General features: G+C 41.0%; 11 protein-coding genes and 1 long non-coding RNA gene across 37 annotated transcripts in view; 5 read left to right on the forward strand and 7 right to left on the reverse strand.

Moving 5' to 3' along the window:
• The window catches only part of klhl22 (kelch-like family member 22), an 8,087-nt gene extending 240 nt beyond the window's left edge, over positions 1–7,847 (forward strand). The window contains exons 1-8 of one of the 3 annotated variants that reach the window (XM_082554352.1): positions 1–52; positions 291–573; positions 2,506–2,671; positions 2,773–3,096; positions 3,196–3,605; positions 5,059–5,251; positions 5,383–5,616; positions 5,928–7,847. The exon at positions 1–52 is cut by the window's left edge and continues 240 nt beyond it. In XM_082554352.1, the coding sequence (XP_082410478.1) occupies positions 326–573; positions 2,506–2,671; positions 2,773–3,096; positions 3,196–3,605; positions 5,059–5,251; positions 5,383–5,616; positions 5,928–6,269 (1,917 nt within the window). In that variant the 5' untranslated portion in view covers positions 1–52; positions 291–325 and the 3' untranslated portion in view covers positions 6,270–7,847. The remainder of the gene's footprint in view (positions 53–290; positions 574–2,505; positions 2,672–2,772; positions 3,097–3,195; positions 3,606–5,058; positions 5,252–5,382; positions 5,617–5,927) is intronic. The other 2 variants (XM_082554351.1, XM_082554353.1) reach the window with 2 other exon arrangements.
• Positions 7,848–11,639: 3,792 nt separating this feature from the next.
• tbx16 (T-box transcription factor 16) lies at positions 11,640–14,669 on the reverse strand. Its single transcript, XM_082553361.1, has 9 exons — positions 14,610–14,669; positions 14,347–14,503; positions 14,151–14,253; positions 13,600–13,764; positions 13,209–13,355; positions 13,051–13,121; positions 12,842–12,924; positions 12,543–12,756; positions 11,640–12,447 (listed from the first exon to the last, which is right to left on the reverse strand). Exons 1-9 carry the CDS (start codon positions 14,623–14,625, stop codon positions 12,015–12,017), a joined length of 1,389 nt encoding a protein of 462 aa, XP_082409487.1. The 5' UTR covers positions 14,626–14,669; the 3' UTR covers positions 11,640–12,014.
• Positions 14,670–20,262: 5,593 nt separating this feature from the next.
• Positions 20,263–57,808, reverse strand: cabin1 (calcineurin binding protein 1). Of its 5 annotated transcripts, none has more exons than XM_082555138.1 (39): positions 57,627–57,808; positions 57,157–57,187; positions 56,952–57,044; positions 56,719–56,832; positions 55,321–55,455; positions 55,046–55,226; positions 54,824–54,953; positions 54,561–54,710; positions 53,458–53,765; positions 53,177–53,354; positions 52,947–53,080; positions 52,638–52,855; positions 52,423–52,495; positions 51,965–52,152; positions 51,739–51,876; positions 51,293–51,481; positions 50,972–51,214; positions 50,703–50,856; positions 50,483–50,598; positions 50,161–50,322; positions 49,070–49,276; positions 48,756–48,901; positions 48,298–48,559; positions 47,902–48,072; positions 46,459–46,548; positions 46,167–46,327; positions 45,972–46,069; positions 43,494–43,559; positions 42,589–42,768; positions 41,296–41,690; positions 39,492–39,605; positions 32,131–32,294; positions 31,948–32,044; positions 31,152–31,838; positions 28,539–28,613; positions 24,639–24,900; positions 22,292–22,453; positions 21,960–22,162; positions 20,263–21,877 (listed from the first exon to the last, which is right to left on the reverse strand). In XM_082555138.1, exons 1-39 carry the CDS (start codon positions 57,677–57,679, stop codon positions 21,734–21,736), a joined length of 6,672 nt encoding a protein of 2,223 aa, XP_082411264.1. In that variant the 5' UTR covers positions 57,680–57,808; the 3' UTR covers positions 20,263–21,733. The 5 variants fall into 5 exon arrangements, with proteins under 5 accessions (XP_082411264.1, XP_082411262.1, XP_082411261.1 ...); XM_082555136.1 differs by having other exon boundaries at positions 24,639–24,897; positions 45,858–46,069; XM_082555135.1 differs by having other exon boundaries at positions 45,858–46,069.
• A 7,202-nt stretch (positions 57,809–65,010) lies between these two features.
• Positions 65,011–67,811, forward strand: neflb (neurofilament light chain b). The gene is made up of 4 exons (XM_082555224.1): positions 65,011–66,315; positions 66,469–66,593; positions 66,713–67,116; positions 67,224–67,811. The coding sequence occupies exons 1-4, from the start codon at positions 65,179–65,181 to the stop codon at positions 67,415–67,417; spliced, it is 1,860 nt and encodes a 619-aa protein (XP_082411350.1). The 5' UTR covers positions 65,011–65,178; the 3' UTR covers positions 67,418–67,811.
• Positions 67,812–74,095: 6,284 nt separating this feature from the next.
• dock5 (dedicator of cytokinesis 5) lies at positions 74,096–113,536 on the forward strand. 3 transcript variants are annotated; one of them, XM_082555215.1, is made up of 51 exons: positions 74,097–74,375; positions 82,133–82,216; positions 82,438–82,478; positions 82,572–82,627; positions 82,902–82,998; positions 83,164–83,312; positions 83,447–83,582; positions 83,674–83,831; positions 86,709–86,790; positions 87,369–87,498; positions 88,229–88,301; positions 90,420–90,562; positions 90,718–90,843; positions 90,975–91,099; positions 92,503–92,601; positions 92,831–92,903; positions 93,027–93,130; positions 93,388–93,568; positions 93,914–94,011; positions 94,093–94,182; positions 95,457–95,557; positions 95,689–95,823; positions 95,917–96,028; positions 96,430–96,500; positions 96,729–96,835; positions 96,975–97,111; positions 99,114–99,209; positions 99,396–99,494; positions 99,799–99,969; positions 100,081–100,181; positions 101,361–101,419; positions 101,672–101,826; positions 101,979–102,064; positions 102,368–102,524; positions 102,669–102,709; positions 102,791–102,881; positions 103,026–103,148; positions 103,478–103,567; positions 104,093–104,197; positions 104,474–104,615; positions 105,658–105,739; positions 105,851–105,935; positions 106,108–106,194; positions 106,319–106,495; positions 108,867–108,950; positions 109,032–109,169; positions 109,413–109,585; positions 109,743–109,887; positions 110,084–110,243; positions 110,453–110,571; positions 110,704–113,536. In XM_082555215.1, the coding sequence occupies exons 1-51, from the start codon at positions 74,333–74,335 to the stop codon at positions 110,803–110,805; spliced, it is 5,619 nt and encodes a 1,872-aa protein (XP_082411341.1). In that variant the 5' UTR covers positions 74,097–74,332; the 3' UTR covers positions 110,806–113,536. The 3 variants fall into 3 exon arrangements, with proteins under 3 accessions (XP_082411343.1, XP_082411341.1, XP_082411342.1); XM_082555216.1 differs by having other exon boundaries at positions 109,764–109,887; XM_082555217.1 differs by lacking the exons at positions 109,743–109,887; positions 110,084–110,243; positions 110,453–110,571; positions 110,704–113,536 and having other exon boundaries at positions 74,096–74,375; positions 109,364–109,462.
• On the reverse strand, positions 84,794–85,695 carry LOC309719500 (uncharacterized protein; the record flags this gene model as incomplete). The annotated part of the gene is made up of 2 exons (XM_082555664.1): positions 85,678–85,695; positions 84,794–85,538 (listed from the first exon to the last, which is right to left on the reverse strand). Exon 2 carries the CDS (start codon positions 85,331–85,333, stop codon positions 84,794–84,796), a length of 540 nt encoding a protein of 179 aa, XP_082411790.1. The 5' UTR covers positions 85,334–85,538; positions 85,678–85,695.
• Positions 113,537–116,361: 2,825 nt separating the features above from the next.
• On the reverse strand, positions 116,362–118,041 carry tas2r202 (taste receptor, type 2, member 202). Its single transcript, XM_082555821.1, has 2 exons — positions 117,827–118,041; positions 116,362–117,508 (listed from the first exon to the last, which is right to left on the reverse strand). Exon 2 carries the CDS (start codon positions 117,399–117,401, stop codon positions 116,463–116,465), a length of 939 nt encoding a protein of 312 aa, XP_082411947.1. The 5' UTR covers positions 117,402–117,508; positions 117,827–118,041; the 3' UTR covers positions 116,362–116,462.
• Positions 118,042–120,604: 2,563 nt separating this feature from the next.
• vsig8b (V-set and immunoglobulin domain containing 8b) lies at positions 120,605–135,295 on the reverse strand. 7 transcript variants are annotated; one of them, XM_082555239.1, is made up of 12 exons: positions 134,815–135,295; positions 131,975–133,405; positions 130,969–131,031; positions 129,263–129,344; positions 125,174–125,330; positions 124,816–124,910; positions 122,818–122,978; positions 122,491–122,689; positions 122,092–122,244; positions 121,854–121,976; positions 121,536–121,674; positions 120,605–121,446 (listed from the first exon to the last, which is right to left on the reverse strand). In XM_082555239.1, exons 6-12 carry the CDS (start codon positions 124,886–124,888, stop codon positions 121,194–121,196), a joined length of 1,101 nt encoding a protein of 366 aa, XP_082411365.1. In that variant the 5' UTR covers positions 124,889–124,910; positions 125,174–125,330; positions 129,263–129,344; positions 130,969–131,031; positions 131,975–133,405; positions 134,815–135,295; the 3' UTR covers positions 120,605–121,193. The 7 variants fall into 7 exon arrangements, with proteins under 7 accessions (XP_082411365.1, XP_082411367.1, XP_082411368.1 ...); XM_082555241.1 differs by lacking the exon at positions 131,975–133,405; XM_082555242.1 differs by lacking the exon at positions 129,263–129,344 and having other exon boundaries at positions 124,816–124,895; positions 133,340–133,405.
• A 15,828-nt stretch (positions 135,296–151,123) lies between these two features.
• lrrtm4l2 (leucine rich repeat transmembrane neuronal 4 like 2) lies at positions 151,124–155,362 on the reverse strand. Of its 3 annotated transcripts, none has more exons than XM_082555233.1 (2): positions 155,330–155,362; positions 151,124–153,736 (listed from the first exon to the last, which is right to left on the reverse strand). In XM_082555233.1, the coding sequence occupies exon 2, from the start codon at positions 153,726–153,728 to the stop codon at positions 152,133–152,135; it is 1,596 nt and encodes a 531-aa protein (XP_082411359.1). In that variant the 5' UTR covers positions 153,729–153,736; positions 155,330–155,362; the 3' UTR covers positions 151,124–152,132. The 3 variants fall into 3 exon arrangements, with proteins under 3 accessions (XP_082411359.1, XP_082411360.1, XP_082411358.1); XM_082555234.1 differs by lacking the exon at positions 155,330–155,362 and adding an exon at positions 154,247–154,554 and having other exon boundaries at positions 151,124–153,692; XM_082555232.1 differs by lacking the exon at positions 155,330–155,362 and adding an exon at positions 154,247–154,554.
• A 6,271-nt stretch (positions 155,363–161,633) lies between these two features.
• Positions 161,634–219,557, forward strand: LOC309719243 (leucine-rich repeat transmembrane neuronal protein 4). Of its 6 annotated transcripts, none has more exons than XR_014280171.1 (4): positions 161,634–163,153; positions 163,651–165,191; positions 191,169–191,396; positions 219,249–219,330. XR_014280171.1 is itself a non-coding variant. In XM_082555225.1 (3 exons), the coding sequence occupies exons 1-3, from the start codon at positions 163,102–163,104 to the stop codon at positions 219,465–219,467; spliced, it is 1,812 nt and encodes a 603-aa protein (XP_082411351.1). In that variant the 5' UTR covers positions 161,634–163,101; the 3' UTR covers positions 219,468–219,557. The 6 variants fall into 6 exon arrangements, 4 of the variants coding, with proteins under 4 accessions (XP_082411351.1, XP_082411354.1, XP_082411353.1 ...); XR_014280172.1 differs by lacking the exon at positions 219,249–219,330 and adding an exon at positions 218,362–218,726; XM_082555225.1 differs by lacking the exon at positions 191,169–191,396 and having other exon boundaries at positions 219,249–219,557.
• A 33,460-nt stretch (positions 219,558–253,017) lies between these two features.
• LOC309719253 lies at positions 253,018–267,392 on the reverse strand. 2 transcript variants are annotated; one of them, XR_014280174.1, is made up of 4 exons: positions 267,317–267,392; positions 257,511–257,606; positions 257,316–257,387; positions 253,018–253,177 (listed from the first exon to the last, which is right to left on the reverse strand). It is a non-coding gene; the product is annotated as an uncharacterized lncRNA (long non-coding RNA). The 2 variants fall into 2 exon arrangements; XR_014280175.1 differs by lacking the exon at positions 253,018–253,177 and having other exon boundaries at positions 256,383–257,387.
• On the forward strand, positions 264,915–275,013 carry anapc5 (anaphase promoting complex subunit 5). 4 transcript variants are annotated; one of them, XM_082555223.1, is made up of 19 exons: positions 264,915–265,004; positions 265,168–265,255; positions 265,967–266,037; positions 267,340–267,419; positions 268,206–268,315; positions 268,428–268,665; positions 268,757–268,823; positions 269,773–269,874; positions 269,977–270,167; positions 270,265–270,346; positions 270,441–270,533; positions 270,759–270,940; positions 271,208–271,343; positions 271,497–271,571; positions 273,476–273,597; positions 273,695–273,802; positions 274,041–274,188; positions 274,303–274,465; positions 274,573–275,013. In XM_082555223.1, the coding sequence occupies exons 5-19, from the start codon at positions 268,216–268,218 to the stop codon at positions 274,794–274,796; spliced, it is 2,031 nt and encodes a 676-aa protein (XP_082411349.1). In that variant the 5' UTR covers positions 264,915–265,004; positions 265,168–265,255; positions 265,967–266,037; positions 267,340–267,419; positions 268,206–268,215; the 3' UTR covers positions 274,797–275,013. The 4 variants fall into 4 exon arrangements, with proteins under 4 accessions (XP_082411349.1, XP_082411348.1, XP_082411346.1 ...); XM_082555222.1 differs by having other exon boundaries at positions 264,915–265,255; XM_082555220.1 differs by lacking the exons at positions 264,915–265,004; positions 265,168–265,255; positions 265,967–266,037 and adding an exon at positions 266,621–267,246.
• The last annotated feature ends 3,939 nt before the right edge of the window (positions 275,014–278,952 follow it).

Consider the following 278,952-nt stretch of genomic DNA (forward strand, 5'->3'; position numbering starts at 1 on the left):
ACGAAAGTAACATTAGCTAACAGCTCTGCCGCGGAGTGACAGCTAGCCGAAGGTAGGGAGATTTGTTTGTAATTTATATGCTTTCTAACAGTTCTTTGGGTTCACGTGTGGTATTTATCGGACATTTAATGTGGTATGATTCTGTAATTTCACACTGACTGTGCAGTGCCATTTCCAAGCGAGCATTGCCACCCACACCGAGTGTTTAGCTTCTAGCTACATTTTTCATCCTGTTTGCACCACATGTCGCTGTGCTGTATGATTCCACTTTAGAAGTAAAGTGAAGGCAGCTTTGCGTGATGTATGTATCAGGCAGACAAACGCGATGAAGCCCGAGCGCCGCTGTGCTGTCATGGCTGAGGATGGAGCTCTGAGTCCAGTAGGGGGACGCGCCGGGTCATCAGGCCGCCTGCGCCGACAGTCCTACAGAAGTTCAGAGCATTTCTGCAGCCTGCTGGACGGCCTACTGTCTCTCAGACACAGTGGGACCTTGTTTGATGTTGTGCTGGTTGTGGAAAGTCGCCCAATACAAGCCCATCGTATAATATTGGCAGCCTCCTGTGATTATTTCAGGTAAAACCCACAGGAGTTATTTTTTGTTTTGCTTTCATCTTCACTTTGCTGTTTTCTCTCTGTGCACACGACAGTACTGTATGCAATCTTTTGTGCCTGTTTCCACAGAGATCCAAAATTATCATACAAGAGCATTCATATGCATGCCATTGACCATCAAAATAGTCAGCCACCTCCAGGCTAGTGAATGAATAAGTTGTTTCCTATAACACACACCACAACATATGCTAATATGTTCTCTAGCAAATCTGACCAGTTACTCTGGCACCCCCGTGTCACAAGACACAGCCTAGGCATTTTGCACAGTCCAGTTGAAACCAAATGTATCCTCAAGCTCAGCAACATTGTCATATGATTACTAGTGGTTTGCATATTTTGGGTTCTGCCACCAGTCACATGATTGCTTTGCCCTCAGAGGCCTTGAATTACACCTGTGATTTAGTCTTTCCCTGCATACTGTAGTCACATCAAAACTTCTGTGGAGGTGATTTAACTTTTAAAAAAATTAAAGAGTTCTTTCTCTGTGATATAACTCTGGTTTGTTTTTATTACCGTCTAAAGCCTAAAACTTGAAAACATTTACTGGTAATAAAACCAGTGTCACTTGTTCCTTTAAGTCCACTGCTTACAAGGTCACCATAGAGCTACTGTGACTGGAATACAAATGTCACCACCAGATAATTTCGAGTGTATTACTGTGAGCATAGTTACTGTGCGGTAATGCTATAGATTCAAAAACGTGTAAAAACCTAACTTGTTGGTATTTGTTCCTGGCTATCTGTTCGTCAGATCACAGTCAGTGTTTGAGCATAAGTGTTCTTATTCACTTGAGTTACTCCATAACAGCCTGGAAATGTTAACAACAATGGAAACATTGCGGATGTCTGTGTGAAGCAGAGATAAAAAGATGGACTCGTCAACCCATCCTTCTGTTCATTTTATTAACTGCTTATCCAATTCTGGGGCTGGAGCCTGTCCCAAATGTCATAGGGTGACAGGCGGGATACACCCTGGGGACGCTGCCAGTCCGTCACAGGACTCCCACAAAGAGAAATAAACAACTACACATACATTCACACCTGGAGCTGGTCTACATTAAATAGTTAATCTAACATGCATGTCCTTGGATTGTGGGAAGAAGCCACAAATTCACACAGAGAACATGCAGACACAACCAGCTGGCAGGTTCAAAGCAGGAACCTTCTTGCTGTGAGGAGTCAGCAGTGATTTGACTCACTCGCACTCAATGTAGGGCAGCTGGTTCAGCTGATTGCAACATTGCACCTGATTTTGACAACACAATCAGGCCCAATGTTGCATCTGTGTTTTAATCTCCCCAAATGTTTCATCAGCTAGTTAAACCAGTAAGGTGACATAGCTGCAGTTTCGTTTTAGGTCTGTGGTGAATTTTACTTTTACTTGCGATTTCTTTCCTACGTCATGTCTCAAACTAAAACTGTAAGAGAAACATTTTAGACGTTTCACTGAAAACGTCAGCCTGTAGTTTGCATAAGCCAAGAGTCAATGCAACATTTTTGTTCTGAATGCTTGTTTGTAGTCAGTGCAGGACTGCAGAATATTTTCAGGGTAATGCAACGTGTCAGTAAACTCCCAGGCTCTGCTCTTGACAGGTTGCCCTCTAACCCCCTTACAGATAATGATTTTCCATTAAGCATTGTCAAATTCAATTTAATTTCACTGGTAAATATGACCTTAAAAGTGCGTATATAGAATAATCAGTTATATTAAAAACAGTTTGTTGGCTTATCCTAAAATAAGGCCTTTTCTCCCTCTGCTGGCACCATTTTTGCTTTTTCTCCCATACATTTGAATTCAAAGTTCTTTGAGTTGCTACATCTCTCCCTGTGAGTCTTATCATTACTGGGCGACCAGGATGACCCAGCATAATACTTTATTACCCTTCTCCACTAGGGGGATGTTTGCAGGAGGCCTCCGGGAAACACAGCAAAAGGAGATTGCAATTCATGGAGTGTCCTACATGGCCATGAAGAAAATACTTGATTACATCTACACGTCAGAGATTGACTTAGACCCAGAGTGCGTGCAGGAAGTCCTGATAGCTGCCACACTTGTACAAGTAGGTTGTTGTTCCTACTTATTTCTTATTCTTATTCTGTTTTTTTTTTTTGGTTTTTTTTAATTCTTTCAGTTAACCTGTGCAGCTTTTGTGTTTTCCAGCTCGAGAATGTCATAGGCTTCTGCTGTGATTTCCTTTTCTCTTGGATGGACGAGAGCAACATTTTAGAGCTGTATCACCTGGCCGATCTCTACGCACTGCAACAGCTGAAGGCCAAAGTGCACTCCTTCATGCTCAGCAACATTCAGACGTTGTCCCGAACAGATGTGTACCGACAGCTGCCCCAGGATGAAGTGTTCAGTGCGCTGAGCAGCGACGAGCTCCAGGTGAACAGCGAGAATGAGGTGTACGAGGCAGCGCTTCACTATCATTACAGTCCCGAGCAGGTGGAAACTGACCAGGTGTACTTGCAGGTCAGTCCAAAGGTGTGTCTGCATTTATACTCATCTATCTAAATAAAGCACACATCTTAATTACACTCTATTAAAGTGTTGCATTTATGTTTCTGTCTCCCTCACCTGAAGGACAATCTCAAGATGCTCGACGCAGTGCGATTTTGCCTGATTGAGAAGCACATGTTGCAGAGATTGCACAACAGACTGAAGCAGTGTCCGCTGAAGGATTCTGTTTCAGCTGCACTGCGTTACCACGAGCAGGAGCTCCTGCAGCCTGTCCTCCAGACTCCTCTCACCCAGCCGCGGTCCACTTTCCACTGCATACTGGGCTTCGGGGGAATGTTTAGTTCCAGCTCCCTCGCATACACCGATCACCTGTTTCAGATGTTTCACCCAAGCTGGGGGGAGTGGAGGAGTCTCACTGCAGCTCACACTCCCCGGATGTCCAACCAGGGCATCGCCGTGCTCAACAACTTTGTTTATCTTATTGGCGGGGACATGAACACCAGTGGATTTCATGCAGAGACCCGCTGCTGGAGGTGAGAGCCTATCATACGCCCTTTATGGTTCATTTTTGTGGTGGAGTTAAAGCTGCAGCTGATTAATCTCATTAATCAGTTTATTACTGAATTTTTAAATTATAAATACAGGAAGCAATCTTACAGGAGGCTCTGGACTTTCATTTGCATGATTTGATCCTCGAGACGATAAAAGGAAAGGAAGGAAGGAGTTTGAGGATCTTTGCCAGCAGATGGAGTTTGCCTAGTTGTCATGGAAATGTAGATTTTCCATGTTACAGTTATTCAGTATCTTAAAGAACTTTTTCTCCGTGTTTGCTTTTTAAATGATGTGTTCACAGTTTATATTTTGACAACATCCGTTTAGGTACATCCACACCTCCAGCATTCACAATACTGTGGTGATTTGGGAGCTTTGAAAGCAGACACAGCTGCAGAAATATCAGGGAGGGAGTTTTCTTCTGGACAAGCAGAAAATGACTGAAATCACACACCTTTTGTGATTTCATCCTTTTTTGCTCAGCAATCTCCGGTGATGTTTGATGCTCTCGGCCTGTCTCCATTATGTTGCAGAATGACTGCCTCATACTCAGGTGTTATTTTCAGTGACGCTTTCACATGAAAGCCCGAGCAAAGAACTCTCTGGTCTTTCAGAGATGTTCTTTAAGTAAGCGAACCTGCTCTTCCTGTTTACCGGTCTGAATGGTCAATATGATGTGCTTACACTGCTGTTCTGGTGAGGAAGATTATCTTTACTAGTAGTTTGCCACAACAGCGACCAACATTAAAAGGGCTCAAGCATTAATTAGATGCAAATGGGGATACAGGTTTGATTCAAGTAAACTAGACACTGATATTTATAGTTTAATTTAGATGCTTTTAATTCAGTGTAAAGATACTAAATACATCGCTCCAGGGGTGTTCTCTGATTCACAGTTACTGTGGTGGAGGATTTCTGAGCAGCTGTCGGTCTCTGGAGGCGTTTCTTTGGCTGACACATTACTGATGTTACTTGCTGGCGTCAGATGTCTTACTGACTTGTGCACCGCATCATAAAGTCATGGAGCTGAATATTCGTAATTTCTGAGCTTTAACACCAGTTGACAGGGCTGGTGGGAGGTGGAGAAATGAAGTGGGGGGAAGAAAGTTGACTTCATGCTGAGACTTTGCACACAAACATCCCCAACTAAAAATCATTTACTAATGTTGCCAGTGCCTTTTTTTTATATGAACATTGGAAATTGAAGAAGTGAACTGAGTACAGGTTAGAGTAAAGGGGATTGGCTCGTTGCTTTAAGATGAAAAAAAAAACAACAACAAAAGAGCTGCTAAATCCTTAAAGATTTTTAAAACGTTATCAATAGAAGCCTAACGGTTCTGTTTTGTTTTAATAGAGTTTCCACTTTGCTTCCAAATGAGCTCATCTTTCATAAGGTTCTTCTTCACTGTTCTGAGACTCGTCTGCTCTTTCCAGATACGACCCCCGTCACAACAAGTGGCACACCATCCAGCCTCTGCAGCAGCAGCATGCCGACCACTGTGTTTGTGTTGTGGGCGGCCATATTTATGCCATTGGAGGACGAGACTACAACCACGAGCTGGAGTCGGTGGAGCGTTATGACCCACACAAAGACACGTGGGAATTTGTGTCTCCTCTAAAGAGAGAGGTATGGAAACCTGAAGGTGTGAAAGATTGAAAATGAGTGCATCTGATTCTTCTACTGTCCACATGATGGCGCTGCTTACTCACATTTGTGCTGAGACCTACATCCACTGTAATACTAGTCTACCCTTTCAGGTGTATGCCCATGCTGGAGCAGTGGTGGATGGAAAAATTTATATAACGTGTGGGCGCCGAGGCGTGGCGTACCTCAAAGAGACTTGCTGTTTTGACCCAGCAGCCAATCGCTGGACAGGGTGCGCAGAGGGCCCGGTGGAGCGGGCGTGGCACGGCATGGCAGCTGTTAACGGCCGCATGTACGTTATTGGAGGAAGTAATGACGAGCGCGGATACAGGAGGGATGTCCTGAAGGTATCGTCCTGAGTGATCGCAGCTGTTTATCGTTGGCTCTTTGCTTCTCATGCAGTTTAAAGTATTGCCTCTTTTTCAGCCTGCTCACCTCTGTTTTTTCCTCCTATAGTATGAATTTAAATTTAAAAATATTCCACGGCCTTTTCTAGACTGACATTATTTTGCATACTAATACAGGCCAGAAGCTTTGACTTCTCAAGCTAATTAAAATCTGTACGAGCCAGAGCAGCACGTTTTGATGCTCTGCCTGCAGCACTTTTATGAAATAAAAAGTCATTTATTGCTTGCTTTATTTTTTTCTTCAATTTCAGGTAGCGTGCTTTAACCCCACAGCCAACTCCTGGTCTTTAATGTCCCCCCTCCCTGCGGGCCACGGAGAACCCGGCATAGCTGTGCTGGACAGTCACATCTACGTTGTGGGAGGGCGTACGCACGACAAAGGCAACAGGATGAAATACGTTCACGTGTACAACGCCGACAAAGACGAGTGGAAAAACGGCACGAAGTTTAAGGCGCACGTCTCCGGCCTGGCAGCCTGTGTAGCGCTCATGACCCCCGCTGTGATTGCCCAGGCCAGAAGCTGGGAGCAACGCACCAAGGCTTCGTGGGAAGAAGTGGACATGGACAGCTCGGATGACTCAAGTGTGGACTGAAGCTGCCGTGTTAATTGGATTCCATCATCATCAAGGACCTCCTTGCGATCTCTTTCTTTCTTTCATTTAACTCTGCATGTTGAGTTTCGGATGTATTTAGTTTTTTGGGGGGGTCACATGCATGTTGACAACTCGGAGTGCCTCTGAACCAAAGGTGTCATTCAGGACCTTTTTCTTATTTCTCTGATCTGACCTTAGGTACTCTTGCCCCGTCCGGGAATCTCTTCTCTGAACAAATGTTCACGCTGCTGTTTGTTACTGATCGCTCGTCATAATTTCCTTAAAACCACCGGTGTTTCTGCGACGCTTATCACAGAGAGCAAAGGACGCTTTCGAGATTAGTAGCTATGCAATAACATGGTACTTTGGAGTAAAGACACGAATGTGGGCTTTTCCTTTAAGACTGTGGGGCCCCGAGTTATTACTGTGGGAACAGTATTACTGTGTGGCTAAATAAACATAAAAGCAACATGTTGCTCACTGCTAGCAAGGACAAGTCTGTGGCGAGACTGCCGGAGAAACTCAAAACCCGACGATGAATCTCCACCGAAATCCACAACTACCAAAACAAGAGAGCAAAAACTATGACCAGGCATATCCCAGACCAGAGTGTGCTCTGGTGTGACAACTTGAAGCTGAATGGGTCACAAAGCCACTTGGAGATTGGAGAAGTGACTTCTTCCTTATTTCTATTTTCTGCAATGTCACACACTGAAGTTGTATTCTGTAGTAATAACAGTTCCTGTTTCTAAAACAAAAATACTATAAAAGCAGTTTTGCAAAAAACAAAAAAAAACCCAAGCACGTGTTTTATCTGTGAAAAGAATGGCGGGGGTCACACAGTTAAGCTCTCATTATTCCTCAGCTGGTTCTCTGCATTGTCAGTGCACAACAATAAGCATACAAGAAGTGGGTTTTGTCTCCATCCCCCAGACAGCTGCTCAGTGGAGCTATCATCTCTCCAAACCTCTGAATGATCGTTATGTTTTGCAAATATCGTGCCTTGTTTTCTTGCTTTCATTCACTCTTAGCCTGAGTTTATATGTGATCTGCGTATGTCTGAACAGAGACGAGCCTTAGCTATCGTGCCTCTGATATCATCATATAAATAATGAATAATTCCAAATAATAATTATTTAATTTATTTATGTCTGTAGCTAGATAGAGGAAGGGGTCTACAGATTGAAGTTGCCATTTATTTGTAAATGAAATGTGAAAATTAACCATTATTTTTGTGCATGTGTGTCCTTTCACTGATCCGCTCATCACTTGAGCTTAATCGGAATCCTCATGATGGTTTATTTCAGAATATTTGTCTTCACCGAATCGCTTAGCACTGTGTGTGTGTGTGTGTGTGTGTGTGTGTGTGTGTGTGTGTGTGTGTGTATGAGAGTGTGAGTGTGTGTTGCCATGGTTCATTGCAAACCCTGTTTCACACTGGACTCAACCACTGTTAACGCTTCATTTGAACCCACGTAATTGTAAATGTACCCGCCTTTTCCACATGATTTGCTGGAAACACTGTCAAACATATGCAAACAAGATAACTTTTTAAATTTGATTAAAAAATATATGTCCTGCTTTTGTCACGTCTGAATGTTGTATAGGGAAAAGTGTTACATGGATTTTACAATGGACTGGATTTTGTGCCAGCGTTGAGCTGGAAGCACCATTTATATGTCTTGGGAATCAAACATCTACGGAACTGAAACTGACTTCTAAGAAATATTAGTTTTTGTTTTGCTTTTTCCTTAAGAAAAGAAGAAGTAATTGCTGAGAAAGTTACAGGAAATTGTCAGGCGTGTAACTAAGAAGCAGATGTTTTGGCTTCGACAACTCTCTGACTTGAGTTTGTCTTTTTTTGTTTGTTTAATTTAAAGCCCATTTCATAAATCTAACATCAGCTCCCAACAGTTGATTGTGCTCCTTGTTTGAACTGCTGCCTCCTGCCTTTTATTCCTCCCAGTCTCTACCAGTTCCTCTCCATTTGGCTCTAAACTCCATCAGCTTTATGAAGGCTGACTGCTACTTTCCTCTCTGAGGCTGTTTCATCTACATCTGTTACCCCCCATCAGCACTAAGTGTGTGTGCTCCCTCCCACACACCCCTCTCTTTCACACTATTGTGCCAGCCCCCAGCAAGTAGTCTGGCAGGATCTGCTGACATCAGCGCTGGACATCCAGGATCTGTGTTTGTGTTTACGCATCAAATCTCTGTGTTCTAAAACTATACTACCACCTCGGGGCCACTTAAAACGTACAGTCACGCTCTTAACCGCGTCAGCGGCCGTTACAGACATCTGAGTGCGGGTCGATCTGGTGCTCTTTGCTGGACCATTATCAGAGCAATTAAAAGGCCCACATTAGCCTGTGATGTAGAGTTATGCAGATTAAACCCAGTGGAGTTGAGGATGTATGAGCCGAGGGGATTTTGCTAAGTGCCCACTTGTATCCTCTACTTTCTCCTGCTCTGCAGGAGAGGAGGAAGTCAATTCAATAGATAACAAAGAAAGTCACCTGTAGACGAAGATCTGGCCTGCAAAACATTGCCTATCATTGTGTCGCAGACGATTTCACTTCTATATGTCTACACTGGAGTGTAGACATATAGAGTCATAGGGGCCATAGGGGGGCTTTGTCTTTATATCGTGGAGCATAAAACGATGAGTTTATCATTTATGTTTGCACCAGTATCTAATAGGGGTGGGTTTTGATAATCGATTTATCGATTAAAATCAATTCTAGCTCAGATAACGTGATATCGATTCATTAAAATCCTGAATCGATTTTTTAATATAAATTTATTTTGCCTGAAATGCCAGAATCTCAGGTGAAACCTCACAACATTTCAACAACCACCAAACAGCTAAAACAGTGAATGAAAGCAGGAACACAATACTTCAAGAACAGTTTCCCGTCTAAAAATCTGTTTTCTGCATTATTCGCTTGCTTGTTACGCACAAGACTGCCATTGTTTACAGCGCTGTCGGCTGCTGTTTTTTTTCCCCTTTTACTTACTTCTGAAAAGAAAACCTAATTTCTGCTGTTCAATGGGCTACAGAACAAATTGAAACTTTTTTAAATTATGCAAAATGCAAAACGCTTAGCTGTGTCTCTGATAAAACCGCTGTAACTTCAGAGGAAATGTCCATGTTGATTAATGGTTTTCTTTCGTTTTTGATCTACTACAGAATATTTTTATAAAATCCCAGGCCAGGAAAATCACCTTCAGGTTTTTCTGTGTTTTATCTTCAGCTACTTTGACACAAAGGCATCTGCTGTGATGCTTACACCTTTGATAAAGTCTTGCGAGTGTCAGCTTCCTTTTTATAGATACAAAAATATGTAAATGTACTGATCTTAATTATAATATTTCTGACTGGCTGAGGCAAAATTTCCCAGATACAAATCGAATTGAATCTAATCATGGATCGAATTGATTCGGGACCTTGTGAATCAGAATCGAATCGATTCTAGAAATCAGTGACGATACCCAGCCCTAGTATCTAAGTAACCCCTGTTTTTGCTTGAAGTCCTGCAAAAAGTTGTATTATGTATTTTGTATCACAAAGTTTTTTCATGCAGTTGCTGAACATTTGGCCTGCTTTGCACTTTCCTCGTGAACTATTCCCAGGTGTAATTTGTATTTTTTTTCACATGTATATATTAATTTATACTTTAATTACTCAGAAAAGATTTCTATAAAGTAATAAAACTGACCATTTTTTCTCTCTTTTTTTACTTATTTGATTTTGCATGTCTAAGTTACATGTGTAGTCCAGACCTACTTAACTGTATGCAACTTGAGGGTCTCATTAGTATGACACGCATGAAAGATGGGATTTTACTGTTGTTAACATGTTATTAGACAGATTATGAGACCATATTATGAACGGAGACCAGCTGTGACATCACTGTAATGCTGTAAGCAAATTAACGTAATGCACTGACGAGTATTTTAGCACATGTTTTTGGCTTAGAACACAGGTTTCCTGCAGGTGTAGATGGCATGAAGACAAATCACCCTTGTGCATTCATCCATGCAGTATGAGCCTATATTCACCTAGTTCAACCCTTTAAAGTGTGAAAACCTCAAAGCCTGCATGGAAAGCAGCTGCACAGTTTGCAAGTCTCCTGATCTTTATCATCAGGTCAGACAGATTTTAAAAAAGTTACCTTTTGTGACAATGAGTCGTGAATCTGTTTGCAAAACTCTCAGCTGCTACTGTAGATTAATTAAAATGCAACAGAAATGTTAGTTATTGTGGGCAGAGGTAGAAAATGTGGTGATGAAAGCAAAAAACAGATACAGTCCTGTTCCTGTACAACGGAGCCCAGGGTGGAAGAGGTTAAGCAAACTGTTTCTCTGAATCTGAGCTCCCTCTGCTCCGACCTGCTCACCGGGCAGTCAGATTCCTGTAAAGATCAGCCTCTTCTCGTCCTCATTAAAATGGGCAAATGAAGTGTGTTCAGCAGGAGAAGCCTGTGGGTGGACAACGCCAGTTCAGGGAAGCGCTCGGATAATGAATTGCACTGGATAAAATCCACACTAGACTTGGGTTTCTCCTGAAGGATAATTCCCCCCCCCCAAACCACTCTTCCTCTTACCCCCCTTGGATTTTACGAAAGTCATTAGCAGCCCATATCCCCCTGAGGGTGGAGACAGTGGGTTCTGCCTGTGTTTTTCAGTTGTGAAAAGGAGCCAACAGCCTCCCCCTTTTTCATGCTTTTTAAGGCTCATTGACATGGAGAACGAGGGCCGTGGAGATGCTTTATGTGCCGGTGGGTAAACCACAGCAGGTGACCCAGAGTCGCAGTAATACAGCGTCTTTAACGCATGCTGTGCTTGTCGAAACTACAGAGTATAGCCTCATTAGATCAACAAAAAGGAAATACAAACAAACACCACCAAAGGCTGCGGCTCTTATCAGGGGTGGCCAGGTACAAAGCATGCAGATGTGCACCCACTGGGAGAAGGCCAAGGAGTTCAGGCACTTTTACAAACTCTTATCCATTCAGTCAGGAGACTGGCTGCATGCATGAACATCGACTGGGAGGAAATCAAAGTCAACGGGCAGATGCTGGTGTGAGAAATAATTAAAGGGTCACAAGTAAATAAAAAGGATACGATTCTAGAGACACTCCACAACCTTTGTTGTCACAGTTTTGTTTGAATAGAAGAAAAATGCATAAGGGTGAGATTCAGGATAGAAAAATATTTGTTTCATACCTCATATTGGTCTCTTTTTGTACACTTTCGTATCTCAAGTTAATAAGACATCAGTGTAAAAATGATATGGATTTCACACACAAGACTTCGAGTCCAGAGACTTTTATTTATTTTTTATGTTTTTTTATGTCACACCACAATTTGTCAAACAATAATTGCACACAAATGATTAACTCTTACATTATTATTCTTAGCTTTTTACAAAAATATTTATTTACACTGGGAAATGAGGTGAAATGCAAAATAAATAGTTTTTTTTTTCTTTTTTCAAACAATTAAACCACAAACTTGAGTTGCACTCAGCATTAAATGGCCGGTTTGAATCCTGCCAGTCGGGGCAGCAGACAGAGCCACTCCTTTTTCTTATTCTCTCCTCTCAGTTTTTCTCACTCTGGCTGCAGGGTTGGGGCCCTCAGCCTTGTATAGTCATGCGCTCTCACAGCTGTGAGTGCCGGGATCAGCTTTTTGTTAAGATGGCAGCGGTAAAGTAACTCTCAGTTGACGGTGGAGATTCCTTCACCAGCACGAATAAGAGAACAGCGGGTACTGGCTCCACTCGGTCACGTTGCCATGGTGATAGCTGTGATGCACAGCTTGCGTGGTGTAGTCAGTGGTCAGATGATGAGGAGGGGGATACTGGGAAGGACCTGGGCCGCCCCACTGGCCCAGGGGCTGCTCGGTGCTGTAGGGGTTGTAGATGTGGTGACCGATGACCCCTGGCTTGCTGGCCTGGGCCACAGACATGTTGAGCACCCCTGTGTAGTCCTGGGGGCCCGGGAGGTGCTGGGGGCCACAGCTGGAAGGGCCAACCTCACGGGCCTTTGAGGAGTCGTGATCAGGGACCGTGGCTATGTCGGGAACTCTGGACTCAAAGCTGCTGCGTCCGGATCCACTGTTGCTGCTGCCGATGCTGGAGGAGGGGGACGGGGACTTTCCATACTCATGGAACCTGGGGAGTAAAAAAAGAAGAAGAAAAGAACAAATATTGATTGGCATTCATCAAAACAACATGATTATAATATGATCTGCTGCATCGCTGTTTACCTGTATGACTGGTAGGAAGCTGGAGTAGGAACAAGCTGCTCTGTGCTGTAGAGATCTCTTGTGTCTGCCCCAACAGGAGAGTCAGTCCTCACTCTGTGCTCTCTCTCAGCATCCCAAGGAGAGTAGCGCTCCTCTTTGACACCATCCTCTTCTTTTCTTTTGGGCAGCTCTTCATCCTCTCCGTCGAAACCTTCATACGAAGACTGGCAGAAGTCTGAGGAGCCACAGATCATCAAATGAGAGGAAGAACAAAACAAAAAAAGCATCAACATGAAGAGAGAAGAGTGTGAAAACGGTACCTGGTGGACTGTCTTCTTCAGAGTTCAAAATGTCTGATGCCTTGGTCCTCTTCTCAAGGCATGATGGGTCCTTGTTGGCACGTCTGCAGCAGTAGATCAGTTATATTAAAAACAAATACAAACTACAATACACTGAACAATAAATGAGCTCAGATCCTTTCAAGTCAACGGACCAAACTGGAGCTTTCGCGTTGGCATTTTAACCTCACCTTTTCTTATTAGTGCCTTCATCCCGGAAGCCTTTTGCAAATGGGTTGTGATCGATCTTCAGCTTTGTAATCTGCAGGAGAGGGAGACACAAAGTCAAAGTTAAAACTTTGTGATTTGTCTCTCGGCACACGGCATACTTGCAGTGCTAGAAACAGACCTTAGTGTTCTGGTAGGCAGTGACTGCAGTGAAGGAAGTCTCCGGGAAGGTGAAGGTCTGGAAAACACTCCAGCGCACACTGAACAGGTCGTCTGCCTGGACAATGTGGAAGCGCGGATGGTAGCGATGCATGGAGTGCAAAATGATCTGCAGACAAGGAACATTTTTTTGAACATTTTTCGCTTCCTTGAACGCGGTTTTACTGTGTGCTTTTGACATGTCGACTTAAAGACCACGCTGTCTTTTTTATCCGCTTTTATCCCCGGTGGGAGGAAACTGTAATCGGAAGGTTGTTGAATTAACTATCCTCCAGCCAAATGTTAGAAAAAAAGCACTGCCGAAACGTTCGGTCTAAAGACGTCAAAGTGTTGCAGATGTTGCTTTTACTCACATGGCCGTGCTGGTCGAGCGTGTTGTTGGTCAGCTTGAGCTTGAGGAAGGAGACGGACTGCTTCATCCAGTGACTCCCTGGTGCTGGAGAGTCTGGGTGGAGGTAGGTTCTGCAGGGTGGCTGAGGTTCTGCTTTTCCTGCCACCTCCCACTTCTTTTTATTCCACTGTTGGAAAGAGACACATGAGTCAGTCAATTTGAAAAAGGTGAGTAGCGGAAGAATTTTCAAATCCTTCCTTTTCCACCATAGACTGGAGAGCGGTGGCTGGCCTGTACCACCCACAGAGATGGGGAGGGGAGCGGGGGGTAGTACAGTGGGCTCACAGCAGGGGATAGAAAAACAGGAAGAGATAACATCCTTTGATGTACAATGTTGGGTGTGTGTGGGGGGTGGGGGTGGGTGATAAACAGGGGATGTCTTGTCTGGGGCTAGTGGCTACCACTTTGGGTTATCTACAGCCAAACCTATGACTCTAGTGAGGCCTTGGGAAGTGAATTTTCTCTCATGCATGACTCATTAATACACAAAGGAGAAAGCTACTGGTGTCTTACCTTATACCTGAAACCATCCTCTGGGACCATGTCGACCAACAACACGTACTTGGCACATGGAATAAGCCCGGATAGATTCACTTTGCAATGTGGAAACATTCGCCTGGTAAACATGGGAGAAAGAATGAGTTCTGTAAAAGGTGGGGGAGCAAGGTGTGAACATTTAACATTTTATTTTATTTTTCTGTTGCCCTACCTTCCCGGTTTAGTGATGATCATCTCTGTCCCTATTTCATGGAAGGTCGTCCACAGTTCAGTGTCCTCCAGAAACATCCTGATATTGCCCTGGAGATAGGCATCAGGTCCGGGAGCTATGTGGGCCGGAGGAGGCCCACTGAAGTTGGACTTCAAGTCTAGAAGAAAAACATGAATAAGCATTTTTTACTGGAAAAACTGGTAGAAGAAGACACGTGTGCTTACGGAGGCAAAGCTGATATTAAGAAGTAGTCATCAACTCACCTCTGATGGACTGCATCCTTTGGATTAAACTTGATATGTTTTTAACTGAAAAGGCTTTAAAAAAAAAAAAAAAAAAAAAAACAACGAAAGAAAGAAAGAAAAGACAGAGAACTCAGTCCAGGTGTGTGATATCCAAAGTGCGTCTTCAGCTCTTCTCTGTCTCCTGGGTCTCTTTCCACACATGCAAAAGAAAAATCCAACAGCCCAGGAAGGAAGTCAGAAGGTCAAATCAGTCCTCGCTGCAGATGTTTCAGAGATGCTGAGTCCTTGCAGGATGGGATGACCATGACTTTTAAGGGTAGCCCAGGAGTGGGTGGGGCCAGGGAGGCCATCCTTTTGAAGTGGCACAATGATGGGTTGGAGTCCAACTGTGATTGGAGAGTGCTGGAAATCAAAGAGACTTAACAGAGGCTTGATACCATCCCCACAGGAAGGTGGGGGGGGGGGGGGGGGGGGGTGAAAGAAATGCATCTTTATTAACTGCTAAGAGACTTTAAAAACAAATAGAGATGGACTTCCGTGCTGCAGAACACATAACTCAGTCCAGCAAAACCTGTGTAAATATTTCCCTCACACACACACACACACACACACACACACACACACACACACACACACACACACACACACAGAGTCTGCTCATGAAAATGCCATTTAGTGTGTTTGTGGTTAGAAAAAAGTCATTATAATTCATTTGGCACAACTGAGAGAAACACAGCTGAAGGTCTGTGTAAACGGGTTAATGCACTGTGGTCTGTGTGTGCATACAGGTAGGGTCTATTTTTTTTTTTTTTACATTTTTCAGAAAATCAGCAGTGTTTTCAATAGCTTAGTTAAAGTACACAGGCTTTTCTCATAAATACATTGCATAAATCTGACATATTGGTCTGGAAATGCACACATACACACACACATATATGTATTTTCATATTCTATATATAATACATTTTTTCATCATCTCCTTTACACTTTCCATCAAAGGCACCCACAGCAGTGGGTGGGAAACTCTATGTAAACCCATAATGACGATGACAACATGCACTCTTTCTGCAGGTAACTTTCACCTGAGGGCTTTGTGTGAAGCCTGCCAGGTAGTGAAGACTGCATGGAAAGAAGGGGGGGGGGTATGTGTATTCAGGTGTCTAGACAACCCCTGATAGATAATCTCATTAAACTGGTTCCCCTTGAAATGAGCACGTTTCTGCAGCATGGAGAAAGCCCAGGCAATTAACAGCCAGTTAGCACCAAAGGCCCAAGTCAGCCTTGAATGGGACAGGAGGGGTCAGAGAATAAAGACCTGGCACAACAATCCAGCCATCCTCCAGCCCTCCACACATGGGACAAAATCCACAGCTGCGTCTTTGCTCGCAGGCCCGTCTCCTCCTGCATCATGCCACTCGCTGCAGGCAAAAGAATTTATTAGAAAACTGCAAGTATTTGCATAGAAGGGAAAGAGAGAGAAAACCACAGTTTCCCTTCTTGCCTCCACCAACACACACACTCACAAATTTGAATTAAGTGAGTTTCACATCTCATTGAACCTCTTTTTCTTTTTCCTAGCACAGACACATCACTTCCAGTCAGGTTTCTAATTGTAATCCCATGTATGTGTGCTGCATACAATGCCTTCTGTAGGCCCAAACCCTTTTACTCCCACACACCAAGGAGTCTTTTGTTCACGTGTGACTGTATGGATAACAGCTCCGGGCACAAAACTGCGTGTGATATACGAGCGGCTTTTACAGGTGAGGAGCGAAACACAGAGGTGGGTTTATGAGACAGCAGAATTGGCAGTTGGGTGTGCATAAAGAGGCGCGAGAAATAAAGTCTCCCCTGTGAAAGTATTGAGCAGCCTGTTTAAGACTTTTGTGGAGGGTCGATGTAGAGTAAAGAAAAAAAAGGAGGAGGGGTGACATTCAGCTTTTAATGATACACTTAAGAGATCGTGGTCTGATAATTTACCTATGTTAAATGCCCTGATGCAGGGCTCTCCACTCTCTCTGTGGAATTGGCCCTCCCCCCCCCACCTTATGTGAAACACAAATACACTGATGCTCTCCACACTTCTTCTCTGGTCATGTTTCAGGGGACCAGAGAAGGGGTCACGCAACTTTTTTGGCTGTTTGTCAGCAACGCGAAGGGCTGAATTCTCTTTAGATCACTTCAGCTTTAGCAGAGGAGAGCATGTCAGCTTCAGAGCGGAGGTGTACATTTCAGCAGCGGCAGTGTCAATCCCATTACGCAGTGGTTCTGAAGGCGACAGGTGTGACTGCTAAAGGCCTCAGTGCGGGGCCAGGCGACAAAAAGTCAGGGTGTACAGAGCCATGACAGAGAGCTTATGTAAGAGCAAGCCCGGGGAGATTTAGGCTGGATGACAAATCAGGGAGCCTGTCTGGAGAAGACTGATAGAGGCTGCCAAAGCCCAAATATACTCCATGAATAACGCTTTTTTACTAAAGAATGTTCGAGGGTGACAGAAAGGGTCTCGCGCTGCAAAAAAAGACTTATCAGAGATACGCTGTGTCGCAGTGACTCCTACTCCCAGATCACCTTCAGCAGAGCTCTTCTACCTACCAGGTGTCAGTCTTTGGCCATTTGCTTTAACTGCACAGATCTCCCTGTGCTCAGCATTTAACAGCTGCCAATATACAGCCAGGGCCGAGGGATCAGACGGCTCTCTGGCAGCCCAATAAAACGCCCCCTTGAGTGCAATGACGAGAAATCTCACACCTTTTGCTCACATTAGCCATGCAGCGTAGTCCTTTTGATGCTAAATCAGCCACATTGAGTGGTTTGTAGAGACAGCAGCCGGCAACTAACACGACGAATGAGAGGAACGATCAATTTACTTTAGATCGTTGGAGGTGCTGTGTTATGATTGGTCACTTTAAGAAAAAAGTTGAGGAAAAATGGGAGAGAGGATCCTTCCATGCCCCCTCTGACATCCCTGTCCTAAATGCAGAGTGGCCGTGATCTCATCTACACAAACTTGGGGCTGGGGGACCTCACATTTGGTCCACCACATAAGAAAACAAATCTCACATCTAGCTTGCCTGGCAAAGAGGGCAAATGACAACTTCACAGCACTTCATAAGAAACTCCTGGAAGTTGCTAATGAAGACTAATGGCTTCCCTTGTGTCAGAGATTTCACACCACTGTGCACAAGCCCTTTGACCGCAGTCAGTGTGGTCAGATGGCTGCAGGAGTTCAGAGGCTGTGCAGCTCCACCACCAGCAGGAGGACTCAAAGAGGAGAAATCCATCTTCACCAGAGCTGAGTCTTAGGAGGTGCACAGTGCCCCAGTTGTGAATCTCCTTAAGGCAGATGTGTGACATTGCACAAGATGAAAAGAACACAATTTCAGCTGTCCTGAAATGAGTTTTGGGAGTTTTTGGTTTTAAGTTATTTGATCACAACAGAAAATAAAATGCAGACAACGGGAAATAGTGGGAAATCCAAGTCACCATGTGTGCCCCCCAAAGGTTTGTGCTTTCTTTAAGTGTGGGACATTTATACTGTCCAATGAGAGTTGTTTGTAAGGTGTCTTAACACTTCTATGGTGCTTTCCTCTGACTAAACAGAGAGTTGACTCAACATTAGAGCAACAGCCTCAAACTGCACTCATAGTTGTCAGATTGCTTAAACGTGACTTTGTTACAATACAGTTTGCTAAATGTGTTACTTTGTCTGACATGAATAATAAATGCTTATGTAATCTATTGTAAATGTATTATTAAAAGGACACTCATATGCCATTTCATTAGGTACAGCAGCTTGCTCGCACCAATATCTAATCAGCTACTCACATAGCAGCAAGTGAATGTGGTCAAGATGACCCGCTGAAGCTCAAACTGAGCATCAGAATGAGGACGAAAGGTGATTTAAGTGACTTTGAATGTGGCATAGTTGTTGTTGTTGCCAGAAAATCTGCTGGGATTTTAACACCCAACCATCTGTAGAGTTTACAGAGAATCGTCAGTTTTTAGGGAGAAAGATGCCTTGATGATGTCAGAGGTCTGAGGAGAATGCTTTGAGCAGTGAGACAACAGCAACTCAAATAACCACTTGTTACATTGAAGGTAGAAGAGCATCTCTGAATGCATGTTAAACCTTGAAGCAGATGTGCTACAGCAGCACAGGAGTGCAACAGGTGCCACTCCTGTCAGCTTAGAACAGAAAACTGAGGCTACAGTTCGCTGGGGCTCACTGAAACCGGGCAACAGTAGGCTGGAAAAACGCTGCCTGCTCTTACGAGTCTTAATATCTGCTGCAGCTTCAGTGCGCAGGGTCAAAATGTGGTGTAAACAACATGAAAGCATGGATCCATCCTGCCTTGTGTCAGTGACTCAGGCTGCTGCTGGTGGCGTGATGATGTGGAGGAAATTTTGTTAGCACAGTTTTGAGCCCTTAGTACCAACTGACATGCCGCTGAAACCCCACATCCTATTGCTGCTGACCATATCCATCCCTTTATGACCACAGTGCACCCATCGTCTAAGAGGATAGCACACCATGTCACAAAGCTCGGATCATCTCGAGCTGGTTTCTTGAACATGACAATGAGTTGTCGTGTACTCCAATGGTCTCCACAGACACTAAATATTAACTCGACAGAAAACATCTGGGATGTTAATATGAACCAAACTCTGAGGAAGGATTCCAGCATCTTGTTGAATCTGTGCCATGAAGGTCCAAACCAGTACTAGCAAGGTGTAGGTAACATAGTGGACAATGAGTGTTTATACTTGGAAATAAAACTAACGTACAGTTTCAAAAAATGTTGGGGTGCTGTGTAAAATGCAAAAGGCATATGATAAAAAAAGAAATAAAACTGTTTATATTATAAAGAAAACACATCAAGAGTTAACACTGAGAAATCACCTGAAAAAGCATCTCAGAATGAATAAGGTTAATTAGTAACATGATTGGGTATAAAAAGAACATAAGACAGGCCGAGTCTTTCAGAGGTAAACGTGGGGAGTTCACTGCTCAGAGTTCATGTGGGTAAAACTTGAACGTAAGCAGCAGGTTTGAGAAGGCACCATTAATATTTACAAGACTAGGAGTGACACATTCTATTATGCAGACTCCTTTCAGGGAAATCATCGTTTATTTCAGCAAGCCAACGCCAAAGCACAGTCTGCAAATGTCACAGCAGCATGCTTGAGTGCTAAACTGGGCTGTCTGCAGACTAGACCAGTCAGCCAGTGAAAACATTTGGTGCCTTAAGAAATTAAAGATAGAACAAAGGACGCTCTGAAGCCTGAAACATTATAATGCAAAAGTTGGAAAATATGTCAGCAGTGTTAAAAGAACAAAAGAACAGGTGATGCAACAGAGCGGTCAACATGCTACCGTCTCCCCCAGGGTGCTGGCAAATTACAAAAAAAATTAATTTTAAAAATTAATTCCATTCAGCTTTTATTTACATTTTACACAGCATCCCAACATTTCTGACGTCACAACTTTTTCAGCAATCAAGTGAAGTCAAGCAACAGCATGTAAGTACTTACACTGTATGATGAGAATCTCCATCCGCACCATATCAGTCTGCATCCACGACTCTTGTAAGTTACAGCTGGTTTCCCCAAACAAACCATCTAATTTGATGCACACATTGCACCTGATAACAAACAGCACACACAGTGCAGATCGTGTGTTTCTCAAATATATTTTTGGTTTGACATCTATAATGCATTCAGTCCAGACACAGAGAACAGTTCCACTTCAGCAGCCTGCACCAGAGGGGAGCTGGGCGAAGCTCGAGCTCAAGCCTTTGACCCGCTCGCCCTCTTTAGCCGCGTTACATTCCCAGAAGCTCGGCAGAACAATAGAAAAACTATCTTACACCAAAAAATAATCGTGAAATAAAATACAAAACGTTTCTTCTTTTATCAAGGGTGATAGTTTACAATTATTCACTTGTACGCTTTCTTTGAAAAATTATGTTTTAGACAACTTTCAAGAAACATAATCAGTAAATAACTTTCTTTAACATCTTGTATAGAAAACAAAACAATCTTTAAAAAACATTCTGTTGTCTTCCTCTGAGTTAAGCTAGATTGTGACAAATTTACCAAAATGGTTTCAATGGAAAGGCATCGGGATTAGAGAGTCCTCCTCGGGACGCGCCAAAGATCGGGAAAGATCACGAAAAGTGCTTCTCGAGCTTAAGAGTTGACCGCTGAAAGCCAAAACATGTCAGAAAGATACTTGGATTTTGATACGTACCAAAAAAAAAAAAAAAAGCTAATTTCCAATAACCCCTTCCCATATGAATACAGATCAATGCTGGTGACATGGAGGTCCATCCTGGTAAGAACTGTTCCTCTTAGCTACAAATGCACATGAAAGGAAAGAAAGAAAAAAATAGTACAAGGAATACAGTGAGTACAAAAATAGCGCAAAGTTAAGTGCAAACTGAAAAACATCCCGAATGTTAAGTGTAAACATTTTCAACCTGCTACATGTCATGAGGCCGTGTGGCTCGTTGTCTCCACGGGCGAACATCAAACGCAGCCGATTGTTCTTGTGTCCTTTGAAATATTTCGTGTAGCAATGCATTGTGTCCTGGAGATGAACATCTCATGCCCAAGTAAACTATCAGAGTGGAGGACAGCAGGTGCATGCTGCTGAGCGCCCATCCAGACCGAGGCGCCTCAGTTCGATGGGCTCGTGAGACAACTGGAAAGCTGCAGCTTGGCGATATAGTTAGCACACAACATACGAGAAGATGCATAAACACGGGACTGGCTTGCTTTAAAGGCTGATTTTTTTTTTCCTTTTTCCCCAAGTTGTCACAGGAGAGCTCAAAAAGCTAAAGAGTGATATGCATAAATGGCACATTACAGACATGCTGTGAGACGAAAGCCATCATTGTCTGTCATATACATCATCACCAGAGCAACACTGCGACATGACAGCCGATGAGAATACTGCAGTGGGAGTGCGGGGTTTTTTGTTTTTGTTTTGCAATGCACGTGAGGGGACAAGAGCATCAACACAGACAGCTGCAGAGGTATGAACATCCTGTTTTTTTTGTTGTTGCTTTTAAGAATTGGGGGAAGTGGAGTTTGGCAAAGTCAGGCCTGGATGTGTCATGAGTTCAGAGGCCTTCCGAGGCTCAGATGTCCATGTAGTCGTCCTCCTCGTCCGACTCGCTCTCCAGAGACGACTCCTGGCTGGATGTCTCCTGCACCTCCAGTGCCGGCTGGGTCAGAGTGTCCTTTTTGACTGTGGCTGCGGACTGGGACGACAGGATGACGTTCTGTACAGGAGCAGACAGCAGGGGTCACTGTTGAGTGCTGGGACAACAGAGAGCCGTATGCGTGGTAATTGAGAGTGCTTACCTTAAGTCTCTGTTTGGTTTCCTCTGAGATGCTGCCTTTGGGGGAGAGAAGCGTGGGGGTCGGAGGCGTTACTGTGATTTCTGGCGGGAACTTGGTAACGGTGGAAGGGATGAAAAGCTTTGGCATGTTGGGCGGGACTCGGGAGCGGATTCGGCTGGGGTCTGGAAGCTTCGACTGGTCATTGCTGGCATACTGCTGCTGGTCTGAGAGAAAGAGCGTGGAAGAAAAAGAAAGAAGGCGTGCACAGTCACTAACGGTGCTGTTATGTGCATTATCTGTTGAATCCAATCTACGCATGTTTTTGTAAGACACTTTGATTCTTAGGTAATGACCTGGGCAAGGTTGTATTGTGCTACATGTGGCAGTTTCCCCCTGAAACCAGCCTGCTGCTGATTCCTGCCCCTGCTGGGACACAGTGGCGAGTTTCATCTGCTGGCAAAGGTGCGACTCCTGCTGTCGGTACAAAAGTCCCTCTGCAGGCTCCTCCCGCTCCTCTGCGAGCAACAAATAACATGTTAGGGATCGATTCGACCCAACAAAAAACTTTGCAAGTGCGCAAAAACTGTGCTTTCAATTTACAAAACAAAACAAATAAATCAGTGTATAAAAAGAATAAATATTGCAGCAAATTGTAAAATGTCAGCTTTTATAGCAAATCATTTGGACACTGACAAGAAACATTTCTTTTCAGAATGGTTTCCAGTGCTTTTGATTTAAAGTTGCGTACCATTTCACTTCCTCTCTGCTTTCCTTCTTTAGCACGACTAGAGGCTGCGCACGCACACACACACACGCGCACACACACACACACGCACGCACACGCAGAGAAATGTGTTTTTGACTAGGGGTCCCATGAAAGTCATCAGGAACACTCACAAGCGACTGATTGTTTACAGGTCGCCGATGAATGAGGGGATTATTTCGTAATAAATCTCCTTATATTTGGCATTTATTAGCAGACAATTGACAGTAACAAGTTTCCCTTTGATTGGGACCTCACAGCCTCATTCATTAGACAAGCATTTGTAATGAATGCAGGAACACTGCTGCTAACACTAACTGCAAAAATTCCCCCTGCAGCTCAGACACGGACACAAATATGAAAACAAAAATTATCTAATACGTTTTCAGTCTTCACCCATAATGTTGCCTAGGAAACCGTTACATAACACACATCAGTGCAGTGCTGCTTCATACCGACCAGTGTGTGTTTGCACGCACATGCAAACACACTTTTGCATGTGTTTTCAGACTTCAAAGGTCATGCAAGTTTAGGAAATGGACATGAAGCTATACAACTTCATAATATGCAGCTCCTGGTTACGCTCTCGCTAAATGAATGATGAATGCAATTCAATAAGTAATAATAATAATCACCAGTGTGTCACGGCAAGAGATATTTGTACTTCAAGGACAATTTCTAATTCTCTGTGGGGAAGAACAGGAAGAGACCTCCTGTAGAAGCAGGTTCAGGGAGGGGCAGCTGTCTGCTGCAAATGGTTGGACAATGATGGGAAGCAATGTTCATCAAAATGCCAGGCATGACAGAGAGACGAGACACACAAAGAACCCTGATCTGAAATCTGTGATGGTGGTAGAAGTGTAATACCCGGTATTCTGAGACTTAATGCAGCTTTATTAGTCAAACATAAAAAACCCTAAAAAACTACTAAACTGCAAGTTGCCTTTGTCTTTTTATATTTCCGTTATTGCGTTCATGGTTAAGAAAATATAACTCCTACTGTGAGTTGGTTTGGCCACATGTGTTTTCTTCTCTGTACACAGACACACATGAAAGATTCACTGGTTCTAAGCTGCCTGCAGGTGTGAATGTGAGTGTGAATAATGGTCTTTCCTGTGACTGACTGGCAGCCTCCTTCACTACCGCCTGGTTAACAGCTAATGAATGATCAAATGTTTCATTCATGTCTGTCAATGCAACTTAAACATCCCTATGTGTATTCATTTTCTATGTATCCATGTATCCATGTCTGTTATTCTACCTGTGTAGTAACCCTGAGGGAGCTTGCCCCTTGAAAATAAAAGGTTCGTTTAAACTACCTTTCTGTGTCTTAAGAGTAGAAACAGGTAAGAAAGGCAAAAGAAAACAAAAAAAACCCAAAACTTCGTCAACAACATCATGACCGTCGTCAAATGTCGTCAAATGATTATTCTAACTAACTGATGCTAAATCTACTGACCACAAAGAAAAGGTTCACACACTGAATTTGCATACTACAGATTCAAGCTCTCAGCCTTTAGAAATGTCAGTTCTACTCATCCTAAAAACCTAAAGAGGAAAGAATGACATGTTTTGATAGCAAACACGAGATAAGCAGAATATTCATTATGAGATCTGCGGTGATTAAGCCAAAGCCTTCGAGGAGCTCACGTAGGCACACAGAGTCACAATCTGGAGGATGTGAATTTCTCAAACTCTTGTTGGTGGACTGACAAAACCCAAAAGGCAAAACATAACCAGGCCAGAGCTTGCTGTTATGTAACTGAGCTGCTGAAACCCACAGGCGCCCTCTGCTGGTCACATGGACACTGTAGTATCATTAGAAACTGGAGCTCCACTTAAAGCAGCAGAATTTAATGGAAAAACTGCATTGATTTTTGTCTGCAGAATCAGAGGACGTCGCAACATTTGATGTGTGTGGGAGGAGGCCGCTGTACCTGTCTGTGGCAGGAAGGCCATGGCTGCAGAAGAGTGGCTGGCTCCTCTCCTGTGCTGTGGCTGATCGTGGAAGCTTGAGGTCTGAGGTCTGGGCAGCTTGCTCAGGGGCTCGTACACCACCTTGGCTTGGCTGTCCTGGGTGGACAGCGGGTGGCAGGTGGAGTGGCTGACCAGGACGGGCGTCGGTAGGGAGGCGGGGAAGAAGAGGTCTCGTTGCTCCTTTGTGTACTTAGGTGTGGTCGGGGCATCGCTCGAAGCCTGCTGAAGACAGAAAAAAAAAAAAAAAAGACAAAGCAGCATTCATGAGGAGGTGTGACTGACCTTGGCTAACCACCCCCTGCACCGGCAGACTTCTGAGTACTGTACATCCTCTCCCCTTGAGACAGAACTGCTGCGAGACTCAGAGAAGCAGAGTCGATATTTCTGCACTTTTCAAACACACATCAGCCGTGCTAGTTTTGCCTCTTTCACACAACAAGTAATGAATCCTTTACAGAGTTTCGATGCCGCTCCTCGGGGTTTCACGGGCTGGCAGCACTTGCCCGCTGGACTGTGTGTTGGGTTATGGTGAGCTCAGATCTGAGCCACTTTGGTGGATGTCCTTTTGAGGACCACTTATAAACACAAGAGCTGCACAAACAACCTATGACAACAGCCGCCCTGCTCCCACAGCCGCTGTCATGGCAACACAGAGGAGCACAGTTAAAAGGAATGAATACACCTTCTCCTCTAGTTTTTATATCTAAATGGATAAAAAGTTGGATGAAAAACAGCTTTTCTAAGCACATGACACACAAGATGCTCGGTCTATTGTGCAAACCGAGCCAAAATGTGAGACATTCAGGAATGAATTCATTTCATATTGACTAGAAGGCTACACCGACATGTACAGCATTAATTATGCAGGGATGGAAAAGAGGCAAATATGACTTCATACTTGCAAAAGAATCTGTCAAAGCTAAACTGCATCTGCTACAGCTCTGTTAAGACATCTAGGGTCATAGTATATATTCTGTCATGACAAGTGGCCTTTGACAGATATAGTACGTTAGCTCAAGAAAATTTGGCAATAACAGAGCTCTCGTCCCAGTTCTCCCTGGGTGTCTGCAGGGAGATGAAGTCAAATTGTGCTCGGCTTCACAGCTGCGTGCAGTGAAGCTTCCCATGGGATTCACACAGCAGAGAACAGGCAAAATTAAACAAGCAGAGTAGCCTTCCCAAAGCTTGGAGAGCAAAAGATCCTCCAGCCCAACGCAGAGCAGCACAGTAGCTTAAAGCAAGCAGCAGCTCCGTAGCCGGCTTTGATGATTCATATCTCATGAATTAAACATCCCCAATAGAGACACCAACAAGTCAGCTGGACTGTGCGCTTAGAAAAACATTAGATTGCAGCACGTAGCATGAAGCCAGTATTCAGGGTTGAGCGTTCCCGTGTGGTCGAGGTCCAACAATGAACCGAAAGACTGTTCTCTGTCATCACAGATCGGGCTGTCGATCAGATTAGAGCCGCGGCAGATCTTTCCAACACAGAGGAAACAAACTTTTTCCATTAAACTGCCCTCCAAAAATGAAGCAATACTGGCATTTCACTGTGAAGCAAACAAAACGTATTTACTGAAGTAAACCCATAATGTTCCAGCTCAAATACAGGAGTGTTTTTAATAAAATACCTCCACCAATTCAGTGTTATCCTTATTTAACTTATCCTGGGCTTTTGTATAGCCCCTCAGTTCACATTCACCAGTTGACAGCAAATTGTATGGACTCCTCCAGTGAAAACAAGACAGAGGACAACACAGCTGATTTTCCAGCTCAGCACTCAAAGGACTCCCTCTCCCTCCCCCTCTATTTGTGGGGGCTTGAAGGAAATGTGTGAATCTGCAAGCGACAGGGAAAAAAAAATATTCCTCAAGCTACGATCTACATTACCCACCACATACAAATGTAAGCAAATGCAAACCATGACAGGTATTGGTGCCACAATAATTACACATTAACAGCAGTTAGATAAGACTACAGAATGAGCTTTGATGTAGAAAAGCACCCTCCGTTTGTCACATCCTGGGCATGCAAGGACACTCACCAGTGCATACAGGCCACCTATCAGAGTAATCCACTGATTTTCCTGGCTCACAATGGGCCTTTGGGCAGATGACTATGCACATAGTAAAGGCAATACGTCTGTATTAGCTTATATGGGAAAAAATCTGAGAAGGTGGTTAAAAAAATAAATTACAATGCTGGTGATTTTCCTTTGGCTCTGGCAGTCAGGCGGCATGACTGTGTCTTGTTAAGAATCCATGTATGAGCTGTTAAGTATTAGTCATCCAATATAAATGATCATGATGAAATAAAGTGGTCAAATTTAAATTCTTTTTGAGTGTGGATGCATCTGGGTTTAGGCTTCTGCAACCGTAATAATGGCATTATTTAGACATCATTTCAATTTTCTCACATTTAAATTATTCTAAACTGAAATAACATAAGTCAGCATACAGTCCCCGAAGTGAGCTAAAGGCTCTTTACAGCGTTTTTTCTACTCCTGGCTCTGTGTGATGTCAGCGAAATTGAATTTCTGTGGCATGCTGTTTATGAAGTGCAGCAAATCAGAAATAAAAATGTCTTAAAGGGACATTGGTCTTAAAGGGAGAGGATCCCTAGTTAAAGACAGATGGTGAACTGAGGTGGCTGCACAAAGGCCCAGTATAAGTTAAATAAGGAATTCACTTCTTTATGCACATTATAATTAGCCTCTTTAAGGTAAAAAGAAGATAAACAAAATAATGTGAAATTAAATACATGTAGATAAAAACAAAAATATAATTTACTGCTACTAATTAACAACTGTAGTTTTTACACATGGCGTCTTCCAGCTCTCTGCAATCATCTATGAGTCAAGCGTCGCGTGGAAAGTAGACAAACGAATAAAAAGACCAAGATGAACAAAAGGAATCATGCAGAAAATAAGATGGTGCGATCGCTGAACTGGGGAAAAAAAACCCACAGATTTATTTTGCTTACAACTGTGGTACACATGAGCCTGAAGTTCAGGGAACATCACCGTGACAACAGGATGTGGGCAGAGAGACCCTTGATGACTGTGTGGGCAGGAGGAGGGATGAGAGGGGGGGGGAAGAGAGACACTGAACCAGAGTGAGGCAGAGCAAGTAATGATTCGATGAGGAATCCGTGTACTGGAGACAAAACTGAGATAACGTGCTTAGGCACTAGCTGATTGTCTGCGATTACACAAATACTAAGTATTTACTCATTTCTTTCACTTTATCTTAAAAAATGAAAGACATCATATGCATATTGCCTGTGCAAATAAACAACCTGGATATCAGTGTCACGCTGAAAATGATGACAAGTTTGGCAGCGACTGAGTGAGGCTGAAGGGACAACAGGGAGCATTCACACCACGCTTTGGGCTATATTTAGCACTGGCAGGCAGGAGCAGGTTAGACTTGAAGTCTGGGAATTACCAAGTTAGTCATCACTTTAGCACATTTTACTACAGATGCTGCACACTTAACCCCACACATAACACAGAACATATATTATAACAAGTGCTATTATGAGCTAAATCAGCAGACATGTAACACTAGAATTAAACTTCCTGGATTCGCCAGATGGGTGAGCTAGACGATTGTAGTTTATAAGACATTTCTGGTGTCCTGTTAATTTGTTTTGAAAGAAAACCTTAAAATTTGTGTTTTGCTATGCAACGCACATCCCAGGATCTTTCTTTTTTTTTTGCATCATCTTTTATAATGAAGGAATAGACCCATAGTTAAGCACGTGCTACAGGGAGCTACACCACAAGGATGAGGGAAAATGTGAAGGTGTGGGTGTAGCAGAAAGGTGGCAGATGAACATGCTGAGTTACAAAGGCTTACCTGTCTTTGGGCAGAAGTGGCCAACTGTATCTGACAGAACTTCACAGCCTGGTCCAGAGCCACATCCTCATCAACCTGAGACAGGAGAAAAGGCAGAATAAGGATTTTCGAGCAGAGGAACGCAGTGTATCTACAGATAATCAGATTCCACGATGTCAACTTGTTCACATACGTTTCCGTGCAGTATAAATACAGAAGCAATGATTATAGCACCACAAATTCATCAGATTTCTGAAGTGACCTGTCCTGAGAAACATACAGTGTTAATTAATCCTCATACACCAACGCCAAACCGACAACAACTTAATCTGATTCTGAGCCAGCACGATTTTTTCTCTCCTCAGCTTTCACATCTGATCATTAGCACAAGTAAAGAAAGGCGTAGTTCAGCTGGTGGATGTGTGGGAGTTGGCAAGCTTAGCTAGAGAACAACACCGCACACTCGAAGCTGGAGTAGGCAGCCAGGTTTTGGCATCTTCGGGGACACAAATTGGATAATAACCTTTCAGCATATTGTAACTCAAGTACTCTGAGAAAGATCTAGAATCTACCACTGATTGTTTTCAGGTTTTAGAAAATTAAACCCCGATTGGAGAATTTAGGCAATCACAGGTCTTTGTTGTCCAAATGTTTTCCAGTTTATAGGCATGTGTTAAAGGTCCTCCGTGACTGCGAGACATAGTTGTCTGTATGAGTTAAGCATACAACTTCCACTCAGAGGAGTGGGCGTAAGGCCTGTGAGAGGACAAATATTTAGGGGGACTTTATTTTTCCTCTATCGAATTTTGGTCTGTGGCAGCTTTAACAGCTGCGTGAGCATGTTTACAGCGACGTTCGCTGTCTGCAGCAATTCAGGGACCCCCAAAGGGAGGGAATTTACAGCATCCTCAATCGAGTTTTCAAACTGCTTATTGTAGAAACAGATTGAGTCAAGCTTCAACATGTCACAGAGGACAGCCCTCTGCTTTCATCTGTAGCTCTCTGCAAACTCTTTACTTGTTGAACTTCCTCCCCACAAACACACAAGGATGCATGTGTGTGCATGCTTATTTGCCAGTTAGAACTTCTCAAAAATCCCTTGCAAACTCCCCCCCCCAATAAAAAAACCACAAAAAAGCCCAAAAAATATCTGACAGGTATGGAGGACCAACGCCACTTTCTAGAGAACTGTAATGGCATCATTAACAGACAGTGTTTGTAAACAATTGAGCATTTGAACAAATTCTGAACCAACGCAATGTTCACATGATGATGCGCATTTGAGGATCTTTTTTGAGGTAGTAATGAGCAACCAGTATTCTCTACTCGTCAAGCTGAAATACTTTGATGGCAGGAAATGCTCAATCTACATACACACTTAGTGGGTTTTTGTTTTAACACCTCAGCAGAGAGGTTAGAGACTGAAAAATGTCTTGAGTGTGATATGCAGCACTGCTGACATAAACAAAAATGAAAAAAAAAAATCAAAAGGTACAGATTTAAAATATAACCATGTGCAGGTGTGTTTTGGGGGGGAAAAAAGAAAATAGAAAACAAAGCATTTGCAGTTTGTGTAAGTAGGTACACAACCACAAGATGGCTTTGGAAAATGTCCAGGCTTATTAATTGCGTGATTTGGTGACAGGAAACATGTTGCGCCTGGCTCTGGCTTTTAGGTACGGCTCTGAGAAAATTATTCTCTAAGCTGTTTCTTAAAAAGCACAGGAAAAAGGATCTTGCTGCAAAGCTAAGCGCCCAGAAAAACCAAGCAAACGATGCAGACAGTAAACCACTCCATTCAATTTTTTATCTCATTCTTGCTGTATTTTCAAAGTTTATATTTTTCCAATGGAAACCACATGGCTATTCTATTTTAACTATCTTAACATAATTCATTAAAAGAAGCTTTCTGTTTCTAGAAATATCCTACAAAGTTTCCATTTCTGTGTATGCACTTTGTCACGGCACACTTTGCATCAGTTGTGCTGGCAGTGTAAAAACAATCTTTCATTATCAATTATACTTTGATGGCAAAAACTAGCTGGGGCTGACATGAGAAAACAATTTGCTTTTCAGTGCAGAACCTGATATCAATATATATCAATGTGAAAAGTTAAGAGGCCAATCACAGGAATTCATAAAGTGAAATGTAGTGATAAATTTCACTGTATCTTTAAATCAGCAGTGACTGAGCCAAAGTGGTTTTTGCATGCTTTAGAGGTGGATATATATATCATGAGAGAGAGAGAGAGACAAGCGAAAGAGAGAAAATATGGCTATTCCTATTTAAAAATACCAAACTACATTTAGAGTCAGCAATCTATTTTAGAAATAACAGCAAAAGGACGGGACACACCGAGGTTGAATTTGGGTTACTCAGAGTAAAAACAACCGCACCTTGAGCTGTATTTGCTGCAGAGCTCGAAAACTCAAAGTGGGAATAGGAGTACTGTTACTAATTCAGTTAGAAAAGGGGTTTCCCGAGTCCAAATTATTTTAGGAGGATTCTCATTAAGAATGTATGACTTTGCAAAATATCATTTAAAAAAAATGCAGTGCGGTTATTGCAACAATAATGTTACCTATATGTGCACAGTGAAGACATGTGGTGTGGCACATCTGCAAGAGGTTTACCTGTTTTATGAGCATATAAGTCTCTGACATTATCTTTTCAATGCGCCCCAGGTCGTAGGTCATGACTTTCTGGCCTTGTTGCCACACTCTGTAGGCATCAAGCAGGAGGGTTTTTCCAGACTCTACATCCTCTAGAAGTTTCCTCTTCCTGTTTGGCTTTCGTAGTAACCCCTGATCAGTCCCACTCGCTGCCACGGTGATTTTGGGTGCTGAGGCTTGAAGCTGCTGCTGTCTGGAACTGATACTTAGCTCCTCCAGGGAAAGTTCTGGTGTCCGGCTGATGTCAGTGACTTTCTGCTGAGGCTCAGTGCCACTCACTGAGGTCTCAGCCTGTGTTTGGGTGCCCTGAGAATCTGTGGCATTAGAGGGTTTCCTCCAGTGGCAGATGTCCAGGTCCATGGGTTCTGCAGGCCCTGCTTTATGCCCCTCATTCCCAGGAGTCTCTGCCTTCCCAGGGTAGCCCTCCTGAACCTTACTCCCTTTATCTATTGACGGTAGTGGTGATGGGGTGAGTTGCGCCTGGGAGGCTTCTCTTGGACCTGGATCAGTAGCACAGGCGCCCTCTGTGAGTCCAGGCTTCTTAGGCACGGTGTGTTTGCTGTCATCTGAACTGGGCTTGTTGGATGTGTCTGTTGTGGTCATCTCCCCCATGGAGGGCGCAGGCGCTTTCTGAAGCTGCTCAGACACCTGAAAAAGAACAGAACCTGTCAAAACATGAAGTGGGTGCATGCCAGATGTGTAAAACACTGAGTGGCTCTCGGCCGTGCATGTGCACAGTGGGCTGTAGTAGTCTTACCCCAGTGAGACTGTTCAGATTGTCCTCCAGGACTTTTACAGTTAGGAAAAATGCTCTCTTGGCCAAAACCTGGCGATCAACATCCCGTAAATACTTCCTTCAGAAAGAAGGAATAGAGATGTCATGGAACGAATAAAAGACATATGACAGAATTAACATCATCACACAGAACGTGGTGCTTACTTTCCCTGGTCAGGGGTTCTCTGCAGCATAAAAGAGACTTTCAGCAGAGTATCGTGATCCTTGAGCTGAGACAGCACCTCCAGCAAGAGGACAATGGATCGGTTCATATGAGATGCAAAACTACCCGGGCGATCAATCTCATCTACTGGAATACGCCAGATGCCCTGGACAAGACAAGGAGAAAACAAAGGAAAATGCACAGTTAGGTTTGACTATTTTACTCATCATTGTTGCTAGCAGTTGGAGTAGGAACAGTCAAAAGAGACAGTGCAGTTACCCAAGAGTATTTCAAACTTCCCAGTGAAGCCAAATGATCTCCAGCAGCTCAAACAAAAGTTACCGCTCAATATTCCAAAAGTCCAATTTGTAAAATTCTGAAAGTTTGTGTTTTTATAAATGCTCTCTGCTGCTATTCTAAGTTCTCAGAGGCATGTGGAGGGCATGACACAACGGAAACAATTAACGGGGACATGTGGAAAAGCTGAAAGGAAAGAAGGTAGTGGGGAAAGCAAGAAAAATTAATGTGACTGAAACACATGGCTTTCAAAGAAGAAAGCCCTAATGAGGGGATGGAAAGGCTGCAGGAGAGATCTAGCGGTCTAGCTTGCCATGTAGGAGATATTAAGAGAGAGGGGGGCTTTCTCTCTGGGTGCACATGATGGGCAGTCTCATTAGTGCTCAGTTCTGTCCAAGCAATGAAACAGACCAACAGACTAGCTGCCAACAAACAACGTCCTCTTCCCCCCCCTTCTTTTTTGTTTTTTTAAATGGAGCACTCCACCTTTTCAGTGAGCACATGTCCACTCAGCAGGTAAACTGAGGAGAGGATCTGCACTCTGAAGCTACTGATGCGAGTGCAGATGGTGGCCTAGGCAGCACACAGGCTTCAGTCGCAAAGCACATGGCACATAGTACAGTTACAGACTCTGTGTGTGTGTGTGTGTGTGTGTGTGTGTGTGTGTGTGTGTGTGTGTGAGAGAGAGTGAGAGAGACAAATAAAGATGACCATATCAGGATGGAACAAAAACAAATGAGATGGCTCTATCAGCTGCTGGAGGCATGGGGAGCATGGCGCTCCTCCTAACAGACCGCTCCAGATTGTCAGATGACATTTTCAAATCCACCGGAGAGGAACAAAGCAGGAGAGATAAACCTATCAAAACAAAATCCATGCTTGAAGATGCACCTAGAGCCTTTTAACCTAGAAAATTAAATGAAATGCAAATGAATCCCAGAAAACCTGATACATGTTGTTTTTAAGCATTCCTAATTTCTGTTAGTATTTTTGTTGTACATAGGAATCTTTTTGTACTGTTTTTTAAGCAACTTTTGTGATGATAATTAAAAAAAACCCCAAAAAAAACAGAGGTCAGGAAAGAAATCCCACGAACATTGCTCAAATGTCTGCACAAAGACAAGAAGATTTATTTATGATGTCATGCGACGCAATCAGGCCAGGCTTGGGAAGGTTTTTAACCTTTCAATAAGCCTCCAACATTTCATGGAGAAGAGTTGTTCTTTACAGTAGCATCCAACCTCAGCAAATCTGTTTAGGGAAGCAGAGCCATGGGTTTACACAGATTATGAAGCAGCACAGCATCTAAAGCAGATTTGTAAGACTTTAACTGCAATAATTTTAAGCATCTTTTTTCCCCCTTTTTGCTGCAGAAAATATGAACACTGCTTGATATCTGGAGCTTAAGCCCAGACGTGGCCAGTAGATCACGTAAGAATCAGGCAAGGGGTAAGACGCACAGCAGACAAACTCATACTTTAGATGTGTTTTTCCAATTAAATAATAAGCTGGTTAAAAGGGAAAAGCAGAAAAAAGGCAAAAAAACAGCTATTGGACTTTACAGTTATACTGAACTGGGGAATTCTTTGTTTGCAAGCCAAATTAAAAAAAACTGGCTGTCTTATCTACTTCATCTTCTCATGTGTAAACATGCCATGGACAAGGAAAGGCATGAAAAAAGAAAGTAAAAAGGCAGGAAAGTTGCACAAATTAAGCGTTGCTGTGTCTTAAAGCAACGCTATCCCATGTTACATCAACTACAGTTTCACTATAACCAACTACAACTTTAGATTGTACGATTTCAAGGGGTGGGGGGGATCCAAGATGGCTGGTCTCCTGCTAAAGCCATGAGCATTTGGCAGGTTGTTGGTGTAATTTTATATCTTCCTAAATTCTTCTCTGCATTAGTCCTGACATGCAGAAATCTGAAGAATCTAAAGAATAAAAGACTCCAGGAGTGTCCTTTACAGTTCTGTGCAATCTAACAGAAACATCACAGATTTAAAAACAGCTCTACTCCAAGGTACAGCTACTATAAACACAAATTTGCGCTCGATTTTGAAAAGAAAAAAAAAAAGTCAGAAGGAACGAGAGGAGGCAACTCACCATCACCAAAGAAAGCTACTCCACGACGCCTGTGTTAGTATTCTTTTGGACAGTTTCCTGTTGGTGGTGGCAGCACCAGCAGTGCCTCCACCCTGAAAGAGGCTCACGCTCTCAGAGCCAGGGGTGGGCTGCATTTGGGTGCTAGGGCAGCAAGAGCTGCAGAAGAGGAGAAGAGGGAAGCACAGCTGCACATGGCAGAACAGGAAAAGAGAAAGAATGGCAAGAGGAGAGACTGTGCCGGAGTCTATAAGCTCAGTACGCCACTGACAGTAGAGCTGACTCGTTCTTCTCCTGATTTCAAACCCTGCCATCTCAAAACAAAAACACCCACGCACTCCATCTCCGCTTTCCCCCTGACCCCAGCCTGCTGGAGTTCTCCACCCCCCCCTCCCCTTCTCTCACTCACTCTCTCTCTCACTCTACACAGCATACATCCAATCCTCGTAGGTCTACGCCAGCCAATTGGAGGCTGGTGGAGAAACTCCCGCCCATTAGTGCACACCCACACAATACACACAAACAGGGGAGTGCCAGAGAGAGAGAGAGAGTAATGAGGAAGCAGAGCAATAGAGTGAGGAGTTGAGTAGAGTGAAAAAGAGCCAGGGGGAGGGGTAGAGCGTGATCAGCCTGAAGACAGAGCAACAGGAAAAGAACAAAAGAACATAAACTGGCTGAAAAATGAATTCAGTGCTACCTCATCTGTGTAGTGTGATGCATCAAGAGGATGACAAACCAATAGTGAGAAAGGAAAGGCAAAACTAGCAGAAAAAAAAAGTCCCTCAAGGTTTGTGTAAGTAAAGCCCTCCCCCCGCAATCAGCCACACAAAACAGTGTGAAGAACGGTGCTGCCTGAACAGACTGTGTTGTGTACACATATTTCCTCAGTCAGCCAGCAGCACAGCAACAGCAGCCCTCACCTTCTTGTTTTCCTCTCCTTTAACTCTGGTCGTCTCTCTCCAGCTGGCCACCAAAAACATACTAAGGAAACACACCTTGTTTTTCCCGCTTCCTGTTGTGAGTGTAAAAAGAAGTGCTGAAAAATATCGAGCTCACTCAATTACAGAGCAGGAGAAGGCAATGAAAAACAGACTTGCAGCCAGAGTTAACCCTCCAACATGCAAATCCAAATATCAACTTGTACAAAATGAATTCATTGGGCCAACACGCCTCCTCTAAGAGAGGCAGAAAAAAAAAACACAACAAGGTTCTCCTAAGTGAGGCTCCACCTACAGCACGCTGCACAGCTGAACACACAAATGTTTGAGTCATACGTCAACTGACTCAACTGTGTTACCCTATAATATAACAAGACAGCGAAGCTCACCCATAAACAAAGTTAGATTCAAGTGGTTGAATTAAACGTGAATGCTCACCCGACACACACGCACAAAAAAGGGTATCATTTCAAAACATGACAGAAGCGGAGTTACGTCTGTCTGAAATATAGCAACAAGCACGCCCATTTTCTCTGGAGCTACGTGAGTGGGTGGAAGAATATTCAAGTAAGATGAGTGCGTGTGTGTGGCGGGGGAAGGAAGGAGGTGGTAAATGTGCCTGAGTGAATACTCAGGGACTCCTCACGACTACTCAACAGTAGTCTTGTAGCTAAAGCCGCCTGCTGTTACAACAGCATTACAAGAAATATCATTACAACTCAGTTTTCTCACTCTGTAAACCACTGTGGAAATAATGGCTACAATAATCCCACTACATGCCTGTAATGACGACACTGAAACCAAACAGGGTGATTTGGAAATTCAGAAAAATCAGTATGTGATGTTGATGTTACATCACATTATCTGTATAGTTTAAAGGGCTGAAATACGATATACTGAATCCTGTTACTAATGAGTCTTTGGTGGCAGCCGAGTCTGAGTTTATAACATGCTCACTGGATTATAAACATGTGACATCACTTGGGTCATAAATAACAAATTGCAGACTAAAGAGGAAACATTTCTGCTTTGTATGAAGTGTGACAATACACACATCAATAATGTAAAGCTAAATTATATATTGGTATCTGCTACCAAGTTTAATCATTATTCAACAAAAACATATAGTATGTTATACTCCTTGTTTGAATGAAGCTTCCGAGCAATGCGTTTGGGCTAATAATATTTTCAAACCCAATAAAACTGACATGGGACTTAGTCAAAACAAAGTGTACGTGTTGCTCCCTTAAAACCAAACTGCATTTTACATCTATTCCCTGCATCTGAAAAGCCAAACATTTTAAAAATTAGTTTAATTTAATTTATACAGCGCCAGCAACACCAGTCGTCCCAAGGCTTTTTATATTGTAAAGTAAAGACTCTACAGTAATACAGAGAAAACCCCAACAATCAAACGACATTCTCTGAGCAAGCACTTGGCGACAGTGGGAAGGAAAAACTTCCTTTTAACAGGAAGAAACCTCCACTCCCTGAGCCTGGTTCTGCTGAGGAGAAGAGTAAAAGAGCCAGAGATGAATAATTAATGATTAAATGCAGAGTGGTGTATAAACACAGAGGTGAGTTAGTGCATCATGGGAATCCCCCATCAGTCTAGGTCTATTGCAGAATAACTAAGGGAGGATTCAGGGTCACCTGATCCAGCTCTAACTGTAAGCTTTAACAAATGGAAAGCTTTAAGCCTCATCTTAAAAGTAGGGTGTTCATCTCCCAAATCCAAACTGGGAGCTGAAGAGGGGCCTGAAAGCTCAATGCTCTGCCTCCCATTCTACTTTTCAATATCCTAGGAACCACAAGTAAAGCTGCAGCCTGAGAGAAGTGCTCTGTTAAAAATAAATGAATAAATAAAAGAGAATCTGTCTAGACAGACATTTATGCTTCTTATGTATGCTTCTTTCTGCAGATGGATGTGCTTTATTAATGTGTTTTGCTTCTTCTTTTCTTTCTATCACAATTACTTTAATGTCATAATCACATCCCACCTTATACTGGTTCACTTGTGCTGACAACCACACTGATAAATTATGCAGCATAACTTCATCTGGATCATTTCTTTACAGCAGTATGTAGGTTACTTTGTGCAGTTAATGTAACCCTGCCAATGCGAGAGGGAAAAGTAGGGCATCATGACCTACATTAGGGAACTTAGTATTCACCAACAGGCTCAATGAGGTGTGTACTCAGCTGAGAGTCAAGTCTCTTTGACATCAAGAGGCGCCACGCATCATGCCACATGTTTGATGTAATCACACTAGCACATCAGACCTGCTGCAGATGAAGACATGAGTTGAACACACAGAGAATATTTAAGAAAAAGTCACACTAAGTGATTAGTTTGTCTCAAATGCAGCTGTTGACTGTCTGCTGAAAATTACTCACCTAAAGGTATAGTTTTCCTGAACGGTTCAAATCCACTTCAAGCCAGCAAATCTGTGTGCGCCTAAACTTAAAGACTAGGGGAAAACAGGCATTTCTCATTCATATTTAGAAAGGTTTAGATTGTCTTATGGCAGATACAGAGTGCTTGGTTCAAAGTGAACAGTAAAGCTCCAACAGTTGGTATGCTAGGGTGGCAGGTTTGCCTACAGAAGGGGCTCTGAAACAACCCAGTGGGAGCCAAAGAGCAGCAAAGCTTTCCTCTAGCTCAGACCTGGCCCTCATCGTTTCCAGTCAGTTAACATTCTGTAGCCGACATTTGACTCTACAGCCCACACAACCAATTATGTCCAAAATAAGGTTCACTGCTAAAACGTGCCTGACAACTGAATGATACAAGGTGCTGACATGATGTAACATTCTGTTTGTATTATCTGGCATGTTAGTGAGAGTCTTTACGCTTTGACAAATCACACAAAGAGCAAATAAAAAAGTAACCTTTTTTCTGCACATGCTGAGAAGGCATAGTATGTGCTTCAAGTGAAAAGAGGTAAACAGACTGACATGCAGAACAGATGACAGATTCTGACAGTAATCTCCTCCTCTGGTACTCAACAGAGGTCTCATAATTCTGAAAGGCAGATAATGCAGTGATGGCCCACTGTGTGACTCAGATTATAGTAGTGCTTGTCTTTAGTGATCCATATATAGGGCTGATTTTTGTGAATCCAATTGATTCGTGTGTGTAAACCTAACTATGGAATGCCAATTATTCACAGCAAGCTGCACAGATCACCGAGTCCCAAATGATCTGAACACTTAATGTCAATAAATGTTCTTACGTTCTTATGCTGAGGCTAAACTTTATACAGATGAGACAACAACCACCTGGGTATGCATGCAAGTAATTTGGGATCTCTTATGTGACATGATTCTTGACTCGTTTTTGGAGCAAGTCTTACGTGGCCACAACAAGAACTGCAGTTTTTTGCACTTCTGTGTTTTCAGTTCCAGAGGCTGCTGCTTGTTTTAATGGCATAATAATAACCCTCTTATAAAACATGCTCACATTCAGCAAAAGACAACAACTAAATGCCAAGTGTTCAAAATGGAGTATTAGTGGTAGATATGGCCATTGTTTGTATATAATCTACAGCTACACACAGGTGCTACAGTCTGAAAAGCATCTTGGAGAAGTCTGTTTCGTATTTCTCTGATGTGTTTATAGCACTCAAGTTTTTCCTTTTCATTTGTAAATATTGTAAAAGATAATGACTGTAAATTTTGTGGGTTGTTCAAAATTTTAGGTTATATTTATTAGAATACGATGTGGAATATTCACTAAATTAATTTCGGCATGCTTGTACAGTCATAACCCGGCCCCATTATTTATGCAATATTGGCCTTGATAGCCATGACTCACGTAAAATATTTTAACTTTAAAATAAAATAAAAAAGTCTTTGGTGCAAATGCTTGATGGTTGGCAATATATCGAGTGATGAAATGGCTGTTCAAAAACACATTAAACATGTAGTGGCTTAATGACATATTAAAGGAGGAAGTGTGTGTGTGTGTGTGTGTGTGTGTGTGTGTGTGTGTGTGTGTGTGTGTTTAGTGAACTCTGACTTACATTGAACAGGTTTGTCTTGTTTCTTTCACAGAAAAGTCCTTGTGCTGGCATGTGCTTCAGCTGTTGCCATGGGACACTGCTTCCTAGCAACACATCTCTAGCCCACTGTAGGTTCTGTGTCGGGAAAAAAGCAACAACATACATTCGAATGTACAACATTTATCTGTTTTTTTTAAATATATATATATATATATATATATATATACACACACACACACACACACACACACACACACACACACACACACACACACACACACACACACACACACATACATATATGAATAACGCATGAAAAACATTTGCAATGTAAACATCTTTTCATATCGAGATGACTCACAAACTAAGCAGTGCCTAACCAGTGCCCTGTTGAAAACAAGATTGGAAACCACCACCACTTCATGCTACCTGTCACAATCCCACTGCCCATAGCATAAAATTAACAGGCTTCCCCTCTTTCCAAGTTTGAAATGTGAGAATAAAAATGACCAGCCAATGTAAATGGAACAGAGGCTTTTAATACTCAGTGTGTCACGTTGTGGAGGTGTCTAAGCAACCTGTGGCAACAGCATCAAGTGACTGTCATCCACTCAGTGCCGGGGTACATTTGCTTTCCTCCATGTTAAACCTCAAGGAAACCTTACCAACGGTTTCCTTGAGCCTAATACTAACTAGGTAAGCCTCAATCAAAAGTTATTGTACACTAAACTGAGTCTAATGGAAATTTCCTTTACTGAACTTGATTTCAGTGCTTGTTTAGACTACCGAGGTCAAATGAGGATATAGAAAACACCTAACACTTTACCACACCCAATTTACCTTTATTCAGTTTGGGGAAAGACTGTATTTATTTAAGAAAACAAAAACTAAAGTGGTAACAGAAGGTTGCCATCTCAAGTAAAGCTCATTGCAGTCTCCTTGTGCCAAACTGGCTGAGAGAGCACTGCGCACCACCCACACACACCTCTGCCCACAAAGCCTCATAGCCAACACAAGCTGTTTCAGCAGCTCATGTATCACTGCAGAGCTCACAGTCCCACAAGAAAACCAAAGAAAAACAAAGAAATGGAAAGCTCTGGAGTAATTACTATAGAAATACAGATAAATACATAAGTAATTGGAGAGGAACCTCATTTTTTCATTTTCATTTCATTTTAGTGTCATCTTTAATTACAGCTGTGTTGTCTGTGACATCTTTTCCTGAGTCCCACGTTTTCCCACAGGCTTACTGGACAAAGCAGCTTCACTTTCAAACCTGGTATGTTTTATTGACATTTCATGGTGTTGGCTTGAAATGCTGAAGTTGCATTCACTGATTTTCACAAGAACATGTTAAAACATGGTGTCTATTCAGGTGAAGGCAGCCATCCAAATGAAAAAAACAAAACAAGCCTATCAGTGACATGAGATGTCTTAGTAGAACCTGGAAGACCGCCAAAGATATAAAGACAACTAAGGCGCAGTTCTCTGTTACAAGACCAAATCAGGCACATTCTTGAAGAGGTAGTAGAATAATACTGAACAGTCAAAAGGACCCTAACCCTTTTATGAATGTAAATAGCACAAGGTTAACCTCAAGTTGTAAATAACTGTTAAAGATCAAGAAATTAACAGCCAAATTAGACTGGAATAATATTATTTTTGACAGATGAGACTAGATTATAGGATCAGAATGAGCAGAAGAAAAGAATATCTCCCTAGAGAAGGAACGGAAGGGCTCACGATTGAAATCACATGACAGTATCTGTCAAAACTGTTGGAACAGGCATGTGGCTTGGCCATCAGTTAACAGGGCTGGACTGACCTGATGGGTCTTGCTGTTTGCATAGAAGAAGGCCAGGCGGTAGAGACTCTTGTAGTGCTGAGGGAAGCGCCCCAGACAGAGAAACAGAGCCCGGACACACATCTCCACCAGCATTCGTTTCTGATCAGGATGATCTGGAGGCAGGGCTTTGGGCACTTCTATCACCTCAGCGGGGGGCTCGGGCTTCTTCTTACCCTCGCTGGCCGGGGTCTGGGGGGTGGCCTGCTGAGAAGATGCTGGCTTTGGAGGTGTGGCTGGCACAGGCATCAGGTTAGGACAGGGGTCCGAAGAGACTTTGGGAGCTGAACCCTCAGACACAACCACCACCACTGCTTCGACTTCTTCCTGGATTACTTTCTCTTCTGTCTGGATGCCAGTGTGCTCACCACGTGAGGCTAAGATACAGCACAAAATCAAAACTTTAGACCCTGAATTCAGCGCAAAAGTCTCAAAGATTTCAGTTGTGGGGCATTTGGTTAGGTCAATGTTGATAGAAACAAATGTGGTTTTAATGCTTGGGTTACACAATTCTTTGGGCAGGAAACTAAACTTTGATTGTTTTAATAAATAAACTGGCCAATTATTAGCATTTTTCTTTATTATGAGTCTCAAAACAACAAGCTTTCAGTGTTCAAAGACATTCACAGTCCTGCCGTTTGTTTGCATTTGTTTACCTCTAAACTGAGATTACGGAAATTAAAAAAATCCAGCAGTTAAGTATCCATGTTGTAGTTTCTGACATGTTTATGAACTTGAAGGGGAAAATATCAAAATTCTTTCTACCCAGAAACACCTACATAACCTAAAACCTTCACAAGCTAGAAAGAATTTCCCCCTCTTGCAATGTCAAAAGCAGATAACCAATAGGCTTTGACCTAAAAAGTCCCACCCCTTCACTTCCTGCTTTATCTGAGGTGAAATGAGTGAAGTGGAAGAGCAGAGCCTTTTGGGAACTCTGCAATGTTCAGGGCATAAGTGTTGCTTCCTTTGGATTCTGGCTGAATTTTATAGCAAATTCAACTCTTTCTCACTGAAAGTCCACAGGCTGTTGGCTCGAAGTGAGAGAAGGAAGATGTCATTTTTAAGTGATGTTATGATCTATTTAAACAACGGCAAGAGAAAACAACTTTCAAATAAAATTTATTTCATATCAAACACTAAGTTTGTGTTCCCTCATTTGGGAACCTTAACTACATTCATTTAATTGAATAAAAATCTTCAAAATGCTACTTTACGGAGGAACGGGCCAACATGTGCCTGAAGCAATAAAAGGCTCATTTAATCTCTGATTACCTGTGTCCTCAGATGCTGGCTGGCCATCCTTTACCGGGGTTGTACTCTCTGATGACGATGAGCTTGCTTTCCCGGAGGCGAGTTTGTGGCTGCTGTCTTGTGAGCTAGCAGGGTCTGTGAAGGCATCCTGAGTGGAGTTGGAGTCAGAAAGCAAGACAACCTCACTGTCCTGACTGCGTTCTGGCAAAACAAACAAAGAGGGGGGAGGAAAGGAAAAAAAGAAAAGAAAACAAGGGTTATGCTGCCAGTTGCATGGCCGCAGACAGATAACTTCAGTATTTGGGATAAAAATGGAGAATTATTCATATTTGCGAGTTTTTGTGTACAAAAAGGTAATTCTGGTGAAGTGATCTTTCATAAAGATCAAGTGAAAATACTGTACAGTGAAAACTTTCATAATAATTCATTATATGTAACAGCATGCTGTGGATGCCTTTTTGGAATTGGTGGTAATGTGACAAACATTTCCTGTTGTAATGTGGGGAGGAGGGGGGGTATATACATATTTAGGAGAAAAAAAACAACAACTCATGAGCCAGAAATTCTTATTAGTGCATCGCACAAAGAGAGATGGTCTGTTTTTGTAAGTAAAACAGTTTTTTGTTTTGGTTTTTAAATGCTACAGTTCCTCCTAATTACGTTCTGCAGTCTCAGGAAAAAATAATCCTGGGCTGAGAACTGTAAATAAGAATCAAGAGGGCAACAAGCTTTAGCTATTTCAGAGAATAATGCACACAAAGGACTTTTCAAAAGATTCAGTCATGAGTCAACAGCCAAGTTACTATGGTACTGTAAAATTTGTGTAAACTGACAGCTGTGCATTCAGTGCTTCCTACAAGAAAGCACTTCACTCTAGATTCAAAATATAGCCTCTTAAAAGGTTTGGTGGGTTTGAAGAGCAGTACCATTCAGGGAAGCCAGCCATATTGAAGACCTGGGCAGGCAGTAATCATGGTCAAACTCTGGTGAGGCTGTTGAAGATACGGGGAGCTGGTTTTAAGATATAATCAAGCAAATATTGCACCTCTTAATTTATAGAAAAGATTATTAAAAAAAGAAAGAGAAAAATCAGTCATTTATGCTTCTAGACAACTGAATGCAAATTTAATGCCACTCCCCTTAAAAGTGTAGAACCTGATTCAGACACACATTTCTTTCTATAAGAAAATCTGCAGGTTACAAACTAAGTCCAGAATCTGCAATATGAATAAAACCAAGAATAAATTTTCTCCCATTTTACTATTAGAATTTTAAAAATGAAATCAAATCATGGGAGTAGTCCAGGAAGAATTCTTCGAAAAGTGTCGAAGAGTCAATAATGAACATAAAGATTTCATAAATGCATGTCTGAATCTGGTCCTGCGGTTTTACCACGCTGATGCACTTTAAGCAGGACTCAAGACAGAGAAATTGGACACCTGCAAGCAGCAATGTGCATAGTGGGGCATTTTCTGGCTTCAGTCTCAGTTTTGAGTGCCAATAACAGGGCAGCCACATTCTTTCTGACTTGACATTTTCACACTAATTGGCCATAATTAGAAATTAGATCCAATTAGTGGTAAATAGCAAACATGACTCACGCAAGGTTTTGAAATCTCTCCCAGAAGTTTGACTTTCTGCAAAATTACCCCCCACACTGAGCCCACATAAAAATGTGACCATATGATACACCAGACAATTTAGTGGATTGTGATAAAAGGACGGACTTTGTCCAGTTGTGAAGGCATTCACCCCATTAGAACTACATGCATATAAATGGCAAAGCAGGTGGTAAAAGCAAGCAGGCAAAGAGGTAGCAGGCAGGTAGGTAGGTAGGTAGGAAGGAATCTGGAAAGGGTGACAAAACTGGCAACATGGGCAATATGGCTGCGTTATTTGCACATTCAAGCTCAACATGATACATGGGGTGGGTGGACAGATGTCACAGTTCTTGTCACATGGAAACAATGTCCAAGACTCTTTGGTCCAAACAGCACTCGGCCTTTACAGTTCAGGAAATTGAAATCAGCTCTGCTGCACAGTCATTGTGTAAGTATGCAACAACCACTGGAATAAAAAAACAAACAAACAAACAAACAAAAAAAAACAGCCCATCTTGCAATACTTAAAGTGTTGTCCCTTAATTTAAAAGAAAGGCAGTTAGGCTTACAGTACACACCGCAAGAACATAACAGATGGTTAGTTCGCGTGAGTCAGTAAGGTCTCTTATAATGTTAACTGTACACGCGGTAGTATATTTACATTGCTGAAAGCAATATTGTGCTATTAGCACATTACTACATAGAACTATCAATTTTTTTTTTTTTAAGAATTAAAATTTTCTACTTTCATTTCCAGCTTCATGAGAAAAATCACATTTCACAAAAACAATTCTGTTTATCAGCGCTGACATGTCGAGCACATCGAGCGTTCTGAACATGTTAAACTAGATTTTTATCTGCATAATAAAATCCAAACACCATCAAGTTTTTCTACCTGCAGACCGAACTAATCTGACCTCTGCCGTCTAAAAATGTGTGTGTATAAATACTGAACTTCCATTTATTTATTTAATACTAAATGCACTTAATTACAGATAAAAAACCCTCAAATACATCATCCAACTTAATCAATCTAACCTTTCACTTCTGAGCTGTGCAAGGCATGCATAAATATTTATAGGACTTTAAATTCAAGAATCTACCAGGTTAAAGTAAACTAACTGGTTATGCTTAGCAGCAGACTTTGAACAAGTACCAGTCACAAGTCTTAATAAAAATCCAGATCACTGAGAATTTTCAGCTTTTCTTGGTGTGATAAACAGCAGCTCATGTATGCAACCCCTATATCAGCAACAGAACAAATGCTGGATGTTAAAAGCCTGAGGAAGTTGCAACACAACAACAACTATTACATATTAGGAGGGGCAAAGTGATAGTTAGGAAAGAACATGGTGCCAGCAATAAAGAGCCACAAGAGAAGGATATGCCACCAATACACCTACACACAGATATATGCAAACCCACAGGCCTTAATGCTCTGTCATACCCAACCTTGAAATCTGTCTCTTTCCACACTGCTGCTGCAAATTAGTCAAATAATCAGTAGCCATATTGCCCATTTCACCACATCCCAATCACCCAGTGCACAGGAATCATTGTAACTGAAACCAAAGCAATTAAGCATGGTGATTAGCAATCGGAACACTCCCCAGTGGGCGTCCTGTCCCAGCGCAGAAAGAGCTCCAAAGAGCCCGACCCCTGAGACAGTGTCTAGGACTGGGACTGTACCATCAGCCTGCCGCTCCTCATGCCGCTGCTGCTGCCACTGTTGCCTTCGGAGTGTTTTGCGTTTGGCGTAATCGTGGTCAAACGGCGTGGCCACATAAGGAGGTGATGTCAGACCTGGGGTGACAACTGATGGAATGGATGAGTTAAGGACATTCCCTATACAGACTGAGGGACAGTTAAAGTCTTCATCCATCATAGAGGGCGGTTTCTCCCTGAAATAAATCAAAAACAAGAATAAGTTCTTCTGCATGATTTTTTAAAATTTGACTCTTATATCACACTTCTTGTGTTGTATTTTTTATAACTTACTTCTCATGGGCCCTTGGCATGCTTGGCATACTTTTCTCTTCTCCCCTCGCAAATGGTCCTGTAGCTGCTTCAACCAGTAAGTTAAACAAGAGCTCGTGTTCCAGATCTGGCTCATCAGCCTCTAGTAGTTTCAGGATGGTGGCACTCAAACGGAAATGCAGCTAGAAGAAGTTTAATATATGCAGAGAATGTCTTTAAAATGTGAATGTTTCCAGGCAGTAATCTTACATAACACAGCACTGATGTAACACAACTAGAAACTATTGGGAGCCACATGTCACAGATAGCATACCTCCAGGGCTTCCATGGCCAGGTCAGGAGGATTATGGTAATGGATTTTACGGGGGTATCTGGCAGCTTCTTCGTGCAGATAGTTTGCTGCCTATAAACACAGAAAAGGTGAGAGTCACCAACCTGACAATCATCTGCCAAATGAAATTAACTCCTAAACGCATAAAAAAAATGCCTGCTGAAATCACGGGTCATACAGTTCATGTGCTTCCAACAATCTAATCAGAACAACAGAGTTATGACTAACTGTTCTGCCAAAGGGAAGAAAGAGACAAGAAAAAGAAAAGAAGGAAACATCTTGCGGGAGTGGAAGGGCAGTGATCTTTGCTTCTGTAGGTGGATTATGAAACAACACCAGAGAGAAGAAAAAAAAGAATACATCGGCAATCAAAGGTTGATTACAATGACTGGAACAGTCCTCGTGGTTTTTGTGTTATTACTTAACTAATATCTAATGAAACTGAAAGGAATACATTTAACGTTGTGCTATCCTTAGAAAAGTTCCAGGCTAGTCACACCTCAATACCAATGTTTATTATTAAACATCAATTATTTAAAGAGTTCCTGACACACACAGTATGTAGGATCATTTAAACCATAGGTGTCAAACTCTGGCCCGCAGCCTAATTACATTTGGCCTGCGAAGCCATACAAAATTACCATTAGAGCTGGCCTGCCAGTATTATACAGTGCATGTACTGCTAATAATACAATTCCCAGAATGCTCTGTTGGTGTTTTGGCACGTCAGTCATGACAGGACCCATTAGCACCCTCTCCTCTGTTGACCATAGTCATAGCAACCATGCAAATACTGCCATGCTACCTATCCCAAAATGGCAAAAAGAAAGTCAGAAAACAGGAGCTTTCTGGACAGGTGGGAGAATATGATGAAAATTTGATAACTGATAAAATGATACAATTTAATTCAGAAGGCTGCAAATACAATTTTTATTTAAGAAATTAATTCCACTGATGTATTATTTAATTGGAATTTTGATTTTGCATGTGTGCAATATTAAGTTATATATACATTTATATAAGTTATATATATTGTTTAGTATTAAGCTTTGCTTGTTCCATATTCAGTTTTTCAGCAAAACTTGTTTGAGTCCATAAGAAATGATTCCTTGTTATATTTGGAGGAAGATTTTTTTTTTCAATGAATATTAATGTTAGCCCGCGAGTTTGAGCCACTTTTGAATTTTGGCCCACTGTGTATTTGAGTTTGACACCCCTGATTTAAACAATGTGTCTAGCCCTGTGATACTCAAACTGTGGGGTAAGCAACCCTGGTGGGGCAAAACCAGGGGAAAATATGATGGTAAGATTTTCTGATGGAACATTGATGAATCGTATTGAACGTTAGCGATTTATATTTTAAATTTTTTTTTTTACAAAATGGGAGAACCACTGGTCTAGCTTCTTGTCACCAAACCACTTCACCTTTTTATAAAGCTGCAGATATCCCGCCGGAGGCTGTCTACGTTTCTCTGCTATCTTTCCCAGCATGTAGTGAATCAGCCACTCTTCTTCGTCACTGTCACCCTCACAACGGGAGGCGCCCTGAAAACACTGAAAGGCCGTCTCCAACATGGAGTCTCTCCTTTCTTCCATCTGAAACACCACAGACACACAAACATGCACATGTTGGAAACATCATGAACGTTGTAGCTCAAGGGGGTAGATTAATTGACTCTATAAAGACTGCCAGTATGGAATGAGCAAGAAGTGGCCCAATGCAATCGGTGAGTTAATGTCTTTAAAAAAAAAAAAAAAAAAAAAAAAAAAAGGTGAACGGATAGGAAACACAGGTGAGTTATATGTCAGAGCATGCCTCACCTGTTTAACCACCTCAGGGGGAAGCTCACTGCGCCACTGTTTGAGCTGCCGTGAAGCAAACGAATGCAGTGCATATGACATGGTACCATACTCTATCCACAATGACAGATTGGAGCTGTCGATCTCCAGAGCCCTCTTAAAGCAGTTAAGCACTGCTTGGGAGTGCTTCCATATGGGAACGTCGCTTTTCAGCTCATTGGAGTTGAGCTTGTCTTGGATACGGCTGGCCCTCGCTAAAGCCATACCTGCCCAGGAGTCAAACCTAAAGCAAGACGAGGAAAAACACTTCAGTATTCTCACTGCATTTAAAAGTACACTATGTTACTTTATAAAAACAAACAAATACAAACAATTCCTCTGCACATCCAATTTTGTGCTTTTTTCAAACAAAAATTACAGTAAACCTTAACTTTAAAACATTAAGAACAAAAAATTGATTACTGTGTGCAATGAGCTACCTGTTAGGAAAAACACATATGTCATGCATATAGAACTTGATGGCTTTGGATTGCTCCTTGTTCTTAAAATGATAGTCCGCCACAAGGTAGTAGATCTCATTGATGATCGGAGGTGCAGGAGCACTGCCCTCGGGAAGGCATGGAGCCTTAAAGAGAGAAACAAAAAAATCTTAATTAGACGAGACTGTTACTGACTTCAAGGCTTTTAAAAAATATATTAAATATATATAAATATTATAGCAAGGAAGACCCTGTTTATAACGTCCAAGTCACTTAGTGCTTCTCACTTCTTCACCATGGCCCCACAAACTGACCTTTTCTGTCATGTCCTCAATGTAGGCTGCCACTTCATCCATTGTGAGGACGGGAGTGTCACTTGGGGGGGCGATGCTTGCAAACCTCCTCAGCAAATTGGCCAATTCTGCAGACACTGTACTCGTCTTATAGCTGTCAAACTCAGGCAGCGACTTTGGTTTGAAATACTGAAACATGAAGAGGGCATCGCTCCACAGAAGCTCAACCTTAAAGCAGAGTAATACCACGGGAAATTAATACCTGTGTAACATACATGGCTACAGCAATTACTGCTAAAAGGTCCCAATAAGACTATTCTTTCATTAGTTACAGTGTACAGTTAGGACTCCAGCCACTGAAAACCAATGACATACAACTGTGGGAATGACCCCCACCTCGTGGCTAAACGCAAGTACTACAAAAATACAAGAGATTGGGTACTTTACGCACAAACCTCCTGCTGAGTCACTTTATCTCTTATAATATAACACGAGTTTACCTTTTTCGCTCCCTTTGACTCTTTATCTTCAATCAAATGTAACTATTTACAGAGAACTCTGTCAAGCATCTCCTATAGTGACAAAGCAATAAAGGAAGCATGCTGTTATATACTAAATATTTCATTATCTTGTGAGTTACTCAAAGACAATTTCACTAAATTACGGTAAAAGTCTAAAAGCCCACAAACCACAATTCTGCTGGTAAGTCGTTAATCTAAATGTGGTTGCATTTTTCCTCACACACTGAATCAGTGCCATTAACGCTATTTCACCGGTGCAATTTATTTCAGTGACATCAGAAGTGTATTCCTCACCAGCAAAACAACATTAATGGATATAACAGACTTTTTCTGTGTGTCATGAGGGCCTGTCTGAGTCATCAGCCCTCAGCTAAACAACTCACTATTTATGCAGGTTTGTCAGTACCACTGGGAAATCACACAAAATAGTCCGACCTTAAGTTACCTCTCAGCAATTCTGCCTGTTCTTCAGGTATTGACTTTTGGACTATGTCATTAAATTAATTAACTTCTGCTTGGCAGAGCCGCTTGTAGATCAAACACCAAACTATAACACGTTAAATCAAGCAGAGTGTTTTAAGCATCTATAACCTGTGGAGATGAATGATCTTCAAGGTAGCGGGCCTTGCTCTTCTTACTGGGGTAGGCATATAAACAGAAAAAGCACTGTTCCAGGGCCATTTCCAACTCCTCCTTGTAGGGGTGAGAGTCACTGCTAGTAGAGGCTGCAAATTCTTTTTCCAAAACTCGCACCTAAACCAACAAAAACAAATATTTAAAAACATTTTCATATGTTTTTGAAAAAAAGAACAAAAAAACGAAGTAATGTACAGCCTACATGTCAGGCTGTACATTACTTTGTTTTGTTTTTTTTGGTGTTGATGTAGCATTTGCAGAGAGCAAACAAACTTACAAAAAATTTGAGAAGGGCTCCGTCTGAGCTGCAGCACAAGGACCGACGGCCAAGATACTCGTGGGCCGTGTTTAGAAGCATCAGGGAGGAGGGCAGCATGGGGGTGTCTGAGTCCTCTAAAAATTAAGACTTGACAGTGTCACTCAGTGTAACAACTGACATGGCATATACAGTACACTGAAGGAAAACTAAAAAGCATAAAAGCAAGATATCAACAAACCTTCATCATCCCCTACAGACATATGCTGTCGAAGCATACAGTCAAAGGCAGCCTCTTCGTGCTTGATAATGCGATACAGGATAATCCAAGGCAGGACTGAGAAGAAAAATGGCTCCTTGGGATCATCAGAAATGGTCATGCTAAGATCAATCAGCTGAAACGCAAACCGACAGCACAATAAATTAGCAATCTAAAAATTAAGTGTATCGGTACCTTAATGTTGCGTGAATTAAAGCATTACTTAAGGCGAACAGAAACTCTCTTTGAACCTGGATTAGGTTGTTTGCCAGTCGAGCCATACTAGAGAAGTGGGGGACATTGCTCAGAAGCTCCGCCTCTTTATTGAAGCAGACCTCGATGCCATCTAGCAACTTCACAATGGTGCTAACCCACTCCTCCTTGCTAGGTGGAGAGCTGCTTGGAGCAGAGTTGAGCTGCTGGAGGGCTTCATTCAAGGCCAGCTCGCTGCACTCCAAACACTGCTGGTAGTCCTGCAGCTTCAATAGTGAGTTCTAGGACACAGGGTTAGAAATAATTACGCATTTCAAATCGTTTAGCGATTCCACTGATATCACTGTAGTTTGTCTAACCTGTAGTAACGTCAACTGTGCGGGACGCTCAGGTGTTGAGCTCACAAACTCCAGAGGTTTGCTCCTGCTCCCATAATTAAGGGTGGGCTGCAGCAGACGCACCACTGAGTCGAAGTCCGATGACTCAAAGAGGCGCTGGATCTCTTCCAAAGATTGACAGCGCTCCAGACACTTTAGCCTTTTGTCAATCTGTGTGTGGGAACAGAGAAAACCCACCAAAAACACAGTCAAAACATCTACAAAATAAGCACTTCGATATTTTCAAGCTTAAATTGCTATGAAAGAAATGAATGCTTAAAAATTCCCCTCTCTCTTTTACATACGCCATATATACATACATTTATATATTACATAATTAAGTATTTTGATTCTGATAAACCCCATAAGAGAGAAATGGGAAATATATTAATAAAAGAGAAAATATATATACTGGCCAGCACACAAACCTCCTCTACAGAGATTGCTGCATCTACACGAAGGTTAGGCAGGTTGATTGTGTACTGTTTCCCATCTGGGCTCTTTGATTTGCTCTGCAAAAGGCCTACACAGACATCATAGCTCTCCAGAGCCAATTCCATGTCCCCCTGTCAAAACAAGAAATGCACTGTTACTGAGTGAAAAAAATAACTCAATAATAATCAAGTAAAATATAAATAGACATATAAACTTTACCTGCAGGGCCAGGAATCGTGCCTTTAGCCAGTATACTCGCACCATGACATCCAGCCAGTCATCCTCAAACAGATCTCTTTGAGATGCACCAAGAGCGAGAAGTAATAAATCACCCTGGAAGTGCTGCCCAGGAAATTCTGAGTCAGTGGTATTGTTTCCAGAGCCACAGCTGCTTCTTCTAGGAGTAACTGGATAAGGAATTAAAATATGAATGCAAGCCAAAAATAAACAATGAATTTCCATTGTAAAACAAATACTACATATCATCATGTTCAACTTCAACAGTGACTCCAACACCTTTTAGATCATTAAGCCAAATTTAAAATGCTAGATAAATGGCAACACATTTCTCACATTCAGGCTCTTGAATGCTTTGCTCAGTAGTGTTATTTGTCCAAATTGATCTTTTCAAAATCTACTAGGCTATGAGAAAAATTATGAAGCTCACTCAGACTTACCAGCCTTCCCTTTGCTGTGTAACCATTGCTCCAACTGCAGTTCCATACAGGCCAAGCTCATTGTCAACATCCCCTGCATACGTTAAAAAAACAAAAAAACAAAACTAGATCCTTAGAGAAAAGCCTTAAAGGGCTTAAAGTAAATTAATGTTAAGCCATAAGCATGATGATAAAAGACATTCAAGCAACCATAAAATTAACCAACTTTCATTTACCCGGATATGTTGGTTGCTGCAGTCCCGAAGGAGAGGATTAGGAAGACCGTTACTGTGCTTCCTCCAGGTCTGATAGACCTCCAAGACCACAGCAGTCAAGCCCCGGGGCCACTCCTCCATGAATTTCTGACCCACTGCTTTCAGATAGCGCATCATCAGGTCCAGTATACCACCATTGGCCATATTGTCAAGTAGGAAGTTGTGGACATCTTGTTGTTCTGGAGGAAGGAGTGGACAGTGTGTTAATATGATGGAAACACCAAAATGAGATATGATATTGTGAATACACATTTAGGATGCACCACATACCAGACTTCATGTATTCAACTGAGTCCACAGGTAAGCAACTCCCATGCAGAGGCTGTATGTCATCCTTGCCATCACACTGTGTCTCGAGATTACTGAGGCTCTCATCGTCATTATCAGGATCAAATTTCTTTAGCCTAAGAGAAACCAGAAAAATACTTTTACATCAACAAAACTATAATAGACCTGTAAGATTTACGCATTCTACATAAGGTTCAGTAAAGAGCGGCTACCTAGAAGGTAGGTATTTAAAAAGCAGTTCCTGAAAATCAATCTTCTCCTCCTTCTTGCATTTAGTGTTTCGAACACGTGCAGAGCGCCGCTTTGCCGTTTCCCCGCTATCTTCTACCACGCGTTTACGTTTCGGCGCTTTCTTCACCTTATCTGTGAGCGACACTTCCATTGCTGTAGCTGTGAAGATTTGAGAACATTTAAATGGCTACAATAACAACAACAATAATACTTTTAATTGATACAAATAATCACATTGAGAGGCAAGACAAACAGCACTGACCAACAGGTGGAACAAAGGTGTTGACCTCTACAGTGGACTGACTGGTGGCAATTTGAGGTTGATTGCCAGATTGAGCCATCACTGCTGGCTCAGTGAAGACCACTGGAGGCAGGGATGAACTGGGGCTGCTGCTTAGCACTGTGGTCTGGCCCATACTGACAGGGCTGCTTGGCTGGGGGATGTTCTGGAGGACGTTTGGGTCACGGTACTCTGACAAGTCAATTCTGTGGCCAAGACTTGGGCGTGGTAGCTCACACGTGGTCTGATGTCTGTACATTGCAAGGAGACTTTCACCCAGATGTTTCCATCTGCAATAAATACAGAAGATATAGCAAAAAATTTGGTCCGGTGATAGGTTTGTAGCATAAACCTATTCGCTGGAACGTTAAGGACAATTTACTACACAGCAAAAGCAAGACACAAGTAGGCAAAATTCTTTGTGTTACTCATGCATGAGGGAGAGAACCACAACAAGCGCCGTTCCTTCGCTTGACCCCAGTCGCTCTCGTCCGCTCCCCCATAACATTGTTCTTTTATTGAGCTCACATGAATATACATAGGTTCATTAACATAAGACGTCTACATACACACAAAGAGTACCTTGCCTGTGCGTTGCATAAGTATGTGTGTGTGCGTGTGTGGGGTCAAGATGCGACTCCCCAAAGCTGGTGCCAGGAGTCTAGCGGTCCATCTAAACAAAAGGCTCTTACACTCAAACAGATATACGTGTGTTTGCTATACCATATATCACCAAGAGAAGATATGACCTCTCCTAGGAGGTGTGTGATCTATGCCAGAACACTCTGTAGAGGAGTGAACGCACCCCCCTCTTCATGCTACACAGAGTTGTTACAGACCTCCTAGGATGAGACATTCTTTCAATCTACAAATGATTATATACTTCTAAGCATATATGAGTAATTTTTCTAAGCATAAATGACAATAAACAATACAAATCTAACAGATTCTGCATTTTCTGCTGATGTAAACCATAGCATTGTAATAATTAACAATAATCTGTTCTCATTAAAACAAATAATCTATGGTTAAATGCTGACTGTGTGATGAAATGACGCAGACAGCAACAACAGCAGAGCACTCACGAGAAGCTGTGGATGGGCTGAATGAGTACAAGGTCAGGTTTTGGTTCAGAAAGAGAGAGAGCCTGCCTGCGCCTCCTTATCTCTAGTGCCTCTTCCATAATGGATTTGCGTTCCTCTTCTTCTACTTCCACATAGTGAATAGAAATATCACTGAGAAAAGTTAAAAAAAAAAAAAAAAAAAGACGGAGACAAGTTTGTCAGTCATGGAAAAGTATGGTGCAACTCGTAAACAGATTAAGAACTTAAAAGAAAGTTGCCTTTACCATTTCATGAACATCTGCATCGTATCCCTCTTCAGACAAGGTTGTTCCTCAAATATTTTTTCCTTCAACACCAGACCTTTGGTGTAACAATGGTCCTTCTCTAGGGCTTTGGAAATGAAGTACAAACAGCCTGGAAATACATAGAGAAATGTTAGCTACTTTCCCCCCCATACATGAGCTCTTAACCTGACCGTGAAAAGCTTATGATGACATGTTACATACAGCTGTAGTCACTGAGTGTATAGAGTATAGTTATGAGGTTGTCCAGGCAGGGCCAGTGGTCAGGGTTACAGTGCAATCCTTCCTGGAATGCATGACGAGCCAGAGGAATGCGCACCAGTCGCACAGCCACCTGACCAATTTTGTACCACATGTTCACATCAGTGGAATCCAACATGACAGCCTGAGAACAGAGCAGAGCAGAATTTATAGTAAGAACACCTGCCAGCGTTATTCATTCGGTCATTGAATTTAATCAAGTTAAAGTGACACATTACCTCTAAGTAAAACTCCATAGCGGTCTCCAGGTCATCCCGTAACGCAGCCATACTAGCCAGATTTTTAAAAGTTGAATATTTCAGCATCAATCCGGGGTGCTTGAGGCCCACTCTCTGATCATCAGAGGGCATGGCCTGAAATATTAAGAGGATACATTAGATTCAACACCAAACCCATGGGGTCTTGATAAGATCAAGCAAGGTAAATAATGTCAACATGGCCAATTTTATTTACGCAGTGAAACTGAATTCTACACAGAAAATGGTTAACATGATATGTTCATAATGACACAAAGTATGAAAATGTATGTCCTGAGAAACACAAATGGAAGAAAATCTGCAACAATGTGTGAAACTTTAAATATCACAGATCACCACTTTAGTCCTCATGATCAAATGAGCCTCCAAGCTGGCTACGTGTGGCGTTTCAGTTTGAATGCTAAATGCACTGCACTGGTCTCATTGCAATTCACAAACATGGGATGCAGGATGAGCTCATCAGGTAGGGTGCTTAGGATGAGTTTCAGAGCTTGAGCCCTTTCATTCAGCTCCTGGAATTTTGGCACTTTCCTGTCAATTATCAACTCCTCCATATCATCTGCAGCCATGCAAATTATAGCCTCTTAATAGTTCATTTTTAAGTTTTTCTTTTCCAACATTTTGATAACAGCATCCTGGGTAGGTTCGGGGTCTCCTTCGCTGCCTTTATAAAAGCTGTTGTTAAGGTCTGCGCTGCTGATAAATTGATTTTCTCCAGCTCTTTAAAGAGAAACATCACAGCGTAGAGAGCCAACGGAGCAAGTGAGGCAGCGTCTGCTTCATTCTTTATGTCTCCCGTGGTCATCCTTGACCAAGCGATGGACTTCTGTGCGTGCACACATCCACTGATGCCGGTTTCACCACATTCAATCAGTCATGGAGACTGACAGAATGGAAACAGACAAGGATCTTGGGTGAGATGGCTGTCAGTGATGAAAATACCGGCGCACTGTTGACTGGATGGTGGAATTATAGAAAAAAATAAATGACCTCTATAGGTAATGCGCTAATTTTAGAACAGCTTTAATTTAAGGAGCGCCACAGTTGTTAGCACTGTTGCCTCACAGCTACTACGTCCTAATTACGAATCCACCATCTGATTGGGGGAAAGCTGTGTTGCGTTTGCATGTTCTCCCCATGTTTTTGTGGGTTCTCTCCAGGTACTCCGGCTTCCTGCCAGAGACCGTCTCAATGTGTTAGCCCTGCGATAGATTGCTGACCTGTTCAGGGTTTACCCTGACTCTTGCCCTGGGATAGCCGGGATAGCCCACCCACCCCCACAACCCTGAAAAGTGTAAAAGAATGGATAGATGGGCTGTTCTGTGCAACCATATTATTAGTTTGTGTTGGTGTGTTTACCTCTTTGAGCAGTGGAGTTTTGAGAAGCTCATGGTAGGCCTTGGCGGACTCCTCAAATTTATCATGTTTCTGCAGATCCAAAGCTTTGTGATATAAAGCGAATGCCTCTGCTTCCTATTGACAGAAACAAACGGGGGAATACAACTGACTTAATGGGATGTACAGAGATGAACGACTGCATCAGCAGATAGAACTAATATTGCTTATTCATCAGCATATAGTATGTAGCCTACTTGAGCCTCTTTTGTCTGACTCTTGCTGTTTCTCAGGGGATCTTGAGACTCGTCTGCAGCTGCCGAAGCAGCATTTAGTGCTGCTATGCGAATCTGTGTAAAAGGGCAGAGAGAAAACGCTTTACCATGCAGTAATCTGTCTTAGGCAAGGGAGTGTGCGCAGTTACAGTGAGGATGTAGCTGACGCTGTGATTCAAGGTCTTACCATTTTAATATTTGAAAAGCAGCTCTTCTGCCTTCACGGTTCGCAGATTTCGTTGAATGCAAGAAAAACAAAAAATACACTGCAAAGCCATTTAGTATGTCCTCTGTGTCTTTTCCATTTACTGTTATCTATTCATTTGAGTGTATGTGAGAGCTTTGGGCGTACACAACCTACAACACAGAAAAGCAATGCGAGCCGGCGTTTCTATCACGCCACGTATTTGCTCTTTAAAGAGGAGATTACGACCACTTGGGACCGACTAGCTCACATTACCGACACGCCATTCAAAACCAAATCTGGTTAACTTAGCTCTCTGTAAACGATATTTCGCTCTTAGCAAATATACAGAACTCTGGAGAGTAGATGCTAAACGTAGCTCACAGTTTCTCCAGCTAGCCGAAATTAGCAGAGACGTTTGTGAGCTAACTGTAGCTTGTGGTCCGCCGGACGACCAGAGCTCAGCGACTTACCATTCATTCTCAATTAAACTGCACCTGTAAAGTTTCAGGTACTCGAGCAACATAACAAACCCTGAAAACTCCGCGGCTACGAAGCACGAAGCAATTTAGAAACTTAACCTATACATCATCCTTTGTTGTTGTCAAATATGGATGAGACCCTGAGAATGTTTGCGTCACTGGATGACATTTGCCACCCGCCAATCAGTAACGTGGTCACTGATTGGTCAATACCCAGTGGGCGTACTCTTATGACCAACGATACTGTATGATATTGGGTGACACCGTCTGGGTTCGCTTTATTACTACATCGCCGTACGCCTGCCGGAGGGGCAGCGCGACAAGGCATTTGAAGTGTCGGATATCCTGAGTTCCGACAAGGAAAAGAGCACGCCGACTGAAAGAGCATTTATTACATAGCTACACCTTACCCAAGGAATACACTAAGGTGGCCCAATTGTTGGAATTAAAAAGAATATTGTATATTATCCTAATCTGTGCAACAGAAACCCAACCTGCCAAATGCGTACTCTTGCATAGTGTTATTTTAAACTACATCGGTGACCAATCAGGAACCTCTATATATAAAATTGCAAATTAAAGTTTGGGGCAAAATCAGGTCGGTCAGAGGGATGCGCACTTGTTATTGGTTATATCTTTATTTTCCAAATGTGGATGCTCCGCGAAATAACATTATATCTTTATAATAGTGTCGTGCGTATATTTTAGTGGTTAATTAAAATGGGAAGAAATTATCCTGTTGCTGGTAATTATACTATCATTGATCATCAATCATACTAATTGAATAGACCGGTTTTCGCAGCAAGTAGCCCATTAAAAAGCCCCTCTGCGGTCTTAAAGCCTCACTGGGGCAGCAGGCTATTTAAACAGCACGATGTGCATGAGTGGCTCGTTACAATACCTGTGCCAGCTTCCTAAAAACGAATATGAACTTTTAATATGCAGAGATATGCTTATCCCCTCTTGACCAAAGTTAAAATAACTTCATCAGAAGCTAGGCTAACAGTAGTATGTCAAGTCTGCGCAGAGGTCCATTCGTTAGTGTGTACTAGTGTCATGGTCCACAGTTAGATAGGTAAGCAAGTGCACAGATTTGGTAAAGATAACACCGAGGGATTTGGGAACATCCTATTGCAACAAATACTTTGAGCAGAAAACCAGTAGCCTTGTACCTGTTTGTTTGTACATTTACTTGTTCTCATCAAAGTCCAAGCTATTAAATCTTCAAACAACTGTGTACAATCAGACAAAAAAATGTCTAAGCAAAATGTTGTGTTTCTCCTGCACCATTCATAACTTATCAATTATGCATTAATAATGGCAACATTTATTAATTAAATATTTTTTCTTGATTTGCGACACTCCAAAACTGTATGTAAACTGCAAAACTAACAGAAATACACGCAAAGTTTGTAGTAAAATACATAGCCATCTCATATTTTTTTCCAAGTACGTCTTTAGACCGGTTCTGTAGTTCGGCCTGTGCACTATAAAGCTGACTGCCCATGGATGGACGTGCATATGTTCTTGAGAATCCAATTCCCCATATTTACAAGATAAAAATGCAACCGTTTCCTGGAAAGCGTGGATGTTGCAGCATAAGCAGCACGTGTGCATAACATATAAAATGTTGAAACTGAGACATGTTGTTTTATGAAAAATATCGCTTCATTTTGAATGTAACACCAACCACATACAGTCGATGAGTATTATTGAATTAATTTATAATATATATATTTATTCACCAAATATACAGTTCATATTGGCTAAATCAATTCAATTCAATTCAATTCAATTTTATTTATATAGCGCCAAATCACAACAAAAGTCGCCTCAAGGCGCTTCATAGATACAGAGAAAAACCCAACAATCATATGACCCCCTATGAGCAAGCACTTTGGCGACAGTGGGAAGGTGTTAGATTTGTGTTCTCATGAGTAAATATATTAATTTATTTTATGTTGTGAAAGAAGTTTTCTGATTGTCATTTTATTTTGAAAAGGATTTTATTTTGGTGATTATAGATTACTTCACTTCCTGTTCCTGTTGTTCCGAAGCGCGAACTGCTGAAGTAATGTATGGTTTTCCCCTCCTGTGTTGTTAACAATAAAAGAAACGGGAAAAGTAATCAACCACCAAGTGTGTGCATTATTAAGAGAACATGGCCGAAGAAGAAGAAAACTCTTCGAGCTCAACAGGTTATGGGCCCAGGCGTGACACAACAGGAGGAAGATGGCAGAGGTTAGTGTTCAACGGAGACGAAAACAGTTACGAACTTTGGGAGGCAAAGTTTCTCGGCCACATGCGGATCATTGGTCTAAAGGACACTATATTATCAGCCACTAACCCAGATGCAGAGAAGAACGCTGAATGCTACGCTGAACTGATACAGTTTCTTGATGATAAAAGCCTTTCACTGGTAATGAGAGATGCGACTGACGACGGAAGAAAAGCTTTAAAAATACTACGTGACCACTACGATAGTAAAGGCAAGCCCAGAATCATCGCACTGTACACAGAGCTGACGTCTTTACAGAAGAAACCAGATGAGACAGTGACAGATTATATTATCCGGGCTGAAAAAGCAGTGACCTCCCTAAGAAATGCAAAAGAAGTCATCAGTGATGGACTTATTATCGCTATGATTCTAAAGGGGCTTCCTGAAGCTTACAAGCCATTTGCTATTCACACAACTCAAAGCAGTGAAGATTTAACATTCACACAGTTCAAAAGCAACCTACGAAGTTATGAGGAAACCGAGAAATTCGACAACAAAGTAAAAGCGGATAATGTGATGAAGGTTGATTTAACATCAATCACCTGCCATGGATGCGGAAACCGAGGACATTTTGTAAAAGATTGTCGCCAAAAGGGAACACCTAAGTGGTGTAGCTACCATAGAAGCTCGACACACAGTGATGAGACATGTAGAAGAAAAACCAAATACAGAGATGATGCGAAACTAACTGTAGTAAAACAAGAGGACAAGAAAGAAGAGCAGACTTTTGTATTTAAAGTTAGTCAAAGACTTCTGCCTACTGACATAATAAGAGAAGGACTAATGGTGGACTGTGGTGCTACTTCACACATCATTACAGAGAAGAACAAGTTCATAAAGTTTGATGAGACTTTTGATCCTGAGAAACACTACATGGAGCTCGCTGATGGATCCAGGACAAACAACGTCGCACTCAAGAGGGGAGATGCCAACGTCTCTCTACGGGACATACAAGGACACTGTACCACCATCACACTGAGAGACGCCCTGTTCATCCCATCCTACCCTCAGAGCATATTTTCAGTGAAGGCAGCTACAAACTATGGAGCACAGGTGATCTTCAAGAAGGGACAGAATGAACTGGTGAACAAAGATGGGACAGTCTTCTCCATCGAAGAATACAACAGACTCTACTATTTGAAAACGGTAAACAATGAAACATCATACAATGACATGATGTCCTGTGACACTGTTAATCTGGCTTGTGATGTGAAAACATGGCACGAAATTTTAGGACATTGTAATGTTAGTGATGTGTTAAAGCTACCCGATGTTGTAGATGGCATGAAAATCACAGGCAGTGGCATGTTAGATTGTAATGTGTGTACAGAAGGGAAATTCACTAACAACAGAAACAGACAAAGCGACCCAAAAGCGAGTGAGCCATTACAGTTGGTGCACACTGATCTAGCGGGCCCCATTGAACCTAGTGGCCAAAGTGGTCATAAATACGCTATATTATTTACAGATGATTTTTCAGGGGCAGTGTCAGTTTACTTTCTAAAACAGAAAAGTGACACGACAGAGGCCACAGCAAAGTTTCTAGCTGACTGTGCACCATACGGCAGTGTTAAGTGCATTAGATCGGATAATGGCACCGAGTTCACAAGCAGTTCCTTCCAGTCTCTTTTAAGGGAAAAGGGTATAAAGCATGAGACATCTGCGCCATATTCTCCCCATCAGAATGGCACAGCTGAGAGGCAATGGAGAACTCTCTTTGAAATGGGGAGGTGTCTTTTACTAGAAAAAGAGCTGCCAAAAGAATTATGGCCTTACGCCATCCAAAATGCAGCACACACCCGCAACAGATGCTACAGTAACAGGACTAAAAGTACACCGTATCAGATGTTAACAGGGAAAAGACCAGATCTCTCAAAACTGTGGATATTTGGGTCAGACTGTTATGCATACATACATGATCACAAGAAACTTGATCCCAGATGTGAAAAAGGGATATTTGTGGGTTATAGTAAAAATAGCCCAGCATACCTGGTCTATAACCCTCACACAGGAAAAGTGTCAAAACACAGACTCGTGAGATTTATCAAGAAGAACACTGTTGAACAACAAACACAGACTGATGAATATGACACAGAAATTCAGACTTATGAACATGTAGTGCCTTTAAAAGAAAGTACAGAACAACAAAATGAAAATGCAGCAGAGAACATACCTCCTAGAGAAGAGGAAACCAACACAAATGAACCAAACCCTGACATAGAAAGAAATGAGGGTGATGAGCAAAACCAAACTGAGCGCTATCCTAACAGAGAAAGGAAACCTCCTAAATATTTAGAGGATTACACATCTAACTGCAAAGATTTAGCAAATGAAACCCCTGTAAGTGTTGATTATTGTTACAGAGCAACCTGTGGAATCCCCCAAACCTATAAAGAGGCGCTGATGTCACCAGAGGCACCAAGGTGGAAACAGGCAATGACAGAAGAAATCAACTCTCTGAAGGAGAATGACACATTCGAACTGACTACTTTACCTACTGGTAGAAATACCATTGGAGGAAAATGGGTCTACGCCCTCAAAGAAAATGAACAAGGACAAATATTCAAAGCCAGGTTTGTAGCAAAAGGTTACAACCAGACACAAGGAATAGATTACCAAGAGACATTTGCACCAACAGCAAACATGACATCTGTGCGAACCCTAATGCAAATAGCAGTCCAGAATGATCTTATTATCCACCAAATGGATGTTAAAACTGCATATTTGCATGCTCCCATTGAGGAAGAAATATACATGGAACAACCAGAAGGTTTTGAGCAAACAGAGTCAGGAGAAAACTTGGTGTACAAATTAAAGAAATCCCTTTACGGGTTAAAACAATCAGGTAGAAACTGGTACAAACTCTTGAATGACTACCTTGAACAAAATGACTTTGAAAGAAACCTTTCTGATCACTGTGTATACAGAAAGGACATTGGACATGAAACTCTACTCGTTATCATCTGGGTAGATGACTTGATCATTGCGGCTAGCAATACTAACTTGTTAAACACATTCAAAGAAACAATGAGGTCAAAGTTTAACATGAAAGACCTGGGGAAAATATCCAGTTTTCTTGGGATACAGTTTATACAAAAAGAGAATGAAATCAGGATGAATCAGAAGAGGTACATTCAAAGAATGTTGGAACGCTTTGGGATGTCTGAATGCAAACCCAGATCCACACCGTGTGAACTAAAAACGGACACTACTACATGTGGAGGAAGTGATGCAAATGAGACTGTTAACTCAAGAGAGTACAGAGAAATAGTGGGCAGTTTGATATATGCCATGACGTGTACGAGACCAGATATAAGCTGGGTTGTTAGCAGACTATCTCAAACACTAGCTCAACCCACGAGAGAGAACTTAGTAATGGCAAAACAAGTCCTCAGATACCTAAAAGGCACAAATGACTTTGAACTGATCTTTAAGAAAAGCAGTGAGAATCTAGATCTAATTGCTTACAGTGACTCTGACTGGGCATCCTCTGTAAAAGACAGACGCAGTACAACAGGCTACTGTTTTGCACTTACTAAAGAGGGACCAGTAATATCTTGGAAAACAAAGAAACAGCCTACAGTGGCACTCTCAACATGTGAAGCTGAATACATTGGTCTTGCAACCACTACTCAGGAAAGCATGTACTTAACCCAACTGTTAAACGGCATGGACAGAAAAAGGTACACATGTACTAAACTGTTTGGGGACAACCAAGGGGCCATTGCGTTGAGTAAAAACCCAGTGAACAGACAGAGGTCAAAGCATATTGATGTGAAATATCACTTCATTCGTGAAGCGGTAAATGAAAGGAAAATCTGCATTGAACACTGTCCATCAGAAGAAATGGCTGCAGACATACTAACAAAACCAGTTACAAGAGTGAGACTCAGAAAGTTTCAAAAATGGTTCTTTGGAAATGCATAAGATGCTATGGGCTAGCAGCATGAGAACAAGGGGGGGTGTTAGATTTGTGTTCTCATGAGTAAATATATTAATTTATTTTATGTTGTGAAAGAAGTTTTCTGATTGTCATTTTATTTTGAAAAGGATTTTATTTTGGTGATTATAGATTACTTCACTTCCTGTTCCTGTTGTTCCGAAGCGCGAACTGCTGAAGTAATGTATGGTTTTCCCCTCCTGTGTTGTTAACAATAAAAGAAACGGGAAAAGTAATCAACCACCAAGTGTGTGCATTATTAAGAGAACATGGCCGAAGAAGAAGAAAACTCTTCGAGCTCAACAGAAGGAAAAACTCCCTTTTAACAGGAAGAAACCTCCGGCAGAACCAGGCTCAGGGAGGGGCGGCCATCTGCTGCGACCGGTTGGGGTGAGAGAAGGAAGACAGGATAAAAGACATGCTGTGGAAGAGAGACAGAGGTTAATAACAAATATGATTCAATGCAGAGAGGTCTATTAACACATAGTGAGTGAGAAAGGTGACTGGAAAGGAAAAACTCAATGCATCATGGGAATCCCCCAGCAGCCTAAATCAGGAGATAACAAGGTGTAAACGTGAACGTTTGTTATACATTAGTGCTTAAATATTTATAACCCTGTTTCCATCATGGGAACTTTCCTCACGTACTAAGAACCATTCGAGTGACTCGGGTTTTTTTTAAAGGCGTGGATCAGGGTCTAAATGAAGTTCTGGAAATTGAACATTGTGATCAACATTGTGACATGCATGGGAAACAATCAACCACTAGAGGGCAAACTTTTATCTATAATCATGAGAAGATCCAGTGTGTGTGGGGGGGGTTTCACCCTTTTTTCAGCACCCCAAGATGCTGAGCTGATTACCTTAGCAAACGTTTGCTGTGATAGTTGGATCATAATAGAAATTTCACTGATACCTTTTCAGACACTGCTGACAAATTGTATAAAATTATGCAAAGCAGTGGCTAAAAGATGGTTTCCCCTTTCTTCTGTAGTTTGCACAGATATGTGATAGAGAGATGAGGTCTTTGTCAGGGTTTCTGATGACGAACTGCAAGAAAACTGCAGCTTCTAGGTGTAACAGTATATCATCTTTGTCCTCACTGACCCTGTGTGTTGCAGTCCCTTGTTGCTCTTTCGTTGCTTCTCCCCCGCCTTCTCCATCCCTACACTCATCCTCACCCACCCCATCTCTTCCTTGGCTGAGACCGGCTGGCTGGCACTATTATCAATTCTTTCTGTCAGCATGCCTGCAACAAAAAAAAAAAAAGAGAAAAAAAAAAAGCTTACGTCACAGTCATTACTGGCCCTATAAAAGTCAGAGTGATGCAGATTCACTGTGCAGTCGGCCCGGCAACATTCACAGACACAGAGCAGCCCGTCTCACTAGTCATGGCTTCCGCAGGCTTTGACCCTTACTTTTCTTCTGCTTACAAGAAGAGGGGAGTTGTGCGCAGCGGAGGATATGGGACTGGTGGAGGGGGAGCAGCTAGGTCTGTCTACTCCACCCACTCTGCCCCAGTAACTTCCTATGCATCTTCACGCAGAAGTTATCCTGCATACGCCCGAGCTACTTCCAGCTACTCCACCATTCTTTCTGCTCCTGTGCTTGCACCTGCTCCTGAGCTACGCCTTGACCAAGCAGCCCAAGTCAGCTCTGAGTTCAAAGCAGTAAGGACCCAGGAGAAGGCTCAGCTGCAAGACCTGAATGACCGCTTTGCAAGCTTTATTGAGAGGGTCCATGAACTTGAGCAGCAGAACAAGTTGCTGGAGACTGAGCTCCTGCTGCTTAGGCAAAGGCAGACGGAGCCATCCAACATTCGGGCCCTGTATGAGCATGAGATCCGCCAGCTCCGCGTAGCTGTGGAAGAGGCCCGCCATGAGAAGCAAGCAGCCCAGGACCACAGGGATCAGATGGAGGATGTGCTGAGGAACCTGCAGAAACAGTATGAGGAGGAAGTGCTTGGCAGAGAGGAGGCCGAGGGCAGGCTCATGGATGCCAGGAAGGGAGCAGATGAAGCCACACTGGGCCAGGCCGAGCTTGAGAAACGAGTCGAGACCCTGCTGGAGGAGCTGACCTTCCTGAAGCGTCTCTGTGAGAGTGAGATTGCGGAGCTGCAGGCCCAAATCCAGTACAGCGCAGAGGTGTCAGTGGAGATGGAGGTTGCCAAACCGGACCTGTCTGCTGCCCTCCGTGACATCCGAGTGCAGTACGAGAAGCTGGCACAGCGCAACCTGCAGTCAGCCGAAGAATGGTTCTGCAACAAGATGAATGTCATGACAGTGGGCGCCACTCGCACCACGGAGACTGCACGCAGTGCCAAAGATGAAGTTGGAGAGTACCGCCGGTTGCTTAAAGCCAAAATGCTGGAGATTGATGCCTGCCGCGAGATGAACCAAGCTCTGGAAAACCAACTACAGGAAGTGGAGGAGAAACAGAGTGGTGAGATTGCTGCACTGCAGGTGAGGCACAGAAACAAAGGAAGTGCAGTGACCTCTGTCTCTTTCCTGTGATAAAAAAAAAAGAAGAAGTGATCCTTTGTTATTTTCTGTTACTCAGAGGAGTCACAGAGCAGATATTTAACTTATGTACATATAACATTTCTCTTTGTACAGGATACAATATGTGAACTGGAAGAAGAGCTGAGGGCAAACAAAAATGACATGGCTCGCTACTTGAAAGATTACCAGGACCTTCTGAATGTGAAGATGGCACTGGATATCGAAATTGCTGCATACAGGTAAGTGTCTTATACATAGTGTCCCACTGTCTTATATACTGGATGGTAATTGTGGAATACACAATAAAATGGGTAATTAGGCATTTCATCTTCTTGTAATGTGTGCTTTATCCTATCAGGAAGCTTCTTGAGGGAGAAGAGAATCGTTTGAATGTGGCAGGACCGATTTCTGTCACTGGGTACTCCCAAGCCATGTTTTCTGCTCCGTCCTATGGAAGAACGCAGATCTCCATGCATTCTCAGCTGAGCTCTGCAGCTCCATACCTGCTGAGCTCCCGCCTGTATACTACATCGCTGCCCACAGAGGAGACAATATCTGCAAGCCAAGCACAGCAGGCAGAGGCTAGCCCTCCCGAAGAGGAGGAAGAAGAGCAGGTGGAAGAGGAAGAGAAAGCTGAAGAAGAAGAAAAGGAGGAAGAAGAGACAGAGCAGGAGGAAGGGGGGGAAGAAGAGGAGGAGGAGACAGCAGAGAAGGAAGGAGAAGAAGAAGAGGGAGAGAAGGAGGAAGAGGCAGATGCAGAAGGTTAGTGTGGTAAATTTCCATGTATGCCCCTGTGCGTGTCCCTGTGTGTATGTAGTGGGAAACTAATGTGACCTTTTATCTTTCTTCACCTCATTTTCATTGTGAAGAGGCTGAAGCAGAGGATGGAGAAAAAGAAGATGAGGAGGAAGGAGGAGAGGACGGCCAGCCTGAAGATGAGGAAGATGCCGAACAGAAAGAAACAGAGGGCGATGAAGAGGGTGAGAAGGAGGAAGAAACTGTAAAAGAAGAGGAAGCAGAGGCTGAAGAGAAAAATAGGAAAACAACAGATAAAAAAGTCTAACTTTACTCATTTTAAAAACAAAGTGCTAGCCTGTAGCTAAAAGGATGTTCCAAATCCTCTGGTGCTCCTATTTGCTCTGATGTCTCATTCAAACCAAATGAAAATATCTTAAAAAAGTGCTGGTGACCTTCACCTCTGTGTGGTCGACACGAATGAAAGCTTGTACCTGAAAGCATGTATGCACAGGTACACTCTGCAAAAGATTAAAAAAAAAATGTATTTACAAAGACAGGATGTGTCAGGAGTAGGAATTCTGCTTGGTGGAGAAATGTTTGCTGGTGCTTTACCTTAACCAAAATATGCTTATGTAACTGCCTTGTATGTGCAATAGCCTTCAAGTCCATCGTGTGCTGCATTAAACTCCAATAAAGCCTTGAAGCCTTCTTAACCAGAAGCTATCTCCTGGATTTTCATTTTTCCATACAAAAATAATTTGCAATGGTGTGTTAAATCGAGTCACATTTAGCATAAATAAAACGCATAAAAAGAAAATCATATTCAGTGTCCAAGTCCTGTGACTCACTTGCACATGTCAGGATGGAAATTTTTCCTTCCTAATTAGCCCCTGAGCTTCTTTTTCTTTCATTCAGAGTCTTAAAGCAAAATGCTACTATTGCACTAGAATGTTAATGGAGGTTAATGGAAAAGTACAGAAATGGCAGCCAGAGGGCCTTGCTTCTGTTCACCACGATAAATCAGCTCACAACTGACTGAGAGGAGGAGGGCTGCAGCAAACCAGCATGGTCAGCAAGTCTGGATCATCTTAGGTCTTATTCAGCAAAAAAAAAGAAAAAAAACACACACCAGTCCACAATTAAAATGCATGAAAAACAACACACGACACAATAAATTTTCAGTGTATCGGGCAAGCATTAATCTTTTAGCTTTTCAACATGACAAAGCCAATAAAGTCTCCTTAGATTTCCAGTAACTTGTGAAACCAAAGGCTGGTGTTAACGAATTGTGTTAAGCTGGCGTTTTAGGCTTTTTAAGTCAGCAGGTCGTCCGCTGTCCCGTCTGTGTTTGATCAGCGAGCTGACACCGGTGTTTTTTTCCCTGCTGCCTCACCCTCATCCACATCACTGTCCATAAATCAGGGCGCCCTGAAACCTTTATGACTCAGCTAGTCTGCTGCACCAAAGAATCTGGCAAAGTGTCAGCTCATGCAGAACAGCGAGGAGTGGAGGAAAAAGAGAGAGCAATTTCATTATTTCATTAGGGAGAAAGACAGACAGATTGAGTGTGGACTCGGGGGGTGGGGGCATTGGAATAGCTTGCTGCACTAAAACCTTGACAGAGGACAGACTGTCTTTATCCAGCAAATAGGTGGAGGATTTCAGGGCTTCCTTTAGGCATTTGCAGAGATGCAGTTCTTATCACTTAAGTAAACCCCAAACACACACACACACACACACAAATGGGACACACAAATGGTTAGAAGTGCTGCATCATATAATTTTAAGCACATAATGGCCCTTTTAATTCATTCAGCAGATTTCCTACTCAGTGTCGCATGTATAAAGGCAATGCCCTAAACACTGTGCAGTATCTTTTGCCACTCTCTCGCCATCCCCCATGTCCTCAATTTACCTCACTCGTTGCTACACACACCGCCATCCTCCTCGTTATGTTGCTCTTGGTTGCCACAGTAGAGTCGGTCCAGAGGAGCACTCCGTTTAATTATTAGAAATTCCACTTTAGAGTGAATTTGGCTTTGTGTTACACACACCTTTCACCACTCAGACAGAGCAATACAGCAAATGTTTTTTTTACTGGATTAAAAGACCACTAATTACGTACCACTGGGTGGATTATAACACACAAACCACGCTGCACATAGAATGCTGAAAAGGGTATAAGGCTCCTCGGAGCAGAAATAGTAAACCACCAGTAGGATGTATTCTCCCACTTGCCTTCCATACAGCTAGGGAGCCTCGCAAGGTTTTGTGCATGTATGTGCCTACAGCTTGTGTGAAGCAGCTCAGGGCACAGTGGGGCACAGATCCCCTGTAAATGCAGCATATCAAAGTAAGGCTGTATTATTTTTTATCACATTTCATCTCTCAGATACTGACTTTCAGCTCGTGTTTCATCTGTCACATTTGGGCTGTGAACGGACTGGTGTATAAATCTTATGGCCCTCTTCCTCTTCTGGGCATAACACTATGTTAGAGGCAGGGAGGCCTATCACCGGGGCCCACCGGAGACCTCCAAGAGTTACATCCCTTTGATGAAAAAAAAAAAAGAGAGAGAGAGAGAGAGAGAAAACAAAGAGCTGGAGGTGCAGCAGGAGATATTGACAAAAACCAAGCTAAAAAAAGTGTCAGGATTGTACAGTAAGTGTAAACTCTTGTTTTATGATGTAGATGAAATTAACTGATTCAACTTTGTGTCAGATTTAGAAAGAAATTACTAGTCAATAGATATACATCCACTCCCGTGTAAACACCCTGGATCATTTGACATAGTCAACATTAAAAATTGAATATAGACCTTCTGTTATGATCACTATCATTATAATTTCCAAAGGGTAAAAATCTCAGGAGTAATAGTGGTTTGTAGATTGTTACAAATATCATGAAAGTATCGATAATTTCAATATCAATGCCGATATTGGTATCGGCTCAATACTAGGGTGACTGATACGACCAAAATGTGCAGTCTGGCACAGCACTAATCTACAAAGCAGAATCCCAGCATTACTAATCTTTTGTGGTCTTTTATGGAATATTAATTAAGTTGTTTTGTTAAAACAAAAAGCTGCACTTTGATACACTCTGGTGTACATGCATAAGAAAACATGAGCATGAACTCTTTTTTTTTTTAAAAAACACTGCAGGAATGAATGCTTTCCATGTCTTTGGAAAGATGGTGTTTTCACCTTGAAAGCAGCACTTGTCGTCCAGATTATGGGTTTTAAATTGTGGGTGGGCGGGCATGTGCTCCCAGGCTCTGGTCCAGACAGTGATTGTGGTGGCACTGCAGTCTGTCTTTTTCTCTTTTTTTTGGATGGATGTTAAACACGGAAATCTGGATAAGAGTTGCAGCTCCCTCTGCTGATCTGAGAGAATGGTCTAATTAAAAAGCCTGTGTCAAAAGAGCCCTCACGCTGGCCTGGAAGGCAGCAGGCAGAGACCATTTCATTTAAAGAGGTTGCAAACTCCAGTTCTATAAATAGATTCTCATGTGTACATACAGCTTAGCTTCAATTTTCAGATGGCCTCATGCACCCACTTTCAGTGCTACAAAGAATGCTTCAGTGAGTCAGATGGAGACAAATGGGAAAGCCTCAGGGTGCATCCCTTCTCTTGCATCACAACCTGAAAATGAGATGTTAGGCATGTGGATACAAATGTGCTGAAGCTTGCTTGGACTATACCTGTGAAAGTGGAGGGTGTGATCACATATATTGACACTGTATATTTCCTTAAGTCATGTGAGGGCTACATTTATCGTCCTGTGGAAATAACACTGTTTATCTAATTAGGATCTTTGCACAGGAAATGTGGTGACACGTCAGCAGGCTTCAAAAGCATGCAGCAAACATGAGAAACAGAAGCTTTTTTTTTTTTTTCAAAACTACAAATGTCTCAGAAAAAGAAACAACAGAGAAAGTCAACAGGAGCCGGTGCCCCAGGATGTAGAGTTGTCATGCACTGGCAGGGCATTGACCTATCCTCAAAGAGCTGCTGGACTGAGCAATTACCTGTATCTGCAGCCTGACAGCCAGGTGGATGCCCAACCCCAATTTGCCTTTGGCATCTTGTGGTTCTGGCTGTGGACCTATAAATCCATTAAGCCTTTTTTGTCGACTTGTGTTTCAGGAACTGAACCGCCCTCCCTCAGAGGGGGCAGTGCGACTCTGTGCTCAGATCCCTTCCACTTAGAAGTCTCTGAGGCCTCCGTGCTTTCCTCACATTATACTAGAAAATCAGAATTCACTGAGTTTAGTAATTCCCGACGCTGAGGAAAAGTCAACTCAGGTCAAGCTTTATAACACTTCATACATATGGATGCCCATTGTGCTTCATCTTTGTGCATGCCGCAAAAAACAAAACAAAATGCACACACACGGGCATATGCGTTCAAGCTTTTCCCTGCAGAAAAAAACTCATCAAATGCAGCAGAAAATAACAAGGTGGACGCTGGATTGAGAGCTTATTTATTATTATTTCAGCTGTCTGTCATACTAGATGCACATTCATCTGTCCGACGATACACTGAGAAAGCCCGAGGCAATGTAAACGGATAGTGTATCCCGCAATAAAGACAAAAACATTACTGCTAGCTCTGATTTTTTTTTTATCTACCATATCAGCAGCACATCCTCATCACCAGGACAACTTCTTTGCTTTCATGTAGGAAGCTGAGAACAAACAGTGTTTATGTCCCAGCTGTTGTGGCTCTGAGCTGCTTGTGCAACCTGTTTCCATTTACTTTGCACATGTGCACACGGCTGGATTATAAACTGTTTTATTTCCAGAAAAAGGAGGCTTTATTATCAAAATACTGCACCTAGTCAAAGACTAGCGCAGGCGTCTGCCTGACCTGATCTAAATGAGACAATGAGGGCAAAAGGGGTTTCTAGTAAGGAACAGCCTGTCTCCTTCTATTGCTTATGGAGCATTAAACTTCAGGTGAACTCTGGGGTTCAGTCAGCTTGTAACTCGGTCTCTCGCGCTCTCTCTCTTTCAAACACACACACTAACACACCAGTGCACGCAGACACCCATCTAAATTTCATGATTTCTCCTTATGGAGGAAGAGCAGAAGTAGATATTAAAAAAATACCATGGCAGACCATAAATGTGACTCAAGAATGAGGCTTATCTATAGTACTGCAATAGCAGACAGCAGTCAGGTGATGGCACTGTTGTATTCCTTTTTGCAAGCTTGAGTGTTTTCTTTATAACTTCCCAAAAGCAACTCTTTACATTTCATATGAGAGATTTTGCCCAAAGCACAAGAAGAATCAGAGGCAAAAAGGGCACGAGCAGATGCGAACACCCTCCTACAATGAACTCAGCGAGCACCTACGGCTCAGCCAGAAATAGGTCACAATAATCATCTGTAACGGCTCAAGTCATAACCTTGAAAATTCAGTTACAAAATACATCCCTGGTCCCCAGTATTCTGGATGGCCTCAGTCAGTGTACTTAAACCATTTAGCTCTGTAAAACTGGTTAAACTTAGAGCAGAAAGAAAACATGCACAGTCACTCAAAATCCTATCAACTAAGAGCAGAAATGCTTTCCGGCTTTAATTAATTACAGTTTTCTCTATAGGCTTATAAAGTGCTATTTTGTAGTTCCCATATGTTTAATAGTCCCCCACACCACCACCACCCTTTTTTAAATAACAGCTTCTAATCAGACTGCTCTGCATTAGTAATAATTCATTACAAGCTGTGTTCAAAAAAGAGACACATCACAATAGATGGGGGACAGAATAATGGAAATTGTCCTGGTACAACAAAAGCACCACGGCTGAACATTACTGACAGCACCATTTGGTTGACCAGTGGCAGCAGAAAAATAAACACATATGACGGGCAAACAAAAGGCTGAATGGGCTACCAGATCTCAGAGCCAACAGCTGTAAATTACTTCAGTGGGTAGGGGATGGGAAGGCAAAGGGAGGGGAAAGGGTGAAGTCTCATCTCACTGATGGACAAATCAGCAGTTGTGTTTTCTGGCATTGCCTCCATAGGCTTCTCCTAATTTTGTGGCTTGCATGGAATGGGCCACAGTTAAATCAGATATAGTCTTGACTATGAGAGCATACCTAGAGAGGGGCCGAACAATCCAAATATCAGTAGTACCAATACCAACGCTGATATTGGTATTGATACTAGCATGACAGGATCGATATTTTGTTTCTTTCCCAAAGTCAGTATGCAGCCCACAGGATTGTGATAAATAAATATTTGTTTTTTGAAAATGAAAAAATATGCTAAATATACTATTAAAATGTCTATAGCCTATAACACATTTAAACAACAGAACTTGGCCCTAAGTGCTTTAAAGACAGGCTCATTTATATTCCACGTCTCCAAAAAAACATAGTTTCAAAAATAAATGAACATTTGAAAGGTGTGTTTTATTGTGCTAATTGTTGTGGAAAATAAAAAGCAAAGTGTAATCAATAAAATTGTTCAAATGTGTGAAGAACTTGTAATTGGATGATAAGTCATGACACAGTGATCTCCCTCATGTAAGCTGCCTTTAAGGTATAACTATCATTCTCGGTATTGGTATACCGATACTGGTACCAACATTTGCAGTATCACACAGTGCTGAGCACCACCAGCTGCAGCAGGGACTCTGCAGTTCAATCTCATTTTGAATTAAAAAACAATAACCTGGCTATCATTTATTTATTGCTCATCAGTGATTTATAACTCTGTCTTCAATTAATTATTCCTCTGTAAGATTGTCAACTTGTGAGGCAGTGGCCTCCTGAAACCGACACTATCGGGAGTCACTGGAGCAAAGCGAGAGATAGTTCAGTCTTCTCTAATTTCCCCGAATTCAATTTGAAGCTCATTTGAGGATTTATGAGGAACTGTTAAAGTTATCGATTGACTGATGGCGAGAGCAAAATAGCTGCTGGGACTAAGGTTGCCTGGGACAACTACCTCCCCTTGATGAAATAAGTCCCTGCGGTGTATTGTGGGACTGCCCTGCGTTGTATTGCGCTGGGGGTTGGGGGTTAGCTCGTCAAGTGAATGGTTCACGCCTATCCCGCTCTCTCCTCTCTCGGCCGTGTTGTGCCCTCCTCTCCCCTCCCCGTGAACAAGTTATGATGGCGGAACTGTAGATCTCGGGACGAGCAGGAGTGCACCGCCCGCCCTCGGTTAGCAAGTGTATATACTTATTTATTTATCCACCCAACTTCACGTCTTCCCCCTCAGCTATGACCCGCTGGATTCCTACTAAAAAAGAGAAGTACGGAGTGGGTAAGTGTTTGTATTTAACTACGTGCCCACCACCCCTCTTTATTATTTTCTTTTGCTAGTGAACAACTCTCCGCGTTAACTCCCAGAAACTCCACCAACTTCAAGAGGGACAAGAGTCGGGAAGTTGGGAAACTTAAGTTACTGGCGACTTTGTTGCTGTTGTTGTTTGTGACCTGAAGTGATTGTTACCACACTGTTGCCCAACTGGGTTTCACAAGCTTCCCTGTGGGGGCTTGTTCTCCCGTTTGTCCCTCTGTGCAGTTTGGTTTTAAGTGAGAAATTATTTACAGTTCAGTTACTACAATGTGCGAGGAGAAATGGGGGAAGAGCCGGGAGTTCAGTGAACGTATCAGCCATTCTTGAGTTTATAATCCCGCCGAGCTGAAGCTGTGCTGTAGTTAAGGTGAACTTGAATGAATCGTCATTTTGCTGAAAGGTCCTTTCCTTCAAGGACTCCTGTCGGGCCCCCACATGGGATCCGCTGCTGTGACTGCATGCCTCATGTGAGATAGTGGAGGAATGTTATTTGCATAGGCACGAGAGGAACTTTGTGGACAAGTGGCATTTGGCTACATTTACATAAGACTGTAATGTGTCAATGCAGTGGACCATGACCACGTAGCATATGTTTGTGGTCCTCACGACTGTATTTTACACTTAAGTTTGTTAAACTAAGGTGTGGCCCTTCCACCTGTGTGTGTGTGTGTGAGCTTGCAGTTTACTTTGCATGTATGAATGCATACACGTATGCTCGTGCTATCAGGTACCAGTTATCCACGCCCTCAAGGCAAATCAGCACAACTGTTGTCTCTGTTAGGAATCCCTTTGATGTTTACTGTAAAGATTTTATAGCCTACACAGGTTGTCTGGTCATCGGTTTCTTCCCTGAGTCACTGCTGGATCTTTTGGTTTAAGCTACAGACACTTACCAATATCGCTTCCTGGTGTACTACACACATGAGAGTGAATATATCTGGTGTCTTTTTTTTCTTCTTCTCTGGATGAATCACAGCTTAGGACTGAAATACCTTGGCTGTGTTCTCTAACCTGGATCCCCTGCCCATGACTTTATTTTGGCTTTAAATAAAATGTTCTGTGCTCGATTTGCTGTTGTGACTAAAAATATTTCTAAGCCACAATTCTAAGGCCGCATGTGTTTCTCTGCACACAAACTCTGCCTTTTGGTTTGCATGTGACCTTGTTTTAGCAGCTGATATCGAGGAATATATATATATATATTGTGTAGATGGTGCCATTCTCCTGACATTATTTTTCTTGCCCCAGAAACAAGGCAGGAGTCACTAACGTTGTACGTAATCCTTAAAATGCCATCGGAAACCCGTACAAGGGCTTACATTTTTAATCCGATTAGTTAACCAAGGCTGTGCTCAAATACGGGCAACTACACTTTTTTGGATGAAAGAAGAGATTGTAAGGGTTCTGATCATATCAGTTATATCACACTAGTTAATGGGGAAATGTGAATAATAAGGAGCTTAAGAGCTGTAATGGTGAATTTGTGACACTGTCATAATAGGATAGCTTCATATTTTTTATATCCAGAAGAGAAACGCTGCCCTGGAGGCTCAAAGGCATTGAAATCACCAGGTCTTGGGGAGTGATGACACATGTGTGGCTCCAGAGGGAGCTCTGGAAAATCCGGTAAATTACCTCAGGTGATGTCAGTTGAGTCAGCATCAGTCGGGACTTCACGTCTGAGGAAGAAGAAAAAAACCTGGAGGTACGGAATACAGAACGACCAATACATTTAAATTCCCGGCTAATATTGGCCTGCTTCAGATATGCCACTGTTGGTGTGTATGCTGTGTATTATGTGCGCCGACAAGGAAATATAATGCAGGAGAAGATGCTTGGGGTATTTTACGAATGAAATTCACACAGTTTATCCAGTAGAGCAGCGTTGACTTCATTGTTTTTATGCTAATGACACATCGCAGCTGGTGCCTGCCTTTTTATTGTAAACTGTGACCAGTTTTTGAAGTGACCCTGTTGTTACAATGACTCTATTATAATTTTTTTCTTCCTGTTTCAGTATAAATGCTGTGTGTTCAGTACAGCGTAGTACTGTGATAGTTTGCATGGAGATATTTTATCGATGCAGGGACACGAAAGATCTATGTTTTATAAAGTAAATGGAAATACTCATGGAATACTACAAACAAGAGGGCTCATCTAATGCACCACCACACTGAGAGAATGTTAGTGGAGCTGACGTACACTAAATTGACTCAAGTGAAAAATTATCTATCACTGGACACACTTACAGAGCAACCGCCTAATTCAGAGCACGCTAATGGCTCAGTCACACAAATGAAAATAGGACACTAGCCTCCTTACGTCTATGAAGTCTAGCTTATGGCAACATTTATGGCAGGTTTTAGTGACAGTGTTGGCACGTTTGACTCATTTTACAACAATAAAAAGACTGGGGTGAGATAACTTTATCTTATTGGATAAAACCAAGTTTAACCGTGAGGGCTTAATTTGCAGTTGTTAATTTGCATATGTCTTTGCAATATTCTGTTAAAATGTTAAGAAAAAGGTAAAAATTCTCAATAATATTGTATCTTGAGTGAAGTATTGTGAGTGTATCTGTTGTTTCCCCATACCTACTCTATGCATAGTTAAAGAATATAGGCAGCTATGTTGATAATGGAATTTTCCATGAAATCCATCAAAGTCTTATCAGCACTGGCTGGTAAATCCACTAATATAGTGTGCAGCATGAAAGAAGTTTCTTCGACTTCTGAAGCTGTAGCTCATCTCTGCTTGGAGGTAGATTGGTTGCCAGTCTACACAAGGCTCCTTTAGATTTAGAATAGCATGCCTTTATTGCCTCTGCAAAATGTTGCACAATTAAATTCTGATGTATCTCCTGTTAGCCGTGCATACATACAGAGGAACCACTACGAGGAGAACAAAACCGCTCCATCAGTGCGCCTCCACCCTTGTCAAAGCAGACCTCTCCCACTAGTCTGGAATAAGAACATGAATTTTCTGGCTGTGCTAAATCGAACCTTATCCCTTTTAAGAACTGTCCATTGCGACGCTCACAGTATTATTTGATAACAACACTTACTCGCTGGCGGTACTCATTAAAAGGGCCCCTTCAGAAATGTTTGAAGAGGCCTAAAAATATCGCCTTGAATAATAATGTGTGTCTGAGAAGGGCTTACACTCTTCAAGAAAATGTAATAGACCATCTAAAAATTCTTAAAAGCACAATGTGAAAGTTAGTTTCATTAGAACCGTGATGTCTCCCGATAAACTGAGTGGTGCGCTATCGTTTTACGTGCCCTGGGTGCATCAGGTGTCCAAATCAGTCTTGTGTAAGCAGTTTGTTGGCCCACAATGACTGTGAAAATAGCTGTGTCACAGTTATGCTTGTTCACATACATACAAATTTAAGCTGATGAACACCCTTTAGTGCAGGGAAGTCGAGACAGTTCCAGTGAAGTAACAATAAACATTTCTGAGTAACAATAAGCGGCTTGTGTGATAATTGAGTCATAATTGTAAAAGCTGTCTTACAGTTTCTTACAAGCAACACTTCTGCCTCCTGTTATTACCTGAAGTTTTCCTCAGAGAGCTGCCATTCTAGCCACCACAACTTCCACTTGATGAAATTAGGCAATAAATAGCATGTAGCATTTTCTTTAAAATGATGAACCGCTTACTTTTGTTCTCTCTGCTTGCCTGGGGCGGGCGGGGTTGGGGGGTGGAGGTTGTTATTAACAAAATCCACTGGCTTTGCAGCGTAAATACATCACAGTCATTACATCCCCCAGTTTGCCAATCTTGCCATGTCAAACCTAACTGCAGCCGGTGATTTGGAGATAAGTGCTGCCTTCGTTCTCAGTTCGGACAGACTGAACCAATACCTGTTTGCTTTTAAAACGTAATAGCAGATGAATCTCCTTCTTCTTTTACAACCTGGTGAAAGAAGTCTGTACTTCTAAGGTTTTTTTAATTTTCTTTTTCTGTTTAATGTTGCAGCAGGGTTTTTTCCCCCTACCCAAATAAAAAGATGAACCCAAGCTGCTCTAATTTTATCCTTTTTTGCACTTTTTGCTTTGAACTTGAGAATTAACTTTTTGATTTATGGATAACATAAAAAGACTTATTAGCTGGAGCACAGTTTTAAGATCATTTCTGGCTGTCTAGACAAGGAGATGGGAGGCTCAAGGCTTTTCTTGTGAGGCCTTTACCTTTTGAGAAATGCTGCCGGGGGAGAATTGGCTCAAAAGCAAACCTTAATAGACTTACTTATCTAATGGCTTTTTGGAGAGATACTAACTGAACCTGTCCCTGCTTTTGGTAGTGTATGACATTTGTATGCCACAAGAGATACTGGATGTGATACATCACTGAGTGGTAGTTTATAGGAGGAAATAATAATATTTTAGTAGTTGCATCTGAAAAGTGATTTGATTTTGTATAAATGAATATGCTGCCTGTGCATCAAACCCCGTGCAGCGTGGCACTTAGTATTTCTATCCCATTATGGACTTTATGTTATTTTTTTTTTACTGCACTGAAGGCTTTTCTACATTGAATGCAGAGGATTTGTATAGTAACATTTTCAAGGATTTCTTTCAGAAATTGATTCTTTCATCATTTAAAGCTGTTTTTTTTTTCTTTTCTTTTAATGCTGTGTTGTTTTATCTTGGTCATGCAATGGTCCTTTCATGCCCAGTCAGCACTAAGAACAATAGATTCTCATTGTATTGTGTTAACTTTGATGAGCTGCCAGCGGCTGCCCAAACTCTTCGACTGGGGTGTTCTTTAATTGTTGGCTAGTGCACCTCTATGGTAAATCATTTAGGGGGAATCAGGCTGACTCTGATTTAACATTAGCATGCTCATTAACTTGAACTTGTGCCGATAGAGCTTTATTGGACTTTACAACAGTAGCTACAGGCTCAGCATTTGAAGTTTAAGAGGAAGACAGGGTGCCTCAGAGTGGCACAGATTAGCTTTGCTGCCAGAGCCCAGACTGATGCTTTTGCTTTAGACAGTGTGGCTCTTGCCAGGCCCGGACACTGTCAAGTTGGTGAATGGCCCATTGTCACTCTTGGCTTGACTAGAGGCAGATGTCATTTTCTTCAGTGCACATATTCTGGCTGCATATATAATTAATTTCCTGGTGATTCATAGTATGCCTGTAACTTCTTTTTAAATACAAAGACGATTCCAAAAAAGTTCAGACTGTGTAAACTGTAAATGAAAAGTGAATGCAATGATTTGCAAATCTCATAAACACACATTTTATTCGCAATCGAACATAGAAACCACATCAGTTGTTTAAAATGAGAAAATCTACCATTTCAGGAAAAACAAATAAGTTACATTTGAATTTGATGACAGCAACATGTCTCAAAAAAGTTGGGTCAGGGGGGCCATGTTTACTACTGTATAGCGTCCCCTCTTCTATTAACAAAAGTCAAAAATATCTGGGCGCTGAGGAGACCATTTATTGGACTTTTGGGAGAGGAATGTTGTCCCGTTCTTGTCTGACAGGATTATAGCTGCTCAGCAGTCCCCCATTTCTCATTTCATGATGGGCCAAATGTTTTCAGTTGGTGAAAGGTTTCGGCGACAGACAGGCCAGTTCAGCAACCGGATTCTTCTATTATTAAGTCATGCTATTGTAATAGATGCAGTATGTGGTTTTTGCATTGTCTTGCTGAAAAATGGAAGCCCTAGGCTCAAAAGACATAATCAAAGCTCCCAATTCCATAGACACTAATGGATCCCCAGACCGTCAGAGATACAGGCTTTTTTGCTGAGCAACAGATCGTCCCTCTCTTTTTTTTTTTAGTCGGGAGGACTTACAAGAAGAATTTCAAATTTGGATTAGTCTCACCACAGTTTTCCAGTTTGTCCATTTTAAATGAACTTGGCTCAGAGTAAACAGCAGTGTTTCTGGATCATGTTCACATACAGCTTCTTCTTTGCACAATAGAGCTTTACCCTGCATTTGTCTATGCCACTTGTGGAAGTATTCCTGAGCCCATGCAGTGATTTGCATGACAGAATCATGTCTGTTTTTAATGCAGTGCTGCCTGAGGGCCCAAAGAGCATGGGCATGCAATACTAACTTCCATTGTCCTTGCGCACAGAGATTTCTCCCCATTAACCTCTTTAGCTGCAGTTTTAGCAGCTATTTTTTTTCTTCCCCTTACATCTTCATCCTTTTGTTTCTGCATCCCAACTTCTTTTCTTACAGTGATACATTTTCTCACTTTAAACATTTGAGACTTTGTTCTGTTGTAAATAGAATTGTGTTTCTGAGCTCTACAAAACATTGGAATCTGTTATTATTTACATTTTGCACACCATCTTTTTTTTTTTTTTTTTAGATTTGGGATTGGAAAACAACATCTGTCGCTTCTGTTCATGTTCATGTTCAAAAGCAGGAAAAGTTGAACTATTATTAGGTTGCACTAGCTGTCTATTTTGTTGACACAAGGAAGAACCTCACACCTGTCCAGGTGCTCCTAACAAAACAGCCGTCAAAAGCCAACGTGATATTCCAGGAGTTTTTTTTGCGCAGAAATGCAAACAAAGTCTCAAGCAAAAATGTGTTTTATGGAAAGCCGATGAGGAGGAAGTCAAAGAGAAGGAAAAGCAGTCACATTCAGTGATTTGTCAAGTTTTGGTATTCAGACTGAGGTGTGATAAGCTGAGCCAGTTGGAGCGTGCAGTGAAATCTGGCCTCCAGCAACAAGCATTATCACCATGCAAGTCAGGGCAGAGCTCTGCTCATAGTTCCTCCATCTTACTGTGAGAATGAGTGGCTGCGCGTTATTGCAGCTCCCTCAAGTCGTGAATAAGACCTTTGCTACAGTAGTGTTTGCCAAGGTTTCTCTTTTGCAGTTTTATGCGCGCGCGCATGTGTGTGTATATGAGTGAGTGTACATATGTTTTTACGCACAAGCATTTTCTTGTATTAACCCCTCCAATGTCTGTCCTGGTAAACGGCTAAAAAGGAAAAGATAGGAGCTGCCTCCAGGAAAGCTGCAAGGTTAAAAATGAGCACAGGGAGGGGCAGCGCTTGCAGGTGAGTCACTTGGCAGAAACACAGGCTGCAAGTGTAACTGCCGACCAAAGGTCACAGCACGCATGTTATCGGATATAGGGAGAGTCTGATGCTATTGGTTTTTTAGCGGTACTCCTCACGTTTGACACTGCAACTACCTGCTCCGGCGCGGTCTATTTACTGGAACGTTAATCACAGCCCGAAGGCATCCAATTCAATTAAAAATAGCACAAACGCTTTAGAGGTTTGAGTCACACAGGCGTGCTGCACAAACACACTGCCTGCTTTTAGAAAACGCAATAAGATGAGGAATAAATCAAAGATCAAGATCCTCTCTGCTGCGTGTGCGTGCTCTGTGACATGGAGGTTGAATTGGTTTCTTTTTTCCAGTGAGAAACTGCAAACCTCTGATCCAGAACTTCTTTTAAAACAGACTTGCTCCTCTGTGCAATAAGTGATTGAAAAGGGATTTGGGGTTTTTGCAGTAATTCACCGGACCTTGAGGAGGAACAAAACTCGTCAATCAATCTGTCTGCCCGAACCTTTTTATTTAATTTTTTTTGGTTAACAGTTTTTGTTATGTGTGTGTGTGTGTGTGTGTGTGTGTGTGTGTGTGTGTGTGTGTGTGTGTGTGTGTGTGTGTGTGTGTGTGTGTAAGATTCACATTATGAGACAGTCCTGCTTTGTCCTTCAGTGATCTACAATTATGATGCCAGTGGCGAACAGGAGCTGTGTCTACAAGTGGGGGACACGGTGCACATACTTGAGAAATTTGAAGGTGAGCAAGCATAAGCACACAGCAGGCCCCGACACAACCCTCTTTCCCCTAATCTAAAGCAAGCTGACACAGGAACTTAAATGAGATGTTGAACTAACTGGCACTCAGTGTGTTATGCATAGTAATGTAAATGAGTCTATTACATTGTCCTCCTGACATCACTCCTATCTCGCTCTATCCCTCAGTGTAACGTTTTTGTTGGGTAATTTATGTCTTCTTAGGCTGGTATAGGGGCTATGCTCTACGCAGGAAATCACAAAAGGTATGGGCAATAGTGCTATATTATCATCATTGTCTTGGTGTGTATGTGTGTGTGTAATTTACTGATCACTATGAAATTTTTCTTTTTCTTCAGGGCATTTTCCCTGCTTCCTACATCCACTTAAAGGAGGCTACGGTTGAGGGAATAGGGTGAGATCACATATCAGTAAACAGATCATTTTGATGATAATCTGCTCTGCTTTTGGTTTGCTGTCCAGCCTTGTGTTTTGCCAGCAACATAGCAGTGCACTTACAATTATCATAAGTGAGGACTCAGTAATGCTTTTCTTGGCTGTGTAAGGAAACCATCCACCTATTTATCATGTATAGAAAAGCACTTGAATCTATCCAAATTATATGACATGATCTATGAGTGATGAGCCACTTTTCCAATGTCTTTCTATTCTCTTTTTGTGGCTGGTAGCCAGCAGGAAATAATTATTCCGGCCGATTTACCCCTGGTACAAGAGCTCGGAGCTACTCTGAGGGAATGGGCCCAGATATGGCAGAAGCTGTATGTGGTATGTGGAGACTTTTTTCTTTTATCTGCCACTTTGACTTTTGTACACACAGTTCCGTGCACCTCTGTTTTTCACCCCTTTGACACACTTTTGTTATAAAGTTTCATTGCTCTTCATTCCTCTGAAGAAAGGTATTACTTATAATAAAACCTGTTTAACTGGCAGGAGAACAAGACAATTTTGTTCAGGACTGTGCAGCAGATGGCCTACAGCCTCATCGAATATCGATCTCAGATAGTGTCAGGAACGCTGCCCAAGGATGACCTTGTAGAGCTCAAAAAGAAAGTCACAGCAAAGATTGATTATGGAAACCGGTATGAATCCTTTTTTTTTTTTTTCCTTTAGGAACTATTATTGTTGTAAAATCTCCTCAGGTTGTATGGGTGAGCCTTTTAAAATTGCTTCTGTAAACTTATTTGATGCTGTGTTGATCCTCTGGCTTGCTCAGGATTCTGGGTCTGGACCTGGTGGTGCGGGATGAAGCGGGAAACATGCTGAATCCTGACAGGACTAGTACGGTCAGCCTGTTCCGGGCCCATGAGACCGCCTCCCGCAGCGTTGATGACAGGATACAAGAGGAGAAGGCACAGTTCCGATTTGTTGATACTATCACTGGCTGTCAGTTTCATTTAATGTTGTTGTCCACTCACTGTTTCCGGCCTTGTTTTCATCCAGACACGGCTACAGAACCTGGAAATGAGGCGTCAGACTCTTTTCAGTACAGTGCACACCTACAGCTTGTTCATGAACTTGAAAAACTTTGTGTGTAACATTGGAGAAGATGCCGAGCTGCTAATGTCTCTGTATGACCCGGATCAGTCTGAATTCATCAGGTTAGCTTGTTTTTTTTGTTTTTTGTTTTTTTCTCTTAACTCGACAACTAAACAAGTTTGCCGTTCGATAGTTTGCGCTCGTCTATGCCTCTAAAAGTCTATAGAAATGTTCACAATGTTTATATAATTGATCAGAAAACTTTTAAAGAAGTATTAATGGCTCGCAATACTACAACTGCTAAAGTGAAAAATTAGGAATTGCAATTATTTATGTAATGCAATGGGGAAAACAAATGTAATAATGGCTGGAGGTTGTGCATTATCGTCAAATAACTCAGCACAGCTCTGCTTTAAATTAGCACTCAAGGCTGATCGTTGTTAGGCATTCATCTGCTTGCTGGTGTAGAAAACTACCGTCTCTATTTGCTGTTAGACATTATACCCGCATAAATAATGGAAGTGATTAAAGCAACCTTTAAAAAGTAAACATTTTGCTAACTGAATGTTAGACAAATTAGTGGTGCAAAACCTCGAAACAGTCATACTGCCGATGCTCATATCTGACCCACCACGTACAAACGCAACGAGTGGAAATGACACTGTTTTCACTTTACGCTCAGACGTTGAGATCTTGTAGATGGAACATTTTAAGTGCAACAAATAGCTTTAGATCTGGCAGGGCTAAAGCTGAAAGAAGTCAGACTTGGCGAGAAAACCCAGGCTGACCAGCTGACCTCAGTGCCTCACTACATCAGCAGATGGCTGGCAGATATTATTCGTGGTTTGCTGTTTAAGCTGCTGGCCTGCAAGCTCTTATTGCTGTTTCTGCAAGTTGCTTTACAACCCACCTCCATCGTTTCATGCTACTCGTGCTTTGTCTCACTGAAGCTGCCGTCACACACGGAGTGATTTGAATGTTAAGCATCGCATTGAACTTCACAGTTGGTTGCTAGTTGAAATTCCGGTTGCCTAGATAGTCCTAAAATGTAGCCTGTCATGCATCACTCTTCAGTATTCAAGGTTCACCTTCTACCAGATTGCAGAAGTTGGAACAGTTTGTTGCCAGGATGGGGCTGGTCCTTCAGTATCTGCGCTGCTCTAGTCCGGCATCTCCTGGTGTAGGTGTCCTGAAGCGGGGGGAGAGCAATCCTGCAGCAGTGTTCTGCTGTACGGATCACTCTCTGGAGAGCTTTTTGGTCCTTCACACAGCTGTTCCCAAACCACGATGTCATGTTCTGTGTGAGGATGCTCTCCACAGCACCTGTATAGAAAATCCTGAGGATCTTTGGAGAGACCCTGAACTTCCTCAGTTGTCGTAGGTGATACAGGCGCTGCCTAGCCTGGACCTGAATGTGGGCAGCCCATGTCAGGTCTGAGGAGATGTGGACACCAAGACACTTGAAGGACTGCACCCTCTCCACTGGAGCTCTATTGATGATAATGGGCTTGTAGTCTCTGTGCTGACCCCTTCTGAAGTCCACCACCAGCTCCTTGGTCTTGCTGACGTTCAGCTGGAGGTGGTTGTCCTGGCACCATGATGCCAGATTCTTCACTTCATCCATGTAGGCCGCCTCATCGTTGTTGGAGATGGCACCCAACACCACTGTGTCATCAGCAAAGTTCTCAATGGTGTTGGAGCCATGGGTGGCCACACAGTCTGAAGTGTAGAGGGAGTAGAGCAGTGGCGAGAGGACACATCCCTGAGGTGCTCCTGTGTTGATGGTGATGCTGTTAGAGACGCATCTACCCACCCTCACCACCTGAGTTCTGCCAGTGAGGAAGTCCAACACCCATGCACACAGACGGCTGTTAAGTCCCAGATCCCTCAGCTTTGTGAACAGTCTGCAGGGCACTATTGTGTTAAACGCTGAACTATAATCAACAAACAGCATTCGCACATAGTTACCCTGTTTCTTGTCCACGTGGCTGAGAGTGGTGTGTAGGACGTGGGCGATGGCATCCTCTGTGGATCTGTTGGATCTGTAGGCGAACTGCAGCGGATCTGTGGTGTTTGGGATGGAGGAGGAGATGATGTTCTTCAGCAGCCTCTCAAACACCTTCATTACTACCGAGGTCAGTGCAACTGGCCGGTAATCGTTCAGGGATGAGGGTTTGCTGTTCTTGGGCACAGGGATGATGGTGGATCTTTTGAAGCATGTGGGGACCACAGACTTCGCCAGGGACTCGTTGAAGATGTAAGTGAACACACCTGCTAGCTGGTCAGCACAGCAGCGTAGCAGACGGCCGGTGATGCCGTCTGGTCCCGCCGCTTTCCTTGTGTTAACTCTCCTCAATGCCGCTCGGATGTCATGTTCCGTGATGCTGGTCTATTCTGTTATTCTGCATTCTTATTAGTATTCACTTCACTGGCTTGCCACGGAGATGACCCACCTGCTTCGTGTTGACAGCATTGCTTAAAGCCACCCTGAATGACATTGGCTTTCTATGGTCACCACGTTGCTGCAAATCACTTCCTGTGTAGATGCAGCTTTGATGTCATGTGCATTGTTATGGGATGCTCTGTTCTGTGGGGGTGTCTCGCTGCTGTCCAACCTGCATTTTTCCATATTTGTGCATGGAAATGCAGGGATGTGTGCTCTCGGGGAGGTCCCAGAACAGGGATGTACCGCCAAATATAATTTACTGCAGATGGAATCAGTCTTGTTTTGACTAAAATGGTCCTGACAGAAATACCAATAATGACCGGCTGGTGATGATTCTTTTAGGATGGCTGCATCCTCCTATGTTTGGTAAGGCCTACAGGGATATCTAGGCTCTTATAATTATGGCATTTAAAATATGCAGACACTTGAAATTTTTTTCTGGAAACTTTTGGATTTTATTGGGTGAGACATAAAATAATGCTGCTTTTACATCACTGGCTTTGGTTTCAGATAACGCCGTCTCTAACTGTGACTTTTATTTAAATTCTTGCAGTGAGAACTTCCTGGTGCGCTGGGCCAGTACGGGAATGCCTAAAGAAATTGAAAAACTCAACAACCTGCCAGCGCTATTCACGGTAACCAAATCCCTACCCACCACAGTGCGTTCCCTCTCTTTCAGATTTAAACAATCCAAGCGCCGCCTGAAGTCTGTGACAAAGAAGACAATTAGCGTCTGGATTGCTCCTAATTTACTAAAAGTTTCACTGAATGGCTCACTCACAGCACATCATTGAAAATTTGAATGCATTCGCCTCCATTATGTTGCTTCTGCTTAAGTTAATAAGCGGTGCTCTGTAATCAAGTCACTGTGTTAACCTCCATGTGTGCCATCAGGAGCTAGTGGTTTGGAGTGTGATAAAGCCACATTAATCAAGGTGTACAGTTTAAGATTATAGCAAAGCACACAAGTGGATGGTCCTTTGAAAAGTAAAAACCTTGAGAAAAATAAGCATATAAACATGCTGGGAAGGCGATGTGTTTAAAGCTATTACTCCACTCCTTTATCATGGAAATATTTTCCATCTGGTCCTCAGCTCCAGCCCTGTGTGTGTACACAATGACTGGCAAGTAGAGTCACTGCCTTTTGTACCTAATGCACCTTATCTCTCGCAGTGCCATAATAAATAATCTTTTGTGTGTCTTCTGTGTCCAGGACCTGAGCAGCACTGACTTGATGAGGCAGCGACTCTTCCTGGTGTGCCAGATCATCAGAGTGGGCAGCATGGAGCTGAAAGAGGGCAAGAAACAAACAGGCGGACTTAGGAGACCGTTTGGTGTGGCCGGTGAGGGACTTTTTTATGTCCTAATATTTGTAAGAGCAGTATAAAAGTTCAATTTAAGAAGGAAAAAAAGAAAAAGCTAGCCCTCTCTCGTGGTACAGATGCATGAATAGTTTTGTTGAGGTGGAGAAATGAAAGATCCATGTGTCGAAACGAAATGGGAACACCTGCTTCCTGACCTAGAAAATGCCTTCACTCTGCCTTGGCAAGGCAGTCGGAGGAAAATTGGTTTAGCAACTGTCTTTTTGTTTTCGGCCAGATGATTAGTGGATTTGATGGGAAATGGTTTTCCTCTGGTGTTCCAGCAAATGGACTGAAACCGGAGTCAGAATGAACATTCAACTCAGAAGTCATATTATTCTTAGCCAGGGAAAAAGCGTTTAAAAAAAAAAAAAGCATTCTAGGAAAAGATCCGGGTGAAATGAACAATTCAAAGGCAAGATCAAGACCGCTCAATATATCTTACTAAGCTGGCTTTCTGCTGCGCCAGGCAACAGGTGAGCGAGATCCAACACCTGGCTCGGCTTCTTTTTCAGACGTGGAAAATACACTTTCCAGACTTATAAGTTAATTAACTTTCCGAGCTCTTTAAAAAATAAAACAGAAAAAAGGTGATTCCCATTTTGCTGTCGTTTTGGCATTTACTAGAAAACGCTGTCAAATCTAGTTAATTAGCTCATCTTTTTCAGTCTGCATCCTTACTGTGAATGTGTCAATGTGTTTGTCATTGCAGTTATGGACATAACAGACATTGCCCACGGCAAAATAGATGACGAGGACAAACAGCATTTCATCCCCTTTCAGCAGTGAGTCCTCTAATGTTGTCATATTTTTGCTGTTTACAGGCTCGGTCTTGTTTTGTAACGCAACTCAATTGAGCACAAATAATTCATAAGAACATGAATAGCTCTCGAGTTATACTTACTGCCAACTGTGTTCCATTACGTTTGCTTTTTTTTCTTTTTCCAAGGCTGCAGTTCGACTTTTCCTACACTGTATTTCAAGGACAAAACACTTTTTGCAGTTCTAAATGAAAGAGAAGCTTCAAGATCATGTTTTTAGGGCACCTACAAACTGGAGGGGGAGGGGGGAGATAAACAATGACAGTCATATGTTCACAGGGATCGTAGATGGAAGAGAGCCAAAAATATCTCGACTCATTTCTGGCTTCTGTACAAATTTTACCAAGTTTTAACCTCAGTTTTTCTTTTCTTTTCACTCTAGAACAGATCACTCTGTCTTTTTGAGAAGGTAGAGACCAAAAAATAATACTGATTTAAATTTTCAATTCGTGGCATCCTTCTTATCTTGAAAGACTTTGGCCCTATGTGCTTTGTATCTGACAGGAAATATGCAAGCCTTCAGATAAATATTAGTTTTTGTTTGGACATATACAAAGGAAAGATTGCACCGCTGAGCGTTTTAAGCTTTCCAGCCTTGACAGGTTAATGATTTTTTTTTTCATTTCATTAACAGAGTAATGTTTTCGCACTGTACGAACAATTAGGTAAATATAAATAGACCAGGGTAAGTAAATTTTTAATTGAACACAAGATAAAAATAAATAAATAAATAACTACAACGAGACACTGTTACATTTTTCTCCTGAGCATTGAACGTGGTGAAAGGCTGTGAGATGGAACCGATTGAGATCACCAGTTTTGGCAAGCTGTCTGTAGCAAACTCTAGAGTTCACCTTACATCTTGGGACACACATTGCCCAGTTTAATCTGAGCTGGTCTGGTGAAGTAGAATAACTAAATAATAACCTAACATATAAAAAAAAAAACGTTCATAGATACATAAACGTTCATATTTAATAAACTTTCCATTTACAAAACAGCATGAGATGCTGCAAGAAAAATGCAGTTACAACAACACGTCTCAGTTTTTCTACATTCAGTTTGCTGTCAGCACAGTGTGTCGGCTTAACTGTCTTAGTCTAATATCATTATGTAAAAGCCTTGGGTGATGTCTTTGTCGGCAAGAAGGCTGTAAAAGTGATGATGATTCAGACCTCTGTCTCAGATTAAATTAATGGTTTGGACAACAGCTCTCGTGATGCGACTCGTCCTTAACAGCCTGTAACACCATGCTTTGTGGTGCAAAATAAAGTAACCCCTCCAAAAAAACAAAAAAAACCCATTGATTTTCTTTCTCTGCTAATTTTACACCTTAAAAAGCCATCCAGTGGACCAGCTGGGACCTTTTGCTGGGCCTATTTTGGCCCTTGATTAACACCCCGATCTGCTGTGTTAACCTGCAGTCACAGGTAGAGCAGACTAGCCATAGCATGGTGTTGGAGAACTGAAAGCTAATCCAACATTGTAGAAGAGTAAAAACACAACATTTCATTGATTTAATGTGATATATGCTTTTGCAGCACACAGAAACCTGACAGTGAAACCTTAGCTGACACGTTTCTGCTTTCCTTGTTCCTTGTTACTAAACCACTACAATAGAGTTTTGTGATTATTCCCTTCTGTGTAATTACAGCGTCGGCACTGTGTAATTCTGTTTTCTGATACAAAGATGTTTGGCTAACCTCGCTGAGTACTTCCATAGTAGTGTAACTGTAAACTAAAAATGTGGTCAAGGGCTTTAAAGTACTTTAAAGATCAAAACTGATCGATTCTTTTTTGGAAATCTATAAAGAGATTTCAAATTTATACACATTGGTGTTTGTCTTATTAAAAGTTAGAGTAGTGCTAGTATTTTAAGCAGATTTTCTCTGCTGTAGTCACTCGAGCAGAGCAGCAGGGATCTGGGAGAGATGGTGCGTGTTGTCAAAAACTCCAGAAAGCCTCACAGTGCCTTCGCAGCTCTTCCGTCCATTTGTTTGTCACCTGTCAAAGATGCTGGCAGTTGATTCTTTTTTTTTTTTTTACTTTCATTGTATTGTCACCTCTATATTTCCTTCTTAGGATAGCTATGGAAACCTACATCCGTCAGAGGCAGCTCATCATGTCTCCGCGCATCCCTTCTCGAGTCATAGGAGAGAATGAGCCCCTCACAGCTGTCTTCAACAAAGTCATTGCCACGCGGGAGGTCAATCACAAAGGCCAGGGTAAAATGAAGTGCTCACAGACAGTGTGTTCCCCTGTGATTTTAGAGGGTTGCTCTAAATTGACCTTTTTTTTGCTTTGAGGAAAATAATTGATGTGTGAGGGGTCTGCAAGGTGCAGTCTGCCTCATTGAATTTCTTTACATGTTTGCTGGCAGGGCTGTTTGTGACCATGAAGCTTCTCCCAGGGGACCTTGCCCAAGTCAGAAAGGACTACCCCCACTTTGTGGACCGCAGCACCGCTATCGTCAGGAAAATGGGCTTTCCAGAAATCATCCTCCCTGGTGAATTAAAGCCTTTGTTGATGGGCAGTTCTCACGACGGTCATGCTCATTTTAATTGCTCACGAAGCTGTGAGGGGCTTTTTTAAAATTTCTCAACACAACCTTCTGATCGTCTGTTATCCCTCATCCAGGAAACGTGAGGAATGATATTTATGTAACCTTGCTACAAGGAGAATTTGACCGTGGTAAAAAGAAGACCCCCAAAAATGTAGAGGTCATACTGAGTGTGCACGATGATGAAGGCAATCCCATGGAGGTAAAATAGACCAGTGAATGACATTTAAAAAAAATGTAATTTAATTTGATCTTAATGCAGCTTACTGAATGGCATCTTTATATAAGTCATATAATTGTGACAGTATACATGTGGTTGTGGACAGCCCTAAAGATAGAAAAGTGTTCTATTTCACTTATCAACAATCAGAAGTTCTGTTTTTTTTCTGTTTAGTAAACACTAGTCTATAAAAACTGGAAAGCACAGTTCACTTACTCAAGTTGCCCCATACCTCTCTGTTAGAGATTATTGATGAGATTCACCAATAAATATGCCCTATTGTGGATTTTGTAAAACATAATTTGGAGTTGAAGCTTGCTTTGTTGCTTCCAGCTATTTGCAGAATTCTTCCCATTGGTTTAATAAATACCTGCAGCTTTTTAAGATCCATATGAGTGTCTCCAGAATGAGACTTGTCTTTCCAATCCAATGATATCCATGATAACTTCATAACTAGCAGCAAAGTGTGGGACTGTTGGAATGAGAATCAACACCTTCAAAGTCTGAGGCCACTCAAAATAGGGTGGAGTGCTCACTCCTAGACCAGGATGAATTACTACCCCAAATGGAGGATTTGAGTCACTTGCTGTCTTGTTCAAAAGTGATGGGAGAGTGTAGCATGAGATTGACAAACAGATTGGCGCCACGTCCTCAGTGAAGCAGACATTGTAATAATCTGTTGTTAAAGCAAAGCAGACGACTTATTGGCCAATCTAAGTTGCTACCCTCACCTCTGGTCATGAGCTCTGGGTAGTGACTGAAAAAATTAGGTTGCAGATAAATGAGTTTGCTTCAAAGGGTAGCAGGGTTCTCCCTGAAGTGATAGGGTTAGAGTTCAGTCATTTGAGAGGGACTTGGAGTAGAACTGCTGCTCCTTGACATTGAAAGGAGCCAGTTGAGGTGGATTAGGCATCTGATTAGGATGCCTCTTGGAAACCAACTAGTTTCGGGCAAGTCCTAATAGGAGGAGGCCCCAGGGCAGAGCTAGGACTCAACAGAGAAATTATATCTCTCAGCTGGATTGGAAACAACTCTGTGTCCCTTGAGATGAGCTGGAAGAGGTGGCTTGGGTGAGGGAAGTTGGAGCTTCAACTATGACCCAAACTCAGATAAGCGGCAGTGGATGATGTGAAGGAGGGATCTACCAAATTATTCAAGCTAAATTGTTTCTTAAAATCCTTTGGTGGGAGACCATCCGTATTGCTGCATCATTATCTAACTGATAACTGACATTTTGTAACTCTGTATTGATTACATGTAGCAATTTATGTGCTTTGCTGTACTTTAACCAAAAAAGAAAAAAGTTAGAGACAATTGAAAACAGCAGAAAGAACATTGAAGATGTTCCTGTCATGTAAACTAATCTCTTCCTTTAATGTCTTTAGAAAGCCATATTCCCTGGAGCCGGTTATGATGGCATAACGGAGTACAAGTCTGTCATTTACTACCAGGTGAAGCAGCCTTGTTGGAATGAAACAGCGAAGGTAAGCTCACAGCAAGCACCCACATGAGCAGCTCTGTGCCGTCATGTTATCTAATGAGATTTCTTTTCAAAATGGATTTGCTGTGGCTCAATTTATACAATAATCTGTTGGGACTGCATTGGTTGAATGCGCTATATGTAAATCTCCCAACTGCATTTGTTCCATATGCATAATCCTGTATTAGCACATTTCCTAATTCCAGTACCTTTTTTTTCCTTGTCCTTGCAAGGTGACGATTCCCATTGAAGACGTGTGCCGCTGCCACTTGAGGGTGATGTTTAGACACAGATCCTCCCAGGACTGTGAGTGACTGTGCCTTATTTGTATGACAAACACCCACGTGTAATGCTGCCACCATGTTAAACACAGCTAGTGTGAGTGTTCTTGGATGAGTTCCCATCTTTATGCTCCTATGTGCCCTTCAGCTAGGGACAAGTCAGAGAAGCCCTTTGGCATGGCCTTCGTCCGGCTTATGAGAGGAGACGGAACCACGCTGAGAGATGGCAGACACGATCTTATCGTCTATAAGGTATTGTTGCGGAATGATGTATAGGACAGGATGCTTTTCACATATTTATGCTGTGTTAAAGGTAATTCATTGAGCTTTAAGATAAGCAAGAGAATGTTTATTGCTTTTATCTAATTATGCAAAAAGCCTGTCTTGAATAGCTGACAATGGGTAGATGGATTATTCATGAATCTCTCCAGAGTCAATAAATATGAAATTAGATTTCCATTGATCAGTGAAACCTCATGATTCATTCCCTAGTTTCTGACTTTTCCTAGGTTGACGTGAAAAAAGCAGAGGATGCTAAGGTTTATCTCACCTTGCCAGCAACCTGGGCGGAAGTGGAGGAGAAGGAGAAGCAAACGGGAAAGCCGTTCCACCATTCAGGAGTCATTCCTGTGACTAAGGACAGCTTCCAGCTTGCCACACTCACCTGCTCCACTAAACTCACTCAGAATGGTACCATCTGGCTCATCTCTTATTTTTTCTGCCACCCTTCCAGCCTGTCATAATGAAAAGATGTCCTGTCACAAGTGGTGTTTTAAGAAATGAAACAGCTTTGTTGATGGATAGCTAAGCATACTGTCATTTGACCTCCCTGCTGATGGCTTTGAAATTAATTAAAGTGATCCGTGTTGCCAATATTTTGCTGATGTGTTGATGCTGTCTGATGCATTTCTGATTCAATTAATGCTGAAATTTCTGCCTTTTAATGTGGATTACATTAAGTGATGTGGCAACAGAGGAGACGTTGCTCCTGCTGCTTTTTGTGTGTTCATTTGTTTTCTCCCCTTTCTCCTTTAGTGGATCTACTCGGCCTTTTGAACTGGAGGTCTAACACTGAGGATCTTGACCAGATTTTGCAAAGACTCATGGAGGTGGAAGGAAGCGAGATAGTTAAAGTATGCACAAAAATTATCTAGAGTGTTTTAGAACACTGTATTTAATGGCATTGTTGTAACAGGTTTTTGTTTAATCCACAGTTCCTCCAGGACACTCTCGATGCCCTGTTCAACATCATGATGGAAACCTCAGAAAAGGACACCTTTGACACTCCGGTGTTTAATGCCTTGGTTAGTCACAGGAGCTACAATTGCATATAGCCTAATATTAGGATTCTCATCAGTTTAAAAGCCCAAACACAATTAAAACACTCCATAATTGGGATCAACCCATTGCTTAATTGCAGGGGTGTGGAACAAACCTTTTCATAATCCCATCAGTATAAACAACAAATCAAATGTAAATGATTTAACCTGATTAGTGTCTTGCTGAGCTCTTCCTGTCAATGTCCTCTGGCTACCCAATGACAGGCACTGTTGTTGTTGCAGTGAACAAACTGTACAGTATATATGCCCATTTTCAGTCAGCTGATCAAAACACATCAAAGACAGCTGACAAAAAAAAAAAAGTTTACATGCAACAGCAGCCAGTGTCAGTATGTGTTAAATCCTACTGTTGAGTTTCAGTTTGGGTTCTCTCAGGCTGAATCAGTTCACAGGGATGAAAATGAGTCATAATAATAAAACTGAACTGATTTCACAAGTTTAGAATTTTTTTTCCTTCCCAAATTTAAATTCATTCTGAAATTTACAAAAATTGTGCGAAAGTTGCTGCGATCACCAGCCTTGATGATAAATGCAGTTCCTGTGCCTGCTTCTTAAAAGCCACCCAGTGTTTTTGGCTTTTGAACGCGTTTAATGCTCCAGCGTAGTCCATCAGAACTGCTTGTGAGATGATTGATCCCTACCCCCGCAAACACACACACACTTTCTTTTTTTTATGCCAAGGTTGGCAAGAACCCACTGTTTATTATTACTATGACTCCTGAAAGCAGCAATCTGACTTTCACACCCAGGCTGTGCGATGGTGACAGAGTAATCGGGGTTAAAACTTTCTCGTCTCTCTGTTTTCTTCCGTTTGTAACATAACTGAATCTGGCACTTCTCGTGCAAACAGCTAAGTGGAACGCTGTGAATGCCTTCTAGGACGCGCTGTATGAAAATGTGTGTTGTCATCTCTATATTTAAATCATATCATGCCTCCCTCTTGTCTGTGATGGCAGACTTTATGAAATATGGCCATTCATAGCAGCTTTGAGCGCATTTGCCTCTTGATGTTTTTCCGATTGTTTGAACTAATACTTTTTTACCAAAACCTGGCACTTCGTGTGAAGTAGTGACTGTGTGATGCTCTGTTTGCATTAGCGCCTACTTGATACAGCCTTTCTATAACGTTAGAGGAGTGAACAACTTTTCATTTACATAAAATGATAACCTTTATGAACTGTTTTAATCTGCACAGACTTTAGTTTTATTTCCTCCTTGTTCCTTTTGCATTTATCCAGGTATTTATAATTACTCTTATTGGCGACATCAAATTCCAGCACTTTAACCCCGTCTTGGAAACCTACATCAACAAGCACTTCAGCGCCACCTTGGCTTACGTGTGAGTCCCCGTTCTATATTTATACTTTTAATAGCTTGTGCTGTTTATTCTTAATTCTTTCAGCTCTTCTTCTCCTCCCACACCATAATTACCCCCTTAGACCTTAATGTCTAACTGATTCACTTTCTCAGGAAGCTAACCGGGGTGCTTAACTACTATGTGGGCCATGCTGAAGAGCCTGGCCTGACTGAGAGACTCTATGCTGCACTCAAAGCTCTCAAGTACCTGTTCAGGTTTATTGTACAGTCCCGAGTCCTCTATCTCAGGTGTGAGAAGCACTGCAACACAAGAATCCACTCAGCATTTCCATCATTCGGAGGGTGACTTCTTGTGTTTTAATGGTGGTGTTTTTACTGCAGGTTCTATGGGAACAGCGAGGACGGAGACGCTTTCTTCAACTCCATCCGCACCCTCTTCCTCTCTTTCAACTCTCTCATGGACAGACCGCTGGATGAGGGAGTAAAGATAAAGGTACATTGAAGGTGTTTGTGTGTTTAGGAACTAAATATATCATGTGGAAGCATTTTATAATTGTATTTATTTATTTATTTTTAACCAAAAAGCCATTTGTCTAGCTTTACAATGGAACTAAAATGCAGCTGGTCAGACTTTATGAAGATATTATTTTGGTTTTTGGTCTCTGTTTTTCTGCTGCTGCTGTTCAATAACTGCAGCAATCCAGCTGTGAAAAATGTGTTACACTGTTGTACACAAGTTATGGAGGAAGCTGTACAAATTAACTGCAAAATAATGTGAGCTCTTTGCTGGCGGGCTCGATGAGGTGAGGAACAAGCTCAGTTAAAAAGCTTGTTTGACTAGAGAATAAAAATCGTCTTCAGCCTGATGAGACCTGATTCTTTTCTTTTTTTCAGGGGGCTATATTGAAATACCTCCCCAGCATCATTAATGACATCCAGACTGTGTTTGATCCTGTGGAGCTCAGGTAACTCTCCAGAGAGTTTGCACAGCGGGAAATGATAATTGCCTGTCTACGTGCAAATTGTCATATTTACTTCTGAGCAAAGGAGGCGTTTTTCCTCAATTCTTGCCGCAGTAAAATCAACCCGTCGTGTGTGCGGCTCATTAGTCCTCTGTGACTATAATTACTGGATGTGAAATGTGAATAGCATTAAAATTGTCACAGCTGCTCTTTTGCCTCTTTTTCTTTCAGCGTTCTCCTCGCGAAGTTCATCGAGAGCATTCCCGACTCTCAGCTCGTGCGTCAGAAGCTTGGTTGCATGTGTAAAATGGTGGAGAGTGACCTTTTCAGGCAGCCAGGTAGGAGTCCTTGAGGCTCAAAAAAAAAAAGCCTGTGATGACATTTCGTATGAGATGAAAGAGGAAAAGCAACTTTTACACTTGCGTACAAGTTTATTAGGTTAGATCCATTAACGGGAAATGTGCCGTGTTCCCTCAGAGTGTCGAGATGTGCTTCTGCCGCTTGTTACCGATCAGCTGAGTGGGCAGCTGGACGACCACTCGACTAAACCAGACTACGAGGCCTGCGTCCAGCTGCTCAGCACAGTGCTGGACAACCTGGACCGCAAAGACGTGGTGAGGCAATTACTGGTTCACGTCCAAATTACCGTAGGAATTATCTCGTCAGAAATGAGGTGGTCGATACGAGCTGCCAAAATTCAATTTATCCACAGAGAGCGTAAAGAGCTTAGGTATCCATGGGGATCACAAAGAAAAACTGCTACTCTTTACCATCACAAGGAGCCAGTTGGATTGAATTGAGCCTATTTTTAGATTTTATCTTAGTACTTTTAACTGGAGAAAAAAGCCTTAGGCAGACCCATAGCATGCTGGAGGGATTATAGATCTCATCTAACCTGGAGGAGTCTGCGATCCTCTGGAGAAGCTGGAGGATGTAGTTAAGGATAGGAATGTCTTGGCTGCTCTGCTTACCCTGCTGCCACTGTTGTGCTTATCCAAGATAAGCTGTTCAAAATGGATGGATGGATGGTTAAGTGGAACATCTAGTTATCCCAGTTTGACTTTTACTTGCCTAGGTTTTGAAATATTGCTCTCTAGTGACTTTTCCTCTCCCCCCCCCCCCCCCCCCCCCCACCCCCCCACCCTATTATACCGGAGATGAATGGAATTACCTTCTTTGATGCTCCAGTGAGAAGAAAAATGGCAGTCACATCACTTCCCACATAGGTTGTCTGGATAATCCACAAACCTACATTTACTAGTGTGAAGCCTACCTTCTAACGTTGATAAATATGAAAAATACACATTAAATTATTTCATCCTTTTATTTTATACCTAAAGAAAAACAGCAGACCATAACAGACCAGCGACCTGCCCATATTCACGAGTTCCAAAAATAGAGCTATGTCAAAGGATGATTCAGCACAAGCATGACAGAGTAATAAAGTAGAAAGCAATAAATTCAACAAATCCCACTGCAGTATCTTTTTACTGTTTAGATGAGAGAGCAGGCTTCGTGTGTAGCTTGGTGATATGCAAACTGCTGCTGAGTTTTGTGGTCAAAAATGTAGCCAAGCTGACAACGTGGTGTCAGTAAATTTAGAGCTGAATCCATTAAAACGCTAAAAACCTTAGAGCTGGCAGTCTCTTATAGGTTGTACACATTTGTTTGTATTTTTGAATTGTTTCTAAGTTTTCTTTCCATTGCCAGAAAGCATAAATTAATCCTGATTAATTTAGTTTGCAACTGAATGTGGTCAATTTCATGCAATCTGGTAAAAATCACAAATCTGGAGCCTTCTGCATGTACACAAAATGTACAATAACTATTCATATTCATAATCCAGCCAGAACCACGTGGATTTGTAACAGGATTTCAGACATTCCCCCACAAACAGGGACATAATTGCTGCAGGACAGCAATTCAACTGCAAAATGATGTAGCCTCTCTTATATAAAGGATTATAACCAGAATACAACCCGATGGCAACCAGTTGAGTTGAGTTCCAACTCTGAGCTCATTGGAACAGAATGACTGTGATTAGCTGGAACGTGCGGCAGCAGTCTGCTATTATTTACAAGCCTTCGCCAGTTTGTCTGAGAGTGATTGCAGTCAGCACGAATCAGGCCGTGATGGTTTAGAGACGGATTCCACCAGGAAACCAGAGGTCACACAGAGGTTGAGGTTGTTGCACTCTCAACCACCTGAGGAGCAGTTAGTTGCCACAACTACTTGTTAGTCAGAAATGGGGGGGGGGGATGGACGACCACAATTTTTCTCTTGAATTTTTACTCTAATATGACTAAAATCCAGACATGACAGTTTCTGATACAGAAATGCTTGACAACTGGAATTAGTGAATCAATCCACTAATTGATTGAGTTATTATATTTTATGTGTGTATGTGCGCGTGTGTGTCTATTTTAAAATTAAATACTGTGGGCACCGCAAAGGGAATTTCATTCATCTCCACGGGGACAAATACTGTAAAAGCTGAGTATTTCAAAAATAATGAAAGCGCCCCTGTTAACAGTTTAACAAAAAGGGATTCTGTCAGTCTGTGACAGCACGTCTACGTCGCTGGTAACGGTGCCTGAAGCTGTTCTGTCTGCGCAGGGTCCAACCAGGGGGCACGTTCAGCTGATAATGGAGAGGCTTCTTCGCAGGGTTAATCGCACTGTCATCAGCATGGACCGATCATCTCCTCTCATTGTAAGACACACTCATATTACAGCTGAAATGTGTCCTTGACAACCACATTGTCAGCATTGGTTTTAATATTAATGGCACTGACATGAACAATGGCTATATATATAGCTGAATATGTAAAATATGTGCTGAAAGTGTCTTTTTTTTTTTTTACTTTAAAGATATTTGACTGTCTCTCTCTTGTGGCAGGGTCACTATCTCGCCTGCATGACGGCGATCCTCAAACAAATGGACGACATGCATTACTCCCACTACATCAGCACCTTCAAGACGAGACAGGATATCATTGTAAGTGTCTTGGTTCCTCCCCTCTTGGCTACAGCTTGTCCTGAAGCATCTCATCAATAATGGGCTTTAAACCACCCAGGCCACTTACTGCTCCTTAAGAGAATATTGATTCTAGACATTTCATGCAGTGGATTAAGCACGCATGATGAGGATGTCCGTGGGCCTTAATTAAGCCGTGGGACCATTATGCCTGACTGACGTGTAGTTGCAGTGCTGTGAATTTTTGGCAGGTTTTATTATATTTCTTTAAAGGGCTGGAGAGTAAACCCATGCAGTAATGATTTTATTGTACTTTTGACCCAAGGACTTCCTCATGGAGACATTCATCATGTTTAAAGACCTCATGGGAAATGTCTTCCCCGCTGACTGGATGGTCATGAACCTGGTGCAGATGGGAGTCTTCCTCAGGGCCATTAACCTGTACTCAGACGTCCTTAACAAGTTTTTCCTGGACAAGGTGCATTTTGAACTCCAGGTTAGTCTCGTCCTCCTCCTGCTTCAGTAGAGGTTACATTCTTTATTAAACACAAACTCGAAATCGGTTAATTATGGTATTAATATTTGAAAACCCTGCTTCCCCTCGCAGCTGTGGAATAACTACTTTCATTTGACCGTGGCGTTTCTCACTCACAAGACGCTGCAGCTGGAGTCCTTCTCTCAAGAAAAACGAAACAAGATACTGAACAAGTGAGACCATTTACTATTCATCAGACAGGTTATTAAAGATAACAAACAGATTGTGCGTTGTGTAGAATGTAAACAAAAATAGAGTGCGTTTTATAATTGGCTAAATATGGAAGAAAAGCATATTAAATGCTGAAGAATAAATGTGTTTTCATTTTTATTTTTAATACACAATACAAGAAAAAAAAGACTGGCATCACTTTTGTTTTGAAAAGTCCTTATTTTTGAAAGCACATTTGTTTTCTTCTAATGTAACCTGAAATTGATTGGAAATCTTGTAAATGGCAAATAATGATTAATGGAATAATTCATCATAAATCATTTATGAATTTTTTAATGGAGTATCTACAAAGGCATACATTGGGCCTCGTTAGCAACCATTACTTCTGTTCTCCTGTGGCACATTGTGCTACCGAACTCAAGTTCATCACATTAAAAGACTGATTAATCATTTGAAAACCCCATTCCTATTACGTCCGCTGTTGCATTGATTAAAGAAGTGGTAAATTTGGTTAGTGGAGCGGGTGGAGAATCAGGCTCTGCGGGTCAAATTATAGTGTTAAAATGGACCAAAAAAATTGAAATCTAATGTTCTTCTCAAGTTCTAAGAAATAAAGGGTATCCTGGTAATTCAACAGTATGTACCACTCCATTTAAACAAACTGGTTTTAGTGGGAAGCCAGAGTACCTACAGGAGTTTGACAGATACCTCACAGGTCCTTATCTGCCAGCTTCTCAAACTAAAAGAACAAGAGAGTTTTTGATTCAATTTTATTGATATAGCGCAAATAATAGCAACAGTGGCCTAAAGGTGCTTTACATTGTACAGACCATACAGTAATACAGACCCAGCAATCAGATGGCCCTTTATGATCTACCGAATCCAAACTGGAAGCTGAAGAGGTGGCTGAAAGCTGAAGGCTCTGCCTCCCATTTTACTTTTAAATACTCTAGCAAGCAAGTGAGCTGCTCTATATGGGTGATATGGTACTACGAGGTAGGATGTGGTCTGATAATTATTTGTTCTATTTTTTGTTTTCCTTTCTGCAGTTAAATATAAGATTTAAATCATATGCAAATGACTGCATTTTGTCATCATTTCCCATTTGCACACCTCTTATGCCACTTTTGTTGTGGTTGTAGAGCATATTTTAACAACGCTTTGATTGAATTTTGCTGCAGATACGGAGACATGAGGAAGACTATTGGATTTAAGATCAGAGATATGTGGTATAATCTCGGTGAGTGTGCTGGACCATCTGGTAATGCTTCTGTTATCACAGAGTTTGTGGAACTGTGTATTCATTCCCTGCAAGTAATGCAAGGGGAATAACAAGACAATATTTTTTTATTGTCCGGCTTCATATTTTGTTGTTGTTTTGTTTGCCACATTATTAGATTTGTCCTCTCTTTGTTGAGAATGAAGATGTGGTTTATTGCCTCCTCAAATAACACTATGATGTTTCTGTGTGATAATGTTCGTTGTCCCTCAGGCCCCCACAAAATGAAGTTCATCCCAGCTATGGTCGGACCCATTCTGGAGGTCACATTAGTGCCTGAGCCCGAACTGAGGAAAGCCACCATCCCAATCTTCTTTGATATGATGCAGTGCGAGCACAACTTCAGCCCTGGACACACGTTTGAAACGGTGAAAATCTGCCTCAGAAGTTCGCCACTTTGGTGGTTTTTGTTTGAATTCTGCGAAAGCTGCTCCTGGCTAAATATGACATTTGTGATGCTTGTGTGATGGTGGCCTTGGTTACTTTATTTATTTTTTAAATTTTCTTTTCATCTTTGCAGTTTGAAAATGAATTGATAACAAAATTGGATCAAGAGGTAGAGGGAGGCCGAGGGGATGAGCAGTACAAAGTCCTGCTGGAGAAAACGTAAGCCAGAGGAGCAGATCAAACAGCAAAGATTTCTTTTACCCGAATCTGTTTAAGGAGTACACCGCACTGATGAAAAGCACTGATTCTTTCTCAAAAAGGGATTCGCATAGGATTGCTTCAAAAAATAATACAAAGGCCTTTCTGATTGTATTTTGATTCGGCTCTCAAGGAGCCAGAAGAGCGAGGTAGTCTGTTAGAATTGTAAGCAAGTCGGGCTTTAGCAAAGTGATGAACTAGAAATTTACCTTCACAATTGAAGAGTGGTCTATAAATGACTTTTGTTTTGTTGGGTATGTGTAGATTATTGGAGCACTGCAGACGCCACAGATACCTGTCCCAGTCAGGAGAAGAGCTGGCTCTGCTGCTGAGCAGCCTGCTGGAGAATCTACTGGCGTACCGCACCATCACACACGATGAGAGCCCCGAGCACCGCATGAGCTGCACCGTCAATGTGCTGGTATGCCCTCTGCCTATATTAACCAAAGGTGTAATGCTATTTGCAATATAAAGCAATCACCTATGCAAATAGCTTGAAAGAAAATGTTTAAAGAAAAAGCATCAAATTTTCCCTCTTTTTTTTTTTTTTTTTTCCTTCCTGCAGAATTTCTACAAAGAGAAGAAGAGGGAGGACATTTACATTAGGTGTGTCAGATTGAGACGTAAAGCCTATTGGTTTGCAGGCTAATGGGCGAGCTGTGTCTAACCGCTGTGCTCTTGTAACAGGTACTTGTACAAGCTGCGAGATTTGCACCTGGACTGTGAGAACTACACAGAGGCAGCCTATACTCTGCTGCTGCATGCCGAATTACTGGAGGTCTCTGACACATCAAAGCCTTTTTTTTTTTTTTTTTTTTGACAGAGAGATCTTTTTTTTAAAGTCTGAGCTGTTTAATCTTTTTCAAGTGTGCTTCTAAATGGTGAACTGAATGCTTATTTATGGTTATTTGCTTTAACGCAGTGGTCCGACAAACCTTGCGCAGCTCATCTGATACCTCGGGGAGACGGGGAGCATGTGTGGACCCAGCAGGAGCTGAAAGAGAGGCTCTTCCAGGATATTATATGTTACTTGGACAAGGGCAAGGTGATTATTAGCTGCTCTACATGTGAGCTGTTGTCTTAGCATGAGGCTTAAACCACTCCAGAGAATGTCTGTTCTGTAAGTCAACATTGGCAAACTTCTCAGGAAGTTGCAAAAGCAACAAAAACACAGACCCAGCCACAAGACTCTTGAGTTGTGACAGCGTTTAGGCTTCTCAGTAGTTAGCGCATGAAGCATCAACTGTTATCCCCCGAAGCTGTGAGGTAGGGGTTTTTACCGAGAACAGCAGGGGGAACCAGATGGCGAAGTATACCTTGTGTTATGTTTACAGTAGTCCCTCTTATGACCGAGTGGTGCATGTGTCTTCTCAGATGTGGGAAAAGGCCATTGAGCTGGGCAAACAGCTGGCCAAGATGCACGAGAGCCACATGTTTGACTTCATGGAGCTGAGCCAGCTACTGGTAAGAAGAGATGCTTTAGAATTGAGTACTGCAAATAAAGCACTGTGATTACTGAAACCTCAGAGAAAGTCACCTTCATAAACAGATAGGGGAAAACAACTGATATAAAGTGCAGACTCTCATTGTTTATGGCCTCATTAATACTAATTTAAATGAGCGTGATGACAAGAATTATGTGCCAGCTCGTTCGAGGCTGCAGCCGGTTCTCTGGGAAGGAGAGAAGAGAGTGTGTGCGGTAACCTTTTGCTGAGCTCATTTTCACTCCGACAGCGTCTGCTGATAGTGTGGAGTTTAATTTGATTATGTGCAGTCTAGTTATAAAGTCTCTCAGCGTTAGTCATTTTGTATATTTGTGCTTCAGAAGTCTTTTCTTGAAATTAGGTAAAAGATAATGAAAGTTTTGTTGCAGTGATTTCTTTTTTTGAATACTGTTATAAATGGTTTTATTTTTGTAACTGCTGTTAGTTTAATTTCAAAATACTGTCTTTGAACTGTATTTACAATCTTGTTTGGCTTGTGTTACAGAAAAAGCAAGCTGAGTTCTATGAGAAAATAATGCATGCGATGCGGCCGCAGCCCGAGTATTTTGCTGTTGGATATTATGGCCTTGGATTCCCGTCCTTCCTCAGGGTAAGAAAATGAACACCTATCTCAATAAATAGAGACTTAGGATCTTATGTACCCGTTGCTTATGCAGTGAGCTGGCTTTTTGAAAAATGTCTCGGGGCAATGTGCAATAATGCCGATAAAGGTTATTAGCTTTCTGATGACACGAGCGAATGTCAGCACAAATACAGCATCACACATGCACACCTCTCGTATATCATGGAAAATGAGGTTGATCATAATTCTTGCTGCTTATTGACTTTCATTTGATGTGTTACACAATTACACTTTCTGCTGCAGAATAAAATGTTCATCTACAGAGGCAAAGAGTATGAGTGGCTCGAGGACTTCAGCTTAAAGCTGCTCTCTCGGTTTCCAAATGCCGTGCGGATGACCAGCACAGCACCCCCCGAAGAAAACATTAGCAACTCCCCAGGACAGTGTATCCTTTAATGATAAGAAAATGCTTTTAAATCATATGTCAGCATTTTTGGACATGGAGTATTGTGACCCACCCCTTATTTCTTCATATTTTGCTTCCAAGAAGCCAGACTTGCTTGTGATTTTCTTTTTCTCTTTTCTTTTCCTTTCTTTTATGTGGTCTTCAGCCATAGTTCTGCAGGCCTTATAGATGTCTTTCAAAGTTTTTTCTTTGGAAATTGGCTGCTTTTTCACCCATTACAGTCCAGTTCTTGTATCTGACCCTTTTCAGAGGAATGCTAGTTAAGCTACTTAACCTATGAATTATTTAGGCATAAAAAAAATGCCACCTAACTCATGAACCATTATTGCGGGGCTTGATTTCAGCCCTTGGTTGTGAGGATCTAGTTAACATTGATGAAATTATGAATGCAGAAAAGTTTCATCAGAACAGGAACGGCATCATTTTTTAGCATGGAAATGATCTAAAATAAACTATCAATTAAGTAAGTGCAAAAATCTTCATAGATTGGCCTCCTCAGAGTCCCAGCCTCAATATCCCAATATTAGTGAAGCAGTGTGGGATCGTTTTGACAGAGAACAAAAGGCAGTAAAATCCAAAGAAAAGGAGAACTATTTTACTATTTTACGAAAGCTTGTCTAAGAGAGTGAATGTGCAAACAATTTTTTGCCTCACTGTATCTATTCTGTATTTCTGTAACAAAAAACCCCAACCCCCCAAAAGATCAAAGCAGGTCTAGCTGAAGATTCACAGACCAATGCAGATGTAAGAACCATTGTGTATGTCTGATACCTTCATTAAAGCTTTAGCTTTAGCTTTGGTCCATGGCTAGTTAGCACATATTAGCATGCTAAGAGAGTATGTTAGCACCAGCACTGTGAGAGTTCTTTTCTTACCTCAGGAGTACAATTTTAAAAAATAAGAAGGCACTTGCTTTTATTTGCCAATTAAGGAAACTCTTAAAACCATACTGAGTTTGACTTGTGTTTGTTGTCTCTGCTTTTTCATATTGTCCCTCGTCTTATCCTTAGCTGAACTTCAGACATCCAGTGCTTTACTGTCAAGCCTGTTCTCACTTTGCCGAAGCAGTTTAAAGACAAGGGGGTTCCAGAGCAGATATTAAAGTGCGTAACAGAACACTTAAAGGCTGATTTATTTTCCCGTGGCTATCCTGGGATTTATGGTTCCCTGGGCAAAGCGCTAACTCAATGGTGTCCTTCCCTGTTCTTTTCCAGCTATTACAGAACCAATGAAGTGGACCAATTCCAGTATTCCAGGCCCTTCAGGAAAGGTGAAAAGGACCCAGACAATGAATTTGCGGTTAGGACTTTTTAAATTTACTTTAAAGCAATGACTCATATGTAAGCATACACTCATAAATTAAAAGAAGGCAGAAAAAAACCCTGTGTAGGCACATGCCGCACCTCAAAGATTGATGAAGACATGAAAACGTCAGCCTTTATATTTTATTGTTATTTATTCTGCCCTATAGACCATGTGGATCGAGAGAACAACATACATTACAGCCTATCACTTCCCAGGGATTCTCAAATGGTTTGAAGTCAAATCTGTCTCAATGGTAAGAACACTGGACTAAGCCTTGATGCTCACACTCTGTGTTTTCTTACGTCGCATCGTTTGGTTCACTAAAATCTGTCCTAAAATACACTTTATTTTTAATGTGTGTCCTTTTTAATGTGCAGGAGGAAATCAGTCCTTTGAAAAACGCCGTAGAAACCATGGAGAAAACCAACGAAAAGCTGAGTAACCTTGTGCAACAGCAAGCATGTGATCGCTCACTGTCCGTCAACCCACTGTCCATGATGCTCAATGGCATAGTTGACCCCGCAGTCATGGGTGGCTTCTCCAACTATGAAAAGGTCATTTAAAAAAAAACAAACTAATATGACATTTTCTCTTCAGATTGCTTTTTTTTTTTTTTTTAACAGACAAATAATTTAAAAGGGATTTTTTTTGTAATTGGGTCATGTTATTAGGCTGGAAGCTTTGTGGAAGTTCTCAAAGCAAACAAAAATAGTTTCTGGACAACAAGCAGATAAAAAAAAAATCTCACGCTTCACAGTGAAATGCTGATTCCCGACAAAGACGTCCTCAACACACATTCACTCATTTTTGTTTCAATTATACCAGTGTGTATAGGGATAGTAACTTTTGGCATGGATTTCAAAGAACAGCTCGTGCACAGAGATGGGCAGTAACGCATTACTTGTAACGCGTTACTGTAATCTGATTACTTTTTTCAAGTAACGAGTAAAGTAAGGGATTACTATTGCAAAAACGGTAATTAGATTACCGTTACTTTCCCGTAGGAACGCTGCGTTACTGCGTTACTAAAACTGTGATTTTTTTGCGAGAATGTCTCACGACAGTGACGTAAGCGAGTGCGCCGTTAGTGACAACAGCTGTGTGCAGATCAACAATGGATCACATATCGATTGTGGGAGAGAGTATGAGCGTGCAGCGTTTAAAGCGTGGAAGTACTGACCTTACTTTGAGTTTGATTCCATAAAAAGTGACAAAAACATTAGCGTCCATCGTGCGTGGGAAGAAAACTTCTTTTTACAGCGAAAAAACCCCCTAAACTTCCAAGCAAGCATCGAGTGCGCAATGACGTAATGGGAAGCTCACAGAGAAACTCGCGGATTCTTCAACTGACCTCCGCCTACCGCACTCCCGCTTTACAGGTGAAAATAGAGCAAAAGGACCGCTAGTCTTTGACTTTATTTATTTTCTGCTGTGTTTTACTTGCATCTATTTGAAAGAGTGAGTGTAAACACACAAAAATTATTTTATGTGCTGGAATGTGCAGAAAATAGGTTTAAATATTAAACAAATTTCTTCCAGTCAGAGAATGTTGCATGTAATTAAATTTTTGTTTGATGCATAAAGTTAAAAGATTAAAACTGATAAAACAAGTTAAAAAAGAGAGACTTTTCCATTTGATTACATTTTGTATGATGGATTATGTAGAAAAAGTAGAATTGGGCTGAAAGATCTATCGCTTTATCACCTCTTCAGGTTGTAAATTGTGATTTTAAAAAGTAACTAAGTAACTAAGTAATTAATTACTTTTGAAAATAAGTAATCAGTAAAGTAACGGGATTACTTTTTTAGGGAAGTAATCAGTAATTAGTTACTGATTACTTTTTTCAAGTAACTTGACCAACACTGCTCGTGCAGTACTGTGAATGCAGTTATACGGTCATTAACTAAAGTAACGGACAGATTCAAACTCTAATCTGATGATTGAATTAAAGGAACAGCAGTGCTCATGGAGCACACAGAGATCACAGAGAACATACTGTCCTCTGAGAAAACATGGATTTTGATGCATTTCACCTTGTTACAATACTTCTCATTGTTAGGCTCATCTCTGCATGAAAGGGTAATTATTTCTGTGTGTTTTTGAGCATTCCTGATATCACATCATCAAATGAGAAGTCAGTAGATGGAAATAAGCTTTGTCATTGTGGCTTTAGTCGCATAAGAACTCTTGAAGATTTTCACCATGGGAACAAAAAAAGAACAAAGAACAACAAAGTCATCCGTGACCCAGATGACAGCGAACAGAACTTCATACCAAAAATGATCTTTTGAATTCACCTGCGTTTTTTGTATTTCTGGTGTAGGTGGTGGTGTAGAAATACTGCATATGGACATGTGGACATGCCAAGTGTTTGGCAGGCTGTATGAATTGATCATTTACTGCGACAACAGCAATGTAAATTGTACAAATGGGAAAAAAGGCTCCTTTTTTTCTTTTTCAAATTGAATATGTACAGTGCACACTAGAAGCCACCCTTTACATCTATTAAACTATAGTAGAACAGTGTCTCACTGCTTCTCCTTGCAGACTGCATTGTTTGCTGAATTGGTTTCATGTCGCTTGCACAGCTCTTAACTTTTTTTTTGAGCCAGAATATAAAGCATTCAATCGACCAACTACTGCCAAAGCCCTCTAATAAAACATAATTAATTCAACTCCAAACAATAATGGTGAATTATAATTTCTAAATCCTTTTTTTTTTCTCCCCCACTCAAAACTTCTGGCTGGCCTGTTGCTTGTTATGAGCTACTTGATTGTATTCATAAGTATACCACTGTGGCCTCTTTGCCACTCTTTGGAGCTCTATTCAATGTAGCCAGTAGCTGTATTTTAAGTGACAAGGCTTTAACAACACAAAAAGACCCCAAGTTGTCCAATTTTCATTCTGGTTCCATTCTCTGCAGGCTTTCTTCACAAACGCCTACATCCAAGCACACCCAGAGGACCGTCAACGCATTGAGGAACTTAAACGCCTCATCGCCCTGCAGGTAAATCCTTCGCTTGTCATTGCCACGGTATCCATGACAGCAGCCTTCTAAAACACTTAGGTACTCCTCTCCCCCCTCCAGATCCCCCTCCTGGCAGACGGAATTCGCGTCCACGAGGAGAGGACAACGGAGCAGCTGAAACCCTTGCACAACCGCCTGGTCACTTGCTTCCAAGACCTTCGGGAGAAAGTGGAGAAGCAATATGGCGTCATAACTTTGGTGTGTTGCCAGCTCAAAAACTCAATTTAATGTAAGAGGGTGCCAACTTAAGCTATTGGCCCTCTTGCCTTCCTATCAAATGGTTCTCATTCAAAGCAGAGTGTACATTATATTAGTGCAGGACCATAAATCTTCCTTTAACCAATCTATTGCGACCTGTGTTTTGCCTGTCATTGTGCTCCTCCCCTGCCAAGATCTCCTCTCCTCCCCCCAGTGACGCTTAATCCCATTTGTGTGTCCCAGCCCTGCTCTCTCACTGAGCAGAAGAAGAGTCGCGTGGGCTCGGTGGTGATGCCCTACATCCTGCCCTCCACCCTGCGTCGCATGTCCACTATCTCAACCATCTCCAACGCCTCCTCGGGCCTCTCCAGCGGCTCTGCTTCCTCAGACGGGCCCTCCTGCCTTTCCTCCCAAGAGTTAGTCCCAGCATCCTTGTGCTGCTTATTTTATCTACCTTTCCATCCTGTCTAGACATTGCTTACTTTAAAAAAAAGACTTTTGTTTTCCTTGTTTGGGAAAAAAAAAATGCACCGTCTATGCATCTGATTCTATATCTGCTTCATTCACAAACAGTTCCTTGTTGTCCCGTCCCAGAGATTGCAGGGCGTCTGTTCTGTCCCGCTCAGATGAAGACAATAGGATTGCTAGAAAGAACAGAAAGGAGTGGAGTGTGAGCAAATCCCAGAACCTCCTTGAGAGGCAGTCAGATGGAGATGAGGTAAGGCCTTATGCCCAAGAACTGTTTACACACTTCATATTTCTTCTGTTATTCTTATTCCCCTGTAACATGCACTAAACAAAGGTACTTAAAAAGGCCGTGTTGTTATTGTGTCAAGTGTTTTAACTGTGAATTGGGAGCAGTCCCGTTGTGCTTAAATGGTTTTGCATTGTTGTGTTTTCCACTTTCATTCTAGACTCCTCCAGAGAAGCAGCAGAGGCCCAAGAGTTTACAGCTGGGAGATCGCCGGCTTACCCTCTCCCTGTTTCAGGGGGTTTCATCTCAGCTCAGCTTGTCTAACCCGCTCAGCCCTCTACCTGCCTCTCCACACACACCGCAAACACCACGCAGCTCCAGTATGTTACCCCCCCACCTCCAAAAAAAGTCAAACACTGCATGTCATCGTTTTATTTTCTCTTAAAGTTATGCCTTACACACGCAGAAACAGGAGGGCTCCGTTGTGTAAGCACATTCTGGTCTGAAGCCCTAATCAGGTCACACACACACCTCGTATTCACTGATGCATGTGGCCTGAAAAGCTTTTATTTCCTCTCTCCTGTCATAGGTTATTCATCACTTCTCACTGACAATGATGTCAGAACCATTGACACTCCAGGGACTCCTCCACCTATGCCACCAAAGAAACACCCGCATGAGATTGACAACTCCGGATTTTCTACAGAGGTATGTCTGCTCAGAGAAAATCTCACACACCCCCTTACAAATACATATTTAATGTCATGTAAACGCTAAAATATTCTGTTTTTATTTTTATTTGAAGTCCTAACACGAGCACTCTTCTCTTTTTCCCCGAAGTTTTCGCCTCCACTCCCGATGAAAATTGAGAGCAAGCCTCCTCCACCGCCTCCAAAGGCACGGAAGTCAATGTTCCCGTCCTATGAGCACCCCCCCCAGTAAGATTATTACCCCCCTAATTCTATGATTTGGCTGTGATTTATAAACATAGCTTCATTTGTGGCAGAGTGGAAACCCCACAGCAAGGTACAGATTGCAGGACCATCAGATTTTCAATGGGAAGCATATTTCTGATGCAAGTTGATTATAGTTCCAAGCAGTCCTTTTAATTTTGTTGTTAAGCTGCGAGGAAGTTTAGGTTTGGGATTTCTGTCAATAGACTGTCAATAAGGGTACTAACGTGCAAAAAATGGATATATGATTTTCAGGTACAGATTTTAATTCTCTTTTTAGAAAAGATACTTTTTTTTTCTTAACACAAAGCGAATGTGGTGAACAAGGAATGATCAATGTTGTAATGTTATATTTTATTTGTAGACTAATCAGCCACAACATTTAAACCACACACAGGAGAAACGAACACTGATCATCTCATTATAATCCAGCATCGTCCTGGGAAGTTTGGTCTTTCGTGTGGATGTTAATTTAACCACAAACACCTGCTAAAGCTGCTGCAGACCAAGCACAGCTACCCATGGGAAAAGCAGCTGGTAGCAACAGGCTCTTTTCCTACACCACAAAAAACTGCTCAAGACCTACTTGAAAGCATCCAAAACAGCCCAAAGCATTGACCTGGCCTCCAAACTTCCCAGATTTCAGTCCTATGATGCTTCCACAAAATGCACCAAACCCTCAGGGGACAAAGGATCTGCTCCCGATGTCCCAGTCCCAGACAGCACAAGACATTCTGTGTGGTCCCCTATCAGTGGCCTGTGTCCGAGTGTCATGAGGGGAACCTACTCAGAGCTGGTGGTTTTAATGTTGTGGCTGAACAGTGTGTGTGCTTATAGAGTGACACTGGATGACTCATTTCCCCTCTAGCTGTTTACCAGCATTCCATTTTTGAACAGTAAAAAGCTGCATTAGATTCATTTCGAACTTGATTGAGAGCAGGGAAAACAATGTACAGAATGTAGTTATTGTTTGTTGACGGTGTCTAAACCACAATGTTTCAGAGACACTGGATGGCATTATTGAATGTGCTGCAGATTATGCGTTTGTTTTGATGTTGATGATGAACTGAATACTGTAACCCGTGCATCCAAACTAAACTACATCATGTTGATGGTGAGGTTCAGTGAAAGGACGTTTTGGAAAATCTGCATATTTGCATTGGTTAGGAGACAAGATCATAGATGCCACTCTTGTACCTTTTTAGTGGGCATGTAGCATGGAGCACAGACTGTGTATAAAAGACGAATGACATCACTGATTGGTTTGTGATTTCTGTATTTTTGAAGCCTCCAATTTAGCTAAAATCATGACAGCTTGCATTTCTGGAACAGGAAGTGACCATATTTAGGCCACTGAGTGTAGTGCTAAGTTTTCAGCTAAGCTGCATCCATGGGTAAGATGAAACTATTCCAGGAAATTCCAGTAAAAAAAAACAAAAAAAACAGCAACAGCAGGTCCATGTTTGCATTGGTGCCCAGCAGATATAGACTAATGGCAACATTTGGTGATCTTATATTCTAATAGATCAGCTGACATAAACAGATTTGTTTGTTTCAGTTTTGGCCAACTCTTCTTGGATCAGATGGTTTCATTTTTGTAACAGTTCAAATGACCTTAACTTTGAACCATGACTGAAGCTAATTATACATACAATCCCAAAACAAGTATTGTACCTGGCTATAAACATTCACTTCATCTCTGGGTATTTTTACACAAGAGTCTATGGGGACTGACTCACTTTTGGAGCCAGCTTCAGGTGATCTGTGTTTTTTGCACTTCCAGGTTGTTGCTTGAATTTAAGCCAAAAGGTTAGCTTAGCTTAGCATTAGACATAGAAGACACAAAAATACACCTGCCATCTGCAAAGCTCACTTAATAAATCAAATCACGAAACTATAAGAAACCTTTAGTTTAAAGATGACATTGTGTGGCAATCAGAAATAAGATCAGAAAGTTACTGCTCTTGGCCAAGAGATACTCATTCTGCCACATGTAAAACACAACGTTTCCCTCTTTTGTGAACAAATTAGGATATTTTATTAATCCCAGAGGAAATCATGAGATCTGAATTGTTTCCAGTCGGCAGCTGTTTTCAGTCCTAATGCTAAGCTAACTGTAGGTTATGGAGTCATCATTTAGACAATGATGTAAGTGGTATAGTCTCTTTCTCTTGTCGAGAGAGTAAATTTTCCAAACTTTCTAACTGGTCCTTTAAAGAACCCTAAACGCTATGTGCTACAAGCATAAATACCTCTGGAGTTCACTTTAGTTTGATATTTCAGGTGTGGGTAGATTTTCTTTTTTATCAATTAATTTTCAAGTAAATTATTGCTATTCGTTGAATTGAGTATTTCCTTAGTTTTGCACACCCAGTGTGTACAGAGATTGTTTATTTTGAGTGCAGTGTAATTTTTAGTATGATTTCAATATACACTTTTTCCTGTGCGCTGTCAAAATGTTCTAATAGAAACAGTATGTGCAAAATCTCTGCATGTAAAAGTGCTTTAAGAATGATAGAGTTGAATCTTTTGTTAATTTGCCAGTGTTTTATTAAATTTACATTGTTTTTACAAGGGATTAACTTCTTTTGTACAGTGGAAATTCCTTAACGTGCATCAAAGACATTTTATACAAACAATGCCTCAAGAGATATATGATGATCTTTTTTATGAACAAGCTGTTGTTGACTTAACAGAAATAAAGCAGTTTCTGAAATGCCTGCAGACTCCCTATTTTTTTCTTTTTTTTTGATGACTATGATTATTTGAAAAAAAAAAAAAAGCCTTTTAGCTGCAATCTTGCCTCCATACAGAATACAGATTATCCTCTGTACCCTCGGTGGAAACGCAGCACTCACACAGACAGTTATCGGGATGCTGTTGATGGCGTGAAAAAAAATTACCCACTCAAGCTCAAAACATCAACAAACTAGACACAGAAGTGGTGACCTATGCATTTCAAACACAATTAGAGTTGGTGTAGGTAAACGATACTTTGCTTTAGCTCACTGGTGCATAGGCTGGAGAGGCTTTTCGTGTGAAAGCAGGGAGGACTTTACGCAATTCTTCTAGGAATTGTGGGATGGTGCTGGTGTTGCTAATCTGTATTGTTAATGGCCTCTTCCTTCCTGTTTGATAGTGAGGTGCGGGGGTATCTTTCTCCCTTCAAGTCTCATGGGTAGTGGACATTTAAAGGGATGTTCACTCATGCAAAGGAAGCAACGTAATAACTGCCAACTTTAGCTGGATACTCGGGAACATCTCCATGGAAACAACCTCATAGTGTAAGAGGTTTGCGGCTTAATGCTGTAACAATTCCAAGGGCAGAAATCACAACAGCATTGTTCCTTTCTGTTGCAGACGTCTTTCCAGTCTCCTCTCAGCTGACTTACAAGCCAGTGGCACATCGGAGTGTCTGAGTCATTCCACAGTCTGAGGTCACTCACACAATTTCCATTTCCTTGAGACAGCACTCAGTCGAAGTTTGAAACATTTTTTCCACAACACAGTTGCAAACTCTTACACTTCATTTATCAGACATAACAAAGTACTTAAGTACAATTCTGAGATACTTCTCTTAGATATTTCTGCTACTTTAATTCTTTTATTCCAGTCCACTGTATTTTAATTTAGATCTTACTGCGGAAGCTTGGGCGGCTGCTTTTCAGAATATTTACAAGTCATTATAAATTAATTTCCGGTATAAAATTCGATATAAAATTCAAAAATTTATTTTATTTTTCAACCTGCAGGATTTTTTTGGTCACTTGGGGTCAGCAGAAACAAGCTGTGAATACAAAATAAGACATACTGTCCTCCTTAGTTCGTAGACAACATATAAGTTCCAGGTGGAATATTTATTTTTCATCCATCCATCTGATTTGGGGTTGCTGGAGCCTATCCACAGGGCAGGACACAGGGTACACCCTGGAACAGGTCATCGATCTGTTGCACACATTCACACTTGTGGCCAATTTAGGAATCACCAGTTAACTCAACCCCATGCATATGTTTGGACTGCAGATTGAGTACCTGCAGAGAGGGATCATGTAAACTCCATATGGAAAGGTCCCAGCCTGGATTCAAACCCAGCACCTTCTGTGCTAGCCACTGCACCACCATGCCACCCCTGTTTGTTATAATTTCACTCATTTAAAATGATAATTATCGCATTTATTGCCTTTTGTCTTTTAAGTCTTAATTTGCATCTTTTTTTATCTTCCACTAAATGCAGTGTAGTTTTAAAAAACACAAGTATTTATTTATTTATTTATTTATTGCTTTAACTGTCAAAGGAAAAAGTCCAAAAGTGATCAATAAAACAGCTTTAGTCTACCGTATGTGCATATGGTAGTTAAGACTGGGTCCAGTTTGAGCAGCTACAACTGTAGCCATTTCTTTCAGTTAATCACTGAAGAAATGGCCATTTGTAGCCATATTAGCGCTTTTATTTTTTGGTTCCTTTTATTGTATTGAGCTGTTCTTGGCCTCATCTTTAACCTAACTTGCCCCTGTTATGTTGAATCCAGCTCCCTCCAACAGGGAGAGGGGAAGACGACAGGAATGGAAGCGGAGGCCTTGGTACGACTTAACTCCCCTGCATCAAAGGATAATACGCCCTTTCTTACTTTGTCCGTTTAACAGCTGGAGGGATCCCGAGTCTCTGTGTGTAGTGGGATTAGCTGCACTATTGTATCTCTGCTTTGAACCTCACTAGGTGGTGCCAGAGGGTGTGAACTAATGTAGCATTGCAAGGAGGTCTGCTGCATTTTTTTTTTCATTTTTTCCTTTTTATAAAAAAGCCCCTCTATTTACTCAGAGTAGGTTTGCTGGGCATGAGTGCACTTTTCAGGAACACCAGCTTCATATCCACACTCTCAGCAACAGCTACATAAAGTCACACCTGGGAGCTGTCGAGTGCAGGTATACACGATTCTGTCGAGGGCCAGCGAACACATATACTAAAAAGGAGGATGTTGGGGGGGGGGCTTCTCTTCATCGGGTTTGTGTTTTTTTCCCCCTCATATGGTGCAGGGATTTGGCCTGGCATCCTTCCAGCTAACGTGCAGGTTACTCCAGTCCCTGTGTGCAGCTTAAACTATCTGCAACCTGAGTGAGGGGGGAAAAACTCTTAAAGCCAGGTTCTGCATACGTTCCTGTTTTATTAATATGCTCTGTACTCTTACCTCAGTCACATGTATTTTTTAACGTTTTCAGATGGGCCCCGAGTTACATCATGTCTAAGCACGCATGCTTCGGGATCTGTTTTACAGGCCTAACTTATTATTTGTACTACTGAAATATTAATATTCATAGGTACTGGCCTGGTCAGCTGGTTATATGGCCCCGGTGTGCGTTCACTTGCAGAGCTCTAAGTGGCCAGCACAGCTAAAATCCCATTCTGATGCAAGAAACTGTAATTAATGGTGATGCAGCAGGACAGTAGTCATTACTGAAATTGCTAGCACAAAAGATAAAAGAATACTTCAAAGTTTTTTAATAAGTTCAGACAATGACCAATTGATTTCAGCACAAAGACCTCCAGCAGAAAGCAAATTGGCTTTTTTTTGTCCCCCAGTTTTTAACTTTTGAAGGAAGGCTGGCTTGAGTCTTTTGTTCGGGCACCTTCAGACAAGACAAATACAGTTATTCACTAAGCCAGAAGTTAAAATCATGTATCAGCATTTTCCAAAGAGTCCTCTTGCCGTAGATGAGCACCACGGCAGCAACGGTCGTGTAGAGCGATGTGAAAAAGATTGTGAGATAGAGGGTGCTCTCTTGGTGCGCCACAATTTTGTAGTTGACATACAGGTCTACCACGAGCAGGACAAGGAAGTTGGCCACTAGACCAAGAGCCATTTCGATGACCCTTATCTGAGTGCCCAGCTTTGGAGGGTGGGTTCCATTGGTGCTAGCTTTCATGTGCTGGAGATGGATGGCCAGGTGAACAGAGATGGAGATGCAGCATTTCACCATGAACACCCCTGGAAATACATCAGAGAGGAGCAAGTACATGACTTGATAAACCTTCACAGAAGTGGTGTCAGAGAATACAAGTCCACAGTCTCCATTTGCTTTGTAGGTGATGTTGCCAACCGCGTTTCCAGCAGCTGCTGGGTTGCCAGCGTTAAACAACACAAGCATTGGCAAACAGGTGCCAAAACCAAACAGAGGGATGAGAATCACAGCTATGGTCACGTGCTTGACGATGACATCTTGGGCATGTGTGTAGCAGTGGTTGGGTTCGTGAACCAGTTTGGTGCTGTAGTAGAAAGTGAGAAAGCTGCTGTTCCACATGATGATGAACTTGAAGCTGAAGGTAAGCACCAGCAGGATAGCGTAGCCTATCTGGGCAATCTGGCAGTTACTGTCCATCTCATCCATGGTCATCCAGAAGTAGCAAGTCATCTGGTGAGCAATACTGGCCACCGACAGAGCCATGGTGATAGTTTCACAAGGCGTCCACTGCTTTTTCTCCTTGTAGTTCAACACACTCATCAAAGAGATATAGGAATTAAAAAAGACAGTGGTGATGCCCAGCACACCCGTCATTACCCAGAGGGGATATTTAATTAACACAAACATAACCCCAAACTCTTCTGTGCCGTAAACTTTAACAAGGATACCGTAGTCTTTAAGTCTCCGTGCAACACTCAGCAGTCTGTGTGGGCTTCTGAAGTGCTTTGGTTTTGCTGCGTTCAAAGAGATGACAAGAAGGGGGGGAAGAGGAATAATAAATTATATACACACACTCAAAAATCAGATGATTCTTCATTTCTGTCACAGAATTGAATCAGTCATAGCTTGTCAGAAGGGCCCGAGGAAAAGATTCACACATTTAGCATTTGAAATTCATTAAACAGATACAAATAGGCCCAATTAAAATCTTTGGTCAATGTTCGAATTTTATGCCAATTCTGAAATTTAAGGTGGTCACATGCAAAGCGAACAAGTGAGGTAAGAAGGTTAGAGTAATTAGTGTAGGAAATTCCTACACTAGCGAAGCTCACCTGGGTCAGATATTGTGTTTTTTATTGCCGTGAATCCAACTGAAGGTTTCTGCTTACGTTCTCTTTGCCTGTTAGTCGTGACAATACCCGGTCTGGCTCAATAACTTTGGTAGCAGCTGAGGAATCCTTTGTTTTGTTTTGTTTATTCAAGCATTAATCCTTGCCTGGAGTTGTCTGCAGGATGCACACGCAAGGTGAAAGTCTTGGATCTAAGTTTTCTTTTCATGGGGATTTATATTTTCACATTGGGTACGATTTGCATCATCCCTGACCACAGGTAGTGGCGACAGCTGGTTTGCATTGACATGAGGTGGACAGGATATGTGCTCATTATACACAGATCAAAAAAAATAAATAAATAAATAAAGGGACAATTTGAAAACATCAGATCTCAATGGGAATCGATGAGCTTCTGGACAGTCTGAGCTGCAACCTGGCAGCATTGTATGGACCAAAACACAATGTCCCAGAGATTTGCATCCATTCAGGGGTATCAATTCTTTCATTGTCATAGAACTGCCTGCATACTGTCATCACATCACCCGAAGGAACTTTAATCCAGATACCTAAAGGCAGTTAGGGCACTGTTGTCAAGCTTGTAGAGGTCTGTGTGTCCCTGATTGAAATGCCTTCCCAAACCATCACTGAACCATCACTAAACCTATGATGCTGAATGATGTTACAGGCAGCATAACATTCTCCACAGCTTATCAAGACTTTTTCACGTCTGTCACAAGTACTCAGGGTGAACCTACTTTCATTCGTGAAAAGCACAGGGTGCCAGCGGTGGACCTGCCAATTCTGGGATTCTATGGGAAATTCCAATCGAGCTGCACAGTACTGGGCATCATGAAGCCTATTTCTGGTTGTTTGGTAAGAGACATTCACACCAGCAGCCTGCTGGAGGCCATTTTTTTTTAGCTCTGGCAGTGCCCATGCTATTCCTCCAGATACCAGTCCTACTGATACGGGAAGAACCTTTTATGACCCTGTCCAGCTCTCCTTAAGTAACTGGCTGTCTCAAAGAGTCTCCTCCATTCTCTTGAGACTGTGCTGGGAGACACAGCAAACCTTGGCACCTCATGCTGCCAATAATAACACTGACTTCAAATTCAAAACTAGTGAAAAAACAGTCAGAAAAGACGAGGAAGGAAAAATGTCAGTGGCCTCCACCTGTAAAACTGGTTCTGGGAAAAATTCCTGTTTTGGGTATTGTTTCATTGTTGCCCCTCTCGTTTCATTTCATGACCAACAAAGCAGCTGAAACTGATTAACAACCCCCTCTGCGACTTAACTGACCAGATCAATATCCCACAAGTTTAATTGACTTGAGGCTGCACTCTGATTAAAAAGTCCTTCCATTTTTTTTTGAGCAGTGCATATTGATATCCAATGACTTTACTGTACGTCTGTCAGTGCAGCACAGCAGCTCAGCCAATCCACAAACCACAATCCAACACGCGCCGCATGCAAATACTTATTCCTGCTGTCCGCCACATATTTACAAACACCAAACCGCCCACACGCCCATTTACCTGATAAGAACAGCAAATCACCTTTAAGTCACCTTCACAAGCCGTGCTCATGCAGCACCTTATCACTTTAGCTTGTGCTGTGGAGCACCCCAACTTTCTTTTTAATGAGGTGCTGACTTAAAATTATAGTTCAACTCTATTTAGATTTCTTGTTTACTCCATTTATCCAGTCAAAACAAGCAAGATGCTGATTTCATAAGCACACAGTATGGCTTTCCCAACAGTCTGCAGTCACACTTTTCTTTATAAAAAAAAAAAAAAATCACCTTAAGCCAAATTTCAGGGACAGATTCTGCCTTTTTGTTGCACAAGAGCATTAAAAAGCAGTTTTCCATACAAAAGCTCTTTGAAAGCAGACTGCGGTGGTAGCCTTTTCTTTTTTCTAAAAATAATAATAATACAATTTCTTTTACTATGCCAACCCTGTTAAAACTTCTGCCCTCCAAAGCAAGACTGCGATTTTCCAACGAGGCTTCCAGAACAGTATTTGTAATTAATTATTGTATCCGTTTTCCTGCTTCTTGCATGGATCAAAGGACAGGCTAACGTGTGAGCACATGAGAAAGCTTGACGGATGTGCATTTACTGGGAAAGAAAGGGGGAAAAAATACTGGTTAGAGCAAACAGAAAGTCACAGACATTAACACGGACCCACAGAGGATGTGTTTGTCTTCTTGGGAAGCAAACAAACGACAAAGTCAAGCACAGCAGAGGCACATTAAACACTGTGTTATGCCAGTCTGTTGGTGTAGCTGTGTGGTGGGTTGGGATGGGGTGCCCCTTGCCCTGAAGGGGACTGGAAACAGAATTACTGACCAAGCCACACCACTACCAGCAGCTCGTATTCATTCAATATACGCACCTTTTGAAGATGGGATCTTTTGAAGAGAGGTGGGGCTGCAGGCACAGTGCTGACTCTGCTTACTGAAGGTGTCAGCTGCAGGTCAGTACCGCTAGTTTAAGAGCTAGTTTACCTTCTTCCTACCCCCTCCCCAAAAAGATCAGACATGCATCCCTGCACAGGACATGAACGAGGCAATTCTGCTTCGTTTTGCTCTACAAATTATTATATATATTTTTTTTTACCAGAAAGCAAACTGCCATAAAGAGGGTCAGAGGTAAAGCTAACTATTCTAAAGTGTCCCCAATTATCGAGCCACTTACACCCCTGAAAATAGCAGCAACTGTGAAAGCTGTGAGAACACATCGAGCATATTAAATGACCAAGATTTTGAGGTTTTTTTTTTAAACAAGAACTTTGCACTAGATATTTATTTTAATGGATTCTTCATTCGTTAATCTCTCTAATTGAGGTACATTTGTACACATGTGACCCATGTGGACCGACAACACAAACACCCGAATGCCATTTACATTTGTTGTTCGCCTTGACTTGCCAATTAAAACATTAAACTGTACAAAATAAAAAAATAACAAGAAGGAAAAAAAGCACCATAATAAAAAATAATTGCTTTGCTATATACATTTTACATACAGTTTTAAAAAAAACAAAGCAAATCTTATTTGTGATTATGAAAACCTGTTCTTCTGTTTGCTTTACACTAGCAGTGATGTGCTAAAGTGCTTCATGAAAGTCAGCTGATACATATAATATGTCACATGAGGGTAGGATTTTATGAGTCAGTAGCTATGCAAACACTCCCATTGTTCCCTGGTTTAAAAAACATGTATATATTATTGCAACTCTTGGCCCTTATATACTTCAGACACAGAATATTATTTAAAAGGTGTTGAGTCTTTTTTTTATTATCATAAAGTGTAGTTGAGCACTAAAAATAAAATTAAGAGCCTGTTAGGCTTGAGGTTTGTGGTCACACGGCGTATCCATATTTAGGGTCATATGTGAGGTGAGCGGGTATCTCCCCGCCTGTGGTCGACCCATTGCTTCCATTTGTGAAGATTGGGCCCGATTCATTGACCGTAGGCAGATTGCCCCTTACGGAACTGTAGATGACGCCGTGGTGAGTGCGGTATCCCATCACTGAGCGGAGGCTGGAGTGCCGGCTGGAGTGCATACTGGAGTTCCTGCTCGGGGGCCTGCTCTCTGGGGCCTGCGCATCCTCCCTGGGAAAGTAGAGCCATGCAGGTTCTCAGTTAAGCTGCTGCACCAATCTGAGATCGTTTGACAGATGCCTCAAACGGCCATAAAATACCTTATTTCATTCGCGACCTCCTTCTGGTAGCGACGCTTGTGGCAGCAGCAGATGAGAAGCCAGATGAGAAGCAGGAGGAGCAGCAGAAGCAGCAGAGCGCCTATCACAGCGCCAGCTATCACACCTGCTTTATTGGTAGCTGGAAGAGGCAATGTATTGCTTAGAAATCAAACGTGTGCAGCTCACCTTCTTGAATTCCAAATCCAACAAGAGGATTATATGTGATTTTGCATAAAAGCAAGTCAAAAAAGGTACCTTCAGGATATGAGTGTTCAGAGCTGTTAAACTGAAAATAAGATGATGATATTGTAGACTTACGGTTGTATGCACGCAGTACGTATTTACACTGCCCTTTGCCCACAGCGTTTGCTGCCTCGCAGACATAAGTTCCAGTGTTGCTGTCTGTATGGTTCTTTATCAGAAGCTCCCCACTCTGTTGGTCTTAATGAAAGAAGACAGCACTGAGTACAAGCACATTACCTACACAAACACAGCCGCATTAGTGTTTAGAGAAGAGCATTCTTAGAAAAAGGCATCCTGGTGCTAAGTTGCTTACTTTGAGTAGCAGTGGATGGAATTGCAGCTCCGTTTTCTCTCGTCCACACATAGCTGATGGGAGAGGATCCTTGACGGGATACGCAGCGGAGGGAGACTGTGCTTCCTTTCTCCTCACCACCTTCAACCCAACACTTTGGCGTTGATGGGGGAACTAATGAAAAAAAAAGAAAGAAACAACCCATATGGCACAAAAACTATTTTAGTGCAATGCTCTGATTCAACACTGAAGCATCTGGGTATGGCTGCAGTGAGGTAATCTACTGAGACAGAAAGAATGGAGGAGCCTTTGCATTCCATGTGAATGAGCACATTTAAAAGCAGACGGCTGAGAAATGAAACAAGTTAGACCGGTTAAAAAAAAAAAAGAAGCAAAACAAAAAAAGCAATTTGTCCTCACCCAACACAACCAGTGTGATTTTTCTCATGTCAATGCCTGGGAGCTTCTTGACTTTACACTGGTATGTGGCGGTGTCTGAGACTGTCACACCAGTGATAGAGATCGAAGCATCTCCCTGGTCGGGGTTCCCTGTGAAACTGAACCTTTTGGAGACGCTGTTGTCCGTGTAGTGGGTCTGGCCACCTGAATATGATAAGATCTGAGAGGCAAGATTTGCACTGAGTAATGTCTTATTTTTTGATTCAGGTTTTCCAGCTAACTGAGCCTAAATGCAATATTTTCTCTGTCTTTCTATAATTCCTCTCTGTCATCACACATGCAACATACCACTGTGTCCTTCTGTGTCATGTCCGGACTGACGTTGGACCACTCAATATCCAGCGGTCCTGTGTCTGCTGCGGCTGGAGTATAGGTGCATCCCAGTTTAACAGTCGTTCCCGTTGCATACTGAATGGTCTGCGGCCCCGTGGATGTTATCTGCATCGCCTCTGTTAACATGGGATGAAACCAAAAATTCTATTAAGCTCCGTCTAACTTAGAACAATGCTTTCTTTCTCCATTGGATTCTTACAGTCGTGTACCCAAGTTAAGAGACAGAAAGAAGACAGAATAAAATGAATTTCGCTCTCAAACGTATTAATATTTCTCCCACTTAATGGCATTCAAGCTCTGGGCCTGCGCTCCTGTGCCGTCTCAGGGAGGAGAAGAAGTGCTGATGTGAGACTAATAGGCCTTTTAAGTCAAACTGAAGATTTTGAGGGCTTGGACATGAATTAAAGTAAAAGTTTATTTAGATTTTTGGGTTGGGGTTGCATATTCAATTTAACTTATTAAACTCTGGAGGCTTATTAATTGTCTGAAATATATCGGCAAATAATGATGAAAGCTGAACACATGAGCTAGTTACGAGCCGTCTCTGAGTTGACACACACTCCCCGCTAACTCACTCTTTTTGGCCTTAGATTTTTATTCAACTGTTGCCAGAGTCAACACTGATAGCGTGGTGACACATTTCAACAGATCAGAGTTATTTATCTCGATAATGTTCGACTCTATCTTCTCGCCATCCCTCCCCCTTTGTTCGGGTGTCCAACCTTCAGAAAATATCTAAATGGAGCTCAAATCAAATCAGCCTCTGTTTTGACATCGCTCATCATTAAATCCACTATAACCCTCTGAAAGCACTCAGAATGCACTTTAGTGGCACCACAACAAAGCAGAGGATGTCAGGGGTATTTATGAAAGCGTACACAATGGCAGATGTGATGAAGTGAGTGTGGAAAAAAACAAATTAGTCAGTCAAATGTTTACACCGTGAAAGCCGCCCTCCCCAACTCCCAGCACCCCCCAAGGGCAAAACACTGGGATCTAAAGAAGATGCGATTTCCACGTGAAGAGGCCACTGAGCTAACTTGCCAGTAGGTTCAGCCACTGAGCTCAGTACAAACATGCACATCCCTGTGCCCTCCCCTCATTGGCAAATACAAAGGTGCCTCACAGTTTTTGTTTTTGTTTTGTTTTGTGTGTGTTTCCTCCTGCTCACCCCTACTTCTTCTCTGGAATAATTTTTTGACTCGTCATAACAGCAGAAGCAGACGTAGAAGTGTTTACATCAATGATGCAGAGGAATTTAAAGGAATTGCCACGTACCATGCTAAACCCTGGATGTCGCTCATCGTAAATAAAATGATGGTTGGAATACTGCCATCATTAATGTTGTTTATTTCTCCTGTGAATGGAAATGCACACGCCCAGGTGCTTTCCTCAAATAGTCACGATAGAGCCGAAAGAATCAGTCGTGGCTCTTTATATAAGGCGGTGAACTTTTGGTCTAATTAGGAAGCATTATCTGAATAATGAAGGGGACGTTGAGGTTTGAGGGTTTTTTCTGGGCGTATTTGATGTAATTTTTTTTTTTTGCATTTTTATGCTGCTCTTATATTTAATACAGACAGCTTGGATGGGGGCCCGAGGCTAATTACTCCCCTGGTCACAATAAAATCCATCAGGGTCGCGCTTTGCAAATGCACATAGCTGTTTGACCCTCAGCCACAATAATTTAAGGTATGAATGATATGCAGGGTACTTCTCAGCCATCCCCACTACAAACGCACCCTTCAGTGAGTACGTGAAATGGTCAGATCATCAGCTGAGTTACAGTGAACTGTATCTGCTGTGTGGATCACAAATCAGATTCAGGTTCAGAATTCCTAAGAAAAACAACTCTTCTGCTGGTGATCGTTGTGTTCCCTGATTCAACATGCTCAGAAACCTGAAACAAACTCCTTAGATGTAATCAAAAAGAAAGAAAAACCCCACACTCACCTGTTCTCAGCTGAATTGTCACCAGAAACAGCACAGCCACCTTTAGCCTGACGCTCGTGAATGCTGGCTCCATTTTCAACCTGAGAGCAAACACACTATCAGGAAAATAAGAGTTTTAATCTAAAGGCTTGTATTTGGCATCAAAAAGCAAAGATGTCTGGCGTCATTTACCTCTCCCCCAGAGCCTTTATCACTTTTGCTTAGTTGTTTATCTATAAACTTACATCACCTGAGAACTCAGTCGTGACGGTTTATTTTGTGTGTGTGTGTGTGTTTGTCTGTACAAACTACCAAGAAAATCAAATGTTGATCGATAAACACTATAAAGGGAAGAATAAAAATAACAGCTCCGACATACCTTAAAGTGAAGACACAATCCACAACAAAAGTGTGTCCTTGAAGGCTAACCGGTGTGACAGTACAGGTGTAGCAGGCTTATTTTGTCCTCGGGTGAAACTCAGGAGCAGTAACTATGGCCACACCCTCTCTGTCCATAGTGCACCTGTTGGCCACTCCTAGAATTGGAAACACGCCAAGCCCCCTTCATACTTGTTTTTATTTTTTCTTGTTTGAATAAAAGATAATCAAAAAATGTGAAAAGAGACTTTTGCTAGTTTAGGTTTCCAGTCTCTGTGTGTGTCTTGGCTGAAAACAGTTTAATAAACACCTACATCTTGCTTTTTTCACAGTTTTATCTATCATCTATTTATCACATCTATCATCTGTTATTTCATAACAATGCAAATTCTCTCTCTTCCTAAAACTACGGTATGATAAGTCTGCTGCATGCTGTAGAGTTCTTTGTGGTATGCTTATTTTTAAGGTAAGAGGAAAGTTATGATACTTGTTTAAGACCGAATGGGCCAGAAAAAAATGTTGCCGGCCCTTGTGTAACCCGTCTTCCTGACACTCCCATGAACATACACTGACTGGTTTTTGTTGCTCTGCCACACAGGGCACATAGTGAGATCCATGCTGATTTGGGACTAAAAGACAACTTAACGTGACAGAGCGGCAAAGCGCAGTGCGGCAGCTGCCACTGCCGTTCATGCTGTTAGTGAGGTTGAAATGGCTTATCAGCTATGAATGATTTACCAAAACACAAAGTTTTGATTTAGGCCAGAAATCAATTCCTTTTATTTTTCTGTCTCAACTGTGGCATCTTTTATGATTTTCAGTTCATAAATGTGTTATTTTTCTTATCCTGGTGCTCCTCAGTTCATCCACCATCTGAAAAATGCTATTTTAGCTTTTTCCCCATTTCTTTGAGCCATCTTACTTCTGATTGCATGCTCTTAGTAAACAGAAAGTTTGAGCAGCAGGTACACAGTCCTGTGCTCACAGCCTGCAATGACCATATTAGGAATTTCCACCCTCAGTGACTTCTAAGACCGAAAAAATCCTTCTGAAACCAAATGTTCTAGACTAAAGCTTGAGCTGTTGGCTCACACTAAGTTCCTTATACACAAGCTGATCTCATTATTTGAAAGTTTGCACGTGTTTAATACACTATATTACCAAAAGTATTCACTCACCTATTCAAATAATTGAATTCAGGTGTTCAAATCACTTCCCTGCCCACAAGTGTAGGAAATCAACCGGGGCATGCAGACTACTTCTACAAGAATTTGTGAAAGAATGGGTCACTGACTGCACACCAGTGCACAAAGGAAGGTCCATAAAGACATGGATGAGCGAGGTCAATGTGGAATAACTAGACTGGCATGCATAGAGTCCTGATTTCAACCTGACAGAACAGCTTTGGGATGAATTAGAGTGGAGACTGTGAGCTAGACCTTTTCATCCAACGTCAGTGTCTGACCTGGAAGAATGGTCAAAAATTCTCATAAACACTCCTAAACCTTGAGGACAGCCTCCACAGGAGAGTTGAAGCTATTATAGCTGCAAAGGGTGGTCCGACGACACATTAAACCCTATGGATTAAGATGAGCATTCCTGTGAAGGCAGATGAGTGAACACTTCTGGCAATATAGTGTATGAGCATGGACGAGTAACAGAGCAAATATATCACAGAAAAAAAGGAAAAAGCATAATGGAGGCTCATTATGGTTTATTTACTTTGTTTTAACATGCAATATATCTGTCTGGCTAATGATGTAAAAATAAAAAAAAAGATCTTTTCAATGAAGTGAGATGTGCCGTTGGAATCATTCAGTACTGACTGAATGACATCGTACAGTATGATGTGAGCGCGGAGCGTGACCTTAACCATTAGGAAACTTAAGTGCTGGGTTAATGTGATCCTGCCAATAATGTTCATTAAAGAGATGAACAAATTAGTAACGCTCAGTATGAAACATGATCAGAAAGCAAATCTGAAATCAGCACAACCCTGTTCTCATTTGGTGCTCACTGTATGTTTGCAAGCTTTCTGCTAGAGCTTCACGCAGTGCGCCTGAGTGACACCACACCCATAAGTCTGGGTTTGAATGTGTCCATGAGTGATCCACTAAATATGTGGATCACTGCACGTATGTGTGAGGCTGTGCGGTATGGCTCCTTTATCAGCAGGTGGTTAATTGCCCCACTTCCTCCCCCTGGTGTAAGAGGAGGTTCTGGCACTGGCTCTGAGTTGAGCAAGCTGTGTGACAGGGCGAGGCGGGACTGAACAGACAGTACTAGGACACTGACAAGACCACCATTAACACTGCAGGAGAGCGTGTAGACAAGCATGATGAATACATTTGTGATCACTGACCTGAATGTTCTCGACTTGTTGCATCTCTTTCACAGCATCTTGATCGCCCAGTGCTTTTGTAATTATCCCGCTAAACTTGGTAGATGTGGAGCAGCCATGCTGTGGCTCTGTCTTTAGAGCCAAGGCTCGCTTCAACCCACATCTCTCTTACCAGATTTGGCACAGGTAGCCTAATCACACCACAGGGTTGCAAACAAACCACCTTGACAGATGTCCAAATTACAAGAAAACAGCATAGCAGGGGAGGCAAACAAATGACCAAAGCAGGGAGGGGAGAGGCTACAGAAAGGCTTGGCTTGCCAGCAGCCATACTGAAATAGCACAGCAGCGTGACTCACGGTGTGTCAATGTCAGGGAGCCAGTTGGGCACACATATTCCTCTTTTTAAGGTGGAACGCCACTGGGACAAGGATGGCGCTTCTGGCAGAGGGGAGCAGTCACTCAACCCCTCAAAGAGCAACGTGAGTGGAATACAGCCAGCACAATCTGGGCCACACACTTTATTCATGACCTCCTGAAACTCAGCAATTAAATGTCCACTCTGACAGTGAAATTGATTTTTTTTTTTGGTCTTTTTCTTTTATACCAATCAGTCTGTATTTGCAGATGTCCTGCAGATCATAAATACACTCTACAGCCCGGCTGGTGTTCGTTAGGCTGTGCAGTAATGGGACCAGAGCTAGCATTGCTTTTAAGGTTTCCAGTCGTCATCCAATTCTAACTGTTGTCTTGTTATGCTGTGAAACTGGCATGATTAGTCCCGCTCTCCAAGCAGTTTTTTTCCCCCTGTTGCTCCAGCACCGCATGCTTTCCTTGTGCCATGCTGCCGAATAAATAATAAAAAGGGAAATGCAAGGATTCCTCCCAGCATCTGTGATTCATCCTCTCAATAAGTAACTCACTAAGGAAAGGGCATATCTACCATCAGAGCGTACTTGAATGGCATTATACACAGCAGGATGAAATCCCATCAGTTATCTGCTATGCTTTCATTCTCATATATTTATGATTTTGAAACTGGTGCAGACAGTATTACCATTATTTTTATGTCTCTTGCATTTGTTATGGCCCTCTGCAACCTGTACTGGCTGTGCAGTGGTACTGCATATCTTTCTGTGGTGCATGGGTTTCATTGCCTAAGGCCTCAGTCATACAGGCCTAGAAACCAGCTGGCAATTCTCTGGAAACCTCCAGTCACTAGAAAAAAAAAATTATAATCTCCAAGAGGTCGGTGAGTGATTGCTGGAGTTTGGTGGCTGGGTGAAATCTATCAGGGGATATACCAAAAACCTCTTTGTGATTGCTTTGGTTGCTGAAGTTGACAGTACTTTGCATGGAAATATGCCAGTTTGTCTGCAAACACTTGTCATTGGCTATCCAAGCAAATAGTGAACATTGAAAAAGTGACTCAAACCACTTTACAGAGAACATTCACCTGCAAGGTATTTGGAAACCTTGTACTCCCCACAAACACTCACTTTCTTTGTGATCAATTTCATACTAACAACTGCTAGCAACAAATCAGTGAATCCACATCTTTCTTGGTACCATACGTGCAGTAAATATACATAAATTTCACATAAGCAACTACTAGCAACTTCCTGAAACCACCTCCCACTGCCAACTATTTGAGGAAATGGGATAGATGGTATCAAAATGTAGGGAAAATCTAGATACATTTTGATACTATGATCATGGCCTTGCCACGCTGTCTCTGTTGCTGCTTACACTGATCATCCTCTGGTTGTGTTTTTCTTATGTCTTCCCTGCATTTGAACTTTTATGGAGCTGTGAGCGAGGTCATGACACACTGAAAGAGGATATAAAGCAGAAAGTGGTTTAGAGCAAAAGAGAAAAAAAATAAGATTAGGATTAACTTCAGCCTTAATGATACAAAATCCCTACCTAGGCTGTAATCTGTTAAAGCAGAGCAGGGTTACTACACTGAATAAGCACCATAACTCTCTTCATAACTAGATAGACATAGGTCAGTTCCTTAGCAACATTGTTTTACTCTGATGTGCCCGTGCCTTATTCACACTGTGGGAACTGTATTTAAGAATGAGCACAGCGCTGCTAATACGTTAAGACGATATTAGTGCAGTTTCAAAACATACAATAACTCACTGTGTTATCATAGAATGTAATGCACATTACAGCAATTAACCATAAAGATGATTTACTGGAGATTTACTGGGAATCTTGTGGTATATAACTAATTTTTATAGCAGTCTAAAAGGATGCAGTTCCATCTATGCATCAACTAGTGATACAGTGCACAGCATGAAAACAAAAAAGATGAATCAACCATGAAACAAAAGGCATTCTACAAGTAGAACAAAAGTATTTTATAGATCTATTTATTAGATAAAATTATGGACTCATTTATCAAGCAGGCATCATAAACACAGAACATTTATGCAATGCGATGCTACAGCAATTACAGGCACCACAGACACAGAGAGAGTACCAGTAAATCACTTCCACTGCAAATCTGCATGTGCACAATTATGCAGCATTCTATCAGCAGCCCCAGAGTCTATCTAACTGAGGACGAGTGCCAAAAACCTTATCCTGTCCAGGCAGACACAAAACTTCTCGAGGAATGAAATTAGACAGGTGCGGTTAAATCCACGTGAAACAAGAAAAGCCTTAACAGTCCCGTTTCATTTACAGTACGGCCCCCCTCTGGATTGTTTACCGGCTAACCTGTGAACATGAAAAGGCAGGGCTCCATAAAGAAATCCCACCTATAAAATGGGAAAGTAAACGGGAGTTTGTCGTGTAGTTACTGTTCCATCTCTATCTTCACAAGCTGCCCACCCACATACAGCAATGGCGTGCGTGCGCGCGCGCGCGCACACACACACACACACACACACACACAGCCTCTAGCAATATGAGCATAAACGCTGGACACCATAATCCAATAAGTTGTGCTTCTTGTGCTAAACCCAGTGAAGTCTGGCACACAGAGAAAGTCCACAGAGACCAGAGTCCCCTAAGCCTCGCTTGCAGGAGTAGGATGGAAACTGTATTCTCTGATAAAGAACTTCAGATCTGTCTCTGCCCTCTTTGCTTCTGTGATAGCTCATTTTCCCCGCACACACTGGGGAATTATGATATAATGATGTACTTTAATCCTGAAATTTCCTTTTCTCTAAAATGACCAATTAAGGGAAATGTTCCTCGAATAACAGCCTCATATAACAACTGTGTTGGAAGGAAGGCTGTTGAGAATGATGTTATGCTGTTGTATCTTCAGTCAGTGGTGTACTAGCCTCCAGGCATACTTGGAAAATCCCAGTGGACCGTTGCATTGGTGGACTGTCAAAAAATCCATAAAGTTTTCACCAGCCCTGTCCGTCTCTTACCGGCCCCCTCTGTGTGTGTGTGTGTGCGCCTGCATTCATATGAAATCATCCCTTACTGACCTGACCTGGGCTCATCCCAGCAGATACGACCAGGCCTCAATTTCTTTCATGTGCACCCTTTCCCTGGGTCAAATAAAGAAAAGAAATGTATTCATTTGGGAAAAAAATGCTTTCTGCTGAAATGAATATCATTTGAATGGATTTATATACACATTCTGCAAATGTTTAAAATGAGAAAACAACTGCAATGGCAATTTTCTGTTAAACAGCTAACAGTTTGAGGAGTAAAATTTGCATCCGTTTGATGCTGTTTGCCCTCGTTCCCTGTCACAGCTACAAACGAGTGAACCCGGCTTTGTTCGGTTGCTTGGTAGTAATACAAGCGTGCTTTAGAAAACACAAGACTCATGCAACGATTACACAAGCGCTCATGCATATATTTCACAATTTGGTAGGACACTCTATCCACTGTTATCATCTACAAACTGCTTCTGTGCAACTTAACCTTCCGTATTACAAATTCAATCTTAGACTTGATCTAAAACAAGTTTGGCCTTAGACATTATAACAGCTTAACACACACACACACACACACACACACACACACACACACACACACACACACACGGACATGCCATCAGTGGCAACGAACCATGCAAGACCTGACCATCAGGAGCAATTTGGGGTTCGGTCTCTCGCCCAAGGACACTTTGACATGTGGAAAGGAGGAGCTGCAGATTAAACCCCCAACTCTGTGATTAATGAACAACCTGCTCTAACTCCTAACCAGACAGCCACCCTCTATTAACTTACATGCCTTCAGAGTCTAAAACAAAAGTAATCCCTCATAAATCCACAAATTCTTCTCCTACGCTTTGATTTCAGATCTAATAAGATATTAAGTGTTTATTGGTGATTTTTTTTGGAGGTGTCAGTCTTTGTGCATAGCTGAGCTAACTGACTGCTGGCTTTGGTTTGATATTTATGAGACAGGAAATTACTTACCTACCTACTTTACCACAGACATGAAATAGGTATTACCATAATCCTGTCATCTAATGCTCACCAGCAAAATGCAAATTCCTCACTATCGCTATCACCGTCCTCTGTCACACCAGCCCTCTGTGTGTCCTCTTTCATTCCATCCATGAATCTTCTCTGTAGTCTTCCTCTTTTTTCCCTGCTTGGCAGCTTCATATCCAGCATTGTATGTTTAGTTCATCCACTATCACTCCTCTGCACACGTTCAAACCATCTCAGTCTTGCCTCTCCAACTCTGTCTCCTCTGATGTACTCCTTTCTACCAGTGTTCATTCTGGTCACTGCCAGTTAAAATTGAAACATCTTCAGCTTTGCCACCTGTCTTCTTGTTAGTGCTACCATCTTGTAAACCTTCCCTTTCAGTCTGTCACAAATCACCCAGACTCTCGTTTCCGCCCACTCTCTTTTCTTTACCTTGTCTGGCCACAGATATTTAAACTCATCTATTTTCACTACTTTTACTCCTTCACCTTTCCACTTCTCTCTCTCTCTCTTTCACTGACTGTCATTCCTCTTCCCAGCAATGTATACCTCCAACTCTCGAGGCTCTCTTCTACTTGCTCCCTACTTTCACTACAGATGTCGTCTGCAAACGTCACAGTCCACGGACAATTCTGCCTGACCTCATCTGCCTGTGGTATCTGTCCACCACCACTGCAAACAAGAAAGGGCTCAGAGCAGATTCCAATGACCCGTTCTCAACCTACTCCTACATCCTACTCAACGAACTCTCTTCACTCTTTAGTACATTTCCATCTCTACCCTTAATCACCATAATCTGCTGCACATCCTTTCCAGCTCGATCTCTCTGTGCAGCCAATTAATACAGGTCCATTTCTCCTTCTTTAGTGTCCAGTCTAACATACAACTCACTATATGCCCTTTCATTAGCGTTTGCCACATCTCTCTTTGCTGTATGCCTAGCCTCCCAGCACGTCCTTCTACTTTCTTCATCTACCCTATTATCCCACTTTTCTTTGCTGACCTCTTCCTTTGAAAACTTTCCCGTACTTTGTAATTCCACCAAGTCTCCTTGTCTGCTTGCCTCTGTCTAGAGGATACACCTCAGCTCATCTCCATTTGCATTTGGCCAACAGTAGCACAGTTTCCACTGGTACTCTGTTGGCCAACAGCACCAGAAGTGGTCAGTGTTCATTATGGATAGCAAGCAATTTCCACAATTTCATTGTAAATGTACAATGACAATAAAGGGGATATGCTTCCTGACACAGCCCTCCTCATTTAACCAAGCTTGGGACCAGCACCAGGAGCACACTGGCTTGTGGGACCCACTATGACTGGGTTATCACAAGACATCAGCGCATTAAGCTCTGCATGTGTTCTCCGACTTCATTAAATCCACCAGTGGTACAGTTGTTAGCACTGTCACCTCACAGCAAGAAGGTTCCTGGCTCGAACCCTCTCTGTGCCAGCATGGTTGTGCTCCTGCTTCTTCCTGTATGTGAGGAGGTACACAATGCACTGTCTGAATGTGCAGTTAAAATGTGACTATGTAAATGTTGATCCATTACCAGTCAGAGGTTGGGTTTGGCTTCCTGAATTGAATTGTTTTCAACTAAAACCGATTTAAATGATATCATGAATGATCTACTGTTTCCTGTCTTCTGGTGCTGTATTACATTGCAGTTTGCACATTGTGTAGTTGTCTGAATACAGTTTTTTTTTTAGTGTATGTGTCCGAAAGTCTCCTTATATTTCAATTGCATCGCTATAAGTGCAGTGTCAATTTCTGCCGATAAGTTCCACTTTGTTCTTACTGTTTGCTGCGGTGATGACGTCACATGCTTTTACGACGCTCCTGCCGTATCACGAGTCAGAGGAGCACTAGCCATTAGTGATGGGATTTCCGGCTCTTTTTAGAGATCCGGCTCTTTCGGTTCGGCTCACTAAAAAGAGCCGGCTCTTTCAGCTCCGAACCGGCTCTTCAGGTTGTTTTGTTGCTTTAATTAATTTATTATTAACAATAATATAAAATTATGCACAAAAGGAATTACTAACGTAAAAACAAGTGGTTTTATTTATATATGTTTATATATAAATATATGCGGTGGCCCCTAGAGACAAAACACGTACAAACTCCAAAACACATTTCTAGCATGAACTGAACTTCCAAAGCAGAGCTACTAGATCACTTAAATTACACAATTGAAAGCATGTGTGTATTGTTTGTGTATTTATACACAGGCACTCATATATATATTCAAATAATTTAAAAAAAAGTTCATTTACCTGTTATTACCACACACCAAATCCGGTCATTGGTACTTGCTGGCTTGTGTAGCCACAAGATAACAAAGGCTCAACACTGCGCCCAGCATCCTGGAGCACTTCTGTTGTTCTTTTGTACGTGTTTTGAGTTTTTATGTGCTTCTGAGTTTTTATATGCTTCTGAGTTTTTACGTGCTTCGGAGTTTGTACGTGTTTTTACGTGTTTTGGAGTTTTTACGTGTTTTGGAGTTTGTACGTGTTTTTACGTGTTTTGGAGTTTGTACATGCTTCAGAGTTCGTACGTGATTTGAAGTTTGTATGTGCTTTGTCTCTAGGGGCCACCGTAAATATACTTTTATTTATTCACTCCACATAAAATGTAATAAATAAATCATCTAATACAAAAATCAACTATTCACATTTCAAGTTTTAACTATTTACATTTTCAGCTTTTTCCTTTCACAAATTTAAAGTGAAAAGAACACAAAACACTGCAAACCACAACACAATTAAATATAAATTATAATATGAAAACTAAAAGAACATGCATATTCTCTGACATATGGACCTGCATGAATAAACTTTCTCAATCCTTTATCATCTGCAACCGAAAATAGTTGTGGATGATTACTATACCTTTCTAATGTTGTTGTCCCTGCCTCTCTTTCTCTCTCTCTGGCTCTGTTCCTGTGCTACTGAGTGTAACTACCGCCCCTCCCCCCTCTGCCCAGCGTAAAGCACAAGGCTCGCGTGCAGAGTGAAGCGGAAAAAAAGTGCGAGAGAGAGGCTGAGAGAAAGAAAAAAAAAAAAAAAACCACGTGACGGCTCGCGATAAGGAGCCGGCTCGTGTCGTTCACGTCAAAGAGCCGGCTCTAAGAGCCATTTCGTTCGCGAACGACCCATCACTACTAGCCATGTTTTTTCTCCATGAGTGTGGGGGAATAGCGATCTCCAGCCGTGTGCGTTCCTGTGCAAATAACCACACGTCTGTCCACCCCTCCCACATTCGTTAAGTATGCCTACTGCTGTACTGTTGAGCTGCTATTAACTTCCATTAAAGTATATCCGGACATCACTCTCTGTGCCCCACTCTCTGACCGGAGTTTAAGTCCTGAGGGAGCTATCATCCCAGCATCCCAGAGATAACTCTCTAACAGTATAACTTGTGAATCCTACTAGCGCTAGTGTAAGTGCTGCTCAGTTGTATGCATTTTAAAAGCTCATCTAGGGATGGGCTTTGCAAATGAGTCTAACCTATAAAAGCTGTGGCGTGTGGTGTGGTTCATGTTATCTTATCCCTATACAAATAAATGCTATTAATATCAAAAATCTAGCCTGCAACCACACAACTGATTTAAATGTCTGAAGAATCCTGGATTGATGCAGGTACAGGTTTTTGGAGCTGTTTTCAGAGTAGCTGTGGCTGTTTTGATAATTATGGTGGGAATGACCCAAAACGGTGAAGTTGCACTTTGTAAAATGAAAGCAGTGACCTTAAAGATGCTAACAATGGAAGCCTGGAGAGAAGCCAAGTCCGGTGATAATTCTGTGTTTGTTTAGTTTGTTACACAGAAAGTAACCTTTGCCATTACACATAATGATTTCATCCGTTGCTATTATAAAATATTGATCAGAAGCCTATCCATTTGTCCGCCATGGCCCTTAATCTGAACCAAGCCTAACCCTGGCTCTAACTGATGATCTATAAACGAGTTTGTTAAGAAGAAATGACATATATAGAATGGCCTCACATTACGCTTGTGTGAAGATCAGGACTCTCTCACATACGTGTACACTCCCCCACAGGGCTTTCCAGATGAAAGTGTGATGAGTGAGATTGCCCACTCGGAACTGAGCAGCTCATTTCCGCAGAAAAGAGAGAAAGGAGAGAAAAAAAGTGTTTTGACACCAGCTATTGCTTTTTAAGACACACAGATGCCGAATTGCACACAATTCGATAAAGATTAAGTGAGCTGCACCATCTGGTCTGAGCAGTTTCTCTGTGCTGTTCTGATAAATTAGAAACAACAATGCGGGCTAACAATAAGAGACACAAAAAATATGGCAAGAAGTTTCTCAAGATGTTAGCTTGTTCTCCAAAGTTACAAAATCAACAACAATGCCTGAAGATAAATATGCAGACACATACACACACAAAAAAATCCCCCCTTCCTAATAGCTGTGCTCTTTGTCATTAATATCAGACTATAGACTATCATCTGCACCACAATTAATAGTCTGGCTGTGTCTTGCTTCAAATAAAGCAGGTTCCGGTAAGAATACGAGCTCTTATTTATTATCTGGCTCTATAAACATTGTTGCAATGAAGTTCAATATCCACTGTGGTGGTGTGATAAAGTACTGTACACTCGCATTTGCATGGGTCGGTCCTCATCAAGAGTTTTAATGAGCGTTTTAATGATTCACGGCACAAAATGAGCTGAGAGGATGTGATAAGGTTATCGACTTATAGAGACGTCCTGTTGAATGTCACAGTGTTTATCCCACTGAAAAACTTTGATCCTTCAACTTTTGCTAATATAGACTCGATAAACGATGCTCAAATTTTAATCTGAGCAAGAAGTTACATACTTTAGGACCCCAGGTACCTTTCAGCTTATAAGTATATGGAGTATTTTTTTTTTTACATTTTTAATTTCGGCTCCATACTACCACAGTGGAATTTAAATCAAACAATCAGGATGCGATTGAAGTGCTGACTTTCAGCTTTAATTCAAGGAGTTTAGCATTCATTTTGCAACAACTGTTTAGGAATTAAAGACGTTTTTATACATCGTCCCCCAGTTTCAGAGGCTCGAAAGTAATCAGAAAAACTAACATTATTTTAAATGTAAGAATTGCTTTTAATACTCCGATGTAAATCCTTTGCAGTCAGTGACTACCTGAAGAATAGCCTACATGGACATCACCAAATGCTGTGTTTCCTCCCTTGAGATCCTCTTCTAGGCCTTTACTCCAGCCATCATTTGCTGCTTGTCTGTGGATCTTTCTGCCTCCAGTTTTGTATTTACTAAATGAAAAGCACGCTCTACTGGGCTGAGTTCAGGTAACTGACTTGGCCATTGAAGAATATCCTATTTTTTTTGTCTTAAGTAACTCTTGGGCTCTTTTGGCTCATTATCCATTTGGATGGTGAAGCACTGTCTGATTTTTCAGCGTGTAGCTGAATCTGAGCAGAGAGTACGGCCACGTACACTTCACAGTTCATCCTCTTACATCAGTCCTCTGTCACATTAGCAGTCAATTGTCCAATTACTTTTGAGGCTCTGAAAATGGGAAATTACGTACAAAAATACCTGTATAATTCCTGTATAATGGTTCATTTTTGTGAAACCCCACTTAACTTATTTAAACATGGGTGCTGTGGTTTATTTTGAGTCAGTCATACATACACAATCTTCTTGGCACAGAGCTCTGAATCTGCAGCAAAAAATAGTTTCCAATAAGAAGTAACATTTAATAGAAAATTGACAGTGCCAAGCAGATTAAGGTAATTATTTGGCCTTTTTAGCTATGCTACAGGCATGGGTGTCTCTTGGTCAATTTGTCAGACAGCAAGTGAATAAATTACAGGAAATAGGGGATCAATGTTAACGAGTTTTGTGATTTTTCTTCTTGTGCCTGGTTATTTCTGCTTTTGGGTAAAATGTCTTAACATGATTTGCCATAAAACTGAGTACAGATCTTTTTATCTGGTCCGTCATCAGATGCAGATTGAATTTTGTCAGATATTTTGTTTAACTTCATGAAAAAAAAGAGTCAACTCTGCTAACCTCAGCTTTGCACACAACAAAAATGTAAATATCACCAGCCAAAAAACATCTATTAAACATCTTCTAATTATTAATAAGACACTTCTGTAAACATGCAGATTAGTTTGCTTGCAGTGGATTACTACATGAGTGTGTTTTAGGTGGTAGCATGTTGGTTTTGAAATTCAAATGCACACTGCACATGTCATATAGATGTTTCCACAATTCCACAAAACTCACAGACACCATAGTCTTCTTTTGGTGCCACTGACATGTGAAACACACATTTCCAGCTACAATCTCTAAGTGAGCTCAGTCTAATTCTCTTCCGGCATGCATGCATGCATTTTTCCAAGCACGGATTAAAATAAATAAATAAATAAAGTCTGTTTAAAATGTTAAACATTTCCTCCTGGTCAACCAGGCAAAGCTATTTGCTATGACAACACCCGTTGTACATGGCTACATAAATTATCATAACATCACAGAGCTGACTGCACTGAGAATAGGGTGCATGAATATTACAGTCATGTATTTTATTAAAGATATTTACATATTTCATAAGATATTAAAATGGAAATCATGATAATTGCACCCTACCAAAAAAATAATAATTCTTTAACACTGAAGAAATATATTATTTCAAGAACAATCATGGCTCTGAGGCCAACAAAAATATATTCTCATCAGCTAGCCGCTAATGAATTGAAGCTGCAGTAATCACTACACGTGGCGATCTGCAGAGGTTTGCTTCTGTGACACAGGAATGTCACTCACAAGCTGTAGACTAGACTGCAGAAACGCAGAAGCATTACTTCCGATCATTATTGCTACCAGACTGGATGCAAATAAACTACTGAAGTGAAAAGAAGTCATTGTACTCTACGGATGACATACGGTGACATCTCTTTTTGTGCGTGTGACATTTTGAAACAGACCAGAACAAAATCTGTGTTGTCAACTGATGACTGGAGCTCTTTACATGTACCCGAACCAAAAAAGATCAATATTTGAAGCATGTTCTGCCCTTACCAAGAGAATCTAAAAACAGCAGCAGGTAATTTAAATCAGCTCCAAGAGGGTGGGTCTTTGACAACAATGCCTGTGATGCATGATGACTGGGAGTGTTTGATTGGACTGTCACGCCAACGGTTTCAATCGAGACTGCATTCGGAGGATGTATTAACATAGACTTGTGGGTAATGTGCTATGTAGATTCAGGTTGTGGACAAATGGTGAAAAAACAAACCAAAACAAAAAAAACCCATCATCTCATGTCTTCTGTGAAATGCTTTTCTCTGACCTTAATAGAAAACATCAGATCCCTGAGATAAGAGAAAAGATGCTAGGGAGAATTCAATGACCCGTGCTCTTTTACCATGTGGCTGGAATGTAAAATAAAATGGCTGCATTCATATTCATTCTTATTTTCTGCTCCTGCTGAGTTTAACTCTTGCTTTGATTACTGCTTGGCCTGAAGTAAAGTTAATTAGTGATGATCCTAAAGGGTTATAATATGTGAGAACATAACCAGTACAATCTGACTTAAGCTACAGTCCTGTTGACTTTGATCGTTTCAGGGTCGCTTGTAGCTTTATAACTTGCACATTATGCAGCAGGATTTCCCAGTGTGATTGATTCATTGTTGAAAGTCCAAAATGTATCAGCATATTAGCAAGTTATAGCGTAAGATGAGAAATGCAATCATTCATATCACATCCATGGCATCAATTTCAAAATCCCGTGTCACCTCGTTCTCACGTTATCGCATTCACAAGATTATCAGAGAACTTGACCTCTTGACATCAAGACCACCGGGATTTGAACTCATCTGAGATCTTTTGTAGATCCACCTTTGGTGTGAATTTGCCTCGTTCTCAACTTATTGCATTCACAAACCTTGGTGTCCCCGCCAACCGCGCACCTGCCCGGTGGGTTGACGACAATACCCCATCAGCCTTTTACAGCTGAGGAGTAAAAAAGTAAGAAATGACATACTCAGGCACCTTTCCTTAGTGTTTAGAGGGGCCAGCCTGTTCTTATCATGGCTGCCACTTTGATGCGGGTCATTTCACATTCTCAGCTGTAGTGGCGTGGGGGTGTCATGCAGGAACAGCAGCACTAATGTGAACCGGGCTAAAGTAAAGACGACATTTTGAAATTCAGGAAAAACTAATTGTAAAATCAGTGAGAAAGAGTTCACATCTCATCCTATAACGACAAATATGAAGGGGCCTATGTGGGAATATGTTGGCAAGTTCAGGTGTTTCTTAGCGGGCAGCATGGATTTAATTAGCCTCATTCTAAGTTAATGGTTAAGTTACAAGTTTCAGGCTATAAAAGATAAAAAAAATGGCAATCCATTTGTTTCTGGCATTTTGAAGCTTCAACTTTGGTGTTTTGGAAACTGCCATGCTGCTTTTCTTGGAGCCAGGAGTTACCATATTTGGGTCAGAGTGTTATCTAACAATGCTAGCAAGCTTGGTTAGCAGGATCCATCCACAGAATAAATCGGTGCAATTACCTGACACACATAGTTTGTCAGTAGATAGACTGTCAGTTCTAAGTAAGTTTAAAAAAAAGAACTAGAATTTTACTCCAAGCTACAGCTGCCCAATCGCAACATACTCCTAACTTTAAGCCATAACCCCAAAAAGTTGATTCTGTTCATCTGGACGAAGTGTTTTCAGTGGGAGAAATGTTTCATGACTCATCCAAGTGACTTCTTCAGTCTCAGCTGATTGAAGGTTTCCCCAACCTTATAGTACATTTGCACAATAACTGAAACCAGCTCACTGAATGAACAATGGGCTGTGAGGTCAGTTCTTTGATCATTAATATGCAAATTCTCATGACCATTGATCAACAACCACTGATCAAAGCCCACTGATCAATGGCCATGAAGACCATTCACATAGAGTTGGGGAATGGCTGCGGTCACAGCATCGTAAGATGGCAAAAGATGTACCCTCCTTGATTCAGAGATGGTCTTTCCCTTTTCACATAAATGACCCCCTTGACTCAAACCAGCATTCCTCCCTGTCCAGGATGTGTACATCCTCATCATTGAAAGAGTGTCCATTGACCTGTAAGTGTAAATAGACTGCAGAGTCCTGACGAGTTAGCTCTTCTGTGTTGTGCCATCCACTTTGCCAGAGGTTGTTTGGTTTCCCCGATGTAAAAATCATGGCAATCCTCCTGGCACTTAACAGCTTGCCTCCACCAGTGTGTGAATGTGAGAGTGAATGAATAGTGGAATTGTAATGTGCTTTGAGGGCCTTGAAAAGCGCTATATAAATGCAATCCATTATTATTATTATTACACTATATTACTCTGTTTGTGTCAGCGGACCTGATGCTTGGGGTGGACCAATTTTTGGCACAGCGTGTTTTGGGGTTTAAAAGCCACAGAGACGTGGTATTTAGAAAAAAAACGAGTCTCAACTGTTCCGATACTCCTGACACATACGGGATCACTACGGGTTTTCGCTTAGGCAGCAGTTGTCCTTCTCTCCTGGATCGGCTGGAGCTTTCTTTAGGTGCCTTCCCAGCTTTGACAAATGTCCAGCTGGGATAACCATATTTATTCGTGTCTTTACTTGTTTGTTGTGAAACTGGAAATTAGCTTTAGAAATGAAAACTGCATTTTTTTGCTACCAGGTAGTTTGATCATTAATTGTGGATAATACGACATGGGAGTCTTTAGGGATTTTCTAATTTTGGCGCCGGCCTTAAGGGACAATTAAAGAAACTGCCGTTTTTTGCCCCAGAGGTTGGCTCCTAATTTAATCTTAAATTAAAATAAAAGCTTGATTTAAACAGACATACTCGTGTGCTACCTGGCTTATTATGTAAAACAAATCTCTATATTAGCCAAAACATATGCTGTCTACAAGTAAAGAGTACAAAAATTCTTATTGTTGTGTTCAGTGACAGTCGATTTTCATTCTGTGGAAGGCTGAGATGTATTTTTGGCCAAAATCAGCAATACCTTAACAGATGGATAATTGGAAGACGCTGTTTACAACCCAGAGGTTTGATTCATAAGCCAAAAAAATGTCACATTAAATACAGGATTATGATGGTACTTCTTTCTATTGTACATATTGTAATACACATCCACTTCTGCTGATGGATCTTTGCTCTAATTAGTCAACAAGCTCTGCTGCAAATGTGGCTTTATTTTTTATGCCACAATGTGAGCTGTGCCAGGCCAATGCTGATGTTGTCACAGCTCTGTGGCTGCCAAGAGAGGTCGATAGTTGCCACAGATTACTTAATGACACTTTATAAACAAGTGAAGAAGAATCTGCTGCAGTGAAAACAAGGAGGGACCTCTGAGTAAAGAACTCCAGTTGATTTAAAGCTGAGGTAGGCAACATATTTTTGTCTCATTGGACAAAAATCTATAATTGTAGCATCCTCAGCTAGAAAGATGGCCAACTTTTAAACTGATGCTCCATAAAGAAGTGCTCTATTCATAAATGCACCATAAGAGCTGAGAAATCAATGAAAGGCTGTCATGATACTGCCCATTTCCACTTTGACACACACACACAAATTAACTTTATTTGTAGACAATAAACACAGGTAGATTTATACGATAAGCATGAAACTATCTAACAGTATATACTACGAAGTTAATATTGTGAACATTTTATATCTACTAGATACCTTAAACAGGAAGATATGTTATTTAAGTTAGTATTTAATAACTGTTTATTTAATATATAGCCACAAAAGCAAGCAGGCAGCCTGAGACAAGTAGCCAAAGAATGCTATAACATGCCAGCTAACCTTAGCATTATTCTAGCTTCAGTAAGAAAGACCTGGGCTAGGCTAATAACACAGTTTTATATTCAAACAAAACTGCATACTGAAACAAAACTATACTTTTTATACCCACCAAAAACAATCCTTTATTTGCAGCAAGCAAACATTTTGTTCACTTTCCAGCGCTCACGAGGATTTTCACCACAAAACACTTGAATTGTTTGCCCTTGTTTGCCTAGCAAATTAGCTCACTTTGAGGTCTTCAAATAGAATACACAATAAATAAATAAAAATCACCTAAGAAAAAAAAGACCAACATAGACAGCAAATAGGAAATGTTCAAACCTCATAGAAGATAATACGGAAGACACCATCCAGAGTCTTAAGAGCTGCTGTGCACATATTTCAAGGTATATAGCTTGTCAGCTTTGATCAATGACACAGATATCAAATATGAAATGGTTAAACTAGATCAAAAGTAAACGCTGTAATTTGAAAGTCATCTTGGATGATTGTAGCTTATGTATGTATTTATGTATCTCCTTCATAAGAAGTGGACCAATCCATGAACATCCTGACACATACAGCAATTATTAACATCTCTATATTTAAAAACAACAACAACAAAAAAACCCCCCATTTATTATACATCCCAGTTCTTTTGATTTTAGTATATTATATTACCGGTCTATAATTGCGAAGGAATTTTGTTCAACTCACCACTAAATATAGAATGAAGAATCAGAACTACAGTCCTTAAATATCAGAGACATTGTAGCTTAACAATTAATTCTGGTGAAGCTGAAAGCTTAAGACGCTTTTTATCGACTGTTAGGACGCCCAAAACTTTTATATAAAAACTTTAGAAAACTTTTTCCAAATTAAATTAGTTTTTGAGTGTTGTTCGTCATTTCTATATTATATACAGTGTATACAGATATATAGATCGAGCGATTAATTGAATTTATAGATATATTACTATTAAAGCTGTAATTTGAGGTTAAATGATCAGCCTGTAGGTAAATTTAGGCAACGAAGATGAGAATCTACTAGGATACAATCTGCATTACAATTAAGATCTTAAATTAATGACCTTAGAAATCAGCGTATGTACTATGTCCCATTAATGTCGCTCTTAAAATAACAAGTTAAAGACACATATAAGTGTATATATTTAAGAATTTATAAACAATGATGTTTTTTTTTCTGGCTACACACAGTGGCAAAAAAAATCTTAAGAATAACAAGATAAATGAACCTTATATGTCTGTGCTACACATGAGTGAAGTGCAAAAGTGCTGCTGTTTTATAATAATAACCTTTCATAACATTTTATTAAGAGTGACCTGACCAGAAGAACTAGTTATCTCTGGGTTTGGTTTTCAGGCTTTAGCTCCTTTAAAACCTAATTAGTTGAGTGTATAAAGTAGTAAGGAAAGCACAAAACTCCACATAGGTTAGTGGCGGTTCAGTGGTTTAATAAGGGGACTGTATAGAAGCCTTAGCAGGTCTGGTGGGAGGGGCCTAGTACAAAAGGGGGAGGTGGGGGGAGTTATTTCTGCCTACTGCAGCTTTAAAGTTCAAGTTGTTAAAGGCAGTCAAACTTCATAAGGACAATCCGCTGCCCATTCGTTTCTATGTAACTTGTTTCTTTCCTCCCTTTAACAGCCTTCACTGTGAAGCCTCTGTAGAGATAAAGATGGGCTCGGTAGCTACTTTTTTATCTTTATTAGGATGTTTTAAAGTGTCATGGCACTGTAGTATGCCTCTGCTGCACTAATGCTGCCATCATTCATGCAGTAGCAGAGAAGCCCACAGCACTGAGCTTGAGGGTAAGAGCTAAATACGAACCTTTCCATCAAACACACAGACTAATTTAGTCGACAGGTGTATAGGTGTAGGCCGAAGGTCAGGCCTCACTTTTCCGTATCCCTGCGTCTGTATTAAGCATTCTGTGCTCTAGATTATCCTCATGAGACAATGTTCCCCACACTAAATTGTACTGTACTACAGCGCTGGGGTACAGCTTACACCGTACATATGCAGGAGGCCATAAAGCTCAGCCTAGTTCTGTCTGTAACATGCACAAACATGACTCTGATTATGTTTTTCCCCTAAAAGAGAAGACTGACGATACCGAGGTTGTGCCAACGATAAAGCAGTACTGTACGACTCTATACTTGTGAGGACTTTATCATCCATCCATCCATCTATTGTCTTGTACTTATCCAATTCAGGGTCTTGCAGGGCCTGGAGCCTATCTCAGCTGCCATAGGGTGGAGAGGAGCAGGATACCCCCTGGACAGGACTTTATCATTTAAAAAAAATATAATAAATAACGAGTTAGGCGCTGGCCTTTTTACATAGACCTGTCAGCTTAACTAGTCACTGCATTTGCTGAAAATGTGCATTTGGTATTTGGAATTCTTCAGGGACTTTGGCTAAAATTACTTCCTGCACAGAAAATATTTTTTATTAGAAGCAAAATTTTACAGCTGCCAGGCATTGTTTGCAGCTCTGCTGTCATACTCAGTATGCTGGATTCAGTGAACTTGGAAATTTGAGTATGACCTGTTTTCACACAGTTTAATACCTAACCTGCTTCCACATAACCAGTCAGACTGCATTTACTTTCAGCTCCTCTCCTTTCCAGTAACAGTAGCAATGACAGTGAAGGGAAGATGGACAGGCAGGATGTGTACGTATGTCACATATTTTATTTATGATTGTCATTTTTTGTTTTTGTTTGAGTTTTGTTAAGTCAGCTTGTCTGTCAGTCACATAAGCAGCTGCCGTATCACCACGGTCTTGAAAAGGAGGGTTTGAATCATGCGTACGGTGTGTGTGTGTGTGTGTGTGTGTGTGTGTGTGTGTGTGTGTGTGTGTGTGTGTGTGTGTGTGTGTGTGTGCTCTCATGCAAGGCTACCTGAAAGTGAAAATTTCTTTCACAATTCTAAGTGACATTTTTTTAGCCCCAAAATGAATCCTCTGTGGCCACTGCTTCTTTATTAGAGTTTCCATGGTGATGTTGGATTTCTCAGGGAACAATAATATGACTAGGCCCGGCGCTTATAAATCTTATACATTTAATTGTTGTTGGCTTTTGGTTGATTTCCCCCGGTGTGGGAGGAAGAACTGGTGGAGAATCAGGGGAAATAAATCAGTGAAACAATGAGGTGACACCTCAAAAGAATGCGCTATATTACTGTTACATCATACAGTCTGTATGTACAGCATGTTAGATACAAAATAATTGAATCTGAGTTCTAAGTATGTGGCAACAAGATGTATAAATACTGCTTCAGACTCTAAATGAAGCAGACGTGTTGTCAAAGGGAAGTGGAAATGCAGCTATAAAGGTCAGGCTGTTAATTGGGTTTCTGCCTGAAATGATTTCCTAATGTTATGTAAACTAAAGCTGCTCTGGGATCACTTTCCATGGATAAGAAAGTAACTCGTAAAACGTAATATACTATACTCCGTGCCTGGAACAACATTTTCACTTCAAGCGTCTCTAATATCAAAACTCACTGCTGGAAAGATTTTACTGTACTGACTAACTGTTTAATATACATGGGAATGATTAGGAGCACAGATCAGTGCTCATATACAAGTACACTTACCAGTCACTTTATTAGGTACCCTTTGCTAGTACTGGGTTAATTCTTTATACTCCGGTCGGATGTAATGTTTAAACAATGCCCAGTTGGGTCAAAGAGGCTTCCAGGAAAAAATCCCCCAGCAGCCCGAGCTGTTGATACGAGGCAGGATGGAACTATTTTTTCAGGTTGTTTACACCAAATTGTTAGCTCACAATCTGAATGTAACGTCAGAAATCAAGACCCCACCATCGCATCAGGGAACATTTTTCCAGTCTTCTTTCATCTGATTTTGTTGAGCTGCTTGCAGCGTGGTCTTCTGCTACTGCTTCTTTAGACCTGGTTGTAACAAATAGCGGTCTGACTTACTGTCGCCTTCCTATCAGCTTAAAGCAGTCTGCCCATTCTTCTCTGAACTCTAACATCAACAAGGTATTTTCCTCCAGAGAACTGCCCCTGACTGGATATTTGCTCTTTTTTTAGACCACGCTAGAGATAGTTGTGTGAGGAAATCCTGTTAGATCAGCAGTTTGTGAATTACTCAGACCAGCCCATCTACCAACAAGAACCATCCCACATTTAATGTCACTTAAATCACCTTCCTTCTCCATTCAGATGCTCGGTTTGAACTTCAGCAGGTTGTACTGACCATGTCTACATGCCTAAATGAGTTGAGTTGCTTCCATGTGACTGACTGATGAGATATTTATAATCTGTACTTAATAAAGAGGCCGTTAGTCTACACTGTTCAGAGAAGATCACACAATGAATATATCTGTGTCTATATCTGCGAAGAAAGTTTCTACGTCCTACTGCTTCAGGACAAACGGCAGAGAAAATCAAAATTTTGTGATTTTTTTCATTAAATTTCCAGTATATGTTTAAGTTTACACTGAGTGATGAAGCGGAAAGATGAAAGTGAGGGAATAGATTATGGCAAAAAGTCATTTTCTCTGAAGTTATCTTAAAATTCTTTGCAGCAATTCGCTCAGTAATGTCGTCTTGTTTGAACGAAAAACAGCGTGCCTTTACTGAACGCTGAAAGGTCTCTCTGACTATCACCACTTTCACATGATCACATAAAAAATAAAAAGCAGCAGCGAGAGAATTTTTTTTTTTGGGGGGGGGGCTCAAAGCACCTACTGGGACATGTGACAAAAGCTGTTAGGCATTAGTATTGAAATGAATTTTACAGGTGACATACAGTGCACAAAAGGTGAAGTAACAAAGGAATCTAGTTGTGGCACACTAGAGACAGGGCAATTCTGTCTCCCCAGAGTGTGACAACTGCCTTTGAAGCCTTTCATACTTCAGTGACTCTATTTTGGACTGATTGTAATCATTTGAATATATTAGCGTAAAAGTCTCGACATGCTAGCTTAAAGGTCCTGAGCCTTGGTCCTAAATTGCATGTAGGAGTGGATGTGATGCTCGCTGTTTTAAAGGAGAAAGAAATAAAGGAAATTCCCTGTCTGCTGAGCACATTTGTCCAATAAAAGACTTGGATGACTCAATCATCCTTGAAGAAATCCTTTCCACTGGATGGAAGCCTGGCACAAATGCAATAGAAAACACAATATTGAATGAAAGACCCTTTTGCAATGGGACCCTACAGCTGTGGCACCCATTGACATGTTAATATTCTAAACTGCGCGCACTCAGCAGTCATTACTGCATTATCATATGAGTAGCCAATAGTTTCACCGCACTCATCCTCTGGACTTGACCTTGATTTTGAAGTCAAATACACACATTTGAAGCCTCACAGCTGCATTCAGCTGACAAAATATGTCTGCAGAAATCCTAAATGCATTTGCGGTTGTTCCCATTAGACAGTCACCACGACACACACAAATACACAAGGTGAAAGCAGAAACAGCCATGCTATTAAAGATGGTAAATATGCTTAAGGAAAAGAGAAAGAATTTATCAGTCATTTGCATATATAAATAACTTGTAGTTGTTTTTTCATGTCTTTGATTTAATTGAGAAATTCACTTGCTTGCCGAGAGGTGGATTAAAAGATGTCACTTTTTTTCTGCCTGTACCCTCAATATCAAGATCATGCCTGTTTTTAAATACTGGAATTTCCCACCTGGGCCCAACGTAAAAACCTCCCACTGCTTTGTCAAAAGGAAAACAAAGTCGACAAACCAGCACATATTACTATCAGTACTTTCAGACACTCCTTTACTTCCTATAAGAGGTTGCCACAACAGATTTTCAATTTCAGTTCATTTCAGTTTATATAGCACAACATAATCATGACCACAGCCATCATATGGTGCTTTGTATTGTAAGGTAAAGACCCTGCAGTAATACAGAGACGACCCCCTATGAGCAAGCCCTTGGCAACAGTGGGAAGGAAAAAAATCCCTTTAACAAGAACAAACCTCTGGCAGAACCTGGCTCAGGAGGGCTGCACTGTAATTTTACACTGGATTCCCTTCCTGACACAACAACACCATTTATCTAGGCTTTGGACCAGCACTGGGAGTACACTAGCTTGTGACTTCTCTGAGACCGGGTTGGTATTTCCTTCTAGTCTCTAACCAGGGAGTTTTTATATGTTCGGCAACCTCTACACCATGTAGCTAACGGTACACAGGTTGATAATGTAGCCACGATCAGTAAAAACACACACCATGTATCTTAGATATGTACAAAACAACAACAATTAAAAACAATGAGATAAAGCCTTAACTATACGAGGTGTCAGCTAACCACCTGATCCTTCAGGAAGTTACATCAGCGATGTAACCCACTACATATGACAGTCTTAATCCTTTGGCTTGTTTAAGGATTAAACAAATGGGATGTTAACTACCGAGCTTTAGCGATGACGTTGGGTGGCGATTGTTACCTTTGGACAAACCAAGGCTAGTTTCCTCATTTTCATTCTTCATGCAAAGTTGAGCTAACTGGCTGCTGGCTGTTGCCTTATATTTACCAGAAAAACACAGGAGTGTTATCAATTTTCTCATCAAACTCTTGGCACGAATGCTAATATGCTATTGCCCAAATTTTGAGTGATTACTTTAAATTACCTCCCTCGAAAATAGAAATCAGGCAGCCAGATAAAAAGAAAATTATGTGTTTGAGGGGATAAAATACCATCACTGCTGCGTTAGGATTAGTGTGCTTACCTTTCAAATAACCAGCATACACCTTGTGCAAAGAGTTACATGCATTACCTTGGAAAAATCCCCAGTGACTGCTGTAAATCAAAACTTCATGACCACCAGGGAGGGGCGAGCAAGTGAGCATTTCTGGCCTTGTTGAGCTGAACTTCACAGAGGTATTAGATATTTAGTATGTAAAGGTTTAGCTTTTTACAGAGTTCACCAGCGAAATGTGATTCTACTTGTGCAATGTTGCTTGAAGCTGAAGCAGCGCATTCCTAGCATCTTTCATCCGCACAGATATCCTCCAATAGCGATCTGAAGGATGCAGGCCGCAGCTCTCTAATCAGTATTCCTTTCTTAGCCACACAACACCAAAACATTTCAAAACACAAGGAATTGCTTTTCATCAATCACTACACGACAAATCAAACACTAATTACAATAGCTGCGGAAATTAGATCAACAAATCGTTTGTCCTGTTCATATTATGTATTTTTTCTTTGTGCGGCCTCACATTTTTCCCACAGGCCCACAAGAAGAAATTCATCATATATGCAAGCTAGAAACCAGATTTATGGATATAAATTCTGTTGGCAGCGTGCCTCGACGCCTGCCTGGAGGATAAGGAAAGTGGATTTTGAGCGATCATAAATCCACATCTAAACAACCTTTGACCTGTCAGAAAGTTTCCACGTTTAGCACACGACACATGCGAACGGGCTAATAGCAGATAATAAGAGGGATTCAAGCGTGCATTTACTTCAAAACACAACAGGTGGAAAGAAAAAAAGCAGACAGCAAAAAAAATGTGACAGCTGCGAGGGAGAGACTGTAGGATGCCGTTTTTCAGCGGAATCTCTCGCGTTGGGACGAATACCCCTTTTTATTGCTCATATATGCTAACACTAGTGCTGCCTGTGTGTCTTGCTCAACGTGTGAACATTTGCATGTCTCCTGGCACAGGTTCATTTTTCTGTCAACACAGTAAACAAACCACACACACACACACACACACACACACACACACACACACACACACAAAGAGAATACGTAAGGGAGGAGATGGGGAAAAAAGCAGACCAGTGCAGCTGATAGCTTCATAATAGCATAACTGCCTTGACCTGTAACACCCACTGTCCCTCAGTGGCCTGCCTCTATTCTGTCCTTCCTTTCACTGCACCAGAGCTGTATTTTCAAACTGACAGTGAATACATGGTTATATAAAGCAGAGATTCTTAATCTCTTTCTGGTTTCAGGGACCAAAAATGTCTCTTTGTCTCAAAGAATGGCATCGCCTACTTGGGCTCCACTTAAACCAAACCTTTCCGCAGTAAAACAGAGTATAATACTCCTCTCCTCTTTTTTTTTTAAAACAAGATCAGCTATATCCCAGGGACTGACACGGTCCCCCTACCCTCTGTTTGAGGTGTTAACCCAGATACAATCAATGCTGTAGTGCCGGGAGAGGGTGTAAGAGAAGACAGCAGGAAAACGAGACACGTGGAAATATGTCAGCTCCCCCTCGCGTGCAGCTGCAAATCCAATGAGATGTGAAACATCCACATCACAATGCATGGATTTCAAGAGATTTTTTTTTCGCCATGCGCCGCGTCAGATGTCAGCGTTCTCATCACACACACATTTTCTTCTCTCTTTTTTTTCATCAGTTGTCAGTGTTTCTTTTAATTATACAGTCACATAGAATTCCTAGTATCCACATTATTACGTCTTTACACAAACAGTCCATACAATGACAGCGGTAATCAATACAAAATATGTTGAAAGTCAACATTGTTACTTCTTAACACACACACACAAGGCCTTCTGTTGGACCTGACAGATTTGTACAGCTTGGAAAACGTCAGTCCTGAGATTCAGACTCATGGGTATTTAAATACTGTTCATCTGTGTGGCTTTTCTCACAGCAAATCAAATTGCACACATATTTTTTCTCTTTTTTTCTGTAGTCAGGACGGATCCTTTTACAGGAGAAAGAAACATCTAAAGTAAAGAGAACGGCCTCATGCATATGATCTCAGGACAAGATTGTTCTCTGTGATTGCCCCCCACCCTCGTCCATTTTTATGGTAGTGCTACTGCTATACTGTGGGGCCCAATGCAAAAATAATTTAACTGGACAAAAACTATCTGTGAGAATAAGGTGCAGTCCTATTAGTTCATCCCCATAGTACACTCATATACACACATACACTCAAAGGTACTGACATTTATCCAAAATGCTTTACAAGCTATATAATAGTAATAAATAAAAAAACAAAAACAAAACAGTTGCAAGTAAAAAGTGGCTTTGTTGGCTCGTATGTTCTATGGCAATATACTCTGACTAAGAATAAGGTCAGTCTCTCTGTGGAGCTGACTTTCGCGTTAGCAAAGATCCAGTCTTTTTGTAAGGTCAGACACAGCTAACCCGACTGACCCTGCCACTGTTCTTGTGTCAGTCAGGGCGATAATTAACTCTCCAAATATATTTCTCCATTCCAAACTTCTTTTCTCTGCATATAATTATATTGTACTATGCCCCCCAGTATTTTATTCACTGCTGCAGAATCTATCATCTCATATTAGAGATAAAAACCACTTAATCTTTTTTTTTGGAGGGGAAACAAAGCCTATCTACCTCTGCTTAGCAATTGCACTTTATATCTCGTGTTTTAGTGGGCAGCTCAGACCTCGCATTCTATTGATCCTGATATAGTGCACGTGCACGGCCTTGGCTCGTTCACCAAGGAGTCCATTGTCTCCGAGTTTGAGTGGTAGCTCAGATAGTACTCTTGCAACTGAGAGTTAAGGTCCTGTTCCTGCTTGCGGGCCTTTTTTCTGCGCTTATGGTTGACTGAGTGCTGCTGCAGCTGCCTCATGGTGTTGGGGTAGCGCCTCCACGAGACATAAATAACCAGCAGAATCAATGACACTGACAAGAACAGGGCTACGCTGCCCGCAATGATTTTATGGAAAGCCATATGTTCAAACTGTAGCTCAGGGATAAATGATGTAGGTGTTTCGGGGGAATTGTGAGCTGTAGAGCTCATAGTTATGGACTCTGTTGTCTCTCTGTCTGTCCTGCCAGGCTGGTCAGGTGAAGCAGTGGATGTCTGTGCAGCCAGGTCTGTAACATCAGAGGGAGACGGGGGAGCTGTGATGTTCACAATTTCAGCTGAACCCCTAATGATGAAAGTGGTCGAGAACACATTTAACATGTCTATGCATACTGAGTGGTTTCTCACTACGTCCACCACTCTTTCGCCCTGCACAGACTTGGGACTGCTGCATATCATGCTGATTTCTTTGGAGTCTTTGAAGGTTCTCAGCCATGTCATGAGAGGGCAGATGCTGGGGCTGCAGTCCCAGGCGTTACCTGCCAGGCTGATGGTGGTCAGCGAAGTCCATGCTGCCACAGCCTCCACAGGCACGCTACTCAGCTTGTTTGATTCGAGGTTCAGTATCTGTAAGTTTGGCATGCACTGGAAAACAGCGGGATCCAAGATTTGGATTTCATTCCCCGAGAGGTCCAGTTTCTGAAGTTTCTGCCAAGTCCACGGCACACCTTGATTGATGAATCGTATGCGGTTCCATTGCAAATAAAGAGCCTGGAGGTTGCTGAGGCGTGGGAAAATAAAGAAATTAATCCTGGTAAATTGATTGTGCTCTAAATGAAGTTCCCTCAACTTGAACAGCCCCAAAAACGCGGTGCGGGTGAGGCTCCGCAAGCGGTTATAACCCAGGTCGAGGAACTCCAGGCTGCGGCAATCCAAAAAAGTACGAACGAGGATCTGTTTTAGTCCATTGGACCTGAAGTGGAGATTCTGTAGCTTGCGCAGCCCGTAGAAATGTCCGGGATGGAGAGACTGCAGCTGATTATAGGATAAGTCCAGATTCCTCAGGTTTGGTATGGCACTGAATGTGTTGTTGTGCAGATGGGATATTTTGTTTGAGCTCAGGATCAGTTCTTTCAGCCTGCGCACCCCGTGGAAAGCTAAAGCATCTATGGCATTGATTGAGTTGTGGTCCAAGTAAAGCCACACAAGCTGACCAAGATGAGCGAAGTGGTACGGCAGCAGAACCTGCAGGTTGTTGTAACGCAGAGACAGACCTTGGCATCCCGTGGTGATGTTTTCTGGAACGTTGTGGAAGATGCCCGACTCACAATAAACGATCTTTCCCTCGCAGCGACAACTCACGGGGCACATCCTCTCCCCCTTGCTGAGCAGCAGCAAAACGGCTGCCTGCAGAAGAAGACATGATAACCGCCAGTCCAACATCACAGAACCTGTTGGGGGTAGAGTGGAGCACAAGCAATCAAAGAGATGACATGGTTTAAGAAAATGCCTGCTCAAGGACGCTCAAATAAGTAAAGGCAAAGAATTCATCCTTCAAACAGGAGATCATGGAGAGAGGAGCAGCTTGAGGTCTGATGTCTCAGACTCCAGACCTGCTTCATGAAGAATTGATAACAGTCTGACGTCAGCTATTTTTAAGGTATGCATATGTGATCATATTCACATAAAGAGAAAAGCAAATAACAGTAATTATTATTAGCTTTTCAAAGACCAGACACGTAAAATCCTCCTCCATCATTAGGTAATAATTAAATAAATAAATAAATAAATAAATAAATAAATAAATAAAAGCAAAATTCAGTTTAGGAACTAAACAGAAATAATAATAATTAATAATAATGATCTGCCATTAAAAACTGATCACTGCCGTCGTCTTGGCTACGAGGAGCCTCAGGAGGGAGAAACTGTGTCACTAAATTGTGAGGAACATAATGACTTACCCATGGTTACCGAGGGAAGGAGTAATCCTCTAGGGGGGGTTAAAAAAAAGAACGATAAGAGACGCGTTAAACTGCTCTCAGTCGCAGTTTATGCGGCTTCAGAGTTGCACATTGAGCATGACTTGAGCAGCAGAAGCAAGTTTTCCGTAGCGGTCCAAACCCCCTGATCCCTGCATGCCGCTCAGAAATAGGACGCCTTCACACCTGGGTCGTACTTGGAGTCGCCACTATAGTCCAGTCGGCTGTGTGCGCAATTACCCATTTGAGCGCCAACAGACTGATGCACAATCCTCCACTCTGTGCTCTCTCTCTCCCCCCTCTCTCTCTCCCCTCAGAGGCGTAGGCGTCTCCAAACACACATACAGTATATAAACTCACCTCCAGCCACGCATGCCTAAACCAGCTATTAATTAATGAATTAATTAAAGCAAAGTATTAGTATTTTTTATCTATTAATTGCTCGTATTTTTTTTTAACCTGGGTTGAATTAAAAGCTACCTAAAATTAATTCTAAAAATTAGCTTTGAAACCAAGCTTCGCATTTTTTTTAATTTTAGGTATTTTATTTGTATTTATTTATAGTAAGATTTCACCTCGTTTACTTGCACCGGTGTCCTGATGAGTGCCGAACATGATGATGACAGAGATAACAAACGGGGGCGGGGGTGCGGGTAATCAAAACAACAAACTCTGGGCTGGTGGTGGAGGTGGGGGGCTGTGATCCACATCCACCATTCATTCAGCACTTGCAATCATTCATTCAGGAAAACAGAAAAAAACCCAAGTAGTGACAGAAAACGTGTGATGAGTAGCTTGTCAAAAATGCTAATTATTCTAACAGCTTAAGTGTGATGTTGACACTTTAACGCAGATAAACAGTCAGCACCTCTTGCTGGCTAGAAATGTTCCAGACAGCGGGATTATAAATGGCCTTTATGAAGTGTGCACTCAACAGACGGCAGAGGAACAAAAGGGGAAACAAAACATACTGGAAGTGGGAGGGGATGAGGGTACCTCTAATTTTGTGGTTGTTTCACGCTCATCTTTCATACTCTGCTAAATCTGCTTAGAGCACGCACTCACCTCATTGGACACAACAGCGTGGAAAATGCACAGCAGTCAGAGAGTCTTGAGTTGTAAGGTGTGGTAACAGCAACCCCTTGTGCACGCGGAGGGAAGCGTATGGCTTGCAGAGACCTGGAAATTCACCAGTTCAGCGAAGACTGGAGAGAGATAGGTAACCAACCAGATCACTTGTGGGTAACCAGAGCAAGCTGATGAATTCATATTCATATTTGTAATATTACTGGGAAAGCAATATTTCCTGCCATCCCTGTGGAGCGCATTAAAGAGAAATGTATTTCTGCTCTTTAAAGAGAGGGTTGATTATGTCTATAGTGGCACACTTTGTAATTAAATGTCATTTAAATGCATTTATTCAACTCATAGATTACTTTTCATTTAGGGGGCAAACTGCTTGCTTGACAATTTGTAACATTAAGGTGGAAGAAGTGCCAGTTTCTACATAAATACTATAGAGAAAACGAAACCTGCTCTCAGCTAAGGGTGTGAGCTGTGCTGTTTGTCAGTGATGGTGTCAGCTTCCACAAACAGGTTATCAACCGGAACTCACTTTGTATATGGTAAATGACTCCGTATGCACGCCGACTCCATCTTCTGTATTGACAGTATAATTGTGGATGTCATCAGATGTGACAACCGCTATCTCTTAACTGCCAGTGACAGCAGACGAATCCTCCTCTGGGCCATTTTCAAACCCATTCTCAGAGATCAAAAATGCGAGCCCGCCTTTTCAAAATGATGCTAATAAACAGGATGTTACAGCGTGGAAGATGAAGAAAAGTTGGGCTTTACAGGCATAAGTTTGTGTCTGAACTGACTTGTTAAGAGCCTGCACTGTGCCACATGTGGACTGCACAGCGAGTTGCATGCAGTCACATATTGTTGTCAATATAACGCACATCTGGTGCTCACAGGTGGATGGATTTAATCACCCACTCAGTCAACTTTCTCTGACATTTCACTCTTCTCACTAGGCCACAAATTATCAACCATGTTTATATTCTCAAAATTGCCTCTCATGATAATTTTGTGCCCTTCAGCAGATTGGCAACCTGTCCAGGGTGCACCCCTCATAACTCGTCCTATGACAGATGGGAGGAATTCCCCCCCAAGACCTGGAACTGGATAAGCAGAAGTAGATGGGTAGATGTTTGAATGTAGTTGCCTTCTGTTACAGCATCACATGCATCACAGAGATAACTTGATGGCTAATTTGCCTTTACGTGACTGCTGCTGCACATATTGAAATCCACAGGAGGGAGACTCTGCAGAAAGAAACTGAGTTTCTGTTGCACTTTTCAGGCCTTCTTTTAGTATTTGACAGCTTTTACTGCTATATCTCAAACTGCATTGAAATGAATTTGATGCCCAGGTATTCAGCGGTTGCGCGAAGAGGTAGGCCACAACGTCTCATTGCTCATGCAAACAAATGACTCTCAGTCACTCTAAAGCAGCAGGTTCATTAAAATTTTATTTGCACGTAAGGTTTAAACAACTATATAGCACTTTTATCGCAATTGGGAACAAAATGAAAAAGGTAAACAGTACACAGTGGAAAAACAAACATCTAAGTGACTGAGATCCTCAACTGCTCATTATTTACAGACATTTTCTCATTTTATCTTTTTTATTTGTTTAGAGAATACATACTCGAAATAGAATCTGGTCCTGCCAACCCTGACAAATACAGATATTGAGCATATTGTCATTTGAGACATGCCTGAAAAGCTGTAAAGCTCAGCCGCAATCCCGCCAAATCAGCTAACCTCGATGCTTGGCCACATCTGGTGATGGCTCAGCTGATGCCCTTCAGCACATCCAGCCAGAAAATTTTAACTGCTTTAGCCTGTCCACGTATGCAAACTTCTTTGCAACCTGTCTCCACCATTCATACCAGTCATATTGCCAAATATAGACCACATATTGAAATACCAAGCTTCTTTTACTGAAATATCTTGTTTTAAAATGGTCACCCTGGTTTTACTCTATTATTAAGTATATGAGGAAGAATTGCTGTTGTAGGGAGATCAGCTGTTCGGCTGGCCTCTACAGGTCCCTGATAAGATGATAAACAGGAACAGAGTCACTGTTTCTCCTCACTGACTGGATTTGCTTTGTCGCATCACCTACAATAACACAAATCATTTGTGAGCTAGAGCACAGCCCTTTGTTTTCTTTTATATTTATATTAATACTTTATAAAACAGCGAAGCCTGTTGCCTACTCAAGTTGTCTTTTCAGTCCCCAGTTGGAAGTAGGACCGTTACATTGTCGGCTTTTTTTGTTGTGGTTGTTGATGATAGGGAATCCTTGTTGCCCAGCTGTCTCGTGTGTGCAGAGCTTTTCTATGTACGCTGCATTATGTATGAGGAAATACACAAATGAAAGCAACATAAACCATTTTTAAAAGCAGCACCTTGATATTTGCGGTGCAAGGAAAGGCTCATTTGGAACATTATGGTTGTTTGACTCAGGATTCGAATGCACAAGCCCATTACCATCATCTCTATAATGCATTACCAACCGATCCTCACAGGCCTCCTCGCAGAAGGAGAAGTTTATCTTATGCATGAGAGCAGAGTTTGAAAAGGTAGACTTAGAATATAGAGAGATGCTTTAATGATCTTTTGCTGGAGAAACGAAGCCGAAGAGTTTTGTTTTAAGCATTTTAACGACTGTTTAACCAGCTTCCCCGCCCCCTCGTTAAATGCATCAGTGTTACAGCTGCTGACGTTTCAGCTTGAGAAAGATGTAAAAGTGAGTATAAGCCCAGGTGAGATGAATGACTTTGCAACTTCAAATCAGCACGTAACTTCAAAACTGTTAATGAAAAGTGGCTGCACGATGGTGCGACCAGTGAGCTGTGTTAGGATGAGGATCGGTTTTGGAGGAATCAGCTTTCGTATACAGCAATCAGTCGGCACACGCTCTCTCTGGTGTATTAAATGGCAGAAACAAGCATGCTGTTTGAGTCACAGGAGCAGCAGGGGGTAGAGTGGCAGATGTTTTGGGACCAGGCTTCTTTCTCAGAAATATTTACCTGCTGCTAGGATGTTTTTTTAATGTTCAGGAGGTAATTAAAACTTCAAATTTAGAAGTCAGGGTCAGCGCAAATTAAATCTGTTTGAATCTGCTTTGTGCTAATTATTTTACTATACATTTCTAAATCCCGTTTCAGTGGGATTCATTATGCTGCAAAAAAGCAGTTCCGCCCATGCTCTATTATTCAGGGTTCAGTCAGTCACAGACAGTCATTAAAGTTTCATAGTAAGCAGTTTGGTGGCTGAGGCATTTGCAAAGTGAGGTGAGTGCATATACCTTTTTGTTGTTTATGCCCCTGCTCTCTGTGCTGTTTAAAGTCAAAAGAAAGCCATTCTTCTGGTCTCTTATGGTGTTAACTTGTTCCCGATGACTCCTGAGGTGCCATTATCCAGCAGCAGAGAAACCCACGTGATTGTCTCAGTTTGGCAAGCAGATGGATTTCAGCTTGAAAGCAAGAATAAGCACAAAGCAAACATGCAAGTGAGAAAGGCTTAAAGGAGTTGAGGTAGACTCGTTCCTTTCAGTGTAAAAGTTGCCTATAAATGTACTGTGAAACTCAATTATTCCTTGCATATGCCAGTTCTCGCAGATTCCAGAAAAAGCTGAATGAAATGTGAAAGTGGGTCATGTTAGATTTGTTCAACAACATAAATAAGAAGTGATGCACAGACCACAGGGAACCCGGCTTGGGATGGTTATACAGCAGGGACGTGCTGTGATTTAAAAAAAATAAAAAATAGGGATAGGAATACAGGATATAACAGCTTTTTCCACCATAAACATCAAAATTTCTTCCTATTCCATACATCCATATGTGGAAAAAACTTTTGAGATGTTTGTGTATGAGGACAAAAGAGACCCCAAGGGGATCGACCTCACAGACCAACTAGAACGGTGCGGTACATTTCACCTCAGACACGTGCAGTTTTACTCTGGATTTAAATTACTTGACACAAAAGTGGGCCACCAACAATGGGGAGAGATCTTGTGATATTATATTGCTAATATTACTCTTCTCCACTTTATTTCCATCCACCATAAAATAGATATTAAAAATCAATGTGTCTTTTAATTTTGTCTTTATAATGTATAGAAGTGAATAAATGGATGACAGGGAATCACTCTTTTCATGTCCTTACTGCTTCTCTTAGCAGACTTTCATGGCCAATCTCAAGGGATAGATGTAGTTCCACATTCTTATTCATGCACTGCAGTCTGCTAAGAAAACAATGTTCCTAATCTTAAAGTTACTGTACACTCATTGGCCACTTTGTTAGCTAACAACTGCTTGTTAATACAAATATCTAATAAACGAATTGCATGGCAACAACTTGATGCATTTAGGCATGCAGACATGGGGAAGATGACCTGCTAACTGCAAACTGAATGGGATGATGAAGGTTGTTGGTGCCTGGCTGTTGGCTGGTTGGAGTTTTCCAGAAAGTGCTGATATGTTGGGATTTTCCCTCACAACCATCCCTAGAGTTTACAGAGGATGGTCTGAGAAGAGAAGATATCCAGTGAGTGGCAGTTCTCTGGGAAAAATGTCTCGTTGATGACTGAGGTCAGAGGAGAATGACTGCTTCGAGCTGATAGGAAGGCAACAGTAACTCAAATAACCACTTGTTACAACCAACAGATGCAGAAGAGAATCTCTGAACACACAAAATGTCTCAATTTCTGCTGTGACATTTGGATGGTAGGGTCAGAATTAGGCATAAACAACATAAAAACATGTATCCGTCCTGCCTTATATCAACTGTTCTGGCTGCTAGTGGTGGTGTAATACTGTTTGGGATATTTTTCTGGCATACTTTGGTGCCAAATATGCATTGTTAAAACATACAGCCTGTCTGAGTATTGTTGCCCGTGTCCATCCCTTTATAACCACAGTCATCTCCAGCAGAACAACATGTCACAAAGCTCAGATCATCTCAAACTGGTATTTTGAACACTGTACTCAAATGGCCTCCATAGTCACCAGATCTCAATCCAATAGAGAACATTTGAGATTCACATCATTCACAACAGGAGATTCACATCATGTATGTGCAACTGTGTGATGCTGTCATGTCAATATGGACTAAAATCTCATGCACCACCTTATTTAAAAGATTGCAACTGTAAAAAAGATATAACTAATACAGTGACCAGTTAGAGTACGTCTAAAACCTCCAAGAAGCAGACTTCATATAAGCTGAAAGGATATATTTGCTCTTAATATGCACAATATATATTCAAGATAAATACATTTAAGTAAATCCAAGAGCATAAAAACTATATAACAGAAAAAGTTGGTAATCCATAATAAAAAAAGCACCAAGTCTGAACATTACTGGTGTGTAAAAAATGCATACACACAAAAGTTTTTGATTTAAGTTTATTTCCATCCTTTTAAATTCAAATTACTGCAAAACTGGGTCAGTGCTGCTGCACTAATCAAATAAATAGAACCACTGCTGTCACAAATCATTCCCCAGATAACAAACCCTACGTATAACCCTGCTTTACACGTGTACACGTTCGAGAGCTGTCTGCTTATATTACTGTTTTGCACCACACGGTGTTACACGTCTGCTTAAGAATACATAAACATTTCAGAAATGAAAGTTTGGAAGCACCATCAGATGGTTCTAAACACACAGATGATTGTGAGGTGACTGCACAGCACACTGAAGGGTAAAAGCTCTGCTACCGTCACTGCCACTCCTTCAGTTACATATGTGCCCATGCCAGAGAAAGTGATTGTGTATGTGTGTGTGTGTGTGTCTTTAGATTAATGCCCTGCCCTTCACCTCCAGTTAGCTTATCGATCTAACACTGGAAATTAAATCAGTGACTGATGGCGAAGTGCTACATGCATCCGTTTTATTTTAGTTTAAGCAATTTCTTTGTCACAAACTATTTGTGATTTGAGCTCAAATATTCATTAATGTCCATTACTGGTAATTACGCTGCTCATTAAGTGCAGGGGCAGAGGGACCCATTAGAAATGATGACTTTGACCCGGACTCAAAGTCCCATTATGAAGCCTTGAGAGCATCCTTTGTTTACGCATGATGTATTTCAGTATCACTACCAATAAAGAGTTCCTAGTGAGCTCCTACTTAATTTTTTACACTTTTTCTTGCTCATAAATGTATCATAAGACTAAAAGAGAGCATTTGGAATGCTAATGTAGCAAATGTCAACAAAACTTTCATTGCAAAATACATTAATTCAGAAAATAAATAACAAAAGTGATATGGAGATTGAGAAATGTTTAACAGATATGATCTAAAACCTGCATCCTACCTGTACAAGGCAGACTGCAGGCTGCATGTGTGATTTATTTTACCACCAACTCCTTAACAACTTCTTAACAAGCTGACCTTTTTGTTACAGGCCCACCTGCCGAAGTCCTAATTAAAAACCCACATTAACAGATTTTGCCAATAGACCCTTCGATGCAGGCTCAGATAGAGTAAAACTCACTGCATAATTCCACTTAATTACCGGTGAGGAAAACAATCTGTGCGTGGACTTCGCCAAAATAATGAAGTTTGCGTTTGAGGTCCTCGCATTTTCCTTGGATATTTATCCCAGAACCCCTCCTGCTCCTCCGTCCTCTGTTTCTTAATCATCTACTTGAAAGAAACACACGTGGCGAACCTCAAAATATGTGCAGACTTACAAAGAAAACTAAGTAGTATAAAGGTTTAAATTAACTACCTCCAGCGGCCAAATGGTTCTTAAATAGCAATAATATTCAAGCAAAAGATAATGGAATATTAAACAGGACTGTGCTGTATAATGACTGCCTCTGCCTATGCCTCTTAAGATTCATATGTGCCCCCCAAAAAAGAGAAAGAAAATCAGGGCATTAAAGTTACATAATATTTCTTCGCTCATTATAATCTTAAATTTGGTGGGGTTTAATTCTAATGAACGCACATCTTGCGGCACATCTTCACAAATATCCACACAAAAAGCTAACAGGCTTCCCATTCCCTCTATAATTGATATGCAGGCTGCGTTTGTGATAACAATGAAGTCTACTTTAGGTTTTTCCGGTTGCGGAGTGCCACTCTGCGACCAGAAGAGGGCATCTCAAGTCCTGAAACCGAGCACCGGCGAGCTCCGTAATAATCTAACACCAACATCATTCCTGTTGCTGTACAATTGATTTATTTTTAATGCGACGGTTAACGGCTCTAATCCACAGCAGCCTGCTTCTTCCCCCCCCCACTCTCTCTCCACTGTCCACGCCTGAAGCGGGATATAACCAACTTATCGGCTTTGGACCACAGTTTATCCCTCTCAGATTTCTTCACTTGGTCGTTTTCCAGTGTTTTTTCTCCCCGTCTCTCTCGCTCTGCCACTTAACCTAGATTCAACAATTGGCGACTCGGTGTTTAGACTGTTTTTTTAATAGCCTCCCACGACAGGCGCTAAACTGTCACTCTCATGAGGATACGAGCTTGAGCGCATCCATCCGAGGGCTTTCGGGAGAAAAAAAAATACGCGTTATCGAGCTGATGTTGTGCGGTAATGTAGGAAACTACAGACAGGGAGGCTGATGCACACCTTTTGGAGCTGCTCTTATCTCCGACAGGTGTGCGATTGCAAGTAGAGCGGATCCGGCTTCGGCGCAAAGTGTCCGTTTTATCCGCGCAGACGGGCGTCCTGGTTAAGTGTCCAACTATTTGGGCAAAACGCCGAGTGCGTCTAAACATGTGCACCGGAGACGCATGCAACAGAGATCCCTGAGCAAGAGGAAGAGCCGACACCGAGCAAATATGGGTATGTATAGCCAAAATCTGTTCCGCAGGGTGCTTAAAGGGTTCATTCCTGCGCAGTCTTTTTTGTCTTTTGCCTAACTACAATTCACTTAGAGCTGGTGTCGCTGGCGTCTGTGCCCCCCCTGCGGTTTATGACTGATGACTGCAGGCAGGGGAATCCGAAAGGAGGCTTTTCTCTCAGCAACTGTTTGTCACATTGTGCATCATGCGTGTGGTTTATCAATCACCTTTCCAAGAGCATGACTTTGGCTGAACATAAGTGTGTGTGTGTGTGTGTGTGTGTGTGTGTGTGCGCGCCATGAATGCTCCAGTGCAAATTAAGTAGGCAGGAAAATCCCCCCCTGCAAATGTCTCAGAACATATTCAGTTGCTCGACTCAAAAATTGTGCACATTCTATTTTCCTCTCTTTTATTCCCTTCTAGTCCGTGTAGTCTACATGGTTCTGTGTGATACATGTTCTGTACTCATAAACCTCTCACTTTCCTGTGTGTCTGCAGGACTTTTTGTGCTTTTCAGATGGCTTGTGTTCACTGTGGTGGTGCCCTCCTGGCTGCTTGCTGTTCCAAGCGGCATCCGTGAGCGTCCCTGCCCCCAGAGCTGTCGATGTGATGGGAAAATAATATACTGCGAGTCCAATGCCTTCCGTGACGTGCCAAACAACGTGTCTGTCGGCACACAGGGCCTGTCTTTGCGTTATAACAGCCTGGTGAGCCTTAGAGCCCACCAGTTTGCGGGCCTCAGTCAACTAGTTTGGCTCTATCTTGACCACAACTACATCAATGCCGTGGATGGCCAGGCTTTCCACGGGATAAGGAGGCTCAAAGAACTGATTCTCAGCTCCAATAAGATCACGCAGCTGAAAAACAACACTTTCCACGACGTCCCGAATTTGCGTAACCTAGACCTTTCCTACAACAAACTGCAGGTCCTCCAGCCTAATCAGTTCTGGGGTTTACGGAAGCTACTCAGTTTACACTTGAGGTCAAACTCCCTAAAAACAGTCCCGATGCGCGTTTTCCTCGACTGCCGTAACCTGGAGTTCCTCGATATTGGCTACAACAGGTTGAGAAGCCTCACACGTAATGCCTTTGCGGGACTCCTGAAGCTCATCGAGCTCCATTTGGAGCACAACCAGTTTTCTAAGATAAATTTCGCTCATTTCCCTCGCCTGACTAACCTGCGGGCTCTCTATCTGCAGTGGAACCGCATCAAACTGCTAACGCAGGGCCTGCCATGGATGTGGACTTCCTTGCAGAAGTTGGACCTCTCAGGAAATGAGCTCCAAGTGTTGGATCCAAGCACATTTCAATGCCTGCCTAACCTTCAGACTCTCAACCTGGACTCCAACAAGCTCACTAATGTCTCTCAGCAGACAGTGGATGCTTGGATCTCCCTCACAACCATCAGTTTGGCCGGTAATTTGTGGTACTGTAACCCCAACGTTTGCCCTCTGGTGTCCTGGCTCAAAGCCTTCAAGGGTAACAAGGAGTTTACAATGATATGTACCAGCCCTAAGGAGGCACAAGGAGAGAAAGTTACAGATGTGGTGGAGACCTACAACATCTGTACTGCAACTCCGACCCCTATCCCCTCAACGACATTGCCCCTCACAACGGCGTTTCAGCCTGAGCTGAAACCTCTCCCCACGCAGTCTGCGGTGGATAAAAAGCTAACCTGGAACAGGACAGCCTCTCCAACTCCTTCCGAGGCCTCCCCCACTATCCCATTACCAGACACCGAGTATGTGTCCTTCCACAAGATCATAGCCGGTAGCGTGGCCCTCTTCTTATCTGTGGCTATAATTCTGCTGGTTATCTATGTGTCGTGGAAGCGCTATCCCAGCAGCATCAAACAGCTTCAGCAGCGCTCTGCGGTTAAGAAGCGCCAGAAAAAGGCACGGGAGACCGAGCGCTCCTTTAATTCACCACTGCAAGAGTACTATGTGGACTACAAGCCTTCACACTCAGAGACTATGGATGTGCTGGTTAATGGGACAGGACCTTACACATACACCATCTCAGGCTCCAGGGAATGTGAGGTATGACCGTTGCCCTCCAAAAATCCATTTCCACTGCGAGGCATAAGAGGTAAATTTTCTAATGATCTGCAGGGTGAAAAAAAATTGTTTTCTCCTCTGCTTCTGTCTGTAATAGGATAAGGACGCAAAGGGCAGTGCATGGTGACTTGTTTTGCATTATGCTGGGTTTGTTCAGTTCCATTCGATTACCCAGCTGTTGTTTTGAGTCATGCAATATTATTGCTAAAATATGATACCCATTAGCTGCGAGTGCAGCGGCAGCTCCTCCTCATTGGTAACTTACAGTAAGATGCATTACACGCAAAGTGGCTCCATCTTTCACTCCTGACACAAAACATCTCATTGATGAATCTGTGTATTCTCAGACTTTTTATTTTCCCAAAACTGCTTGCCGTCCTGAACGAACCGGTGTAAACCGATTGGATCAAGTCACTGTGCAGATGGTCCTCTCCTATCCTGTGTGCTTGCTGCCACAGCTGTAGCGGCAAACGTGCAAATCGTGTGAGTCTTGATGTTTGTTTGCGAATGTCTGAAGTGTGCCAATATTTACAATCACACCAGCTGATTGTAAATCTCATTTTCTTTGCTTTTTTCCCCCCTAGCCTTTAGCAATTGTGTGCTTAGGTTTTTTTCCTCATTAGTTTAACTTACAAAGTTCAAACAGTCACCACAGGCTGGGGAACACTATGAAGGCCTGCAGCCAAATAAAAGATAAATTATGCATTTGGGCTTGCATTTTTCCCGGTTTTTGTGTAACGCTGCAGGAGGGGACTGCATTATGCTACTTTTGTTTAATCTCAGCATTATAAAGAAACTGTTTACTCCTGTGAAACTTTTACTCATGGAATTGGCTTTAAAATTCTTGCACTAAAACCAGACTTCCTCCACGTGACAGATTGTGAGCCCCCTGCGTGGCACTAAGGGATCGAGACAGAAAGGCTAATCAATTTGCTCGTGTTTAATTAGGCACTTTTTTTGCCCATGTATTCTTTATTTTCTCTCCAAATGCTCTGTATCTGTCTTCTTTTGTCCAGCAGCTTTTCTTTTTTCTTCTTTTTCATTTGGCAGTGTGGTTAAGTGTGATTAACAGAACATGTTGTGCTGGGAAAGATGTGGAGTCGCTGGAATCTTTGCGAGCACCTTTTTGTCAAAATAACCAGACATGCTGTTTAGTACGGGAGACATCTTTCTTCTCCGTTGTCTGTGTCAGCGCAGCTCAGAGACAAAGTTTTATCTCGCTGCAGCACAGCTCATTTTCTATACTCTACATACACCATGTAAAGCATTTTATAAGATGTTTCATGTCAGTGGATTGTGCTGTAGCACCAGTTAGGTTCTTGCTGTGCCCTTTACTCAAGTCACTGTAAAAAGGCCCGCACACATATGTTTCATTGTTTTCAGAAATGTCACTTGGTACAAGGTGCGCGGGTAGCTAAATCAGCTCTTTGTCAGATTATCTGTGGCAGAGCATTTCTCAAGCGCAAGGGAAGCTGGAGGTGAGATGGTCGGCTTATCAATCTTGTAGCTTTCATGTGCGAATGTGGCGTGGGAGCATTAAATGGCAGACCTAATGGGGCTTCTGCTAGCTGGAATAACTAATAGCCCATCAGAGGTAAGGAGCCGAGACTTCCCTCAGCTTTGTTATTCCTTGCCCTCTACAGCTCAAGGGAGCAGCATGAGTTGTTAAAAATGTAATGGGATTTTTTTTCTTTTCCATTTTTTTGTTACCTCTGTGCGTGTTACATTTCATGCCAAACACAGCAATGCAATGTAAGAACACATGCTAGAGCCGGACACCTGTGAAACCACCTGCAGGTTTGTCGTGCTTGTTTAAGTTGCTGTAAAAATGTGCCCACTAGATCGTCGTGTGCATTAGCTATGAACGTTGCTGCCATCGTGCTCATCAATAGTGTCTTGGGCTATTTGCATCACAGTGCAGGCAAAGTCTCTTCTGACACACGAGAATTCATTTTTCAGTTTTTATTAAGAGCCACAGAGTGCAAAGTGGCAAGTGAGATGAACGTGGGAGAGATGCTGTAAAAGGCTGCCCGAGGGCTCAAACCTTCTTCTCAGGAGTGTATTGTAAACGCCAGAATCCGCTGCACTCCCCGCACATTATTTTAGCTATTCCAGATAGCAAGCACTTAAGCTATTAGCTGCATTTTCAATTAGGAGAAAGAGCTTTGTAATTGAAGCCTGTTATCTTCTGCACATGCCCAGACCAACAGACGTGGAGTTAATTTGTTTCTATAGATTTACTCCAGCACAGCTCAGCAGGTTGGCTTCGACACTGCGAACTGAACTCGCAGGCTGTGAATTTTGATGAACACTTTGAACCGTGCGATTCTGTGGTCTTCCTGTGGCACACTATTTAAAAATTTAAAAAAATAAATAAAAACCCTCTCTCTTCCTTGTATGCTATCCACTTCTGAGCTCATAGAGCAGCTGCAGTGGTAGCTGTCCACCCACAGATAATCCCCTGCAAAGTTATTTCAGAAAATATTATGGTGAGAATCCCACCGTCTCAGCCAAAGGCAATTCTTGTACTAGGGTGGAATCTGCAAGCCTTAATAAGGTGAGGAGATCCTGCTCAGAGATAATTAATGTGGCCTGTGAAAAAGGCGAGTGAAGTGAGGAAAAAGAACTTGCCGGTGCGACGGACTGACACCACTGTTGTCCAAAAGACAAGCCTAAATAATTACTTTTAAAAATCAACTAATTTTCCAGCTGGCAGGGTTTGTCAACATTCTGATGCGTTCGAGGCCAGCACAAGCTTCATTCATGCATGAAGTTGTTCCTTTTTCCTTTCCTCGCATTTGCAGTTAGAGTGTCCCCCTCCTGGTTATATTAAAAACTAATGGCTCCTGTGGACCTAATCAGTGTTTTCCTGGGACGAACTCTGTATCTGGGGGCGCATTTTGTTCAGCAAACATTTGTTTAATTTGTGGACACCATAATACGAGCCTGGCCTTCGAAATGTCAGAAATAAGTATCAAGCATGATGGATGATAAACATACACTGTCTCTACTTGCCAAGATGGCAGCTTGCACTTCATCTCTGCGTAAATGCACAGAAGGCTGGCTGCCGTCAAGTGAAGAGAGTTTTGACAGTCTTTGGTATTTGTTTCCAAATAAAGGCTACAGACATCAGTAAAATGGACCAGTAAAAAAAAAGTGTGTGTCATTTTTTTTAACACATCACTTAGCAAACTACAGGTGCAAGAAATCCTTTGGATTCCTGCATTGATTAGTCATGAAATAAGGTGTTCACTTCATCTAAGTCACAGTTACAGACAAATGAAATTTGACTACTTAACTAATATGACTGGAACGCTTTTCCTGTCTTTATTGAACACACAGAAAAATCCTCTACAGTGTTGGGTGAAAAAGTGAGTGTGCAGAGGTTCATTTAGCAATAACAAGTTCCATTAGACCTTTGTGATTAATGCTGATGAGAGTTGCTCCACAGTGAGGATGACGTTGGGTGATTCCACCTGTTTTAAAAACTGTTTCAGTTCATCTGATTACACGGCCCTATTCAAGTCATGCGTACTTGGGGACACAGTGTCTTAATTTTACAGCGTCTTCTTTAAAAATCCTTAATTTTGTTGATCCATACAATCACACATGCAGCCAAAAAAAGTTTCAACTTTTGTGTTATTTGTCCAGACAACAAAAAGTGTGTAACAAACTACAGCTTTGTAGATCAGTGGTTTCATTCTGTGGTGTGTTTCATTCTTATTCAGTGTTTTTCCTATAGTGGACACATGAATAAAGACCTTGCCACTTGTAAACAATTCTGCAGGTGCTTTGCTTTTAACCTTAGATCTCTTTTCACATCTTTCAGGATTGCATGTTGTGCTCTTGCTGTGATCTTTGCAGGACCCTTAGCGAGAGCCAAAAAAGTCCTGACTTTCCTCCATTATCTAGACAATTTGTCTGTCTGTGGATTGATGACCACCCAGGTCTTTAGAATTGGTTTTGTAACCTTTTAACGGCTTCGTGCATCTTTATAATGCTTCTTCTAAGATCCACTGAAAGTTGTTGTGATCGAGGAACAGCTCACACCAACCAGTCTGTCTTCAGTGCAGACTTTGTCAGTAAGCAGTCTTAGAATGGCCATATTTTTAGAGATAGGAACCTCCACAACCCACACTTCAAATCCAATCTCCTTAATGGAAGTGGAGGAGTCATTAATAACGAGGTTACTTATTGTTTCTAGTGAATTATTCCCGAATGTGTTCCTTAAAGACTTTGATTTTGTGCGTTATTAGTTTAGTCAAATTGTGTTTGTTTATAATTGTGATTTAGATGAAGATCAGGCCATATTTAGTGAGTAATCAATGCATACATTATTATAATCCTAAGGGATAAAGAACTTTGAGGGTTTACATCAGTGAGTGCACACCCGACTGTGCACACTGATCTAAACCTCTCACACAATAGACAACACAATACAACACTGAAAAATAAGGCACGTGCAGTATAGCAAATGAAATGTGTTTTGGGGGGGGTCTTTTCCTTAAAAAAAAGTCTCTTTATGCCATTAATTTTTATTTTGCTCAGTTGTCTTCTTGTTTGGTAGAATTGAAAATTACTGTACCTGCAAGACTGGGTGGCAATGATCCACGGACACACAGAAGTACACTGCTTCGCTTTTATCATACCTGATGATTTTGTGAAAAATGGACTCCAGTCAGCTCCATTAAAACTCAACTGCAGCAAAATGCAGGAAGAAACAGACTATTAAGTGAATTGGCTGTAATGGCTATTATACAACATAATTTTTCAGTGGCCTGTGGTGATGTTAAAAAAAGAAAGAAAGACTTCTGTGTATGATCAAGAATATTAAGCAGATTTGAGGTGTTACATTTTAATACTGTATACATATACACATTGCATGTTTATCTCGTGTGCATATAAGGAATATAATTACATATAATTCTATAAAAATACATAGGGTTTTTAAATTTTTTAAAAATATTTTTATTGCTAAGATAAGACAAATTAATTGCATTGAAACACAACAGAATACAAATATTTTCATGTTTAAAGGATACTTGACATCAGGGAGCTTCATAATATGGATGGTACCGCTGCATACGCTTTCATTTTCATATTTCAGAATGATCTCCGAACATTGTTTCTGTCATAGTCTGAGTCACTTGTAGTTTCGCTGTGCTTAAAGCAATAAGGTTAGCAAGCAGATGTAGACTTTCTCTATCATGCTTCTACCCTTTCAGGCTGCGTACAGGCAGCCCTACTTTATTATTGAAGGCTGTTAGGACTGTGCAGTGTGAGCTCAGGATGAAAAAGGGTACAGTGGCTTTTAATCTTTGTTACATTTAATAGTCTCCTAAAATCAAGCTGGAACTAAACACCAGTGTTTTTTCTTAAAAAGTAATGCTTTACCTTACTTAATTACTCCCCGGCGAAAAAAAAATGTGTTACACTTCTCATTACTTTACTTTCATGTTACTCCATAAGATGGTCTGAAATACACTGTCACATAATCACTAGTTAACAATATAACCCTTAGGCTACAGTCCCACACACTGACACAAATCTCTTTCCTAATGAGGACATACATACGACCTTTCTTTCAATGTTTCAGCATTTGAACACAAAGCCGACAACACAAAGAAAAGTTGAAAACCAGCTCAAAGAGAGACTTTAAAGAAAGCTCCACTGACATTCTACTATAGGAACACGCACAGGCTTCAATCCTACAAGCTTGACTGCCCCTCACTGCCTTTGTTACCTGCTGAAGGTCAGGCTCTGGCTGCTATGCAATGCATGACATTACTGTGTTACGAAAAATATAATGTGATTACAGTAACAGTAATCAGTAAACAATAAAAGTTACAGTAATATAAAGTACTAGTCAGAGCTATTCCAGATCAACCAAACCTTCTCATTTAATGTACTGTGTGGTGGTGTGATTGAGAGACCGTATCGCCTGCGGGAAGAAGCTCCTCCTCAGTCTCTCTGTGTTGGTCTTCAGGGAGCGGAATCGCTTTCCTGACCTCAACAGAGAGAACAGTCCGTTGTTGGGATGGCTGAGGTCCTTCACGATCTTCCTGGCCTTGGTCCAGCACCGCCTGCTGTAGATTGAGTGCAGGTCAGGGAGCTCGGAGCGGATGGTGCGCTCAGCTGACCGCACAACCCTCTGTAGAGCTCATCTGTCCTGCATGGTGCTGTTCCCGAACCAGGTTAAGATGTTTCCCGCCAGGATGCTCTCTATGGTGCACGAGTAAAAGTTCCTGAGCACCTTGGAGGGCAGTTGGAAGTCTCTCAAGCGTCTGAGGTGGTAGAGACGCCGACGGGCCTTTTTCACCACGGTGTTGATGTGACAGGACCATGACAGGTCCTGCGTGATGTGAACTCCGAGGTATTTGAAGCTGTCCGCTCTCTCCACTGGGCACTCGTTGATGACGGGGGGTCTGGTAGTTCCTCTCCTGCTTAGTGCTGAAGTCCACTATCAGCTCCTTTGTCTTACTGACGTTTAGAAGGAGGTTGTTCCTCTGGCACCAGTTCTCCAGATTCCTAATCTCCTTCAGGTAGGCCGTCTCGTTGTTATCAGAGATCAGGCCCACCACAACGGTGTCGTCAGCAAACTTGATGATGGTGGTGGAGCTGGTAGTGGCCACATGGTCATATGTGTACAAAGAGTACAGCAGGGGGCTCCGAACACACCCCTGGGGGGCTCCAGTGCTGAGAGTGGTGGAGGCTGAGACATGTCCGCCCGCCCATCCTTACTGCCTGTGGTCTGCCAGTTAGGAAGTTGGAGATCCACTGACACATAGATGAGCTGAGTCCCAGATGCTCCAGCTTGGTGGTGAGGTGGAGGGAATTATGGTATTAAATGCAGAGCTGTAGTCTATGAAGAGCATTTTAACATAATTCCCCCTTCTAGTGTCCAAGTGAGTGAGTGATGTGTGGAGGAGATGAGAGATGGCATCGTCTGTGGAACGATTTGGACGGTAAGCGAACTGTAGTGGGTCCAGTGTGTCTGGTAGTGAAGAAATGATGAAGTCTCTGACCAGGCGTTCAAAGCACTTCATCACTACTGAGGTGAGGGCTACAGGGCGATAGTCATTGAGAGAAGCAGGGTGGGGTTTCTTCGGGACAGGAACAATGATGGACTCTTTAAAGCATGTGGGGATGACCGACTGAGATAAAGAGATGTTGAATATCTCAGTGAACACAGGAGCTAGCTGGTATGTGCAGTCTCTGAGGATACGACCTGGGATGCCGTCGGGTCCTGCTGCGAGATGTGTCTGCTACTGGAATTCTGTGTGGCATTTATCTGGCCTCTAATCTGAGGTGCTGTTAACTTTTTGAGGCTGGTGACTCGGATGAATTTATCCTCGGCAGCAGAGGTGACTCTTAGTCTTCCTTTCCTGGGGCGGTTCTCATGTGAGACAGTTTTGTCGTAGTGCTTGATGGTTTTTGCAACTGCACTTGGGAACACATTCAAAGTTTTAGACTGACTGACCTTCAGTCCTTAAAGTAATGATGGACTCTCGTTTCTCTTTACTTAGCTGATTGGTTCTTGCCATAATAGGAAATCTAACAGTTGTCAAATAGGGCTGTCAGCTGTGTACCAGCCTGACTTCTGCACAACACAACTAATGGTCCCAACCATTAAGAAGGTAAGAAAATCCACAAATGAACCCTGACAAGGCACAGCTGTGAATCTACAATATAAAAATCTTTAGAGTTATTTATCAATTTTTTCTTTGTAACATAATTCCATATATCTTGCTTCATATATTTGATGTTTTCTGTTTGTTTCTACAATGTAGATATAAAAAAAACCCAAGAATTTATAATATAGATGAAAATATAGATGTTAATAATGGTAAATAATCTATGTATGGCAATGTTTGTGCAAACTTTTGTTCAGATTGGCCCACCTGTTAAGGTGAGAGTACATACAGACTTATATAGATACACTACAATCATTATAGCAAAGAAGGTAAGGTGTCAGATATCTATAAATGAAACAAAGTAAATACAGATCATTTTTAATTTTTCTTTTGCTAAAAAGACTATACCAGACTACATATTTACATATACATATATTTCCAAACTCTGGATGCTTGACAAACGTAGAGTCCCAACAAATAATACTCAGTGTTTATGCTAAACCAAGCCATCATCAAAACAAATGTCTGCCTAAAACGTTAAAAGCATTTCTCAAACGAACCCGTTCTTACTTCACTGTTAGCTGCAAACGTACCTCATTCTGCATTTACTTAGAGACTTCATACCAGCCTCAAATATGCAGCATATCCCACCTCGTTCCAGTCAAGGTTGTGATTTCAAACCGAGTTACAATGTTGCAGTGGGATTCATTAGCAAAAATGCACATAATCAGACCTCAGACTTATCTTTAGTAAAGCACCTCTCAGGCTGCTGTGTGTGTGGGGTGAGATCTCCAAATAAACATACTCTGCGATATGTATGATTCAGACTTTTGACAGATGTTCCTCTTGGAGGTGTGATGTCTGCTCGGGTGAGGAGGTGGAATACATTACAAAAAAAAAAAGAAGAATACTTAGCAGCAAGTCGAGGCAACGTGAGATCTGTGTAATAATAGCTTGCAGTCTAACATGGACTGTTAAAATGAATACGGCAGTTGTGTTGTTTCATAATTAATCTTAGCATCTCTTCTTTCATCCGATTGATGTTTTCGTGATTTTATTACTCTCATTATGATGTGCTAATAGCACATGTCTCAGCCAGCTAATAGCTTAAGCTGGCACAAGCGGAAAATATGATGTTCCTCCTCCACGCTCCAACACAGACAATATTGAATTTCACTCTGGGTTAGATGTACTTATTTACAGAACACATGCGACGAACTGCTGTTTGTGTCTCTGGCTAATCATTAAAGATCCCTGCAAAAGCTTTAAAGCCAGAGAAGTGGGAGTCTCCTCTGAGCCCACATCGTTCTGCCGAGGAAAACTAAATGAAAGCCATCATTTTGTTGACCTTCACACCTTCATTTTTAATTGAGGCCAGCGCTGATTGACAACATCATTAATTGTGATATGCACTTGATATTACATGATAACCTAGTCCTTCATTTAACCCTAAGATGAAATGTCTTGTGTGAGCAAATTGGTTGATTTGGTACTACTTTGGCATGACTGAGACGTATGTTGTAATGAAACAAAGAATGGGAAGTTTTGAAATGGAATTAGAAGCCCCCCTTTTTTTGCACAAACTAATTTGGGAGTAAATGAAAAGACCACAGAGATAAATCAGACTAATTCATCCCTCCCCATCACACAATCTCCAGTGGTCCTCCCCTCCTGGAGCCACACACAAACCATGATGAATATTTAATGCGATATTAAACTTCTTCTTTTTTTTTTTTGTTCAAGACCATTTTTTCCATTAAGTAGTGATTAATTAGAAGTATGTTTTGATCAGAGGAGTCTCTTTCCATGGAGGCAGAGGATCTTGCGCCTCCTCCTCTGCTTTTGAGATTCATGGGGGAGCCCAAAATATAAACGAGTAATTGGTTGGAAAAAGAATATTACTAAATCTTAACATCATTTCTAACATATTTCCCCTCTCTTCTCTGGAAAGAAAAAATCCATTATTGCAACTCTGATTAAAATTCTTCAACAGCAAAACCTGCAGGGCAGGAAAAAGGTGAAAGATCAGTCTGTGTGAAGAGTTGGTGGGTGGCGGAGGAGGAAAAACAGGCTCCTGTTGATGCTCCCTAAGGCCGCGCCTCTTATATCAATTTAATGTACTTTGTCTTTTTTTTAATGCTCACGCTGTTGTTGACCAAATGAATGTTTCAAATAAACAATTTCACATTCTTTTTTTTAAATTATTCACAATTTTTGTGTTAAATTCATGCTGTTACATAGTGGATGCTGCTATACATGTTCTAATATACAGCCTACTGTGTGTTTTTGTGTGTGTTTCTCTAAGATACAGTATCTTGTACGCCACTGTGTTGCTACCTCACCCACCCAAAATAACAAATTCCTGTAATAAAATAACAGCAGAGTCAATTTCTTGTGAGCAAAGCTCTTTCTCAGCTAAAGTCTTACTGACAGAATAACATAATTTGTCATTTCTTTTTTTTTGTTGTTGTTGCTTTCTTTGTACTTCACTTGTACCCCACGCATAAGCCCGAGCTGTGTCCTTCTGTCTTTGAGTGTTGTGTGCTGGGTTATTCTTTACGCTTCCTTGCTGGCTACAGCTGAGGCATTGCATTTGTGGCTCATCCGTCTGTGTCATTCTCTTGAACACCTTGAGGGTTTCTTTAAATTTGGAACAAACGTCCTGTTGGACTCGAGGGTGATCTGTTTAGAATTGGGTGGTGAAAGGTAACTGTGACCCAACAAAACAATGTTTTTGTCTACAAAATATGCTAATTGTGAACTCATTTTTCATCAAATATCTAACAGAATTTAAAAAAAAAAGGCATTTCCTGTCCACAAGATCAAAGATCACCTTTGCCGTGATATTATGATGTTGAATAAAATGGCACAGCTCTGGATTAGACGACTTGCCTCACTGTACAGCCAACACCCATTCCAGACTTTCATCCTGGGGAGGCTGTGGCTCAGGAGGTAGAGCCGGTCACCTACTAATTGGGCAAGACGCTAACCTCAAGTTGCTCTCTCCAATGGTGTGAATGTTACATAGAAAGCACTTACATAGAAAAAAAAGTGCTAGTATGAATGGGTGAATGAGGCAAGTTGTAGAAAAGCACTTTGAGTGCTCAGTTGGAGTAAAAAAGCGCTTTATAACAACCAGTCCATTTACCAAGAAGGATTCACACTGTGCAGTTCTGTCATTGTAAGAGTGCTAACTGGCTGCTGTCTGTTGATTCATATTCAGTACAGGTGTGGCAGATAAATCCTCCTCAAAAACATCTCTGTGTCTGAAAAATTACTTAATCAGGCGCTCTGTCCGAGTGTTTTTGTTCTGACACGGTCAATTTCATCTGGATGTGATCAACATAGTTCAGCTATCTGGGTTTATTATGAGGTGTAGCATTAGCTGCTTTAGTTAAAATTGATTTCTTAGTCAATTTGAGTCTAACTGTGCGTGAAAGTGTTTACTATGCTCGTCATCTTAGCTTAGCTTGTTAGCTGTCAGCTTTTGCTAGCAAAACGAAGCTAAAGCATTTCTGTAATTTACCTAGTATTCGTTTCTTCCAGTGTTATCAGTCCCATCCACTAGCTGCTTACATGCTTCATGATCCAGCAAACCTCTTCGCACACCATTTACACATTTGTTCTCAGTGTAAACCAGTTGTAATCCTGTGTCTATTAACAGCACCGATCAGTAGCACAATGTTGTTTTGGTGCCTCGGCTGTAGTCATGCTCCGGTGTTTCATCAGAGGACAATCATTTTTCTTGCAAGGCCAGCCTAATAAACCGAAGGCTGTGTCTCTTTTCAGCCTTATCTGAGCAATTAATACAAACGCCTTGAAGGATTTACTTCCTAAAGTAGGTGTAATACTCTGGTATTGAGGAATGTACTTTTCTTTTCAGGACTCATTTTGTTTGAACTCTTTCATGTGCTTCAACGTTTCCACATTGCTATAACTCCAGGGGGGTACATCTAGTTTTGGTGTCAGACACTGTGAAAGATTGGCCCACAATTTTACACAGGCATTCAACAATCCATCATAAAAGAGAAATTCATTTTAGAAGAAGCAGAGAAACCAATTTCTCCAGTTGACAGCCGCCTCAATAGACCACAATGCAATGCAGCGTCATGACAAGTCATGTCTTGTTTTTTATTATTTTTATTTTTACTCTCCACCTACCTACTGCAGCTGAATCAAGCAACCTGACCCTCAACTCCCTGGCGCTCGTCAAAAGGCATACAGGGAAATGCAGGAAATCACTAGCTGATGTCAAAGCAGATGTGGCAATTTGAGGGAAGTTCGGTACCCGAAAGACAATTTACATCAGATCTGCGCTTCTGGCATCCACAAAACATTACAGATTGATGATACATATCAGTGTAAGTCTATCCAAGGGTGGATTTTTCCATCAAGTCTTCAGTCTGAGTCAGAGTTGAGGAACAAAAGAACTACTTGAATTCCCAAGGAGTCCAGATCAATGTCTCTTTTCAAAGAAAAAAAAAGTATTTGCACATATCAGTAAACTTCTAATAACTTCTCAAAAAATCTGGATCCCATATCGAGTGTCCTATTATCATGGCGTATCTATCAATCAGCAATCACACGCCCTGGATTCCCTCAGTTTAAGCTTCTCCTCACTCAGTCAGCGACACTTCTGCTTTAATAGGATTTGACAGCTTATCTAGCACTTTATGAAAAGTCGGGCACCGCAGAGAGAATGAATAATATAACATGAAAATATTAGACATAACATTTTATGCCGTTTTATGGTCACAGCAGCCACGTTAATTTTTCATCGCAGCTTGAAGCAGTTACTGCGTGTTTAGCCCTTCATTTTATTATGATTCATTTAATTAGAGCTATTAAGACAGTTTGACGGAGACGCTGTAGTTCTGCCTTCTGTGTCACTTTGATTCCCTTGAAAAGAATTTGAAAGTGATATTTAAAAGAGAATGAAATGATGAAATGTTGACTAGGCACATTAGTGCTTGCCCTTGTAAGTTGTTGGACTGCAATTTGTATCTCCACGCTTCTCTGTAGAGTGACACTACAGTTTCTTTCATCATTTCTCCTCAGAAGAATTTTGATGTAACGTTCACGTCTACCTCAAAAATAGTGTTTTCCCAGAAACTAAAACCTCTACATCGTGTAGCTACAGCATACCAGTATGTTCTCACTCTGTCTGATGGGACACGGTGTGTCAGTCAGCACAAACTGAAAATGATGCCACACTTCTGCCATCTTCCTCACTTATAGTGAAATATAAATATCAGAACACTCACAGTGGCTGTGCTGATGTTCAGCAGGTAGGTTTGTCGTGTTTACCGCCTGAGTTACTGTTGCGTTTAATGCATATATGTACGCAGTTTTTAGCCAAAGCTAGTTAGTGAAAACAAAAAAAAAGAACAAGATCCAAGAGTCATTAAAATTAATTAGCAGGGTTAAGGTATGAAGACACGCTCCCTAGCAAGCAAGTCAAACTTTATTCATACAACACATTTCAGTGTGCTGTGCAAAGCATGAGCTGCCACACACTACATACTAAGTAATATCTAAGTACAAATAAGTAAGATAGATTCTATTAGATAGAAATTGTTAAATAATTAGGACTACAATAAGATCATACAACCTGTAGGTCCAAAAGATAAACAAAATAATTCAAATAAATTTATGCTGAAGCGCCAAATCACAACAGCAGTTGCCTCAAGGTGCTTTATATTGTAAATTAAAGAACCCAGTTTGAGCAAGCACTTGGTAACAGTGGGAAGGGAAAATGTCCTTTTAACAGGAAGAAACCTCTGGCAGAACCAGGCTCAGGGTGGAGTAGCTATCTGCTGCCACCGGCTGTGGATGAGGGAAGGACAGCAGGGTAAAAGACACACTGTGGAGGTGAACCAGAGATTAATAATAAGTATTGATTAAATGCAGAGTTCAAACATAAGAAAAGTTATGGTATCTGGACTTAATGCAAGCCATCATGAGGAGGGATATCTGCATTTTATTTACATTTTAATTGCAACCCAACATAAAAGTTTCACTAAAAAAACAGGAATGTCATTTGACCTATTAGGGGCCCTTCTAAAGATGGAAATTAAGCACTTTTAACCATTGGTTGTTTTGGTTCTTTGAAACGTGACTTCCCAAGCAAGGGGTGGACCTACCCAAGGATAAAAAGACAGAGCAAGCTAACTTGTTAATCACAGGTTAGCCACAGACTAAAGAACAGTCTCATTTATTATCTATTTCTGTCCAAATGGAAGAAACAAAAGTAACATCACACTAGATTCAGTAAGACTTTAAAACCCATTGAAAAAGTGTTTACTTGTCGAGGATGCGGTGTTCTCTGACCATATGCCTATTTTATGTGATATTGTTCTTTTTAATCCTGTTCTTAAGCTTGCTGTACCTGCTCGATGTTATCGTGCTTTTGGCTCAGATACTGCCGAGCGGTTTTCCATATTGTTTGACCAATTTATTTCTTATCCTCCTGAGTTGTCCACCTCAGATGGATTAGTTTCTTGTTTGGATTCTGCTTGTAAATCTGTCCTCGACGCTGTCGCTCCTTTTATATTCAGACAATGCAAGCCAAAGGCTAGTCCTTGGCTAACTGATTTTACCAGAGCCGCTAGAAAAGAATGTAGAAGATGTGAAAGACAGTGGAAAAAAGATAGGCTGTGCGTCTCTATGGAAGCTCTTAAGACTAGCTGGAAAGTCTATCAGAGAGCAGTAAAGGCTGCCAAGCACTCCTATTTTTCTCAACTTATTGCTGCCAGCTCGCATAACCCTCATGTTCTATATAACACTATAAATTCTGTACTTAATCCGGAAGGCTATATTCTTTTGCACTCTTCTGCGGTTATGTGCAATAAGTTTCTTAATTATTTTGTGGATAAGGTTGCTAGTTTGAGACTCTACCTATTGCTGACCCAGCCATGCATGGTTCTTGCTCAAGTCTGTTCTCTGCTTTTCTACCAATTGTTTTATCTGATTTAGAGAAACTTGTGTTGAATGCTAAACCGTGTGGCTCTCCAAATGACGTTGTTCCTCCCCGTTTTCTTAAAAAGGTATATCCTATCATCGGACCACATATTCTGAACATTATTAATACTAGTCTTTTGTCTGGTCAAGTACCTAGGGAATTTAAGCATGCAGTCATACATCCTTTACTTAAGAAACCAGGCTTAGACAGTTCAGTCATATCAAATTTTAGACCCATCTCTAAGCTTCCCTTTCTTAGTAAGATTCTGGAAAGAATTGTTTATACTCAGTTGATAGACTACTTGAATGACTCTAAATTGTCAGAAATCTTTCAGTCCGGCTTTAAGCCATTCCACAGCACGGAGACAGCCCTCGTAAAAGTTATGAATGACATCCTGATAGCGACAGACCGTGGTAAATATGCAGTGCTGGTCTTGTTGGACATGACAGCTGCATTTGACACTGTGGATCACGATTTGCTGATCTCCCGCCTACAGCACTGTGTGGGAATTTCTGGTTCGGCACTTTTGTGGTTAAAGTCCTATCTTTTAAATAGGACCTTTTGTGTTAAGTTGGGGTCGGCTTCATCCTCTGTGGCCCCTCTGCTTTGGGGTGTGCCACAGGGATCTATTCTTGGGGCGTTATTGTTTTCATTGTACCTCTTGCCTCTTGGCGCGATTTTCCGAAAGCATAAAGTGCCATTCCATCTATACGCAGATGACTGCCAGCTCTACTTACCTTTTAGTCATTCTGATAGTCTCCCAACTGGACCTCTGCTTGACTGCCTTACTGATGTCAAAGCATGGATGGCAAAAAACGTTTTAAATTTTAATGATCGGAAGACTGAAGCTATTTTATTTGGCCCAAATCGTTCTTCTCATACTCTGGATGTTGATCTTGCAGCTTTGACTTCCCAACTAAAGAGTTCGATCACAAATCTCGGAGTTAAAATTGATTCTGCACTCACCTTTGATGACCATGTAAACGGGGTGGTAAAATTAGCATTTTATCACCTCAGGTGTTTATCAAAGGTTAAGCCCTTTCTTTCCAAGCGTGACTTGGAAAGCGTTATTCATGCCTTTATTACCTCACGTTTAGATTATTGTAATTCTCTTTTAACAGGGGTTGGGCAGGGCACTTTGTCACACTTGCAATTAGTGCAAAATGCTGCGGCACGATTTTTAACTGGCAGAAGAAAATTTGATCACATCACTCCGATTTTGGCCTCTTTACACTGGCTTCCAATTGAATTCAGGATCCGTTTTAAAGTCCTTTTATTGGCTTTTAAATCTCTAAGTGGTCTGGCACCTGTTTATTTGTCTGACTTGTTGAAGCCCCACGTCCCCACTCGTTCCCTTCGGTCAGCTGAGCAGTTGCTGCTTTCGGTCCCAAAGTCACGGCTGAAACTTAGAGGAGACCGAGCGTTCTCTGTTGCCGCGCCGATGCTTTGGAATAACCTTCCTCTCCATATTAGACAGGCTGCATCAGTGCCAGTTTTTAAGTCTTTATTAAAAACCTACTTTTATTCCCTGGCTTTTAACTCTGTGGGTAACTGATATTTTTTATTGTTTTTTAACTTTATTGCTATGTCTGGTTTTATTACTATGTGCATATTAGTACTGTACAGCACTTTGGTCTACCAGGTGTGTTTTTAAAGTGCTATATAAATAAATAAATGATGATGATGATGATACTGAGGTCATGAATGAAATGGAACGATTTTCTCATAGACTGCTACCTCCTGCTGGCCATGGGAAAGAATGCTAGTTTAAAGCACCTCTGCTTTGCTTCACTTTTCAGACCCACACGTATATAAACACACACAGATACATCTCTTACATAAGGTGTATCAGCACACTGCTAGAGTGGGCGTAGCATGTCTGTATAGAGCAGGGGAGCAAGAACCAGCCTTATTAAACAAATCAAACTTTTGATCAAACTCATATGAAATTTTGCCGAAGCGCACAGCTGTTGGAGCACATGGAACAAATTGACTCAAGGAATGAAATGTGTCAGATTTCATTTCGTGTGTAATATTGATGTTAAATGCTATGGAGATGTTTAAATATTTGCTGCCGTATAATCTGCTTTGACATGTATTGTGAACAGGTGGAGGGAGCGGAGGGATTCATCTCTCCGTTTTCACTCTGGCTGCCAATGCTTCTTTTCAAATCAAACAAATGGGTCAGCCCTTTGTTCCGGCAGAATATTTTTACTTGCCTTATCTAAAAGGGATATAATACACTCTGATCAGCGGGCTGTTTCAGCACTCTAAATTTAAAATGCTTTCTGGATTTGTGTAGGCAGACAGCAGTCAAACATTAACCAAAAAAAAAAAATTTACTCCATGCTGGGCAAAATTGTAGTTAATTTTGGTCATTCACAGAAACGAAAAAACAACGCTGTCTACACAATGCAGGATGTGGGGCAGATATTCCTGTTGGGATTACGTGTGCTCCGAGTGAACAGAATTTAAACATACCTCAGCTGATTTCTGGATTTCTTTTCTTTCAGTTCGACATTCCCCAGGTACCTTACTCCATGTTTTTGTACCGTGTTTTTTTTTTACCAACATCCTTTCCCAGCTATGTTTCTCCATACAGCGAAAAGTAAACAAGCCAAACTTAAAGTAGGAAGACAAACTGACAGAAAGAACTTATACTTTTATAAAATTATATAGGCTGAAACTGCAAGGCCATGTGCTGGAAAACAAAATAAAGGCAATAAACTGGGAAAAAGCGTAATTAGCCAGTTTCCTTGGAGATGAGCCAGTTTTTCCATGCCAATAAATTCAGCAATCAAATTAACTTGTGAACGACACATTGACATAAAAATTCAATTCTGTTGTAACGTAGGTAGATGGGAGAGATTATGAGAAGAATATTTAGAGCCAGTGGAACTTGGTTTCTAAAGTGAAGCCATCATTTATGCCAATCAGCCAACGAACTGAATGCAATTAATGGAACTAATTCAGTTTTGTCAAATGAGCCAATTTAAAGAAGGAAAGCTGAACAATGTTATCTCCTTGTCCACTTTCTGAAAATGTTGAGCTGATTTTGTACAGCCAGTTTGTGTCCATGCACAGAAAACCTATTTGCTAGTTCATTTAAACTCATCTACTTTGGTAGACGGCTAAAAATGTTGTATTATGACAAAAAAGGTTGAAAGATCACCAGATGTCCATTGTTTGTGCCTTTGACGGAGTGTGTTTTACGCCCAAACCACAATCCTTTCCTAAATACAAGTTTAAAGTGACAAGAATGGAAAATAGTTGAGGCCATCATGTAGCATCCCCTACATGTTTTCTGATGTAGGACTTTAGGTACTCAACAGTCCTGGATGCTGCTTGCTGTTTTCCTTATTTCATCATGTGCTAAATGTTTACAGTTGGTGAAATGTCTGGACTGCAGGTAGGTGAGTTCCTGGACTCTTCTCCTACAAAGCCATGCTGCTGTAATAGCTGCAGTATGAGCTTTAGCATTGTCTTGGTGAAATATGCAAGGTCTTCCCTGAAAAAGACGCCATCTGGTTTGTAAATCTGTTGCTCTAAAGCTCCATAGGCACTAGTGCACTTTCATACCTTTAGCAATGCAGGCATTTGTAGTGAGGGCTGATAAAAAGTCGGATGCTCCCTCTCCTCTTTAATGCAGGAGAAGTGGTGTTCATCTTATGCAAAAAAAAAAAAAGAAAGAAAAAAGAGTCAAATTTCTATTTGTCTGACCACAGGACACGTTTCCACTTTACCTCAGTCCACTTTAAATGAGCTTTGGCCCAGAGAAGACATTTCTGGATCATGTTCACACACGACTTCTTTGCACGAAAGAGCTTTAACCTGCCGCCTTGTAGATGACACGGTGAACTATGTTCACAGACTGTGATCTCTGGAAGTGTTCCTGAGCCCATGCAGTGATTTCCATGCCAGGATCATGCTGTTTTTAATGCAGTGCCCCCGAGGGCTCGAAGATCACAGGCATCCAATATTGAATTTTAGCCTTGTCTCTTGCACAGAGTTTTCTCCAGATTCCCTGGATTTTTCATGATATTATGCACTGTAAATGATGAGATATTCAAAATCTTCACAATTTTGTAGACACAATTTTGGGGGAATTGATGAACATCTGCTCATCTTTATTTTTGACTCTAACTCTCTAAATTCTCTAATCACATTACTGACCTGTTGCCAATTATCCTAATTAGTTCAAAACGTCCCTCCAGCTGATTCTTTTTAGTACTACTTACTCTTTTTGCACTGGCCCATTTCTTTTTAGAGATCTGTTGCTTCCATCAAATTCAAACTAAGCTACTATTTTCCTTGAAACAGTACATGTTCCCATTTGATGTGTTTTCAATGCTTGATTGTGAATAAAGTCATTGCATGTAATTGGCTATACATTCTAGCAAAAGAATGAATAATAACAGAAGTAAACAGCAACATAAGACACAGCTATGTCTAAAATTGTGATCTAAATGTGTGAAAGTCCTGTCCTACTGAGGTTTGTTTCTGATCCATTATCACGCAGGCCATCGACATGATTTTATGTGGCATTACCATAAATTCAATAGCTGCTGATTATAAACTGCTCAGGAAGTGTCCTTAACCTCTTTTATAAATGATACATATATTAATACAAATCATTCAGTGACCATGGTAACACATATGGCTGTCAGCATGTGAGCACGTGGATTCACTCAGATCAATCAAGACAGTCAAAGGTTGTTAAAACGGTCGTGAGCGTGCATCCTGCTCTGTTCACTTTGATAACTTCATCAGCTCCAGTCAGCAAAGCAGCCGCATGGAGATCCTCTGTGCATGGAAATCCTCTATGTGCTCACCTCATTTTCTTCTAATTATTTAGTTTTATCAGTTCAATTGTTGCTCACAATGAGTTACTCATGAGCTCCTAGTATCACCATGGAACACAAATTAGAGCCTTCCAGTGCTGCATGATCCGCTTTCAAACCATTTTATTACCGGTCAGCATTACAGCAGCTGTTATAATGTTATGATGGTTATAATGTGATTTTGAAATGTTTCTGAACGCCTTGGAAATATTTTGCTGGCCTCTCTCCCCTGCTGGAGCCAGCGTTCTTTGTTCTCTGGAAAATACCAGCGCTGGAAAGCACTCCGATTTCTAGGCTATTGTACCAGAGTGAACCCCAAACATGTTTGTGGCTACACTTTGTTTGGATTCTCCATTCAGTAGCAGCTGCTGTCTCATGTCCAGCATTGTATATGTCCTCCAGTTAGAGAAAGATCGTTGTTTGGGTTCACCATAAGAAAACAGAAGCTTCTCCATCAAGGCTAAAATGAGGCCCACTGTAGTTAAAAGTAGATTTTGGGCAGTCGTTGCTTCCGACAGATTTACTCCTCCTCATGTAGCAAATAGATTCAAACTCCAGAGTAAAGAACAAAGCGCATCCTTAGTACAGATAGATCTGTAGAGTTTAACCCCGGAGGACGGGCGTTTTTATCAATTTGAGATCAGGACTTATTGATCCTGCATGCCCGTACATGCTTGACATTACTGAAGACTCCCTGTTTTTGGTGACTCTCGTATCTTCGTCAATCCCTATTTCCATAGGTGCGAGCTCACAGCTGTAGCAGAATGGAGAGGTCATGCGCTTCTCTTGCTCCTGAGGCTTTTCGTCCCCCCCTTTCTTTCCACCCACCTGTCAAACAGCTTTTCTCCTCTGTAATAGTCTGACTGTATTGCACAGACACTGCCCTCAGTTGCAGTGGATTTCCAGCATTTTTCATTTTTCCCTTTTTGCCCAAATTTGACGGTGTACGGCCAAAATGTAATGAAACAAAAATGACCACATTTAAATGACAAGTGTAGCCCTCCATATTAAAGCGGCTTAATTCAATCTCAAATGTTTTGCTAAGGATGATGGAAACTATTTTCCTGCATAGCATTTTTCTTAGTACAATTTAGTGGTAATGTTTTTTTTTTCTTTTCTCCAGTTTGCCCATACAGCACTACGTTTTGTAAAATAGCTCTTTATGTTCTAACTTGACATTTCAGTGCCACAACATGCTTGAAAAAGTTGAGAAATAGACTCCATGAATTTAGATGTCTCGAGTGAGCCGAAAACAAGGCTGCTGATATGAATCGTTATGAGCGGCAGCATTTAGTCCAATCTGCTTCACGTCGACCCACATGTCAGAGAGATGCACAATTCGCATTCATGCTGCCTTCATCTCTCTCCAGAGCACAGTCACACACACACACACACACACACACACACACACACACACACACCCACTGACAATGTATAACTCATCAAGAGCTGCGGAGATGGCAGCAGTCACATCTGACTGCAAAGTCAAGAAACGTTTTTATTTTTTCATTTCATTGTGGAAATTCTGAACAAACGCTATATTATGTGCTGTCTGTCAGCAGTTTCCGAGTCAGGCGACTGGTGTGTTTTTTTTAAAGAACAAAAACATTTAGTGCAAACCCAAGGTCCGTGGAGCAGCCCCTAAAGCTTGTTTGTTGGCAGAAGGGCAAAATGACAACCCATCAAGTTAGGTTTGTTTGCTAAATGGAAAGATTTTTCTTGGCCCTTGAATTTCTCTCTTGTTTAAGAATGTATTTCATTTTTATAACTGGCTGCACTCAAGGAAAGGCTTCATCAACCAGTTATTACCTGGTAACGTTAAAATGCTGAGCAAAAGTCTTGAGCTACTCCTCATTTCTTCATATTTTGCTTCCAAGCACCCAGATTTTCTTCTTATTCTTTAAAATAGCCTTGAGCAACAGTTTTCCAGGCTTTTTGAAGGTCTTTCAAAGTTTTATTTTGGATATTTTCTCCTTTTTCAATCATTTTCAGTCAATTTCTTGCACCTGAACATTTTCACATGAATGTTTACTTTGTTTTCTACTGTTTGTTAAGCCACTCTCCTATTAGTCATTTAGGCATACTAAAGACACCAAATGCAAGCAGATAACTTTAAGAGCCAAGTTTAAATCAAATCTTTAAGCATTTTGTTACTTTCCAGTGAGTGTCTAAAGCCATCTGTAAAACACGGTGGAGGCTCTGTCATGGTTTGGGTCTGCATTTCAACTGGTGGTGTGGGAGATCTTGTCAAAGCTAATGGAATATTACCCAGAAAAGTACCATCAGATTTTGATCCACCATGCAATACCATTTGGAAAGCATCTAATTGGCAACAGCTTCATTTGTCAGCATGACAATTATTTCAAACACTGCCAATGCAGTAAAATCAAATCTGGATAGAAAAACATACAGTGGAATACTGTCAGTGATTGATCAGCCTCTTCAGATCCTGGATCTCAGCATTATTGAAGCAGTGTGGGATCATCTTGATGGAGAACGGAACAAAAAGAAGTCGACATCCAAAGAAGAGCTTTGCAATGTCCTGAAGATGTGTCATTTTTTAGGCACAAGCTGCCAAAGAGAATTCAGGCTGTGTTAAAGAATACACGCGGTCATACCAAATATTGACTTCCAAGCTCTTTAAAATTGTACAAACTCGGATTTTATATATTGCAGTGTGTGCAATATTTCATTAAATTGCTATGTCTGCTTCCCATTTTTCTGGGAAAACGTAAAGAAGTGAGGGCTGGCTCAAGACTTTTGTATAGTACTGTACAGCTGCAGCAAGGGCCACTTTAAAACCCATACATACAAATTATCTTTCAGCCGTTCTGCTGTCTCAGGACTTGGGTTAGTGTACATTTTGTGGTGATGGTTCTAATATTACATTATTTAAAGTGGACTACTTAATAGCGTCCTGAATTTTTGAGCAATTGTACAGACAAGAACACTCTGACTGTAGTGGTTTGAGTGAGAAACTGCAGAAAAGAATATTCTGAAGTTGAACTTCCTGATATTTCAAAATTACTTCCATTAATCATAAGCCAACAACCATGGGCTCTATTTGCAAGAATCAATGGTGCAGTTTATAAGGTCTTTAAAAAACCTCAGCTGGTCCATGCAACATGGTGGAGCAGGAGCTCTGCTCACATCATTGAACTTCTCACCCTATTATGCAAAGCAGGCTGAGCCGTTCTGCAAAGGAATGCCATTGGTAATGGCGAGGTTTAAGTCCCTGATAGCTGAGAGTGAGGCTTGAGCTTTATTTGTAGCTCTGCAATTTCTTTAAGTCAGCGGTGACTCAACAGTTTTTGACCACAGTCATTAACCTAACCAGCTGCTCTTAATGATGATAATATTACCAGACATTTAGAGGACTCGTTTCAAAGAGGAACTAAAATGTGGATTTATTTTATTTATTTTTTTGGCTTTTTATACTCTTGGTGAATGAGCTCCAGTTCTTTGTGGATCAATAAGTTATTAGCAATAAATAGAACATAAGATACAAAAAAATACAAGACGCATTTTTCACTCTCATGCCTCGATCCTCCTCCAGAAACATTTCTGCTGGTGAGGTGAAGTGTGTTATTGCTTTCGTAAAACAAAAAAAAAACAAGGCACTCTTCGAGGTCAGCTGGGCTCACCATGCTGGTTTATGCAATTACACATCTTTAATTTGCTTAGCGTAGCAACTTGTTTGCATTTAATTTGCTGTTTCATATTACAGCACAGTTGTTGTGCCTAAACACATGCCTACTCACACATTTAGCAGAAATGAGGCTGCATGAGAATCCAATTAAGGCACCTTTTCCCCTCGTCCAGTTGTGCTTTTGCTTGAGTGTGTAATGACAGAATTACTGAACCTTCTACGCACATTGTTGGATAGATTTTTAATAGGGCTCTATGAAGGGGGTAGAAAACACTGTGTATCTTTGTGGTTTTGGTAAAACTAACCCAGTGTCACAATTTGGTGCTGGATGAGGAGCTAGATGAGGAATCAAAAGCAGGACTCTTAAACATGGAGAAGACGGATTCAAAAAGGCAGAATTATTGCGCTGTTGACACTTGAAACATAAACTCATGAACTAGAAACTAAGAACTTAAACACTAGGGAAACTAGAAAACTAGGTGCCAAGTAATTTGGAAACACACAGCACATGGAGTGGTACGACACAACAAAGGGCAAAGGAAAACACAGGGCTTAAATGCACAGGCAAGACAACGAGAGGATGGGGAACAGGTGGGAACACCGCTGGGACAAATCTGACATAACAAGACAAAGGAAGCAAAGCAGAATACACTGACATAAGTCAACGACTATCAAAATAAAACAGGAGGCATGACATCATGTAGATGCAGACTTGACACGGAAACACGACAGACTCTGGGACAGAGGAAATACAAAAGCAAACGAAAACATGGGAACAGACTAAACATAGGCTAAACACTAAGGGAGAGAGGACTAAGATTACCGAGAACTAAAGAAACCCAAACACATGAAAAAATATTCAAAGAATCTAATTCCAGAAGCTGAAACACAAATAGTGGGTCGCAGACCAAGTACCGTGACACCCATCTTCTACTTAATGCAATCTGTTTGGAATGTTATCATATGTGTCCATCGATGACCTCAGTGGACATACCCTATCAGAGCAGAGAATAACCTACTGCAAATGTTCACATTTTGTAAAGTTAATGTATGTTTATCCAGCTGTCAGCTCTCACAGGCCAAACCCTGGAGAGATCACCAGTCAATCGCAGGGCTAACACAGAGAGATAGACCTGTGTTAGCACTGGTTCACACCAGTGAACCAGTTAGATTTTTTTTTAGATTCACCTGCTACCTTAACATTCATGTCTTTGGAGTGAATAAAGAAGCTCGAGTACCCTGCGATACTGCACGCAGGCACAGGGAGAACATGCAGCCTTCACACGGAAAAGCCCCAGCGGGTTCCTACTGTGAGGTGATGGTGCTAATTACTTAACCACTGTGCCTGTATAGATGGATGGATAGATTCTAGTATATTTTGTCTATATAGTGATAAAATCAGAACACACTAGAGCTTTACACAGACTCTTATTCCTTTTATTCATTTACTTCACCAGGCAACTCTAACTATATAATTAGTCTGGAGAGACATGGAAGCACACTACAACTTGACCAGGTGGCTGACACATCGTCACAACTGTTAGGTGATAACTGTCATTTCCAATAACTGAATGAAGATTTTAATAGCTTGTAATGATGCTGTAATAGGTGTAATAAGATGAAACAAGAAGGTAATAATATGCAAATAGCAATTTATTATCACCTGATTAGCAAAGTAATTTCTAAAAATAGATGATGACTGAGAACTTTCACAGACGAATGTCCAAATAATGATCTTCTGAGTAATATTACATTGAAATATATGTAATTACGTGATAACAGGGGATAATAATGCAGAAACAAATATATGTCTGTGAGGCAAAACAATTACTAATAGTATCAAAATATTATAGTAATAATATTAACCTCCTGACCATTAAATTGTAATATCTGTGCATTTGTATATACAAACTTGTGGTAGTAACCTCATAATTATAAGTTAATGTTGTTTGCTTTAACCGTGGCTCCATAGTAGAGTGGTTTACACTGTTGCCTTACACATGAAAGCTCCCCAGTTTGATGCTGGAAGGAGACTTAGATCCCATTGGGGGCTGCGTCAGGAAAGGCATCTGGTGTAAAACTCTGACAAATCACATATAATGAGCCATCTGCTGTGGTGACCCCATGTGAATAAGGGAGCAGCCAAAAGAAGCTTCATTGATTGATGCTTTGACATATTAGGATACTGTTATCATATTATAATACTGGAGTGATTCCTGCATTATGTCCTTAGCATTCGTCTTTGTTTGAAGGTAACTGGGTAAACATTATATGTAATGTGTGACTTATTTCCTGGAACCACCTGAACATGTGGTAGTTTCATACCAGGAATCAGGGCTGCAACATACAAAAATCCCTGTTTCTGTCTAATTCCATATCATTGACATATTAAAGCAAACTCAATTATAAGGCGTGTAATTAAGAGATGATAACTTGCTATTTCCATACAGAAATAGTTGGAATATTCACAGAGTAACATGGAGCGCTGTCTTTTGTCCCGTCTTCCTCCCCTAACCTTGAACTGGTCATGGCAGATGGCCGCCCCTCACTGAGCCTTGTTCTGCTTGAGGTTTCTTCCTGGTAAAAGGGAGTTTTTCATTCCCACTGTCACCAAGTGCTTGTCATATGCCGTGGGAGTGTCTGGTCGGGTGTGGTCCAGGTTCCTGTTGTCCATTCCCTGGGGTGGAGTTGGCCAGCTCATCACCTGCTTCCAATTTCCAGGCCTCCATCTAGAGGGTTTTTAAGCCAGGGCTGCCTGCCACTCCTCGCCAGTTTGTCCTCCTACCACCCGTGATAAACTTGGCCTCCTCTGTGCTCGGACTCTGTGTGCCTGGATCGTGGGTTAATGTGTTCTTCGTCTCCTGTGTTCTCCAGATTCATCACCCGTCGTGCTCATCAGCAGTGCTGGTTCTGTTTCCATCCCGTTCTCCAGTCTGCCTAGAACCCTAGGACTACACACTCACCTTCTCCTCAGCCTGCCCTCCAGCCCGTACTTCAACTCCCCTGACACCTTGGAACCTGGACCAGCTTTCCCACACTCTCAACCATCCCTGGGACACTCCCACAGCAACCCCTTCCCCGCCTAATAGCCGGTGTTTTCAAGTAAGCACAAGACTCTCCACTAGTACCACTCACCTCTGTCCTTTAATTGTTTCCCATTCAGTAAAACCCTGTGTTTGCAGAAGTTCCCGCCCGTGTTCTCTTTGTGTTCAAAGTCCGTTTCGCCGCCCTCGGGCCTCCCTCAGTTCCTGCGAATAATTTCTGTTAGACCCAGTCTTGTTTAAGTTCCTTTTCCTTTCAATAAATTGTATATAGTTCGAGCAATTGAGTCTGCTCTTGAGTCCACTGCATCCTTGTTTGTGACAGTGCTTGCTAAAAAGGGGTTGTCTGATTGTTGGGGTTTTTCTCTGTGTTACTGTAGGGTCTTTAGCGTACAATATAGTCCATTGAGGTGACTGCTGTTGTGATTTGGTGCCATATAAATAAGATTTAATTGAAATTATTGTTATCTCCTTGTTTCCATATTATTACTACATTATTCCTAGCCTGTAATAGGAAGTGCTGCCAACATTTTAAATATATTCATACCAATATGTATTTTGTTGAAATATATATTCTTATATTCGATTATTAATAACATAATTATAGCACAATGAAGGAACATTGGGAATTTAATGTCTTGCTAACCACTGTACGCATCATAATTGACATTAACAGGGTTTGTGTGGGTACAGTATTAATCATCCGCACCTACATTTGCCTCAGTGTCTGATCTTTAAGAGCATTGTATGGAATAAACAACACATCTACAGTACATTCACATTGCTAGCACTATTCTTTTTGCCTTTAACCTCTGACATCGTGCTGTTTAACAGCACAACATGTGGCATGCCTCATTATGTAAATTGTTTCCACGGTCACTAATAGTGTCTTTTCTTTGCAACAATAAACTTAGTGCACGTACACATACATGTAAATGCTTGGCTGAAATTATACGCTTCCTACGTTACACACATGAATGTCATTGCATACACATCTTTGTCACACATACACAGAACCCAGGTTAGACACATTGATGACTCTCACACTGTAGGTGTGAGCGAGCATGACTAAGTGTGTGTCTGCAGTGGGCTGCTGTTTGTCCACACTTCTTTTCAGCCTTCCGCCCAAAGCACACTGGGACAGGCTCCAGCCACTGGACACGGATGAGACTTACAATGCAGCACAATGAAAACAGATGTTTACTGTCGCTGTGAAATGGTAGTGATGTCCAAGCTGTACAATGCAATGTTGAGGAGTAAAACATGGACAGGGGAGAGCAGTGTGGCACAGATATAAATTAATGTTGATAAATCACTGAGTATAACCTTGATTGATGCACAGTGGAATGCAGCTAAAAAGGTAACTGGGCAGATTCACTAAATGGTTGAAATACGTAAAAAGAGATTTTGGTGTGCACCACTGTGTGCTGCTCAGTGCTTTGTACATGAAATTGGCTTTATAAGGTTGGTGGTGATCGATCTGAAGATGAATAGAAACCGAAATGGTAGCCAAATGTCTGCTCTGTCTGAGAAAGCGAAGATGAAAACATTTGTGTACTGTGTCCATCATCTCCTGCCGTGCCCACGCTTCTTCACACAGCTCAGTCATGAAAGTGAAGCGCGGCCAGCAGAAAAAAAGAAACTGTACCTCTTTGTTAATGGGGCTTTTCTTTGAACTGAGCTAGCAGAATTTACTTGAGATCGTCGGAATGGTGTATCTGAGGATATAGCCTTAAGTTCCATTTGAATAATATATAAGCCACATAAAAGGTTGATGACAATGTCAGGTGTAAATGGGGTACGTCTGTCTGCACAGCTGAGGAGAAAGGAATCTGTTGCTGACACCAAAATATTCATCAGAGATTCAACTGATGGTGATAAAGCTTTAGGCTTGGCTTTTATACAACAGGACTCGAGAAAAGATGAGTCAGTCCACTTCTTTTGTATTTTTCACCTTTGCTAAACATACTGGAGCTCATGAAGAGCCAAGAGCGCTGGGCTAATTAGTCTTTTTGAAATGATTGATATGAAGGTTGTGGACACATGCCAAATGAGTAAAGCCTAGGATGACTCATGAGCTTGGATTTTGCCTTTAAGTTTTATGCATTGTTGCACAGTACAAAGATGTGAGATACTCAAACAAACTGTTTTTGACTTCACAGAGTCCTTGATGGCATGCAGGGCTTACTTTATTATGATGGCTCATGCAGAGATAAACAGAGTGTGGAATTTTATATATATGTGTATATAGTGATTCTCCGTTAAGACAGTCTGGGGGAGTTTGTTAAATAAAAATGTCTATGCATTTATCATATTAAGGCAAGTTAGCCCAGAAATAAAGCCAGTTGCGTTCTGTTATTTTTCCACATATAAATGAATAAATTCATTTTGCAGACCTGTGTGCCCTCTGCAAGATGGCACTAAATACAAAATCGACCTTGAAAAATTAAAATCTCAAACTTTGTAATGACATTTTTTACAGTACTGTGTGAAAAATTTCATACAAAAAAGGAAATAGGTGCAGTGATTTACTGAAATATGCAAACATAAGGTTACTTGTAATTTCTTTAAGCAGTCTTCAGGAATAGTTCTGCTGGCTACTTGAAGGACATTCAAAGCTTTTCTTTAGATTTTTGACTGCCTTCTGTTTCATTCTCTGCCAACATTATCCCACACTGCCTCAATAATGTTGAGCACTGGGCTCCGGGGAGACCAATCCATGACCGCATTCAGAATTCCATCAGTTTTGACAATGCAGCCCCAAACCATGATACCTGTCCTGACCACCTCTGTACACACTGATGACAATTTCAACTACATCCGACCTGTTGATATTTATTTTTAGTCCAGTTCTTGTGTGATGCAGCGTACCTCAGCTTGACCATTTCTGGTCTCAAGTGAACTGTAGATCAGCCAGATGCATCTCTCAGATCCCGTATAAGGTTTCTTCTGGATTTTTTCCAATTTCTAAGGACAGGACTGTCAAATATTTTTCATCTGCTCTAGATAGTTTTCAGCCCTGTCACTTTTACTTTTATCTACCAAGTGTCCAGTTTCCTTAACATTTTTTAAAGGGCACACTCCACACCATGCTGATATATTCCAAGCTTTTGATTAATTTTCAAAGAAAAACTTTGAGAGACATTCAGAAAACCTGGAGAACTACTCCTCAGGACCACTTTAAAAAAAATTATAAGACAGTCTGACTCCTCGGAAGCCAAATATAAAGAAATGAAGGGGGGGATGAACTTTTGCACAGTACTGTGGATTATATAACAGTTTTCTGTGCAGTCTGGTATTAAATATAACAAATGATTTTAAGATGAAATTTAGTTTAATAAGCCTTCATTGACCATTGAGTGTTATTGGTTTAATGAGCTGGTCAGTGGTAAAGTGACTGCTGTGGACATATGAACAGATATTGTGAAATTATCTTGGTTTAGATGAAGTCTAACATAGGAATTTACATAGCATGTAGTGACATACAGTAGCAAAAACATCCGGGACTCAGACCTTTTTGAGTTAAATTTGGCCGCTGTCATCTTCGACCAGTAGCTGCTCTGCTACAAACACTCCTGCTACTAGGAATTTCTGTTGTAACCACCTGGACATGCACATTTGCACTTGATTACTGGAAGTCTCAAATGTGTCATGTCTCCACCATAATTTGTGTTTCAGCAAAAAAGAAAAAAACTGCTAGGAGACAAATTTGGCAAGTGGGGTGTGAAGTGATCGACAGTCATGCTCCTGCTGGTGCTGCTGACCTGGTCCTTCTCCTTCAGGCTTAGGCATGGTAAACTCTTAACTAAAGCCTGCTGTTTAGTCCGTGGTTTGTATCCAGAGATCCAGCTTTCATTAGCAGTGGCCGTGGCAACAAGAAAGTTGGGTTGGTCTGATACAGAAGTACATGTTTAATGTCTGGACTAGTTTGGGAGCCATTTGTGACATCTTAAATGCACATACAGATGATATTGTGGAGAAATCATTCAAAGATACATCTGGTAAGGTTTTTGTCTCTGAGGTCCGAGAATTTCTCCAGTGCAACTTGTGGTCTAAAGCAACATCTCCCTCTCCTCATATTCAACCGCTTGTGGCAGATGGCTGCCCCTCCCTGGTTCTGCCAGATGTTTCTTCCTATTAAAAGGGAGTTTTTCCTTGTCACTGTTGCCAAGTGCTAGCTCACAGGGGGTCATCTGATTGTTGGGTCTTTATCTTAAGATATAAAGCACCTTAAAGCAACTGCTGCTGTGATTTGATGCTAGATAAATAAAACGTGAAATTACACCTAACAATGTTTTAGGTTGTAACCTGGAGAAGCTGGGTTATGAACTTTTTTACACATATTGTATTTCCTTGTCAGTGAGGCAGTTTGACACTTAAAGTGAATAATTCCAATGCAAAAGCAAAGTTTGGCCAAGGTAGTTAGAGTGCTGTGCTGGGAATTCTCTAGAAGCTGTCTCCTTCAGTTGTCATTGTTCTGTTGCTATATTTATTCCAGCACTGAGTCTGAATGGAGGCAGTTATAGGGTTTGCCACCTCTGTGTGATTACTTAAACACAACATTCAGCTTAGTCCGCTCTCCATTCTGCAGTTTTCCTCAGTGCTGTAGAGCATTTTATCGTCTTTACGCTCTGTTCTTTTGGGGTATTTGAAGCTTGCAGCTAGCTTTAATTTTTTTGGTCCATGCTCTGCCTCTTGCATGAACCTGATTTGCTTCTCTGTACATATATAATACTCCAAAAGTTACAGCTGGAAATATTTTAAAAGGAAAGTATTTCCTTACATGTAGTAAAATACTCCCTTGCTTTAGATACTAGCTTTTCGTGTGCGACTTACTATAAGCACTTGTACTACTACTCGTGTAACATCTGGGCAGCTTGTTTCTCAAACCAGTAATCTCTTCTTACTGCTTCTTGAGCATCTTTACATGTGCTCTGCTCCGTGTTAATCACTGTGCACATATCATTTGTTTACACCTACATACATACATATGTATTGAGCTGGCTCGATGACCAAACAAGTGTACTGTATGGTCAATATAAGCTTCACAGTCGACACTGTGCAGAGGAGATGACAGGATAATTACAGGTATGTACGGTTTGCTGATAGCACAGTGGGAAAGGTCAAGGGGTCAGCAGATCAATAGATTTCTTTCTGTCAGCCATGTGAATATTCATAACAAGGTCAGAGGTGATCATTTGTTCACACAGTGAAAGCAGTAAATCAGTGGATCAAAGAATCATCTTTAATTCATTCTTTCGTTATCTGATTCACAATTCCCTTCATTTCCCTCGCGGATAATGCATCAGATAAACATGCAAATGATCACTAGTTTGCATGCACATATTTAGGTAATTTTTTTTGTCCAGTATCGGACATCCTAAAATCTTTTATTTCAATAAAACATTTAACCTTATCCCATTAGGCTGTACTCCTTCCTTTTCTTAGCTATTTACTGTATACTCTCCGATTCTCTGATTTTATTTGGTGTATCTGGTTAGCCTTTCTAAGGTACACAGGGAAAAGAAAACATTTCAGAGAGGCCTTTTTTCCCAGGGTAAGGACTAACAATCTCACTGCCCTATAAAATGAGATCTGTGCCCTTATTTGCACCAAGGCCCCACAGCACAATCTCACCACGAGGAGAGAAAACGCCACAAGGCTGGCAGATCGCATCCATGGGCAAGAGGTTCAATTACTTCAGTTGTCATGGAGCAATAAATGACAAATTAAGTGGCTGGCACTGAACACTGCTTGAAGGAGGCTGTGTCAGAATTCTAATGTCAGCTGTGTCTGACAGTGGGTAAAGAGATAGACAGCGAGAAAGAAAAAAACCTTAAAGTTTGGCAAAGGAGAAAAACAGACAACTGTTTTTCAGCAGGATAGATTCTCCTTGACCTTGATTCACAATATTAGGCGTGTTGGCTGCTTGAAAGATGGTTCATGGATGTTTTAATTGCTTTTTAAAAGACCTCCGTGTTATTTATAGGTCCAGTAAACAGCAGGGTGTATTGTTTGGCTGTGTTCATTTAGTCTAACATCTTTATCTGATTATATCCTTTTCAGATGCCCGTGATCTTTGCTACGACAGACTGGAACAGGCATTGTAATCCTGTAATTAATAGAGTCTGCATAGAGAATTTAGACACCGGCCTAATGCAAGTTCTCTGTAGTGCCAGTTTTCATCACGCTGCAAATCTCAATAACTCTAAAGCCACACTAGCAGCATTGTGAAGCTTTAATGAACGTACACACTGAGAAACAAAATCTGTGGATATTAAATGGAGACATTGTGCCACTCTCCGTGTGTTACTACTGTTAGGTGATACATGTAAAGATTGGCCTAATGGCCGTGTTGTATGAAGCAGACATGAAAGCAGCCCACATTACTTCATTAGATGTCAATGCAAAAAAGAAGACGTTGTCTTCATAGTGTATTAATGGATGACAGAGAGTATATATATATATATGGAGATGTAGGTGACCCACACCTACCCCACATTTGCCTTATTGGTTCAAGAGAAGGAAAAGAAACACCCCCCTTTGTGATATTCTACTGCTAGCTATGAACTACAAGCCAAGTACGTGTTTATATGAGTTATTGCAAATTACCTTCAACTATGCTACACTTAGCAGCAAGCACCTGACCAAACAGCAAATGTGAGATCATGATTTACTTTCTTTGAAAATGCTGAACCCTCAACCTTTGGCAACCACTTTTGATCACAAGGCGACTGCATAGGTCAACATGGGTTGATTGGAATCGCTCTCAGATTAGCAAAGGCTTGCCATCCAATTTATAAATGCAGATAGACTGCCAACTCACTGCAATGAGTCTGAGTCATTTTGCTGCAATGGGGGCAACTTGTCTGTTTGCAGTACAGGAACTGACTCAACTCGTAGCCAACTGGTTACATTCTGGTTATTTTCCTTTGTAAAAGCAAGGCTGCCTGCAAAGCGCTTGTGTCAACAGCTACGTGATGAAGTTGTATCTGAAGGTGAATTTCCATTTAATGTGATGTAGATGGCAATGGCTTTGCAATGGATTTTCAACAGATGGCAGCAGATTTGCAAGTTAACTGAACTGTATCATAAACAGATTACATGCAAACCAATGTGACCTAATTCAGTCAGAAACTGGTGGCAACCTGACTCTGTTTTATCGGGATTTAATTGGTGTTTTATCACACCAAAGTTGCGCAGACCTGGTGCCCATTTTTGAAGCAACCATTTCAAACCCAACAAGCCGGCCGGTTCAGTGCACACAGCTGCAATAAATTTTGTTTGCACTGCAGCCTCCAATCACTGTTTCTCTAGTGTGTAGCATTAGCTGTTAAATGCTAAAGACTTAACATTTCTATTGCCTTCCATCAGGTAACATTGGGTTAAATTTGTTTAGTCAGTGTTCTACTTCAGTAGAACTTGATTGTTCTACTTGAAATGTCATTTGCATTTAGACAAACAGAAACGGCTAAAATCTGGTTTATAAATATTGGCTGAAGGATTTAACTGAAGTGGCCATCTAAACAGTTCATTCAATAATACAATGAAGTGAATGTAATAATTTAATAGATTAGTCTAAATATAGGCTTTAGTCAGACAGACTGGACAATATCTTCAGAGGTGTGAAAAAATGTTTGCCCCCTTTCAGAATTCCTATTTTTTTCTTTGTACGTTTGTCAACATTAGACAAAGATAACACAAGTAAACAAAATGCAGTTTCTAAATGAAGGTATTTATGATTAAGGGAAAAGAAATCCAAATCTATATGGCCCTGTCTAAAAAAAGTGATTGCCCCCTAAACCTAATAACTGGTCGGGCCACCCTTAGCAGCAAAAACTGCAAACAAGTGTTTGTGATAACTGGCAATGAGTCTTTTACTGTGCAGGAATTTTGGCCCACTCATCTTTGCAGAATTGTTTTAATTCAGCCACATTGGAGGGTTTTCAAGCATGAACCGCCTTTTTGTTTTAGTAGACAGCAGAATTCATGGTTCCATTTACCACACAGAATTTCTTTTTTCAGTTTACAGACTTACTTGAATCACCTTCAATATAAGACATTGTTCACAGCGGCTTTAATACTCGGCCGAACCGACAGGTCTGCCATCCACACTGCCGAGCCACTGGCTTGCCCGAATATAAGGTTTTTTATACTAAAGTACCATCGGAAGTTTTGAAATTAATTTGATTGCTAAACACAGCGGATTAATGGTCAACCTTTAATCTGCTTAGTTTTTATTCCCCATTTTGAGCAGAGGTAAATAATCAAATGACTGAGACCAAACTGAACCACTAGGTCTTGTAATCAATTACATTTTCTGTCTTCAACCAGCTGGGCTTAAAGGAGGGGGGTGGGGCAAAACGAAAAAACATAAAATCATTTTATATCACTCCAGGATACAGACAGACCCCGCTGGCATCCTTTACACCCACCTTTCCTTCATCTTATCGCTGAATTTAAATGTATGTTGTTCGGAAAACATTGAGGTTGCTGACCTCTACTCCCTCGCTCCCTTCATTCTCTCCCCTCGCTCTTCTTATGTGATTTATTACTGGCCGTCCTGCTGGGTACATTGCATCCTGCTCAGCAGATAGACAGTGTAACTGAGTCATGCTGCAGCAGTTTTGTCAGGGTAACAAAACATTTGCACTGGGACTGTGAACTTACATCCCCAAGGTGACCTCCAGGGACATCCTGTTGGGCTACTCAAGGTGACAGCTGAGCACTTGAAGCACACTGAGCAGAAAGGGAATGCGCTGCAGTAAAATGAAGGAGGGCATCACGCGGATGAGATTCATTCATCTTAATAAAGAGGACCATCAAAGTGATGTGGCTGCAGAGCTCCTAGTTAGACAAGGGAAGAAAGGCAGGGAGACAGAGAGAGGAGGGAAGAGAAGCAGACAGGGCTATGGGTAAGGCTTTCCAGCTGTAAACACAATGTTCTTTCCCCGGCATCATTCCCCTGAATAGAACAGTACCTACCTGTTGGCAGCATACTGGCAGAAAAGCTCGTTTTTGCTGAAGTGCTGCAAAGCACATTTTAATTTGACACCCCAAATGCTTGGTAGCACAATTATTCTTTTAAGTGAAAATCTGTCACACTTTCATAAAAATAAACGTGTTTTGCTACTCCACATCAGTGGCTGACATACAGTAGCACAGCAGCGATTCAAAGAAGAGTCGAATCACAAAGGCTGTTACATTCCTGTTTTAAACACCCACGTCTGTGGGGTCTTTCCCATAAGATATCTTCTGGCATACAGGGAATGATGCATTTTATGCTGCCAGCAGTGTCTCTGTAATAAATACCGGGTATTTATCTCAAGCAGGGAACAAACTGGGAAAATTGCATCGCCTACAGATGCTACGGCTACACTCAAGTTCATCATAAAATAGAAAGGCAAAGACGTCACTTATTGATTGACAAGTAATCTCCTGTAAAAACAAAAGCAGAGTGACAGCTTGAGTGGTTTTCCTTACAAGAGTGATAGCATGCAGAGAAAAGTGTACCGCATCACCTCCTACCTCTTCATGCAACCAGCTGCTTCCCCCTCCTGCAATATTTAAGACTGATCTGCTGACAAAAAAGCTCCAAATATCTCTATATTTTCATGTAGACGGGCTCTTTTTTCGTAGGCTTGTTTGTGTTTTGACAGAAATCTGGTCGTTTAGCCCCGTAGAGGAATATGCCTAATATTCCAAAAGCTGTCTTGTGTGTCTACATGACCAATTTAAAGCCAAATTAATTTTGGTTGATGGTCCTTTTTTAGGGGCTTTTATTTGATGGGGCAATGTAGAGTAGACAGGAAAGTAGGGAGAGGGGGTGATTTACATTTGAGCCCAGACTACTGCAGTAAGGACCACAGCGTTCAGTGCAGCAGAAAAGAGTGTGAAGTAGATTAAAAAATTTAATTTGACATCTTTCATTTTGAATGTGTTCTATTTACACTGTAATAATAGCATTTGGGTCTGGCTTGGAAATGGGTGAGCTACAACATTCATATTGTGCATATTACTTTGTGCATGTAGGGTTGTGTTAAAATCATTGTGCATGCATGTCACGGTAAGTAGAGTTAGTACAGTTGGTCTTACGCTGGGATTTTTTACACAGGTTTTATTGCATTTTCTAATACACACTTAAAGGTCACTAATGAGGTTACACTGTCTTTACAAGAGAAGCCCACCGACTGTGACTAACATTTTCAGAACCACTTTACTGTACACAATAAAAACAAAAACTTGGTGGCAGCAGGATATTATCTTTTTTATTTCATGCAGCCTTCATGATAAAATCTGGTGCTTCTGCTGTCATGGTTAAAAACAAAGTACACAGGACTTAAGTATGCAGGCATTTATAAAAAATTTTAAAAAAAGTACGTAAATCCTACAAGGTCCTAAAATGAATACAACTTCAGATGAACAACAATGCATGACACATTACAGTGTGCCATTATTTAATATCATTTATCAAATACACCCTATGCATCATCTGGCAGAACTACGTTTTGCAGCAATATCTTGATCATTTTCTGTATGACTTTATCAGTAGCTCACATTGGTGTGAAGAAATCCAGGTGCATTCTTCTTTACTGTATTAGTTCAGTTCATTGAGGTTTGCAGGAATTCACTTATACTATCTCTGTTTCATGGACATTGTTCCAGAAGCCTTGTGGTTTTGTTCAGTTTCAACTTTGCAAATCTAAGTACTCTCTCATGTTCTTTTTAGAGGGAAAGGCTTGTTCCAAGTAAGCCGTACTTTTTTAGTCTTTTTATAATTGTCTAACTGTCATTAGCTGTAATGTTTAACATGCTAACTGAGGCCTATAGGGTCTGAGATGTAGCTCTTGGGTTACACAGTCTTGGGTTTTCTCTTTACATCTTTACAATACAAAGTGTCTTGTACAGCGTGACTTACATTGTGATTTGGTGATATATAAAAAACAAATGTAAATGAACAGGATGCTATTTGAACCTTAAGCCTCAGGCTGCATAGTCAGATGGCTGATTGCATGTTTCCTGCTGTTGATTGATCTCCCTTTATAGGACAAACCATTTATAACCATTCAATACAGTTTGTAGCTGGGGAAGTGAAAGAATGGATGGATATTTTTGGTAGACCCTAAATTTTACCATTTGTTCTGAGTCATGATTCATTTGCGTAAACATATGCATAAATTCTTTAGCTGGCACATGGGGAAAAATATCAAATGTTTAACAATTATCTGTATAACAATAGTCGCTCCTGTTTCTGTTGTAATTTGGACAAAACAGGCACAAAGTTCTCTGAAGTGGATGAATCATGATACCAAAAAAGAAAATCGTAATAAATCCAGATTTCAGAAGAGCTGTAGAGAAACCTTACTCAAATGACACCCACATTCCAGATGTGCCAGTTCGTGTTGTTTACTATCTTGCATGATACATGCAGTATGCCAACAAAAAGAAATATTGAAAAAGGAGAGAAAAGATGGTTCAGGGGGGTTGAAGTTATGTGAAGAAGCTTGCCTGATCATTTTATGAAACCTTTATTCTTATAAAAAGAGACAGCAAACAAACAGAAACCTGTTTAGAAACAAACTGTCTTGTTTATATGTGGAATAAAAGCAACTCTGTTACAGAGGATTGATCATTTTGAAATCCGAAACAGATAATAGTCAGCCCATCGGCCGGCTAAGATGAGATGCAGGTTTCAGAGGTCACACTTCTGTCTTGCTCTGCACTTACAGATTTATTTTTATGTATTTATTTTTTATTTTTCAAACTCTTCAGTCTTCACCCTTAAGTGACAGCAGTGCTCCCTCTGGAGCCACAAAGGGCTTTCGAAAGTTTTTATTTCCACATAATGCAGTAGTGCTTTCAAAGACCTGTAACCAGACTTTGATGTGTAAAATCAGCGGCTATCTCCTCCAAGCTTACGGTACTTTCATCTGCCGTACAGAAATAGAAGAGTTAAATAAAACAAACTACAAACACCATGCGTCACTAGAGCCATAAAGACTGATGCTCATCACAGGGAGCGCTATATATTATGTTATTTTATCTCTACCGCAGTCAACAATCACATGTTTATCAGGTGAAGACAGTTTAATGAGAGTGCAGTTATCGCTGCTGTGTGCAGCTGCATGCATGGACAGCATTTGTAATATCCCGGGCTTTTAGGGGAGTGGCATGAGCAGCACCAGAGACACGGCATTAAAATAAAAACCAATCTTTGGGATCATTGCCGTGGAAAAGACAGTTTGAGACTTCTGAAAGTGGGGCAGAACAGTCCGTTTGTTTGACAGGAAGAAGAAAGACGCTGTAATGCGATTCCATGCAACAGCTATTCTATCACAGAGCTGGCCTCGTGCCTCTTTGCTTCACTTGTATCCTTTAGCAATTTTCACTTCTCATCGACGCAGATGAATCTCTGCTGGGCCTTCAACCCGATCATCGTAGTGCAGATTGTTCCTCTGTGGAAATATCACAGGAGGCCAACAGCTGGCTGTAGTTCATTTTTTGTCACTTCACTTTTTCAGCCACATCATTATTGAACAAGTCTGTTCAAGTTCAGAGGAGATTTCAGACTGTAGCACTTAAACAGATGGCAGTCCTCTAGGCCTTTTCTGCTGAAACAAAAGACTGACAGAGATAAACCTAAATGTAATATCTTTTTCCTGCAGTTTTCTTTTTGCAATCAGTTGTTTCCCTCTGCACAAGTTGGTTCTCCAGCCAAGAATGAGGCGTATTTAGAGCAGTGGAAATCTGTGTGTTTTTGTGTGTCTCCTTCGGTGTATCCTTCCTTAAAGATTTGATATTAGTGTGAAACTTAAGCGGATATTCACACAATGACCCAGCACATAAACTATCATGTGTGGCATACAGAGACCCGCATGCAATGGCACATAATCTTCCACAGCATTAAGAGTTAGACATACAGCCTATCCTGTAGAGTTATCACCATGGAAACTGGACAGAAGTGAAAAGCCTATACTACGGTGGATGGAGCAATGGCATGACAACATCCTAGGCCCTACTCTGTGACATACACAATATGGAAAAGCTTTATCTGCCAGCCTCTAAGAAATGCAAATCACTGGCCATCTTTCCACTTTAGCATCCTTTATTTTACTTCAACCTCAGCACTACAGAGTCTATGCAGATTAACCTGAGCTCTCAGAAGGGGTCAGTCAGGTATTTAAAAAGGGTGAGAGCGGTAAGAGTAATAAAAATTCATAAAAGATTCTTCAGAAATCCTGTTAAGCTCTATATATCAAAAGCTAATGATTATTACCTTGTTCAGACTTTGAGCTCTCATGGTTGAATGCTTCAAGAAAGTCAGCTTTCAAAGTATATGCTTAAATCGCCGCAGCAACATTTTCTTGGTAACCACTGACTAACAAAAAAATCCATGTCTTATCAAACCAGCTGTCTATTTTGTGCTACTGCACTGGCTGCCCAAAATCTAGGAGCTTCTTTTCCTCTGCCTTTCTGTACTTTCGAAAAAAAATATATACTAAAGCCACTACAGGGATTTAGATTGGCAATGGATGAAATGACTGTGGAGGCCCATTGTTTTGGTTACAGCCCTCAACTTGACTTTGCCACCTTTGGTAGTGTATGTGTGCAGCAAACATTTTGTCAAACATCCAAATAACAGTTTAGGCTCTAAGTGAAGCTAAAGCATTTTGACAGCGTGCCACCAGTAATATAGTGGAATGTGCATAATTTAGAAACCTATGAGTAATAACGCTATGTTTACAAGAGCCTCCGTCACAGAGGCCTAGACACAGGTAGGAGACAGCCAGGCAAGCATCTGTTGCTAGGGAAAAATGAGCATTCCCCACCTGGTTGCGACTAGTTAATGGAAGTTAGCTGTGCAATCAATTGCTAAAGCAGGCCTAAAGACTGGTCAGTGACATCTCTCCACCCATCCACCCCGCTAATACCAGTCGCTGGTGAAAAACGATTTCCACTTCTCGTTTGCGATGCACTTTTTCAAGTTTCAGTGTGGTTAGTTAGCAAGTTTTTGCAGAAAGGCCTTTGTCTTCCATGCAAAATTCAAGCATCCAGGGGAACTTGCTAGCGATCAAAGCAATCACAAGCAGGTGTTTGGTGCAGTACCCTTTTTGCTACTGATTGCACACACAGCCAGTAACCTCCGGGAGCCTGACTGGCGTTCTTCCGAGCTCCTTAGACCATGACCTGGATGCCTAAGAACCTACACAGACTGTTTTGAGAATACATATTTTTTTCTAGAGACTGGAGGTAGCAGCCATTGTGATTGAGGCCTTTTAAAGTGTGCCACCTGTAATATAGTAAAATGTGGATTATTTAGAAGACTAGCCTGTTGATGCTAGCTAACATAAATATACAATTTTATATAACATTTTAGCTAGCTAGAGGCATCTTGTTAAAATTTAGGACCTCGGTTTCATGTTGTGATAAGTTCGGCTGACAGTTTTTGCATGCAGTTAATGGGGTTTTCATAGCATTTCTTTCTTTTTTTGCTGTTTCCACTGACTCCTGGCCAGGAAATGTCATGTAATTGAATTTGGCAGCATGTTTCCTTGATTGACAGGTGTTCATGCCTCCTGCTTAGCCATGGTGGTTGCTAGCTGTATTCCTCACATATCCCACAATAATTTTCCAAATTCTGGCAATCTGAAAACCAGCCTGAAAAAGGATCCCTCTATCATATAGTGATTTCTGGCAAATATAAAATGTGCTTATGGTCATTTGTTTAAACAATCAGAATCTTCAAATGCAGAACTTCCAGCGTGCGGCTCATTTTCTAAATATAGTCCAGGAGAAAAATGTAACAGGAACAGTTTGCTCGAGACTAATTACTTGCCTTATGGTATTTGTCAGTATTTTCCATAATTAGCGGATAGCTTGTTAGCTCGTCTGCTTCATGCTGTTGTGTCTCCCTGACGATTCCAACATAAACTGGAAAGAACAGAGTACCATTGCAGAGGGAAAAAAGCCACCAGGAGGATTATAGAAGGGATGATTTTTTTGCTTTTAGTTAGTCTGATGTAGGCCCCAAACCAAGGCTGAGTTTAGGTCTATACCGATCCCTCTTTTAATCCTTAACCCCAACCCCTGTCTTCTCTGTATGCGTTTAACTCTAATCCCCAAATTAACCTCAAGCCCAAACCTTCACTTATCCTTTTTACAGAAGTTACGGCTGAGCTCTGTGGCTTGTTACTAAATGCAGTTGCTTAATTGGACTATCGGTATAAGATGTGAGCAAATTACCATATCTCTTATGTCCTGCAGTTCTTGCATATCAGCAGATTCCCATGGAGTTAAGATGTTTTAAATAAGTGGAAGGCAGGACTTAACTGTACACACTGTATCTGTGCAATCTTTCAATCAAACAAAATTTGGCCCAGCTTCTCTGCAGCAGCCATCCGCACAGTCAGTGAGCATTCAGTCTGAACCAAGGTGACTGTAATATTGCCATTGAATACACTAGTCTTTTATATGTTTCTTTAACTTACTAAATTATCTGTGCTTTGCAGCATTAGCTCTGCTTTTCACCCGGCCAAGGCAAGGCTGATAAACTATAGATCCATCAGACAATGAAATAGCTCGGCCGTGCAGCACTGAATCATCTTTCTTTAAGAATTACTGACTGTATGCATTTCCTGACAAACTTCTTTTTCTTTTGTTGATATGGAGCTTTTTCTAATTTTAGTTACCTCCCTTGCTTGTTTTGTTATTTCTCCAAGATATATCTTATATATGAAAATGGACTTTCTTTAGAAAACTGCCATCACGCTTTAAGCGGATATTTGCAAATGTTATTTTTTGATACAGAGTAACATTAGCAGTGTCCACCATGCACTCTTGATTGCACTAACTGATGGAAAAGCAGCTCCTATAAATCAGGGGTTCTGTTTTCACCCAGTCTGGACATGACCACAGAGTCCTGATGCTTTACTTTGTTAACCAGCTATGCTGCTACAGTAGGTGCTAAATTCCTCTGTCTGCACTTTGATGTCGGGAAGAACTTATAGAGATTTATGACAAAAACATATGAAAGTAGACCAAATCAATCAAATTTCCACCATCAAGACTAACTTCCCCATGCATCCATTCTCCAGAAAAAAAAGAAAAAATAATTATTGAAAGTAATCATAGATGTTTTATGTTCATTTTAACTGATGAGAAAGCCTATTGCATTTGCTTTAATTATCACTAGACTGCATTAAAAATTTAGAGACCTGTCTCGCTGAATTAAGTCCAAAGCAATTAAAAGAAATTTGTATATATACCCCAGCAAATCCAACGTGGTCTCTATTTTTTCAATTTAAATAATACCAGCTCTGACTTGTGGCAATTATACATACAAAAAAAAAAAAAAAAAAAACAGCAGTTGGAGTTTCTTGTTGCAAATGATATCCATTAGAGGGTCTGGCATGCTAACAAGAAGGTTTACTTTAGGCCTTTGTTCAAATGGCGAGAAAACCCTCTGCTGTGATTTTTCTTTCCCTCTCACAGCAGTGTATAGCCTTTAATACATGTTACAGGATAAAAGCAGAGTTTATCCTTACTGCATGTGTGATATCAGCTACATAAATTAAATACGAATCTTTAGCAATATCTTATTACACTATATGATGCATCACAGTTTCAAGTAAAGAGGTGTGACCTTAGAAGTGAAATGATTTTTTTTTTTATTATTATCATTTTAGAACTGGGTTTTTTTAATGGCTGTTTTGACAAGCAGCATCAGTACATACTGAATGTGTGTGCTTGAAAGAGTGTGCGTGTGTGTGTGTGTGTGTGTGTGTGTGTGTGTGTGTGTGTGTGTGTGTGTGTGTGTGTGTACTTAGGAAAGTGTGTGGGAGTGTAAAGAGAGAGAAAAACAGTCAACGGGGGAGAATGAACCAAACAGTGTAGCACACATCCCTGCTTAGTGCATGCCTCTCGATGAATATGGATTCATCTATGCATCTACATTTTCTTGGCTTCCATATTCAGGTTACTTATATCTACATATATCAGAAAAGACTACGAAGTGACTCATAAATTGTCCCTCCAGTAAATAACAGTAAATCTCAGCAGGCATTGCCAACATTGATGAGCAGAAAATGGGATGAGCAGCATTAGGAGGAGATAAATCCCCACATCTGAAGGATTATGGTTATTTTGACAAATGCAAAATGCTTTTCAAATAGAAATGTAATTACATGGTCAATATTAAAGTCAGCAGAAGATGATCTTTCTGGAATTCTAGCACACGCAGTATCAAATTGTAAAACTATTAGTTGCCTCTCAGATGGAGGTCAACGTCTGGTCTCCTTATTGCTACTAAACCCCTATATGGAGGATGCTAACCGCCTGCTATCTTGTTCAATATATGTTGCATGATTTATGAAATGAAACATTCTCCAAGGACAATTTAGCTTCTGTCTCTTGTATGCACATTTCTGACCTTCATAACAATGCATTTCCTCTGCTGTACCGTATGTCCCGCTTAATTAAGCTTACTGACTACTTGTTATCAGCTTCATGTCGGCAATGCTCATCCTGAAATTATTTTTCAGTTCATCAACAATCAGGGAAGAGGGGTCTTATGGCCATTAGGATGCCATTCAGCAGCCTTGGGTGTGCAGCCTAATAGACAGCAATGATAATAGAGGCTTGTCTGTGCTCTCTCACCGCAGCGTTGACCACTGAGTGAATTATCCAGCTGACAGAGAGCAGCAGCACAGCTCGGGCGGCGGATGTTGTTAATATGCCAATGAGAGCTCATGCCTCCCGTGCCAGTCTGAGGCATGCTGGCATGGTGCAGCTGCCTATCACGCAAATGGGAATTATTTAGCTGCAGCTTGACCTACATTCAGAGCAGTGCAAAAGGGGGACCACCTATGCGAATGTTTTCATTAGCATCACAAAGCTAATCGCTCAGGAATTAGAATTAATTGCTGTGTACTGTTCAGATCACTGGCCTCTTTAGCATCTGCTGCAAAGTGTTTTCGAGTGGGTCAGCGGAGCGCTCTACTGGAGAACTGTGACATTTGTAATGCAGCACCAAAATCACGAGAAAGTCTGAAGTTACACTGAAAGGTTATGATGCTAGGAGGCTGCTTAGAGTCAGGACAATGCTTTGAGAAATTGAAGCTCCTGGCTACAGCTAGCTTAGATGAGCATGAAGACTTGTATAAGGGGGAAGTCTTTAAAGCCCACTGTTATAGCTGGTTTCGTCCATACAAAAATCAAATGTTACACACTGTTTCCAGTCTTGGGATTAACTTTAATCAGAAATTTAGTAGACAAAATCCTCTGAATCTTCTTAAATAGGTTTTTTTTTTTGCATTTACTAGTTTGAATTTTTTTACTAGCTATTATTATTCTTATTATCATTATTATTATTTTTACTATCTTGTGGCACTTGTTTGCTTCACGCCTGTATTAAAAGCCCAGACATGTATGTTAATTTTGTTTTGTTCATTTTTCCTGTTTTCACTTCCTCGAGGCATTGTAAAACCTACACAGGTGTTTTCATTTTCTCATTTGAGCACATTGAGTTGACTTATAATGAAATGCGCTATATAGATAAAGTTTTCATTACCATTATCAATTTATTATATTTATTTTCATCATATCACGAAAGTAGTCAGAGGGCAAAAATAACCAAAGAAATTAATATTAGATAAATATATTTATTCTTCTCTGCAAGACACATATTCATTCCACGAGACAAAATAAGCAGTTACAGGCATTATTGGCCTCACTGTTTAAGCACATACAAGTACATAACAATAGACATGTAATGGCAACAATGTACGTGTAACGCAAGTTCAGTGTTCATTCTGAGAGCAATTACTACACAAAACTTATATAATTAGTAAGAAGACAATTCACAGACACATGCAAATGTACTGATAATGTTTGAGATCAGCTGCTATACATAATACATTTAATTTGTAAGGACTAGAGTGCCAAAAAAATTCTAAAAGCTTTTTAGATTTTGACAATTCTGGTACTCTAGATTAAACTGACCATGTAGGAGGAGTTGTGGAACAGACATACACACACTCTGATTATCATAGTAATATTATTATTATCATTGTATATTTTGCTGTCCAACATATAGTAGATTTGACCTTAAACACTATGGATTATAGCAAGGAACAGACAGTCTTCTATCTGAATTGAAGCAGGAAAGAAAAAAGGGCTTTTTTAAATCAACTACACTCAACAAAAATATAAACGCAACACCTTTGTTACTGCTCCCATTCCCCATGGGATGGACGTAGAGACCTAAAATTCATTCCAGATACACAATATAACCATCCCTCCCAAACAGTGGTCACAAATCTGTCCAAATGTGTGGTAGTGGGCACATCTGCTATATTGAGATAATCCATCCCACCTCACAGGTGTGCCACATCAGGATGCTGATCTGACATCATGAGTAGTGCACAGGTGTACCTCAGACTGCCCACAACAAAAGGCCACCCTGGAATGTGCAGTTTTTTGCGGTATTGGGGGTCTGGGGACCCAGAACCGGTCAGTATCTGGTGTGACCACCATTTGCCTCATGCAGTGCAACACATCGTCGCATGGAGTCTATCAGATTGTCAATTGTGGCCTGTGGAATGTTGGTCCACTCCACTTCAATGGCTGTGCGAGGTTGTTGGATATTCGTGGGAACTGGTACACGCTGTCGTATACGCCGGTCAAGCACATCCCGAACATGTTCAATGGGTGACATGTCCGGTGAGTATGCTGGCCATGCAAGAACTGGGACATTCTCAGCTGCCATCTGCCCTGAACAATGTGAACCATGATTCATCCGTGAAGCGCACACCTCTCCAACGTGCCAGACGCCATCGAATGTGAGCATTTGCCCACACAAGTCTGTTACGGCGACGAGCTGGAGTCAGGTCAAGACCCCGATGAGGACGACGGGCATGCAGTTGAGCGTCCCTGAGACGGTTTCTGACAGTTTGTGCAGAAATTGTTTGGTTGTGCAAACCAATTGTTCCAGCAGCTGTCTGGGTGGCTGGTCTCAGACGATCTTGGAGGTGAACCTGCTGGATGTGGAGGTCCTGGGCTGGTGTGGTTACACGAGGTCTGCGGTTGTGAGGCCGGTTGGATGTGCTGCCATATTCTCTGAAACGCCTGTGGAGACGGCTTATGGTTGAGAAATGAACATTCAATGCACGGGCGACAGATCTGGTTGACATTCCTGCTGTCAGCATGCCAATTGCACGCTCCCTCATTGCTTGTGGCATCTGTGGCATTTTGCTGTGAGACAAAACTGCACATTCCAGGGTGGCCTTTTGTTGTGGGCAGTCTGAGGTACACCTGTGCACTACTCATGATGTCAGATCAGCATCCTGATGTGGCACACCTGTGAGGTGGGATGGATTATCTCAATATAGCAGATGTGCCCACTACCACACATTTGGACAGATTTGTGACCACTGTTTGGGAGGGATGGTTATATTGTGTATCTGGAATGAATTTTAGGTCTCTACGTCCATCCCATGGGGAATGGGAGCAGTAACAAAGGTGTTGCGTTTATATTTTTGTTGAGTGTACATTCATAATACTGTATTTCCAAGAACCATATTCCTGATGTTTCTTTGAAAACTGTAGCTATTCCAAATATTGTGGCATCTGTGTAATCCACTCTACATTTCATTAGCCAGACAGTGCTAACTGTACAAAAGCACTAGATGTCACAGAGACAACTTAATACCACACACAGAGCAGTCTTGGGAGAAAACGGCCCAGGTAGTGAATAATTTTTCATATTGCTTGAGGTGAGGATTTTAGTACTCATGTTTTGCACACACAGACTGTGGAAAAACCACACAGTCATTTATTTTCCCCAACTTTCCGTTTAGGTAATTTCTCCGTGTTTTGTTACTTTGTCGTTTAGGTTTTTTGTCGTCTCCGTCTCATCCAACAATTTCATTTTCTCTCTTATCTGAAGTGTTAACCACTGCTCTTTTTTGTGTTATCAACACTCAATACCCAGTACACAACGCCACACAACTAAACAGAAAGAAAAGAAAAGAACCTAAGAAAAAAAGGCATTATTGTTTATTCTAATAGCTGTCACCACTTCAAGCCCAGAGCAATTCCCACAACAGTTGAGAAGATAATTTCTTAACACTTTAAACTCTAGAGGTTTTCAGTGATAAACAATGAATCATAGCTGAGAGGAAGATGTGGGGGGAAAAAATTGAAAATAAATATGGGATGTAATAACCTGAGGTATAAATGTACCTCCGTACAATATAAACAGCAAAAAGTACCTGAATTAAAGGTGTAGTTGAGGTAACGGCCTCTGCGGAGGACACTTGTCGTGTTCGCTTCTCCTGAAATTCACTTCGGGGTAAATAGGTCAAGCTGCAGTTTAAACAGTTAACATAAAGTGAAGACAAGATCAGGCTGATGCCAGATGTCCGCTCTATTACCTTGGCCAGTAGCCAGTGACTCACTGAATAACGGCGTACACTTGTCAGGAGGAAACAGAGCTATTCTTAGATGGCTATTGTAATCAAGAGATTTGAATTCATTTTATATTTTTCTGCTTTTGTAGCGCACAGCTAGATTGGAAGGGACTTTAGGACCCATTAAAGTTAGGAAAGGTGACGATCATTCCTCAGGCGAAATCCAGCTATATGCAGCTCTGTTGGCAAATATCCAAGCAGAGGTAGCCAATGACTCACCTCTCTAAGAGCTCCAACTGTAACAGCCAGCGTTTCCCCAATATTCCTGATTAAACCTGAATGCTAAGTCAGCTTAAATCGCCAAAAAGGGTTTTACTCTTTTCCTCTGTGTAAAGACATGAAACTGATCCTGTTTTAGATCAGCGCTTCGGCAATGCAGATATTAAAGATCGCCAGTGAAGAGCAGGGAGAGGGTTCTGTGCTCTGTGGAAATGGAGCTCGATGTTCCGCTGACCTCAGAAATGTTCTGTTTAAACACAAAACAGCATTTATCCCAATCTTAATGACCGCCAGCTGCAGCAGCTTCATCAGACCTATGAAGGGAGATGACATTAAGTTAAGTGACTTTGTTTTGACATTTTGTATTTTAGTTATTATTGGACGCTATTATCCACAGAAGCTGACAATGGGTGAAAGAAAAGCTGTTGTCTTTAACAAAAACAGCGGAAGAGAAAAAAAATCAGCTGGTTAATTTAAAGTGGCGTTAGACAACTTCCCCCGCACTGCTCCCCCACGCGCCACTGTCATAAAGTGACTGAAAACAGAGGCAGGTTTTTTTGTTTTTTCCTTTGATGTAGTAGAAGCTATATCAACTGAATATCAAGTCTTCTAGCTTCCTCTATTGAATGAATGGCTGTATGAGATTCACATTTTCAGGTTTTGCCACTTTCCCTCTCTGTCTTATTTGCCTTCCTTTTTTCGTTGCATGTTAAATTCAAATGTTACTGCAGTTGGTCTGATGCCTAACATTTTAGCAACATGGAGAAAGCTATTGTTAGCTACTGGGGAACAAAGCAGTACCTCTTCTGCTTAGGCAATTAAACCTTCTTGTTTCTGGGAGACTTTTTACCAAGCACCAATTCCTCAGTGAAAATTCTGTTTAGGCCTCAGTTACACCAGCCTAGAGCCTGGTTGACGTCCCCCTGGAACCATGATTGCCACAGTCACCCATAGTTTGCATGACTTTGTCTTGACTGCAAGCATTTGCTAATTAACCATGGAGCAGTAGTAAAACTTAAAAGTGCAACAAAAATCAAAAAAGGAAAATATTTTCTTCCAAAGTAAAACTCTTACTGCTGAAACCAACAGGCTTTTCAGTTTCACTATAGTTTTGTAAGCAGGTAAGTATTTGCAGACAGGCTTTTTTTCTTTTAGTGTTGCATGGTATAACTCTTTGGGACTACAGTAAGCAACTTAATGCAACCGCTTGCCAATCAGTTGGGGAATACATATTTCATCAGCTGATGAAGGTTTCACTGCACCACTGTGGCTTTAACAGCTGATTTCACAGTGCCTGCCAGTAGCCTCCAACAACCACTCACAGTCAGGGAAAACTAACATTTTCCTAGCAAATGGTGGTTTCTGAAGCAGTTGCCAAATGGTCTCCAGGCTTGTGTGACTGAAGCCTTCTGTAGCCTGTTAAAACCCAGATTGCATTAGGCTGTAGCCATTCACTCTGCAGTCAACATTTATTTCATAACGACAAGTTAAAGCCAAACTGCCCATTTAGACGCCAGTACATTGTACACAGATAGTGACCTTTGAGTTAGAGGACAGCTGTTTGCGTGGCTCACAGCATGGTTAGTCATTTCACCTGTTTTGTTCAGACTGAAATATCTCAGGAGCATTTCCTGATTTCTTTCTGGTTTTGAACAGTCTGTACGATACTGGAGAGTTTGTCATGATATGTGGTATAGACATTAATTTTCCCAAAATACAGATTGGAAAATCTTTGTTGACCGCTCTAAACTTTAATTGCACCATTAGGTCAGATTACCAGTTTGCCATTTCGTTGCTTTATGGCTAGATACATGTAATAGTACTCCAATAACCTCTGTGTTTACTGCCAAGTAATACATGTTAACTAACATGATAAACTAAACAGATAAACAGTGAGTTTTAATCCTGCAAAAGCCCAGAGAGGGTAATCAAATACATATATGCCGAGCAGGTGTGTAGCATTAGTGTAGCATTTTTTCATTTTAGCTCACAACCATGAGCACAAATGATTAGATATTTTTCACTTTGATCACTAACAATGGTTAGTGATAAGCTTTCAGTGTCACAGATTTTATTCAAAGTGGACATCCTGCATTGAATTTCTCTTGCTTCACCGCTGCCTGAGAGAATATATGCCTTAATGTTTTGCATTGTTTTAACACATGGCGCTTTATGGGCTCGTGCAGCCGCTTAGTCTTGTTGAAGAGTTCATATGAGAGGGTGCCAAAATATAGGGTAGAGTGAAAGATATTCAGTAAAAATCATTAGGGTGATTCATACTGTAAGTGCAAAATCCAAGCCTCCACTACTTGACGTGTCACATCTCACTACTTCACTCACTGTTTCAGTGAAAACTATTCTCAATGATGAGTGTTTAACAGTTACAAACGGTTCTGCTGAGCTTAACTGTGCAGTGTCTGTAGAACGCCCACTATAAGGATTCATAGATGAACTGTATAGCATGTTAATGTGTGGCTTTATTTCTACTTTTTACAAGACAAAAGCTGTAGCTATTCCTGATGGTCATTGAAAAAATACTGTGGAGGGTTTTAATAGAAAAAAATGGAGCCCGTGAAATGGAAATCATAGCCGGATTTCTTGGCATTTCATCCCACGAATAGAAACTTAGTGAGTGCTCTTTATATAAGCTATAGTAGGTGACAGTGTGAGTGAAGTGCTGGAAAAGGCTGCAAATGATTAAAGTGTTTGAGGAGGTGGCAATAAATAACAGGGGAAAGGTTCAAATGCAGCGTGGTTGTTTTGAAATTGTTGTGGGTTTGTTGTAATGTATGTGTTTATTGTAATATGCCTATGTGTTGGGTGGCATATAATTACCTATGTCTATGGTTTTCACTGAGGCATCTCCACACTTGCTGTACCACGCTGGACCCTCTGGTCAAACAGAAAAATGAATCTGACTTTGGCACCATTTGAATAATCAGTACATTTTATATCCAGCCCACAAAGATGCAACTTTAAAACTCTGTATAAAGATTGACTTGCAAACACATACCAAAAATTAGACTGTAGACAGTGAATAAATAATTCTATCTGTATGACAAAAGAGGAGTCTCTCTCAATGCTTAGGTTTGCATTTTTCTTTTAACTATTTGCATTTCCCATTGAATGTCACAAATCCTTCACAAGCCTCAAACTGTTTTAGAGGTCATAAGAAGATTTTGGGGTGGCTGTGGCATCTCGAAGGAGATAGAGCGGGCCCTCCGCTAATTGAAAGATCCCGAGGTCCTCAGTGTGTATGTCGAAGTGTCATTGGGCAAGATACTCAGCAGCCCTCAGAGTCTCATAGGTGTCTGTGAGAGAGCAGTGCATGAATGTGCGTGGAAATGGCTGAGTGTGGCTTGTAGTGTAAAGCACCACGTAGTGAGAAAGACTGAAGAAGCACTGTGTAAATGGTGCCCATTTACCATTTCTCTTTCAGGTCTTTTTGTGATATCTGAACTACTGATGCTGTTAACAATGATGAGACCTATATGATTATAGCACTATTCCTTTCTAAAGGTGTATTTATTTTGTAATTACAGATCTGTACAGGTCCCTGGTGGATAGGCGCAAAGGCCAAGAAAGCCTTTTATAGTCTCTGCAACTGCAGCTCAGTTTGTTTTATGGTACCTTTGGATTTCATGTGGAATTAACTGAAGTTAAACATAGGAGGCAAGAAAGTGTTGTAGAGGCAAAGGTTGTGGGTGCTCTGCCAATTACTTCTGCAAAGAAGGAAAGGGCTATTGGTTTGACCAGCTAACCAGGAAAAATTTATATCCACTTCACTGCTTACGTGTTTGACTTTTACTATTGTAATAATTGGAGAAACAAGTTCACGGTGTAGCCTTTCTCCTTTGGCAGTCTGTACCGAGAACTCACAGATCCGTTTCCCTGCATTTACCTCATTTTGCATTCAGAGCATTGTTGTTCATGAATTTTTTATCGAGTCCTCTATGTAGTGTGCAAAGTTCAGCTGTTGAATTAGACAATGGAGTGTTTTCAACTAATCTTCCCATTAGAGTGGAGAACAAACCGAGTCATATCATTTCCGAAAAGGAAAACATAACCTTTAGAAAGCCGTTATTTGAAATTTAAGGGTCTGAATGGTGACGGCACTATGAATCTTGACCCAACGAGATAAAGAGGAACCTATCTGAAAGCCATTTCTGCATCAAATCAGCTTTCAGCAAATCCTTTTGTGATCCAATAAAATAATCCAAGACAGCATATTTTACAATAGATGTACTGCCCACAACTAAGATTACAGCGAATTGGGATTTTTCTCACAAGGACTTTGAATATATTCTCCATTCTTTATCCTACACATGAGGAAAGATTACATTGTAATGATTGATAATGTGATTTTATTCCTGAGGATATTGTGAAAGTCAATGAAAAAAAAATGGTGTTATGTATGTTTACATGACTCTAGGTTTAGAGGAAGTATTAAAGCTGAAAAGTTGTTCTGCGCGTGTTCTTTCTGTTGTTATGTGAATGTTTCTGTAGACTGTACAATCACATACAGTGGGGGAAATAATTATTGATTATTATAAATACATACTGAATTATAATAGCACCAAACAGTTGTCACCTTCTTAAGAAACTTCTTGCTGATGGTGTTGTGCAGGTCTATAATCTATAATCCTTGACAGCTCTTTGGTTTTACCCATAATGGTGGAGCTGTTGGTGACGCTGTGTACAGCCATGCTGTATATAAATGATGTAAATATAATGAGTTGAGATCAAGAGTATCTGTAATTTATTGATTGATTGTAATTGAAGTGTCATATGAGCCAATCTGTCAGAGAGTTTTGGTTGGATTGTTGGGAATCAAATACTTATTTCACTCATTGACGCTTCCTGTTAAATCCAGAATTGAATTCAAAATTCTGCTCCTCACATACAAGGTCTTAAATAATCAGGCCCCATCTTATCTTAATGACCTTGTAGTACCATATCACCCTATTAGAGCACTTCGCTCTCGCTCTGCAGGCCTACTTGTTGTTCCTAGAGTATTTAAAAGTAGAATGGGAGGGAGAGCCTTCAGTTTTCAGGCCCCTCTTCTGTGGAACCAGCTTCCAGTTTGGATTTGGGAGACAGACACTATCTCTACTTTTAAGATTAGGCTTAAAACTTTCCTTTTTGCTAAAGCATATAGTTAGGGCTGGACCAGGTGACCCTGAATCCTCCCTTAGTTATGCTGCAATAGACGTAGGCTGCCGGGGATTCACATGATGCATTGAGTTTTTCCTTTCCAGTCACCTTTCTCACTCACTATGTATTAACAGACCTCTCTGCATTGAATCATATCTGTTATTAACCTCTGTCTCTCTTCCACAGCATGTCTTTTATCCTGTCTTCCTTCTCTCACCCCAACCGGTCGCAGCAGATGGCCGCCCCTCCCTGAGCCTGGTTCTGCCGGAGGTTTCTTCCTGTTAAAAGGGAGTTTTTCCTTCCCACTGTCACCAAAGTGCTTGCTCATAGGGGGTCATATGATTGTTGGGTTTTTCTCTGTATCTATGAAGCGCCTTGAGGAGACTTTTGTTGTGATTTGGCGCTATATAAATAAAATTGAATTGAATTAAAATAAAAGTACCATAAAAATTATTTCTTTTGATCGTTTTTACAATTACAAATTCAGCAGGGGATCAAATAATTATTCCTCCCCACTGTGTGTGTGTGTGTGTGTGTGTGTATATATATATATATATATATATATATATATATATATATATATATATATATATATATATATATATATATATGTATATATATATGAATATACATTAGGATATTAATATCAATATTGCACAGGCTGTGATGCAGCTTTATCTCGTTTAATTGACAGAATTCAGACCGCGGTAGCACGTAAAGCGAAGAGGGGTCTTTGAATCAGCAAAGTGCTTGTAATGTAATAAGCACTCTCTTCTAAATGGAGCCTTGACTCCATTTAAAAGAGGGCAGAAAATATGTGTGCACTCTTGCTTAAGGCTTTCATCTTGCATATAAATCACTCCTGAAAGTGGGTGTTTGAGCGCCACAGATTTCAGGTCTTGGGGCGCATGCTGTATTATCGGCCAAGGCTGCATTAATGACAGAGCTGTGCCATGGCACCATGAAGTAAATTAAGCCAATTCCAAATATTCTAAGGATTTTTTTCTAGCTGTTTTAAAAGCCTTACCCTTACGTGTGCTTCTTCTTTCCCTCTACTTTCTGTTTCTGTCTAGGTACCGCGGCAGCTGAGTGCTCTGACATTGTACAGGTGTGAGCAGTCTGTTCTGGATTACTGCCATACCCACCTGTCACTGCACCTCAATGTGGGCATGGAGCCCTCCACTCAGGCGCAGGGAGGTCCAGGGCCAGCATTGTACCAACCCAGCCTAATGGCTGCCCTCCCCTCAAAGCCTGTGCTGCCTTGCCCCCAGACCCACTCCCACCACCACTGAGCTGTGCACACCACGAGGCTCTGTCTCCAAACTACTGTACGTCAGCTGCACATAATCACAGAACTGCTCATACGAAATGAAAGGCTGTGTGGGAGGAAGCTGGGACTGGTAAAGAAGCAAAGGAGACAATTAATTTACTGCAGAGCATCCTGGAACCAGGGTAATGAAAATGAAAATATTTCTCAGTGGAAATAAAGGGGAGCAGCAGTTTTGATTAGTGAGCTTCTGACCTACCTGACCCTCAATGTCCTCAATTAGCAAAGGAGGCTGAACTTCAGCATGACTTTCTGCATTCTGCTTTGCCTCTTGGGGAGTATTAAAGATAATAATTTCATGATTTGTTAATCTTATTAAACATATTTCCTTGACTTCTCATAACGTGGACACCCCTCTGCTGTGCAGGTAAAGTAATCAAAATGCAAAACGTTGTAAACAGAGCAGGGGGAAACAGCATGATAAGCAACTGAGTAGCTGAACAAACGAAAGCTCGACCAAGCTGAAAGGGTTTCTACTGTTTTGTTTTGTTTTTTTCTTTTTTCTGATCATGCTGTCAGCCAGAGGTCTCTCTCAAACTCAAGTCCCTGTAGCTTTTTTCATTTCGAGAAATGAGCCTCTCCAATGAAATTACCCAAGACAAGAGAAACAAGTCCGAAAATAGCGGACAGTAATTGTTTTATAAAATGTACAGCCCACACATCTTGCTGGCAGTCAGTATAGTTTACATGGTGACTTTTGAATTGCTTAATGATTTGTGATGTTGATCACGTTCTTATTCATTTGAGAAATAAACAGAGGAAAAATAAACACCAAGTACAGAGCTTGGTGCACTGGGACGTTCAGATGTTTACTTTTCATCCTTCATTTAAATCACTTATGTGGCTAATGGTTTTTGGTTTTTATAATGTGTTATTCAGCCAATTATCTGATTGTACACTTGCATATCTACACGTGTGCTTTTTACAAAATGCTACAATATAATATATGGCAAATAAACTGTGCTAAATGACCGGAAACAGTGTCATTCATCAAGTTCAGCGGTATCAACCCAAACAACTGTCTACTGTACTTTGCCAGCTGTGTAGGTGGTTTAAACTGCAGAGCACAGTGCACAGCACAGGCAGGACTGTCTGATAATGATGTGTGTTTGGTTTTTGCCTTATTGATCAAGACCCTGATGGTAACTTCTCTTGCTTTTCTTCTTCTGTGACTGTGTGGTATCTGATGTGATACAGTAAGCTCGACTCGCTGAACTCATACACTTCTAGGCTATTTTACTTTCAGGGAAGGAAAACGTGTACAGATCACCCAATTAATATCCTGAATATTGTTCAACGCAGCAGTTCTATGTTCTTAACATAGACACAGTTTACGATGAAATTGGTAAAAGGTTATTGTGATATAAAAGTATACATTTGTTTTTCTGCTGGGAATTGACCGTTAGCTAAACCTGTCCAGTAAACAACAATTGTCAAATAATAGTTTATCTACAATAACTATGTGCAGCAGACCTGCTGAGCTTTGGTTTTCTGCACATTTTGAACTGCTAACCAGCGAAATCAACACTCACCATTTAAGGAGATTATTAAGTATATGATGTGAATGATAGCATGCCCAGCTTACGGCAATAAGCAGTTATGATACAGTTGTAATAGTAACACAGTTTTACCTTTGAGGCCAATGAAAATTAGTTAACTAAACTGTTTGGGGTTTAGCGTCCCACAACTAGGCAAGCTCACTACACAAGTCCCCAGAAGTTGGTCCTGAATACTGATTCAGCATATTGTAGAGTAATATTAGGAGCTCAGTCCTGCTACACGTCTGATTGATTTAATTAAATCTACGTAAATAGCTAGCTATACCAACAGGCAAAAGAAGTAAGACTAAAGAGTTAAATAAACACAGGAGGGGGCGCTTAATATAATATTATAACAGTATATGGACAAAGGTTTTGGGGAGACATGCTTCAATTTATTAATTCGGGTGTTTCCAGAATTTTATACAGGTGTATAAAATCAAGCGCCTAGCTATGCAAATCATAGCTAGGTGCAAATCATTTGTGAAACAATAGATTTTTTTTTTTAAATCCTCACTGATCTCAAGCATGGAGCTGTAATTGGATGCTGCCATTGCAAAAAGTCAGTGTCCAAATATTTCTGGCACAACTTCACCTGCTTCCAAGGTGCATTGAGAAGGACAAAGATCTGGTGGCGTGAAGACTCCAGCGACACTTGAAGCACTATGGAACAACTTTATTAGCTGACCAACGCGTTTCGGCTTGTGGCCTTCATCAGGGTCATTACAAAATACTAAACAGTTTGTGTTTAAATAAAGAAAGAAATCCAAGTGAACCAACCACACAGAAACAAGCTGACCAATCAGCATTTAAGAGGGTGGTACTAGCCAAGGCATTCTTATTACCGACACATAACATACTGACGATTTGTCACGTCCCTATGATACGCGGCGGATTGCGGATGAAATCCCATAGAATGAAGCTTCCAGCCGTGTATTCCAGCCCTAAACCTAACCTTAATCCTAACCATAACAATAATTGTGTTAAATGGTAAATATGGTAAATGACCTGTATTTGTATAGCGCTTTTATTAGTCCCGCCTAGAGACCCCAAAGCGCTTTACACATCCACCCATTCACACACACTGGAGACAAGCTGGTGGAGGCAAGCTACAGTAGCCACAGCTTCCCTGGGGCAGACTGACAGAAGCAGTCAGTCTTCTGCCATCGGCCCTTCTGGCTAATGGCGCGATATGTGTCTTGCCCAAGGACACAACGACCGAGACTGTCCGAGCCGGGGCCGAATACAAGGCGAACTCAGAACTCATGAGCCACGATCGCCCCGTGTTAGATAGAGTTTTCCAACGCGATTCATGATGAGAAAGTAAAATAAATGTACATGTGTAGATTGAGTCCAAACGATTCTCATGTTTCCTCCTGTTTCCTAACGCATAACATAGGAATATGTTGGGTGACCAAACGGGTAACATACCGATGATTTGTCACATAGCGTAATATGTTACACTTTGGGAACAAGAACGTGTTGTACTGGCTGACTGGTTGGCTCTGGTTCAACTTTCAAAAAATGATTTAAAAAAATTATTAACTCCATAATAAAAAATTTGAACTAGTTAACAGCAATTATCATTACAATAAAAGGTTTTTGGTTTCTTGGTTTTTCAGTGGGGATAGGTTAATTGAAAAATTTAAATTGCCCATAGGTGTAAATGCTGGAGTGAATGTGAGTGCGAATGGTTGTCTGTCCTTGTGTGTTAGCCTTGCGACAGACTGGCGACCTGTCCAGGGTGTACCACCGCCTCATGACAGCTGGGATAGGGTCCAGCCCCCCCCCGCGACCCTGGAAAGGATAAGCGGAAGCGAATGGATGGATGGATGGATGTTTTTTTTTAAAGGTCTTTGAAAATCTAATTAAGAACATAAAGCAAAATAGTGTAACTCGCAGAAACTCATTAATAGACCTGCATTCATACCTGTAGGAAATAAACTCTTTAAACAAAATATCCAGAATGCTTCATGGTGAGCTTTATTTTTTATTGGCATTGACGCCATGAAGCCCAGTCAAAGAGGTGATAAAATTAACTTCATCAGGAAAAAGAGAGATCTAGTTAGGACCTTTGAGAATGAACTACTTTTGGATATGTGGGGTGATTTTCAGTCCAGAGTCAGCCAGTACCACCCCCTTAAATGCTGGTTGGTCAGCTTGTTTATGTGTGATTGGTTCACTTGGATTTCTTTATTTATTTAAACACAAACTGTATTTTGTAATGACCCTGAAAAAGGCCACAAGCTGAAACACGTTGGTCAGCTAATAAAGTTGTTCCATAGTGCTTCAAGTTTCGCTGGAGCCACCAAAAAGTCACTTGTATGAAATTCTTTCCCTCCTACAGATTTCACAAGTGGTATTATTGCAGAGTTACAAAGTGGGGTTGCCAAGTGCTGAGCTGCATACTGTGTAAAGGTCTCCAACACTATGCTTACTCCAGAGTTACAACCCTCCTCTGACATTAACATCAGCATAAAAGTTGTGTACCAGGAGCTTCGTGATATGGCTGTTCATGTTTATGTGTACAAGGTAGCTCTGTGCATTTGTCCACATAGTGTATATGTATATTTTGGTTTCCTTTATTTGAGTTAAAGAAAAATTCTTAAGTTTAAAGTATAATGTTGACTATGTTTGAACTGCATCTAAATTATCTTTTAAGAAACTCATCAAAATAATATATAGCTATTAAATTTTTACTAAAGTAGTTAGCTAGCAGCAGCTATGAAGATCTGTTTATTTTAGCTGGCCAAGCCATTGCTTGCAGGGGCATCTTGTGTGCATTCATGTGAAATTAAGAACCCAGTGATTGAAAAATAACAGCGATGATTTAACAGTAGATTAGCCCCTAAACTCTAATGCAACAGTAATGGATGGGGATAGGGTTTAGCAAACGGTCAATTGTTGAGAGGCTTTTTGCAATATTGATTTTTAAAAAAAAACTGTTTTTGAACATGTGACATCACAGATTAAATTGTACTGAGAAAATTTATATTTATTATACATTTTGTTTTCGATGTGTTTGAATAGAAATGTCCAGGGATGTACAATATTCTGTCATTATCAATACTGTATCCATCTCCAGTCATGCATTAGCTGTACTCTGAATATTTTAACGCTGATTGTATAAAACAAGTCATCTGGCATCATGAAGAACAAATGAATGACGCATTGATTGTGTACAGCGGCACATGTGTATGTCCGATTTTCAACAGTTCCTCAATAACAGACATTTTGATCATGCTCTGCCTGGTGTTCCTCTGTTTAAAGACAGAAAGAAAGAAAGAAAGAAAGAAAGAAAGAAAGAAAGAAAGAAAGAAAGAAAGAAAGAAAGAAAGAAAGAAAGAAAAATAAAGCAGGCAGTGCAGAAGATATATCTGCTTATGACAACAGGCTCTGACACACGACAGATTCATGCTGCTTGAGGATTTATTGCTCTGTAGCCGTGCACACGGAACAGTTTAATGACGCTGATAGACTGCATATACTGCACTCGCTTCAAGTGTTCAGAAAAGCGTTGAGAGAATCAGGACATTGAGGAGCAGTAGATGCAACACAATAGCATCAAACCTAAGCGTTTGCATGGATTTACACTAACAGGCTGATGACTCATCATACTTCAACCACCACTGACAAACACCTCTGGAGCAGCTCTGTCTCTACGACTTTACCCGCAAACTAGGAAGATAATTATCACACACATCACATCTTAAATCAACTGTGTGACTCACAGAAAGGGAAAAGAGCAATACACAATATTTTAAAGTTTGGAGTGTTTAGAACTAGGAGGGTTGATAGATGATTTTTACAGGTCACAAGAAGATTAAGGCATGTGGAAAAAGAACCAAAACAAAAATCTTTTTCTAATATAGAAATGTTGTCATCTGAAACCTTGAAATGATTAAACTTTTAATAAAGTATTGACTGAAATAGGCTGAAAACAGAAACACTCAACTGTTCCCAATTTTGTGCATGCACACCGAAGCCAGAAGGCCACTAGACAAAATCATTCTTTTTTAAAAGGACAATGCCGATGCTTTCACTGTACAGGAACAACAACCACGCGCTCCTTGCAGATGCTGACTGGCTTAATTTCTCGGAAATGAAAAGTGCCAAGGCGATCATAACATTTTTGTTTTTGTTACTTACTTTTATCGGATTGGACAACACGTGCGTCCTTCTGACAATCTGTTGGCACTTTCTTGAAAAGCAGGCACAAGCTATCTTCTCACCCCTTCTGAGCTGTCAGAGTGAGGTAGACAATGCAACACTTTATAGTATATGGGCTTAAAATCCCTTCATCCCTCATCCCATTCCATTGATTTCATCCAGCGATCATATTTCCGAGGGATCAGGATGGCGTCGAGGGAGATTTCCACATTTACAATTCTCATAAAAGCACACTAAAGTAAAGGGTAGAGAGAGTGTAAAAAGTTACGATAGCTTCTTCATTCAATCTATTTTTTATACTGGTTTTTAAAATCGCCCCAAATAGCTCTGTCGACTTGTTTACTCAGATGTTCTGAAATCAAATAAAATTGGGCCAGATGTTTTTGCTTTTGGCATATTCTAACCTAAATTCTTCTCGTGGATTCCAAGTGGTTGCTGCAACACAACAGATCAGAGAAAAATTTACCTTTTCAAACTGTAACAGATGCACAGATCATCTCAAAGTTGCACAGTCAAAAGGTATACATGCTTTTGTTTGTGGCTGTTCTCCAGGTGTATTTCTCCTCCAAAAGGGCTTCGTCTCACCCACCAGTTTAGGATATGTTTGAAGTGTTGAAGGATTTGGGGTCAAACTGAAGTTTCTGTCTGTCTTCAGCCGCTTGCACGTTGCCCCGTCATTTAAGAATTGTGTTGCAACTGCTGGCGGGCAATGCAGCTGTGAAAGCTCTTGATTTCCCCGGGGAGTTACATTGCTGCTACGCTCACAGTTTGAGGTTACCTTTACCATTTCAGAAGCTCAATATGACACTGGTATTTTTTTTTAACAAAATGCCAAATCACAAGGCAATTGACTACGTTCCTGATGCATTTTATGGTCAAAAGGCATAGCCACTAATGCTTCCAAGAACTAGCAGTATTGTTTGTCACATTGTTTGTTTAAGTTGCCTAAATACTAATTAAAAATCTTTGAGTTGGACATAATTATGCCTTGTAAAGGTAGCTGCCTTTTACCTTAGCTACTCCTGAACTCATTTTATCCACTGCACAAATATAAGGTGTTAAACTAGTACAGCATATTTGTTTTAGTTTAAGTCTTGCTAAATCATGACTCTGGATTCAAATTGGATGCAAAGTTTTTATTAGCTTTTAGCATCTGGACAGTTCAATTGGACACCTGCGACCTAAGTATTTGTTTGTCGTTCTCAGTGAATGCACCAGTGTTAAACGGGAGTTGAAAACAGCAACAGCTGAGCCTCAGCTAAAGAGCTTGGAGGTATCAGGTTATGCGTATAAACAACAAGAGCCAGAAGATGGGATAAATAGCTTATCAGTGAGAACACTGCAGATGTCATTTTAAATATGAATTGTCTTTGAATGAATAGGGAAAAACAGACAAAATAGAATTTAGTGATAGGCTGGTGGCCTGAGTGTGGAGGATCAATGCAAGTCAGCAGAGGAAAACCACAATATAATGCAGCTAAAGCTGCCCATAATGCAAAATGTAAAAGTGAGAGAAAGATGAAGACAGAGGCAGCTTGTGGGAATATGAAAGTGATGTATGTATGTATCAAAATAGTAATACTCCTGATCCAGCACTTCTGTTAGCTAAATGTAATGTACAAATACTATTATTATGTATAAATAGGAAAACTATACCAAAATTAGATGTGCAAATTAACATATTTTAATTTATATGCACATAACATATGATATTTTCTTGGTGAGTGGCCATGGTACAAACCACACTTAACAGAACTTCTAATAAACCTACACTGTATGGACAAAGGTATTGGGCTACCTACACAATGTAGGTACCTGTACATGCATCTAAACCCATGCCATGAAGCTCCCGGTGTACAATGTTAATGTCAGAGGAGGTTTCAAACAGTAGAGCGTTGGAGATATAACAGGGCTTGATACTTCAGTGGCTGATTTGCTGGGTTCCTAAATGCTTCCACTTTGCACAGTCCAATTACTTGTTGCAATGGCAGCATCCTATGAAAGCAGCACAGTCAAATTCAGTGAACTCTTTAGAATGAGTTATTTTTCCAAAAATGTTTGTAAAGACAGACCGTGGGGATACATACTTGATTTTATACATCTGTAGAATGGTCCAGAAAATTCCTGAATTTAAAGATTAAGAGATGTGACCCAATACTTTTGTCCATCTAGTATGCTTGTAATGTGCACAACTATTGGCTATGATAATAAAACAGATATTGTGTGAGCAGCAGTAATTTTTCAGTGTCTTTCAACCCTCTGCTACTTTTGATGAAACTACAACTCCTTCCTCCTGTTCTCCCCAGCCTAAATCCTCCACCCACTCAAATCTTTTCTGCATTGTCCCTTACCCACTCTGGCCTTGTTATGCAGAGAGAAGAGACCAAATCCTAATAAAAAATGCATTTTCATCACTCGAAATAATGCTACGCAATTCACATGAGGATGTCGGCATTATTGGTCGAGGCTTTAATATCTAAATCCAATATGCAACATAGGCTTTTCCTTGATTCAACAGATTTCCTGCACAGAACAGGGCTTCAGCCGAAGCCCAAGTGGGAAAAAGACACACTGATGCACTAAAGACGGGGTTAATGCAGGAGGACGCCTGAGTGGAAGCGCATTTGGTGACACTGGTGATTGAAATGCACGACGTCCTTAAAAAATGTCAGTAAACAATGAAATTAAATTTAAAAATCTCAAGCTGTAGCCACAGCTGTTCTAGTCACTGAAAGCCAGGATAATACATAGTCAATTGCTCCTATTTAAATAGTTTCAGACTAGTTTCAGGTCTCCCTCAATGCCACATTCAGCAGTGAAAATACGAATCAATTATGGTAAATAGACCCATAGTTAAGCTGGTATTGTGCTGTGTGCTTTGTATTAAAGGCTGACTGCCACTCACTTTACCAGACACATGCTCTCCTTAGGATTATACTGGCAGTATGTGAATGTGAGAAATCTCCATCAAGTTCATAAATGTGTGTAATCTAGTTTCACATTTAGCTGTAGTTCAGATGAAAGACAATTAGGCCAGCTTTTTCTCTACATTCTGCATACTAGTGAAATCTACACTCGCTTAAAATTACCGGTTCAATGCAGGCAAGTGACTACTGGGACAAAGTTATACTCTTATTCCTAAACTTGCACTTACCCTTTTTGCTGATCGGGGCTTTTAAAGAATTGGCAGCATGCTACAAGCCTGTCTCATTTTGCTAGAGAAGTACTGAATAATGTGGGAACACAGCCTGCCTTAGCAGGTTAATGTCATTGCATGCTGCTGCCTTTTACCTACTGGAAGGACTGATGAAGTGGCTTGTAGAAGTACTTGAAAATCCAACTTGACCGCACAAATCAAACATAAACCAAGTTAGTTTTGCTTGTAATCTTAACCTTAAACTACTTCTGTGAGGCAGCTTCTTTGTTCTCAATCTACATTTTTGTAAATGGCTACAATATCTTTAAGTGTGGCAGATTGTGTCACCAGAAAATAAAATGATTCTGTCAACGTATAATATTCCTGTTAGTGAAATGGTGGTTTGTGACCAGAGTATGGACTGCTCAATCTGCCACAACCAGGCAGTGGCCAGGCTCACTGTCTCCTTCACTCTCTCATTCACCAACTCCCATTCACTCCTTGTCGGTGGCGCGTCTCAGCTCCCAGTCCAACTGCCGAGAGACCAGCAGGCTACCAAACTAATCTTTGCAGGGAGCAGAGTGAACCTGACTGAACAGTTCGTGTAAGGGAACAAAACGTTCATGAAGGAAGACGTCAGTTTAGTGGAAGGAATTCCCAAGAGTACTGGATGGAAGCTGGAGGCATTCGTTTAGCTACAGTAAATGGAAAGAAACCATTATGAAGCATTTTGTATTAATTATTTAGAGCTTTAATGGTGCATCTTTGTGACCATATTGTGTCTTAGTATGTTGCATTTCTGATTAGTCTCCCTTGCATAATAATTACACTGGTCACCATGCTCTGCTTGGTGCACAGATTGGTATTTGTACAGAGGAAAAAGGTTGCTAGGCAATCCACTGAGATCTAAGAAAAGGTCTGTATGAGATGTGGCGAAGACAGAGAGCTGGCAGTTGCTGGGTAAATTGCAAGTAGACAATCAAAGTCATATCACATTGAGCTCAGGAGCAGAATGAGAGGAGCAAGCCGCTGAATGAAGCTGTTTACCTCCTGTCCTCGCGCACAGCAGCAACTGGTTGACATAATCAGGTAACCTGAGCAATTAAGTACACTCCATAAGAATATCAGTGACCGTCTTCTTTATTTAGGAAAAAAAATAGAGTTTTTACCGCTTTCAGGATATGGTCTGATTACTTCCATGACGGACATAGTTAGAAAGGGCTTAGGATGTGGCTTTGAGCAAACAGCTTTGATTTTTGAGTGAGACAAGAGAAGGAAGTGGCATAATTGGGTTCACACTCTGTGGAGACTGGCTGACTCCCAGACCCCCCACCCCATCTCCTGAGCATCTGAAAAACACCCAGAATAAATAATGGCCTGTTGATGAAACAGTGCAAAAGTCTTACACCTGACCAAGTTCACCCCACTGACATGGCACAAAAAGGGCCAGATTGAATTCAGCCTGTCTTTCAACTTAATACACAGGTGTAGCTGGGTGCCCTGTGGGGGACGGTGGGATTTATGGCTGGGAAGACTGTAGCTGTCATGTCCCTGCAGCAGCAGCACCACCACCACCACTGCTCAGCATCTCTGCCAAGGCGCAGTTTACTCTGCCAGCACTAGCCTTGCATCCCAATGAGCTGCATGCAGGAAATGGCTAATGTTACAGCCTCTCATCATGTATCCTGGGATATGAGCTCAATTAACTCAACATAAGCACTGTCAATGGGGATCAAAACAGATACAGGCCTCGTATTCAGCCGCATCCATAATTACAGTTTATGTAACAAACTGGGAGCCAAAAAAAAGAAAGAAAGCGGCACAGGACCTGTGTGATTGATAGCTTTGATGTACAATTTCTTTGTTTCACACCTCTCCTTTTTGCCTGTAATCCATCTTTAAGTGACTATACATAGGGGCCGGGGCATTCAGGGTGATCTCGAGGAGCCGGGAATAAAACCAGAGGAAGCTCCATCAATTTTAGCTTGCTACACTGATTTACATCTCACTGGCAGAAGGCAATTCATGACTTGTGGAAAATCCGGTGTTTTCCTCCCATTTTTCCACATGACTGGGAATCTATCATGGCAGATCTAATCAGGAACTTCAAGAACAGTTATGGAAGGTTCTCTTCTGATCACGTTCAATCGAAAATTTGTGCATTTAATCACAATTAGGGAGGGAAGAAGAAGAAGAAGTAAAAGGGAATATCTGTTGCTGTAAAAGCTGTATTGACAATTTTAGGTCATATGAGATTTGGCACTGGAAGGCCTTTGTAACCAGGCAGGATTTCACTCATGACTTATCTCTTCCACCTGACAGGAGGGAAATCCATCAGAAAGTGTCTGCGATCAGCATTGTTTTAAGCTGTTCTGTATTTAAGCTTTTGTCCCTTTGAAACCAGAACCATGTCTTTGTGTATTCAACAAGCTAACAACACATTTTCCAACTATTATGTTGAAGAGAGCTGCACAATTAATCTAAAACCGCCTGGATATATAAAAAAGAACTGCCAACGAGCCAGCGCGGCTGTAGATTATTCTTTTAATTGCTGTTAAGTCCGGCCGTTCCAGCTATTGGTTTGTCTTCAGCGCCGTCCCGAGAACACGAATGTTGCATCGCTGAGTAGAAATTAGCTCCCCTTAAAGAGAGACTGTTTAAACGTTGTTTTCTCATCCGTCTTTAGATGCCGGAGCATGTTGTTTGCTTGTAAAGCCCAGGGGCATTGTGTGTACTGCAATGAACTGATTTATTAAATTGTTTGCCTCGGAGCAGCCACAAATATCCCCCATATTACAGGGGAGCTGGAGACTGTTGACTGGTGCATCGGTGCCACAAAATGATAAATTGCATCAAGAGCAGCCAAGAAAGATCCCTCACACATACACACTAGCTGCCCCACCCCTCTCCACGACACAGGAGCCCAGACACTTTTGATTCTGCATGACCGTACATAGAGGGCTTAAAGAGTTTCTTGTCAGTTGAAAGAGATAAAAAAAAATGATAAAGGGACAGGAAGTGTCATAAGAATGGTTCTTTTTAACCGTTATTCCTGTCACATGTGCCTACTGTAGACTATATAGGAGATTCTTTGTCTCTCTCTCTCTCTCTCTCTCCCTGTCAGACACTCACACACACAAACAGAAGATGTAAATTATCTGACAAATGTCTGGGAAAATTTCACATTTTCACAAAGACAGCCTATTAAATCTTACATGTCGTCTGTTTTCTGTAAGTAATCGTTTCATATAACACAGGTTCTCCTGATGCTACCAGAAGAAAGCTGCAGCTGTCCTGGGGTGTCTGCTACTGAGCAGTTGTTTTTATTTATTTTTATTTTTTTGCAGTATAGTGGGCCATATTGTCCTGCCGGCGGAGGCAACTGCCTTGGGAGAGTATTGTTGCCACAGGGGAGGGACATGAGGGGACGTCAGTGTGCATCAATCTTTAGGCAGGTGGTACATGTCATAATGAGATGATCATTATTATTGATATTGTCTAATTCTTTTTAGGTGTTGCAATCAGTGTATGTGTAAGTAAAGTGTAAGGTTCTTTTTTTCTATTTCACTACAACACAGAGGGAAATGTTGCATTTGTGCACTCCACTATTCACTTGCACTATTATAGCACCAGTATGCACTGGTAGAGAAAAACTACATAATACATATTGTAGTATATCCACCACACATGCAGATTATTGTACAATTAGTACATTTTACTAACAATACACACTTTTACTTGGGAACAATTTTTTTAAAGCAGGACATGAAATAGTGTTTGTATTTCTGTAACAGCTGTTAAATTACAGAGGATGTCAATGCATCAGCTAACACTTTTAATTTGACTTTTTAATTGCAAGATATTGATTTAGTTAACAAAAGCAAATTTAATGATCTATTTTTTAATAAAGCGACTGTATCATTTAATTGAAAAAAAAGTGCTTTATAACAACGTGGTGAGAAGAATTATGGTGGAGCCATATGTTGGTCTTCTCTAGTGAGAAGGAGGGAGAGAACATGTTCGTTTTACTTGACAGGTTTCTGTGCTGCTGTGTGTAAAATGCAGAAAATATGGATGCTGTCAGTGTGTCCTAGTTCTATAGTGCATGGTTTTTGTGTACAGTGTACACAGCACAGCTACCACACCGCGGCTAGTCGACTGTTTATGTAGCTGGCTTACAAAAAATATCAACGTGCTCATTTCACATGAACAGAAAATAGTGCATTGCATGCATTGATTGATGTCAAACTGGAACTTTAGAAAGACAGCATAAATTTATAGGATTTTTATTCACTGTGCTTTCTAATTATTTCCTTAACAAAAGTGGGTGAAGTAACTTCGAGTCTGGCATTTTGGCCGTCGCCATGGTGTTTACTTGGTGCCAGAAGGGATCATCTAGGAGGAGGGGGTGGATTGCAAAGTTATCGGCTAACTTGGTGAGCAAGATGTATTCATAGATGACACATACCTGCTAATTAGTGTCTCTTCTTCTTGTTTCAACTGCCCCCTTTAGGGGTCGCCACAGTGGATCATCTGCCACTATCTAACTAATCTCCAGCTTTCTCTGTCAAACCAACTACTCCTACTCTCCCTCACTACATTCAATCAGTCTTCTCTGTAGTCTTCCATCTTCAGCATCCTTTGCCCAATACATGCACTATCCCTCCACTATCTTTACTATGTAAAAAATCCCTTTCACTCTTGCTGCTGCCCTACACTAGTCTCCACCTTACTTGCACTCTCTTTTTCACCTCTCTTGTGCACTGTCTGTTGATTTGGATGGTTGACCCCAGGTATTTAAACTCATCCACTTTCATAACCCTTACTACTTGCAGCATCACAGTTATGCCTGCCCCCTTCTCATTCACACACTTGTATTCTGTCTGGCTTCTACTGACCTCATTCCTCTTCTCTCCTGAGCAAACCTCCACCTCTCCAGGCTCACTCCACCTGCTCCCTACTCTCACTACAGAACCTGCTAATTAGTGTCTACATATAAGAACTATTTTATAGAATTTCACTAAAATAAAAAAAGTATAGACTTCTTGGACGGCCTGGATGGATACAATTACCACATAGCAAGTAATCTTGTGTGTCTGAGTTCCAAGTTAGTGACTCAAATTAGCTGAGGTGACAGGTAACAGACAGCTGGCAGCTACAGCCACCTTCATCAGCACCGGCTTGACACTCAAAGTGGCCACACCCTTAATAAGTCATAACTTTAAGCTGTGATGCAGTTCAAACGGATTAGGTCTCCCTGATATAAGGCAGTAAACATGTTTATATCTGCTCTAAAGTTGGGCATTTGAACACTGGACTTTATAGTGAATAACTACAAATAAGATTTCTTGTTTCCAGCGACTTTGTGAAGCTCCTTTATTGCTTCCATTTATTTCAATTTTGGGACAATGTCCCAAATTCTGGCACTTTTTACTTATTTACAGATTAGGGCAACATTTTTAGCCCCGTGTGAAATGATTTGTTAACAGAGCAAGGGACATAGCATTCAACATAGCATTTCCAAATATACTAGTTTGGATATATTATTTCTATTCATACAATAACAGAATTATAATAATTATTTTTATTATTATTATTTTTTACCAGGATCAGTATTATCAGCCCCCTAAAAACAGACTTTTTATTGAGACATAGCACAAACCAGTGCTGTGCAAGGATGCACTTTAACTTTATAATGCTCAAAGCTTGTATAATCAAGTTAAACTGAGGGTTACCGTCCAATTTACACACCATATAAACGCTTCAACAAAGGTTTGAACTGTCACTTGAGAAAGCATCATGCCCAAAACAAAAGAAATCAGTTTAGACTGATTGAATTGTTTAGACTGAAGAAGAATTGTTGATGCTCACAAAGCAAGAAATGGACTGTGATAACAAACAAAGTAACAAAGTTATCCCAGCATTTCCAAGTGTCATGCTGGGAGGGAGAAGTATCATCAAGAAAGAGAGCCACACAGAACAGAACAAGTGTGGCAGAGGTAGGAAGCATTTCAAGCATTTCTGTGAAGAAAATTAGTTAGAGATGTGTCTAAAGACCCAGAGCAACTTGCCAAGACTCTGGTGATTCACTTAGCAAAGCTGGGAATTGTAGTCTCAAAGAAGACGATCACTAGAATTCTGCACAGGAATGGACTGCAAGGGTGCAGACCAAGAAAAACACCACTTCTGCAGAAGAGACGCCTGCAAGTCAGACTGAAGTATGCTAAGGACAAGCTGGCCACACAGGTGCTGCTTGTGTTTGGAGAAAGACTGGGAGAGGCGTACAACCCAAAGAACACAGTCCCCACTGTGAAACATGGTGGTGGGAGTATTACGCAGAGATGTGATGATGCTTCAGTGTATCGGAAACTGGGAATCTTGTCAAGGAGGAAGGAACCATGAAGAAAAAAAGATATGTGAAGACCGAAAGAAAAACCAGCCAGCAGCAACACTGAGTCTGGTTCATCGTGTTGTCATTACATTATAACATTGCTGACTGGCCTCCACAAAGCTTCCATTGAAGACTTTCATTGAAAATATGTGGGGTGAACTGAAGAACTAGATCCATGCCCAAAGACCTTCAGAGAGTGTCCAGCAAAAAGAAAACACAACATTAAGGGTGCTAATAATTTGCTGTGTTAACATTTTTTATACAAAAATTTATTTTTCTGTGTAAGTAAAATAATGTAAGCATCCAAAACAAAGCTAGGATTTTTTGGGAAAGCTGTGTTAACAATTCCTTGCTCTTTTTAGCAGCACTTGATTTTTTTTCATTTTTATATGAGGTGGGCTAATAATTCTGTTTGTTTTCTACGCTGGACAGTTTATAAATTTAAAGTTGCGACTTCTCAATTATTCAAAACCTGTTTAGACTCAGCACATGGTTCTGATTTGGTTTTGAAAACAGCTTGTTCCTGGGTTTTGGGTTAGACTTGCGATCAATTAAAAATAACACAGAATTAAATCAAAATTATGTGTGCATGTATATGTATTGTCAGCATGAGCCTTTTGTAGTGCCTGAAGAAGAGATCTGTGGATGTGCGAACTGCACTGCACGAATCAGCATCAAAGATGTCAGAAAATCTCAAGGATTACCAATGTGTGTCCATAACAAACCCACTAACTGTGAAATACTATGTTTGCTCAGGTGGCTGTTAAACCAATGTGTTCCTCTCACAAGCATACACTTAAAAAAACGTATACTGGGTAACACTACATATTTTCTTATTTGAAATATGAAATGAACTCTTTTTAAACAATGGAAACCTGCATTCTTTGCTATCAGAGGAAGAAAATCAAGGCTGTCAGTCCTTCTCAAGTCCTGTTACATTGTATCATCTATTAAAATGTTCCTACACACCACAGAACCTCTCACACCTGTCAGCTCCAGAGATCACCCACACATTCTCTGCGCTTGTCAGTCTACCCTGAGTAACAGCTCATCAGCTACCAGGATACACGGACAACTACTACTCCTCAAACACGCACAGATTCACTGCCTCCGCCTCCACCGCCAACCAGACCTATGCACATCCATCATAATTATGCACAGCAGGAATTCAAATAGCTTGCCTTACTTCAGAGCAGAGGAACACTGGACCAATTTCCCTCTACTTTATGCGGCACAAACAAGACATGGAAATCTATTTTGGTTATGTTTGTTTATTGGAAATGCTTTAGTTAATTTGAAAAATATGAAAGAAAATGTATTTGTGCTTCCCGTGGTTCCTTTATCCATTTTCTCAAGCATCGAATGTAAAAATAAAATGAAATTTGAATTACTTGGAGCCTATATTCAGATACCATGCAAACCCATCTCCACTATGTTTCTGTCATAACCTGTGTGCAATAAGTCACCTTTTCTGTGACATTTTTCACTCATCTAAAGAACGGCTTCAAGCTGTGCCTCCCTGCCAGCATCATATCCACTTTCTCAATTGCATCCGAGACTCAGTTGACCTATGGGCAATATACATTAATCTCCAACTGGTGCCACGCAGGCTTGTGTGGCCTCTCCCTGGGTGTACGTTATAGGGGTTGGAAGTAAGGAAAGCAGAATAAAGAGAAAGACGGATGCAGAGTAAAGGAAGAATCAGCATTGCTGTGCAGAAAATAGGCCACACTCTCTGCTCCGGTCTGTGTTTGCTGAACAGTTTCATTTCTTTTAGAATCCATTTACTTAATTACAGCCCATTTGGACTGAAAATGAACAAATGATTTGATTTACAGACTTCATAGGCCACCCTCTTCAGCTGGTTAAAGGGCCCTATGTTTTCCCAGTCGGGCTGAGTGTGTTTATGTTTCATGTGTTTTGCACATGGCCTTGAATATACAGCTCTGTTTTACTGCAGGGGATAACAGGATCAGCCTAGTGTAGACTAAACGTAGCTCTGTAAAATTAAATCCGTTTGGACTGTGCAGTTTATGCGTTTGGCTACTGTGACTACAGTTCTGCGTTCAAGCCTTAGGGTGACAAATTTGGCCACAGTGCATCACAGAAAACAGCCAGTAATGAAAAAACAGATTATTGCGTTTTTCTTCAAGATGGGATTATTCTCAATCTAAATTACTGCTGATCCACGTTGATGACGTGATGCACGAGATGCAAATTTCAGTAAATGAGAATGCTTTAGATAAGGTCATGCACTTCTATGCCACAACAGACATAAATAAAATAAAGGAAAATGCACACTTGATGTAACCTTAGGGACAAGGAGGGAACAGAGAAGGAAGGAAAGTGGGGAATCGTAAACGTGAATCACAAATCATAAAGTTTTAACTCCTTGAAAGTGGAAGGTTGGATGAAACTCGGGGGAGATTAAGTGAGATTAAAAATGCTTAATACCTGGCAGCTCATCATCGGGCAGCTTTCCATGAAGCTGTGACACGAAAGGTGACATTGACACAAAGAGCAGAGCTGTGGATGACACTCATGGAGTGTCATGGAGGAGCAGGGCTTTTTTTTTTCTTTTAAGTCGCTGCAAAAGTGGCTATTAAAGAGCAAATATGTTGATTATTCAACTGCTTTCCTTCAAAAATACACTTCTAAGTCTTAGCTGATGTATTTGGTTCGAGCTAGTGTTTTTACACAATTGTGGAGTGTTCTCACTTAAAACTTAGTTGTTTTATGAATGCTTGGTGAAACCTGTAATACCAGCTATACTTCAAATGTGTCACTGATCTCAGTGGGTTGCACAGTACCTTCACACAGTGTAAATGCAGCCTCTATATCTTACGGTTTCATTGAATTGGCCGCAGCAAGCCCATGTTCAATTTCCTCTCGCAGTAATGTTCCCTTGAATTAAATGGGTTGGTGAAATTGCGAATATAGGAAACCATTTTGGAGAGATAAAATTATTTTGGTACAGTGAGAGCAAAGTGAGTATCCTCTTCTAAGTGATTTCAGGGGTACAAAAATCAATAGCTCTCTAGTTGCATTTCTGCCAAGTTGATGGAGGTGGTTGAGTGCAGGTGCAAAGATAGATCAAGTTGGAAATCAATCAAATCCGAAACATTCCATTTGAAAGGTGAGAAATGTAGGGCACTGAAGTGAGCAAGAGTCAATTTTTGAAACTCTAAAGGTTGAGTCGTGTTGGAAAAGCGTGTGCCACCTTGTCTAGCAGGGTAGGGAGGTTACATTTTAAGTCACAGGTTAAGTTCCATATCATTTGTTGTATCCAGGAGAATTCTTCAACAAAATTAAATATTTGTTTGTGTGTTAATGTGATACCGAGGCATTTTTAGGACTATGATGGGTTTTGGAGATGTGTTTAAGTGTAAATCAACCAGTTGCTAAACTGCCACACATAGAAATGTAATTTTTTTTTTCTCCCAGAAGTCGCAAAACAGATTGCTTTTTCTCCTCTTCTTTTTTTCTGTTTGTTTTGATGTATTTCATCCCAGAATATTGCCTTACACTGTGCTGATTTCCTTTATCACTAGACGTGACCTTTCAGTGGGTTGAGAAAAACACCAGCACTTACCTGTGAAATGTCACAGTACTATCCTGGATGTCTTTGTAATTGTATTTTGGGGAGGAAAACAAACAAAAAAAAGTAGAAGTATGGTAAGCTCAGAAGTGAAGTAACTTGCAGGGTAGCAGTAAGTTTTGTTATGCGTGTTCACACGTACCACACTGTTCAAAAGACTTGAGCAACCCCTAATTTCTTTGTTTTGTTTTTTTGCTTCAACGAGCCAGACTTTTCAGTATTTTTTTCTAAATGGTCTTTAAAAAATAATTCTGGAAATCGGCTGCTTTTTCCGAGGAATGTTTTTTCTTTGTTAAGCCACTTAAAATTGAATCTTACTTCAAGCATAAAAAAGGCACAGTACCTGACTCAAAGCATGAACCGATATTGTGCCTACACATAACAGACAACTTAGCAACAAACCAATTTTAAACTGTATCTTTAGGTACGTTGATTCTAGCAGCTGGTCATCAAAAACATGGATAGAAAAACAGTCTGACAGGTGGAGAAGTGGATGACAAAAGAAGAAGTGACAGGCCTAAAAATTATGTACAGCAGGTGAACACTATCTGAAAATCATGTTCTTAAGAAATAGGAGGGAAGAAACCCAGCAAAGACCTGACACAGGACCTGGGAGACTCTGAACCCTAAGTTAGCCCATTTACTGTTTGCCAAAGCCTCATCAGAAATGGTCTCAGTGTAAGTGTGGCTGAGGGGAAATAGGGAGAAAATGCCGAGATATGCTAAATTACACATAATTACACAATTGCACTGAATCAGTGGAAACAGGAGTTATGGGGGGATTAATCCAATTTAGAAATTTCTGGCTTAAATAATTGTAAATATATTTAAGGAGTAGGTCTCGTGCAGTTTGGGGGAAACAATGATAAGTAATATAATAAGTCGCTTTTTGAGCTCCAGTAGATTTTTCTTTGTGTACAGGCTGTGATCAGCTGACCTGTGATGCTACTTCAATATACACTGCTATTTCTGGATTTAGCAAGCTGAATTCAACAAGAGCTAAGCAGGTGTCTAAAAGTCTAAAAGGTAAGTGAATCTAATCAGCATCACTACCTTAAATATAAACTACTGTGTGGAAAAAAAAAACCTCTCCCTCTTCTGTAGTGCTAGCTAGATGCTTAAGTACTATGACTGCAGCTTTATTTAGATCTGCACTATGAACACATCACAAAGAGAAGGGAGAAAAGGATGTGCTGAAGGTGTAAGTGGGCTGTGAGATGTCAGTGACGGCATGAAAGCTGCAACACACAAAAATCGTACTCATTTGACAAGAGACTATCAGATTTAATTGCTCAATAACTGAAAGTGCTGGATCATGCCAACTTTAACACCTGTTTGTAGCCATTTCTGTCCATGTGGGATACACAAAATATGAAAATTGTGTCCATTTACATAAATCAATAGAAAAAATGGGCTTTGAAAAAAAATCAGAAGAACAAAATATAAATTCCCTTTGATATGTTGCGCTTCTTGCCAAATCTACATGTTAAACATTTCCTAACATTTAAAAACCATCAAAAATGCACTTTCAGTTCTGGTACTGCAGGCCTGTACGTGTCTGTTTACGTCCCTCTGTGAAAGTACACCAGCAGTTTCTAAAATACTCAGACTAGCCCATCTGGCACCATTAACCATGCCACATTCAGAGTCACTTAAATCACCTTCCTTCCCCATTCTGATGCTCAGTTTGAACCTCAGCAGGTTGTCTTCAATGCCTAAATGGGCAGAGTTGCTTCCATGTGATTGGCTGATTAGATATTAGGACTAATGAGCAGCTGAACAGGTGTACCTAATAAGGTGGCCAATGGGATATAAATGAGACTCTTGTTGTCATGATGAGATACTTTGACACTGAACAGAGGGGAATTTACACTAATGAATAAAAACATAATTACATTTATGGATTTTGTAACATCACAAACCGACCTATTATAATGTTCAGAAATCAGAAATACAGAAGTTGTAACATTTAAAAAGATCAGTAAGCCCAGTTATGAGAAACAATAAACAGAGCAGGACACAATGTGTCTATAAGTGCTGTTTAAATACATGTTTGAATCAATCAGTTTAAATGACATGATTCAATGTTATGTGGCCAGTTTGTTTTTAGTCCTAACAAAGGTCTGTGCCTGATGTCGGGCATCACCACTTACTTCCTGAGGTCAGAGATACTGAACCGTTATGTACATGACAGCAACGAATAGCTGTTTGTGGGGGTAGCTATAATTGCACCGATAGGAATCATTACCTGTCCTTCCCAGGTGAGATTATCAAGTCAATGGTCTTGAACTAATGACCAGAACATTGAGCACAGACTTCTGCGAGCTGCTCCTTGCCTGTGCGGCACAGAGAATATCAGTCTCGGAGCACCAATGAGCCTTTTCTGCAGCTTACGGCTGCAAAGGTATGATGACATTAACAGCATCTCTAACAACAGAAAGTGGAAAATAATGACTCAGTTAAATTTTTAATCATCAAGACGCATTCTTTTTTATCATTTGTTTTATAAAAGGTTAGGCATGTATATGGATTAGAAATTTTTAGAGAAAGAAATAAAGTGAAATGTTTCCTTTAATCATAGGAGAATAAAGACTCTGCAATCCCACTAAGCTCTGCAAAACACTTTAACATGTGACCTAATGGGCAAAGTTAGGAAACAGGTGGTGAAACATATTGAGAATTTTCTACCTAAGAGCCGCACACTGACTTAAGGACTAAAGTGACAAAGTGAATATTGGACCTATATTTGCCGTATGTGGAAGCCTGTAGGCGCCATTTAAAAAAATGAAGTATATGTCATAATAACTGGATTCTTATAATTCTGACCTGGCGTCTCATCAGTGTTACTATTGCATAGTTAACAACATAAATAACATTAAGCATACACTAAATTTCAAAATTATAGTTTTCTGTCTTCCAACAATTATGTGTGCATCTTATAATAATGACTTACTGCCTCATAATTACAAATTAGACTCTATTTTGAGATACTATATCATATTAATGAGAAGCTTTTTAATAAGTCTGGCACAATATCTCATAATTAAGATTTAATTACAATTTACAATTTTTAAATGCAGATTTCAACTAGATGACAAGTGGACAAACAATTAAAAGCACATTAGCTAATCTATAATAATCTAATCTATAATCTATCAATATATCTATCAGGTGCATGGATGGATGGATGGATGGATAAATCAGAATCAGAATCAGAATCAGAATACTTTATTCATCCCGAGGGAAATAAAACAGTTCAATTCAATTCAGTTTTATTTAAACAGCCCCAAATCCCAACAATAGGCACCTCATGGCATTTTATATTCTAAGGTTGACCCTACAATAATACATACAGAGAAAAACCCCAAATCATATGACCCCCCTATGAGCAAGCACTTGGGCAACAGTGGGAAGGAAAAACTCCTTAACAGGAAGAAACCCTCTGGCAGAACCAGGCTCAGGGAGGGGCAGCCATCTGCTGCGACCAGTTGGTGTGAGAGAAGGAAGACAGAATAAAAGATTAAAAACAATATGATTCAGTACGGAGAGGTCTATTAACACATAGTGAGTGAGAAAGGTGACTGAAGAAGAGATACTCAATGTATCATGGGGGGGCACTCCCCAGCAGCCTACACCTACACCCATAACTAAGGGAGGATTCAGGGTCACCTGATTCAGCCCTAACTATATGCTTTAGCAGAAAAGAAAGTTTTAAGCCTAATCTTAAAAGCAGAGATAGTGTCTGTCTCCCGAATCCAAACTGGAAGCTGGTTCCATAGAAGAGGGGCCTGAAAACTGAAGCACTCTCCCTCCCATTCTACTTTTAAATACTCTAGGAACAACAAGTAAGTACCAGAGCGAAGTGCTCTAATGGGGTGATATAAGGTCATTAAGATAAGATGGGGCCTGATTATTCAAGATCTTCTGGGTGAAAAGCAGGATTTTGAATTCAATTCTGGATTTAACAGGAAGCCAATGAAGGGAAGCCAATATAGGAAAAATCTGCTCTCTCTTTCTAGTCCCTGTCAGCACTCTTGCTGCAGCATTTTGAATTAACTGAAGGTTGTTCAGGGAGTTTTTTGGACATCCTGATATTAATGAATTACAGCCTAGAAGTAATAAATGCATGAACTAGTTTTTCAGCGTCACTCTGAGACAGGATATTTCTAATTTTAGAGATACTGCACAAAGAAAGCAGAGAGGTTTTTTTGCCTGCTAAAAGTTGTTAACAGATTTGTAAAAGTTTTTCTTTCCCACTGTGGCTTACTCATAATGAGGCGACTGATTGTAGGGGTCTTGTTTGTAATTTAGCATGGTCCTTACCTAACAATATAAAGCATCTTGAGGAAAATCTGATTTGGCGCCATCTAATTTGAATTGAAATAAATATGTAAAACAGGCTCTGGTAGGTAGAGGCTCTGTCATGGTTTGGGAGTGCATTTCAGTGAATGGTGTTGGGGATCTTGTCAACATTGGTGGAATTATGAACTAGATTTTCATCATGACAGTGATCCCCAAAACACCGTCATTGCTGTAAAAGCATACCTATACAGAAAAACACACAGTGAAACACTATCAATCAAGAATCGGCAGTGTGGGATCATCTTGACAGAGAACAGAACAAAAGGCAGCCAACATCCAAAGAAGAGCTTTGAAATGTCCTCGAAAAAACCTGGAGAACTACTCCTCAAGACTACTCAAAGAAATGACAAGAGGTCCTGCCCAAGAGAGTTCAGGCTGTCCTGAAGAATGAAGGTGGTCATACCAAATATTGACTTGCAAGCTCTGTAAAACTGTGTACACTCTGTTTTCACCTCCAATACTGTAATTACATGTATATTTGCACATGTTTCAATAAATCTCTGCAATTAATTCCTAGCAGGGTGCAACTGGAGATCTTTGCAGAGTGCTTTATATATCACTTCACATTTTAAACCTTGAGTTTTATTGTGATGCTATATAAAAGCTTGTTGTACAGGGGGAAAAAACCCAAAGTAAGTAAATTCATAATACAAAATTCCCAGTGGATAGTTCTCTCCCTTTTAGACATCAGAAAATCTAATAAAAACTGTCAGTGTTAGTACTGCACCTAAACAACTTTTGTACTTAATTTGAAGGCACTGAAAGCACTGCATTAGCTTTAAAAAGAAAAAATGGAGGATTCAAGTTTATTCAGTCTTGCACATCTATGTGCTGTCTACCAGTGACTTAATGCTTTTAAGCACATTTGCTAATGGACTGTTGTTTAAATTAGACATTGCTCTTTCCTTTAGATATGCTTTAAGATGCTTTATAAAAAAAATTCCTTAAATATCATCTTACATGTTAGACTATCCAAAGCCCTCACCCATGGTGCCTGGTTTCATGAAGGAGTCCGATGTATGATGGATGATATGAAAGATACAAAAGAGCAGCTTTTGTATCTGGTAAGGCTTTAATAGCGCCACATCTGCTCACCTCAAAATAAGAGCAAACCATAATCTCACACCTGCTGTTTGCCTTTGCTCAACTGCACTGGCAGATAAGTCTCATGGACTGGCGCACAAAATCCACACATCTAGGCATTCACGCATACACACAAACTGTCAGTGTGAATCCAGACAAACATCTGGAACTAACGCTGAAGGAGAGTTTCTCTGATTTGATTGAATTATTTCTGCTTCCGAGAAGAACTCGGTAGACATGTTAGAGAGGGGTGGAGAGAAGGGAGTCAACTCGGCATCTGTAATACATCACCCTGAAGCAGGAGTACATGAAGTGTAGCTGTCCTGCTTTTGAGGGCTAAAATAAATATCGTGTTTCCAAAGCAATCCTGTTAGCACTGCCGAACTCCACTCAAGATTGGCAGACGTGCAGACTGGTCTCAAAAGCAGTTTGAGGATTACCCAGCTCGAGCCTTATAGGGACCGCACTTGCCTGGCTGCTGCGTTTTGGCCAAGGCCGAGGATTTCATATTCAGAGAGGGAAAACATGTCAGTCTGTTCACAACAGCAAAACAACTGTGGCTTGTGATATTCTCAAACGAAAATCTTTGTGGCGCTTGCCACACACATTAAACGCCGATATGATGAAAGACCGAAGAATAGCAGCAACTCCATACAGCACGAGCAACATGTGCCATCCAATTGTAGTTAACACTCTGGGGGCTCGCAGTCTCACATGGCTTCTGAAGGCTGTCAGTGTTTGATATTTACCAGTATGTTTACATCTGTTCCTCTTGTCTGTGTGGGTATTAGAAGTTTGTGTGTGTGTGAGCAGCTTGAGTCCCACTTTTCATTTAACCGCCTTTGCCCACATGTTGTTCAATCTAGCTTGGTGTTGCCCAGAGAGGGGCAATAAGTGGTTCAAAAAGCAGTCAATATCGCGTCCAAGGCTTAGGTTGACTCATAATTCTCTCCCTCTCTTTTTTTTTAAAAGTTCTTCCAGCACTGCTGAACATCGCAACTTTAAGTCATTAAAGGTAAAATGCGGCTGATGAATTATTTCCGTCTCATCGGCTTGCACGGCATTCATCAGAAAGCAGAATGCATTAAAGCTAATTGAGCATTTTTGCCATTTGGGCTGTATTAATTGAAAAGCCATCACTGCCAGCCATGCACCAAATGACCACATTAACTGTCAACATTATGTTTGACATCCTCCTAGATGAAGTAGTGCTTGGGAGCTCTCAGTGGGCTCTTAGAAACACCACGCGAGGGAGAGGAGCCATGCTTAGCCTGTGTGTAGGTGTTCAGGTCCAAAGTCCAAGAACAAATTGCAGCTTCTTTGCGTCACTGGCGCTAATCGCCGGTGGATTGATTTGCCGTGTCATCCAGGATCTGTCTCTGTGCTTGCGATGAAGCAGCACAAACCTTCGTGATGGGTTGTTTGTTCAAATGGCATCAAAACAGAAAATAGAAAACAAGCCCTCTAGTCTATTTAAAGACGAGCGCTTACAAGCTGGTATTCTCTGTTTGCACCTCATTTCTGTTTGCGTTCTATCTATCGTGTCATATCTCGTGCCCGCAGGATGTTTTCACCTTTGTTGTTCCTCGGGTCTTACCCTGCTCGAGCATTTGAGCTTGTGTTTCAGATACGGTAGCCTGGGGAATAAAATGCAGATCCCTGTCTCCTCTGGAACTCTGGGCACTCAGTCATGCACAGCTTGTGCAGTGTGACACATGACGACAGGAGTACTTAATTTTAACATAAAGGTATATGCCAGATCCTTCCAGATACTCTTTGACTTGAGTATTTGTTCAAGGATTCTTTGGCATTCTGCTTTGCTGTGTGCACTGGAGGCAGAATAGCTGAAACGCTCTATTTAGAATTGCTTACTTTCTTTTCTTTCTTTCTTTTTTTAATGCTTGAAAATGAAATCAAGATGAATAAGCATCCAGACAAGAATTTCTTGACAAACAGCAAAAAGCAAGTAAATCTTTAAGAATAAAATGCAATTGTTATTATAAGTCATAGCACATTAAACATCAGTCTTACCCCAGTGATGCAGTCAGAGCAGTACAATACTAAATAAATACAGTACAAAATAAATAAATAAATCAAATGTTCCACATAAATCTTACAGAGTTAGGGGGAGTGAGGGCTGTATAAAATTAGAATATGCCACACTCTGCTTTTTATCCTGGCAGCAATACACTATGCACAGTATACTAAAATCCAGTGTCTGAAACAGTTGAATGCATTTGAACATGATATATTTAGCGACCGAGGCTTATAGTAATTCTGTAGTGTGTGATGTCTTGTGTAGGTGTGTCTCTGGTGATCACTTAATCTCACCTCCTGGAGCTGCCAAATATCCCCAGAGAACCCTTCATCTGAATAGGCCTCAGAGACCCGAGTTCGTGCCTCTGATTAGGCTTTCTCTGCTGAACCTAATTTCAAGTTGGCTTCGCTGGTAATGGTGAACAGTAACAAGAAGAAATGGTGCTAATATTGTACATCGAGGTAGAGAACGTGAAGGAGGAAACATTGCCCTAAATTATCAGCAAGTGAAAGGCTTTAAAAATTAAACAAACAATTGCCACTCCTTGCATTCATTTTAAAAGCAGCAGTTCAATTCAGTTTTATTTATAAGACATCAAATCACAACAGTCGCCTGAAGGCACTTTATATTGTAAGATAAAGACCCTAGAGTAATACAAACAAAAACACCAACAATCAGATGACAGTCAGGCGCTCAGTGACAAGGGGAAGGAAAAACTCCCTTATTACAGGAAGAAACTTACAGCAGAACAACCTGATTTGAAGAAGACCTGACTATAAGCTTGATCAAAACGGAAAGTTTTAAGCCTAATCTTAATATTAGAGATGGTGCCTGACTCCTGACTCCTGAATCCAAACTGAAGGCTGGTTCCACAGGAGAGGGCCTGAAAGCTGAAGGCTCTGTCCCCTCATCTACTTTTAAGTAACCTACCTACCGCAGGTAAGCCAGTGGTCTGAGACTGAAGTGGTCTATTGGGGTGATATGATACTATGAGGTCTTTAAATCAAGATGGGGCATACACTTGGAACACTTGGTATTCCCAGATGGTCTCCAGTGCAAGTACTAACCAAGCCTGACCCTTCTTAGCTTCAGAGAAAGGATTAATATCTCCTTCATAACTCTGTTTTTATTTATGCTAAAGATCCAGCATGTTTTGTGCTTGCAGGCATCAGTTACACTAGAGTTCAACTGATTTAAAAAGGAAAAAATTGTGAATGTAGTCTTTACTTTCTTACACATCCAGTATTTAGTATTTGATATTGATTACGTGTCAGTTGACTGTGCAGAATGTGAATGAGGCTGTGTATAATAAGAAAAGTTTTTAAGGTCGCCACTTGGGCTTATGGTCCTGCAAATGTACTGTTTTCAGTTTTATTAGCTTCATTAGTCTAATTTCCTGACACAGCAGTCAGCTGCTTTTTTCTGACCTATGCCAACTGGCCGGCTCCAAACAGCAGGCGCTGATCAGGATCATCCCTGACCTTACACTCGCCCGTGACTCATACTAATAGCTTAACTTGCATGATTTATTGTGTTCTTTAATGCCAGATAAAGCTGATGAATAAATTTAAAAAATTTAAAAAAAATTAAAAAAAACAGGAAGATGCCATCGTGGGCTAATAGACTTGCTTAAAACTTCAGAAACATAGAGGTCCACAGACAATTTTCCAACAGCCAGATTGTAATCCTATTATATCAGGCACTCTGCTCAGACAAATGAAATCATCTGCTGCAACTGGAGGGAGGCCAAGTTTACATAAATAAATTAGGAAACAGATTCACTTCCACCCCCTTCAGTGATTGCACCTGGATTCCCTAAACAGAAAACAGCATAATTTAACTGATAAGGGCCTCTAAATAAATTGCACCCAAATTATATTTGAATCAGAAGGGTCTTTATGTTTTGTCCCTTAAAACTTTGCAACGTTCTATTTATTGTATGCAGAAAGTAATTCAGAGAAAGATGTTCTTTAAAATTAATCATGCAAATTTATACATTTTGAGCTGCAATTACTCCAAGTAGCCTCGGGATTTGCTGCAACATTACTTGAACATACACAAGCGACAGACAGCTCTGAGCAGAGCACTTAACTTTGTTTGAAGCACTAATTATTGAAAAGGGGTATTTTGCTCCAGAACAAATACCCTTGAGGCCAAAATCCACAGACTGTACATGAAACATCACTCAGTGGGTTGTGAAGTCCTGTTCTAAAGCTTCGACAGTTTGTCTGTTGCCGTCTTAGTTTATTGAAACCAGATGTGATGTATAGTGTGAGGCTGGAACTGACTGAGAAACAGATGGACACTGCACACTCATACTGTAGTGGCTATATGTTGCCAGTCACAGTTTAAAAACAAAACAAAAAAAACCTTCTTTTATTCTTGATTTTATTCTAAATGGAAGCAAATTTTACCAAATGAACACAACACAGTATTTGATATGTATGAAACGAGTAGACCATAAACTCTTTAGGAAACTATTTATTCAGTCATAAATCAAATGAGCTGTGGAGTTATTTTCTTCTGCACAATCTGACTTCCTTTTGTCATCAGTGGAGTTAAGAACCCCACTGGCATGTCTGCATTTTCAGATTTAGAGGCTATGTATCACTTAAATCTAACCTATACTGAGCAAGTTCTTCTAATCTAACTAGAAAAATTTTAAAACTCACCAGACGGTACATAAAACATGTATGCTGCCACAGCACTATCACCCATTGGTTTGTGACTTTACCTCTTTGGCTGTTGCCATCTAGATTTTCAGTAGCCAGAAGCGACCAGATTTAAACTTAAAGGTAGCCTTCTAAACTACCAGCTGCTTACCAAGCTGCATTTGTAACCTTTCTGGCTGAAATGCACAGACGCAGAAACCTGCTACTGTCACAGTCTGGCTGAAGCAGACTGTGTGGAGTGAGGAGGTGGACCCAAGTGCAGACAAACAAAGCGTGGAAGCAAACTTCATATTAACTGAAAGCGAGCAGTTTATTAAAGGCTGGTTTTAAACATGCCAAACAAGGGGCAAAGGCAAAACTAATCTAAACTGGGTGAACTAAGGATAAACATAAGAAACTCTGAACACGAATATAAAGATCTGGCATGAAAAACATTAAACATGACAAGGTGGCACGAACACCTGTGAACATGACATGGCAGGACAGCAGATGATCGGATGAGGAACGAATGAAAACACACAGACTAAATGGACACAGGAGGTGATCAGGGCAAGTGGAAACACATGGGGAAACAGCTGACTGGAATGAACATTGGACACCAGACCTTTTCAAAATAAAACAGGACACATAATGAGACGCAGAAACACCACAAGCTTGATAACATAGGACATGCAGACTTGAAACACATGAAGGGTGAGGGAGACTTAAACACAGGGGTTGAAGACAGAAGGGAATCTAACAAACAATGAACTATAACGGCAACCTAGGCATAATAAAAATGAACTTAGATCACCTAATGAACTTCAACATAAACCATAAACATCAAAATATATTAAAATTTAAAATGCTGGGTGGGTCAAATGACCCAGGATTGTGACAACTACTTAGCACCAAGAAAATACAAAACTGTAACACAGACTTCTCGGACAGTCTGTGCACATTATTTGTCAGAAGCATATCAACAAAAACACCTCATACCAACTGTCAAGCACGGTGATGGAGGGGTGACGACTTGGGACCTGAGCACCTTGCAGTCACTGGGTTGACCATGAACTGCTCTGCATGCAAAAGATATTTGAGTCAAATATGAAATGTGATTTGTCTGTCAGCCAGTCATGTGACAGGCCAATGATCCCAAGCACAGCAGCAAATCTACAGCAGAATAGCTAAAAAAGAAAAGAATCGAGGTCTTTCAATTAGGCCTGCAGAGTCCATCGTGCAATGTTGTTCATAAACAAATGTCAGCAAATCTCAATCCAGTTAAGTAAAGAAGAGTGGGCCAAAATTCCTCCACAATGATGTAAGAGTCTTGTAGAAACTTTATTTTTAACATAACTGTTTGTACCAGCACATCTGTTAATCTAAGGGGCCACACAGCGCTAAACCTTACAAAATACAGACGAGTATCCCCCACCCCCAAAATAAAATGTGCTAATGTTAAATGGCCTGTATTTGTATAGCGCTTTTCTAGTCCTTAAGGACCCCAAAGCGCTTTACACTACATTCAGTCATTCACACACACACATTCACACACTGGCGATAGCAAGCTACATTGTAGCCACAGCTGCCCTGGGGCGCACTGACAGAGGCGAGGCTGCCGGACACTGGAGCCACTGGGCCCTCTGACCACCACCAGTAGGCAAACATGGGGTTAGTATCTTGCCCAAGGATATTTGGCATGCAGCCGGGAGGCAGCCTGGGATCGAACCACCGACTTCTGATTAGTGGCTGACCTGCTCTGCCACCTGAGCTACAGCCACCCTAATGTTGAAACACTAAGCTTTAAAGAACAAATATTTGGCTCTAGATGATTTAGTAAAAAAACAAAGCAAAAAAATCCCAGCAAAGATAATGGATAAATTAGTGAAATAGTCAAATTAATAGAATCCCTAGATAAATAGTTGAAACAAATATATAAAGATTTAGACAACTAAAAAAGTATTGAAAAACTGATAATGAATAAATTGCTGAATGCTCAGGATAGCTGACCTGAGCTCTATTAAAAATCTGTAATTCTATCCACTTTAAATCCAAAATGTTAGAAAACCTTACCTCACAGTAACATTACGTATGTGAATGGGGTTCCAATCTCACAAAATAGATCCACGTTGATGCACGGCATTAATCAGCACGCACACTCTTGCAAAGTGTCAAAGAGGGAGTACATAACAATGTCTGAAAGAGTTAATTAGTTTGAGCTTTAAGGTAGCTGCCTGTTTCAACGGCGAGCTGTCGCAGCTGAGGCCCTTTAAGTGAGGATGGAGGGCTCGGGTTGTTTGATCACTTGTTATCCAGGTGCACTGCTACAAGGTTGCTGCGTTATTGCATCTCGCCTAATTATGTAAAGTCAAAACCAAAGTCTTTTCACTTCTGAATTCATTAGGGTTGACAAGGACCCTTCCCTGTTGCTATTGTCGGTAAAGTGACACTATAAAAATTCCGGGACTGTATAACAACTACAATCCCTGTAGTCTTGTCTTGCTGAGCTTTGTTCAAAGACCTTGGAAGTCAGTGAATGCCCTTGATGGCAGGGTATCTGGCCAGCTTTGGAAAGAAAATAAAGTTTGCTCAGTTACTTTGCTGAGTTTCTCTTTTATTTTTCAACTTTTACAGAATAGCTACCAGTTAGCCACGTTAACACATTTACATGTCTCTAGCTGTATAAGCGTAAGTCCTTGGAGAGATGAGTAGGTGTGCAATGATAGGCTCTGCTAGCCAAAATAGCCAGTTATATATACAGAACAAGCTAAATCGATAAGTGCAAATTTGAATTAAGATAAAAAGGGAAACATTTCATTATTCTGGGGCTGAACAGATGAAATGTTGAATCAAAAAACAGGAATTAAAAAGAGGGCTTCACTGACACTGAGAATTCCCAGAAGACAAGAAAATTAAAGATCTTTCATCAAAGCCTGAGATGACAGCGCTGTATCATTCACTTCTGGGTGTGCCTTTTTTTTCCCTGCAGGAACCCCAGACTAATGCTTATCTGCAGGTCTACAGTGAAATGCTTGAGTTTTCTCCATTTATTTAATCTCATTATTTAGAGCGCCCATGGAGAACAATTTTTAACAATGAAGGAAGAAAAACGCAGCTCCTTTTATAGTCCCTCGTAGCACTGGCAGTTTTCCTAAATTCAGAAGTGGATTTCATCTGCAGCGTAAACACTGTTGTAACTGAAGCACTTGTTTTGTTCCATTGTCCTGCAACAGCCAACTATATCAAATGTGAAGTAATGATCCCAAGTGTATTACATTTTAATGGTGTTATTACAGAATAAGAGTACAATTAGTTCATCAGCAGAAGGAGGAGATAATTTCCAGCAGCTCAGCTCCATTTAATGGCAGTCTCAGGGATGCTGGCACAGCAGAAAAAGACCGTGGATGGCATTTCGAAGTATAAACAGCTGCTTTACATATATGTTGTGACTGAGTAGGCAATTTACCTAAGGAGTCGCAGAAAAAACTGATGTAGGAAAAAACTGAACCATAGTGATTATCTAAAAGGACAATGTATCTACTTCTTAATTCATAAAAAGTGTGGTAATATGTCATTTAAAAATGACTCCTAATCTTTAAATGTATTTAAGAATATCGATTACAAATACAGTAAGCATTTCTGCAGCCAGTCTTAACAACCCATTATGCACTGTAATAAAAAAGGGAAGTTGGTTGAGATCAGATGATATATGGCTTCAGTAACCCCCATCCCATGACATCAATTATTCGTTGACACTTTCACGGTTGTTGGACAATCCTTAATGAAATCCAGTGGGTCATCCTGGAGACTGGACAGGTGAGACAGTATGTTATCTTGACATAAGTCATTTCACAGATGAACACGATGATGTCGGAAGACTCAAGCTGGGAAATATTCCAAGTTTTTATCTGTAGCACACGACACTTTTCACCGCTGGAAATAATCTGTTTGGTTTAGTGTGCCGCCTGGGTAGAGTGTGCAGGTGGCAGCGCAAATAATGCCCGTTCGCGTGCTGTGAATTCACTGAAAAATTACCTACGCTATTCATACATGGGTGCTGTTGAGCATAACAAAAACTTGCATTCGGAAGCTGGCAGTTTGAAGAGTTTGAAGATCATTTAATGTTTGATTCAGCTGCGTGGACATCTGCATTCTTACAAAATCAGACAGTGTTAGTCTAGGATGGCAGTAATGTGTGAAAATGTGTATAAAGACGAGATAAACATTGTTGATAGCTACAGTTTTTCCATCATGGTTTTTTTCACCAGCAAGGAGATCATCCTTATGAAATTTCATAGAGCATTACTCAGTGTTTTTATTTATTTATTTTTCTTCTGACAGCCTGACCTTACATAAACTACTGTCTTGCCAGTCACACATACAGACAAACACACAGATAGATAAACAGCTTTTTATGTTTTTTATTACCCTTTATATAACCCTGCCTTACCTTTTATGGTTTTCTTATTGACAGAAAAACCTTTTATCAAAGATGTGTTGTACCCAGAGGAGCCACTTGCCACCAGGCAATTGCTTGGGGGCCCAGACCAGTGGGTAGCCCCAGAGGGTTGACAGACTTCAAAAAGCAGCAGTGGAAATGGGCAAGGTTTGCAGTGACAGTAGAGGAGGCCTGATTTCCCTAAAGGGGCCCAACCTGACTCCACTTGCTCCCATTGCATGTGGTGTACACAATCCTGTTTAAGTAAACCTAATGGAAACAAGGAAAGACACTTTGAAATAATGAGGCTTTATCCTTTTGGGAGTGAAAAAGAAAGAAGAAGAATTTTTTTCCATTAAACATTTTGCAATTTTTATCATATTTTTATAACATAATGGTGATGAACTGGTTAGAGAGGCCCCCTTGTGAATTGAATTGAACCATGAATTGAATAAGATGTGGTGCTGCTCTTTTTTAGAGCATTTTATTAAAGGTATCTTGCAAATAATAAAAGTCGCTTTGCAGTTAACTGTATTAAAAGCCCACTCAAGATCATAATTTTGTATATGTTTCTTATGGTTTACTAATGTAGGCTGTTTTTTATTTGCCCGTTTCTGTTTTTAGATGCTTCAGTGGAGTACAGTGTTTATCTGGTTAAATGCTTGTTTAGGAAGAAAAGCTTCAATTTTAAATGTAAAGAAAAGTACATGAATGCTATGAGTGTCATTCTGTCATTTCAAATCAAAATAAAGACTGAGCTGAAGTCCAGCTGTGAGAATCTTGACAAAGCTTGAATTGCTTGACTTTCACATTCCTGAAAGAGATTAGCATCAGTGCCTGAGCTGCTATGGTTGCATATAAGAATGCCTCGTGTTTACTTCTCCTACTGCTTTTAAAATTGCAAGACAGGGGATACTAATCTGACTCAAAGTTCTTTTATTACCACGAAGCATCTTGTAGCCCTTTGATGTTACTGCCTTGTTCCTGTCTCCTCTTAAAAATGATAAATGGTTTTGCAATGTATTATATAAATTACCTTGAGTATTGTGAGACAGGGAGAGAGCAGATCTGTGGGTGGGAGCTGGATAAAGGTGTCCTTGAGGTATTTCATGCAAGAAAGATTCACAGTGAATTAAAACAAAGTAGACTACTCCAAATAGCAGTTATGCTTCCAATGATTTTCCCGCACTTTGTCTCATGACTCATTTCCAGAAACTTCTACGAATACTTGAAATGTAGAAATAGGCTGTTTTGTAGGCTTTTATCCTTTGAAAGAGCAGATAAATATGAAAAAGGTCTTGCCTTGATCTTTAACCATCATTAGAAGCTAAGAACAATCAAAACTCAACATCTTCGTACTTTATGAACTTTATGAACTTTATGAAAGAAAGTCCCTGGAAAATATTTGGCTTTGCGCTATGATAAAAATGTGTTATCATCGGGGGTTAAAGAGGGCCAGAATCCTCCTGGAGCAGCGATCTGGCACTTTCAGTTCATGTGTAATTAAATTTGATAAGCACGTTAAGGCATATTACTGCTGAATGAGTTAATTTTTCCTGTGCTGAGCCTGGTATTGCTTCCAGTATCTCCACACTGAGATACTTGTTCAAAAATAAGAAAATAAGACACCCCGCAGCCTGCTTATGCCATCATTACACACTTTTTATCCTCACACCTGTGATGTGTTCATGGTGCAGATGTAAATGTCAAATGCAATTTAAATAAGAATTTAATAAATGTCCGGAAATGTGTACAATTTGTCACAAAATGTGTATGTCAGCTAAATGTACAGTCGTTATATTTACCAGGAAAAGAAATTTAATGTGTGACACAGATAAATGGTGGAAAATGTAAGAAAGAGAGGACAGGAGATTAAGGAGAAAGGTTATTTTTAGAGGCAAGGAGCGCTCAGCAAGTGAAATTTTATAGACAGGAAATTTAACTTTCATGTGCAACATCCTCATTTATTTTAAAGTTTTAAAATCAGATATTGGATCTCTTCATGATGTTTTGCTGGATTATATTTTAGTGACAAGTCTTGAAAACAAATTCTAGTTTTCTTTAGTTTGCAGTAGTGTGGCAAAGTTTACAGTGACACACTGTGCTTGACTGAATACATCTAGGGACTGTTACTATGTTATATCAAGGGTAGAAGACGTCGATTTATTTATAAGGTGATGCTGATTAGATTCACTCACAGATGAACGTGTTTGGCAGTAATCAGGCCTGGGCGAAATTGAACTCAGCTTTCCAAAGATGTGATAAAACACAGTTAATTTATGCTACAACTTTTTTTCCCCTTAATAATAAACACCTTTATTTAGAAACAGAATTTTTGTTTACTTGTGTTATCTTTGTCTAATATTTAAAATTTGTTTAATGATCTGAAACATTTAAGTGTGACAAACATACAAAAGAATAAAAAAAATCAGGAAGGGGCAAACACTTCTTCACACCACTGTATTTCTAACTTCCACACCCTGGATTATATAAAGCTCGTATAAAAGGTAGACTTATATGAGTGAATCTAATCAGCATGAATGAAGCCCTGAATATAAATTGATGTCTTCTACCCTTGATGTAACCTAGTAACAGTACCGTAGTACACAAACATTTTTTCACACCAATGTATATCTCGCCTAACATCTGCTCATTCTTTTTAATTATTCTTTTCCCCACACTACCAGTATGCCCAGTCTTTACCCACCTACCCAGTCCCCACTCTGGTCATTAGTCCATTTATCTAAATCCAGTTACTTGGTAACCTTCAGAAAACACACACACACACACACACACACACACACACACACGTATATATATTTATATATAGTAGGCAACTGTGACAAGTCATGAATTTCAACTCAAACTGGTTTAAACTGTGGTTTTGATTATTTTTAATGGGTAGGGATAACTCTCTCGTTTCTACATACTACATATCAACCAGCTACCACACTTTTTAACTCGTCCTTGATAAACTTTTTTTTTCTTTGTAACTTCTTAAATGGTAAATGGTGAAAGAAAGTAAAACAAATGATATAGGCTGTAAATTTATAGAAAGTCGTTAAAAGGCTATTTTAAATGTCTATTTATTTACCCTACCTGATGTATTATGATTTACCATAATATGCTCATGTTTATCATTAATACCCTCTTGGTCTTGTTTACCTTTGCTGTGTCTGTTCTACCTTTGTTATAAACTAACTACGTGATTCTGCCAAGAACTAGATGTTACAATCCCTGATAATGCATTGCTTCAAATGTCTGTGAAGGTTCTCAGTCATCCAGGTCATCGTAGTCTAAGGAGCCTGGTCTTTGAGCTACTTAAAGAAGTCCAGACGCTTTTCTTTCCAAGCTCCTTAGACCATTGCTTCAAATTTAGAAAGTCTTGAGGGATGGCTGTAATGAGGAAAGGCAGCCCAGACTTTCGGTCTTTTCCCCAAGCTAATGCGCCATTTTTTTCCTTCCTTGGTCAGGTTTAGGGATTAGAGATCTGATCTAGATTATCATATTAAAATTTGGGACACATCGTCAGTAGTTGACCTTGGATTCATCGGGTGTTTCGGCCATTATCACTAGACACCCTCAACCAAGGAGGCCCTGCTCATATGGGAATTAGTCATACGAATAGAATATACAGTGTGTCTCTGGGTGAGATTTCCTTTTCATTTATTTTTGTTTTGCACTTACAGAACTTTAATTAGTATATTTTATGCTATGTGAAAAGACAGTATTTGCAGTTCATATTCCTTGTGTTATATTTTTGTCAATCAGAGTTTCTAGTATTGCGTTGAAAACAGTAAAAACCTCATCAACTGTCATTTTTCCAGTATAATCGGTGCCAAATTGCATATGCTGTGGTTTACACGTTTGCCTAACAAGTGAAACATCCCCAGTTCGATACTAGGAGGAGACACAAATCCCTTTGGGGTGTCACCCTGTGTAAAAATCTGCCAAATCAGACATGCACAGCTACCTGCTGTGGCAACCCCATGTGAATAAAGGAGGAGCCAAAAATCACTTTTTTGTTCTTTCAAGGTAACTGTGAGAAACTGATAGAATTTATAAAGATTTAGCGAACACCAGTGACAAACAAAATGACATCATGTCATCAGGCATCTGTCATAGTCCCCCGTGTCCTTTCCAGTGTGAATCCACTATCTCTGTTTCTCTCCTCTACTTGCTCAATTTTCCTCTCTCTATCATGAGTGTGGTTGACTGCGCTCCCAGAAGTGGGCGTAGCTGTCCAGCATGCCTGCTGCCGCACCTGTGTCTCATTTGTCATTCACCTGCAGTATTTAAACCTCGCTCTCCTCTCCACTCATTGCTAGACTGTTGAACCACACAGTGCAGTAGTATTGCACAAGCCTCTTAGCTCATAAATGGTTTGCAGCACGTCTGCTAACCTTACCTGCCTACTTACAGTACCTCCCCTGTCCTCATTTGATGCAAATTCCCTCTCAGTGTGTCAGCTTGCTAAAGCCTGTGGAAGTCGCATTCAAACATACAGGAAGGTGGATTTGAAGAAATCTTGACTTCACTTTATTGGAATTTTTGAATTTAACATTCCCTAAACTGAATACATGAACTAACTGCAAATACTTACCTGTTGTGTAATCATGCAGATCTTCACTGAAATCGTTTTTTGAACTTTTCTCCAGCTCATCCAACTGAGTCTTCTAAGTAAACCACAACAGAATCCCTGTAAAAATGAGAGCATCCCAGCTGTAAATAGGTTTATATATTTATGCTTCAAAAGCCAATACTCAGAACCCCGCTGTCCTGATCAAATAGGGTTTAACGATGTGTGGATGTTTAATCTTGATTCACAACTAACTGGTCAATGCAAAGCAATTAGTTTTTTTTTTCCTGCTTAAAAATGTCTGAACTTTCAGTAGATTTCAGTCAGCCATCTAAGTTTATAGCTCAGTCACGAACAGTGGCAACTGTTACAAGATATTTTCGTGGTATGAAAGCACCCACTCACACACACACACACACACACACACACACACACACACACACACACACACACACACCCACACAAACACACACAGATACACAAACGAGGACAAACAAAACAGGCTCAGAAAACCAAACACATTTTCCGGAGAAGGAAATCCACAAACACACACAAACAACTGACATGTCTCTCCCTGTGGATACCTGACGTGATGAAACAGGACCAAATGCACTGCTGCAGACTTCACTCTGCCTTTCAAGCCTATATTTCAGCACTATGGACAGTACTTTAGTACCACGGACAAAGGAAGTCAAGGAAGCGCTCAAGGTCCATTCAAAGAAAGTAAATCCCTGCAAAGAGGCTGAAATAGGTGGTTATTGCATACATGGAGAGCTGGGTGTCACTTACGGTCCAGTGAGCCGAGTGCCCTCTCACTGTAGGTCAGTAAGATTCAGGTAAGTTTTGTGTCTCTTCCCAGATCCATTAAACCATCAAGTTTCTCCCATATTTTTTCTTTCATTCATATCAATTTTTTGTGTGTGGAAATGACACAATCTAAAGGAAATCTGCAAAGGTGTAAAAATGAGGAAAGAAAGTAATAGATACACCAATGGTTTTAATTTCTGAGCTTCCCATATGAAGTGATAAAACCTAATATTCACTGAGTGTTCGTGGAATATATTTTTATTCAGTCTCCTCAGTGTGTTATTAATGTACAAGTCAAACACCCTCAAGAAATCATAGAGGGCATGACCACGTCTTAGATGAGAAAAGGGAGAGGGAAAAACTTGCAATAAAATCGAAGTAAATCCCTCTGATGCCATTTGGCAGACGGTTGCTTGATATACCTCAGGCTGGATATTAAAAATCTCAGATGGGCTGTCCAACTGACAACTTAATCCATTTAGAGACACTGAGTAAGCAGCAGGAAGCTGAGTCAGGGTCAGTGTACACAGAGGTCTGTCATTTCTCACACAAGGCACAATAAGTTTAGCTTGCTAATCTATTCCACACGCTTACCAATTGCACAAAAGCAGCGGCTTGTTTTGATAGCAAAGCGATTTAAAGGTGTTATGGCATGAAAGCCTGGTAAGGCTCGAGGTTACACAGGTTCTTACAAGGAGGAAAAGCCACAGCATGCCATCAAAAAAAAAAAAAAAAAAAAAAAAAACAGACAACGAGCAACTTCATGTGAGAATATGTTATGCAAAATCGTTGAATGGTGAAGAGCAGACACGATATGACCTTTTGAAAACAGAGCAGTTCAATATGTTAATTAAGGCCATGTTCAAAGCTAGCACCAGATTGCCCGTGGGGCACGGCAGTCTTGGTGACTTTCTTTTTAGCATCCTGAGGAAAATGGAGGAAGGTGAAAATGGAATACAGTGCAGTGGCTCTGATATAGATGACATGTCATCAGAAATGACTTGCATTAATGAAGAGGGGGAAAAAATGACAGCCAAAGTAACATCCTTCTCTGTGTTGTAGTGATTTAAATGATGTTTTTCAGCCACGAGAGATAGCATAAAACTAACTTTATACTCAAAGCTTCTCAGTATACAGGGAGTGCAGAATTATTAGGCAAATGAGTATTTTGTCCACATCATCCTCTTCATGCATGTTGTCTTACTCCAAGCTGTATAGGCTCGAAAGCCTACTACCAATTAAGCATATTAGGTGATGTGTATCTCTGTAATGAGAAGGGGTGTGGTCTAATGACATCAACACCCTATATCAGGTGTGCATAATTATTAGGCAACGTCCTTTCCTTTGGCAAAATGGGTCAAAAGAAGGACTTGAAAGGCTCAGAAAAGTCAAAAATAGTGAGATATCTTGCAAAGGGATGCAGCAGTCTCAAAATTGCAAAGCTTCTGAAGCGTGATCATCGAACAATCAAGCGTTTCATTCAAAATAGTCAACAGGGCCAGAAGCGTGTGGAAAAACCAAGGCGCAAAATAACTGCCCATGAACTGAGAAAAGTCAAGCGTGCAGCTGCCAAGATGCCACTTGCCACCAGTTTGGCCATATTTCAGAGCTGCAACATCACTGGAGTGCCCAAAAGCACAAGGTGTGCAATACTCAGAGACATGGCCAAGGTAAGAAAGGCTGAAAGACGACCACCACTGAACAAGACACACAAGCTGAAACGTCAAGACTGGGCCAAGAAATATCTCAAGACTGATTTTTCTAAGGTTTTATGGACTGATGAAATGAGAGTGAGTCTTGATGAGTGTCCTTGCAAAGAAAGGTGGCTATATTGGTCGCTGATTTGTTTTTGTTTTGTTTTTGAATGTCAGAAATGTATATTTGTGAATGTGGAGATGTTATATTGGTTTCACTGGTAAAAATAAGTAATTGAAATGGGTATATATTTGTTTTTTGTTAAGTTGCCTAATAATTATGCACAGTAATAGTCACCTGCACACACAGATATCCCCCTAAAATAGCTAAAAGTAAAAACAAACTAAAAACTACTTCCAAAAACATTCAGCTTTAATATTAATGAGTTTTTTGGGTTCATTGAGAACATGGTTGTTGTTCAATAATTAAATTATTCCTCAAAAATACAACTTGCCTAATAATTCTGCACTCCCTGTAGCTTCTGTCATAGAATTTCTACATAAAGGCAACGAACGGCTCACAGCATAGCTGCATGTAACATTAAAGAGATCTTTTGTCTGATAGTATTTGCGAGCTGATATCAAGTTTTTCATCAGATTAGCTTTGCATGCTGCCGAGCTTGTCTATAATACTGACGGCGGGCTGTCGATTAATGGCTTTCTTTCATGAGGTTAAATAAAGATTTTGGTGGTATAGTTTGACATTCTGGGAAGATTGTTTACTGTGAAACCTTAATACCACTCTCACAGCAGACTGAAGAAACACAGCTGCAATCACCAGCATCCCACCCTTCTGATAAGGGTTTATACAATGAAATGAAACGAACAGTTATCTGATCATCAAGATTCTTCTATAAATTACATTTGCATACCAGTTTAGTGACATAAACCAGATTCTAATGAAAAAGTGTAATGTAATCTGTCTGAGTTCCAGGATTTTTTGTTAATAAAGCCACGCCATGTTGATTCCACCCCAATTGAATCTGTCTAGTATTGCTACATTTTAATCACTTGCTGTTATGTAAGGCTTTTAAATGTAGTCAGCATGCCATAAAGATTTGAGGAACTCTATAACAACGCTGAATGTGCTCCGGCTGAATAAATCCAGCCTAATGCAAGCATTTAAGTTCAGTACCCAACATGGAAAAGGTAAGAGCTGTTTTTAAAGCTGGGGAGAAGGAATCATTTCGTCGCAATAAAAAGGAAGCTCTGTCAGAGAAAAAACAAAACAAACCCTTTTAGTAAAGCTAAAAGAACTGTAGGAAATTCTTGGAATTTTATTCTTGGAAAACATCTGAAGCAACATGTGCTTAGTGTCTGCTTAATGGCCTAACAAGGAAACTACAACTCTCATGACCCATGGACTCGAAAATGGACTAACTCCACAGGTATCTTGGATTCTTTGACTATTTTGGCTATTTTGAAAAAGAAATTGAAGGTTAGTTATCTTTGATTTTTCTAGTGAGGCATCCCAAGCATATGGACCAGTGAGCCAAACCTTGGCTCAGGAGTTATGCCTGTAATTTTCTGGATTGGTGTTGTTTACATCGTAATATCTCACAAACTAGTAAGAAACTGGCTGCGAAGACACCAGTTGCTCTGCTGTAATGTGCACTCAGCACATGTAGCTGCGTATGCCACTTGCTGAGAGAACATGATGTTCTTGAAAATGAATAAAATTTCTACCTTATTAAACTTTCTCTCAAGGCTTGAGTTTTAGTCAAATGACTCGTGTGTGTTGTGTGCAGAGACAGTAGCCAGTTAGCAAAGCTTAGCTTAGCCTGTTTATGCTAACTAAGCCTATGGATACCGCTAAAACTAAATTTGTAAGCATTTACTCTTTTTTCATGTACTAAAGCAATGAGATGAGTAGGTTAATTTGTGAGTCTTGAAGACAGAATTTTATTTACTTGTTTTTCTTTGTATTTGCACTAACTGGCTACTTAGCTTTAGATTTATCATATGAAGAAAGTTTTGCCACTTTAAAAGGTGTTTTAATTAGATCTGTTGGTTTCCTAAGGTTAGTACAACAAACTTTCTAGATAAACTTTCAAATGAACAACCATGAATTCAGATCAATAATACTCACTGACAGGAGGTGTGTTTTGCTCCAGGTAATTGTTCTGACTGTATTGCTCTTTTAATATGAGCTTTTCCAATATCTCACAGATTTTTCAGCTATTGCTCAGAAAACCCAAAAGTTAATGGCGGATTCTCCAGCCCAGAAGAGAGAAGACACGACACAAGTTTGTTTGCGCTCTTCCTGAATATCAAATCCCACAAAATGTGCAGTCATGCAGTTGGTGAGGTTTGCTTACAATGACTCATGTATTGACACAGGCATTCAGAGCCAATTTATTTAAGCTTTTCAATAATATAAACTCTGACAGGTGTTATTGTCTTTCTACTGACTTCGTCTCAACGGGATCGTGACACTGAGACATGGGAGGGGGGGGTGGAGTGTAAAAAAAGGGGGCACATTCCCTCTACTGTCTTTCTCCCCTTCTCATTGTAGTTCCTGATGAAAAGAATTTTTGAACCAGTCTGCATAAACTGGTAGACCATTAGTGCCCTCTTCTGGAAGAGGTAGCCCAATATATAGATGTCTTTTTTTTCTCTTGTATTTTCATTATTCATGTTAATCTTCTTTCCCTCCCAGTTTTCTTTTCTCACACAGCCTGTTCACAGCTCTACCAAATGTGCTTCCTTTGCCCTAAATTAAATGAATAAAACAGATTTAACAGCAGTGTTTCTGCTGCAGGTCTGGATTTGTACAGCTTCCATTCAGTCAGCGCTGCCTGTCATATTAATCTTTCATTAGCTAGACAGTGACAAAGATGCTATTTCTTTTACTGCTGATCAATGTAAATTATAAATGCCTAAATCTCTCGACTAAAATACGCAGTTAGTAAAAGAATAGGATTTTCATAGCCAGTAAGAACTCCAGAGTTTGATGCATAATGTTAAAAACAGCAAAGTTAAATGGCACTTTGGGATTTACTGACGTAAACGTGGCCCAGTAACAAAATCAGGAAAGTCATTTTTTAAACTTTCACTCACCAGTTAGCTGAAAAACTGATTATATTCGAGCTAAGGTTCACTCCAACACCAGATGACCAACATATTGCTGGAGGATGTGTGAAGAAACAGACAAAGCCCTCTTTAGCACAGCTCTGGGCCAAGAGCCTGCTCCAGTGTTCCCAGGACTGTCATAGCCATCTGCCAAATAAGACATGTAATGTAATCATTTGAGAACAGGTTACTCTGCTGCATTTTAAATCCGCTTACATTAGGCGCTGTAATAGTTATAGTGAATTTTAGATACACATATGCTACTATCTGCAAATAATGACATTGTACCACCACCAACACCAAATGGTTAAATGTGCTGACAAGTGCCACCTGCTGCTTCTCAGCTAATCAGGTCCAAATTGTGCTGCATTTTGCGTACATATCAGGACAGCTGTGTTATCTGATTTCATCCTATTTCATAAATGCATAGAATTATAAATCTGACATATAGTACTATGTAAAAGACAGTCCTCATTGTTTTTATATTTTGGAACGAAAATGGTAAATACAATTTATTTGCAACATGTAAATACAAATACAGTATACGAGGCAAACACAAAGTTTAATTCTTACAAGATTGAAAGTCAGAATCACCTTTATTCTTCAACACAGTCTGGACTCTCTAAGGAAAGCTTTCTTACCATTTCTTTAAGTAGTCTTCAAGAATAGTTCTCCAGGCTTCTTAAAGGACATTCAAAGCTCTTCTTTGAATGTTGGCTGCCCTTCTGTTCGGTTCCCTGTCAAAACGATCTCACATAGCTTTAGTTGAGCTTTGGTCTCTGGGGAGGCCAATCCATGACTGACAGCATTTCATTCTGTGTTTTTCTATATAAACCTTTTTTACTGTGCTTGCAGTGTGTCCAGCTTTTGTAAAGCTTGGTTCTTGTGTCGGGTCTTTGCTGGATTTTTTTCCTATTTCTTAAGGACATGACTTTAAAATATTGTTCTTCGCCTGCCACTTTTTTCCTCCACTTACAAGAACACACTGCAAAGCACGCTGAGATATGCCTAGTTTTCAGCTAATAGAACATTGGAAATCACCTAGTTGGTGCAAAAATTCTCTTTTGTGCAAACTTTGGCATTTTTCATAAACTAAAGAAATGGAAACAATGATGTGTTTTTGCGTTTTTGTGTTTTTTTTTTAATGTACAGAGAAAGTATCTGACATAATGTATCCTCTTTAACGGTAAAGCAGTATATGTCACACACCTCCCCTATTTGAATTTGACTTCTTTGTGTTTTTGTGTGTAGTCACTCCTGTCGCCTTTGGCAGAATTCCCAAGACTTATTCAAATTTAAAATACTATAATATTCCATATTTCACTTTGAAAAGTTTTTCTTAGCCCCGGGGATCCGAATTCAACTACCAAGACCCTATAACATATGAAAAAAGATGCATATTGTTACCACAGGGGGCAGTGTAGAGTCATAATGATCCCTTCAGGTGACTGTGAAAGCGAAGATGTCCTTCAGGCTACAGTTACGAGAATAGCTGCAAAAATCAAACGGCACCACGTATGCGCGTATGTGTATTGTTGTCTGTGCTCAGAGTTGTTCCTTTAACGCCATTATTTCCCGTTTTGTCACTGCCGCCCAGGGGCGGAGCGTGGGGGTGGCTTACTGGGCTTAAGCCCGGGTTGTTTTGTCAGAAGCCCGGGGTCTTTTGGAGTGTAATTTTTTCATAGTTAGATGTCTGGCTGACAACTGTATAAAACAAAAAGTACACACAATATTCGAAGCACATAGTGCACACTGTGGGAATTTACGACTGTGCGTGAATCCCCCCTGATATTGGTATGATCCGAGCTCAGGCACTAAGTGACTGAGCGAGGGGGCGGGGCAGCTGCTGCCTGTGTCCGCTGTTGGAGAAACGGAGCCAGCCATACTAAGGAGAGCTTAAGTTTGACCAGTTACCAAAGAAAATCATTCATACCGTACAAATAATGTAAATATGACGGTGCATCACGAAAGATTGATATCAAACTGATCACTTGACCAATATTACGTTACTCGCTCTTCAAGTGAATCAACAAATGGCGAAATGAAAAGCCGAACAAATGCTATTTTTTTAGAGTCTTAGCTTACGTGTGTTTATTTCATATTTTCAGTTCTTACCCTCCCCGACTAAATCGGTTTCAGTTATGTACTGAAATATAAGAATGGACATTAGAGGCTTCTTTCAAAGAAAAAACTCAGGTAAATGTTATTTTGTATATTATGCTTTGTATGTTGTTCAGTATATTTCTATGCAAAACAAGAGGGATTTCAGTACACAGCAGGATATTCACATTTGTAACCAGATATTTACATACACTTTAGGGAGAAAACATAAAACATTTTTACTGTACAACATCAATTTAGAGTAAACTTTTGTTTTAGATAAATATTGAAATATCTTTTGAATTAGTTAAATGTCAGAATAAAGAGAGACAGAGCTGTCTATTTTTTATCACTTTGATCAAATTTAGGAGTACATATACATTAAGTTTATTGTTAATTAGTAAGAAACTCCAGACGATTCCATTCTGAGCTGAAGAAGCTTCTGATAGGTTAGTAGAGTCCATGTGAGTAAACTGGTGGCACAGCTGTGGATGCATATAAGGCAAAACACAGAGCCTGTTTTTTTGAAATGGGAAAATCAAGAGATGTCAACCAAAACACCAGGAAAAGAACTGTGGAGCTCCATAAGTGTGGCTCAGTTTGAATACAATTTGGTGCCATTTGCAATTAAGAAATACAGATAGTTTCTCTCTTTACTCTTAAAGTTAACAAATATGTTTTTTATATTTATCAATCTAAAAAAATAAACATTTAGTCCGATTTGATGTTACAATTAAAAAGTGTTTGTGTTTTGATCTGAACAGTACATAAATATGTGGTTTCAACTGTATATTTGATGATTGTCAGCACAAAGAGGGAGAGAGAGGAACAGAGAGGGAGATGGAGAATGAGGACAGAACAGAGATGAACAAGAGCAGGTGAGACACACATGTTAGTCAAATGGTCATTTGCCAAAAGTATCACCGTATCATAGGTCCTCATGTATCTCGTACCTAGTGTTTCTTTTTAGGTTTGCTATTTTTCAAATTCTATATTTATTAAGTTATGCAGGCTTGTTCGCACAACAAGGATAAATAATTATATAAACTTTTCTCAATCTAAATATTGTACTTTGGTGGAATTAAAAAATAAGTGTAGTGCAGGTCTATGATGATTTTTAGTGCTACTATCATCTAGTTCTGATTCTGGTTCTGTCTTGGTTAAGTCCTCAGTAGTCCTGATTTTGAACTGTTGTAGTCCTGTTTTAATTCCGGATCAGTTCTGGGTCTGGTTGAATTGGGGTTTAGTCCCTGTGTCTTGATACAGCCCCGACTTTGTTCTGCCTTGCTGCTTAATTAAAAAACTAGTTTAAGATGTCCTGCACATGTGATATATATTTTTCCCTATATGAAGTCATTCTTTTTTGAACAAAACTCAAAACAGAGCCTATTAATCTTTCAGTCATTTCTAACCTCCCCCCCCCCCCCCCAAAAAAAAATAAAAATAAAAATACCACATGCATACTACCCTTTAGGGCTAAGCCCCGGGTGTTTCAAATGTCTGGCTCCGCCTCTGCTGCCGCCATAGCCTTCCTTGAAACATGAAAATAAAGTTTTATGTAAAAAAAAAAAATGCAGTTTCTATGACGTATTTTTAAGGCGACAGAAGGAGGGCGGTTTGAAAGCAGAGAGGGAAAATATTTTTAACACGTTTAAAATACGCCAAATTTACTCATAAGACAAAACATCTGCAGGCTAGCCGTGCATAGGCTCTGATGTATTTTTACTTTTCAAACGACTTAGCTAGCGTTACATTAACTCAGTACGCCCGGTTGCTGGCTAACTAGCTAGTCACCGCCGCTGTGATGTGCAGCTGCCGACTGTCGTTAAAATTCCTCTCTGTTAAATGCTGACCGAGCGCACGTCAGAATCGATGTGAACGCTTTGAAGATGGCGAGTGTGCACGAAAGTTTGTATTTTAATCCCATGATGACGAACGGGGTCGTCCATGCTAACGTGTTTGGCATTAAAGACTGGGTGACTCCGTATAAAATCTCCGTGTTAGCGTTGCTGTATGAAATGACTGCCTCCAAGATAACACTGCCAGAGAGAAGGCGACTTAACAAGCTCATCCTCCCTCTACAGCAGGTTGGTTTTTATGAATGTCGGAAACTAAAACTACCCTTGAACCTATCCACCTTGTTGTTGCATTGTTTACCTTGGCTCACTGTGATCTACCAGGGTCCAGACCTGACTCTCGGCCAGTTCCTCAAGACTGTGGAGGAGTGTTGTCCACAGACTGCATATGCTGTCAAACTGAGGTAGAAATCGATTTTTATCCCATTTGATTTCATTCTACCATTTGTGAAAGAAAAAAGACGATGCTTTAAGTTCACATGGAAAAATCTACACGCCAGTGTCCAACTCAATTTGTAGTGTTGGCCATATATTAGCTAATTTAGATCTAAGTGGGCAGTGTAAAGAAGTTTAACGGAATTTTTATCCCCGATATATCTCACTATAAGGAAAGAAGAGCAATTTTAGCAGTAGCGCTCAATTTTTCAACATGATTTAGGAATGTTCTATTAAATTAAAAGAAATCTGTAAGCACAATTCTGTTGGCTTTAATTGCAAGAAATAAATGTGTAAAGTGGAAGAATAAGGCCTGGTAGCTCATTGACCAGATGGTCTTGTAAATATACAAAAGAGAGGATTTGTTAAGCCATAGAAAAAATCATTTTTATTGTGGCTCATTGTAGGAAATACAAAAGAAAGAAAGAAAATATTCAAAAGTGGATAATGAAATAAACAGGATTTTTTTCTCTTTATCTGTTATATCATTACTTTTGGTTTAATATGAAAGGCCATTGCTGAGGTTTTTTATCTGTAGGAAAAGCTATAAAAATTAGAAAAATACAGTTAAAAGTCCCAAATTTGTGCCCTCTTTCACATATTCCAAACCCATCCATTGGGCTGGACTGCAGTCTTTGCCATTTAAATTCTGGTCCCTAGGCCTTAGATTTCACTTCCCTTGGTGTAATATTAAAACACAATAACGTTTAAATGTTGATGTTGTAGTCAATCACGGTGTTGTTTCTCCTTTAAAGGCTCCATGAAATGGCAGATGGAGAGCTGAAAGACATGGAGTACTTCTTTTCTACTCTTCCCACTCCATTCACAGCTTTTGATACCGAAGCTTACAAAACCAGTGTAGTAGGTGAGTAATTTGCACCTTATTGCAGTCCTGATTATAACTCAGTGGAAGTCTGATTTGAGAATTGTTAAAATTGAAAAGTATTGTATTAAACAATATTTTCACCCCTTTTCAGGTCTTTTTATGCGACACATGCTTCTGGCCTACAACAAGCTTTCTTTCAGTCAGGTTTACAAGCTGTACAAATCCCTGCAGCACTACTACCACAGTCACTATGCCAAGCCTATGGACGGCCAGGTGCCGGCCTTGGTCGCAGACGACTCGGAGATGGACCTGACCAGCATTGAGGATACTGTAGGTGACAGAGTGGACAAGGAGGAGCTGGACACTCCACTGCACGAGTCAGAGCTTCAGTGAGTGAAATATGCACCAGTGTTTCAGCTGACCTGAAATATTTTGCCATTGTTGTTTTTGATTGGCGCCACCTCCTAATTTGTGTTGCAGAAGTGACAATACTCCAAGCAGAGGTCCCCTCTCACAAAAACAAGCAGAGTACTTTCTTGCTAGACAGGTGAGTGTTGATTATAAGTGGACATGAAACACTACATGTATGAACGCTAAATTAAGCCCTACTCTAAAAACTGCATTAGATTTAGCTCTGTCTGTGAAGCCAAATTTGAGAAATAACTGTTGAAAGTTACTTTTTTTTGTTTGGCTGAAACAGGAAAATCCACCTGTTAGTCATGCTTGGATGTGTTGATTTGCTGATTTATGTTTGTAGCTAGCATAAACTAATCTAAATCTCTTAGCAGCAATCAACCAAGCCAGTGATGTCATGTTCTGCACTGGCACTAGATGGCGCTAAGCATGCTCTTAAAAACAAAGTTAAAGCTATGATAGTTTTTTAGAGCAGGGCTCCATGGTGCAAATTAGTTAAGACATGCAGCGTTTCATGTCCACTTTAAGGTGGGACTCTAAACCTTTGTACATACTGGAAGCTATTTCCACATTTCCTTGAACATGATTGCTGGTTACTTGCACACAGTCCAAGTTCCAGTTGCATAGGTGACGCTTTAATGTATTTGCTAGCAGGTCATATATCAATCAACAGTATTCTTCACTGTCATTGGTAGTCGTCTGGTAGGTGAGAATAGTTTATTGTGGGCCCCACCCACTTCACGTTACCAGCATATCAGCATATTCTCATTTTTATTTTCATGTCTATTTAAGCTTAATTTATAACAGTATGTTTGCACTGAAGCACCGCAGCAATTTCCTAATGTTGTAAACCCACTCAACATTTGGCAATAAAACCCTTTCTGATTCTGATTCTGATTTTTCAACCACGATTACTTTAAGTCGTCAAGCATCGTTCACTTTCTGTGGTCTCATCATCGCTGCAATCTGCTACCAATGTGTATACAGCTTTAGAGTCTTCATATCAACAAATTTAATGAAATAAATACATTTTAAAAATTCAGTTATAGTATTTACAGACACCATGTTTAAACTTTCTGCAGGCATACCTACTCAAGAATGATGAGAATAAAGCTCTAAAGCCTGCTGCTCTGCAGGAAGAGCTCAACAACATGCTGAAGTTTAATCCTGACTTTGCTGAAGCGGTAAAGTTCATCTCCTTAACTTTTCCTTACTATATAAACAGATCAGTCAGCGGGTTGGTGTCTCCTTCATTAGCTCTCTTTTCTCTCTCTCTCGCTCCTCAGCATTATCTGAACTACTTGAACAGCATGAGAGTCCAGGACATCTTCCTGTCAGCCCACAGTCTCTTGCATTATTTTGATCGACTCATCTTGTCTGGAAATGACGGAAAGAGCAATGGGGACGAGGGCTATGGTCGAAGTCTCCGCTACGCTGCTCTTAACTTGGCAAGCTTGCACTGTCGCTTTGGCCATTAGTGAGTACTAATGGAGGAGTTGGAGGAGTCCAAGTACGTGGACAAGTTCCATAGAAAAGAATAAAAAAGAGATTTTTTCCCTTTTCTCTCCTGTTAGTCAACAGGCTGATCTGGCTCTACAGGAGGCTATCCGGATTGCCCAGGAGTCCAATGATCATGTGTGCTTGCAGCACTGTCTGGTACAACAGTTCCCACTTCATTATCTTCACTTCAGTGGTTGTGCCATGATGGATTGTTAATTACGTCTGAATCTAACACGCTCTCCTCCATCAGAGTTGGCTCTACACACTGGAACAGATGAAGGGTTCTGACAGCACTGTGCTAACCGAGGATTCAGTAAAAATGGCTGCCCATTTCTGCCTGCCAGTGAGTGCAACATGAGGTGTCACATATGAATTCCTCTATTAAAGTGATTTGGATCTTTATTATTTGTAAATTTCTTAGGCCCAATTTTCATAAGCATGTAAATTTCTCGGAGAATGCTATGCAGAAAATAATTGGATAACATACGAGCAGCAAAATATTATATTTGCTCACTGAAATTGACTTATTATTAGATTTTAAAATGTTATTAATCCTCTCCATTTACAGTATTTGGCATCTCTGGGCATTCAGTCATTGGTCCAGCAGGGGGCAACACAGGGTAAAACGGCACACAAGCTGATGGATGCCCTGAAGGACACAGACATTCTTCACTGGAAGCACAGTCTGTCGGAGCTGATCGAGATCAGCCTGGCTCAGACGACTTCCATATGGAGGATGTATGGAAAGAGGTCAGGCTCTTCACTCTGCCACCGTAACACACAGTTGCCACTTCTGCTCACTTTTGACTGCATACTAACACTGCAGCTTCTTAACCATTCATATCAAATCAAATCAGTGAAGTGGCTGAAATGCCTGATGTTGTACGCATGGATTAATAGCATTAATAGCAATAGCATGGACAGCCAGACATCTCCCACACAAGTTCGACTTTTCAAGTGCAGAAAAACGTGGGTTTTTTTGTAAGTAATTAATGTGGCCTCCTGTGTCTCCTGCAGCACGATGTCTCTGCAGCAGGCCCAGCTGCTTCTCAACATGAGCAGTCTTGAGCCAGTTAACTTCGGGGTCCAGCAGAACAACACAGAGGGCTTCGCTGTGGTCCTCTGTCACCTGGCCGAGCTACACGCTGAGCAGGTAACGTGTTTGATTTCATCTAGTCTGCCTGCTGTCTGCCCTGCTGTTGCGTATCTTAGACATTAAAGAAAAATTGACCAGGTCTGCTTTCGTGTTCTTGGCTGTAGTTCAAAACGTAACTCACGATCCCATCTACCTCTGCTTGTGTTGCAGGGCCTGTACGGTGTCGTTTCAGAGATTATTCTGCATCTGAAAGAACAGTTTCCTCCTCACACACAGCATGCCAAGGTACATTTTCTGAAACACACTGTGCTTCTCAGCGTATCAGTGCAGTAACTACAAAGAGGACAAAGTCGAAAAATAAGAGTTTTAAGTTTTCAGACCCAGAAAAACTTGTTCCAAAGCCTTGTTAGATATTTTTATATTCTCGAAAATAACTGACACGTATCACACGTTTACTCGCTACTTTGTACATAAAAGGTTGTACGTGAAAGGTGGACATGGGCAGAAAAATGCCTGTATTCTTTCAAATGAGCCCACAGGAGATGGCGACTTCTGGGGGGCGGGGGTGATTGTATTTATATCTGTGGGGAAAATATCTCTTTGGCTCACTTGATCTGTGACTTCATTAAACACTATCATGGTTTGTTTATAGAATGCATTTGCCAGTTTCAAGTCTTTCTCAATATAATGAGATTTCCTTGCAGTTTATCCCCTTTAGTGTAAGAGAGGGTGATAAAGCTGAGTATGCTTTAGGGTGGGCTTCCTCGTGTTAGGTGCCTGCAGTGTTCTTTGATTTCTCAGTCACTTGTCACGTCTGGTTTATGATGGTGTTATGGTGACTACCTCCATCTTTTTTATGTAGTCTGTGCTTTGGAAACAAAAAAGGGAAATGATTATGTTCTTTCAGCTTCTCAGCTTTACCATTAAATATGAGATTTAAAGTTGGATGAACTTCACCAACCCGCATTAATAATTTGAGTCTAGCCTAAAGCGGAGAGGCAGATGTAGTTACTCTGATTTTTAACAGTGGTTCATGTGGAGGATTGTTTTCCCTGTGATAATTATATTTTGCTTCCTTGTGTCAAATAGCAAACTAATTACCATGTGTGTCACTTTCAGAATTGTTTCAGAATTGTACACGTTGTTTTGACTTAGATGTAATACACTACCAAAATATTAAAGTAACACCTAATAATCATCAGTAAAACACAAAATAATTTATACGTCAGGGGTTTCAGTGTGTCCAGTTAAGAAGAATAAAGCAGTGCAAACCCGCTTTACCTGCTTTGGTAAAAATGAAAGTGGCAACAGGTGCAGTGGAAAGGCAAGAATTCCCAAAAAGGGAATGGTTTAGCCGGTTGTGGCCCCAGGCCATTGCTTTCTCTTTCTCCCTCTTGTGGGATTTTTTTTCTCCCCCCCCCCTCTATAGCTTTGCTTTGTTTTTCTTGTCACTGTTTGTAGCATGGCACAATACCCGCAGTCCATTGAGGTTGCAAAAGTAGTCTAGCTCCTCCAGGATGGTACAACCCAATTTGCAGAGTTTAGGAGTGCAGTGTAGATCAGGGCGGTAGAAAGGCATGAGCCCAGCAGCAGGACCAATGTTTCACACATGTTTCTGACCAGACACAAATGGACTTCATGAGGGTGGATTGAGGGCCTGACGTCCTTTGTGCTCACAGCCCAGAACGATGCAGCTCAGTTGGTATTCGCCGGAGTAAACAGGAACTGACTTGTCTGTTACTGTTATCCTGTTATCTTCTCAGATTATGTTGTAGGCATCGAAACATTTACCACAGTGTTTCAGACTTTTCCATGTCTGACACATTACTCGGTGTGAACCTCATCTCATCTGTGAACAGAACTGGGTGCCAGTAGCAGACCTGCCAGTTCCCATTCATTGGTGTTTGCCCAGCATTCACTTTTTGGAGGTTGTCTTATTGTTTCCTCTCTAGTCCTCTTTCATTTGCACCAAAGCAGGTGAAATGAATTCACAAAGGTGTGTGCTTCCTAACTGGACAGATTGATCCCCAAAGTTTAACTATATGTTGTAGTCTAATGATCAAGTGTTTTACTTAATCTTTCTTGGGCTGTGTAGAATTAGTAAAACAAACATTACAGAGTTCATTTATTCTGTAATTCATGGTATAATTTCACTGTAATGAAATTACTTTTCTGTGTCCCAAATGCAGCTCTGGATGCTGTGTGATCTGAAAATCCAGTTTGAGAGACATATGAATGAAGGGAAATATCACTTGGCAGAGCCTCTAGTCACAGCTATCGCTGCATTAAATCAGACAGAGGGTCTTTACAGGTAACTCAAATAAGTGAATCTGCAGGCCTTCTTATAACATATGCTGCCCTATACACTTTTTATTTGAGCTGCACAATAACTGTGTGCTCTGTGACAGGAAAGCTCAAGTTCTGAAGGCTCTCAACCGCAACACTGAAGCATACCACATCTTACAGCAGCTGCAGGCTCGCTGTGAGAAGGCTAAGTGTACAGAGATGGTTATCAGGTAGGACCCGGTTTTCTCATACCGTTACGGCTCCATTCAATTTGAGTAAATGCACTTATTCTACTATCATTTATTTTTATTTGTCCAATCAAACTTGTTTAAAAGGAATTAAGTTCAAACTATACATCACCGTTGCAAGTCTTAACTGTTCTCCTGTAAGATATAAAGATCCCAACATAAATGTATTTTGACCTTTATGCTTCAGAGATCACACAAAGTCATTTTATGTCTCTTTCAGAGTGATGCTGTCCACTGCTGAGCTCCACTGGGAGTCGTCTGGCTTCTCCACAGCTCTTCCTGTCCTCCTGCAGGCCTTGGCTCTGGCTAGACAGCACCACCTCCAGTCACTGGCCTCGGAAACCATCCTTCACCTGGCCTTCACTCAGGTCAGCTGCAGCATTAAAAGAGACTTCACTTAGCTGTGCAAATACCAGCTTGCGTTTATGCAAAAATCCCCCACATGGTTTATTTATTGCATTTGTTGTCTCTCGTTTCTGCAGCTGATGTTGGGGGTTCCTGAGCAAGCTCTGAATGTGCTGCATGAAGCCATCGAGCCTATTCTGGCCCACAGAGCAGTCATGGACAAAGGTCGTGCCATGCTGCTGGCAGCCCGCTGTCAGATGGCAGTGGCTGGGTTCAAGCCAAACAGACAAGGGCAAGCAGGTAACAGTTTGCTCCCCTGACACACCACCTCACCACATATATTGGTCCTCTGCTCATAATGCTGCATGGTTTTCATCTACATTTGCATACTGCTGTTTATGTCCCAGCAGATTTGTGTTTAGCAGCTTCGGCTCTCGACACGCTAAACGAGGCCGCCGCCTATTTCTCCCAGCTGAACTGTAAGGAGCGGCTGCGGGACGTGCACTATCTGCAGGCTCAACTCCACCGCTCTCTGGGACAAATCTTGGAGAGCAACAAAAGTGCCATGCTCTTCCGGCTATTGGACCAGGAGCTGCAATCGCCAGCACCGCCGGTCTCCATGCGGCTCTAAACTGCTCCCACTGCCCCATCAACAAAAACTGAACTGAATCACTGCAACTCACCACTAGATGGTGCCGAGGCTCTGTCCTGTTTTCTAGACTAAAACATTTCATTTGTGGCTGTGTTGAAAGAGAGGTGTTTGTGAAACATTTTGCACGGAGTAACAGGATGATAACTAAAAATGTAACATGACAGCAGCCATGAATTAAAATGAGTTTCCAGTACAAGAAGAACGTGTCCATTGTGTTTACTTACAGATATATGCGAATTTGAATGATGGTCCTAAATATAACATGTGCTTTAATGCCTTCCACCATAGCAAGTTAGTCTGACAGAAGTACATGTCACGCACCTGTGTAGGTTTAAAAAGAAAAGAAAGAAAAGTCAAAAGTTTAGATCAAAAGCCGACACGTGGCGTCCCGATGCACCCGCTGCGTTTTGATGAATGAGGGTAATATCAGAGTTGGCGACGAGATTAATGCATTCACTAGTGTGGATGATCCTGATTTTGCAGGAGGAATACTGATGAAGCCAAAGGCCATATTAGGAAATCATATCAACACTGTGTATATAAATGGCACATTTTTCTGAATTGTTTGCAGCAGTTATGTTGATTTATCAGAAACAGAATACTTTATTGATCCCTGGGGGAAATTATTTAATGTGTTCTGCCTGATGCGTAATACATTCATTGTGTCATGTGCTTCCTTAAGGAAAATAATTGGCTTCATCTTGGTTAATTTACATTTGGTCTGGCAAAAGTAGTCACAGGAAACACCTGCAGGAGGAATATGCTCACGCTAAGGTTCTCAGTCGTTGTGCTCGAACCCCAAAAATTCCGGTTGAATGAGTTTAAGTGGCGTGTTTGTCTTCCTGTACTTCTGTTGATAAACAGATTTCTAGTAAAGGCAGCCTTGTTGTCTATGCAAATACCACAGTGCTGTGGTAATTGGCACAGAGCCATAAAATACATGTATTTACATGTTTAGCATAATTGCAAGTGTCACCGAGTAGACTTCATGTAGCAGTTCCTCAATTTAAAAAGTGACAGTTTGTGTTATCATAGAGATTTGTAGCATGTGGATTTCAGTGCATGCTTTTTTACTCAGTCAGAGCGGAGCTGTCTCCAAGAATAAAGGTAAATTTCACAAAAGTAACGCTAATAGACCTTAAAAAAAACTTGTTTATAAGAAAATGATGCCATTTCTCCTTTTGAGTTATTTTCAGTCCTTTGCCTTAAAAGCCACACAGGGAAAAAATAAGTGTCTAACCGATCCACTAAGCCTTTAATCTTTGTTCGTTGTGTGTGTTCTGCTGATTAAAGTAAACAAGTTAATAGTGTATTGTATAAAATGTATCTATTCATAGTTTGTGTAGCTGTTATATATAAAACGGCAATAGAAGCAGTCCCTGCACCCCTCCCCCCACTCTGTACAAGGCTAATAAGTTCGCAGGTTTTGCTTCTTACTGATCTAGTGGAAATAATCTAACTGAATGTTGCTTTTGAGCCCTGTCAAGTCCCTGAGTGCTTTCCATCTTGTGAATGCCTGTCTAAGGTTCATACTTGTCTTACTTGCAGTTTCCGTGACTCTCTTGCTTTGACTTCTTTGCCTCCCCCAGAAGGGCATTAAAGAAGGCAGATGCAGGGTGGCTGATACAGGTTGCAAGATTACTCCAGGTCCAGCATCCATTATGGAAAGCTATCTCGAAAACAAAAATGCTTCTTTTTTTTCTGTTTTCAAGATTGCACCATTACCTTGGGAGATGTTATTCCCAGTGGGAGACAAAATTTCATTGCTAAAGTCAGGACAAAAGGGAGTCAATCTGAAGGCTGATGTTGTCATTAGTCTACAGCCATAATGCAATTGACATTTAATGTCTTAGCACAACTGTCCCATCTGTTTTTAGTTGGTTTCTAGCAAGTCAAAGAAGGTGTGCAAATAAAACAAAAATAGAAAAAATAATAACTCAAGTAAAGTACAAATCCCTGAAGATTGTACTTAAGTACAGTAACAATGTATTTTCACTTCATTGCTTCCCGCTTCTATATAAAGACCAATACAAGAAGTTTGTGAAGGATATTCCAAATTTTACCAGTGCTGTTAATCACACCAGATGCAAAGTATAATTTCCCATTGTCTACTAGTATTTCATCATGTTGGAAACCCTCAAACATTCACCCCTCACAGGACACAGGGTGAGGCAGAGTACAGCTGATAATTGGAATCACGCTTCTGAAACCTCTTTTCACAAATTGTTATCCTTACTGTTACCATCCTGTGATTTCACTCACTTCTCTCCAAGTCCTTTTCTTTCACTCCTCAGCCATATAAGGCTGGGGTATTGTTGTCTGCTTACCAGGCAGGTGTGTGGCCTGAATATGCAATAACTGGACAATGAGGCCACATAGGCTTTTCAAATTATACCATAGGAGTATAATTGCTAGGAGCCTGAGCAAATACTCCTAGCTATTTGTTTTTTGTTTCGTTTTTTTGTCCATCTGAAAGAGAAATTGAACCTTATAGTTCTACCTGCTTTTCTTATTATCAATAACATCAGAAGACTCTTCATGACTCTGATGGATCCCAACTGATGGATTGTTGCAACACAGTGTTAAGCAAACTTTTTGCTGTAGCTGAAATATTTTCACTTGCACACAATCTCACATCAAAAAATCTTGTTACACAGAGTTTGCATTTTGAAATAATGTTGCTTCACATTTGGTGTGAATGCACCAATAGAATCTGTGGAAGCAGCTTGCTAGCCAAGTTTGCTAGCGCTAGCTAATAACATACACCCATTTGTGCTCAAATGGTAAATTCTGCCCCACCAAATTGCGCTAACAACACCAACACTGAGGCTCTCTCCAAAACCAATGGGTGACAACATAGTGTCAGTCTTTTATATTGAGTCTATGGTTTATTAGGCTGCTGTAATCGAATGACTTTAAAAACGGCTGTTCAGTTAGTCCAGAATTTCAGACTGAAAAGTCTGAGCAGCTGGAAGAAGCTGGCAGATATTTGTTGCCATCACAGTCATTCTTGTTTCACTGTGAGCTTCATAGTAAAATTTGTCAACAACTACTGATAATTTTCCCAACATTTGGCATTAAAACATATTTTCCATTACGATGGTTCAGTAACTCTTAACTTAGGCAAAGTACTTGAATTTGTTTGTAACCTCTGTAACTACTGACATTTCTATGAGGTTCAGCTGTAATTGTTGTTTGTTTTTGGCAGATGTTATTATATTAGTATAATGCACCAAGAGAAGCGTAAACATTCTATCTCGCTCACATTATGTATGATTGGTATTTAGCTAAAAAACAACATTATAGCTCTGTGTGCTTATAGTAGTTTTCTTCAGGTCTGGATATTAATGGTTGTTGTTTGTTTTGTTTTTTTAAATTGATTTATTAACCTCCTAGGACCTGGCATCCACATATGTGGACATCACATTTTGGGTGATGTCCACAAAATACTTAAATTTTCTCTGCAAGGGCCTGATATCCACTTACGAGGACATTATACTGAGTTCAGGTCTTAGGAGGTTAAAAATGAAAAAGAATTGATGATAGCGCTGGTATACAGACAGACAGAATCTGAGTAACATTGAATTTTGGGTCATTCTGACATTGAATCCATGCTCTGGAAAACAAACTCTCACTAACCTCAGATTTCTTGCCAAATATCCCGGTTCAGAAATAGCACAGCTTCTGTGGTAAAATATAACATCTTTGTTCAAAATGTTTAATAACAAGCATGGCAACAAACATGGCATATGAACAATGCATGTTTAGAAAAATATATCTGCAAATGTATTTTTCAGAATACACTATACATCGACTTAACCTCTACTCGATATTAAACATTTACAATTCAGAAGTGATAGTGTCACGGTAGAAAACAACACGGGCAGTTTCCTTTTGAATAGTGTCCATTTCAGGATCAGCTTACGTCAGGAGAAAAATGTGGGCAGACATTCGAGTAAAACAGGCAAACAACCTGAGATGTCTTCATGGTATACCTGCTTGCAGCTGTTTTTTTTTTTTTTAACTCATGCTTCTTTATTTTCCCTTACCAGTTTCACATAAACAAACCCTCCTTTTCCAAACAAACTGTCCAGGTATTAACAAGAGTTTTTCCTTACAAAAGAAATGATATTAC

Source organism: Aulonocara stuartgranti, assembly GCF_965226115.1.
Source record: "Aulonocara stuartgranti genome assembly, chromosome: 12".
Lineage (NCBI taxonomy): Eukaryota > Metazoa > Chordata > Actinopteri > Cichliformes > Cichlidae > Aulonocara > Aulonocara stuartgranti.

Excerpts from the sequence above, each read along its gene's own strand:
- tas2r202 (XM_082555821.1), bottom strand. The coding sequence starts at position 117,401 with ATGTTTGTGTTAATTAAATATCCCCTCTGGGTAATGACGGGTGTGCTG.
- tbx16 (XM_082553361.1), bottom strand. Across the intron at positions 13,122-13,208 it reads CTGCCTACCAGAACACTAAG|ATTACAAAGCTGAAGATCGA; the intron begins GTCTGTTTCTAG and ends CCTCTCCTGCAG. Across the intron at positions 12,448-12,542 it reads GCTTCCTACCAGTCATACAG|GTTCCATGAGTATGGAAAGT; the intron begins GTAAACAGCGAT and ends TTTACTCCCCAG.
- neflb (XM_082555224.1), top strand. The coding sequence starts at position 65,179 with ATGCAGATTCACTGTGCAGTCGGCCCGGCAACATTCACAGACACAGAG. Across the intron at positions 66,594-66,712 it reads ATCGAAATTGCTGCATACAG|GAAGCTTCTTGAGGGAGAAG; the intron begins GTAAGTGTCTTA and ends TTATCCTATCAG. Across the intron at positions 67,117-67,223 it reads GGAAGAGGCAGATGCAGAAG|AGGCTGAAGCAGAGGATGGA; the intron begins GTTAGTGTGGTA and ends TTCATTGTGAAG.
- dock5 (XM_082555215.1), top strand. The coding sequence starts at position 74,333 with ATGACCCGCTGGATTCCTACTAAAAAAGAGAAGTACGGAGTGG. Across the intron at positions 83,313-83,446 it reads AAGATTGATTATGGAAACCG|GATTCTGGGTCTGGACCTGG; the intron begins GTATGAATCCTT and ends TGGCTTGCTCAG. Across the intron at positions 92,904-93,026 it reads ACACAGATCCTCCCAGGACT|CTAGGGACAAGTCAGAGAAG; the intron begins GTGAGTGACTGT and ends TGTGCCCTTCAG.
- LOC309719243 (XM_082555225.1), top strand. The coding sequence starts at position 163,102 with ATGCAACAGAGATCCCTGAGCAAGAGGAAGAGCCGACACCGAGCAAAT. Across the intron at positions 163,154-163,650 it reads CCGACACCGAGCAAATATGG|GACTTTTTGTGCTTTTCAGA; the intron begins GTATGTATAGCC and ends GTGTGTCTGCAG. Across the intron at positions 165,192-219,248 it reads CAGGCTCCAGGGAATGTGAG|GTACCGCGGCAGCTGAGTGC; the intron begins GTATGACCGTTG and ends GTTTCTGTCTAG.
- cabin1 (XM_082555135.1), bottom strand. The coding sequence starts at position 57,679 with ATGTTGCTCGAGTACCTGAAACTTTACAGGTGCAGTTTAATTGAGAAT. Across the intron at positions 52,856-52,946 it reads AGTTGAATACATGAAGTCTG|AACAACAAGATGTCCACAAC; the intron begins GTATGTGGTGCA and ends TCCTTCCTCCAG. Across the intron at positions 32,295-39,491 it reads ACAAGACAAACCTGTTCAAT|GGCATCTGGCGTATTCCAGT; the intron begins GTAAGTCAGAGT and ends TGTCTTGTCCAG.
- vsig8b (XM_082555240.1), bottom strand. The coding sequence starts at position 124,888 with ATGGAGCCAGCATTCACGAGCGTCAGGCTAAAGGTGGCTGTGCTGTTT. Across the intron at positions 122,690-122,817 it reads TGACACAGAAGGACACAGTG|ATCTTATCATATTCAGGTGG; the intron begins GTATGTTGCATG and ends CTTGCCTCTCAG. Across the intron at positions 122,245-122,490 it reads AATCACACTGGTTGTGTTGG|TTCCCCCATCAACGCCAAAG; the intron begins GTGAGGACAAAT and ends TTTTTTCATTAG.
- anapc5 (XM_082555220.1), top strand. The coding sequence starts at position 267,049 with ATGGCGAGTGTGCACGAAAGTTTGTATTTTAATCCCATGATGACGAAC. Across the intron at positions 271,572-273,475 it reads CTCACACACAGCATGCCAAG|CTCTGGATGCTGTGTGATCT; the intron begins GTACATTTTCTG and ends TCCCAAATGCAG. Across the intron at positions 274,189-274,302 it reads TTCACCTGGCCTTCACTCAG|CTGATGTTGGGGGTTCCTGA; the intron begins GTCAGCTGCAGC and ends TCGTTTCTGCAG.